The 288,358-nt window shown below is 36.3% G+C and overlaps 6 protein-coding genes across 9 annotated transcripts; 5 read left to right on the forward strand and 1 right to left on the reverse strand.

Moving 5' to 3' along the window:
* The first annotated feature begins 8,884 nt into the window (after positions 1–8,884).
* On the forward strand, positions 8,885–14,676 carry LOC126966235 (aryl hydrocarbon receptor nuclear translocator-like protein 1). The gene has a single exon (XM_050810195.1). The coding sequence runs from the start codon at positions 9,257–9,259 to the stop codon at positions 10,811–10,813; it is 1,557 nt and encodes a 518-aa protein (XP_050666152.1). The 5' UTR covers positions 8,885–9,256; the 3' UTR covers positions 10,814–14,676.
* Positions 14,677–90,338: 75,662 nt separating this feature from the next.
* LOC126966277 (protein nanos-like) lies at positions 90,339–102,598 on the reverse strand. 3 transcript variants are annotated; one of them, XM_050810265.1, is made up of 6 exons: positions 102,369–102,598; positions 102,126–102,141; positions 99,755–99,868; positions 95,706–95,842; positions 93,527–93,698; positions 90,339–90,546 (listed from the first exon to the last, which is right to left on the reverse strand). In XM_050810265.1, exons 1-6 carry the CDS (start codon positions 102,393–102,395, stop codon positions 90,530–90,532), a joined length of 483 nt encoding a protein of 160 aa, XP_050666222.1. In that variant the 5' UTR covers positions 102,396–102,598; the 3' UTR covers positions 90,339–90,529. The 3 variants fall into 3 exon arrangements, with proteins under 3 accessions (XP_050666222.1, XP_050666221.1, XP_050666223.1); XM_050810264.1 differs by having other exon boundaries at positions 95,706–95,845; positions 102,369–102,594; XM_050810266.1 differs by lacking the exon at positions 99,755–99,868 and having other exon boundaries at positions 95,706–95,845; positions 102,369–102,597.
* Positions 102,599–103,648: 1,050 nt separating this feature from the next.
* LOC126966226 (putative phospholipase B-like lamina ancestor) lies at positions 103,649–157,947 on the forward strand. Its single transcript, XM_050810176.1, has 11 exons — positions 103,649–103,826; positions 115,572–115,683; positions 141,585–141,926; positions 145,292–145,441; positions 146,159–146,411; positions 151,869–152,134; positions 152,597–152,831; positions 153,142–153,350; positions 154,318–154,477; positions 155,349–155,643; positions 156,959–157,947. Exons 3-11 carry the CDS (start codon positions 141,808–141,810, stop codon positions 157,282–157,284), a joined length of 2,013 nt encoding a protein of 670 aa, XP_050666133.1. The 5' UTR covers positions 103,649–103,826; positions 115,572–115,683; positions 141,585–141,807; the 3' UTR covers positions 157,285–157,947.
* A 30,703-nt stretch (positions 157,948–188,650) lies between these two features.
* Positions 188,651–196,287, forward strand: LOC126966274 (charged multivesicular body protein 2b). Its single transcript, XM_050810260.1, has 6 exons — positions 188,651–188,875; positions 188,955–189,046; positions 189,140–189,256; positions 191,563–191,743; positions 193,094–193,200; positions 194,423–196,287. Exons 1-6 carry the CDS (start codon positions 188,842–188,844, stop codon positions 194,519–194,521), a joined length of 630 nt encoding a protein of 209 aa, XP_050666217.1. The 5' UTR covers positions 188,651–188,841; the 3' UTR covers positions 194,522–196,287.
* Positions 196,288–196,415: 128 nt separating this feature from the next.
* On the forward strand, positions 196,416–214,194 carry LOC126966263 (gustatory and odorant receptor 22-like). Its single transcript, XM_050810243.1, has 7 exons — positions 196,416–196,455; positions 199,174–199,274; positions 200,583–200,721; positions 203,200–203,450; positions 204,601–204,861; positions 210,342–210,501; positions 214,154–214,194. Exons 1-6 carry the CDS (start codon positions 196,416–196,418, stop codon positions 210,381–210,383), a joined length of 834 nt encoding a protein of 277 aa, XP_050666200.1. The 3' UTR covers positions 210,384–210,501; positions 214,154–214,194.
* A 33,799-nt stretch (positions 214,195–247,993) lies between these two features.
* Positions 247,994–262,281, forward strand: LOC126966270 (uncharacterized). 2 transcript variants are annotated; one of them, XM_050810254.1, is made up of 5 exons: positions 247,994–248,062; positions 260,200–260,279; positions 260,680–260,716; positions 261,514–261,809; positions 261,846–262,281. In XM_050810254.1, the coding sequence occupies exons 2-5, from the start codon at positions 260,205–260,207 to the stop codon at positions 262,131–262,133; spliced, it is 696 nt and encodes a 231-aa protein (XP_050666211.1). In that variant the 5' UTR covers positions 247,994–248,062; positions 260,200–260,204; the 3' UTR covers positions 262,134–262,281. The 2 variants fall into 2 exon arrangements, with proteins under 2 accessions (XP_050666211.1, XP_050666210.1); XM_050810253.1 differs by having other exon boundaries at positions 261,514–262,281.
* The last annotated feature ends 26,077 nt before the right edge of the window (positions 262,282–288,358 follow it).

The raw sequence follows: 288,358 nt of genomic DNA on the forward strand, positions 1-288,358 counted from the left end.
TTGTTATATTAGTATAACTGAAAAGCTTTAGGAAGTACTACACAACAATTTTACCACTAAAAACACCCCATTTGTCGTATCACCGCTCTTCGACAACACTTCCCTTAAAGCCTCGCCTAGTATCGGAATACTGGGTCTCGAAATCTCGAGCGATCGCCAATTCCGTGGCCATCTGGAGGGAAAATCCAAATTGGCCTCGAAGAAACTGGGCGTCAATAATAGAGCACGGCAATACTTCTATCCTATATCCATATAATACTTCACATCCTAGCGCTCTACAAAGCGCAGGTCCGGCAACTCATGGAGTTTTGCTGTCATCTCGAGTCTGGCGCTTCCCAGTATCAGCTCCACCCATTTGACCACGTGCAACGCAGAGCAGCTTGAATTATCGGGGACCCAGTTCTCGGTGAACAGCTGATCACTTGCGCGTTGCGTAAAGACTTCGCTTCATTGTGTGTCTTCTACCGCATTTATCACGGGGAGTGTTCCAAAAAGCTGTTTAACCTGATTCCTGCCGCTGGATCCCACGACATGCCACAAGTTAGGATATCATCCCCACCATCTGGATGTTTAGTGGTCCTCCACAGTGCAGTTTTCAAGGAGCTTTCTTCTACGTACTACAAAGCTGTGGAATGAGCTTCCCTGTGCGATGTTTCGGGGACGATACGACGTGGGTACCAAAAAAAGCGCGTACACCTTCCCTAAAGGCCAGCAACGCTCCTGTGATTCCTCTGGTGTTGCAAGAGAATGTGGGTGGCGGTGATCACTTAACATCAGGTGACCCGTACGCTCGGTTGTCCTCCTATTTCATAAAAAAAGGAGAAAAAAAAACAAGCGTGCCCTCTCTTTCTTCTCTTTGAAGGCCCCAGGACACACAGAGCAGGCTTAACAACAAGAGAGCAAGACCATTGGCCTCAAATTCAAATATCTAAACATCAAGTTACAATAAAAGAGGTAAGAGTAAGCTAATACTATTTATTCTCGACCCCACAACTAAAAGAGTTCTTCAGAGAGATCCTAGTACAGGTGGTCCAATCCTAATTTGGGTACTTTCCTGTAGTGGTAAGACGCAGCGTGACGGGAGAAACTACCCACTTGATACACCTGAGTTCCTCATACAGTTAAGCTTCCTATTATGATAAGGCTGCATGCCGGTGATATCATACGGATGGCCATCACCAACCGTCACCTATATAAGTTAGTATCCTACTTGAAAATAGGATCCCTGACAGTCTGCTTCCTTATTATTCCTAATTATAAATAAGTTTGCTCAGGAATAACCTCATACCTGCTTTAATTTACGACAACAGGTAGTTATGACAAGCCACGCAGTTCTCGCTAGACTCGATGTCATAGTTGTATGCGGATAAAATCGTATCCCATGGTTGCATTCGGCTGGCAGTCATATTTGGAATACCAGTATTCGGTTCGAAAATAGATACAAGTGGAGTGTGTTCGGTACGTAAATGTAATCGACCTAGTATTTATATATATATATCAGAAATCAATATAAGGATCTTGCCAAATGAAACTGGGTATACTGTTGTTGGATGGTTTTTGTTTCAAATTCATGCACAATAAATCATTATCTGTGACCTTAATCTTTTCTATGGAAATGGTATCTTGAGGATTTAGATAGTTATAGGATGGTGTGGTAATAATTGGAGTATTTTCAATAAAGTAAGATGATATCTTGATGTTGATGACCGGTATAGTTTCACAATTTCCACAGGTATATGGCTATATATACTTGCCGTCGTGTACCATCTGAGTGTACTTAATTTTTTTCTTAGTAAAGTTTTAACAAAGTTTACTTAAATTAGTATATTTCCGACCACGATTTAACGTTTACTATTACGACTATCCATGACCGTTTATCAATATTAATCAAATGAAATCAAAAATATTTTATTTCATAGGTAAATTACATACTTTAAATGAGAATTTATTTTCATACAGCTCACTGAATTTCTAGGTTGTCGTTTTCAAAATAGATTAGGTATTACGACTTTTTATTTTAAATGCAATTTACGAATAATTTCAATTACATTAGAATGCATAGTGATGCAACAAAAATTTTTTTTTAACAAAAGAACAACCGCAGGGTTACCACTTTAAAAACATAACAAATTGTTTAGATTTACAAGAGCGACATTTCAAGACAATTTCCTAATATGCAAATATTGGGGTTGAGCAGGTTATCAACTGTACAGTAGATCCTGTAGATGAAACCACAACCTGAGAGTTGAACAAAGCATACAAGATTTTATAACGATACGACACGCGAACGGTTGGCTCAGTTGGTTAGAGCACCGGCACGGAACGCCGGAGGTCGTGGGTCTGAGTCCAGTATCGTTTATAAATTTTTTTGTTTTTTTCAATTTTATTTGTGTAAAAAATATTGTAATTGATAGAGCTGTAGTTCACGATTATAATGCTCTAATTACAAGGTAACGCACCGTTACGAGAAAAAAGCATTACAACCTAACCTCAAATTATGACATTTTTAAGGTCTGGGAATTTTTTTTTTTTTGGTGAGGAAGGACAGGGAAACGCCTAGAATTCGTTTCTGGCACTCACCGGCCGCTGCCACGGCCCTCTCCTCTCGGTTCGTGTGTTATTTTAACTGTTCTCATAAAACCTAACCTAACTAATTTAGCACAGTTTTCAAGAAAATAACGAAAAAATCACAGCCATTAAACGGGTAAAATGTTCATAAAACACAGAACTACAACTATGATAGAAACGGAATAAAGTATAAGCATTATAGGAAAACGGAATAAAAATTAAAGGAAATAAAAGAAAGATAATTATTGTTTTTTTACTGGCTTTACATCTCTGGGTTTTGAGTCTAAAAATAATAGATGATGAAGCCGTCTAGTCTATCCCAGATTTTTTTTTAAATTAACTGTTGACAAGTTTTTATCCTCCCGGTGCCATGACAGCGTTTATCTTCAGTTTTACTTACATGATTTACCCGTCTTAGGTTGGAATTGTTTTTATACATTTTCTTGAAAACAGTGCATTACCTTGTAATAACATGCGTGTTATCATTATAATCGTGGACTAAAGCTCTGCATAATTTTTTACCTCCCGATTCGTGCTACGGGATACTAAGTTAGTCAGTTCTTAGTTACCAGGTCATAAAATACATCAAAAAAAAGATATCTCAAAACGGAATTACTTACTCTTTGGTTTTGACCATAGAAATAGAGGTTTTATAGTACCTAATCGGAAAAAAAGGGCGGGAAACTTAAGATCGGTCGCACGTAATTTTAATAATTTTTCATTTTATTTTTAAATTTCATGTAAATATTTGGATATTTTGATCAGATAAGTTGTAGTTTGTATATATTTTAGTAGTTAGTTTTTATTAAAGTGTTAATTTGTGTAAATTTCATCCTATTGGTAAGTCTTCTTCTTCTTCACTTTTATATGATATGATGGACCCCCCGGATGATCCTGGGGGGACAGCCCCTGATATAGGTCATGTAGTGACAATATCTAATAATGACGAAGGTAGCACGATGGATACAGATGGTTCTGTGTCTCAGACATCTAATGGCCGTAAAAGAGTGTCAGCTCGACCCAGAATATGCAGACACTGTAATAAAAGACGACGAAAACACGGTGGTGATAAAAAGGATATTAAGGAAAGTGATTGCAAATGTGTAGACATTAGTGACAAACAAATTCTTTCCAAAGTCGATTCCTGCAATAATTCTTCTATAGTAGTAGAGACCATACAAAAAAATAACACAGACACTCCACAACAGCCACAGCCCCCTGTTGCAAGGCTGTTATATAACTCATTAGATGCTGCTCCTTTTGTTGTACACATTCAGAAACAGTATTCATCTCCCGATGATAATGTTACTTTACATCCAGTTACATTTGGTCGTTTTCTCAAAAGAAATTCTATTAAAAATATTGTGAATGGAAGTTTAAAAAGGATAGGCCGGAATAGGTTATCTATTTCTTTTTCTAAGTACCAAGATGCAAATGACTTTGTTGAAAACAAAAATTTAGAAAATGAAAAATATAAGGCTTTTATTCCATCATTTTCTGTGAGTAGAATAGGAATAGTCAGAGGAGTACCAGCTGAGTGGTCTGAAGAGGAAATAAAAGATAATGTTTCTGTTCCTATTGGCTGTGGCCCAATCATCAAAATTTGGAGAATAAAACGAAAGATGATGATTGATGGACAAAACCATCTTAAATGTACTGAGTCTGTGGTATTTACTTTTGATGGACAGTTTTTGCCTAAACGAGTATATATGTGCTACACTTCTCTTACTGTAGACTTGTATATATATCCTACTATTCAATGCTACAATTGTTGTCGGTTTGGTCATGTGAAATCTCAATGCAGATCTAAACCAAGATGTTTTAGATGTGGTCAAGGACATAGTGGTGATAACTGCTCTGTTCAAGATGATTTTATATCTTGTTGTTTATGTAAAGGTTCCCATATTGCAACTGATAAAAAAATGTTTAGAATATGAAAGACAAAGAGCTATAAAGGAATCAATGGCTAAAAACTGTATTTCCTATTCAGAAGCTTCAAAGATACATCCATCTGTCTCTCGAATTTCATATGCAGATACATTACTCTCATCACCTAACATCACTCCTAATACTTTTCCAACCCAGCATCAACATTCAACACCTAAAGCTATAAACAATACTTCATATAAAAAAACTGTTTTTGTTAAACCAAAGCCTCCACCTACACTTAGCAAAGGATATGACAAATCTGCTCACCAAGAAATTTTAAGGGATTTTAATATTCCCCAACCCTCTAATGGATGTGCATTAATTAACAAAGAAAATGAAAATCCTTTGGAATCCTCAGTAATTGATTTAATTATTTCTCTTATAAAATCTCTTAGTCTATCAAATGAATTTTCACCGTCCAACGCTGCCTTATTAGTTTCTGCAATTACTCAAATTTATAAACCAAATAATGGACAAAGTTCTTCAATGGAATTGTCAAAGCATCACTCCTAAAAAAAGTGATCTTATTTATTTATTGAATAAATATAAACCTTATATCTGTGCTCTTCAAGAGACATGGTTGAAACCAGGATCTTTATGTAAGATTCGTGGTTATTCATGTCTCAGAGAAGATCGTGTGGATGGGCATGGCGGAGTAGCCATGCTTGTGAAACACCCTCTTTCCTTTTCTCTCTTCTCTATTCCTTCTCACAGTAATGATTTTTCTATTATTGCTGCTTTAGTTGAAAATATATGTTATGCATCTATTTATATACCTCATCCTTCTTCTGCAATCTTAAATGAAATTAAAGATATTATTTCCATTCTTCCGAAGCCTTTTATGATCCTTGGTGATTTTAACTGTCGCCATGAATCCTGGGGTTACTTATCTTCTAATAGTTATGGTAACACATTAATAGATATATTTGATTCAGTGAATTTGTGTATATTAAATGATGGTCGTCCTACACGACGTTCTCATCCTGACGAGGGCCCAAGTGCTCCAGATTTAACAGTCACTACACCTAATCTTGCTTCTTCTTTGTCCTGGGATCCATTACGATCTACTTTTGGTAGTGATCACTTCCCACTATTATTATCATTTCCAACCTGCAATAATAACAATAAAGTATTACATAAAACTTATTCTCCTCGTTTAAAATATAAGCTTAATGATGTTGATTGGGATATATATAAAGATCTAATAAAAAACAAAATTATTACACTTCCAAAAATTAATCCAGGTACAGAATCTCAGTGTGCAGATTCTTTAGCAAAAATCTTTATTGAGGTTGCCAATGAGATATTTCCAAGTAAAAATAGCTCTTTGGGTTTTATTCCTTCTCCTCCTTGGTGGGATAACGAATGTACTGAGGCAGTAAAGAGAAGAAAATATGCTGAAATTACATACTGTCAATGTTCCACTGATGAGAATTTTGAAATTCTTACAAAGAGTATGTCAGAAACTTCAAAATTTCTAAAGAAAAAGAAATTTGATGGCTGGAAAAATTTCTGCTATTCAATATCACCTGATGTCAAACCATCTCTTGTATGGCAAAATATAAGAAGGTTTAGATCTGCATACAAAGATTCATCTCCAAAATCAATCCCTTTTCATTTAGTTAATAGCTTTTTAGATAAATTAGCTCCACCTTTCGTTCCTGAAGACTTAATAATTGTTTACCCTGTAATAAATATAAATAATGATAACTGTTTTGGTTTAAACAGTATATTTTCTCTCACTGAACTAAAAGGTGTATTGTCTCATGTTAAGGATTCTGCTCCTGGGCTGGATGGTATTCCGTATTCCTTTATCTCTCATTTAGACGATGATGCTTTATTTTATTATTTATCTCTTATAAATTCCATAGTGACATCTGGTAACATCCCCTCCACGTGGAAACGTCAAGAAATAATTCCCTTACTGAAACCTAATAGGTGTTCTTCAGACCATTCTGCCTATCGCCCAATCAACATCTTATAAAAAATCGTTTAGAATGGTTTCTTGAGCATAACGGTCTATTATGTGAATCCCAATTCGGCTTCAGACGTGGGAAAAGTACTATTGATAGCTTAAGTATATTCATTTCTGAAATTCAATTATCATTTTCAAATAATAAATCAGTAATAGGTGCGTTCTTAGATATAAATTGTGCCTATGATAATGTCGTAATAAGTATTTTAAAGAGTAAGCTTTTACAACTTAATATACCTCTGCTATTAACAAATTTTATCATAAACATGCTTTCCGAAAGATACATAACCCTGAAAGTAGATGACAGGAAGTCAATTACTCGACTTGTTTCAAAGGGCCTCCCCCAGGGATCAGTACTTAGCCCAATATTGTATAATATTTATACACACGATTTAAAATCATCGCTTAATAGTGTAAATGTTCTTCAGTATGCTGATGATCTATTAATTTACTGTCGTGATATTTCTATTCAAAAAGCTAGTTCTTCTATAACACAACCGCTGATAAATTTAAAAACTTGGTTGGACTTAAACGGCCTTGATCTATCACCTGAAAAAAGTACAATAGTTTTATTCACGAGATCAAGAACTCCTCCTCCTATTTCTATATTTTATGAGGGTTATCAGATTCCAGTTAAAGATAATGTTAAGTTTTTGGGAATTGTCTACCTAATACTATACCTAAATGCTAAATGTGAGCGTACTCTTAATATTTTAAGATGTCTGTCAGGTGTTTGGTGGGGTGGGCATCCTTTTTGCATGAAATTGTTATATAATGCTCTTATAAGAAGTATATTAGATTATGGTACATTCTTGCTGGAGCCTGGTAGTGTTAAGGCATTTAAAAAACTAGATCTCATACAGTCCAAAGCTTTACGAGTAGTTTCTGGTGCTATGCGGTCAAGTCCTATCAATGCTCTTCAAGTAGAATGTGGTGATCCTCCACTACATCTACGTCGTCAATATTTAGCAGACAAATTTATATTCCGATCTTTTCAGTTTCTTAACCACTCTCTTTATAACAAACTTCAGAAACTTTCTCATTATATAGATTTATCTGCATATTGGTCAAATAAAAAACCACCTTGTCTAATCAATAGTTTTAAGAAATTTATCAACATAAAAGCTCCTATTCATCGATCCATTAATTATCCTCTTTTCAGTACTAGCTTTGAAGCATTAATGTTGCTTCCAGAAATTAATTTTAACTCAGATTTAAATAAGCACGATATTAGTACAAATTTTTCGTTTAATCTTCTTAAAAATACTGTTTGGGTTGATTACCATCATATTTACACAGACGCGTCTAAACATTCCTCCTCGGATCCCGTTGGTGTAGGTGTCTATCACGCTCAATTTAAAATATCACAGAAAATTAAACTTCCTCCGGAAACATCGGTGTTTAATGGGGAATGTTATGGCTATTGAATATATTATTCTATTTAAACTTCCAAAAACAATAATTTTCTCTGATTCAAAAAGTGCCTTACAGTCTCTCAATAGGTTCCCATTTAAATCAAAAAACATTTCTTCTGTTGTCATAGAAATAAGAAATCTATTAAATAAATGCAATCACTTTTGTCTTTCTGTGTTGTTTGTATGGATCCCCAGCCATAGCGACATTCCTGGTAATATAAAAGCAGACCAACTAGCTAATGAAGCCGTGGTCGATGGCGACATTTTCCCTTATAAAGTTTTTTGCCAGGATCTAGGTGCTCTTCCTATAGTTCACCTTCAGGATTGTTGGAATAGACTTTGGACTGAAACTGGTCAATCAAAAGGCAGGAAATATTTTAACCTTCAGCCACTTATTTCATTTAAACCATGGTTTTTCCGTGCCAAATGCAATAAGTTAGTATGTTCTTCTATCATAAGAATGCGTTTGGGTCATGTTTGCACTCCTGTTCATCTTAATAGATTAGGCATTGTATCTACTGACATGTGTGAATGTGAATCCGATAAATGTGATCTAGATAACATTATCTTTTCATGTTCTCTATACGACCGCTCCTCATTCCTGAATGATCTAATATCTCTTAATGTTCCTTTTCCTACCTGTATATCCTGTCTAATTATGTATCCATGTAAATTTTATAAAATATTGTCATCTTTCATTCTTCAGAATCATATTAAAGTTTTAATATTTGTAATGTTGTGTAAGTAGCAAGTATATATATGTATATTTATGAAATTTTTAATATCCGTTTCAATCCTCTTTCTACTTATCTGATCCTTTCCCGTGTTCCGTATCCTTTTTTAACTTAGTTTCCCAATCTTTTAATTTCCGTTATTGGCAAAAAGTAAACGCTATTGCCAAAAGAAGAAAAAAAAAAATAGTACCTAATCTGTCATCTGTCTAAATTTAAAATGTGCCTATTCTCTTTCTATTAGCTGAGACTGAGAGCACTTGTACTATAACTATATTCTTTGCTGAGGGTGAGAATACGAATATAAATAATCTTTGGTCAAGTTTGGTGAGTGCACTGAGTGGTGACATTGTGTTCGCGTTTACTCGTGTTCAGTCGTTTTGGTTTAGCTTTATTGAAAATAATAATACGAAACATGCTGTTTCAACAATCGTGAAGCCACAGTGACAGTAGTGTTTTATTATTATTTGTATGTTGATACAAAATGTATCTAATTTTATACTATTAATTTGAAACTTTATGGCAGTTTTTCTAGAAATGTAAATATTGTGTGTATTTCTTGATATTCTGACGTTCATAGTATGAATGTCGTTTAAACAAGGACACGGTTAATATAATATATCGAATAAAACTACACAATGGCCGCTCCTGGTACTAGTAACACATGCCTCAATGTCCTGTCGTGTGCTGCAGTAAACCAATTGGGCCTGAAGAGCCCTGATTTTGGTATGGCGGTAGCAGTTCCTCAACATTCTACTACGTATGATGCCCGTTCCATCTGTGGTGGTGATTCTTCTTCTGATGCACACTCTCCTGAACTCCCAAGACCTAAGGCAAGTGACAGAGAATGTCGCATCATCGCAGAAAAGCATAGACGAAGTCAATTTAATTCTGAAATAGCTCAAATGATGACTCTTTTATCAGATATAGTGCACTCTCAACGTAAAGTGGATAAGACAAGTGTCCTAAGACTTGCAGCCAATAAACTACGCAATGAACATGTATTTGGTGATTCCATAAAATGTGGTCATCTTGAGACATGGTCATCAGCTATTTTAAAGTTCTTCGATCTAGTTGGTGGTTTTATGATTGCAGTAACTTGTCGAGGAAGAATTTTTAATGTGTCTCCTAATGTCCAAGAGAAGTTGGGTTATTGCCATGTTGACCTTCTTGGTCAAGATATTTATAATTATGTTCACTGTGAAGATAAGGAAACATTAAGAAGACATATATACCCAGTTGAATTACAAACTGGTTGTGATGCCAAGCTTTTTGAGCAACATCACAATTTTAGCATAAGACTTATGCGGGCAGGAGCTAGGGCTGACCCTCCTAAGTATGAGAGGTGTCGTATAGATGGGATGCTTCGCAGGTCCGATAAAGCTACATCAAATGGTGTGGAGGATGAAAAAACAATACGGAGGCAAAGAGTCAGACATCAAAGAACATTCTCTTCTAGTGGTAATGACTTTGTTTTTATTGGTATGGTACATTTAATAACAAGCTCTTTGCCTCCACGGTTGCTACCACCATCCGCCTATTCAGAATATTGGACCAGACATTTGATAGATGGCCGAATAGTGCAATGTGACCAAAGCATCTCTCTGGCAGCTGGTTACATGATTGAAGAAGTAACCGGGACATCTGCATTTGTATTTATGCACAAAGATGATGTGCGCTGGGTTATTTGTGTACTGAGACAAATGTATGACCAGAGCAAGGAGTTTGGTGAATCTTATTACAGACTTGTATCAAGGTCTGGGAATTTTATACATATGAGAACAAGAGGTTACCTTGAAATTGATAAGGATAAAAATGTTCAAAGTTTTGTTTGCATTAATAGTGTAATAGATGAAGACTATGGTCAACGAATGATGGAAGAAATGAAGAGAAAATATTCAGTAATGGTTGACATGGACAAAAACCAAGTGGACAATAGTACAACAATTGACGACACCCCTGTCGAGCATCCTAAACGCTTAGAAAGAATTGTCAAACATCTTGTTGAGCCAGCAGTGAGTGAAACCTTTGAGCTTGTTGCTCCATCTGAGGAGAATATTATAACTGCAATTAAGAATAGTGAAAAAGTGGTGCAAAAGACTGGTGTACGGTTTGACACGCGGAAAAGGAAAAATTCTGAAGGCAGTGATAGTAATGAACATTTAAAAAAGCACAGTAGCCTATCCAGCAGCTGAAATGTTGTTGTAGAACAACATGACATTGGTGTCCTTTGAAGCAACCTGTTCAATTGTTAGTTGTAAGTTCTATTTTGAAATTGATTTATGCTTTATGTCTGTAATATGAATGTTGATATTAAATTAATTGATGAATTGCCAATTTAAGTCCATTCGGTACGAAGATTATTTTAACTATATGAGTTTTGGTTGCAAGGTTGTAGTACCTCTAGTTTAAATTTAATTGACTCTCTGGTGAATTTCTATTCTGTATTTATATACATATCTCAGTGATACTAGATCCCAATAAAGTCAGATTATTTTAGAGGCTAATGATACAATAATTCGACCGTTAGCTCAGTGATTTAGAGCACCGGCACGGAACGCCGGAGGTTGTGGGTTCGAATCCCCCATCGTTCATAAAATTTTGTTTTTCAAATTTTATTTGTGTAATACATACATATATATCGGAACTAATATCTTTACTACCTTTTACAAGTGGAAGGCTCCTTTGCACAGGGTGCCTGCTAGATTATGAATACCACAATGGCAGCTATTTCTGCCATGAAGCAGTAATGTATTAACATAAATTTGTTCAATGATAACAGATTGATGATGATAATTTTTTTTTTTATATTATAATAAGGTTTGACGAATTTACTAATCGCAGGGTGAAAATCAGTAGGATTTAACAATGAAAAGTAAACCTTTTAAATAAGTTATGATCACACAGGGCTTATCAGATCACATAACAAATTTGTGATGTGTGCAGCCGTGAAGAAAGTACTGCCACCTTTCTATAATAATCTTCATGTATGTTTCAACAACAAAATTCAATGTTAATTTGTCAAAAAAGTTTGTATTTAAATGAATGGAATTGCTCTACTTAAAACTCAGGCAGGAACAATGTAATGTATTATATTTAAGATTAAGCCAACATCATCAAAATCATGTCACTCACTTGGGTTAAAATTAAATAATCTCAGTTACTTACAATGTTTTTGCTGCAAGGAATTGGTGTTTTACCTATACCATTTTTGTTTTATTTATAAATAATAAACAAATTACATTTACAACATATTCAATATGATATATATTCTTCAGCAAACCATAAACTCATTCAAGTTTTACCGTGTACAAGGGATGTTAAAATATTGATTTTTTTTAAACCCAATTTTAATTTGCATTTTTTAAACCCAATTTTATTTTATTTTTAAAGTTAATAATAATATAATTATATTATATATATTGTAGTAAATTTGTGTACACTATTATATTGCAAAGGGTAACTGGGTTTTCTGATGATGAATAACATAAAAATTATTGATTTTCATCTCCTGCCATTGTTATTATCACTATCAGCATAGCATGAAAAAACCAAAAAAAATGTATTAGTAGGTAGCTAGCAGATATTTCAGTCTACCCTCATTTAAACTCTCAGATCATGGTAACATCATATTAATATTGCCCAATACACTTAAAAACCAAGATAGTTTTTGAAGGTAATAATACCGTAGCAAAATTATTTTATTACATTTTTATAGATTACTGTATGCGAAAAGACTTTTTCCCTGGTATTATATTGCAAAGGTTATTAAGTATTTTATGGATAATTAATTAAGTATATTATATTGTAATAGAAGAAAAAATTGTCATTAAAACGTTTTCACTTCTGTGGTCTGAAGCACACACCATATTTTATATTGTAACAGTTATTTGACACGGTTGCGATCATGTTAGTTACTCCATACATAACAATTTTGATTTTAAAAAAAACATATTCAAAAGGGAACCAGAGAGTCATTAAAGTATTTGTGGTATCTTGTTAAATGACTTGACATTTGACAATGAATTTGAATAGGTACTCTATATGATTATGTATATTTTTGGGGTACCTAAACCAAATGGGGTAGGAAATAAAATTGATGTGTGTTGAATTAAGTTTTTGTTAGTAAGTAACAATAGTTCTAATAAATATAATTGCTTGCCAAATAAATTCGTTATTAATAAGTCAGTACTTTATATACATGAATAGTGCCATGTTTCAATTGTTCGATATGGGCATGATGACAGAAGAATCAAAGAATAATAATGATTCTTTGACTAAAAAAAATGTCCTTGTTAACTGAAACATGAATGACGTTGATAACCGCTTGATGTTTTGGTATAACTTCTGAGGCGTGACGTTACAAATGACCAGCATTTTGGCGCGCATTTCGAAGTAGATTGATAAATATACAGTAATTCGCGATACAGCTTATCAAGTTGCTGAAATAAATGTATTATAGAAGAGGAATTCAAATTTTGTCATCATGCCTATTGCCAGTATGATTTCAAATCATATTTTTTTTTATTTTATAATATAGTAATTAAGTTATCTGTGGAGTATACGTTGCTTCCAAAGAGGTCGAAGATGCTCAATACTGTATCGAATTAAAGTAATACTACTAATACTACAGGTCAATGAAGAAATGTATTATTTTAACATGGTTCATATAATTCGCTGTAAAATAATACATTCATATATTTTGTGATATCATTTAAGATCAGTATTACAGTAAGCGTCTCAACACGTTATCCGTAATATTGTAGTGTTGTCCTTTTTATGCACAGTTGTGAAGACAGTGACAAACACAGAATTTGATCACTAAGTATGTACAGACAACTTGTTGAATACGGACCTTAATACGTAATCCACGATCAAGATTATTTCGTCTCTTATGCATAGTTATGGGGACAGTATAAATTGGTAGTTTAGATTTTTTAAATATCTATTTGGTACTCTGCAGACTGCAAATGAAAGGGTTGTGAATTGTGACGAGATGGGATTGTGATTATATTTAATCCGTTCATTATTCGGTAATAATATAGGAAACTGGGAATAAGTGATACACTATTGAAAACATAAATTTAGTATACTTTTTCATGTAATGTCTCTAAGCAACGAGCGAAATTGCAATGTCGCTCAGAGTTGTAGGTTCATATTTAACTATTTTAATCCATATATAAGTAAGAATATGACGCAGTATGACAGATTCTATTCCGAGATCGAACTGTTGGAGGCGTTCCGGATATAAAAATTGGATATAACATAAGACAATATTTATGCGTATCTACTGGACAAGATGTAAACTATTAAGTATTTTGTAAGAACATTGTACAACTAGAAAATCAAGTATTTTTCAAATAAAATACAAACAAAATAAAGTACAAATTGAAACTTTGTAATTCTACTTAAGAAAGAACCCTACGCCTATCGGAATTATAGTTAAACATAAATTAGTCCTGTTCTTCAGAAATACTTTCTAAACCTCACAAACTTGCCGCTCCTGTTAACGAAAAGAACCTGCAGCACAGATAGCAGGTTGATCTTAGTTGAGCTCAAACCCGAGAACTCCGGATCGAAGGATATTTTTTTTAAAGTATCTTATTTTCTACGCGACGTGACAAAGCAGTGCATAGTCTCGTCTACATCCTCTCTCGTCGTTTCTAACTTGCTGGCCTCGATCATATCCGCCCAGTTTGATGACATCGCCTCGACCGTCCCTGTCTTGAGCGTTCGGCTTCTTCGAAATTTCGGCCACGTCAATAGGCGCCGCAACCTCACACCGTGGTTGGTGTAAGACTGGTGTGTCGCCGATTAATTATGGGCTGACGTTAAGCGCGAGAGTAACTAACATTCAGCTTAGCATTCCAAACGCTGATAAATCTTTGTGAAAAAAAAACTGAAAGTATAAAGAAGCAACACAAGGTATCAGATATTCCCAGTTTCCCAGAGTAGTTACTATTGGTATGGTGTATGGTGATGCAGGCGAATGTTATATAATGGTGCGTCAACGAAACGAGATCTGACTTTGTATTTGTAATAAATGTATATTATATGAGGTAGCTTATTCATCCATAATTGTCATACATACCTTTTCATTTATAAAACTGGACATTAATTATTGTTTTCATCAAATCATCATCGTAAAGTAAATATTACAATCTACAAATTGGGCTTCTGTCTAAGGCTGAGATCTATACGAGAGCATACTTAGACTTTACTCACGTAATACTTAGCTGAGTGTAAGCTCTGTATAATCTTTGATTTCTTTTTTATAGTCATTTGACAGCTGAAATTATGCCGACTTAAGGCGAAGAGTAAGCAGAAAACACGCAAACATGGTGTTTTTAGACAAGTTTTGTGGTGAAAGTATAGCATTTCGAGCTATGAACACTACTTAATCCTGTTACACATATCCTTAAGTCTTATTTGTAGGTTGCTAATGCTTGCTGTTGGTTATAGTTAACACTGCCGAGCCTTTTTGAACTACCACTTTTCTTTGTGAAGTTAAACAAGTTTTTTGGCATGGCGTGACGCATTTTTTGGTACTTCTCTCAGAAAAGTTATTCTTATAGCTTGTACTTTTTGGTGTAGGTTCATTTATTCAGATTAGTAGTGAATAACGACGATCGTAAGTATATAAACTGTTTTCCACCCAAGAATTTTGATAATATTGGCTTTGTTACATAGATGGCGGGCCGGCAGTGAACTCATATCGCTCAAGGTCGCTGGCATTTAGTGTCGCCTTAAGCTGAGAAAGCCCAATGCAAAAGTCAAGTTCGCGTTTTATCACAGTCAGCAAATTTTATACATAGTCAAGTCTGAGCAAAGTTTAAGTACGCCTATATCTCAGCCTAAAAGTTAATACTTAAGTTATATTTAAGCAAGGTCCAATCACTGCATATTTAGAATCATTAACTAACCGTTTAGCATAGCAGTTTTGTCGACGATTTATAATTACCAACACAGAAAATGATTCGTTCATTGGGATTTCTTGTAAAATATTTGCATTCCGTCTTTTATTTTTACATAGTGTTTAAAGAAGAGGTACAGTGTAGTAATTATATTTTTTATCATATTGTCTATATCAATTTTTAAGGGATATACATGTTTTTAATTACTGTAATATTCACACCCCATCGAAATATTGCAGCTTTGTAATAGTTGTAATATTAATGGTAAGTAATTATTTGTGACCAATATTTTACATGAATATTATTCAATGTATTTAATAAAATGGTTAAAAAATTGTCTTTAGTTTTTATTTTGATAATTTATATTTAAATAAAACACTTTTGAAGGATTAAAACGCGTGTAATTGTAACTGTGTTTTTACATTAGAAATTTGCGTAAGAGTTACGTTTTTATTATTATTTTAGTTAACCCGACGTTACAAGACCTTTCCAGATCTCGTTTTCGGGGGAATGCAGATGAAATGAGTCAAGCGCCATTTATCGCCTCGGAGGTGGTATTTGCTGTAGACAGATGGGTTTTAGCCGTAACCCTCATAGATACGTCATGCCTGTCTGTCTGTCCGTCCGTATGTCACAGTCACTTTTTCCGAAACTATAAAAACTATAGTGTTAGAACTTGGTAAGTAGATGTATTCTGTGAAACGCATTAAGATTTTCACACAAAAATAGAAAAACAATAATAAATTTTGGGGGATCCCCATACATAGCACTGGAACAAAAAAAAAATTTTTTCATCGAACTACAAGAACTATTATATTATGTTTCACCAGTGGGAGGCTCCTTTGCACAGGATGCCGGCTAGATTATGGGTACCACAACGGCGCCTATTTCTGTGTTTCGGTCTGAAGGGCGCCGTAGCTAGTGAAATTACTGGGCAAATGAGACTTAACATCTTATATATACGATCTCAAGGTGACGAGCGCAGTTGTAGTGCCGCTCAGAATTATTGGGTTTTTCAAGAATCCCAAGCTGCACTGCATTATAATGGGCAGGGCGTATCAATTACCATCAGCTGAACGTCCTGCTCATCTCGTCCCTTACTATCACAAAAAATACTTTTTTTTTATGATAGTAGCAAGTAATACTTTACTTGCTGCTTCGCAACCCTTCATGGGCGAGTCCGACTCACAGTTGGCCACTTTTATTGGCAAACTTTAATGACAGTGTCTTGTGTTTTACACAAAAATCTAATGTAAAAACACAGCTACAATTACACGCGTTTTAAAACTTTAAAATTGTTTTTATTTAAATGTGTAAAACGCGCCTTAATCAAACAAAATACTTAATTATATTTCACTTGTTTACTGCTCAACAATAGAGGAAGGAATCGATAACGGTTTTACTGATTTACACTTGCACTGGCTAAGCAAGTTTTTCTTACAATTATCTTAATTACAGTAGGCTTGGTGTTTTTACCGTGGTTATTACCATTACAATAGGTGAATAATAATTGTTTTAGTACATACTACGTAGGTACGTTACTTATTATCATACGATTATACCTATAACAAAGCACTTACTTATAGTAAATAAATTAATGGTAATTTTTAACATAATACGATTGCTGGAAATTATGTTCCGGAGGTTCCGGTGGGATATTAGGACACACTCATTAAAAAGTTGAATATATTTACTTATAAATTTTGAAATAATATTTACATCTATTATTTTCTCCTAAATATTGTAGATAGCTCCACCTGTTTTAGTAATTAAGAATGTAGTGGTTTATACTTATCGTGTATATAAAAAATTCACTCAAATATCACGTTGTTTGTCCGCCATGAACTCTTAAACAACTGATCTAATTTTAATCAAATTTTGCACACTGAGTGCAGTTTATTCCAAATTGTGGGATACGATAGTTCGAAAAATCGCAGCAATCGCATATATTGCGGTTTTCAAGGAACTTCCACCTTCTACTTCTTCCATATACAACCAAGCTGTGGAATGAGCTTCCTTGTGCGGTGTTTCCAAGGCGGATACGACATTTGTACCTTCAAAAAAAAACACTTTTCAAAGGCTAGCAACACTCCTGTGATTCATCTGGTGTTGCAAGAGAATGTGGACGCCGGTGATCACTTAACAGGTGAACCGTACGGTCGTTTGTCCTCCTCTGTCATAAAAAAAACAATTATCCCCAACTGATTGATAAATTTAACTGAAATATTGCATACACGCTCAGTTTTGATTACATTCACAGACAATTCAACCTATTACAATGTATGGTTTGTTAGGGAGTTTGTTTCTAAATACAAGATTGCAGGCTCTCAGGTGGTACTCATGAGTCATGATATTGTAACAAATTTAAGGGGTTTACTGAGAGGAAATGATAAATAAAAATTCAATTTAGCGGACGCCAGTCTACTCTTAAGGTTCCCGGGTCCCTCCAGGGTTTGTTAAGATGAATACGAATAAAAAATTAATGTCTTAATTAAATCAACCTTTATTAAAAAGCTTTTTTCAATAAATAATTTGGACTAATAATTATTGTCTTAGATCTGCACAAAAGTTATTTATTCTCATTATTGGTATTGAAAATTTAATTTTACATCATCATCATCAGCTGGAAGACGTCCACTGCTGGACAAAGGCCTCCCCCAAAGATATCTACGACGCGGACGATCAGTCCTGCGCTGCCCTCATCCAATTAATTATACATTACTCCGTTATCACAGAGTAGGTTTTATTTCGCCTACATATATAATATACATTTGCACAAAGGGTACCTGTTATTAGTAACATTTCATTAATCGGAAAAATATCATTAAACAAGCGTTTACCGTTATGAGCTAAAAGCGATGCAAAACAATCTATGTTACGAGGAAGTTAATAAAAAGATCCATAGTAAATATAGAGTTGGTCTATAAGTTCTGGCTACGACTTCCATGGAGTTTATATTGTCGAACATTCACCTCATTCAAGAGTTGTTATACATTTGCAGTATCGTAGCCTTAATTTCTGCCTACCTCAACAGCCGACGTGTTCCGTGATCGCGTCAATGGCTCACGGCTTACCAGAACGTTACATCATTATTCATGACAATGAAACGTTGAGTCTGACAAGCGTTCTGCGCCAGTCGCCGTGGCGATTGGCCCTGACCTCGGTCAATGGCTGCTATTTCAAGGTGACCTCTGTGTCTGCCGGCTTGTGGGTTCTTTTTCGGTAATAATTGCTTCACCTTCTATTGTATTTATATATATATATATAATATGTACTTTTTGTGTTTGTATTTATTTATATACATGTAGGTACGAAATAAATTACAGAATAATGCTTATATTATTAAAGCTTTTTTGTTCCCTTCTTTATGTCAGACATTGGACGAGCTCTTATGTCACTGGATGGTGGGTGACGCAGGTGATGATAATAGTAAACAACCGCTTTGGAATTTATTTATTAAATATGTTTACCATCCGGAATGTGCAATCACACCCAGCGGCTCCGATCCGTTCCCATGCCCGACTTTCCCCGCCGATTATGTATCTCAAAATCGTGTCGTTACTAGGGGACATGATGACAAACAATATTTTAGAGCATGACTTTATTATAAGGTACATTATACACGTTATAGAATGTATTTAAAATAATTTGTAAAATAATGAATGACTCTGTTTATATGTTTGTAAACAATGAATCTCTTGCCACTACTTCCTATCAAAATCAAATCAAATCTTTTAAAGATAATAAATAAAACAATAAGCTTATAGCACAAGTAGCGCCAGTTCATGACTATGACGAATGGACCAGCCATCACCCCTTCGACCGCACTTTAGGGAAAGAAACGACGCCCCTACAAGTAAGGCATTTATGTAGGTAGCGAGCATGGCGAAGCCTACCGCGAGAAGTAAACCAAATTAACTTCTTTGTGCGGTGTTTCCGGGACGATACGACATGGGTAAAACCCATGCTTTTTTTAAGTAAAAAAAGCGCGTGTAAAAAAGGAAGGTGCCTTAAAGGCCGGCAACGCTTTTGTGATTCGTCTGGTTTTGCAAGAGAGTGTGGGCGGCGGTGATCACTTAACACCGAGTGACCCGTACGCTCGTTTGTCCTCCTTTTCCATAAAAAAATAAATAAATAACAAGATGGAGTATCTATGTTATGTACCTATCTACTAAATAAATCAAAGCCCCCCGCCGTGGCTCTTTGCCTGTTTCTTCGTGATTTATTTATTAATACATCACAACTTACGATTTATAATAAGACGTGGTATTTGTGCGTGATTGTGTGTGTGTTTAGATTTTTATTAACAGTCCTTATAAAGAAGCGTTTACATACAGCGTTTGATAAACTCAAAAACTACTAAAGTCTAAACCGATGTAAACAACGGTTTCCACCTAAAGGGAGTTCCTTAGGAAGATTTAGATGAATGATATGATAAAGTTTTGTGTATAATGGTTGAAATATGACCATAATTGTTGTAGATGTCGGAAAAAATCAAGGCGGCTGGGCTTTCATCAAAAGGCAACGTTTTTGACTCGTCCCTGTTACACAAAACAATTCATGTTGGGATTGTTCGACGGAAAAGTCCGCCATTTTGGTATGACTTTTAAGGATAAAAAACTAAACATATTCTAATTTAAAAACAATTATCACATATAATATTCTTTGTAAAGCTATTTTAGGATTCAATATTATGCTTTATCATATTAAAGACATTAGTTACTTACGTTTATTTTTTCAATTAAAATTAAAAAATTAATGATTACCTACTTAAAATATTTTTTTTGTTAAGTACACTATTCCTAATTTTAACATATTTTCTACTTTTGACTGGTTTTCTATGGTAGGCTCCCTTAATTATATGAGATTTTCTCGAGATTTAACAATTAAACTAGGTAGCTAAATATCCTATCAAAGAGAAATTTAAATATTTTTATTTTCAAACCTTTTTCTTTCCGTTGCCTTAACCGTAAACACGATTGGAAGATATTTGTTCGATACTTTTTTTAATCGAAAACGATGCTTATACGAGAACTACATCTTTCATAAAAGGAATAAAAAAATACTAGTACATAGAAAATACGGTTCGTAATCTGTTATCAATGGCATAATTACTAGTAGGTTCTTTAGTATTGCTGTAATTAATTAAATAAGTTTTGGGACTTACGCTGTTTAGTACGGAGCAATAATATTGAAAGACATTTATGCGATGCCACGCGATACTCACTCTTATTATTGTGTTGTTTTTTAGTCTTAGAAGTTAGAGCAATGATAATTTCGTAGCAACGATATAGAGACTACACTACCGTGCAGGTAAATTGGACATAAAAAGTCGCTAATTCCGGGAAGAAAAATGGTGTCCTTGTTAGAAATTAATCCGACGTTTTGCAGAGGTCGAAAAGCATTTTTAAGTTATTACACACTAAGTGGAAAAACCGGCCAAGTGCGAGACGGACGGGCAAGAAGGGTTCCTTACCATTATCTATAAATGCGGCTTAAAATCGAGTTATGGTTAAATTTAAAGTTATATACATATATAAAATTGGCGTTTGTTGTATGGGAGCCCCCTTAAATATCTATTTTATTCTGTTTTTTAGATATTTGTTGCTATGGCGGCAACAACAATACATCATCTGTGATAATTTCAACTGTCTGTATATGGTCTCCTATTATTATTTTATGCTATATTATTATCCAACTAGGTATTTATACATTGCCCAACCTTTTTCTGTTTTTTTTTTTAATATTTTTGTGAGATAATATCTACACTTAATTCGAAGTCTTTGCCATTTGTGAATGAATGTTAATGATTCCACAGATCATTTAAGAAGATCCTAAAAAGATCCATCTAAGTTACAACATTTAAAATTGAGCACCTACTCATGAAAATAAGTTTTTATATTAGCAATATTTGACTGCCTTTGAGTTTGTAACCTTATGCTCTCAGGTAATATAATCATATTGAAAAAGGTTTCGAAACGTTTTACGCGCAAGGTCATATTAGTTAGAACTGGATTGAAAGTGCAGAGAACGAATGGTGGCCACCCAAACAGATTATATGGTAGGTCTGGCCCCGTACTAATCTTGAGCAGTAAGTAAAATGTATTGATATTTATCAATTGTCTACAATCAATCAATCAATTTTATACATTTGTAAACAAATGATTCTACACGAGGCATCCTCAGGACGTGTTGTCTCGCCAAAATCTGGCACGAGACTCAATTTGAGTCGAAAACACGAGAAAGTTCGAGAAACACGTGTCGAATTGTTTAAAAACAAATATTGGCGGAATTAACACTAAAGAAAACTTAAATCATTTGTATAATTATGGATTTCCGCAAAGTAAAATTTATTGAAGTAGGCGTTACTTCAATATTTTTTTTTGATAAATGTAGGTACTTTATTATATTGAAATTATATGAGTAGGTATTCGGGAATAATGTAGTCTAAAGCCATCAGAAATGTGTAATCAAACTTAATGAGATAAATATGAAAGAAAAACGCATTTATCAAAGCTTTTGTTATATGTAGTAATAAATAATGATAACGATTAACATTGCATATTTGTGTAAACAGCTTTTACATCAACACCTAATCTGTTTTGAAAAATAATTCATCAACACACAATTTAATCCTTAAAAAGTTTTCTGCACTGAGTAGATAATAACCGGAGTTTTCTCCCATAACAGTGGCAATGTGAGTGTCGACGAGTCATAAATGTAAGTACATATTTGTATTGACGCGTCGCAATACCACGCGGACGTCGTATCGTAATGACTAACGATACGACCTCGATCACAGAGCTCTGCGCCTATCTCCTTGAATTAATATCAAACGATTTGCCCATTGCCCGACTGATTTTTGAGTTGTACGTGGTAATATTCTAATATTATTGGCATACTTCCTACCTATACCAGTTGTATCTTTCTGCATATTAATTAATATTCACATATTTACCATATTATAATATGATTCAAGGGCATACGTCCAAAGTACATATTATTAGGTATATAAATTATATTCTAACGGCTTGGGTGTGATACGTGCGATCGTTAGGTAAAAGCATAGACTAAAAGTTAAATCTTTTAGATGACCTGATTTTTTGATTTATCAATGTGTGTATCTAGCGGTTTAACATTCAAAATACTAACGGCCGTTCTCAATATACTATATACAGAGAGAGATAAATTACTACCGTCTACTGTCAGTAATCTGAAGCTGTCCCAATATACCCGATAAGTCATTCTTATCGCCAGTTCACTGTTGCAATTTCGTTAGTTACCTATACGTCGCGGTCGTCCTATTGACAGACAGCGTGTACGGATAAGATGAGTTACCGTCTATATGTTTATTGGGACAGAAAAGTCAACGATAGTTACGATTTTTTATCTCAAGTAGGCCACAACCGGAGATAGATTGAATATTGGGAATTGCCGTAAGAAGCTAATGCTAAGCGTGGCTGTTTACGACTTGTCAATTAAAAGCAGTACCTAACAATAGATCCCCTTTCCTTTTCTATGCCTACTCGTCTTCTTCCCTCAAATGTGCGAAGGGAACGATGGCTCCAGGTCTATGCGTCAACGGATGCTACTTGTATAGTCAATAAATCATTGTATTTGTTGGATGCGATTACTAATTATGACTGTAATCACGACCATCATGTTCACGAAGCGCCCTTGCACAAACGGCTGGATCACTTGGCGTTGCGTAGAGACGTCACTTCATTGTGTGTCTTCTACCGCATTTATCACGGGGAGTATTCCGAAGAGAGAATTCCACCTTCGCACGACACGCTACAAGTTAGGATATCATTCCCACCATCAGGATGTGTGGCGGTCCTCCACAGTGCGGTTTTCAAGGAGCTTTCTTCCACGTACTACAAAGCTGTGGAATGAACGTCCTTGTACGGTGTTACCGGAACGATACGACATGGGTACCTTCAAAAAAAGCACGTACACCTTCCTTAAAGGCCAGCAACGCTCCTGTGATTCCTCTGGTGTTGCAAGAGAATGTGGGCGGCGGTGATTACTTAAAACCAGGTGACCCATACTCTCATTTGTCCTCTTATTTCATAAAAAAAAAACAATGAATTCAAGCTCTAAAGGTCGATGCATCCAACAAACAATGAGTTTTATTTATACAGTTAATTACTTATTATTTTTATGAAATATTTGATATTATTTAAATACAATCCATATATTTGATGCAGCACTGAAGTAGTACTTGTTGGAGCGCAGCGGAGATCAGCCCTTCATCTAAGGTTTTTTGGTTTATTCTTTCGAGAAAAGTTATTTTAAAACATCTTATTTAAATAATTGAAATACATTGACAAATTATATAATACTAGCTGACCCGACAGACGTTGTTCTGTAGATAATAAAAAAAAATTGCCAATAACATTTCAAAACATCAGATCTGTTTCACAGCAGATCTGTCAAACCGTACGTCACTAAATTCTCTCATAGAAAATATGTCCATACAAAAAAATATTGGAAATAAAAATAATTATGGGTCCCAAATCGAAATAAAAACTATCGTATCTCTCAAGTTGGACTAAACTGCACTCCATGAAGTAATCCCCATTAAAATCCGTTCATTACTTTAGGAGTCCATCGCGGACAAACAACGTGTCACGTAATTTATATATATATTAAGACTAAAAAGCAGACCACATGCCTAGTGAGAAATAGAGAAAATAAACAACAGTTTTTGAAGACAGAAAGTTAATAAAAAGACAATCCTCTTTACGTGCAAAATAATCTAGGAAGAGGAACATACTCATTTGAGTACAGGACATTGAGTACAGGGGCGCGGGGGTATGACGGCAAAGGGGAGTGAGACAGGTGCGGGCGGCGGGGGCGCTTAGCGAAATGAGCGATTACAAAAATTCGCCCGCCGCCCGCACCTGTCTCAGTCCCCTTTGTCGTCATACCCCCGCGCCCCTGTACCCCGCAGGCGAGGACTCAGATAAACAGTCGGCCTATAGTGTCAGCGTATTTTTGACTAATGTTGTAATACTGTTTACACTTTGTACATACTACAATAATTGTTTCAATCTATTTGTGTGTTGGCTTCCGGAAATTTTCGTTTGGAGTTTCGCCAACATATATTTGTATGCAATAATAATGTTTACTTTGTCGTCATTTGATTGTTTTGTATTGGATCCAGTTAGCGGTATAGTCTACTATTTTTAATAAGACCACGTCGCCAACATGATATTTTTAGGGTTCCGTAGTCAAATGGCAAAAAACGGAACCATTATAGATTCGTCATGTCTGTCTGAGTGTCCGTCCGTATGTCACAGCCACTTTTTCCAAAACTATAATAATTTTACCGTTGAAACTTGGTAAGGAGATGTATTTTGTGAACCGCATTAAGATTTTACACAAAAATAGAAAAAAAAAACAAAAACTTTTTAGGGTATACATATCCCCATAGTCAAAAATTTTATTTGATCAAACCGTGTGGGGTTTATATGGATAGGCCTTCAAAAATGATATTGAGGTTTCTAATATAATTTTTTTTAATTTTTTTCTAAAGTGTAAATAGTATGCGCGAGAGACACTTCCAAAATAGTAAAATGTGTATCCCCCCGCCCTGTAACTTTTAAAATAAGAGAATGATAAAACTAAAAAAAATATATGATGCAAAATTATCATGCAAACATCCTCCGAAAATTAGTTTGAAATATACTGTTAGTAGTTTTTTTTAATTAAAAAAAAAAACACTATTATTACAACATCAAATACTAACCAACTACAAGAACTTTTATATTATGTTACTTTCTGCTACGGAACCCTTCATTGGCGAGCGCGACTCACACTTGGCCGCTTTTTATCTTTAATTTTATTACAACTATAGGACAGTTACGTATTTTATTTGCTTATTTAGGCAATCCGAACAGATTAAAATAATTTCTAACCTAAAGCCTTAGTTTAATTACATTTAAATCTTATTGTAATCCTAAAGGTCGCACAGCTTGATTAAGATTTTAAAATCAAATCAACTACAAAATTCCTAATCTACTTAATTATTTCACTAGTTTATCAAAAAATAACGAAAGTCTCGAATCGAAAACATCTATGTCTAATTTGGCTATTTCATTATATGAGCGACACATTCTTATGATTAGGTTAAACGAGGTGTTATTGGAACAAATGACTATACCTACTAACCCTTTACCTACTAAAGGGTTTTGGTCTTCAGCCCATTTGTCCAATATTAATGTTTATCTCAGATAGCCAAGATAGGTAGGTACCTACTTGTAAAGGAGAATGACCAAATGTGGTCTAGCTATGTTTCAAGTTACGAATTCAAAATTATATTACAATTATTTAACAACTTCAACACCTTTATTAGGAATTACGATTTAGAAATGAATAGAAAATTAACGATTGTTAAGCATTATTTCCGGACATGATATTGACTTTTAAAGCTCATGGTCGCTCAGAGGGCAATGGAGAGGGCTATGCTCGGAGTTTCCCTGCGAGATCGAATCAGAATTGAGGAGAACCAGAGTTACCGACATAGTGCAAATGATCGCGGAATTGAAGTGGCATTGGGCAGGGCACATAGTTCTACGGACGGTTGGGGCAGTAAAGTCCTCGAATGGCGACCACGTACTGGAAAACGCAGTGTTTGTAGGCCCCCCACAAGATGGACCGACGGTCTGGTCAAGAGAGCATCGCAGGTCCGATCGTCGTGGAAAACTTTGGGGGAGGCCTTTGTTTTAGCAGTGGACATCTTCTGGCTGATGATGGTGATGATTGACGTTTAGACAAAATCAAGATCACAAAATGATATCAAATTCATAAATAGTTAAATAATACCACTACTTTTTACAATATGTATATTATTTAATTAATTCACATGACATCAGAACGAAAGACGTTCACTGCTGGACAAAGCCCTCCCCAAAGATTACATTTATATTTAAGTAATTGATTAAGTACTTAATTATTATTTTTGTACAAGTTAATTTATATATCTAGATAAGAATTCTTACTGTTAGCCAACGCATGACAACAGGGTAGGACTATTAGGTCCTTCAGTGTGCATGACAGATTGACAGCTACGTTATACGCTCGCGATACGTCAGCCACTTTGTCTTAGTGTGCGTGCGTTGCCGAAAATGGAGGTTAATTACTGTTCGCCGCTATATTTTTCGACGTGTTCGCAGCTGTCACAGTCTATCTAAAGTCTAGACGTATAAATTATGTAAGATTTTTGTGTTCCGTCTCACGGTGTCTTTCGAGACAGATGACGGACGAGCCGGTCGGACCATTTCTGTTTTTATTGTGTCGATTGAGATGAAGTTTTGTTAATTGAATGCACTCTAATGTGCAACGCGTATCACTTAAGCCCAGTATCGACCAAAGCGGAGAGGAGAAGAGATAAGCCGCGTAGCTGTCAGGTTATTTCCATCTAAGTGGAGCGGAGAAGTGAGCTGTGAGAGCTCGAAATCAGTCAAGTAACGTGTACGAAAGGCCCGCCTACACGCATCCCCGCGTGACGCGGCACCAAATTCTGTAGAAAAAGGAGAAACCTCTCCGCTTGATCCATTTCCACCGAAGCTAAGCGGAGAGGAGATGTGGAAATAACGAAATCTAATTGGTGATCAAAATACATCTCCTCTCATTTCCGCTTGGGTGGATACAGGACCTTACTATCAGCCATCTTACTCGTGTCGTAACTTCTCATAAAAAGGGCATAGCTTTTCTGTTTTTTTACATTTGGTTTTTGTCCAAATGTATTTTTTGTATTTAGGTAGGTACCTATTTCAGAATCGGATCTAAGCATGTGATTGAAGTTTATGTTTTGCCGTGTTTGGGGACGAAAAATTGATGTGTCTAGGCTAGAGAAATCGAGTTTTACGGAGTTGTCGGACCGAGCAGAGCTCAGTAATCCAGATTGTCTTTAAAACTGGATGACACATATTTGAATAATTATAAAAGATGTAAGTAATAAATTCGTAACTGAATCTTAACAATGTTATAGTAACATTGATTCAAGTCTTGGGCTATTGGCAGTACCTAGGTTATAAAAATCTATTGGCAAAGTTGCAATGCAAATGACAAAATACTTTAAGTAAACTTAATTAAGTAGGTAGGTACTATAACAGCTGTTTTAATTGATAGGTGGGTAGGTACTCTTCTAACTAATAAGATAGTTAATTGTTTAAACAATCAACAGTTCAACTTTTATTTAATAATAGTTTATACAGATGTTAAGTTGAAATATAAATATGGACATATACAAGAAACTGCGTGATAATGAAATCAATCACTGTTTAGTTAAAACAAGAATGAAACAATTATTTTGAATGAATTGAACTTGTAAAGAAAATTCCTATACAAGAATGCAGTCATTGAGTGTCCATTGAACGGAAACATCCAGATACTGATAAACGTATGAATACATAATAGGTAGGTAGGTACGTATTACCTACTAAGTGTAATAATATTGAGAGTTGAGACACTATAGTACTAAGTACATGCAATGCGTGCATGTTAGTAATAAACGGAAACATGGCCGTCCTAAGCGGCAAATGGCGGTCGATGCGGCTTGTGCATTAGAGAGAGTCAGAATGTTATGTTGCGTTCTACTCACGATGAAACTTAACGCCAGCGGCCTGGCTAATAATTATCATAAATAGCTATTATATCAAACTTTCTGCTAATTTAATAACATGCATATTTTGATATTTTACTAGTTTTTTACTATGGTAGGTATCTATTTATATTTCAGTGTGTTTGAATCACTTTGAAGTCTCAATCTGCCATTAATTGGTCGGACGTTTTAACGCACTGTGAGTGGGCATTCCTGACACCGACTACCGAGGCCACGGCGAGTTCGACGACCGTGCAATGTCACCTCTAACATTGCAGCGACACCCCCTCCCCCGCATGACGCGTGCTTACTTCACCCCCGCGATTACCATTTATCATTTGTGTGCTGTGGACTATCTAGGCATAAAATAAACAATAATAATAATAGTTGCCTGTTGTTTATCTAAACTGCAACACGACAATGATAATAACTCCGAGCAAAAAGCGAGTGTTTTATCGAATGTCAATGTTTAACACCAATAATAATTATACTTTTAAGCAACTACTTTTGTAAGCGATTTATGGAATTTATTTTATAATTATTTTTATAAGATCGGTGTGTACAACGAGTAGGTACTGTACAAAATCTTATGTCTATATAACGAATACAGTTTTGTTGTAAGACAAGAAGCAATAAAATAGTGAACTACCACGACAAACAGACAGATTTATGAAAATGTTATTCTAGTGTAAGTAGGTACTAATGACGTTATAAATACAATATGAACGTCATTGGTAAGAACGGTGGAAAAATCGTATTAAGTATATATATGAATTTAGTACAAAAATATTAAATTTACTTTAGAAACAGCCAGTTTTTTTGATAAAAGCCTATTACCTATTTTATTTTATTAAGTATTTCTCAAAACAGTTTTGTTACGATACTTTATAAATATTATTCGAATGAATGCCAGTCTATTCGACATTAGGTTCAGAAAACGTGCAAAGTACCTATATGGGGTTTGTGCGATGGGGGAGGGGAGAGGAAGATCTCCCCCTAGGGGGTCTGACACCCTTGCAGTTGATTGCATTCTGTACTTAATAGAGCTATGTAGGTATGGAAGTAATGCAGCTGGCTTGTAATCGTTTGCATTTGTGATCTCATAACCTTGAACTAACATAAGCAACTGACATTGTTATAAGATATTTTCCACAGAGTTGTTCATTAATTGAATATGTAACTAACAAATATGTAACAAAGATTATTTATATAGGTTTACTTATTTTACATAGATTTTCTCATTTAATTCTATATACTTAAGTAATCAATAGTCAAGAAACTCAATAATATCATTCTTTTAATGGGAGTTAGGTAAATAGGTACCTAGGTATCTCAGTACCATTCCACCGCGCTCAGTAAAGTTTATTTATAGGTAGGTAGGTACCTACTTGTTTTCTCCAAGCAAACACAGATTCTAAAACGGGTTTATTATTATTAAAATTTTACATTAATTTTTGTTCATAAGTTTAATAATAATAATAAATAAGGTTTTTCTTGTGAATTATATATATAAGTAGCTACGTCCAGAAATATGACATAAAGTAGGTACCTACTTATATCATACAATCTATACTTACGTATAATGTAATAAAACTGTAGAGGTCGAATTTCTGTACAAAGAAAAAAATGCTCAAAACCGAGTCAGGGGGATAAGAAGAGAAATAGATACTCAAGTCCCGAATTTATTTCAATTTTTTTGTTTCTCTGTCTGTTTGTACGGGCTAATCTCTGAAAGTAATGGACCGATTTAAGGACGCGTTCTCAAAACAGAGAGGTATTGAATCGCACTACTACACTGACACAGCTCAAACACATACACGTACTTAAAGTTAATTGCGGGAATCAAATGAATTTGATACTTTAGCCAGTTTGAATTTTATTTTTTTAATACCTATGTATTTTTGATAATTGGTTGATGTATTCGTTTAGTAGTTAAAAATTTGAATTTTAGATGGCAATTCTGTCGCATAACGTCGTGTGCAGTAAACGCAGTTTTTTTTAAATCCAAGATGGCCGCCGCGAAAAATTATGATTTCAACAATATGGGTATCGTATCCGAGGTTATCGAGGGTGCAGAGAACAATTAGATAGGTCTTTTAAAATCAAATTTTGAGATTTTTTAATTAGATTGGTAACGGAATGTGTTTTGTACATATTGTGAGTGAAAAGTCGAAACCTAAATATTTTTATATTTAGGGAATGAAGAATTAATTTAGCATGTGGGATATTGTTAGACAGGCCTTTTATAAGATAATTTAAGTTTATGAATGAATTCTAATTTTGGCGATGTAAATGACACCCATGAAGAAAATTTTGTAGATTTCATAGGCGCCATCATGGATTTCGATTTAGGCCCGCTATTCGTTATTGTTGACCCCAAAATTCATGAAAATGACAACCATGATAAGAAGTTGGTAAATTTCATAGTCGCCATCTTGAATTTCGATTTTGACCCGATATTCGATATTGTTGACCCCAAAAACCATGAAAATGACACCCATGTAAAGAAGTTAGTAAGTTTCTTAGGCTTTTATGTAAAAGGCATTAATTATTTTCTCAAAATTGATTCCTTTAGAATTCTTTTTGATGTCATTTCTAATAACTACTAGATACTACTACCGCTTCGGAAACAAATGGCGCTCTGAGAGAGAAGAAGCGGCGCAAGAAACTCTCCCAGCATTATTTTTTTGCGCTCTTTTCAATAAAAATATAGAATATTGTACAGTCATTTCTATCGCTATAAAATAATAACAATCTAGTCCTAGGCTGTCCAATCATTTAGATATTCAGCAGTGGAGTAATAAGATTTACGACAGAGCCATTTTTTATAAAACATTTAAATTTATTTATGTATATGTGTATAGAACATCATTGGGTTTTATAGCTGATTTATTGATGTCTTATGGATATATTTTATTTTGTTTAAAAGGTCAAAGTTATGACTTATCTAGTATTTATTCAAACCTATTGTTATTTTACTTATAAGAAAAATTTTTCCGATTACTTACCAATGTTATGATATTATGATTTAAGGCGCTATAGTCCTAAAAAGTAACATTTTTAAAAATCTACTTAAAATAATTCTACAAATACTACGGTTCCAATTTTTTGACATGTTTATCTTCATTTCTTTATCTAAATTATCGCTGTTTCGAAAACAAGATTACGAAAAAAATCTCGATAGATTTATTTTTTGGAAAATAGTCTTTTTTATTTGAATTGTTTATATTATCATAAAACTATGATAGCTATAAACACAAAACTTATTTTATTAGATAGTTTATTAGTATTTATAAGTTATCACTGTGGGATTTATCAATACGCTTTATGAATTATTTTATATTAATTTTTTTCGTAATAAATCAAACGCTACGCCTTGGTTGCGTGCTCGCTCAAGCCAGCAGTACGCCCGTGACCACTGTCAAGGAAGGTACTGTGTTCGTGTCTCTCGGGCTCACATTACGTAAGATTTTAGCAAACAAGTACAAAGCGGGAATCATAGTAAAAAAATAATGATGATGCGACAGCGTATTTGTTGAAATATATAGGTAAATGTAAGTAGGAAAGTACTAAAATAACATTTACGTAATATTGTTTTGAATATTATGCCACGCGGGATTTTTGTATATATGTACTTTAGGGAAGTTAGATAACTCCAAGATGACCGCCGCACAAAATTATGATTTCAGCAATATGGATATCGTGTCCGAGGTTCTCGAGGGTGCGGATAACGATTTTGTGATCATTTTTGAAATCCAAGATGGCCGCCGCACAAAATTATGATTTCAGCAATATGGATATCGTGTCCGAGGTTCTCGAGGGTGCAGAGAACGATTGTGTGATCATATTTGAAATCCAAGATGGCCGCCGCACGAAATTATGATTTCAGCAATATGGATAACGTGTCCGAGGTTCTCGAGGGTGCAGAGAACGATTTTGTGATCATTTTTGAAATCCAAGATGGCCGCCGCACAAAATTATGATTTCAGCAATATGGATATCGTGTCCGAGGTTCTCGAGGGTGCAGTGAACGATTGTGTGATCATTTTTGAATTCAAAGATAGCCGCCGCACAAAATTATGATTTCAGCAATATGGATATCGTGTCCGAGGATCTCGAGGGTGCAGAGAACGATTGTGTGATCATTTTTGAATTCAAAGATAGCCGCCGCACAAAATTATAATTTCAGCAATATGGATATCGTGTCCGAGGTTCTCGAGGGTGCAGATAACCATTTTGTGATCATTTTTGAAATCCAAGATGGCCGCCGCACAAAATTATGATTTCAGCAATATGGATACCGTATCCGAGGTTCTCGAGGGTGTCGAGGACGAATTTTGAGCGGTGGCCGAGGTTAAAAAATCTTTTAAGGTTAAAATTTGAGGTTAGTAAATCATAATTAAGTGCGGCGGCCATCTTGGATTTCAAAAATGATTCCAATTTCGTTCTCCGCACCCTCGAGAACCTCGGATACGATACCCATATTGTTGAAATCATAATTTTGCGCGGCGGCCATCTTGGATTTCAAAAATGTTCCCAAATTCGTTCTCTGCATCCTCGAGAACCTCGGATACGATACCCATATTGTTGAAATCATAATGTTGCGCGGCGGCCATCTTGGATTTCAAAAATGATCCCAAATTAGTTCTCTGCACCTTCGAGAATCTCGGATACGATATCCATAATGTTGAAATCATAATTTTGCGCGTAATATAACATTTCTCTCATACGTCGATAAAAAAGATTTACTTCAAAAATGCATAAAAAAATATTATCACAGTAATTCCGTACTCTAGCACAACTGTAAGTTTTAAAAAATATTACGCGGTTCATTCTGGGTCGGCGATCGTTGACCCGCATCGCTCGGTTCGTTCTCAGCCATGTCCGACGCCCGTGTCCATGCGTACCTATCGAATCTAACGTTCGCGCAATTTTTACCAAAAGTGTTGGGAAAACCTCGCCTTAATGTTATGTTATTAATATTTTCCTTAAATTGAGAAGTGTATTAGTTACTAACAGATTTAATATAATTTTTTATTATTATATATATATATATATATATACATATATATAAATATATATATTTAATATTATATATATATATATATATATATATATATAAATTTATTGCCAATGTTTATGGTAGCATAGACTTGGGGGATTATAAATATATAAATATTTAATTCTCAAAATCTGTGTCTCGGTGTCTAAAGAATACCAGCGTTGAGAAGTAAAATTCCCAGCATAATGCTGACTAGACACCATTTTGGTTCTGTAATGTCCATAATATTGTTATTAGTAATAAGATTTCTGTATTTTTGAACCAAATAAAGTTTTTAATTAATAATTAATATTATTAAAAAAACATGAAAATGACACCCATGAAGAGAAGTAAATTTCATCGGGCCATCTTGGATTTCGATTTTGACCCGCTATTCATTATTGTTGACCCCGAAAACCATGAAAATGACACCCATGAAGAGACGTTGGTAAATTTCATCGGCGCCATCTTGGATTTAGATTTTGACCCGATATTCGTTATTGGTGACCCCGAAAACCATGAAAATGACACCCATGAAGTGAAGTTGGTAAATTTCGTAGGCGCCATCTTGGATTTCGATTTAGACCCGATATTTGTTATTGTTGACCCCGAAAACCATGAAAATGACACCCATGAAGAAAAGTTGCCAGTTTTGTAAGCGCCATCTTGGATTTCGATTAGACCTTATATTTAGAGATGAACTCATAAATCACTAATTCTTCAAAAAAATACAGAAACATAATTCATTGAAAATCTGACTTCGTACAAAATATGTAAAGTATCAAAGACAGTATTGTATAGCTTATAAATAATATTCATGTTCGTATAGCGATCTTTCCGAGTACGAGCTGCTGTTTACAACCGACACAGGGTCTATCCACGACGGCGGCCGAGCGCGGACTGAGGCTATTTCGATAGATCTTTCTGTGCAATGCGTACGGAGTGACAAAATAAAATAACCCTTAATACCACACTTTAAAGCTCATGCTTATCAGAAATATATATATGAATTTTAGACGATTCATTTTTATTTTTTTCTGAGATTATTTATTAGATATTCATTAATTTATTTCCCGTGTTTTTGAAAATATTATATCTGCTTTCCTTACATAATTTTTAAGAGCCAAAATTGTGTAAGTGGTAGCAGAAAACTGATCCTGAATGAAGCCCCATTTCGTCAATTTTGTGTGAAGAGGTAACGGATAATCGTTTTTACGACATAAAATATCAAAATTTCAAAGCAAACATTTCCCGCTAATTGGAGATAAAGAAGTAATCTACTTGTGGCAATTTTTAGTTTTGTTAGACTTAGTTTAATTTCATCACAAACTCTACCGAAATATATCTTATTTTCGTCGGATTCGTAAACGCGTCCTTAATTGAAATTTTTCATGATGGTACCTTATATCCTCGGTCAACATCTTACATAATTTTCATCCCAGAAAATTAAAAAGCTCTCGTGAGATAGTTAAAAACCAATAGTAACATATATAGCTTAGTACACAACTACTTATGCACATCTATATATATAAAAATTAATTGCTGTTCGTTAGTCTCGCTAAAACTCGAGAACGGCTGGACCGATTTGGCTAATTTTGGTTTTGCATAATTTGTGGATGTCCAGGTAACGTTTAAAAGGTGAATAAATAGGAAAATGCAGCAAAATTAAATAAAAACAACCAATTTGTTTTTTCTTTGATGCGTCCATACATAATTTCTATGAGAGAATTTATTGACGCACGGTTTGACAGTTCTGCTGTGAAACAATTTCATTACGACAGCAGGGTGCATATTTTCCGAAGTAATTTTTGGTGTTATGATATATATTATTGACAAATTCATATAAAAACATTATTTTATTCATTATATACAGAACGTCTGTCGGGTCAACTAGTAAATGAATAAAAGGCATGTTGATAATTTATTTTTCCGGTCACGCACACTAAAATTCCTGGGTTGCTTTTATCGATTGTCTAATAGCAATAGACTTTATCTTGGCGTATTAATTATCTAACTTAAATAACAGTAACAATAAAACTATAAAACACGCTTTTAAAGAAAACAAAACTAAAAAGTAAAAAATAATTTTTAGAAAAAACTTTGAATATTTATTTTACCAATATTTGTTATTTATTTATTTATTTATTTATTTATTTATTTATTTATTTATTTATTTATTTATTTATTTATTTATTTATTTATTTATTTATTTATTTATTTATTTATTTATTTATTTATTTATTTATTTATTTATTTATTTATTTATTTATTTATTTATTTATTTATTTATTTATTTATTTATTTATTTATTTATTTATTTATTTATTTATTTATTTATTTATTTATTTATTTATTTATTTATTTATTTATTTATTTATTTATTTATTTATTTATTTATTTATTTATTTATTTATTTATTTATTTATTTATTTATTTATTTATTTATTTATTTATTTATTTATTTATTTATTTATTTATTTATTTATTTATTTATTTATTTATTTATTTATTTATTTATTTATTTATTTATTTATTTATTTATTTATTTATTTATTTATTTATTTATTTATTTATTTATTTATTTATTTATTTATTTATTTATTTATTTATTTATTTATTTATTTATTTATTTATTTATTTATTTATTTATTTATTTATTTATTTATTTATTTATTTATTTATTTATTTATTTATTTATTTATTTATTTATTTATTTATTTATTTATTTATTTATTTATTTAACATTTGTTATATAACATTTAAAGCAAAGTGACATCAAGCACATCTATACTAATATTGGTGTTAAAATATGAAATTGCCGTTTTTATTGTTACAGGTACCTCGAATTGACATAGAAGTTAGAATCTTCATGGTTTGCGACATTTGAGTGAAACTTTTTCCACAAAGGAACCTATGTAATTCTTCTTTTAAAAAACGTGCAACATTGATTATCGACTTTCAGTTGTTTTTTTTTATTCAGCTTGGACAAAAAATACGGATACTTCGAAAATTCGAGTGATTTATGAATACTAAGTAACGCGGTAGAAACAGCTCGCAATATCAATGTTGCGTTTGGAGAGGGGACTGCTAATGAAAGCAACGTGCGATTTTGGTTTAAACGCTTTCGTGATGGAAACTTTGATTTGAAGAACGAACCACGTAGAAGACCGCCCTCACAGGTGAATAACAGACAATGAATTGAAAGAGATGGTAGAATAAAGAGAGGAAAGATTTATTGTTTGTCTCTTTGTTTACATTGGCTCCGAAACTACTGAACCGATTTGTAAAAATCTTTATTGGGAAGCTACACTATCCCCGGGTTACATAGGCTTTATTATATTTAAAAAAAATGAGGGATCCTTACTAAAACTCCAATAATGTAACTCAAAGGTGTAAAAAATACTTAAAATATTATGTACATCGCGTGCGCTGCAAAAAGTATTAATGATAGAATAAAATAATGTCCTATGACTTTGTAGAACACAACATTGTTTACAAAAAGTGTCGTGACAGCAAATGTTATGTTTTTTTTTAAATTGATTTCTGTCTCTACTCAGTCCCATGTGTGCGCGGACGAAGTCGCGGGGTATCAGCTAGATATGTAATAAATTACTGACTTATTTCAATGAAACAGTATTAAAAAGTCACGAAGTTTACGTTTTTCTTATAGATTTGATGATAGCGAAGCTGCGAACAAAAAAGATCGATCGAAGATTTGTTCGTAGATGCGACCTGTGGGAGGCTCCTTTGCACAGGATGCCGACTAGATTATGGGTACAACAACGGTGCCTTTCTCTGCCGTGAAGCAGTAATGTGTAAGCATTATTGTGTTTCGGTTTGAAGGCCGCCTTAGCTAGTGAAAATACTGGGCAAATGAGACTTAACATCTTATATCTCAAGCCATGAGACTCAAGGTGACGAGAGCTATTGTAGTGCCGCTCAGAACTTTTGGTTTTTTCAAGAATCCTGAGCGGCACAGCATTTTATTGGGCAGGGCATATCAATTAGTATTACCTGAACGTCCTGCCCGCCTCATCGCTTATTGTCATAAAAAAAAAAACTCGCGCAAGACCTGCGGGAACAACAACTAACGGAAAGATGTTCTACCGAGTGTTAGCCACGAGCACTTTGTTTTAGTGTTATCTGTAGGTATCATTATCTATTCTGTGGTGACAGTACCTATTGTATTTAATATACTCAATGACTTCAAAAAAGGAGGAGGTTCTCAATTCAACTGTATTATTTTTATGTAAGTTACCTTAGAATATTCGACTGGGTGAACCAATTTTGATAATTCTTTTTTGTTTGAGACCTGGCGCTTTCCGTGTGGTCCCATTGTAATTTAGGCCAGATCTGACAATGGCAACCATGAGAAACAAAAAAGTCGTAAATTTGCACTAAGTATGTGCGCAAAAATTGACGAATAACGCAATATTACCTACGCCAACCGATTTCGATGATTCTTTTTTTATTAAGGATATACTTCAAAGGTGGTTAGGTTCTGATAATGGAATCCATCCATAAGTAACGGCACTCTTCAATATTATGTCGTAGTCGAATATTATGATCAATTGAGGCTTAGGATCACGCCAACGACCTATATATATATATATATATATATATTCAGACAAATTGGTTAGTTTACTACAAATTCACTAAAAATAAAAAAATATTATTGACAAAACAACCGACTTCAAAATAACTTAGTATTCCAAAATTAGAATTAGATTAATTAATTAGGTTGATTAGATTGTATAAAAATACGCAATTATTTTAATACTTTTTAGTGCATATTATATCTATTGTTTTGGAATAGTTTTTTTGGTTTTGTTTCAACAGATTGATTCCATGAAGTAAGATATATTTATATAATGTTGACGACATCACTGCAATAATTTATTAAAACAATCTATTGTTCTAAGCATGGGGATTGCAGCGGAGCTATAAACGGTGCCACTAAAAATGATTATTTCAAATCACTTGTTAAGGTCATCAATCAATTTTGTGGCTGCTGATAAAATACCCTTTGATAAGGAAGGACGGAGTAAGGGGCACCAGTGGAGACGCTGGTAAGGCAAGGGAAATGGAGAAAAGAAAATGATAATGCTTATTACCCGCTCTTGAGTTTCATAGCTTTTACAATCAAACTTGGCGTGTAACCTTGATCCATGGGACTAAAAATTAAAATACAGACGTTTGTGTATCACGAATTTTATATACTAATCTAAGAAATTCCCATTAATAGCCCCAGGGTTCAACAAGCCTTTTTCTATCCCAGAAAGAATTGGTCAACATCGCACACAATCTTTGAATTTCTTCGCAAGCGTGTTGTGTAGGTTTCTTCGCGATGTTTTCTTTAGCATAAGAGCGTCGAATAAATGCACGTTAAATTCAAGAAATCTTAAGCATTGAAACTAACGGGTGAGGATCAGACCAACTCGGATGTACGCCCCCTACGCTCTCGACCCCAGAGACGAAACCCGTGAGGGTATTATTGTTATTTGACCAGGGCCCGTGCATCAATTGTATACCTAACTAGCAAATTGCTGCCACGCTTCAGTAAAATTTTCTTTTTTGTTTATTCGTTCAAAATTGACGAAGTGCCTATAATATGTGTTTAAAACACTCATTAGCTTTCTGACGGACTGTATACGTCCAAGGGGTAGAATTTCAAAAATCCCTTCACCGTGTTCGCTTACTCAATGAATCTTTGTGCAAATCAGTGAGTCTGTTAAGGCAAGTTATTAAGTAATGGTTCTGTTTTATTCAAGTAACTAAGTGGACGCATCGATTACCGGCACAGCTATACCAAGTATAAAAGTGTTTATGAATGCGATGCACCGGAGGCTTTTGTGTGAGCCTCCCCGTACTCCGGGAGGCTACGAGTGCCGCCCGTTGCTAGGCAACGCAAGCGAGGCATTATGGCCGAGTTGCCACTACTATGAACTATTTTTTCCTCTTTTTCAAATCTAACTAAAAAAAACTGTTAAATTTGCGTTGAAATAAAAGCTAATAATCAATTATAAGTTTTATTCTAAGAATATAATATTATAACGTACAGTCCGACAAGGATATTTTGGTACGAGGTCAAATTTGAAACTAATGCCGCCATCTTGTGCTGTGTCAATTTCTGACATTTGTTTGTCAGTTTTATAGGTAAGTATTTTCGTACTAAGGAATACTATATGGAAGATTAGCTGTAGAAAGATATCTCCTTGCTTCTGTTCACCCCATAACGTTTCTGAAATACTTAAGTTATATTATGTACCATTATTTTTATTTACAGATCTTAGATCTTTAACTCCATATTATTGTTACCTTAATCCCATAGAAAAGGACTGGGTTCTCATGAAAAGGAAAGTGGCGGATGAACTTCGGATAGCCTTCTACTGAAATGCCTGAAATATATAGTAGAAAATGTATTAAAGAGCATTTCTACCAATGAGTGGCATTATTTGTGATCTCATCTGAAGCAGTTCGAAGAAGACTATGGGTAAAAGAAGGATATTTAGATTAACCTTCAATTTTTTTGGCTTAGAAATACGTGAGTATATATTCTAAATTTACAGCCCAATGGTTAGTGACCCTGCCTAGTGATCTAGAGGTTCTAGGTTTGAATCCGGGTGCAAGCATTTATATGATGAATATGGATATTTGTTTCCAAATCATGGATGTTTATATAAATTGATGTATGTTTGAGTAAGTATATTATTTAATATATCGTTGTCTTGTACCCATAGTACAGGCTTTGCCTAGTTTGGGATAGGATAATTTGTTTTATAGTGTGTCTATCTTAATATACATAAATTTAGACGTGTCCTGATGTTTGTTTCCAGTGAACACCTAAACTAATTAACAGATTTTAATGAAGATTACTTAATGGAGTGCATTAAGTCCAACTTGGGAGATAGGATAGTTTTTATTTTGATTCGGGACCCATGAATATTTTTATTTCCAATCTTTGTTTTATATAGACATATTTTCTCTGAGAGAATTTCTTGATGCACGGTTTGACAGTACTGCTGTATAACAATTTCATTATAACAACAGGGGAAATTTTACGAATTAATTCTTGAAAAGCGTCTGTCGGGTCAGCTAATATTATACAATATATTATTATATACCATAGCAGTATGTTTAGATGAAGAAAGTGGTTATGAATCTAGTAAACATGACCCCTTATTTCAATCATAACAAAAAATCCAACTCATTGCTTGTTTGTGCTTTTGCTATATCCTTTTAATAGAGTAGAATTTAGAGCATAAATTTGCCTGTATCTTTTGACTAAGTTAGAAATAAGTCATTATAATCTTTGAACAGGAATATCGTAATAACTCAAAATTTAAAATCCTGCAAGTCTATGGGATATCTCGATGGTTTTAACGTAAATTAAATTATTATTATTAGTTAATAAAAAAAACAAAGGTATTATTAATACAAGTATGATATACAATGAATCTATATATATCTTTATTAGTATAATCTATATATACTAATAAATGGAAAGCCTGTTCTTTCCTTCGGTTATACTGCGAAAATGCTGAACCGATCGGAATAATTCTTATACCGTAACAAACAGCGTGTTTCGGAGAAGGTTTTCGTATATGATATGTTGGTGATAATATCTTATCCGCAACCTATATATATTTTTTGGCTTAGAAAAGTATATATTCGAAATACAAATAATTAAGTCAATGATATTTCATTACATAATATGACAATTAATAGAATGAGCTGGCTCAGGGTACAAAATATATGGCTAAACAATGTTTACCGTGTCAACGGATGTTAATAAAATTTCAATAAAAATTGAGCTTTTCTCGAAATAAATGTATTGAAAGTAAAATGAGTTTCTACAGTAGTGGTTATTATGATCCGACCTTGGCACTCGCAGTCGGTTGTCATAGCAACCATCGAGTTTTCCTGAAATTGATAGATAAAATTAAATGACCATCGGATTATCAGAATAATTCAATATTTTACAATTAGCTTTGTTAGATGAAAATGGATGTTATTACTTTTTAATGCTTTATTTTTATGAAAATAAGGGACGAGACGAGCAGGAAGTTTAGATGATGGTAATTGATACGCCCTGCCCATTACAATGCAGTGCCGCTCCAGATTATTGAAAGACCCGAAAATTCTGTGCGGTACTACAACTGCACTCGTTACTAAGAGACATAAGATGTCAAGTCTCATTTGCCCAGTAATTTCACAAACTACCGCGCCCTTCAGACCGAATCACAACAATACTGCTTCACGGCAGAAATAGGCGCCGTTGTGGTTACCCATAATCTAGCCGGCATCCTGAGCAAAGGAGCCTCTCATTAGTGCAGTGTTTATTAGTAAATGACACCTCATTCGGTTATTGTAAATATCTGCGGTGTATTGTGGAAATAAACTTTAAACCTTAGATAATACGTCTTGATAGACTGTGAACTGATAACTGAAGAACTGTTACAGTAGAGTAATAGAGGTCAACTGTTGACCTCTATTTTCGGCAACGCATGCACACTAAGACAAAGTGGCATACGTATCGGCAGCGTAATGCTTGGTTCACATTATTTCAATCCAGCGCTGAAATCCTACTGGAATAATGTGAACCTGCACTGGAATATACCATTCCAGTGATCAATCCAGTTGCCTGGATGGGCGGTCTATTTTCCATTCCAGTGCCATTGGATGCCATCGGTGTCAGCCAAGGTAGGTTTGTAACTACATATATAGTTATAGGTGAGATGTGCTTGTGTCGCACGTGTGACGTGGGAGGGCGAGAGGCGAGATTCCACAAATAACAATAATCGTAACTAGAATAAGATCAATTAATTAGATTGTATAAAAATAAGTAATTATTTTTATACTTTTTAGTGCATATGATTTTGGAACAGCTTTTTTGAAGTCGGTTGTTTTTTAAAGTGAAACTTTTATTACATCGTCTCAAACTTTTTCGTTTGTGTGTTGCATGTCGCATGACGGTCGGGCGGGGCCTATAGTTCACAGCATCTAACCGTGTAGTGTATTATTACTCATTTGTGCCAGTGCTCCACGCTATTTTGTTTGTTTTTTAATATGTGTATATAATCTAAATAATTGTTAAGGCGAAGAGTAAGCAGAAAACACGCAAACATGGTGTTTTTAGATAAGTTTTGTAGTGAAAGTATAGCATTTCGAGCTATGAACACTACTTAATCCTGTTACACATATCCTTAAGTCTTACTTGTAGGTTGCTAATGCTTGCTGTTGGTTATAGTTAACACTGCTGAGCCTTTTTTAACTACCACTTTTCTTTGAAGTTAAACAAGTTTTTTGGTACGGCGTGACGCATTTTTTTGGTACTTCTCTCAGAAAAGTTATTCTTATAGCTTGTACTTTTTTGTGTAGGTACATTTATTCAGATTAGTAGTGAATAACGAGGAATGTTAGCATATAAACTGCTTTCCACCCAAGAATTTTGAAAATATTGGCTTTGTTTCATAGATGGCGGGCCGGCAGCCGTGAACTCATATCGCTCAAGGTCGCTGGCATTTAGTGTCGCCTTAAGTATTATGTATGTCGTACTCTCCCTGATTAAAGATATTGATTGATAAGTATTGGGAATCAGTCACCCCATGTAAACTGTATATCTATATATATACATGAAAAAGAATTGAAAGTATTAAAATTTAATCATTTTTAATCCTTTTCAATCAATATTTTTAACCAGGGCTAAGACACAGAGCTCAATAAAAATATTAGTTGGAGACTTAGTCTACTTTTATTATTTCTCATTATCATTCCAATTTTCCAAGTATATAATTATGATTGATAAAGCGATTTTTATAACCTTCATGGAATATTATTCCAAAAATTTTTAGTTAAATGTCTATAACGTGAAAAAAAGTTTCACTTTTACCGTGGTTTTATAAAACCACACAATTTATTTTGTATTTTATTGTTATTTGCAATAACTCTTACAGATCACTCATCAAATGATAAATCTCATCCGTGATTATTCTCCTTTAAGAACTAACATTGTCTAACTTTATAACGATTTTTTTTTTATGGAAACACACAAACGAAAGTACGGGTCAACTGGTATTAAGTGATCACTGCCACATTCTCTTGCAATACCAGAGGAATCACAGGAGCGTTGCTGGCCAGGAATGTGTTCTTGTTTTTTTAAAGGCACCCATGTCGTATCGTTCCCTTAACACCGCCCAAGGAAGCTCATTCCACAGCTTTGTTGTACGTGGAAGAAAGTTCCTTGAAAACCGCGGTGTGGAGGACCGCCACACATCCAGATGGTGGGGATGATATTCTAATTTGTTGCGTGTTGTGCGAAGGTCCAATCTGCCAATAAAAGTCCCGTCAAAATCGGTCCAGCCATTTCAGAGATTAGCCGAAACACACAGACAGACAGACAGACAAAAATTGTAAAAAATGTTATTTTGGTGTATGTACCGTATATGGGTCCATATTGGCTCACCTAAAGTTCTTTACCCGAAATTGTTCTTCCTAGCTATTTGTAATCCGAATGATCATTCTTCCCGAAAATTTTCATCCTAAAGTTTTCATTCATTCACTGATGTTTCCGAAAATTGTAATTAATAACATCATTAATGTAAATATATTTAAACTCCTACTGTTTTTTATCATAACACTTTTATCCTTAAACATACTCACCATAATATTTTCACTCATACTCAGAAAGAAACATTTACCAAGTGTAATAAAAAATATATGTGGTTAGAAAATGATAAAAAACGGTTATTTGAATATTACAAACAGACACTCCATTTTTATTTATATATAGATGTCGAGTAATGATAACTCTCTGTATCACTCTAAAATCAAAGCGTTTCCAAACAGCGAATGATTCTAATTTTAGTTCCTACACTTTAATTACTGAATAATGAACTCTACATGTTAAGGTTACATCCATAACAATCATACTTATAGCATTGAAATTTCCACATATAGGCAATAAAAATAATACATTATTTCATGCTAGATAAAGTCCATATTTCCTTGTGCAAATACAAGTACAGGATGCAATTCCCAAGCTTCATGAATAGTTGGGCGGGCGGGAGTAACATTGTCGACAAAGTTGCTCTCAAGGCATTATAGATCTTACTGCCACATAATAATATGGTTTAATTTGTTGTTTGTATCGGTGGTAGAAATAATGTGGGGTTGCTATTTATAATTAGGAAACTCTACTGCAACCGGCTTACAAATGTAATTGAAGTATGTAATTTAGTTTGTTAATTTATATCAAAGAAGTAAATATTTCAACTGTTGTCACAATATATTCTTGATAATCTACATAGGCACATAAGTGAATTTTCTGGAAACCGTCAAAACCATAATGTTAACACTTGGAACAAACATAAACTTATTATGGCTACTTGGCCAAGTCGAGATATGTTTTAACAACAACATCCCAGAAAATGTTCAAAACAAAGGATTTACGAAATTTAAAAAAAACGTTGTAAAAAGACGTAAAACGTTTGTGTGGTAAAAGGTTACTATAACATAAATTACTTTCTTAATGCTACCACAGATTGGGAATGGAGCCAACGCCCTCGGGCTGATAAATTATACATTTGTTTGTATCGAAATTTTGGCTCGGTGGAGACATGGCTGTTAGGGCAGTAAACTTGACCGTCGATCTGGTCAAGATCACCGGAAAAGGATGGATGAGGGCAGCACAAGGGCGACCGTCGTGTACCTTTGGGGAATGCTTTTGTCCAGCAGTGGACGTCTTCCGGCTGAATGATGATGACATATTAAATTAGCTTTTTTAAATATTATATACGCTTGGTACAAGAAAGATGGTAAAGAGACCTAGAGGGGGAAGTCAATTCTTGATCAAGGCGAGGTAAGTAATAATTAATTAATTTTTAAGTTAACAAGCACAAAAGTAAAATTACCGAAAAAATACCGAATCAATCAATCAGTACCTACGCCAGAAATAGTTACCTACGCCAAAGTAAGTCCTTATTTGGAGCGGCCTACAGAAAATCTTCAAGCGAAATTTGTTTTTCTAAGCTTCGTTAACATCAGCTGCCTAATTCATAATAAAACGTTTATCAGAGGTATAAACTCATATTAGTTAAAACATGTTTAAAGCCTATCGAAAGTTGTACTATTTATTCATAGCCACCGATTACTTATTTTTATATTAATATAAATATGCCTTTATCGTGTACAATGTTACTATCACGGAGAAAAAACTTTATTTTAATTTGTTTAATGAGGTTTTATCAGTGACGATAGACAATTCATAACGTCAAAAAGGTGTCAAACAGATAAAAGTAATCGAATTTCAAATTTACGCGGGAAACTTCAATTATGTAATTGTTGGGGCCACATGGGTGTCTTATCGGCGATTTTAAGGCCTGAATAGACTGTGAATTATGAAAACTCACTCTAGTCATAACCTTTTTTCTCTAAATTAATATAAATTTCAGTTCTAAAAATACATATTAAAGTGTTTGGTATACTTAATATGTCGGATGGTTGAGGTAATTTTGCTTTGTAAGGTCAGAGAAGCATAACTTCTTGCGTGCATACATAAGTACAGACACATTTTTTTAGCCATAGATTATTATTAATTAACTAGCTGACCCAGCAAACGTTGTATTGCCATATAAAGGACTAAATAAAAAAATCAATGCCATCTCGCAACCCCATTGCGGAACTGTGGATGTAACAGATAGAAAAATAGGTGTCTATCGTAGACGGGTAAAAATTTTAAGTTGTATGATAAAAAAATAAATAATTTATCTAAGAATAATAAAAAAAAAATTGGGGTGGACTACCCTTAACATTTAGGGCGATGAAAAATAGATGTTGTCCGATTCTCAGACCTACCCAATATGCACACAAAATTTCATGAGAATTGGCCAAGCCGTTTCGGAGGAGTTTAACTACAAACACCGCGACACGAGAATTTTATATATTAGATAATTATTTTAACTTTTAAATACACCTCGTACACTCTGGTCACCCTATCACACTATGAGCAAGGTCACTGCCATGTATTAACGCCTTAAGGCGTTTTCAGTTCCTATTCCTTCGGTTAAGATATTTCGGTTTTAGTTGTAGAGTAAATAAATAGATTGAAGTCGATAAGTTCAGATTTATTGAATTTTATTAAACGCTCATTATCATATAATTTTGAAAAATTAGGGTACTTTATCAGTAGCAACAGGCTCAATTGCAATTTTTAGATGCAAATATCTATTTTTCTATTGCATTTAAGAGGAAAGTGATAATAGACAAATTTGTTTATTGTTGATTGTTTTTTTTATAATCTATCGATTTTGTTGGAATGTTTTTACGCTAAAAATTATATTTTCGAAGAAAATCGCCAAAAAGCTGTTTCGGGGGTAGTTTTTTTTGTTTTTACAACCCCTACAAGCTAATTTTCGATTTTTTGACTCTGTATCCTTATTTTACATAAAAAACTGAAAATATGATCGAGAATTTAAACTTCCGAAAAAAATGTCGATTTAAAACATTTCTTTACTGGACTAAGGGTCCTAGCTTCTACAAGTCACATCATATTCATTATCAGAGCTAAATATAGCTTATATTATATATTTTGAATATTATTTTTTAACAAGCGTATTAATTAGGACGTTTTGGACCTCCGATACGACATCACGAATAAGAAACGTCAAAATATTAATAAGACACGCGTAAACTTCTGTGACTTTTTAGAACCTTAGAAAGATATGTCTAAATAGAGCCTCTTGCTTCAAGACGACCAATTAAAACAGGCCAGATTCATTACTTTAGTGTGCGTGACAAGCTACGTCTTATACTCGCGATTTGTATCATAATTCATATTGTATGTACTGTTATGTTTTTTTTTATGGAATAGGAGGACAAATGAGCGTACGGGTGTTAAGTGATCACCGCCGCCCACATTCTCTTGCAACACCAGAGGCATCACAAGAGCGTTGCCGGCTTTTAAGGAAGGTGTACGCGCCTTTTTTTGAAGGTGGACCCATGTCGTATCGTCCCGGAAACACCGCACAAGGAAGCTACTGTTACGTTGTGTTCGTTTTTTTTTTAATGATAATAAGGGCTGAGACGAGCAGGACGTTCAGCTTGATGATGACCGGTAATTGATATGCCCTGCCCGTTACAATGTTGGGCCGTTCAAGATTATTGAAAAACCCAAAAATTCTGAGCGGCACTACAACTGTGCTCGTCACCTTGACACATAAGATGTCAAGTCTCATTTGCTCAGGAAACACAGTAATGCTTACACATTACTGCTTCACAGCAGAATTAGTTCCGTTGTGGTACCCATAATCTAGCCGTCATCCGGCGCAAAGAAGCCTCCCAGTGGTAAGTGTGCGTGTATTGCGCAAAATAGAGGTTAGCAATCAACCTCAATTTTTTCCGATGTTTTTACCGCTGTCACAGTGTCTATCTAGACGTAAAAATGATCTTAGACCTTTGTATTAAACAAATGATTTGAGTTTTGTTTAGTGTTACTTCCGCCAATATTTGTCTTTAAACAATTCGACACGTGTTTCGGCTCTACACGAGGCATCCTCAGGACGTATTTAAAGACAAATATTGGCAGAATTAACACTAAACAAAACTCAATCAAACAAAGTTACGCCTACTTCAATAAATTTTCTTTGTATTAAAAACAAGAGAAAAAAATGAAATTAAAAAAATTTGACATACCAACGATTTAAAAATAATTTATTAACAGGCACATTGAAATAAAGCGTCCTAGTCCGCACGTGTCTGCCACTTCCCTTATGTTGCCGATTTATCGAAGGGAACATATTCTACTTATTGAATTATTCTAATTTTCCATAAGCAATCATTCATATTACTGAACGGCCGGAATAAAAATAAGTCAATAAAAACGAAAATTAATTTTATATAATGTAATGACGATAAAATCATGTTATTATTGTGCGGCGTCCATTAATAGTTAATAGTCTGCTAACTTAAAGCATTGCTACTTCTCACTCTGTCTTCTTCTATTGACCTGAGTCAGAATGAGAAAAAACACTCCTAAGCGGCTGTTTAAAGTTAGCGGACCATTATGAAAAAGGACGCTGAGGTTTTGGAGCACGTCTCGCGACCGCTACGGTCTAGCATAATCCTGTAATTGGACAAAATATTATAAATATATTCCTCATCATCAACGGGATGCGTGGTGTCCCTTTACAAAAACAGGATAACAGCAGCCGGTAATTGAATCCACAAAGTGGCTGTGCGAGGTAAGCAATTTCTAGCAAAGGCATTTATTTTCTCAAAATTGATTCCATTAGAATTCTTTTTGATGTCATTTCTAATATACTAGATACTACTACCGCTTCGGAACCAAATGGCGCTCTGAGAGAGAAGAAGCGGCGCAAGAAACTCTTTTCAATAAAAATATACAATATTGTACAGTCATTTCTATCGTTATAAAAAAATCACAATCTAGTCCCAGGCTGTCCGATCATTTAGATATTCAGCTGTGGGTAATAGGATTTACGACAGAACCATTTTTTTTAGAAAATATTTAAATTTATTTATAGATAATGGCTGAACAGTGGCTGGGACTTTATTATAGAAGTGTATACATTTACCCTTAAAGCTATTATGTATCTTATGAAGCCTACTAGAATAAGTTACAAGCAATCCCTTATTTCTAGTGTTATAATAATGAAAATCACTATTAAGAGCAAAAACGGCGCGGTTGTAGAATGCCAGATGTCAACATGGTGCGGATGGAATCCCAAAAAAAAAAAACAATCAGGACCTATAGAACACTAAATGTAGCTATTTTGTTTTTGAAAGACTATAAGTTTTCTGATCGGTTAAAACGGAACAGAGTCGTCATAAAAGTCGACACTGCAAGTGTGTTATATGTAAATATGCAAGTATCAAGTTCGGCGCCGCGCTCTGAATACATTACAATGCAGAATTGTAGAAAATTGGTAATGCGAAACCCCTGTCTGAATTGTTTACGCTATCGTTTTCAGGGTTCTCTATAGAATTTTTTTCTTGTTCAAACAATTTTCTTCCACAAATGCGAAACAAAATGATAAAATATAAAATAATAGTTAATAAAAATTAACAAATATTTATAATCATTGATTTATCGATCATCAACTATATATGGGGCGTTTTCGACCGGAGGCACCGGTTGACCTGAAGTGATGCTGTAACCGCGCGCTCTCGGCCCTCTATCTCGAAAACGGTTCACCGTATAAAATTTTTTTTTAAACAAAATTTGTAGAGAATTTTGTATTCTACAATATTAATACAAAAAACAAATAGCAAAAAACCCAGAGGAAATGAGATATTTCCAAAAAAAGCGCAAAAAACCGATTTAGGTGACCTTTGACCTTGAAATTTAATAGTTGCTTACACCCTACCATATGTAGGTTTTGAGACAACTTTTAGGGTGTCAATATACAAGTATTTACAAACTTACAGCTGGGTATCTCGAATTCCGAGATTCTTACCTAATTTAAGCTTAAATGACTGGACTACTAATCATTTTGCTTAAAGAGTACTTTAAATATTCTTTGTTAAAGAGTTTTTAATAACACCACACAACCTTCTCACCGTTTCAGTTGTCTTAATCTACTTTGTCACATACTTATTGTACTGTTAATAGTATTCCTTTTAATTGGCGTATCTATTCTGTATAATTTTTAATATACTCTTTTCATTTTGTTAGCTGTAAGGAATCATAAATAAATAAAATGAATAAATATGATTTTATTTTAATGAAGGTCAGATCTCTATGGTGTCAAAGAGGATGTAAATACTACGTAATAAGAGGCGGGAATGTCTAAGTAAGTAAAAAAAAAGAAAAAGGTAAATTTAGTATGAAACGTGCAGTCATTTGACATAAGTTTGAAATCGTAGTAATTACAGAATCGCGATTGGCCACTAAATATAATCCGGCTAAGTTTGGAAGCGAATGGTTGCTTATTACAAGATATACGGATATACGGATATTTACAAGATTAAAGCCGTCATCTGTCAATCTGTCAATGACTGCACGTTTCGTACAATCGAGTAATTCACTTTTTTCTTAGAGAGTTTCGCTAGCCTGTATGCGAAACAAACAGTGGCGCAGAATGCTCGTAGTCAAGGCGTACAAAGAGATAAAATTTGCGTGGAAAATTTTCGAGAAATGTCAATCTTTAATTCAGTTTGTGCGTCAATTTGTGAAACGAGTTCGTGAAAATGGATTGTTATTAGACAAAGCGACCCGTGTACGTTCTCGTTCAGTGCGTTCAACCCACTGACCTGTATAAATACCACTGGACACGCATATGTTTGACAGCAAATTTTTTGTACCTATTTGAAGCGCCACTCGCAAGCGTCCAGAAAACTAATTTTGACGTAATTATAATACAAAGGGCTACGAAGGAACGTACAATATTCTGAAGTATTTTTTTAAATAATTTCCTTCGTTTTCCGTGTTATTTATAAATAACGAATAATAACGTACATATTTTTTTAAATAGTTTCCCACCATCTTTCGATGTTTGCTGAGGTTGTCATCACTAGTTTTAGTACCGCAGACTCTCGCTACATGGCCAACAGCGCCAAAATGGCGAATATCAAACAGGCAGAAAAGCACTTTGACAGCCGCCAGTCCAGTGGTCAATAACCTTACTAATAAGTATTATTCAATTATTCTTAAGTATGTCATTCATACTAAAAGTTTGTTTTGGGAATATATAACGTGATAACGGATAAACAATAGACCATTACAACGTTCGGAACCCGGCTATAGAAATAAAAGCCAGTTGGCCCGTTTTATTTAAGTTCAAAACACCTTTCAGCGGCCTCATATGGTAATACTGAACTTCATTGAGCTAAACCATATTAAATAACAGTTTCAGGAGAGTTATAACGTTGGAATACATAACGCGTATACATATTTGTCTTAAGAATTAATCTTTACATTATTATGTTAGTACCGTATCCCTATACGTGAAAATACCACAAAAATTTACAAGCTGCTCCTAAATAAGATGGGCTAGCACTTATCAATACCGTATAAAAAATGATTACTTTTTTATGAAATAGGAGGACAAACGAGCGTACGCGTACGCGTTGAGGCGTTGCCGGACTTTAAAGCGAAGAGTAAGCAGAAAACACGCAAACAAGGTGTTTTTAGACAAGTTTTTTGGTGAAAATATAGCATTTGGAGCTATGAACACTACTTAATCCTGTTACACAGATCCTTAAGTCTTATTTGTAAGTTGGTAATGCTTGATGTTGGTTATATTTAACACTCCAGAGCCTTTTTGAACTAACACTTTTCCTTGCAGTTAAACAAGTTTTTTGGCATGGCATGACGCATAATTTTAGTACAACTCTCAGGAAAGTTATTTTTATAACTTGTACTTTTTTGTGTTACCTACACAAAAAAGTACTTTATTCAGATAAGTAATGAATAACGACGATCATAAGCATATAAACTGTTTTCCACGCAAGAATTTTGAAAATATTGGCTTTGTTACATAGATGGCGGGCCAGAAGCCGTGAACTCATATTGCTCAAGGTCACTGGCATTTAGTGTCGTCTTAAGGAAGGTGTACACGGTTTTTTTAAGGTACCCATGTCGTAACGTCCCGGAAACAAGGCACAAGGAAGCTCATTCCATAGCTTTGTTGTACCTACGTAGAAAAAAAATCCTTGAAAACTGCACTGTGGAGGAACGCCACATATCCAGATGGTCGGGATGGTATACTAATATGTGGCGTGTCGTGCGAAGATGGAATTCGGCGGCGGGAATCAGTTGAAACAGCTTTTCGCCACACTCCCCGTGATAAATGCGGTAGAAGACACACAATGAAGCGACGTCTCTACGCAACGTGAAATGAAGAGTCGTTCACAGAGCACTGGGTACCCACCCGACTGTTCGTGCTGCTCTGCGTTGAACGCGGTCAGATGGTTCCAGCTGATACTGGGGTGCGCATGAATGTTGAGCGGTAATCTATGAACATACGCGACTGTTTGTAAATTAATTACAAATATTGAAGTAAGTTTCTTACCATCTGGATCCTACAAAGTGTGGTTTTCAAGGAACTTGGTCCCAAATAAAACTGAACGAGTGCGTGGCTTTTTGAGTCCATATGTAAATCTTTATATATATATATTTATTTATTTCTTGTGTGCGTGTGTATGTCACTGAACTCCTTCTAAACGGCTGGACCGATTTTGATGAAACTTTCTGTGTGTCTTCAGGTGGATTCGAGGATGGTTTAGATTCACAATTGAACTACCTCCTAAACGGCTGGACCAATTTTGATGATTTTTTGTGTGTTCCAGTGAATTTAAGGTTGGTGTGTGTCTTCGGGTGAATTCGAGAATGGTTTAGATTCACAATTGAACTACCTCCTAAACGGCTGGACCGATTTTGATGATATTTTTTGTGTGTTCCACTGAATTTGAGATTGGTCCATATAAGATAATTCTCCTGCTTCATGTGTATGTTAGTGAACTCCTTCTAACGGCCGGACCGTTTTTTTTTCATCTAAGACGTGTGTACAGGACAACGTCTGTTGGGGCCACTAGTATACCTATATATTACTAGCTGACCCAACAGACGTTGTTCTGAACATAATAAAAAAATATTGTTTTCTAGGAATTTGCCAATAATATTTCAAACCATAAAGAATTATTACGTAAAAAATTCTCCCTTTGGTATAATGAAATTGTTTCAGAGTGGAACTGTCAAACCGTGCGTCACTAAAATATTCTCTCATAGAAAAAATGTCCATACAAAACAAATTTTGAAAATAAAAATAATAATGGGTCCAAATCGAAATGAAAACTATCCTATCTCTCAAGTTGGACTAAACTGCACTCCATGAAGTAATCCTCATTCAAATCCGTTTATTAGTTTAGGAGTCTAGGATATTAAGATGTATAGGTCCAATGTATCGCACTCTGGAGGAGCAACACATCCAGTTGCTTAGGATGATATTTAGGTTTATCGCTTGGTGCGATAGTGGAAGCTATTCAGCTACAGGAATCAGATCAAACATCACTTTGGAACACTGCCCGTGAAATAGTGACGTCTTTACGCAACACAAGTGATTGGTCCGTTAACAGAGTAAAATCCGTTTGTTCTAGCGGCTCTGCATTACACGCAAAACAGTGCACGTTGGAGGCATCCAAAATACCATTGGTATGCAAAAGAAACAGTGTAGGAGATAGCACAAAGTTTCGAGAGAAGCGCTCTTTGCAAGACTTTGGATCGAGTGTAGACGGTCTTTTTACGTTGTCATTAACAGTCAAGTTTGAGGCATCGGGATTACCTCCTTCTTTTGCCATACGAGCCAGAGGCTAATTATCGTTACATAGTGTCTACATAGACGGCTGGCTAAACTTATCAAGAGCAGCTTGATAACGGTCAAAATTTGCGTGATTCCGACGGGTGATAGGCATGAAAATATCTATGCCCTGTAGTATCACATCGGTCACTCCATCGGCAGGCCCTGTATCTCTATCCCAATTTGCTGACTTGTAGTGCCAAACTCGTTGCTGCTGTTCAGCAACGTGGGCATCAGATAGGCCCTATACTCACAACCCATTTCCACTTAACCAGGCAAAGGTCGGATATCCCAAGCGGGGCGTTGACGCAGACCTGGTAACTACCGGGATGTGTGGAAAGCAGAAAATCTAATTAGGATAGCATGTGGCTATGCACGTTATGGGAACTTCATAGGCGACTCAGCCATTTGGGACAGACCAAAGCTAAATTGACTACAGATCCGCCACCGTAGTTTGGCCTTATGCCCATGAAAATGTGCAAGCACGTCCTCAATTGCCGATTGAACGCATCCCATGAAAGGATCCGTTTCTGCGAACCTGTAGACACACGCGTAGATGTAAACGCAGTCCTCAAAATTTAGTAGACAGGTCCTACCTTCCCTCAGAATTGCCAGACGAACACCTATACCCCGGCATGAGACTAAATACGTTGTCTCGCTCGGTCGTGATACCTGGGTTTCAGTAAGGAGTTATGGGATCAGCGTCGGTTCTCGACACTAACCTATAACGGCGCTGGGCTTCTACTTCACGCCGGTTTTCTGTGCCACTGTGCCGCTAATCTTTGTGCTGTCGTCGTACGGCGGTACCGTAACTCTTCGCCTCTTACAATACCCATGGGCCAGCGAAATTGTTATTAGTTTTACGCGACGGAGAAGCAGAGGTCTAACACTTTTAAGAAAATATGAATGTGCCAATGGCATGCAATTACAATAAGCCCTAGCACGGCTGGGATATATGGTTTTATCAAGGAGTTCTGAATCATACCTCTAGCTTCACTACACCAGATCGGCAGTACTGGTTTAAATTATAACCCCGTAAATTCATTTGGTTATAGTCATTTAGGTATATACCTTATCGCCACCTGTTAAGGTTTGTAATCGAATAGTGTTTTTGATATTGTTCATAGATGTCGCCCTAAGCCATCAAGGATGCGTTATATAAGTTCATTATAGAACTGTAATCTTACTTATTATGTAACTGAGGCAAAACACAGAGAGCTCGATTGCCTTCGTGTGCTGAGCCTGCTAGCGACTCGCACCGGCGCTCGGGCCCTTATAGTGTTTCAGCATACTGTGTTACTGTGTACTGAAACCTTGTTTTTGCCACGGTTGGTGTTCTGGGTAAACACGACACCCCCTCCGGTCTGGGTCCGGTCTGCCTCCTGAGGCAAACCCCGGGAACCAGTCCGGTGGGGTGCTGGCGTGCCAGCACCTCCGCTTGGGCCGCGCCAAGGTTAGGTTAGGTTAGGTTAGCGCAAGGCAAAAAAAAATAAAAAAAAAAACAGCATTCCACCATCAATCCTGCCGCTGATGTCACAGCGACGCGCGACTCGACCGCGCCCACTTTGACGTAAGGTTTTTGTGCGGTCGGCAATCTCCGGCCTTGAGGTCGGGTTGGACGCAATGATAGCGTCCGGCCAAGCCACCCTCGCTGCGCAACGAGGCGCCCCGAAGCCGCTCAAGCGGGACCTTCAACGGGAGCCGGTGAAGCGACCTTCGCAGCGAGTCCGCTGACGCCGTCACCGGCTCCATCCATGGAATCGTTACCGTCCATCGTCCGACCAGCAACGCCCAGGTGACGACTGATGCTCACGACTGCCGCTACGCCTATTCCTGCCATACGCACGGCGACGCCTGCAACGGCGAATCATACCGCGCAAGCGCCTCACCCACGTCAGCCACGATATACCCGGCATGAGACTAAATACGTTGTCTCGCTCGGTCGTGATACCTGGGTTTCAGTAAGGAGTTATGGGATCAGCGTCGGTTCTCGACACTAACCTATAACGGCGCTGGGCTTCTACTTCACGCCGGTTTTCTGTGCCACTGTGCCGCTAATCTTTGTGCTGTCGTCGTACGGCGGTACCGTAACTCTTCGCCTCTTACAATACCCATGGGCCAGCGAAATTGTTATTAGTTTTACGCGACGGAGAAGCAGAGGTCTAACACTTTTAAGAAAATATGAATGTGCCAATGGCATGCAATTACAATAAGCCCTAGCACGGCTGGGATATATGGTTTTATCAAGGAGTTCTGAATCATACCTCCAGCTTCACTACACCAGATCGGCAGCACTGGTTTAAATTATAACTCCGTAAATTCATTTGGTTATAGTCACCGGCTCCATCCATGAAATCGTTACCGTCCATCGTCCGACCAGCAACGCCCAGGCGACGACTGATGCTCACGACTGCCGCTACGCCTATTCCTGCCATACGCACGGCGACGCCTGCAACGGCGAATCATACCGCGCAAGCGCCTCACCCACGTCAGCCACGATATCTCGCCACGCAGCCAGGTATACCCGTGGGGCGTTTCCCCTCGCCTCCTCATAGAGGAGAACACAAAACCTCGGCACAAACACCACCGAGTATGCCGACCCTGTCGCCAGGCTCTCCAATGGAGACCGCGACAAGCCCAACATACGCGGCTACTATCGCCTCCAAAAAGACGCCGACGACGGGCGACGTCACCGCATCCGCCGCCTCCGCCACCGCTACCGCTGCGACCGCCGCCATCACCTCAGCCACTCCGACCACCAAAGCGACCAGTCGCTACCCACCGCTGATTGTGGAGGTGCTTCCCTGGCCGACGCATTTACGGGAGCTCAAAAAGCTACTCGGCCACACACCTAACGGACGTCCGTTTGGCAAAGGCGTCCGCTTCATCCCCAAGTCGGACCAGGAGTTCCGCCACATCCAGCGCTACCTCACGCAGCTGGAAAGTGTCGCTGGAATCTCTTGGTTCTGCTACTCGCTCCCCGCGGAGATGAGCGCTAAGGTAGCAATACGGGGCCTGCCGGCAAACACAGAGCCGGCACAAGTGGACGCGGAGCTGCGTGAGCTCGGATACGTCCCGGAGCACGTGCGCACGATTCCCGCGCGCCCAGGCAGACCGGGATGTCTGATGTTCGTGCAACTCCAGCGTACGCCAAATCTCATCCCGGGTATATATGAGGTGCACGCTCCTCTGTATGCCCGGGATCACCATCGAGGCGTGGCGCGGCAGAAAGGGACCAGCGCAGTGCCATCGCTGCCAGCAGTTTCGGCACTCCTCACACAACTACCACCGGCCCATTGCCTGTGTGCGGTGTGGGGACAACCATCCTGCACGAGAGTGCCAGCGCCCCAGGGAGGACCCGCCGACGTGCGCCAACTGCGGTGGCGCGCACACGGCGAACAACGCAAACTGCCCGGTGTTCTGCAAAGAGACGCGCAACCGCCGGGCGGGCACCATCGCACGCACCGCCTCAACAGCGCGCGCGTATCCTCCCACTGCCCACGCATTAGAGGCCGACGCGCCCGGCTCGCTCATGGCTGCCGCCAACCAGCCACGGCAATCGGTTAAACGCCGACGCAAGCGCGGGAAACGCGCTCAAGCGCGCCAAGGCGCCCTACCTGCCGCACCACCTACTGCGACACGCGCTGCTGCGCCCGCCGCACTGCAGCCTACCGAGCGCAGTACGAAATCGTCCAAGCCCACCGTGGTCGCCGCCCCCGCAGGGGGGACGAAGGCGAAGCGAGTGACGCCGCTGGACCCGCGACTCACCAAAGTTATCAGCACATTGAATCATGTGCTGATGGTCATCCAGGAGCAGCGTGACCCTATTCCGCTGATCCTGGGTTGCATCACGGAGCTCTGCACCTTTTATGGCTGAGCTCCGCATCGTGTTTTGGAACGCTGACGGGCTTTCATCACAAAAAGCCCGTCTCTTCAAGACTTTGCTTTCTCAGCATCGAGTGGACATCGGCCTGATCAGCGAGACTCACCTCAGACCGGTAGACAAGTTGAAGGTTTCCGGATACTACGTCTACCGGGAGGACCACGCCTCGCCGATCGGGACTGCTTACAGGGGATTAGCAGTCTTGGTCCGTCGGAACGTCATTCACCAACTGCTGCCAGTACCTCAACTGCAGACGTCGTACGCCCTAGGCGTGGAGATCTGCATCGAGCATCAGCCCACCCGTGTGTACGCTTTCTACAAGCCGCCGCAGAACCGACTCGCAGTGGCTGATGTCCACACCTTGTTGGACTCGCTGCTGCCCACGATTGTCGCGGGCGACTTCAACGCGAAACACACGGCGTGGAACTCCAATATCGTGAGCCCAGATGGCAGACGCCTCCTGGACGACGCAGATCGCAACGGTTACCAGGTGCTAGGACCAGAGGTCCCGACGCACTACCCGTACTGTGCAGCCCACATGCCAGACGTCCTTGACATAGCCGTCACGTGTGGCCTAGCTGCCGCACCGTCGTTAGACGTTCTGGATGACCACCTCATCTCCAACCATCAAGCAGTCCTCTTGACGCTGAAGACAACCCCGATGACGACATCGCTGCCTTCTCCGAAGCATCGCCAGGAATGGCGAATCTTCGCCGAACACATGGCCGAACATTCACCGTCCTTTAGAGTAGAGAGCCCTGCAGACGTTGATCGACTCGCCACGGACCTCAGCGCAACAGTGTCCAATGCGCTTCAAGAGTCCAGACTCGACGCTGCATCTACTCGTAGACAACCCCAGCTCCCTGCCTACATACAAGCGATGATCGATGAGAAGAGGAAGCTGCGAAGGCAATGGCAAAACCCGCGGTGCCCGACCATGAAGACGCGGCTGAACGCTCTGGCTGCCAAGATCTCAGACGCACTGGAGACAGTTGCAGACGAATCCTGGCACTCCGCCATTGAGCAAGCCGGTGACGACTGGTCTGGCATGCACCGCCTCTGCCGCCAACTCTCCGAGAAGCTCTCCCCGATTAGACCCCTCATGGCCAGTGACGAAACCCCACGTTACCGAGCTGAGGATCGAGCGGAGATATTTGCGGACTACCTGGAGACGCAGTTTACACCCAACCCGACCGCAGGTGTGCAGCACGTAGAGACCATCGAGCGACATGTGAAGAACTACTTCGAGTCGCCGATAGTACCGACAGAAGACCCCGTCGTGTTCTCCCCCGGACAAGTCCAAAGGATGATTCCGCGAACTAGACTGCGCAAAGCACCCGGCCCTGATCGAGTCACCAACGAAGACCTGCGTCACCTACCTCCGCGAGCAATCGCGACGCTGACGCGGCTCTTCAACGGAATCCTCCGCACCGGGCACTTTCCATCATCGTGGAAGCTCAGCCGAGTCATCCTGATTCCCAAGCAAGGCAAGAACATCATGCTGCCTGGCAAGAAAATCAGGTCATCTCCAGAGACCTGCGCATCGAGAGCCTGGACGACTTCGTTCGTCGCCTGAGCACCTCTATATTCGCGCGCGCCGATGGAGCGCGATCCCAGCATTTGCGTGGCATCGCGCCATACCATCGACGACCGCCGGACAGAAGAGGACTACCACGTGACCTAGTCTCCTAGGACACGACTGCTTCCTCGCCGCTGGCTGATGGGCGCTCACCGGTACACTACCGGCGGGCTCGACCTCGCTGAGCGGCGGGCGCAAGCTAACCACGGACCTAAAAACCGGCTGCAGTCCGCAGATCGCTCGCGACACTACGCGGGCTTGATCGCACTGTAGCAAGATACCACCGGACATGACACCACGGACCAACCGGTCCCACCCAGTGCCCCGTCTGTAGTTGCAGGCGGCGTTTATACTACTGAAAGGGGCCATCGCCCCGAGCAGTTACCCCGAGGCCCGTAAGGACCTACGCGGAAGACCCACCAGTGAGGCAAAACACGAATGTTACGCCCCTATTAAGTGGGATATTTTTGGGATTTGTACATGCTATTATATGTAATAATTATGATCACTGGAATGTGCAGGTGGACATTTGTGGTTTTCTTCATCATTTACACTTAACTAAATGATAATCTCCGCAAATGCTTTTTTTATTGCTGAAAATACCATAATCGCATTATGTGTGAATAAGAAATTTAGTTGTCTTTGCAAGAACCGCTGCTATTGTAAAGACTCACAACTCACAATATAAATCGTGTGACCTTGTGTCTTATATTAAATGAATAGTGTAATAATGTAGGTACTAAGTAAAGTATAAACTTTACTTAGTATACCTACATATATAGTTGTTAGTTATTTCTTTAAAATATTTAGTGATAAACCTGCAACACGGAAAATGGGCGCGCAGTAGACGTCGAGTTGCGTTGACCGTAAATACCTATAATAATACTAGTGGACCCGACAGACGTTGTCCTGTACACACGTCTTAAATTTGAAAAATCGGTCTAGCCGATAGCCGAATATACACATGAGCAGGAGAATTATATTATATGGACGGAATTGAGAATCTAAACCAATCTCAAATTCACTGAAACACAAAAAAAAACATCAAATCGGTCCAGCCGCTTAGGAGGTAGTTCAATTGTGAATCTAAACCAATCTCGAATCCACCTGAAGACACACACACCAATCTCAAATTCATTGGAACACACAAAAAATCTTCAAAATCGGTCCAGCCGTTTGAGAGGTAGTTCAATTATGAATCTTAGCCATTCTCGAATCCATCTGAAGACACACAGAAAGTTTCATTAAAATCGGTCCAGCCGCTTAGGAGGAGTTCATTTACAACAGAATATATAAAATTCTCGTGTCATGGTGTTAAAGATTGAACTCCTCCGAAACGGCTTGAGCGACTCTCATGTAACTTTGAGTGCATATTGGGTACTATCCTCTGAGAATCGGCTACTATCTACTTTTCATCCCCCTAAATGTTAAGGGTAGTCAAACCCAACATTTTTTTTTTATATTTATTTTATTATGATTAAGCTTTGAAAAATACATACAAATTTAAATTTTCGCTCTTCTACGACCTAGAACTATTTTTGTATCACGATTTTTATATTATTCTGTTTCATCCACCAAACCGATATAGGGTTGCAGGATAACAATCGAATACAATAATTGTAGTACGATATATTTGGTAGGTCTGAGAATCGGTTGCATCAAAATTTTAATAATTGATTTTTTTTTATGGGTTAATGTTATATGGCAATACGACGTTTGCTGGGTCAGCTAGTATTATAAATATTAAGATAAAAACCTATATCTAAACAGTAGTCAGTGGCAAGCATTGTGGCGAGAAGTGAAAACTGTGAAAATTATAATCACCCCGCTATATCACAAGTAAAGGAACAAAGCGTCCGTAACGTCACCACAAGCAATCACATTATATCTGAAAAGGTGGTCAACTTGATTCCTGACCGCAATTTTTATCTTCACGTACTTAATCAAATGCTCAACATCTATGGCGTTATAAAGGTATCAATCTCCATTGCTCATGCTAAATTACATGGCTAGAGAAATATCAATGAAGCCGAGCCTTGAAAGGAAAAAGGAAGAAAATGGAATCAACCAGTTCAAAATAATTTCAGCCTGGAATAACTGATAATGGAATTTGATGCATAAGTAAAATACCCTAACCTACAGAAAGTGTTTGCGAGAAACTGTTGAACCTACTTTTAAGCTGTCTACATGTGCACAGATTTATTTTCCTGCATCGCCCAAGCTATAAATGTTTCCAGCTTATATATATTTTAAGAAAAATAATGTAGACAGTTATACTTCCAAGCAGTTGATCCGTTTGGTGGAGATCCCAGATAGGGGAGAGATTTTTCAAAAAAAAAAAATCCTCTGAGATTACAACAAAAAATTTCAAAATATGTTCACCACTAGGAAACCAAATTCATTTTCTAACTTGGTCTAAAAATGGTATTAACTCCTTAAAAATACCTACAAACAGGCTACACGTGTCACAGAAAAGAAGTATAATAATAAAGAAATGAATAAAATAATTTCATTGACGATGGAAATTGGCTTGTTAGCAAAGAATAGATACTTACTCGCGTGGGCCCGGTCGATGAATGTGGAATGAGGGTAGTTTTCTATCTAATGTGTTTATGTACAGACTTCAGGTACTTTTCAAATATGTTTACATTTAAACGCTTTCACGTGGAGTTCTTTAGTTGTTTTTGATGGCATGAAGTTTAAACTAATAGTTACTAAATAATTGTAGCAAAGTTGTATTGAATATATTTAAAATTATAGTTGTTTTGTATTCCGTTCAAACAATGCAGTGACAAAACGCAAAAACTACTGAATAGATTTAATTCAGATTTTGCGTAACATTAGCAACAGGTTGGGACATCATAATAGTCCACGAAGACTAGTATTATGTATCTTTCTACACTAAATATGTCTCTCTGTTATATATTATATTATTTAATATGAACAATTTGTTATTTTTAAAGCGCGTTTTATAATATAACCCTCACTTCTGTGATTAATTATACAAAATAAATTTGAAAATAAAATTTATGAATGATGTGGGACTCGAAGCCGCGACTTCTCGCGTTCCGTACGAGCGCTCTTCCACTGAGTCAACCGCAACGCCATGTGATGTAGCCGTTCACAGAGCACTGGATATTCTGAAATGGATTGATGAGATTTACAGCAATAATGATAATAATATCAAATTCTATTTATTTTTTTCCGGAGAAGACGACTGGAATGTGATATTGAAGATGACTATTTCTTCTTTTCTTTTGTTGGAATTCCAAGATCTAGGTACTTGTATCTATTATATCCGATAACTTTCGATGAAAAACTATCCATTATATTTACAGCAAAACTAATGCTCTGTCAAGATTTCATCTGGTTGGCTATTGCAGCTTATGAGAAATGGTCCGCTGACATACAGTCGATGTGACGGAGCGACACCAGTCTGTAACTGGATTCTTGTTGGTTTACGTTGGCTACCCTGTGGTTACAAACCTTAAATTTTATTATTTTCGTTCAATGCACCTGTGCTAGATTATGGATACTACAACGGCGGTACTTTTGCTGTGAAGCAGTAATGTGTAAGCATTACAGTGTTTCGGTCCGAAGGGGGCCGTAGCTAGTGAAATAACTGGGCAAATGAGACTTAACATCTTATATCTCAAGGTGACGAGCGCAGTGCAAGTTGAAAGACTCAAGAATTTTGAGCGGCACTGCCATTACATCATGTAATTTACATGGCAGGGCATAATTGGCAGGGCGTATCAATTGCTATCAGCTGAACGACCTGTCCGTCTCGTCGCTTATTTAAAATAAAAATTAAGAAGCTGGTGCTGGGGCTGCTGCTATGACTGTCGAAACATCAAACGTCGCAAATATATCTGTCTCAGTGAATCGTACATCTGTGTGCCATTTGGTGTAGATACATTTGGCCTATGGGCCCAGAGGCGCGGAGAATGTACAAAGTACTACGCGAATAAATAGGGCTACTGAAAACCAAAGAGCTGGCAGCTATTTCGGTCAACGGATAAGCTTAGCAATCCAACGCGGAAATGCTGCCAGTATTCTTGGTACACCTCCCCGTAACAATAGTTTTAATTTAATGTAATCAATTAAGAAGGTCTGTGATTGTCTTATGGCAAGAGAGAATGGGTGACCGCTTTCATCACAGACCCTTCTATGCTCTTCGTTTTTGTTTATTTTAACAGTCGTGAGACGAGAAAGATGTTCACCTGATGGAAGTGATTCTTGATTGAACCCAAAAATTTTGCCAATATTGCGATCGTCAATTTGAGACATAAGATGTTAAGTTTTATTAGTCCAGTATTGTCACTAGAGCTACGACACACAGAAAAAAGCGAATAGTCCTGTTCAATAAGTAATTATTAAAAGATACGTGTTTTCACTTTTTTTATGGAATAGGAGGACAAACGAGCGTACGGGTCACCTGGTGTTAAGTGATCACCGCCGCCCACATTCTCTTGCAAAACCAGAGGAATCACAAGAGCGTTGCCAGCCTTTAAGGAAGGTGTACGCGCTTTTTTTGAAGGTACCAATGTCGTATCGTCCCGGAAACACCGCACAAGGAAGCTCATTCCACACCCTCGTAGTACGTGGAAGAAATCTCCTTGAAAACCGCACCGTGGAGGACCGCCACACATCCAGATGGTGGGGATGATATCCTAACATGTGGCGTGTCGTGCGAAGGTGGAATTCATTGAATTAAGTTTCATATTCTAGAGAACGATTTGTTTGTGCCGACCATGAATTTGTACCAAAGACTCGTGAAGTAATTTAAAGTATTTGACACGCCGATAAAATATAATTACCTACGTTATTTATTACGATTGACGTCCATTTTGTTACGTCGCTATAAATGTTTAATTTTAAAGGGTTTCTTATCTATAAGGTACCATAATTCAATATGACGTCTCAGTTCATGAGGTATGGACATGTGAATTGCTGTCATTTTATTTATATATTCTTTTGATTTTACAGTTATTATTAGCTGACCCAGCAAACGTTGTATTGCCATATAATGTAATTAAAAAAAATCAATAATTAAAATTTTTGGGGTATACAAATAGATTTATTTTTTATGAAAATAAGGGACGAGACGAGTAGGACGTTCAGCTGATGGTAATTGTTACATACCCATAACAATGCTGAGTCGCTCAGGATTCTTGAAAAACCCAAAAATTCTGAGCGGCACTTCAATAATTGCGCTTGTCACCTTGAGTCTCATGTTAAGTCTTATTTGCCCAGTAGCTACGGCGCCCTTCAGACCGTAACACAGTAACGTTTACACATTACTGCTTCTCGGCAGAATTAGGCACCGTTGTGGTACCCATAACCTAGCAGGCTTCTGCAAAGGAGCCTCCCACTGGTAAAGATGCTTCTGATTGACAGACCTACCAAATATATCGTACTACAATCATTGTATTCAATTGCCATCTTGCAACCCTATAGCGGATTTGTGGATGGAACAGAATAATATAAAAATCGCGATACAAAAATGGTTGTAGATCATAGAAGGGCGAAAATTTGAATATTGTATTTTTCAATGCTGAATAATAATAAAATAAAAATAGGTCACAATTAAAGACGTTAAGACAGCGGTGATGTCTTTCAAAAATGGTTCGGCTGGAGTCCTGGATGGCCTTACACCGCAACATATTAAAGATCTCGTCTTCGGTTCTACCGGCGACACCGGCCGAACCCTCCTATCAGATATCACCACTTTAATAAATGTCATGCTGGCAGGCAAAGTACCCCAAAATTTTGCTTCCATTCCTTTTAAAAAGAAAGATGGTGGCATTAGGCCGATTGCTGTAGGTTGCACCTATAGACGAATAGCTTCCAAAGTTTGCTGTAAATCTATTATGACTAAGCTTGCTGAAAAGTTTCAGCCACTGCAGCTCGGATTTGGTTCGAAAGGTGGCTGCGAAGCTGCAGTACACGCGCTCCGTTCCTTTTTGCGATAATTAAACAATTCAACATTATTGCCCCAAATTTAAAAATTATCGAAAAGCAATCTTTTCACCTTTTAGGTGCACCAATTTTGGAAGAGTCTTTCTCAGCATATATAAATAAACAAAATTCAAAATTTTAACAATATTTAGACCGCTTACTATGCTGTATGCACACGCACATCATTCCCACATGGCCTATCATATAATTAGATTTTGTCTTTTTGTCCCCAAGCTAACCTATGTTCTCCGATGTTGCCCTCTTTGGAATTATGAGATACTTTTGTCAAGTTTGGACGATTCTCTACGAAATTTACTACCAAAAATATAGAATTGTTCATTGTCTGATATTTCTTGGTGCCAGGCTTCACTGCCCCTTTGTTTTGGTGGAATTGGCATCAGAAAAATATCTAGTATATCCTTACCAGCATTTTTATCTTCTATTCACAATGTCAGTACTTTATATGATAAAATTATCTCCCCGTCATTAGGGTCCCTGCCACTGGTGTATGCGGAAACTGCTAAAAATGCTTGGAAAGTTGAAAGTTGTCCAAGTGAAAATTTCCCTTTAAATATGCGATCACAAAAGCTTTGGGATGAGCCACAGTGCAAAATCATTCACAAAAGGATATTATTATCAAATCACAATAATTTGGAACAGGCTCGTTTTATTGCTGTTAGCGAACGAGATTCAGGGTACTGGCTTCAGGCCACTCCTTCGAGTAACATAGGGACACTTCTTGATAATTCCAGCTTCTCAATCGCAGTTGGTTTACGCCTGGGTATTCCTAGAACAGTTATCCATATGTGCCGCTGCGGAGGCAATGTAGACAGACTTGGTCACCATGGCTTATCTTGCCGCCGCAGTGCGGGCCGTCTCTCACGCCATGCCGCCTTAAACGACGTCTTGCGTCGGGCCTTTACTACCGTCAACGTGCCGGCTATCCTAGAGCCGATTGGAATTTCACGTGATGATGGTAAGAGGCCTGATGGCATGACGTTGATTCCGTGGAGTCGTGGAAAGCCACTGGTGTGGGATGCGACTTGTGTGGACATGCTAGCCCCCTCTCATATTGAACGTTCATCGAGAGCGGGAGGTGCAGCGGCGGAATCTGCCGAAAACCTAAAGCGGAGGAAATATGCATCACTCGGTGATGGATACATATTTGTTCCCTTTTGGGTGGAGACGATGGGTCCTTGGGGTTCATCGTAAAAGAGCTATCCAGGCGTCTAACCGATTTAACAGGTGACCCAAGATCTGGTACGTATGTCTGTCAAAGGATAAGTTTGGCTATACAAAGAGGTAACGTTGCCAGCTTCATGGGCACCTTACCTGCCGATAGCGATCTTAATGATATTTTCTATTTGTAATTAATTAATTTTGTTAGATTATTTCAGTTTTATTTTATTATTATTCATATAAATAGCGTTATTAATTATTAAGTCAAATGTAAATAATTTGAAATAAAAATTACGAATTAATTAAAAAAAAATGTATACGATTTAAAGTAATAAATGGGTCACCGTTATCATTTACGGGTATGAAAAATAGATGTTAGCCGATTCTCAGACTTACCCGATATGCACACAAAATTTCATTCAAATCGGATCAGCCGTTTCCGAGGTGTTTGGAAGCAAACACCGGGACACAATAATTTTATATATTAGACAAAGAAAGTGACAACAACATACTTTATCATGGATTACGCAATTTGCCAGTTACGTTTGTTTCTACCCAAAATTAGAATTAGATATCATTCTCTGTGTGACTCTGGAGTGGACTAGATGAGGAAAATGTGGACCATTTGTTCTTTAGTTGCCCTTCAATGAAGTCTTCTTTCTAAAATTTAATACCTCCTGAAATCCCCCGCCCCACCTCCTGGAAATGCTTTCTCTTCCCAGAACTCACTCCCTGTGTAAATAATTTATGTTAACATATTAAACAAAATAATATTAAGTTATAACTAACACAATAATTTTTTTAATTAAGTAATATTATCTATCTGTGTTTGTCCATTATAATCTAACAGCATGTTTTAGGTATCATAAGAAAATTAAACATTTTTCAATCATGCCACCGACCGCAGTACCGTAAACCGTAAATTCTTTAACACCGATCAAATTTATACTCTAAGATTGGTCTACTTAAACGTGACATTGGCTGAAGGGTAGTGCTCCTATCACAGAAGCGTCAATATAAAATTTAAAAAATATTTTTTTTATACAATATTCGGAATTACTTGAATGTACTAGGATGTGTAATGTGTTAGGACCAATCAAGCTTTGTGAGAGTCTAGTTCTATCTAAATTCAATTATGCCGCTGCAGTTATAAGTCACAGGCTCTTAGCAAGAACTAAAAATCTTATTCAGCGGGTACAAAATGCCTGCGCTATATATTGTTTTAAAATCCCTCCTCGTAAACATGTCTCACCATATCTAAATAATGCTAAAATGCTAAAAATGTAATATCGGAGACAATTGCATTTCGCCACTCTTCTTTTTGGGGTTATAAAATACAAAATTCCACAATATCTTTATACCAAGTTACGATGGTCTGCTGACACTTGCAAGTATTACACTAGAGCTTCTCCTTACCTGCTCTGTGTACCACCACACCGGTCAGCGGCATTCGAAGGAGGCTATTGTTATAATTATTCTAAAATATGGAATGACTTACCTCCTCCCCTTCGTAATATAAATAGTGTTTATACGTTTAAAAATAAATATAAAATGTATTTGTTTACACTTCAGTTGGGCCTCTCTCAAAATAAATCTTATTATGTAGATAAAAAAACACGCCGCAAATCTATTTCATAGTTTCAATGAATATATTTAATGTGTATATGTATGTATAAATATATATATATATTATTATTTTTTTTAAATATAAAATATTGTTAATTATTTATTTATTTGTATATGTATATATCTATTAACTGATCTCGCAAACTTTATTTTGGCATATAAAATAAAAATAAAAAATTGTTATAAAAAAACCGGTATGCACACAAAATTTTATACAAATTGGGGAATTTGGTAAGAAACACCCGGTGTTTCTTAGTTTTCCTCGATGCGTGGTAGGTCTGTATGTACTTAAAAAAATCATTTTCGTTTTGGCGTTACACACTACCAGAACGTCGCGCGCCGTATAAAAGTAGGTTATTCAAATGCCCGCCATTTTTCTTCGATATTTTATTGTTTTGTTTACAAAAAATGAGCGATGCAATTTAAACGCTTGAAAAGAACCTAATATTCAAGTGAATTTAAATTAGTGCACTATACAAAAAGTAAATTACTACTAAAATAAATAATTCTTTCATTAATACGTCTTAGTTTTTTAATGGATGGTTACTACTAGGACTGGCTGTTTTAATGTTAGCAGTAAGCTAACAGTTTCAGAAGCTTTTAGAGGATTCATATTCTGGGTGTAGATAAAGTCTTGTATGCAACTGTTGATAATTAGGTATTAAAACACATCAGTTGCATAAATAACTATAACGACAAGTTCCCAGAAAATGTTCAAAACAAAAGTACTTATTATGATATTCAAAAGAATTGTTAAAAAAAGTTTGTGTGGTTACTATAACATATTTGACTTTCATAATGCGCCTTCCGACTATTAAATAATAAGTTTAATTCTACGATATAACCACAGTAGACATGATATGTTATGACTTTGTCAACAAATTTCTAATGAAAAAAACAGCCCACTGAGTTGTTGCGCCCATTCTTCTCAGGTCTGAGGCATTCTTTTTGGAATGGGTGGTAGTTTTTGACTTTCAATAAGTGAAGTCACATCCTATATATATATAAATGAATTGCTGTTCGTTAGTCTTGCTAAAACTCGAGAACGGCTGAACCGATTTGGCTAGTTTTGGTCTTGAATTATTTGTGGAAGTGCAGAGAAGGTTCAAAAGGTGAATGATGAAATAAATATGAAAATTCTCGAAATTAAATAAAAAACAAAAATTTTGCTTTTCCTTTGATGTGTTCAGAAATCAAATTGACAGAATAGTTTAAAATAAATATCTAATTAGAATTTATATCTTTCTAACATTCTCAGGAGGTAAAAAATAAACTTTATACAGAACAACGTCTGTCGGAGCAGCTAGTTTTGAATAAAAATATTTGAATTTGATGTACGCGCATGGCAATTTCACTTGATACTTGATCCTAGAATGACAATTGACCATTAGAAAAAAGAAATCTCACAAGAATTTCATATTGGTGCAAAGCGGATATTATGAACTTAATAGAAATTAAAAGATCTTGAGCAATACCTATAATAGAGACTAATACAAACACGCTGCAACATTGTAATAATGGCACTGCATCATACCGTGTATCACATTTCTGATGACGTGTTTAGTATTGGCTCTTTGTTATAAACAAAATCGTTAATATGTACAGAGTACTTAACCAATCGGAGGGTTGCATTGTCAATCTAGTATCTACGCAGTTATATGCTTTATTTTTTAGAGAGATTCTCTCACAGGTGTTATAAATTATTGCTATTAGATTGGGGAAAAAGTTTTTTGTATCATATGTAAGTTTGTATGGAACATGTGGCGTGCTAACTAACTTGTGGCGTGTCGTGCGAAGGTGGAATTCGGCGGCAGGAATTAGGTTAAACAGCTCTTCGGAACACTCCCCGTGATAATTGCGGTAGAAGACATACATTGAAGCGACGTCCCTACGCAACGCCTAGTGATCCAGCCGTTCACAGAGCACTGGGTCCCCGACAATTCGAGTTGCTCTGCGTTGCACGTGGTCAAATGGATCGAGCTGATACTGGGGTGCGCCAGACCAGAGATAACAGCAACACTCCATGTGTAGCCGGACCTGCGCTTTGTAGAGCGCTAGAATGTGGGCCGGCTTGAAGTATGCCAGCCATACTCTATTAATGACGCTCAGCTTCTTCGAAGCCAATTTGGCTTTGCCCTCCAGATGGCCACGGAATTGGAAATCGCTCGAGATTTCGAGACCCAGTATTCCGATACTAGGCGAGGCTTTAAGGAAAGTGTTGTCGAAGAGCGGTGATACGGCAAATGGGGTTTTTTTTAGTGGTAAACGCGCAAACTTGAGTCTTCTGGGGGTTAAATTGGACAAGGTTTAATTTACCCCATTCCCTACGCAACGCCTAGTGATCCAGCCGTTCACAGAGCACTGGGTCCCCGACAATTCGAGTTGCTCTGCATTGCACGTGGTCAAATGGATCGAGCTGATACTGGGGTGCGCCAGACCAGAGATAACAGCAACACTCCATGTGTAGCCGGACCTGCGCTTTGTAGAGCGCTAGAATGTGGGCCGGCTTGAAGTATGCCAGCCATACTCTATTAATGACGCTCAGCTTCTTCGAAGCCAATTTGGCTTTGCCCTCCAGATGGCCACGGAATTGGAAATCGCTCGAGATTTCGAGACCCAGTATTCCGATACTAGGCGAGGCTTTAAGGAAAGTGTTGTCGAAGAGCGGTGATACGGCAAATGGGGTTTTTTTTAGTGGTAAACGCGCAAACTTGAGTCTTCTGGGGGTTAAATTGGACAAGGTTTAATTTACCCCATTCCCTACGCAACGCCTAGTGATCCAGCCGTTCACAGAGCACTGGGTCCCCGACAATTCGAGTTGCTCTGCGTTGCACGTGGTCAAATGGATCGAGCTGATACTGGGGTGCGCCAGACCAGAGATAACAGCAACACTCCATGTGTAGCCGGACCTGCGCTTTGTAGAGCGCTAGAATGTGGGCCGGCTTGAAGTATGCCAGCCATACTCTATTAATGACGCTCAGCTTCTTCGAAGCCAATTTGGCTTTGCCCTCCAGATGGCCACGGAATTGGAAATCGCTCGAGATTTCGAGGCCCAGTATTCCGATACTAGGCGAGGCTTTAAGGAAAGTGTTGTCAAAGAGCGGTGATACGGCAAATGGGGTTTTTTTTAGTGGTAAACGCGCAAACTTGAGTCTTCTGGGGGTTAAATTGGACAAGGTTTAATTTACCCCATTCCGCGCCCTTCTCGAGGGAGGACTCGATAGAAGACAAGTTTCTCCCGGCACTGGTCGACGATTTCCTGAGAGAGACCTGCATGGCCCGTGTATACGGCATCACCAGTGCTGTCGTCTGCATAGCAATGGATACCTCCAATATATCATTGATATGCAGAAGAAACAGCGTGGGAGGTAGCACACAGCCTTGGGGTACTCCAGCGTTCACGGGCTTAGGATTACCGATACCGTCAACAACGATCTGTATGCTGCGCCCAGTGAGGAAGCTGGAGTTCCACTTGCATAAGCTCTCGGGAAGCCCAAATGATGGAAGTTTTGAGAGGAGCGCCTTGTGCCATACACGATCAAAGAGTTTTAAATCAACTAGTTTTGCAGCACACCATAATAGAGAACACGTAAAACGTCCAATCCGATTTCCTGAGACAACTAATGGCCTGGTATGTTCGCTTTTCGAAAAATAAATACTGAATTTGGCATATGAAGTTTAAGTATCAAGAGTCTACATGAAGTGTGTAGTGCGGTGTGATTTGGTTTGTATCGCAATATTGGCACAGTTATGATTAGATGATGCGTTTATTTGATGCCTACATTCGATAAAGTATTTATGGGTATGCGTCTCCTTTCTGTTAAATACTACAAAATGAAATTACTTAGAATTTATTTACGAACTAGATATGTAAGTCAATTATGATAAACTTATTTAATAAATACCTACTTTCTTTCCTAATGTATCGTGGACACAGCTACGAACAATTTGTTTTGTATCTAGGTAATAATAAATATAAGAAGGTATAATTATAAAACGACAACAGTGTTGCTAGTATCAATGACCCTGAGTGTTGCTGCTAGAGAATTAAATGCTTCATAATTAATACCAGTTTTTGAGATAATATTGCGGAAATCAATTGTATGAGCATCCAATTAATTCCAATCAAAAATAAACTCCTTTAATAATAATAATAACAATTCGCTAACTCAGAGTCTGTGAAGTTTTTATTAATTGTTTATGTATTGAGATGTGAGGCATTTCGAACCTCTGTATCAAATGGTGATTTTCTTATATTATCATTCTCAATACGAGTATTATAGTCAGTAAAGTCATATAAATTGGCAGGAATTTAAATGGTCAGTTTAATAACGTTAAAACTGTAAGCAGAACAATGTAAATGGTCACCTACGGCTTATACGTAGGTCACACTATAAGTTTTGTGTAACTTAAAAAAACAACATGTTATAACCAAAATATTATGTTTATTGCTTTTCAAAATACTCCACTTTACATTTCAAACATTTTTATGCGATCGAACCATTTTTTTAAACATGAGGACCACAGATCTGAATGCATGTTTTTTACGTGCTTATTGAACGCTATCACTACCTCTTCGGAATTGGTAAAAGTGAAACTTCTCATTAAATCTTTGAGTTTGGGGAAAATACAGAAATCACAGAGTGCTAGGTCAGGGATATTGTGCAGGATGGGTGACGAGTTGTACTTTTTCGGAAGCTAAAAAGCTAGTTTTGTTGGCCGTGTGTGAAGAAGCGTTCTCGTTATGAAGGAGATCGCTGCTTTTTGGTCGTTTTTCGCGATTTTTTTTTATAACCCCAAAATGGTAGAATACCACTCGGCATTAACACTCTTTTGATCTTCAAGTGGAATTGAGCAGATGGGACCCGTAGCCGAGAAATAAAATGCGATATTTTTTTACCAACGTATCTTGCCTGCTTCACTTTTGTTGGCCTGTTCTCATTTTCAAACACCCATTCAGCTGATTGCTGTTTTTTTTTTTCGGGTTCAAAACAATAAATCCACGTTTCGTCTCCTGTCACTATGTCATACACAGCATTAGAATGTCCTTGGTCGTAGTTCATTAACATCTGTGAGCACCATTCGGCGAGCCCGCTTTTGCTCCGCCGTTAGTTCATGAGGGATCAAACGACAACAATGTTTGGAACTTTCAATTCTTCGTGTAAAATTTTCTGAATTTGGCTCATACCAATCTCCAATAGTCCTCGAATTGTCTCATAGGTAATCCGCGGGTTTTCTCAATTAGCCGCTTAACGGTAGCCACATTATTATCGTTGACGGCAGTTGAAGGCCGCCCCTCACGAAATTCGTAATGTAAAAAAAACCTCACCCAAATTCAGAAAATCATTGCCTCACGGTGCTCAAGCAAGGTGCTTCTCTCCCAAAAGCATTTTGAAGAGGAGCGGCACAGTCTTGCGGAGAGAGGGAACTTTTAAAAACATACGAAATTATCGCTAAAATTAGCTCTAAAACCTTTTACATTTATTCATCTTATTACAAACACAATAAAAAAATAAGTAGCCATAAACCATCTAAGATAAATTTCGCATCGAATGGTGATAATTTCATGTCGATACGATCAGTGGTTTAGGCGTAAAAGAGCCTCAAACAAAGACCATTTTCATTATATACATATACTAGCTGACACTACAGACAAAAAAAAAATTTAGGGATGGACTACCCTTTACATTTAGGGGGATGAAAAATAGATGTTGTTCGATTCTCAGACCTACCCAATATGTACACAATATTTCACGAAAATCGGTCGAGCCGTTTCGAACGAGTTCAGTTACATACACCGTGACACGAGAATTTAATATATTAGACTAGCTGACCCTGCAAACGTTGTATTGCCGATATTAAAATCGCGATACAAAAGTAACTGTTGATCGTAGATGGGTGAAAAATTTGAAGTTGTATGTATTTTTTAATGCTGACTCATAATCAAACAAATTTAAAAAAATGTCACAAAAATGAAAAAAAAATTTGGCGTGGACCACCATTAAGATTTAGGGGGATGATGATTTTGCCCTGTGCTGCCTCGGGGCGTAAAAAGAATAGGGTAGTCCCAGGTCCAAGGGTGTCGTAAGAGGCGACTACGGGCTTTTTGAAAGTGGGAGAGTCACGCTGCTGTCTTATGACGTCAGCACAATCGGGCCAGACTCGTCCGGGTTACTTACCACACTCGCACAGAATACCGGCGTGAAGTAGCGGCCTAGTGCCGCTATGTTTCGCATAGGTTAGTGTCGAGGACCGGAGGCCATTCCCCCCCGTCCTTTCCCCCCCCCCAACAAAATATGAGAGCGGTCCTAAAAAATAAATTACCCCAGGAGGGTACCGGCTCTTGTAGAGCCGGAGAATCCCTCCCCGAGCATTCGCGCTCGGGCTGCCCCTCGTATTCTGGGGAGGGCACAGTACCGCGTATGTCACAGGACAAACAGGGCAGCAACACCACGGCACCCCGCTCCACGCTTAATGTGGACTTTTGTAACATCCGGGGAATTCACTCCAACTTAAACGCCGTCCACCACCACCTTGAGACGGCGCAGCCGGCCTTGTGTTTCCTTACGGAGACGCAGATATCTCGACCTAGCGATACGTCATATTTAACATACCCCGGGTACAAAATTGAGCATAATTTCATGCCTCATGCCGGGGTATGTGTGTACGTTAGGGAGGATATCTGCTGTCGCCGTCTCGGCAATTTTGAGGGTAGGGGCCTGTCTACTCTCTGGCTCCGCGTAGATTTAGAGGACCGCGTCCGCATCTATGCGTGTGTCTACAGGTCCCATAGTGGTAACGCAGAAACGGATCACCTCATGGGCTGCGTTCAAGCGGCATTTGATGACGTGCTTGCTCAGATCCCCTCCGCTGAAATCGTAGTCTTGGGTGATTTCAACGGGCACAATGCCGAATGGCTTGGATCACGTACCACAGACTACGCAGGGCGATCTGTGCATAATTTTGCATTGGCGTATGGTCTGTCCCAATTGGTTGAGTCGCCGACGCGGCTCCCGGATGTGGATAGCCACATGCCGTCCTTATTGGATCTTCTGCTGACTACACATCCCGATGGTTACCAGGTCTCTGTCGACGCCCCTCTCGGAACGTCCGACCATTGCCTGGTCAGGAGTGTAGTGCCTATCCGACGCCAACGTCGCAGACCACCAGCGACCCGCCGCGTTTGGCACTACAAGTCAGCAGATTGGGATAGGATGCGTTCCTTTTTTGCATCCTACCCTTGGGGCAGGGTTTGTTTCCTTTCAGATGATCCTAGTGCCTGCGCCGTTGCAGTAGCCGATGTGATACTGCAGGGCATGGATATTTTTATACCAAGCTCTGTAGTACCGATCGGTGGCAGATCACAGCCCTGGTTCGATGCGTCAGTTAAAGCAGCATCTGACTGCAAAAAACAGGCGTATCGAACTTGGGTTGCGGCGCTGGGCTCAAAGGATCCGAACTGCAAAGTTCTGAAGAGGAAATATAACCGTGCCTCCAGATTTTTTAAGCGGCAAATCGCCCGTGCGAAATCGAAGCACGTCGTCAAAATTGGCGAGCAGCTTTCCAGTTACCCGACCGGAACACGCAAGTTCTGGTCGTTGTTGAAAGCTGCTCTTGGTAACTTCAACCAGCCGTCCATGCCGCCGTTGCACATGAGGAATGACACCCTGGCCCATACGGCAAAAGAGAAAGCCGATCTCCTGTGCACTCTTTTTTCCTCCAACTCGACTCTTGACGACAACGGAAAAACACCGCCGACCATCCCGCGGTGTCAGAGCTCCATGCCTGAAGTACAGTTCCGACAGAAAACTGTTAGGCGAGCTCTGTTTTCGTTGGACGTCAGGAAGTCGAGCGGGCCGGATGGCATTTCTCCAATCGTGCTTAGAACGTGTGCCCCTGAGTTGATGCCGGTGCTAACGCGTTTATTCCGGCACTCTTATTCAAAAGGCGTAGTCCCTGATTCATGGAAGTCAGCCCTTGTCCATCCGATCCCAAAAAAAGGAGACAGTTCGGATCCGGCAAACTACAGGCCTATTGCTATTACCTCCCTACTCTCCAAAATTATGGAGAGCATAATTAATACCTTGAGGGTCACCAGTTGATCAACGACCGGCAGTACGGCTTTCGCCATGATCGGTCGACTGGCGATCTTCTGGTATACCTAACACACAGATGGGCGGCGGCTATTGAAAGCAAGGGGGAAGGCCTGGCAGTTGGTCTGGATATAGCGAAGGCCTTTGATCGTGTATGGCACAAGGCGCTCCTCGCAAAACTTCCATCATTTGGGCTTCCCGAGAGCTTATGCAAGTGGACCTCCAGCTTCCTCACTGGGCGCAGCATACAAGTCGTTATCGACGGTTATTGCTCGAATCCCAAGCCCGTGAACGCTGGAGTGCCCCAAGGCTGTGTGCTATCTCCCACGCTGTTTCTTCTGCATATCAATGATATGTTGGACACCGCCAACATGCATTGCTATGCAGACGACAGCACTGGTGATGCCGTATACACGGGCCATGCAGGTCTCTCTCGGGAAAACGTCGACCAGTGCCGGGAGAAACTTGTGTCTTCTATCGAGTCCTCTCTCGAGAAGGTCGCGGAATGGGGTAAGTTGAACCTTGTCCAATTTAACCCCCAGAAGACTCAAGTTTGCGCGTTTACCGCTAAAAAAACCCCATTTGCCGTATCACCGCTCTTCGAGAACACTTCCCTTAAAGCCTCGCCTAGTATCGGAATACTGGGTCTCGAAATCTCGAGCAATTGCCAATTCCGTGGCCATCTGGAGGGCAAAGCCAAACTGGCTTCAAAGAAACTGGGCGTCATAAATAGAGCACGGCAATACTTCAAGCCGGCCCACATTCTAGCGCTCTACAAAGCGCAGGTCCGGCCTCACATGGAGTATTGCTGTCATCTCTGTCTGGTCTGGCGCACCCCAGTATCAGCTCGATCCATTTGACCGCGTGCAACGCAGAGCAGCTCGAATTGTCGGGGACCCAGTACTCTGTGAACGGCTGGATCACTTGGCGTTGCGTAGAGACGTCGCTTCATTGTGTGTCTTCTACCGCATTTATCACGGGGAGTGTTCCGAAGAGCTGTTCAACCTGATTCCTGCCGCCGAATTTCACCTTCGCACGACACGCCACAAGTTACGATATCATCCCCACCATCTGGATGTGTGGCGGTCCTCCACAGTGCGGTTTTCAAGGAGCTTTCTTCCTCGTACCACGAAGCTGTGGAATGAGCTTCCTTGTGCGGTGTTTCCGGGACGATACGACATGGGTACCTTCAAGAAAAGCGCGTACACCTTCCTTAAAGGCCGGCAACGCTCTTGTGATTCCTCTGGTGTTGCAGGAGAGTGTGGGCGGCGGTGATCACTTAACACCAGGTGACCCGTACGCTCGTTTGTCCTCCTATTCCATAAAAAAAAAAAAAAAAAAGATGAAAAATAGATGTTGTTCGATTCTCAGACCTACCCAATATGCACAATAAATTTCATGAGAATCGGTCAAGCCGCTTCGGAGGAATTTAACTACAAACACCGCGACACGAGAATTTTATATATTAGTCTAATTAGACTATAACTAAGTTTTTAAACAAAAGTTAGGTAGTCCTCGCGTAACAAACAAATTAATGAATTATGTAATAATTACTTAGATGTACTTAATTATATATTAGTTATTTAAGTAAGTAATTTTTTTTTATTTTAAGTTTTTTCGGCAATTTAATTGTTTTATTCGATCATTTACTACTACTATTTAAAATCTTATGATAGCCAATGCAGTAGGTAGTACGCAAACTTAATGTTCCGTAACGCCTGGCGATAGCACATGAGTAAATCGGGCGATAGTGCTCTCGCCTGCGCACTTATGACGATCAAATCAGCAATTCGACGTTTATAATATTGACGTCGTTTTCGCGTACAGTGCCAATAAAATCTACGACTACGTAATAGCGACGTAAATATTGGATAATTCAACTGTATAATTTTATTAAAAGACTAACATATTTTGTGCTGGCGTGTCTAATTAATCTGATGGCTAGCAATGATATAGGTACTTATTATATGTAAAACTTCCACGTTTTACGTTAACCGATGCCTTCGTAATATCCTCGGTATTCACTGGCTCGACAAAATTTCTAACGATCAACTTTGGCAACGCTGTTTGGCAACCCAATCGACCAACAGATAAAACGCTGCAAATGGAGCTGGATAGGCCAGACACTCCGGAGGGATCCCGCACGGAAAACGCAAACGCGGCCGTCCAAAGCAAAACCTGGCGGCGGACTGTAATTGACCAAGCGAAAGACATCGGAAAGACCTGGAGTGAAATAAGAGAGTTGCTTAGGATCTATTGCGATGGATGCACTGTGGATGCCCTGTGCCCCAGCTAGGAGATACAGGAACTTAAATAAATCAATGATCTGATGATGAGATCTATTTTTAGTACTTTAAGGAGGATACATTGCGGGTGATCTCATGAGATGCAGGGGCTGTTGCACTGAATGAAAGCCACACGGTCCATATGGCGCAAGAGGTCAAGATGTCTGTATTGTTCCTGATAATTCTCGCAGCTCTGCGTTGCCGACGGTCGTGAAATGATTCGAACTAATAGTTAGATGATAGCAATAAGCAAGATGGCTCGAAGTATTGTTTCGCTGTAATGATGAAACAACCTATATATCAACTCAATTATAAGTAATACCACAACGCAAGTAATATAACAGTAGCGTACCTCAGCGGTCTCTTTGCAATTATTTATACCTACGTCTAGGCCGGAGCGCTAGGGTTGGTACTGTAACGCGTGAGTCCTCCCTCACACGCGGGATCGTTATAGAATTAAAACATTCTTCTTCTTTTAATGCATAATATTATATTCTTTACTATCTCTTTATAATTACATTACTATTTATTTAATATAAAATATTAGGCTTAAGGCCGACCGTTCTTACTTTACTTCATTCTCTACTTTATCTTATTCGATTGTCTTCTTATCCACGTCAATATTTTAAATTGGAATAAAATATTATTCTTTTACCTTACGGCCAACCATAGAACAATGAGTTCTTATATGCGGATAAGAACTCCTTGTTACAGTACATACAAAAAGATTAACGACGCGGGCCCGGGCGGTGCGGCGCACCTAATTTAACTCAATTTTTATTTTTTTTAACTTAACTAACTAACTTTTTAATTTAACTAACTTAACAGCGACCAGTCTTGGCGGCGAATGTTAAATTCTATTGTCTAGTGTATTCTGTACGTCCCTTCTGACTATTCAATTTGAAAGTAGTCACTTACCGCCATTAAGTCGGTTTTTGGTTTAATCGACGTTAAAAATTGTTTTGGGGAAAAAAGTAAGTAGTTTGTTGTCGTTTTGTTGAAGTTGGAGTAGTGTTGTACCTCGTCAATCCTTGGTCAGTGCCCCAGGTACATTTAGATGTTGTACTTTGGCCAGGAGAATATTTTCTTAAATTATTTCACATTCACGTAATATTCCTAATAAAATATAAAAGAGTTTGTCTCATTAAAAAAACGAAACTATGAATATCATTTTGATTTTGTTCAGAATTTGTGAGTTATTTTTTGTTAAATATGTTATTTTAACGAATAAAACGGTTTTAGATAAGAATCGTTATATTTTCCATAAATTACCCCCAATTCCTCAATGCGTCCTAGACACACCATAGTAGTAGCCAAGGTGCAACAGTTTCCCCTGCCGTATAAATCCTGTGTGCGTCCGTCGATTCGGACTAGGGCTTCCAATCCCGGAAAACCGAGATCTCGGTATTGCGGGATTCCGCGCTATTTTCCAATCCCGCGTGATGCGGGATAACGGGCGCGGGATCCGCTTGAATTGCGCGACTTAAAAACAGTAGCAGTATTTTGGCAGACGACAGTTTGGACATGTTGTTTTCTTCGGCAACATTTTCAGTTAAGATTAAAAGCTGATAATCTTAATAATTAAGTAATAATTTATCAGTTTAAATGTGTTTTTTTTGGTTGATTATTTAATTTTCTTTGTGTATTTTTTGAAAACGATTTGTTTTGTTCGGTATAATTTGATTGAGCTTATTTTAATAGTAATATGTACGTAAATAGATGTGGAGTTTGTTAATTTATTATTTTATTTGCCTAAAGTGTGTATATTTTCAATATGCGGGATTCCGCAAATACCGAGATCCCGCGGGATTGAAAATTCGTAAACCCGCAAATACCGAGATTGAATTCAGGCCACGGGATTTGAAGCCCTAATTCGGACGCTCTAGCATGATGTTACAGAACTGTTCTATTACTTTGTTGTGGAAATACTATATTACCCTCAAATATCAAAAATAATACAAAGCATTATGTGTTGTGTGGCGCCGCGAATGTGCCAGTTGCAAATCTGCAAGATAAACAGCATTTGGATATGGGCCAACTGCAACGGTGAATAATAGAAATGTTTATTTGATACGATGAAATAATTATTATTTTTGGCAATTGCTTGAAATAGTGCCTAATTATTTATATAAACAATCTTATTTTCTTATTTCACTTTGTTTATAAGTTTATTGAGCGATGCTGACTAAGCGAGCCCACCGGGAGACTCCAATTGGTTTCTGAGTTAAATTTTTTCTCGGCCATTTCTAGACCGATTTTAAAATTTTAGATTGTATTGTGAATTTCGACATGATTCAATTTATGTAATTAAAAACAAGCATGATTTACAAATTATTCCAAATAAGCACGCGCTATTTATATTTATTTAAAAATTGAGCCGATTGATCAAATCACAATAAGTTTTAAATATTGTGCCCGGCTGATTGCCCTCCTTCTTCTTCGGGGCTGATTGCCAGGGTCCGCGCAAACCGGCGATAACTCACCGGACTTGATATTACCACAAAGGGGAGCATCCGCTCCCCCGACAAATGACACCATTAAAAGTGAAGAAGAGGACAGCAAGGAGCAATCGCTCCCACCCCAATGACCTACCCGTATCCACGGGCGGCGAGTGAAATCTGCTGCAGGGGACAAGAAGTCCCGATCAGCATTCCCCCATCGCGCCCTTGCAAGCGCGGCGAGAGAAGACCAAGACGATAAGTTTTAATTATAACACTGCAATCAATCGAGAGTGATTTGACTGCCAGGGTCTTAGTTATTTAATTTGCAAATCAGCACAAGTTTCTCATGTGATCAAATAAGGCGCTAGTTCCTCATGTTAAAATATGGCGCCAAATTCTAAAAGATTATTTTTATTATTTTTGTTTGGATTAATTTTGTTTTGTTTTTGTACACAGACTTAGTTTACCTCGCTTCGCTCAAATATGCGAAGCGGTACGACGAGCGATTGCGGCATCCTAGTAACTTCAAATGACGTGTTAGTTATGTAATTAATATTATACATTTGAAGAGTTTGCTTGAACCCGCTAATCAGCTTTACATCTACCGCTTGGCTTTGAATGATTCATTTTGTAAAGTTAGGTTCATGAGGAATATGGGCTATCTAGCATTATTATGTTCATATCTATCTGAGTTAGCCATATTAATTTGAATGAAGCGGGCAGATTATCCTCACCCAAACAGGATGTAACATCCTCGTGCGCAATGGTTATTATTGATAACTGAATACTATATTATACAAAAAATACTGGTCCTTAATACATTTTAAATAATGCCAACTTTATTTATATACATGCGGAAACCTTGAAGTAGAGCTGTTGCTCCGAATCAAGCGGCGTCCCCTTCTTGGGTGCACTGTCTGTGCTCGTGCCGGTTCGTTCCGTTCATCATCATTATCGTTTCAGCCGGAAGACGTCCACTGCTGGTCATAGGCCTCCCCTAAAGACCTCGATGACGATCGGTCCTGCGCTGCCCTCAAACAACCTATTCCAGCGATCTTGACCAGATCGTCGGTCCATCTTGGCCTACCAACTACGTCTTCCTCTACGTGGTCGCTATTCGAGTACTTTACCACCCCAACGGCCATCTGTCCGTAGAGCTATGTATCCTGCCCACGGCCACTTCAGTTTCGCAACCATCTGGGCTATGACGGTAACATTGGTTCACCTACGGATCTCCTCATTGTGAGTTGTTACTTTACTCATCCATCCATCCACCATTTAGGAGTTGAACAAGACATACCAAAATTAAAGTCGATGCGTCACTGAACAGGCGCGGGTATGAGTCCCGCATCGTTCATAAATATAAGTTACAAATTTAATTTATATATTGAATCCCAGAAGTGAGGAATATCACTTAAAATAACAAAGTATTTACATAGATGGTAGATACCCCGATCAGCTGATCGCTGAAATGAACGGCAAACTCTTGCTCGCACTTAGGTCCGTTACTTTTTAATACCTTCATTAATGACCTGCCAAATAGTTTTCAACACTCAACACCCTTCATGTTTGCTGATGACCTTAGGCTCTAAATAATATAGTCAGTAAAGCCGCAAAGATGGAACAGCAAAGTATTCCGAAATGTACACACCAAAATACTTTTATATAACAGCTTAGTAAGAAATGTACTAGAGTATGGTAGTGTCATATGAAGGCAACATTATGCAACACACTGCCTTAGAAATTGAGAGGATACAAAGGCGTTTTCTCAATCATCTAGCTTTCTCTCAAAGAAAAGCTAAAGAACTTTTTTCGTACAAAGAAAGGCTATTTTAAGGATATTTCAATATACATAGTTTGAGCCAAAGAAGAGATTTGTTGGATTTGATGTTTCTATATACGAGTCTTAACAACATCTATGATAATCCAGATTTAGTTTCCAAGATTAAATTTAATTTAGCCTTTCGATATCCCCGCAAAGCAATAACACTTCTTCAAAGACCTTTTCGAAAAACTATTCTCGGCAATAACTCACCAATATCCAGGATGTCTAAAATACTAAACGATAGTTGCAAACATTTGGATCCTTTCGGGGACTCACTCAAAACATTCCGAAGTAAAATTTTATTAAGTGATAAATTATATAATTTGTAATATTTAACTGATTCAATTTAGCGAACTACCCAGAACTGTTTCATTGTGATTTTTTTTTCGGTAATAAGTTAATACGTTTTTTAAATTATGTATAAGTACTTCATTTGATATAAATATTTGTAAGCTTCATAATAATTGCATGCTGTATCTGCCTTAAACGATAATGCATTTAGAATTAACTTTAGATTTAATTATTAAAAAATAATATTATATTAATAATAACATGACATAATAATAGATAAAGCTATTTATATAAAAAATAATAAAATAAAACTTAAATAATCTAATAAAATTAATTAATTACAAATAGAACATATCATTAAGATCGCTATCGGCAGGTAAGGTGCCCATGAAGCTGGCAACGTTACCTCTTTGTATAGCCAAAGTTATCCTTTGACAGAGGTACGTACCAGATCTTGGGTCACCTGTTAAATCGATTAGACGCCTGGATAGCTCTTTTATGAGTTTTTATGCCGATGAACCCCAAGGACCTATCGTCTTCACCCCAAAGGGAACAAATGTGTACCCATCACCGAGTGATGCATATTTACTCCGCTTTAGGTTTTCGGAAGTTTCCACCGCTGCACCTCCCGCTCTAGATGAATGTGCAATATGAGTTACTTTAGATTAAATATTGTATTGTTGCTTCAATAAATGTAATTATCACTGGTGGATCGAATAAATAAATAAATAAATAAAACGTTTTCTTGTGTTATATACATCTAGATATAGATTGATATACATGACTTATAACTTATAAGTTCATACAAAATAATATATATTTTTTCATGTAATTACGACATTTCCCCGTATTATTCGATTAAGTTGCAATCTGACATTTAAATTGGATTTAGTTCACAGTCATATAGGTTGCAATTGTATGCACGAAGGGAGGCTTCCTTCAAATGAAATAATTAAAAAAATATTTGCTCATAATTATTGTTAACTTAAGAATTATTATTACCTTCGCTTGGAAAATGAATAGCGATTTGTGATAGAAAGAACAACTAACCCAGTACTTTGCTCAGCGGGGTCCCTGCTGCGAACTTGCAGGGCAACTCCTGCAAATTCCTGATTATATTGTGATTACAAAGATTAAATGTAACATTCCCTGAGTAATATTTGGAGCGGAAATACTAGTTGTGCTAAAGTTTTAAATGATCCCTCACAGCATAGATAAATAGAGCGTAGTATGTTAAATAGGAGGTGCACAAGAACTTGTGTGGTAAAAATATACTTACAATATACTATCTATCTATTTGTGTTATAACAAATCTTAGGGTGACAAGAAAATAATAATATAAACACACTTTTACACAAATTATCTTGCCCCAAACTAGGCACAGCCTGTACTAAGGGGACAAGACAACGATATATTTAATACAATATACATATATAAATACATATAAACATCCATGACTCGGAAACAAACATCTATATTCATCATATAAATGATTGCACCTACCGGGATTCGAACCCGGCACCTCTAGCTTAGTAGTCAGGGTCGCTAACCATTCGGCTATATGGGTCGTCCTTTAAAATGAATAATTTCTAAATAAATCCATATTTATAAAGAATTGGTTTAAATAGATAAAGAATATAGAATATAAAGCATCATAAGTTATACAAATTAAATTTGAAAACATAATTTATGAACGATGCGGGACTCGAACCCGTGATCCCTCGCGTTCCGTGCGAGCGCTCTTTCCACTGAGCCAACCGTCCGAGAGATGGATAATAATTACATTAATTATTTTTTAATGGTTTTGTATTTCCATTTATTAGCCTAGCCCATTTAAATATTCTTCTATATTTATGAAGCAAAGCTGTATAAAAGGCATTTATTTTCTCAAAATTGATTCCTATAGAATTCTTTTTAATGTCATTTCTTATAACTACTAGATACTACTACCGCTTCGGAAATAAATGGCGCTCTGAGAGAGAAGAAGCGGCGCAAGAAACTCTCCCAGCATTCTTTTTTTGCGCTCTTTTTAATAAAAAATAAACAATATTGTACAGTCATTTCTATCGCTATAAAATACTTATAGAAACCTGTCCAAAACTCTTCATTAATATACAAAAAGGATATAATTATATTATATTATATAATTAATCACTTTGAATTTATATGAGCGTAATAATTTTGAATTCAAATATAAATCAACTTCAAATAAACCTCCTTCATTAGAGAGTTGAGTCGCGTAATGCCTGCTCCACTCTCGTACACGTGGAAACCTTTTATTAACATTAAATGGATACTTTATTGAGTATAAAATAAAAAGCACGGATTTTGAGCGGTGAGCAATTTTAAGGAAGCAAATTATAAGAAATCAATTATATTATAGACTAGCTGACCCAGAAAACGTTGTATTGCCATCATAGTTAACATCTGTAGTTATTCTACAAACTATAGGTACAATTAGCTACAATTTGAGTTTTTTACCTCCTGAGAAAGTTAGAAAGATACAAAGATTTATTCATTTTAAACTATTTTTTTTATCTCCGAACATTTTCATATTTTAAACCTTCTCTGGAATTCCACAAATAATTCAAGACCAATATTAGCCAAATCGGTGCAGCCGTTCTCGAGTTTTAGCGAAACGAACAGGAATTCATTTTTATATATATAGATTGAGTAATTATAGGCCCTTTTTAACCGACTTCAAGAAAGGAGGAGGTTCTCAATTCGTCGTCATTCGTGGAGTCGGTGTCATCCAAGATAGGTTTGTAACTACATACATAGTTATAGGTGAGATGTGCTTGAGTTGTGAGGAGGCGAGAGCGGGTTGCGGCGGAAGGACACCGATTCCAAAAATAACAATAATCGTATCTAGAATTAGATTAATTAATTAGATTGTATAAAAATACGCAATTTATTTTTATACTTTTTGGTGCATATTATATCTATTGTTTTGAAATAGTGTTTTTGAAGTCGGTTGTTTTTTTGTTACATTTTTTTTATATGTAATGATTACCAGGATCAATTTGTGTCAAAACGGCTTGCTGCCCAGTTTGTGTCGCGGACACAAAAACTGTCACGCATTCAAAATTTTCACATTTAAGGCTTTTATATTTTTATTAATATTTATCCTTATCCATACCGAACGATATTGTTTTAACACAAGCTGTGTTTGCCTGTAATTGGGTCTGCATCTCTATCCGAATGTTTTAAGTTTTCTTTAGTGTTTATCCCGCCAATATTTGTCTTTAAACAATTCGACACATGTTTCGCCTCTACACGAGGCATCCTCAGGACATGTTGACTCGCCAAACTTTGGCACGAGACTCTGGTACTGAGTATTGGCGGAATTAACACTAACAAAAACATTTGGATATTTATGGATTTCCGGTAAATTTTCTGCATCTCTGTGTATAATACGAATGTGAATTCTGGTCGTGACCAAGATGTAAAACTGTTGGCAAGCCTTATAAATAAATAAATACCCTTTATTGTCTTTTCTCTATTCTCAATACTTACATTATATAATATATTCAACAAATAAATAAATATGGAAGTTTACTCAGAAAACCAACTTATAATTTTTTTTATTTCTTTTTTTTTTTCGGCAGGACTAATTTTCCCTGGCAGTACATTTTATAAGGGATATTTAGGCTACTTTTAGCTGATCCTGAGGCGCCTCTCACTCGAATTCGTCGTGAATACAATATGTTGAATCATACTAATTCAGAGCTTGATATATTTGGTAGTGGGCTGGTTTAAGGCGAGACTAAATGCCGGCGACCTTGAGCGATTTGAGTTTAAGAATCCTAGGTTACAAAGCCAATATTTTCAAAATTCTAACAGGTGCAAACAGTTTAATTACTTACAATCCTCATTATTGATTACTAATCTGAATAAATGTACCTACACAAAAAATTAAAAGCTATAAGAAACAACTTTTATGAGAGTAGTATACTAAACAAATGCAGCGTGCCGAGAAAAAACTTGTTTAACTGCAAAGAAAACTGGTATTTCATAATAGCTCTTTCAAATTCAAATTCAAATAGTTTATTTCTCAAAATAGGATAACCGCATCACTTTTTGAAGTCCAGAAAATATACAAATAATAGAATAATACAATCCTACTGCTTATAAATTAAAATAGTATGCAGACCTTCAAATTATTTACATTGCTTTAATCCCATGCACTTTTATCTGTTATATAATCTTTAATTGTATAATAAGCTTTTTTGAAAAGTTTCTGTTTAACAAATATTTTAAACTTTTTTAATTGTAGTTTGCTCTGGAGTATTAACTTTAACCAACAATAAGCATTAGCAACCTACAAGTAAGACTTAAGGGTATGTGTAACAGGATAAAGTAGTGTTCATAGCTCCAAATGGTATATTTTCACCACAAAACTTGTCTAAAAACACCTTGTTTGTGTGTTTTCTGTTTACCCTTCGCCTTAAAGAAAGCGTTATTAAGCACTTAGCTGGTACTCAATCTGCATTGGTCACATAAGTAGATTTTCTTTTTTTTTCTCTTTCATTTCAATAAATAGGTTAGATTGTTCGCTTCGTTATTCGCTTCATTCCCAGTCTGTGGTATCATTGAGAAAATCGTTTATGCTACAGCAACCTTTCCCACACAAACGTTTTTTAACTATTCTTTTAAGTTTCATAACACATTTGTTTTGTACATTTTCTGGGATCATATTGTAGATGCATATACATCGCGCAATAAAAGACTTACTAACTCGACTTAACTGAGTAGTAGGCATAACAAGTTTGTTTGTTCCACGTGTTAACATTATGATTGTCACAATTTCTAGCAAATACCTCAATATGTTTATGAACATATAGAACATTATAAAGAATATATTGGGAAGCAACAGTCAGAAGGTTATAAATAGCGCGAATAGCCCTCTTCTGTAGCACAAAGATGGTATTAATATCAGCAGCGTTGCCCCATAAAAATATACCCAGCACATAATACTACGAAAATATCGAATTAACAAAAAACTGTTAGTATTTTTTGTAAAAAGTTTTTATGGATACGTAACATAAAATAAATTGGTTGAAAAAAATCTTCAAATTATTAACCTACCTAGTAAATTTATTAAATTAGGCGTTACTTTGCGGAAATCAATAATTATACAAATGATTTAAGTTTTCTTTAGTGTTAATTCCGCCAATATTTGTTTTTAAAACAATTCGACACGTGTTTCGCCTCTACACGAGGCATCCTCAGGACGTGTTGTCTCGCCAAAATCTGGCACGAGACGAGAGTCTCACAACAAATATTGGCGGAATTAACACTAAATAAAACTTAAATCATTTGTATAACCTACCTAGTACCTATCCAATTCGAAGCAATGTGTAACGACATAATTTTTTTTTTTTTATTTTTTTTTATTTGGGACACAAAACAATTACACACTAGATGATTACATTAGAGGAAGAAATAACATAAATAGTACTGAGTGCATAACCAACGACAGTGTCCACGGGTTACTATTTAAGTGTTAGGTAACAAGAAAGAAAAGTAGTTATTACAAACAGATGTAGCTTACAATATTATTATGATGTTACATATAAGTCTCCAATGAGAATATTTAATTTCATAACAATGAGATTTAAGTTTAAATTTAATTAAATAACATTAATTAAGTTGATGCTGTTTCAATGTGCTATTAATTGCTGATTTGAATTGTCGTTCCGATATACCTAATAGGTCAATATCTGATATGTCATAATAAATTAGTTTTTACAATTTAATGATATATAAATAATCAAGAAGCGGCAGTGTTAGTCTGTCTCCTAAATAAATTATTCATAATGATCTTACCGACCTTGAACTAATTTGTGTTCTATAAGATTCATTATTAAGAATGAATCAATTTGAAGTTCCGTCATCCCGGTAATGTTAGATTATTATTAGCAATTGGTCGCTATATCGAGTGCCGCCTCTTTCTGAATTGTTGTCATGGATGTTTTTAATGTATTTATGTATGTTTAAATAAGTATATATATGTACTAGCTGACCCAGCAAACGTTGTATTGCCGATATTAAAATCGCGATACAAAAGTAACTGTTGATCGTAGATGGGTGAAAATTTGAAGTTGTATGTATTTTTTAATGCTCATAATCAAAACGAAATTAAACTCATAATCAAACAAATTTAAAAAAAATGACAAAAAAATAAATATAAAAAATTCGTGTGGACCACCCTTAACATTTAGGGGGATGAAAAATAGATGTTGTCCGATTCTCAGATCTACCCAATATGCACTCAAAATTTCATGAGAATCGGTCAAGCCAATTTGGAGGATTTCAATGTTTAACACCATGGCACGAGAATTTTATATATTAGATTGAGAGACAGACCGAAGCTGCATTATTAAAAAGGAAAATGGCGATGGACGTGCCGCTCAGGATTCTTGACAAAACCCTACAATTCTGAATGGCATTACAACTGCGCTCGTCACCTTGAGACATAAGTTGTCAAGTGTTTATTTGCCCAGTAATTTCACTAGCTACGGCGTCCTTCAGACCGAAACACAGTCATGCTCACACATTACTGCTTCACGGTTCAGAAAATATGTTATTATTAAATATTGTTGAACAAAAAATTTATTTAAATTATTTAAATAAAACTAATACTATGGCAACAATAAAAAACAACAAAAGATTAAATAAAAGTACAAATTACATAGCGAACATCCACAGGCTCTTTAATTATGTTTATTGTACGATATTACATTGTAATCCATATTTTTATATAAAAAGCCCGTTGAGTTTCTTGCGCCCGTTCTTTTCTGGTCCGAGGCACTCTACTTTGAATGGATGGTAGTTTTGGACGTGTCAAAAACTTTCAATAAGTGATTTTGAATCTTATTTTGACTAAAAATATTTGAATTTGATACTTTTTTATGTTTAAAGTAATCAGGGTGAATCCCTACACTTTACAATGCACTGCTAGTCAGGATTCTTGATTGAAACTAAAGTCCTGTGGGAATTATTGCGCTCGTTACTTCGAGACTTAATATCAACTGAGCTGTCTGTCAGTCTGTCCTTAAAGACACCAGTTCCAGGCTACCAAAACTCTCTAGAAAAAAAGCGATTCACTCGATTGTATGAAACATGCAGTCATTGATATATTGACAGATGACGGCTATAATCGTGTAAAAAACGGAGATAGCCGAACTTCACTACGTTTTAAGCAACTGTTCGCTTTCAAACTTAGCCGGATTATACTTCGTGGCCAATCGCGATACTGATAATTACTACTTTATCAAACTTATGTCAGATGACTGCACGTTTCATACTAAAGTAAATTTCAAATTTTTACTTAGGCAGTACCACCTCTTATAACGAAGTATTTACATCCTCTTTGTCCAGTTCATTCAACTCGAGTCTTGAGATAGACTGTACCTACTAAAATTATCAACAACGACACCACAACAAAATAAATACAAACAATTTGTTATGTTTTTAAAGTGATAGCCGTCACTTCTAGGATTAATATGCAAATAAAATTTGAAAACAAAATACGACCTCTCGTTCTCGTCTCGCGTTCGAGTCCCGCGTCGTTCATAAAAATTTATTTTCAAATTTTATTTGTAAAAATTAATACACTATAAACGGTAGGCACGTAAACATATTTCGCGTTCTCTAAGAAATAAAACCATGAGATAAAAACGTATTTTAATACGAATAAAAGCACAATAGACTAGAAGTATCGTTTACAACATCTGTAAAGTAGTTACTTTCAGTTACCTAGTTGGTAACTTGAATTTTAAAATATTTTACGGTTTCAAAATATAAATATAAAATAAAATTCGCCTGAAGTCCTTCCTGTTTCATAGTAGCCCCGCTGTGTCTTATTACTGTGAAACACGATCTGTGAAAAAAAACAAGAAAAATTATAATGAGTCTAATCTTTGTTTTTTGAGAAGGGCGGTGATGGCCAAGTCGGAAACTACGAGTATTAGAGAAAAGTCGTGAAATGAGTCATGTCCTCGATTTATAAGAAAACAATAACAGCATATTAAGTTTTTTTTAAATTCTTGAACTTTTGAAAGAAATCGACCTAAATGATTTTCATTGGACTGTTGCTGATAGGGATCAAACTTTGGATAGATATGTATTACTAAAAATAGAAAATTTTTACAAATTGCCTTTCATATCTCACCTAATTATAAATTCCTCAAAATGGTTTCCATTGACTACATGCATAATACGTCTCTCTAATGATCTTACTGCATTTGATACCATTACAGGATTTATCCTCGATAGGATATCAACAACAAAAAAAAATAGGTTTTTAAGAAAATTTTTGAATAGGAAGTGAGTTTTCTTCCGTGTAAAAATAATTAAACAAATAAATTGGTATTTCCTTTCATTATAAGTAATACATTTCTTGGCAAAGTTTGATCCTTATCAGCAACAATGGCCATTGGTTCAATAATACAGGTTGTCATTTTTTTTGAAAAATCATTCAGGTCGATTTCTTTCAAAAGTCCAAGAAATTTAAAAAAAAACTAAATGGCATGACTCATTTCACGACTTTTCTCTAAGACTCGTAGTTTCCGAATTGGTCATCACCGCCCTTCTCAAAAAACTATCCTGTACATATGTCGCAGGAATATCATAAAAACAGAGATTTGTTCAATTCTCTGAAGGCCGTTCCAAATATACTATCTACAGATAGAGATAAATTACTACCTTCTACTGTCAGTAATTAGCTGTCAATAATCTGAAGCTGTCCCAATATACCCGAAGTCATTCTTATCGCCTTATGGACGCGTGAATTGCAATTTTCATACAAACTTCTATCGCTGGTAAGCTATACGTCGTCCTCAGAATACAGAACAAACTGGATTCTGAGACGTCGTCCCATTGACAGACAGCGTGTATGGATAAGGTTACCGTCGACAAGTTTATTGGGACAGAAAAGTCAACGATAGTTACGATTTTTATCTCAAGTAAGCGATAGACTGAATATCGGGAACGGCCGTAAGTGATTGGATTAAATCCGAAGGATGTTAATATAACAACAGAATTTAATCATTTCTCTAAACAAATCTAGTGGTTTAATCAAATACCAGAATTGGTTCCGTGAAATGACAAAAAATCTTTTCTCAAAATTTAGGTATGACAATTTTCAATGTGTGCAGTCATTCATTCAGTCACGAAGTATAATCCGGCTAAGTTTGAAAGCGAAAAGTTTCTCTCTTCAAAATCTCCTTTTTTCACAAGATTATAGGCGTAATATGTCATCTGTCAATGAAGGCACGTTTTATGCAATCCAGTGAATCGCTTTTTTCTTAGAGAGTTTCGCTAGCCTGGAACTAGAGTCTTTAAAGAAATACTGACAGACAACTCAGTTGATATTATAGTAGTAGATATATAGAGAGTGCATTGTAATGTGCTGGGATTCGCCCTGATTACTTTTATCATAAAAAAGTATCGAATGTCTTACTATTTAAGCGCTTAAATTATCACTATTATTAAATTAGTTTTTTTACTATCCTTCTTGTGCTGCAAAAGAGCACTGTGACACTGGCTGTCAGGCCTAATTACCGCAAGCAATCGTTTATTTAAAAAAATATCCGTCACGCAACGCAAATGCCCTTTCTTCCCATAAAAATCACAAGTTACACCTATATAATATGAAGTACAAAGACAAGAAAATACAGAACGTGATTTAAGCAATATCTGATGGATTTCTGGAGCTTGTTTCGAATAAAAGCTATTTTATGTTTTCTACTTATATAAGCTATCAACTTTCCTAAATTAATTTTAACATAAAGGGATGGAAGAATTTTGATAATTTAAGTAATACCTGAATATAACAAAAGCCATGCAAATAACAAAAAAAATGTTTAGATACTTTACAATAAAAATTAAAAATATAGTGTTGTAGTCTTACGATGTTACCGAATATAAACCTAAGATGATAAGAACAGAATATAAACTAAGAAATAAACGACCTTTCTTATTTGCGCTACGAGAATTTCAAAATATTGAAATATTTAATAGAAGTTTATTTTTTTTTCGTATTCATTTTCGCAAACCCATTCATTTGAAACGCATACCAGCTGAGTTCATTAAAATATCTGTGCTGCAGCCTTTTGAGACGTTCCATCTTGAGGTGTCTGAGTAGCCATGTAGTGGTGATAAAAAAAAACAGGCTTTCAAAACAATATTTAGTCTCGGAACTGTTGACTGATGAAGAGTAAGATTTAGAAAGGTGTACGAGCTTTTGTGAAGGTACGGCCATGTCGTGTCATCCCGAAAATACCACATAAGCACACAATCCACAGCTTAGTTGTACGTGGAAGAAAGATTCTGGAAAACCGCTTGTCTAGTCGTTAACATAATGAGATCAATTAAAACAAGTATTTTAATTGACCTGGATAGTTTAATCTCGATACTTCGACAGTAGGTACGATATATATAGTAATAATAATATATATATATACATAACAGAGAGTAACATCATTTAACATTACAATAATTGGATGTAGTTCCCGAAAAATGTTCCAAGACACAAACATCAAAATATGTCAAGGAATTCGTGTTTAAAGTTTAATAAATATTAGTGTATTCCATTATTATACGTGGGTTGTGCTACTATGTAATGATTTTTTGTCCGTTAATATGAATCACGTGACCAGTTTTGTGTTCTTAACTCAATTTCGACATGATTGTGGTTTGGAACGTTTTTCTAAAATTACGTCCAATTATGATTACCACAGACCATAGAGTATCTAAGTTTAAGTGACTTTGACAGGCGTTAACACCGCTTTAGGTTGACCATTTAGTTGCAAGATTGGATCCGAAGTAAGTTAAATTCAATTTTGTACAAATATACCAACCGTAGTAGACTGGACAATATGTAAATGTGTGAGCATTATCTCCCGTTGCTCCGCACAGAGGACAGGTATACGCGCGTAGAACTGGACACCGCACTCTGTTCCTGCTGTCTTTGAGCACGTGGTTCATGTACCAAATTTTAGGACGACCATTCTTCTTACAGAAGCCGCATTGCTGAAAATATATAATTTTTACAGACCTTTCGGCAGTTAGGCAGGTTCAATTTCGTGAAATAGTTCTCGTCGAATCCTACTCGGATGGGCAGCGTTGGAGAGGCTCCATAAAAACGTCCCGAATACCACTGACTTACGGTACGCAGACGTGATCGTTAACAATGGGCCTGAACAGAAAGCTCATAGACGCTCAGAGGGCAATGGATAGGAGTTTCCCCGCGAGATCGAATCAGAAATGAGGAGATCCGTAGAAGAACCAAAATCACCAACATAGCCCAAATAATTGATGTAACTGAACTGGCAGTGGGCAGAGAATATAGTTCGAAGGACAGATAGCGGGTGTGGCAGAAGTCCTCGAATGGCGACCACGTACCGGAAGACGCAGTGTTGGTAGACCCCCCACAAGATGGACCGATGATCTGGTCAAGATCGTCGGAATATGTTGGATGAGGGCAGCGCAGGACCGATCGTTGTAGAAGTAGATCTTTAGAAAACCAGCAGTGAAAGTCTTCCGGCTGATGATGACAGCCCTATATTAAGAAATAGAATGTAAATGTAGCTGATACTATGCCAAGGTCAGTATTCCATGTTCAAGTGTAACATTAGACAGTGAAAACAATACGAGTTATCGTGTATTACGTAATGAGAATCTGTGGATCTTCTCGAACACGGACCTAAGGTTATGCTGTCTTTATTTTAAAGTTTTCTCTGATCATACTTGATTTAAAATTCTGATGTTTTTGGTGCGGAGAGTCCATGTCATGGAGTCGGAGAACATCTTTGCTCAGTACGTTTTACTTTAAACAGAATCTTTCTACATTAAAATGTAGTAACTCTACATGAAGAAGTTATTGTTTTTCTTACAATTTCTTCAGAAAACGTATCTGATTCTCGCTCGATTCTACACTTTGTACGACGCTTTTTGGGTTTAGAAAAGCATGTAGCATACATATGACAGTCTTTGGACGCGCGTTCTCACACAGCTATCTCTTAGTTGAGATAGAAAACTCGACGGCCGTTCCCAATATACTATCTACAGATAGATTACTTAACTTACTAATTAAAATATAATACTACTTAAGAATATTTAATTAGCTGTCAATAATCTGAAGCTGTCCCATAATACCCGATAAGTCATTCTTATTTATTTATTTATTTATTTATACTATTAATCATTTACAGAAAGAATCTTAAAAGCTAACATAGTCCCGCAAAACTGTTTGGACAGTTTGTCTGCAGGATCAAGTCTCTTGGTATACATTAATGCTTATTAGAAGATTGATTTTATACAAGTGTAATTAACTTGATACTAATTGATAAAAAATATAATAAAAAAATCTAATTGTAATTTTAAGGCAGTGTTGAGAATAAATATTTCTTAAGTTTAGTTTTAAATTTTCTTTTACTGGGTTCTATCACCTTATATTGGGACGCGTGAATTGCAATTTCCATACGAACTTCTATCGCTGGTAAGCTATACGTCCTCCCATTGACAGACAGCGTGTACGGATAAGGTGAGTTACCGTCGATAAGTTTATTTTGACAGAAAAGTCAACGATAGTTACGATTTTTATCTCAAGTAGACCACAACCGGATATAGACTGAATATTGGGAACGGCCGTTAGAGATGACTATCGGCCGTTCCCAATCTACCGGTAGAGATAAATTACTACCTCCTACTGTCTGTAATTAGCTGTCCATAATCTGAAGCTGTCCCAATATACCCGATTACTCATTCTTATCGCCTTATATTGGGACGCGTGAATTGCAATTTCCATACAAACTTCTATCGCTGGTAAGCTATACGTCGTCCCATTGACAGACAGCGTGTACGGATAAGGTGAGTACCGTCTATAAGTTTATTGGGACAGAAGGTTTATCTGAAGTAAGAGATAGACTGAATATTGGGAACAGCCGTAAATGAAACATAACCAACGATCAAGTGAGTTCCATGCTCTTTCTTGACTCAATAAAATAAATGATAATATGAGAATGTTAAATGTATTACCAACTGCCTCTGTAACTCAGTTCGTTGATGCCGCATTGTATCGACGTACTTCATGAGAAGGTGGAGTTTATCTGGGGTCAGTGATAGTATTGCAGCCTGCTGCATCTTCAACATTAACTCGAAACTGCTTCCAACACCTTCTGAAATTTCTCAAAATTGTTAATTAAGGGGACACAATTTCAAGTAAGAACTAATGTATGACTTAATTAAAAAGATCTTGAAAGTATTCAAATAAAATTTGAAAACAAAATCTTTATGAACGATGCGGGACTCGAACCCATGCGTTCCGGCGTTCCGTGCCGGTGCTCTAACCTTCTGAGCTAACCGTTCGAGTGACGTATTGTCATAAAATCTTGTATGCTTTGTTCAACTCTCAGGTTGTGGCTTCATCTACAGGATCTACTTTACAGTTGATAGCCTGCTCAACCCCGATATTTGCATATTAGGAAATTGAATTGAGATGTCGCTCTTGAAAATCTAAACAATATGTTATGTTTTTAAAGTGATAACCCTCACTTCCAGGATTAATACACAATAAAATTCGAAAAACAACATATTTTTTTTGAAGTCTTGCTTGAATATCGTCTTCAACAACTATTGTAGCAGTACAGGCACTTATAAACGCAGGAGAAGTATTGCCGATATCTCTCACTCGCTTACACTTGCAGTTCGTTAACATTCTGTACAACTTTATAAATATAATGCCCTAACTTTGTTATAAAACTGTTCTCAAGTTCTGTTATTGTCATGATTATTGATGCTGATGGTTTCCCTTCATATCTATTTTATTCCATGGAAATCTTTTTCCAATTCACTTAGGAATAGTCTTTTTGTAATGACTAAAGAAAACAGTTTTACTATAATTCCTCATTTTCAATAATTAAATTTGTATTATTTGTTTTCTTAATATAATTATATTAATTACGCATTCTGATAATTACCCTTTTTATAACTCATTGCTACTGTTTCGAAACAAGATAAGGAACTGAAGTAGTGAATTAACTCCATTGAGCAGAATACAAAGGTTCACTATCAGACTATGAAAAATACTATTCATTTGCGGGTATGGAGCGTTTGTTGGCGGGTTAGCTTGGAACAATATTTCAATGATCATAATATTATCTTAGTAAGGTTATTTATATATTTTTTTTTAAAATGAGGCACGAGACGAGCAGGACGTTCAGCTAATGGAAATTGATGCGCCCTGACCATAACAGTGCAGTGCCGCTCAAGATTTTTGAAAAACCTAAAATCTATGAGCGGCACTACAACTGCGCTCCAGTCATGTCAATTCTCATTTGCCCAGTAATTTCACAAGCTACGGCGCCCTTTAGACCGAAACACAGTAATGCTCAAATATTACTTCACGGCAGAAATAGGCGCCGTTGTGGTACCCATAATCTAGCCGGCATCCTATGCAAAGGAGCCTCCCACTGGTCCTTTCAGTTTAGTAACAACGGTATGTGCTTGTAAAATATTTGTAACTACTTACAATTACTTTAGTAGTTAAATAATTTTATTATGTTACTTATTTTAAGATCCATGTAAATTCTTAGTCCTGGAAACAAATATCTTGAATCTTGCTTAAGACTATGACTACGCCATGACAGAAGTGAAAACTTTACAAAGCACCTATATCACTTATCATTAAAAAAAAGGTTTCATCGAATATTCAGTCTAAATAATAATTTATAGCAACATCTCGAGACTTTAAAGTTAAATTCATTACTGTATTTCTTTGATTGTTGCTAAATGTATATTATTTTATTTATCCTAGAAACTTGTTATGATGTTTTGAACTGCTAAGTCTTCATTTGATTAAAATGATTTTATAAAAATGACATTAAAGTCCCATTTCGGCTTCAATTATAATTTATATTGTACGTCAGGTTATATAAAAAGAGGTAGATAATAGTAGGGTAAGGTAAGGGGCACAGTGTTACATGGGGTATACTGTTATGATGCAAGTATCTATGTTTCTGAAATTTATTTTTATAATGTTGGTATACATTTTTCACAACCTCATAAGCGGCCATCTTTGAACAGTTGTAATCGCTTCAGTCTGTACCACGTTTTAGAAAGAACAAACAAAAATCGAATTTATGTGATCAAAATTAGACGAAATGAGATCAAATTTATTAATTTGTTTCTTGGTGTATTATGTAAAAGTAAGTAAATGTGATTTTCCTCTATTCCCTGTATATTTAGCTTCAAATTATCGTTAAGTAGATTTTTGTAAACATATCTGAAAATACTCTATTGAGATTTTTTTCGTTTTGTCTCATCTGGGGCACTGTGTTACATTGTAGCAATGATAACCAACTAACATTGCTTTAGGTTTTAAAAGAAAATGGTAAGAAATGAACTTGAAAAAGTAAACAGAAAGATTATAAAGACAAGAAAAGAAATTCGTTGCATGAGAGCTGAAAATCTTTGAAAATCACGGAATTTTTTTAAAATATAAAGTTTGAAAAAGCTATTTACGTAAAAGTGGAAAAGTTGACAGTAATTTCTACTTTCCTCTTGAACCAGATATGGCAACAGTATCGTTGGAAGACATATTAAGATTTTTCTTTCCCTTGAAAACGTTTTTATATTACTTTGATGTTGTAACATTGTGCCCCTTACCAGGCTAACAGTGTACCCCAGATACGGGGTTCACAGTTACAATCGACTGATCTGATTAAAGTGCAATTTAAGTAAAGAAGTTCCTAATAAAAGTAATGTTTAAATATTTTTTTCATTATCGTTTGTTTTTTGTAACAATGTGCCCCACGATCTCGTAACTCGGATATTTTCTGGGTAATTATTTCCAGTGTTCCAAAATGCTGTTAGACCTAATCCCTGCCACCGAATAACAAGACGACTTCAAACCTATCAATATGTGCTTCACACAAATAATAGTATTTTATTAATATTAAAGGCATAAGAGATGTATTAAATTAATTCTCTATTAAATTATTTCATTCCATTGAGTTTTTGAAGTCGGTGTTCTTAAAAGTAGTTTATTTTTTATTTTTTAGTGTCATTAATCAGGTTAAATTAACTATAAGAACTATTTACAGAAAAATATTTTTTTTATTGCTATGGGTAGGCCCTACGAACGGTTCCGCGTGCCTTAGACAATATAGATCCCATATTTCACGATCTTGTGAGACACTGAAAAATCGTGAAAAAGATTGTTAGCTATGAATGACAGGTAGCCGAAGACCCACTTTTCGGAAAATGAGTTAATAATCTTAATATATATAAATCTCGTGTCACAATGTTTGTCCTCAATGGACTCCTAAACTAATTAACGGATTTTAATGGTGATTACTTCATGGAGTGCAGTTTGGTCCAACTTGAGAGATAGGGTAGTTTTTATTTCGATTTGGGACCCATAAATATTTTTATTTTCAATATTTGTTTTGTATGGACATATTTTCTATGAGAGAATTTAGTGACGCACGGTTTGACAGTTCCGCTGTGAAACAATTTCATTCTAACAACAGGGAGCATTCTTTACGAAATATTTCTTGATGTTTAGAAATTTTATTGGCAAATTCCTATAAAACAGTATTTTTTTATTATCTACAGAACAACGTCTGTCGGGGCAGCTAGTAATAATACATAATCAAACTAAAAGAGAACTCCTAAAAAAGCAGAAAACACAAACTATAATAACTTCATCCACGTTAACAAAAGTATTCATAAAAATTTTATAGGACCAAATGGCAAACATTGTGCGTCAAACTAAAGAAGAATGACGGAAATCGATAATCGATCCATAATAAAAACCAACCGAATTGAGATCCTCCTTCTTTTCGAAGTAGGTTAAAAATATAAAACATCTAATGCCTCAACGTAATAAGCTCAATTGTGATGCCACTAAGAACTCAGGCATCAGTCAAGCATCCTGAGCGGCACTGCATTGTAACGGGCAGGGCGTATCACTTACGCCTTGCTCGTTTCAACACTAATTCTAATATGAAATAGTTAAAATACATAATTGACGGTTTGTACATAGGACCAACATGACATGATGAAAATGTCACCATAATGTTTACCATGACTCGTGTCTTTGCTTCTGGTATCCTGAGGAGTTGCTGATTCTGGATTAGTTTTATTGGTAAAGCGAGCGTCTATTACTGCTGGATCCAGCTTCACAGCGTCCACAGCATCTGTGTTTGTTTAAATATTAATTATTGCGGTGAACACCAATCTTAGGTACATACCTATTCAGTATGGAGCAATAACCGAATCGGAATACTATTTATTTTTAATTAAACACAAATACACGATCTATTTTCTGTGTGCCTATTTTACACCAAAAATGATTTGGATCAAACATTTATGACCGTGTAGTTTTTTGATGGATGAAGCGGAGCGGAGACGATGACGACATGAAAAGATAAAATGGCTTGTATATACGGACAAACGAAAAAACCGGTTACTATAGTTTTAAATTTACACGGACACTGTTTATTGGTCTACTTAAAATTTAAAAGTCATAAATTTTGCGTCAATTTAGAAACTTATCGTGATTTCCTTTTGAATAGGACCTACTTAGATATTTTATACGTCTCGATAGACTCAAAAGCTGTGAAAGCGAAAAAAATAGCGGCGAACAGTTGGCCGCTATTTTCAGTAACACTTAAACTAAGTGACGTATCGCGAATATAAGACGTACCTTGCTAACATGCACACTAAAGTATTTAACTTGTTGTAGAATTCGAAGAAATCCTGTCCGAAAGCAAAAGATCTTATCTCGGGAGATGAAGATAGCACCTAGAACCATATCGCGTATTTTTAAAGATGCCTTAGTACTTGCAGCCTATAAGAGATGTATGTACTGGTCATTTCTTAACTGGTAATTTAAAAAAGATTAGGGTGGTAATATCGAAACAATCACTGAAATCGGTTTTGTTTACGGATGAGAAATTTTTTACAATTAAGCCACATTTTAACAAACAAAATGACCGTATTTATGCTCAAAGCTCTAAGGAAGCTTCTCAATTAGTCGATAGAGTGCAACGTGGGCATTATCTGACTTCAGTGTATATGAAGAGATACCATTCTTGAGATGGTAGTGAAGCCCCTTAACTACACCATGTTCAATAACCAAGGCTCGGCGCCGGGTCATAAAGCTCGGCCTACGCAGTCTTGGTTGGAAACGAATGTTTCGGACTTCATCAGAACTGAAGACTGGCCGTCGTCTAGTCCCGATCTTAGTCCGTTGGATTATGATTTATGGTCAATTTTAGAGAGTACGGCTTGCTCTAAACGCCATGATAATTACGAGTCCCTAAAACAATCCGTACGGCAGTGAAGAATTTTCCTATGGAAAGAGTGCGTGCTTCTATTGATAACTGGCCTCAACGTTTAAAGGACTGTATTGCAGCCAAAGGAGACCACTTCGAATAAGCTTTTCATATTTATGTATTGAACTAACACACTGTAAAAGGAATAAATGTAATAAGCAACAGATTTTTTTTTTGTTTCAGTATTTATGGCGAGACTAGGTATTTTGGCTGACAATGGAGCTTTAATAATTATAATATTTACAGTCTGGGTGTCCTGTATTAGACCAGTGCAGAAGCCTTTGAAAATGATAAAAAAAAATACTAGGGTGAAACTTATTGGAAAAGGAAGAGACTAAGGAAAAATAAATTACGGGCGATCTGAGGTCGGGAAGTGGAAAAGGGGGGAGGGGGTGGTTTAGGGTAAAAAACGTTGTAACGGCAAAGTTGTAGGTAATAAAAAGATCTACAACTTTTGCTTTCACACTTTTTTCACATAACCTCAAAGTGTATGTGAAAAATTCAAAAACCTAGTTTTTGTTTTTTTATTTTTATCTTTTACAAAAAATAAACTCTCGAAATATTGTAAAAAGGTCCCTTTTTATGTCCCAAACACACAATATATTTAATTTGAAATATTTATTTTGTTACCTTATTTTGACTCAAATATCTTATTTTCAATCGAAAATTCACCCGTCAAAATATCAGTTTTTTTCAAAAAGTTTGTGTGCTTTCTATTCATTGAAATCTTAAATTTCCGATGGTGTAAAAAAATACAATTGTAAATGTTCGGAAAATTTATGCCCATTAAAAGGCATTTCATAGAGAATTCATACCTGCTATTTCGTAGCAGCAAAAATAGGGATTAGAATTACTCCGTGAGGCCAAATACCATGAGGATTCAAAACTAAACATTAAATAGTAAAGCTACCTTGTTTAATTGGTATATAATTCAGTTGGTCTAACGAGATATTCAATTATGACTCGACAATGCATTCTGAATGTCTATCACAGATGCGAAATGCTGTAAATATAAGTACCTTTGAAGAACAAGATTAATTGCTACCCCCTATTGGTGCTATTTTACATTTAATTAATAATTACAGATAGGTTTGAAATACACAACAAAAAAACTTACCACTTTGCATCTCAATCTGCAAAAATACAAAAGAATTAGAAGTTATAAGCAAATTTTATGAACTTGGTTTACAACATAATATCAATATATTTTTTGAAATACTTTGGAAAGAAATGGCGTGAAATAATTTAAAGATTTAGTCGAGAATGCATTGACGGAAATACCTATACAACAAACTTCAATTCAGTTTAAAATGTATTTAAAAATAGACCCTCACAAATAACGTTTTATGATAATCCTTACCTCGTTGAAGATGCTAGAAATATCCATTATGACAAGTGATAATGGCTGTAAATCTTCAAGTGCAGTGATTTAATTTATGATTAATTTAACACTACCCGAAAATATTTTGACATGAGACTGCAAATTTTAAGGCTACACTCAGAATATCAGTACCTAACTCGGTATTATTCACACAAAGCCATGATTTCAGACCACAGAGTACATACAAATAATATTATTTAATATACAGAATCAAGAACCGTTAAATAAGGTAATTAATTTATAAAATATTATATTATTATATTGTGTTACTTTATATATGCACAGTCGTCAAACAAATACAGGTGATATCGATTTAATGTTTTCCTGGTAATAATCAACTATATATATGTATATATTGACTATCGTAATTATAGGTATGCACGTAGGTACGGTCTAAATTTATTATCTATTTATTACTAATAAATGCAAAGCCGTTTTTATCCTTCGGTTATAGTTGGTACTGCGAAAACTACTGAACCGATCGGAATAATACTTACACCATAAGAAGCAGCGTGTTTCGGAGAAAGTTTTAGTACCTATAATAATATTGTGTTTGTTAGTGATTACTTATCCAGTATCTACATTTTTTTAACTTAGAAATACCTATACATTCGCAACATAAATAATTCATTTAATTTTAACCATTTTATGAAAAGAATAATACTTACAAGTACTTAATTATTTATATTATGGCAAGACAATGTTTGCCGGGTCACTTGTAAACTGATAATTTAAGACTTTTCTGTTAAAGCGCCATCTGTTTTTCTTATGTAACAATGCTACAATGCGTATAGTCAAGGAGACTGCACAAATTTTACGTCATACAACGTTTGTGAGAAGTGGAGGTGAGTGATTATTATGCTAGATGGCAATGTTAACAACATTGATTTTAATTCTCTTATTGCAATGATCACAATATAGTAATATATTTTTATATTATGAATTTATATAACAGCTAAATGTTTAATAAGTTTTAATTAATATTAATAATTTTACAATCAGGTCAGTCCAGTTATCCTTATTAAAAGAGCATAGATAGTAGGTCGTAGAAGATAATATTTTTAAAAACATGAACCTAAATGTGAGGAATCTATGTATCTCCTGTGAAAAACATACAATATGGATTCCATTATATTCCATAGATACGGTACGACTAATATTTCCACATAAGAGATAAAGTTGCGCGCGCGACTTTACATTGCTACGTCAGTTTACCTCGACGTCACAGCTGACAGCATTGTACAGTGAACAGTGAACACTCATTGATCATTCTGTATTCACATTCGTCATTTTGATGTAACATAGAACGGTCGTGTTTTCACAGGGCTCATTGTAGTTCGGACGAAAGCCCTCAAACAGTGCCTATTCAAATGTAGCCCATTCGTGTTTCTCATGCTACAGGCCAACTAAAACTACGAGAAGAAAACAAATGAAAATGTAAGTACCTAATAATATATCAACATTTTGTCACAATATATTGCACAATTTTCCCAAAGGGTTTTTACATAAAAATAACTATATCTCTTGCCACGTCGAAGACTGTTAAATTGTCTTCACTTGGCATTGTTAAAAAACTTTCTCTTTAAATAAATGTATGTCGAGTACTCGAGTATGACCTTAAAATTTCGGTGTCTATTTGATTAGTTCTTTGTGTCAATTTCGCTATAAAGGCATGAATGAATAGATCAGTAAATGTGCGTAACAGTAGGGCACCAGGCACCCAGACGAAAGGCTCATGACCCCATTTGCGTTAGCGAACCCCTCATCGAAGAGCACGTGGTCTGTTAAATTTATATCAACTCGCGTAGCAGCAGACGAATTCCAATAACATTGATATTAAATTTGTCTATGCATCACGCGAATATCGACCTTATTGCCTCAGCAGACCTCGAAGAAGGAACTACAATATTTGTACCTTTGCGGACATGTTAACACAAGTTACTAAATTAGTAAAAATTCCAAACTATTATATAGGTTCTTGTAGCTTGCATAAATATTCATGTCTTTTATTCTATGTACTTACATTTTGCGTAATATTATTTGACTTATCAAGCTTATCTGTCTATGGAGGAATAGTTATTTATGGACATAGATAAGAGTTCGGAAAATACCATCATGTCATAATTAGGGATATGACAAATTTGCTGTATTAGTCACTGTCGGTCAAAACCGACCATAGTTAATAATTTTATAACCTGTATTTCAACAAAACCAAAACAAATTTCTTCTACCTAGGTATAATTATTTGCTTCTGAATTTTTTCATCTGCCATTTAACTGAATGGAAGAATGCAAAGGATAATTGAATTATTAAATTTAATTTAAGTTATTCGTTATACTTTGAAGCGTATAAGCAGTTCTTGATGTTAACTTTCACTATAGTAAATCTAACACTCTTCCGCGTGTGATGTGCTTAAAGAGGGGACTAGTCTTTGCATATCCTTTAATTATTAAAACTAGATCAAATCTTTTGATTAAAATTAACAATAATAATTTGTGTTGAATGACACTGAGCTGTCACGATCGGCTTTATAGCACTCATCTGATTAAAGTCGGCTCGAGCCGACCAAAGGAGCTCGAAAAATTTTAGCTCGCTTTAATGTAGTTTTCGCTTTTGAACAATTTGTTATTGAAGTGAAAACTTTTTAACGACGTTGAGCACTTTTCTTGGGATTCGTATAAAATGTTGAACTCTCTTAACAATGCCTCCGGTGGAAAGTGTGATAGACCGAGGCACAATACGTAAAATTCCAAAAACACTTAAGGACAGGTTTTCCACGGCAGCCTCTTTAGATCTCTAGCTCTGAAACTAAACGAGTATACATAGCCTTACGACCTGTATAGCCGAGTGGTTAGCGATCCTACCTACTAAGCTAGAGGTCCCGGGCTCGAATCCCGGTAGGTGCAAGCATTTATATGATGAATATGGATGTTTGTTTCCGAGTCATGGATGTTTAAATGTATTTATGTATGTTTATATGTATGCTTATATGAATTTATGTATGTTTAAGTAAGTATATTGTATTAAGTAAGTATATTGTAGAACAGCGCTTCATCAAAATAACGCAAATGTTATGTGTATTAGGGTATTTAACCACCTTCCAAAGAATATTAGAGAGATGTCTAAAACATTAATGCATAAAAAATTAAAATTATGGCTAATAGATAAATGCTTTTATAGTTTAAAAGAATTCTTTAGCCAAAAATAATAGTATTCAAATGTAATTTTTGAGAGGTACCTACAAACTAATGTTTATTTTATATAATCTCATTGAATTAAAGCTATGTAATGTGTATTAAGAACGTATAAGTATAAATTAAATATGATATTCCAATATTGACAATCAAATATTTGTATGCCGATATATTGGCGAATTGTGCTGTACACCAATTAATTGTTAACAACTATGTTACCACGATTCATACAAATAAATCATTTCATTTCATTTCATTTCATTTCATTTCATTTCATTTCATTAAATATATCATTGTCTTGTAACCCATAATACAGGCTATATATGCTTAACTTGGAGCAAGATAATTTGTGTAAAAAGTGTGTCAATGTTATTATTATTATTATACATCAGGACAATTATTTTTAAGTCATCATCCGTCGTATGATTTAGCAAGTTCACGTACTTTGATCATTTGTCCATCTCGACTCTAACGAGAAACTCTAACGAGGGTGGTAGATTTTGACGTTCAATAAGTGATAATAAATCCTATTTTGAATAAAAATATTTGAATTTTGAATTTGAATTTGAAACAGCTCGAGAGACGGTATTCGGTCAAGCAGTATTAGTAGTTATAGCCGAAATGATAACCGTTACGAAATTAATTTGCAATTAGATCCATTTATTTCATTAAAATGGTCTGGGCGTGACCAAGCTCAGTTTACTTCAAATTAATACAATTTGTTTCATACAATTAATTCCATTGTACACGTATTACTTCACATAAGTGCTTGAATATTTACCCCTTATTCATAATGGTCCGCTAACAATAAACAGCCGCTAAGGAGTGTTTTTTCTCATTCTGACTTAGGTCAATAGAAGAAGACAGTGAAAATTAGCAATGCTTTAAGTTAGCAGACTATTATGAATATGCGGGTTAGTGTAAATTGTACTTTTCAAGACCGTTAAACATTTATTGTCAACAGTTCGATTAAGGCTTCGGCGGTGATCAGTTAAAAGGAAACATTATCGAGACCTCTCTCAGATTTAAGAAACACAAAACATCATCATAATCAGAAACAGCAAGACAGGGAGACACTGATAATAATATATTGATCTTATTTAAAAAAAAAATATCTAAGGTACAAAACCAAGGAGAATAGAGTCGTGAAGGAGTTATGGAAAAATATCTACAAATTTTTCCTTTTAAGGCTCAAGATCACGCCATGACCTTCAGCGTTTCGGCGGAGCTAACTTTTACTGTTACTACCTAGATTCGCGCAGACGCCACATCTAGTACCAAAGAATTAGCTGCTATGATGGATAGACGCACACTAACACATAGTGCTCGAGTGTAAGCCGTACCTAGCTTGTCACACTAAACTTTAAAACCTGGCCTGTTTTTATCGGTTGTCTAACAGCAACCAGTGGGAGGCTATGCAAAGGTGCATAGGATGCCAACTAGATTATGGTTACCACAACGGCGCCTGTTTCTGCCGTGAAGCAGTAATGTGTAAGCATTACTGTGTTTTGATCGCTAGTGAAATTACTGAGCACATGAGACCTCACATCTTATGTGATTATCAAGGTGACGAGCGTAATTGTACTGCCGCTCAGAATTTTTGTGTCTCTCAAAAATTCTGAGCGGCATTGCATTGTAATGGGCAGAGTGTGTCAGTTACCATCAGCTGAACGTCCTGCTCGTCTCGTTCCTTATTTTCATTAAAAAAAAGCTGTAAAATGGCCGAAAGAAATTATTTTAGAGTTAACCTCTATTAATTTGAGCAATTCACGAATACTAACTAATAGTGACATCCAAATCGCGAGTGTAAGACGTAGCTTGTAACACTAAAGTATTAAACCTAGCCTATATTTATCAGTTGTCTAACAACAAGAGACTCTATCTAGACGTATAAATTACCTAAGGTGCCTTAATAATATTATAATTTGGCCGAAACCATCTCATTTATTTTGTGAAGAAAAATTTTTCGTGCTCAGTTAGTTCAAACCCTACCTTAGTTATGGGGCACGGTACTCTGAAATATGACATCGGAATTTGAAATATTTTTGTGAAATAATCAAACAGACAGATGGACGGTGAGACAGCGGAGTCTCAGTTAAAGATTCTCACCTAGATAAAACCTGCATTCTGTTACTTGATACAGAGATAAAACCTACGATCAAAGGGCTTATTGATGTAAGTTGCTTTACATGGGTGAGCTAGTTGTTATCAGGTCATCAAGATGAGGTTATCAGTAACAGGTCCGGCCACCCACTAGCGCCCGAGCTCAATAGCGCCATACATCTCTCGTGTCTAATTGACTATTACATAAAGAGAATTACACACCTGCTTAAATAAACTGCGCGGTTTATCAAAATATAATCAATCTTCAAATTCAAAAACTCCGCTTTAGTCTCATCTTGATTTGAGGGTTTTAAATCAGTATTTTTTGTCATCTGTCAATCTATTTTTATTTGGAAGCTTTGGTATATTTTATATCCAAATTGGTTACATTTTATTGAAATCTAATTCTCATTCTCAGTGGGTCTGTCGAAAATTTAAAACTTTAGTTTATGAGTAAAGTACGGTAGCTTTAAATAGATTTTATTCTTTACACAGTCAAAGTAGGCGATAAAAAACAAACTTTTAAAGTGAAACTTTTATTACATCGTCTGTGTGTTACATCGCCTATAGTTCGCAGCATTTGACCGTGTAGTGTATAGACTATTACACATTTGTGCCCGTGCTCCACGCTTTTTTGTTTATTTAGTCTACTTTTATTATTTCCCATTATCATTCCAATTTTCCAAGTATAAAATTAAGATTGATAAAGCGATTTTTATACCCTTAATGGAATATTATTCCAAAAATTTTTAGTTAAATGTCTATAATGTGAAAAAAAGTTTCACTTTTACCGTGGTTTCATAAAACCACACAATCCTTTTTTTCATCTAGAAATAATTTTAAAATGTTAAGAGAAAGCTAATTGTGAAATACAAGCATCAAGAACTGTTTTATAATTTTATTTTCATAAGATAATTATTCTACCTTCAACGAGTTTGACGAGTCTTCATTTGATAGATTGCGTCGGTTTTGCTTGAGCGTCACTCAGATTATTTTTCGGGCGGAAATCACACACTCATACCCACGAAGCCGCAGACGCTGACGCATGTGATATATATCTATATATATATATATATATATATATATATATATATATATAAGTAATAACGAACTTATTTAAATCTATACTAATATTATAAAGCTGCAGTGTTTGTTTGTTTGAACGCGCTAATCTCTGGTACTACTGGTCCGATTTGAATGATTCTTTCTGTGTTGGGTAGTCCATTTATCGAGGAAGGCTATAGGCTATGTTTTTTTTTTTCAAAATTAGGGATCCGTAATAAAATTGCTATTTTGTAACACAAGGTGTAAAATCGAAAAACTATTTTTGCGTGCGCTGCAATACAACAAATAGAACAAAATGATGTATAGGCTATAATAAAGGCAATATTTTATTACTTATAAAACTATCGCGTGAATTATACTTTATATGGCAAAACAACGTTTGCCGGGTCAGCTAGTTATAAAATAGAAGAGTTATCAGTTAATTAAAATGGCAGAGTTCCAAAACCACTTTACTCTTTCAACGACCAATAAAAATGTATAGGTAACCTCACAAATAGTGTAAGCTAACTAAATTATCTTTCATTATTTTTAAGTAAAATATATAAAAATTCATTTTTTACAATTCATATAGTTATGGTTAAAAGTTTATTATAATATATAATTTATCTTTTAAATTGGAAATTGTAACGTTGAAAATAAATATATTGGAAAGTTTCGCTTAAATTATCTTCATTAAGAAATAGTATTGACGTCAATGTTGAATGAACTAAAATAAAAAACGACACTTGGAAGAAAGAATTGGCACAGGAAACTCTGAGAAATTCTTTGTATTATTGCCAATTATCAATATGTGTGTGGTTCCATATTTTTTCTAGGTGACCAATTCAATATGAATAATAATAATCTAACATAATTTGAATAACGATGACGTACTACCAAGGTCACGCATTGTGTAGTTATTTAGAATTCAGTTAAATCTTATTTATTTTGTGATTACTTTAACATTGCATAAAATGTGTAAACAATTAGTTAAATATTACAGATAAATAAATGTTTCAACGGTGAACTTTATAACTTCCTTTTTGTCGCTAAAAATAAACGTTACGGCAATCTTAGACTGTCTGAAGTAGCCTTAATTGAGTGTCTGTGGTCTGTCCAGTGTCGTGTGTCGCGGCGACATGATCTGTGTTGTCTATCAGTTGTAATGCTTCATTAATATGGACCACAGTCGCTCCGAGTGTAATGTAATGGAATCATTTGTATCTGTTGCTAGGGCGACATATCACTCGGGTGCCTTAGCTAGAGGAGTTACTGGGCTATAGAGTATTTTCATTAATCATTTATGTATTAATTAAGGAAACAAACAGATACATCACTATAGTTAAATATGAAGTTAAATCTATATATATAAATATGAATTGCTGTTCGTTAGTCTCGCTAAAACTCGAGAACGGCTGGACCGATTTGGCTAATTTTGGTCTTGAATTATTTGTGGAAGTCCAGAGAAGGTTTAAAAGGTGAATAAATAGGAAAATGCTGCTAAATTAAATAAAAAAAAACAAAATTGTTTTTCCTTTGATATGTCCATACATAATTTCTATGAGAGAATTTATTGACGCACGGTTTGACAGTTCTGCTGTGAAACAATTTCATTACGACAGCTGGGTGCATATTTTACGAAGTAATTTTTGATGTTATGATATATTATTGACAAATTCATATAAAAACATTATTTTATTTATTATATACAGAACAACGTCTATCGGGTCAGCTAGTAAAATATAAAAATTACAACATTGGATATATCCTAGAATAGTTTCACTGAGAACACAATAGAATACAGTTATACAGACATAACAACAGAACATTAAGATATGTAAACAATAGAATATTTAGGCGAATACACAATATTGTATAAATCAATACCTACACAGACAGACATACTAGTGGATATCATAATGAATAAAGATACAAGGTTGAAGGTAAGGACAGTTATGAGGGACGATCATGAGGTTGTGTTGTTTACAGATAACACGTCACTGTTATTTAAACATAAGCGACAACAAAACGTTTTCGACGATGGAAACGGAGGTACTACAGTGGTTTAATATTAATAATCTTCTACTTAATGAGAAACAGAGTGCATTAGATTTATACAACCAAATGTGAAACAAGTAAAAGCCAATATTATAATTAAAAACGAAGAGTTAGCTCTCGTGGACACCACTGTATTTCTAGCTATAACCCTCGATAATAAGCTTCAATGGGGCCCTCACATTGATACAGTATCGAAGAAGCTCAGTTCTGCAGCATACGCAATCAAAAACATCAATCTCTACAGATGTAGCCACAGCTAGGCTAGTCTATTTCATATACTTTCACAGCATTATGTCTTATGGTATACTGCTGTGGGGAAATGCTGCAGATATTAACACCATCTTTGTGCTGCAGAAGAGGGCTGTTCGTGCAATTTACAATATGGGTCCCAAAAAATCACTCCCTGAAAAATTTAAAGAGATAAGTATAATGACCGTTACTTGTCAATATATTTATGAAAATCTGATGTATGTGCACAGGAATATTAACTTGTTTAAGGACCGATTTTTCAATCCTCAGATAAATCACCAGATAACTATCGAGAGAATAAAATTAACTTGCTGTTTATCTAACGATTAAAAGTTTTGAATTTTTCAATCGCTTTTTATCCAAAGAATAGTTGTCTGTGGTATAGTCTAAGCAACTTCACACTTCATACGTGCAAGCGAGATGGACGTATATGTTATTTAACGCATAAGACAGAGAAAGGTCAAAGGATGCTTCTTTGACGTTAGACATTTATCACAACAATTAATAACAACAAACCTCTAATTCACTCGTTTGTTTGTTCAGTTTATTTCAATTTAAAATTGTTTTCGTTGTTGTCGAGGAAATGGATTTCTTTTGCAATCGCGAAGTTGTCTCAAAAATATCCATTATATTATAATTTCTACTATATTAGATAGTTATAACATAAATTACATGTGTAATCGTCAAAAGAGGATAGTTATTAGATCTTTTGACATGAGCATAGATAATACACTTATAACTAGGGAATGACTTATCTACAAATATAGCCTAAAAAACTTAAAAACACGTCCAAATTATCCCACCGATAGCTCTTAACCGGCTCCCAAAGGGGCCGATAAATATAATCATCCGATATAGTCTTAATTTGTTCGATAACTTCTATCTGCCTGTTGAAAAATTCGTCGAATTGTGCTATCCGTCGAATTTTTCTTATCTAGTTGTTTAACTGAGGATTGAAAAATCGGCCCTAAGAAAAATAGTTTAATACTAGGAATAAAGATAAGCTTGCTGTTACCACCACCAGTCTCTATAAAGTTGAAAAATCATTTAAAGGGCAATGTATATGCTTTTATAATAAACTCCCAAGTGATATGTTTAATCTGCTAGTAAACTTTAAAAACTTTATAAAAAAGCTTACTATAAAATAACGCATTACTTAGATGATGAAAATGCTTGGGAATGAACATGCTCTAACACTGTTTTAATAAAACAAAACATTATAATTTCCTAGAGTAATATATTATTTTTACAAACTACATTTTGTAGCTCTTATTATTATGAGAAACCAAAAATTGAGGATTCAAAATGATCAAATATCATTTTAATGAATAAAGATATTTTGACTTTGACTTGACTTTGGACAGCAACGTCGCATCTACGAATAAAATATTAATAATAATATCCAACAATCTTTTAAGGCGACACTAAATGCCGGCGACCTTGAGCGATATTAGTTCATGTCTGCTTCCCGCCATCTATGTAACAAAGCAAATATTTTCAAAATTCTTGCGTGGAAAACGTAACATTTTAATAGGCGCAAACAGTTTATATGCTTACAATTCTCATTATTGATTACTAATCTGAATAAATGTACCTACACAAAAAAAGTACAAGCTATAAGAATATCTTTTCTGAGAGTAGTATTAAACAAATACATCATGCCGAGAAAAAACTTGTTTAACTGCAAAGAAAAGTGGTAGTTCAAAAAGGCTCTGGAGTGTTAACTATAACCAATAGCAACCTATAAGTAAGACTTAAAGGTATGTGTAACAGGATAAAATAGTGTTCATAGCTCCAAATGCTAAATTTTCATCAAGAAACTTGTCTAAAAACACTTTGTTTGTGTGTTTTCTGTTTACACTTCGCCTTAAGTTCGTATTTCTCTAAAGTCTATTGGAGTTACGCATAGAGCAACACTGCTCACAGCAAACTGACAACGTTACATTCAAGTATTATTAAAATGTATCGTTTAACAATACGAGTAGTGATGTAAATTGTTGTCATAAATATCGAATGATTTCTGCAGTATAATTAATCATTCTTTACATTAAAAATGCATTTTATACATTATTACTTATGAACAAAAAACTACTACCCAATACGACCTTAAGACTCATTTCCAATTTTATTATTATCTATGTAAATTCGTTTCAATAAAAACATACCGATAAACTTGACCTTCATTTGCCCTAGCAACAATATAATATATTCGTTATAATAATAATATATTATGTACGTTACTATGAAGGTAGGTGTATGTCGGGGTTAGCACTTCTGACTTATTAACCTCTAAGCTGCATATGAAGTCCTGGTAGATGTTGCTAGGATGACACGTGATTTCAACGGCTATGAAAGACATTACTATCATCGCTACCATATTTATTTTCTCCTGGTGTCTATGTAGTAAGTAATACGCATGTAATAATAGTAGTGCGCATGATGTCAGAATTTAATAATTATTAAGCTATACTCGTGTCACTCATAAGACAATCTCTTCTTCAACTATGATCGCCTGGTAACAAAACACTGTATAATGATTCCTATCTTATTTTCTCCCACGTAAAATCCTATGAATTTATTTGTCTGTCTCATTTGTCTCGCCTTTTCGTTTCATCGACTTTCAAATCACAACGATGCTAAAGTAGTTTTCACTTTGAAATGTGGAAATAATTTAGTCACAGAAGTTAACGTGGCTCTTATATATTTGAGACTAGCTGACCCGGCAGCATTCGTACTGCCTCAATCGATAAATAAAAGATGTAAACTTTTGTATTAAATAAACTTAAAATAAACAAAAGGAATCCTTTTTAAGTGTTATTTACCCGTGTTTTAAGGAAGTTTATTTTTTACCTCCTGAGAAAGTTAGAAAAATATAAAAATTCAAATTAGTTATTCATTTTAACTATTATTTTTATTTGATTTCTGAACGACTGGGGACACATCAAAGGAAAATCAAAATTGTTGTTTGTATTTAATTCCGAGTATTTTCATATTTATTCAACCTTTTAAACCTTCTCTGGACTTCCACAAATAATTCAAGACCAAAATTAGCCTAATTGGACCAGCCGTTCTCGAGTTTTAGCGAGACTAACGAACAGCAATTCATTTATATATAATATATAGATTAGTGAAACTACGAACTAAAAGTTCGCTCAACGATTTGATAGTAGATGCGGTATCGACATCTTCACAGAGTCTGGCACTGAACCTGCATGAATCAAAGCTAGTAACATAACAGTTTTACAGTAGAAAAGAGCCCCTCTGTGATACCCACCTATCTGGCATACTGTGCGAAGAACCCTTCCAATGGTCTGTTTATTCCATTTTTTATGACATTAAGGGATGAGACGAGCAGGACATTCTCTTATCAGTCGTTTCCCTCACTGCTGAGGATCGTGACTCTTTCTGATCTTGTCCACTAGCCGTCGCCATTGGTTGCGTTCCGGTGCCTGATGTATTGCAACATTCATTGGCACCTCCAGCACTTTGTAAATTTGGTCAGACCACCATATGGGACTCCGAGACAGGACATTCAGCTAATGGTTATCGATACACCCTACCCATAATAATGCAGTGCCGCTCAGGATTCTTAAAACATCCAAAAATTCTGAGACATAAGACGTTAAGTCTCATTCGCCCAGTAATTTCACTAGCTAAGGCGCCCTTCAGACCGAAACACAATAATGCTTACACATGACTGCTTCACTGCAGAAAAAGGCGCCGTTGTAGTACCCATAATCTAACCAGCATTATGTGCAAAGAAGCCTTCCACTGGTAAATTTCCGTTTTCCTTCTGAGCAGACACGATCAATCAAAAACTGCAAAGGCAGCAAACGATTCGAGGCCACTGTATGAATAATAATAATTAAAAACTTTCCGTGTCAGAAAAATAAGGTTAAAATAAGAGTAGGTACCTATCTGGTCTAGATACAGTGACGTATGTTGTCACAGAACAAATGCTGATGTTGAAGTTAATCTAATAAAATTAAAATACTAACACTTATTCGTGGCAATTGAGTTGTTAGTTTTGTTGTGAATCGATCAAAATTTTTCCAATACATTCTGTTTTGATTTACAGATCAAGGCTTATAATAATACCTAAAGAGGTTAAGTAAACGATTAAAAATACTTTATATATATATATTTTTTTATCAGTTGTTCATAAGTAATATATTGTTTGTTTATTTTATTATTAATAGTTTGTTTCCGAGTCATGGGTGTTTATCTGTATTTATGTATGTTTAAGTAAGTATATTGTATTGAATATGTCGTTGTTTTGTACCCATAGGCTATGCCTTGTTTGGGGAAAGATAATTTGTGTTAAAGTGTGTCAATATTAATTTATTTATTTATTTATATCAGGACAACCCTAAAGCTTAAGTAAACTATACCGTGTTTCACAAACTGTAATTTCGTGTACTGTGCTCTTTTGTGCACCGGATTTTTATACTTTTTTTTTCTCCTTTGTTGATAATTCTCAATTTTGTCACACTTTTTATTAAATAGGTATCTCAATGAAAATAATTTGTTGCAGATCAGTCTCCGTCTAATTCTGTGACTCGACCGTCATCACCAGCAAAGCGGCAGTTCTTCCTGATGGGTTGAGTACGCCTACGTTCTGTGTTTGTGGTGACACCACTGACGCTGTAAGTAATATTTATAATTATTTCTTCTTACCGTATAGTACAGTCAGCAAAAAAATAAAAATTTGAAATTCGATTTACCAAATTAAGATTTTGTGTAATTAATGTCATTCCTCCTTCGCACAACACGCCACAAATTAGAATCATGTCTTGCTGTTAGGCAACGCATGACACCAGGTCAGGTTTATTACTTTAGACAGTCACTTTGTTTTAGTGTGCGTGCGTTGCTTAAAATAGAGGCAAACAGTTCGCCGCTATTTATTTCCACGTGTTCACAGCTATCAGAGTATAATCTATCTAGAAGCTCTAGATAGATTATCTACAGACCACTAACAAATTACATTTTTAACGACGTTCTTATACGGTATCAAACAACAAATCCACACGAGATGACAACCACCTCTCTTATTTGAAGTCGGTTAAAATTACTTATTTCAACGACAATTTTACTTTATTCTCCTCCGCACACTTTTATTAATATAAATATATTTTAGCATATGTATCTAAGGCAGAATTTTTGAAAAGTGTATAAAACTACGAACAGTATTTACTTCATAATTCGATAAACTTACACCTCAAATGATTTATACGTACGTCTAGATAGAGTTTCTTGCTGTTAGACAACTGATAAAAACAGGTCAGGAATATTAGTTTAGTGTGCGTGAGAAGCTACGTCTTACACTCGCGATATGTATGACACTTTATGTTAGTGTGCGTGAATTGCTCAAAATAGAGGTTAGTTTTAAAATCAATTTTTTTCGACATTCTCACAGCTATCATAGTCTATCTAGATCTATAAATGATCTAAGACATACACGAGGTTTACAAACTCACTTATTTGGTTCGGTATTGAGGAAATATTTTGTTTTAAATTATTCATTGGCGTTTGCGGTTATGAAATAATTTAACTCGTATTATTTGGCAAAATTACGATAAACCGTGTGATAAAATGCACACAGTCAAATATTAGCTATTGTCTGATATAGTATTTATTATACAAAGTAAATTTTAGTCAAGCCGTTGAACGAGTTTAAGGTTGGTATATTTATTTCTAAAATATTACGTTGACTACTTGCATCGGTTTCTTTTCTTTATCCTTCCGATCAGTTATATAGTTGAGATTGAATTTTATCAAATTTTTAAGTTTATCATCGTGGGGTTCGGACTTGTGTGTTAATTGCAGAATATATATAAACTAGCTAACCAGTGGGAGGCTCTTTTGCACAGAATACTAGCTAGATTATGGGTACCACAACGGCGCCTATTTCTGCCGTGAAGCAGTTATGTGTAAACATTATTGTATTTCGGTCTGAAGGGCGCCGTAGCTAGTGGAATTACTGGGCAAATGAGACTTTAACATCTTATGTCTCAAGGTGACGAGGGCAGTTGTAGTGCCGCTCAGAATTCTTGGGGTTTTAAGATTACTGAGCGGCGCTGCATTGTAATGCCTGCCCAATACCATCAGCAGAACTTCCTGCTCGTCATCTCCCTTACTTTCATAAAAAAAAGTAAATACCTAAATGTATAGATGTAAGGAAATAAAGCTCTTAATAAATAAATAAAATCTTCTGAAAAATGTAAACCATGAAAGCAGTGAGAAATGAAACAAACGTATTTTTGAATCATCCATATAAATTATCTATTAGGTTGGATAGTAAACCGTGCGAATTATCTTGTCTCACATATTTGGATATACGAATGTTATCTAAGTACTTACAAATATAAAACAAATATAAAAATATCATTTATTCCTGATTTATTCAAACAAAACAAATCTTATAACTATATTTACAATACTATGATTACATAAAATTAAAACTATCACTACGGGGAAGCGTACCAAGAATACTGGCAGCAGTTCCACGTTGGATAGCTAGGCTGATCCATTGCCCGAAATAGCTGCCAGCGCTTGGGCTTCTAGTAGCCTTATTGAGGCGCGAAGATAGTACTTTGTACATTTTTTGCGCCTCTGGACCCCACGGGCCAAGTGTCTCGACATCAAACGGCACAAAGATGTATTTTGAGATATATTATATTTGAGATATTGACATACTGAGACCGACATATTTGCGACGCTTGCTGTCTTCAGCAGTCGAAGCAGCAGCCTCAGCACCAACTGACGTAACTTGGACATGAGAAGGAGCCAGAGTGTCGACGCAAGTCGACAGAGTAATTCCATCATGATGCTTTCAATCGCGGCGCGGCGGGTCATGTCCAGTGCCACGGGGCCATTTGGCTCTAAAACAGCTGGTATATTGAGAGCGGCAAATGCCCTGCGGGTGACTTCATTACTACTGGCGTGACGACTGATACGGCCTGCCGATTTTAGGCAGGATAACCCGTGAAGCCCATGAACATCTACAAATTTCGTTCAGGTACAAAATGTTTTTTTTCGTACCTGAACGCTACATACGTGATACGCTTATTGACAATGTCATATTGAATATAATATAAAAATTGAAATAAAAATAATTAACTTGGACCAAACTGCATACAGTGTGCAATATTTATTAAGGTTTAGTTGTTAAAGATGTTCATCGCGGACAAACAATGTGACACGAAATCTTATAATATATATAAATTACGTGACACATTGTTTGTCCGCGATGGACTCCTAAACTATTGAACGGATTTTAATTTGGATTACTTCATGGCGTGCAGTTTGGTCCAACTTGAGAGATAGGATAGCTGTTTTTAGATAGATAGACACATTTTCTATGAGAGAATTTAGTTGCGCACGGTTTGACAGTTCTGCTGTGAAACAATTTCATTATAACAACAGGGAGCATTTTTTACGAAATAGTTCTTGATGTTTTGAAATATTATTGGCAAATTCCTATAAAACAGTGTTTTTTTTATTATGTACAGGACAACGTCTGTCGGGGCAGCTAGTTTTTATATATAATGTTTAGGTACGATACGTTAGACCAGGAAGATTATCGACTTGGTATAAGTCCTAATTCGACATTTCTGTTTTCCCATTAAAATAATATTAAGGCAAAGATAATAAAAGAACATTGCATTTAATCATATATTGAAATTAGATATTTTTTTAGGTTTTTATACCCATTTAACTGTAAATTCAATTAACAATAAATGTTGCAGTTTAAAATTATATATTAAGTTTTTAGTGTAAAGTACGAAATGGATAAGAAACTTAAAGTCGCGTGTGTTCCGGCGAATTATCGCGAATGTTCTCGAATATTCCCGAAACTTATTTTACTTCGCTAACAATATAGAACAATATACAGTCATTCTGTACCGCGGACGGCACTGTTGAGCCTTAGTTCAAAGACCTGGCGGGGACCCTTTGCGACCGTTCAATGCCCCATTATTGAATAGTATAGACGTGTTAAGAATAATGGTAGGGTGGATGTAGAATACTACTAAATGCGAAGAAATCTTCGTTTGTAGTTAACCTATGGGTTATAGGTAGGTTAGGTTTATCATGGTTGTTTATGGGTTATGGCTGGTTGTTTAATTTATACATTGACTTTAAAGTCAAAGTGAAATAAACTTTATTCAATTAAGCTTAAACTGAGCGCTTTTGAATCGTCACTATAAATATTTCTTTTAAATTGCTGAATCTTAAATTTATTCGGAAAAAGTGGAGCTCGTGAGAAGAACATACAAGAAACTCAACAATGGTTGTAATAAACAAAAGAAATTAGTTTATGAGGTGCTGTATCCAATATATGAACCGTATTTAATGATAATTATTGACATGATATAGGTCATAGCATTAATATTGAGTTGTTTATCTACAGTGCGGTTTTCAAGGAACTTTCTGGCAACAATAACCAAACTGAGAAATAAGATTCCTGGTGCAGTGTTTCCTGGACAATACGACGTGGATACCTTCAGAATAAGCGCGTAGATATTCGTAAAAGACCGGCAACTCTAGTGAATCCTCTATTATGCTCGTATGCTCTCCTGCATAAAATATAAATAACTATGATTAGGTGACTGTTGAAGTGAAACGTAATGCCTTATATACAAAAAAAGCCGGCCAAGTGCGATTCAGACTCGCCCATTAAGGGTTCCGTAGCAGCAAGAAACATTATATAAAAGTTATATAGAGAGGAAAATGATATTATTTTTTTTAAATGGAAAAGGCAAAAAATCCATGCTCAAAATCATACAATGCAAATGAACTCTCATCATTTATGACGTATTAAAAAAAATCTACTTACTAGATATCGTTCAAACCAATTCTCTAATCTAATTCTCAGTTCTAAGTATGGGGTAGCATCCATAATCCCCAAATTATTTTTGTTTATGCGGTTCACAGAATACATCTACTTACCAAGTTTCGAAAGTATAGTTCTTATAGTTGTGGAAAAAAGTGGCTGTGACATACACGGACAGACAGACAGACTTGACGAATATAAGGGTTCCGTTGTTTTCCATATGGCTACGGAACCCTAAAAAACCAATCAGACTAGCGATAGGTGGGTGCAAACAAACAAAATATCACAAATCCTTCCTTGTTTGAGTAAAGTAAAAACTACTTTATAAAAGAGGCATTACAATATATACCGGTTATGTGTCAATAAACATGAATGCGATACGTCTCATTGTCCCGGACCTGCTTTGGATTACCAAGAAAAGGTTTCGTGATTTTGAGGAATGTGGTCTCTACCTGCAGACCGCAATCTCGATACAATGAGATGTTAGAGAGACAGAGGTCGTTCGCTCCTTTCCCAGTCTTTTTTCTACAAGGTTAGGTAGATCATTAATATAAATTAGGAAGAGGAAGGGTCCAAAAAAGACCCTTGTGGTCCTCCCTCCCATTCAATAAGAAAATCATTTATATTATAGTAACCTTACCACAAAATCGTTTTTTAAACAATTCTTTTTAATATGGTAAAACATTTGCTTGTACATTTTCTACAGACATGGAATATAGTTATGAATGGAAAACTTTCAAACAACATATCTAGCCCTGAATTAGAAATTTTTATTTAATTTTTTTGGCCTTTAAATTACAATATATTATTCAAAATAGGATTTTAAATCACGTATTGACAATATGTTATGTTTTTAAAGTGATAACCCTCACTTCTAGGATTAATACACAAATAAAATTAAATAAAATAAAATTTTATTTTACAAAATTTTATTTGTGTGAAGTGAGGGTTATCACTTTAAAAACATAACGTATTGTCAATACGTGATTTAAAATCCTATTTTGAATAACATATTGTAATTTAAAGGGCAAAAAAATTAAATAAAAATTTCTAATTTACAAGAGCGACATCTCAAGTCAATTTCCTATTATGCAAATATTGGGATTGAGCAGGTTATCAACTGTAAAGTAATATTTAAAATTATGTAAAATTCCGATCGGTTCAGTAGTTTTCGCAGTATAACCGAACAAAAAAAACCGGCACTCCATTTGTTACTATAGATAGATAGAAGTCTGACAATGACAATGTATTTTTTTTTGTAAAAAAACAAGCCTGTATTTTTGTATCCAGCAGTCGTTGCTCCGAAGGACGAAGTTTCGCCCAACGAGCTTATGAAATACTTTTCATGTTACGAGTACCTGGCACTTTGCAGTTGGTCTCAAATCTCGCTGATTTACGAGAACTAAACGACCATTGACGTAACAAGTATCATTGTTCATTTGAGTGTTCATAAATATTAGCTCAGTTAGACCTGCGACGCTATCTGAGTATTTTAATCTAACTTAATGTTGCATGTATGTAGTCTTAGATAATTTATACGTCTAGATAGAGTCTCTTGCTGTTAGCTTAGTGTGCGTTACAAGCTACGCCTTACACTCGCGATTTGTGTGACGCTTTGTGTTAGTGTGCGTGAATTTCTCCAAATAGAGGTTAGTTCTAAATTTTTTTCAACGTTTTCGCATCTGTCATTGTCTATCTAGACGTATAAATGATGTAAATATGTAGTATTTATTTGAGGGTAGATAATAATATTATGTATTGCTATGAACCTTAGTCCGGCTCTACTAAGGTATTCAGTGTTTACAAATATCGAATTTGTTGCAATCCTAAAATATCCCTTTGACGATTATTCTTTACTTAGACTTAGTTTAAGTTAAGTCCGTGCATGTTTGTGGTTTTCCATTGCCCATTTAAGTTTCTTTAAAAAAGCGTGTGTGTACTTATGTATGCATGCAAGAAGTTATACTTCTTTGGCGTAACAATGCAAAAATCCTTAAAATTATTTATTCCTTCTGCTATTCTACGTTTGTAGAAATAACAATATTGTAAAAGTCTGGCAAAGATGGCTTTGACAATTAATTATTTAACTAACGAATACTGCTGTATGGCCTTGAATCCTTTGCCTGTGGTAATAATGGACGAAAAACATCAAAAAAAAAAAATGAATAACGCGAAACCAACTTCACCCTGTTACTTTTGTGTTACAGTGATGCGCGCGCATCTTAAAAATTTACTATCATTTTTCAATAACGTATCTCAAGTTACGGATACATTGCTATCACCGTTTAATGATAATCTTATCTATCCATAGTTATGTCTAATATGGTTACCTATAGCCCAATGTTCTCTGTCGATAGGTTATTGAAATGTAAGTAAGCGTAAAAGGATAGATTTGTCTACCTCTAGTAAGTCAAACTAAGGGTAGATAGGTTATTGAAAACGGCTGTAAATCAATGAGTTCATAATATTGAGCTATATCTCTAAATATAAACATGACTTTAACGTCCGTTTTCCAAAAAGTATCTCAAGTAACGGATACATTGCTATCACCGTTTAATGATAATCTTATCTATCCATAGTTATGTCTAATATGGTTACCTATAGCCCAATGTTCTCTGTCGATAGGTTATTGAAATGTAAGTAAGCGTAAAAGGATAGATTTGTCTACCTCTAGTAAGTCAAACTAAGGGTTGATAGGTTATTGAAAACGGCTGTAAATCAATGAGTTCATAATATTGAGCTATATCTCTAAATATAAACATGACTTTAACGTCCGTTTTCCAAAAAGTATCTCAAGTAACGGATACATTGCTATCACCGTTTAATGACAAGATCTTATGTATCCATAGTTATGTCCAATATAGTTATAGTCCAATGCTATCTGTCGGTAGGTCATTAACATGTAAGTAAGCGTAAATGGATAGATTTGTCTACCTTTAGTAAGTTAAACTAAGGATAGATAGGTTATTATTATATATATTATAAGGTAGTATTGTTTGCGGACGACACTTCACTGATTTTCAAGGTGAAAAAAACCAAGCTATGTATGACGAAGTGAACGATATTTTATCTGACATCGTGTACTGGTTTAGCGCTAATAACCTATTGTTAAATAGCAAGAAAACTAATTACATTAAATTTACCGTACCAAATGTCAAAAATGTAAATGCAAATGTTTTGTTAAACGGAGAGGTGATAGAACCGGTGGAATCTGCTATATTTCTTGGCACAACTCTAGATTCCAAATTACAATGGGACCACCATATTGAAGGATTGGCGAACAGACTTAGTTCTGCAGCATACGCGGTTAAAATTATAAAAATTATAAAAAAAGATTAGACAATTAACTGACATAGATACGGCGCGACTAGTATACTTTAGTTATTTCCATAGTATTATGTCCTATGGTATATTGCTATGGGGCAACGCTGCCGATATTAATACAATATTTGTGCTGCAGAAGAGGGTTATTCGCGCTATTTATAACCTAGGTCCTAGAGAATCATTGACAGCAAAGTTCAAAGAAATTAGATCTTGACTGTTGCTTCTCAATATATTCTTGATAATGTAATGTATGTTCATAGGCACATAAGTGAATTTGCCAGAAACTGTCAGAACAGAAACCATAATGTTAACACCAGGAACAGAAATAAACTTATGATGCCTACTACTCGGCTAAGTCGAGTTAGTAAGTCTTTTGTGGGGCGATGTATATGCTTTTACAACAAGATCCCAGAAAATGTTCAAAACAAAAGTATTACGTTAATCAAAAGAATTGTTAAAAAACGTTTGTGTGGTAAAGGTTACTATAACATAAATGACTTTCTTAATGATACCACAGATTGGGAATGGAGCGACCGCCCTCAGGCTATTAAATAATAAGTTTAATTGTACAATGTTACTTTGTAAATGTTACTTTAACTGTAAAACATATTTTTGATGAAAAAAAAAAACCCGCTGAGTTTGTTGCGCCCATTCTACTCAGGCCTGAGGCATTCATTTTGTAATGGGTGGTAGTTTTTTTTGACTTTCAATAAGTGATTTCACATCCTATTTTGAATAAAAAAAATTGAATTTGAATTTGAATTGAGAACGGCCGTAAATCAATGAGTTAATAATATTGAGCTATATCTCTACACATAAACTAATATATGTACACATAAACTACTATGATTTTAACGTCCGTTTTCAAAAAAAGTATCTCAAGTAACAGATACATTGCTATCACCGTTTAATGAAAAGATCTTATCTATCCATAGTTATGTCCAATATAGTTATAGTCCAATGCTATCTGTCGATAGGTCATAGACATGTAAGTAAGAGTAAATGGATAGATTTGTCTACTTCTAGTAAGTTAAACTAAGGATAGATAGGTTATTAAAAACGGCCGTAAATAAATGAGTTCATAATATTGAGCTATATCTCTAAATATAAACATGACTTTAACGTCCGTTTTCCAAAAAGTATCTCAAGTAACGGATACATTGCTATCACCGCTTAATGACAAGATCTTATCTATCCATAGTTATGTCCAATATAGTTATAGTCCAATGCTATCTGTCGATAGGTCATTGACATGTAAGTAAGCGTAAATGGATAGATTTGTCTACTTCTAGTAAGTTAAACTAAGGATAGATAGGTTATTGAAAACGGCCGTAAATCAATGAGTTCGTAATATTGAACTATATCTCTACATCGATAATTTCCTTGCAAACGAAACCACTTTTTGCTTCCGTACGTTTAGGTTAACGCTAATCACCACAAGACCGCGTCTACAATTACTCATGAAAATAAACTTGCACGTAAAACATAAGAATACAATATGAACTGAGTTTTCTCCGGAACAACAAGGATTAACTAACATTTATTTAGACTAGTGGTCGCCCAGAGTTCAAAATTGGACCATAATTCATTTAATTTTTAAAGTTTGAACTTAATTAGTGTTTATATTTTGTCAAAGGCTATAGCCACTTTAATGTATATGTGTGTGTGTATGTTAAATGTCATTCAAGCAGTATAGTGTGTATGTATATATATATATATAGAAAATGGTCTTTATTTGAGGCTCAATCACGTCTTAACCACTAATCGTATCGACATGAAACTACCACCATTCGATGCGAAATTTATCCTAGATGGTTTATGGCTATTTTTCAAATACCAACGTTCCTTTATGTAAGAAAAATAGCTTTATGCACTTCTTCTCCATATAAACTTTAACTGGGTTAAATTTAGAGTTCATACGTTCGCGCATTTTTTAAAAAAAGGAGTACATAGTTTTTTGCTTTACGAATTAATATATAGATATTTAATTAGTTAGTCAACTATACTACATCAGTCGATGAGCGGACTGGGTTTTAATTAATGGGCTAACTAATGCGCCGACTAGATTTAAATTAATTAAGTAATTAATTAGCTTGGTTTTAAATAATAGGGTAACTAAGGCGAAAAATAGCTTTAAACTCGTTTCGTACATAATTAATGAGCCAAATAATTATAATATTTACCAGACTCCTTTGCACAGAATGCCGGCAAAATTATGGGTACCACAACCGCGCCTATTTCTGCCGTGAAGCAGTAATGTGTAATAATTACTGTGTTTCGGTCTGAAGGGCGCCGTATCTAGTGAAATTACTGGGCAAATGAGACTAAACATCTTAGGTGACGAGCGCAATTGTAGTACCGCTCAGAATTTTTGGGTTTTTCTAGAATCTTGACCGGCACTGCATTGTAATGGGCATGGCTTTGTCCTCAAAATAATGTTAATATCAGGAAACCTCTACGGTGAAACTGTATGTATATATAGATAACTGAACATTCTCTTCAGTTCCGAAATAACATTATTTACATATCGCAGTCGATATATTTCCGCAAGTGATAAATATAAGGCATACGCTCGTCAAAAATATATACACGAGTACATCATCATAAAATTCCTAAAAGCAAATGGTTTGGCTACAGTCAGTATTGATTTACTTGTGGAATATTTATGTATCCTACACATGCTCTTTGTAAATGTTCATATTTCACACTAATCTCACGTTGAGCTGTTACTGAACGTGCATTTAAATATGTTTAAGTGAAAAGTAATTGGTGTTCGGATTAAGGTATTTTTGAATTAAATATTATTTATTATGGAGTTTAAGAAGGTGATATTGAATTGGAAATGTTTAAGTGGTTTCGTTACGTACCTGCAAACATGGGAAGGTATTTTTAAAAAAGCGCGTAAATCATTCTTAAAGTCAATACTGTGGGCGGCGGTGATCACTTAAGATCCTACGTAAAATTTGCTTCTGGTAACGGATTACTTAGCGTATTTTTTTCGCTTTTATGGAAGATGTTAGTTTTCAAGCAAATTACCATATTCTTAAAAGTATGCATCTTTTTCGATTAAAAAAAGTATCAAATAAATATTTTCCAATCATGTTTTCAGTTTAGGCAACGGAAAGAAAAAGGTTTGAAAATATATATATTTAAATTTCTCTTTGATAAGATATTTCGTTTACTTGTAAAATCTCGAGAAAATCTCACATAATTATGGAAGCCTAGTTTTAACATAAGTTGACCCGGACATCCTTTTTTCCTCCTCTTCAATAAAAAATGAAGAGATCAAGTAAATGTGGAGAAAGGTGATGGATGTAAATTGGATACACAATATATAAATTCTTAACAATCCATTTCAATAGATATTTATCATTCACAGTACAAAATAATATGCAAGCCGAATATTTTATTTACAAAACTTATCCGAGTCGAAATTCTACATAAAACTATGGATGTTACTCGACATTCTCTCGTCAAAAATAATAATTTGCAGTAAAACTACAAAGATAATATTAATAATAAGATTTTATATAATCTTATATATAAAATTCTCGTGTCACAATGTTAGTTACCTTACTCCTCTGAAACCTTACTGATTTTTACCAAATTTTATATACATATTCAGTAGGTCTGATAATCGGCTACTATCTATTTTTTATCCCCCTAAATTTTATGTATAGTCCACCCCAATTCTTTTTTTTAATTTTTTGACAATTTTTTTTATTATGAATCAGCATTGAAAAACACATACAAATTTAATTTTCGCCCTTCTACGATCTACAACTATTTTTGTATCACGATTTTTATACTATTCTGTTCCATCCACCAAACCGATATAGGATTGCAAGATGGCAATCGAATACAATAATATTTGATCTTTTTTAAATATGATATATGGCAATACGACGTTTGCTGGGTCAGCTAGTACATTCTATAATCTAACCATCGAATAAAAAACCAAACCGCAATATTAAGAATAATAGTAATATTACTATTAATTAATTTATTTAATTACGCAGTAAAATCTATATTTTACAATACTAGTGGGTGTATATATATAGATAGTATAATAAAGATAGAACACGTGCTTCGATCAACGATTTAAATATTGTTTTACATATTAATTATCCCGATTGTAGACGTAATTTACTAGTACATTGAGTTTGGTGTGAATTTGACTTTTTATAAATAACTCCTTTACATAAAATGGGTGTTAATAATAATAATAATATTGACACACTTTTTACAAAAAATTATCTTGCCCCAAATTAGGCATATATAGCCTATGTTATGGGTTGCAAGACAATGATATATTTAACTTACAACTTTACAATATACTTACTTAAACATACATAAATTCATATAAACATACATAAATACATTTAAACATCCATGACTCGGAAACAAACATCCATATTCATCACACAAATGCCTGCACCTACCGGGATTCGAACCCGGGACCTTAACCTATATAACCCTTTATAAATGACTCCTTTTCATAAAATGGGTATTAAGGGTTAAATATATGACAGTTTTATTATAATGTCATAGCTCATGTTTAGACGTTTATTGTAAAACACTCTATTTGATTTAAAAGAACGGCCGTTGAGTTTCTTGTATATTCGTCTTACGAGCTCTACTTTTTCCGAACATAGTCATAGTCATAGTCAAAGTCAAATAAACTTTATTCAAATACGCTTAAATAATTACTGTATTTACCATATGTTCGTATGACAATACAATAATTCAAACAGTCTGTTCCACTTATATTAGCTGGGTATATATGTCTGTTTGTATGTAACGGAATCTTTGTACGTGATTTTCGACCCCTTCCAAACTTCGGATTAATTTGAAACTTTTTTTTTATGGAATAGGACGACAAACGAGCGTACGGGTCACCTGGTGTAAGTGATCACCGCCGCCCTCAATCTCTTGCAGCACCAGAGGAATCACAGGCTTTTATACACTTACTTACTTTACTTTGTACACTGGTCAACGATTGGTGTCAATATAATAATTTATGTAGTCTGTGCCATTTATCAGGATCTTCAGGATGTGCGATTTCTTTATGTCCGATACCCCGTCAGATACTATGGGACGCGCTAATTCGTAACTACAAAATTATCATCGTTTTAAGATGAAAAAAGCAAAATAAAATAAAACATGCTTTTTAAGAAAAACAAACTAAAAAGTAGAAAATATATTTTAAAAAGCATAAGAAACAAAAGAGCTTATTCTAAGCGTATCTGACTGTTTACGACTTGTCAATAAAAATGGGTTACAGTCACAATAGATTCGCTTTCCTTTTCTGTCTTGCTTTATCTCTGTGAGAGATGTTCTTTCTTGTACGCTTTGTCTGTCTATCGTAAGTCGTACTGTATACGTGATAGTACATTAAGTGCCCATTTGACGTTGAAGGCGCGGTCATACCTCAATATTCACAAAAATTGATTGAGTCGATTACAGCATAACGCAATGAAAATATTCCTACGCAAAAAATACATTACAAAAAGAAGGACTTGAGAGAAAAATTTGAACCGAATACAATATTTATATATATAATTTGAAAAATTTGGAAGCCCAAAAATAAACTTATAAGTTTAAAATCTCTGAATTTTCAGCGATAACAACATTCTTTTTTTAAAGAATTTAATAGAATTAGTACTTTTCTAAAACTTAAACCGAACAATTATTCAATTTAATATGTATATTTTGAATAAACAAAAGAAAACCAGTAAAATAAATGCCCATTTGCATACTATTGGTTGTAGCGTTTACAATCCAAGTCAGTCCGCGCCTTAATATGACAATATGGTGGGTTCTTTTTCCAACTGCATCAATTTGAAAATGTTGTTTTAAAATGTAATATCTTTGTTTATTATTATTTATGTTTGATAATGTGTTTTGGTTTAAACTGATAGCCTCGTGCAAGTACTCTAAATTAATATAATAATAATTAAAATTAAATCCTGTCAAATGAACTTGAAGACGAGGTGAGCCCGATGCTCCCTTGGGAATGGATAAAAAATAAATCAGCTGACATTGATAATTCACCTGACTCTATTACATTGTAGATATCAGATAACTGTCGCCAGGCAAGGCTACAATTACGTTTTCACAACGTTTTCTCTAATAAGAAGACAACATATTTTTAATTATGCCGTCGTTAGGACATGGGCACACTAGCTGAAATATTAATTTATAATTTTATTTATTATGTAATTTTACTAGGCGTGGCGCGTTAAAATATTTATGATTTTAGCACGGATTTAGTTCGAATCGCCTTCCTTGAGAACTCTTATTAATTATTGGGGTAAAATGTACCCAATATGTTGTTTAGTAACCTCGATATCTTTAACACTTTGAATCTACAATGTAGGATAAAGCAATATTATATGTACTCTGTACGCTGCATGTAAAAAATTAACACTTTTTACCAAAATAAAGAAAAATAGGCACTAGACTATATATTATTTAGTTGTGTAGGGAAATAGGTTTAGATACATAGCCTGTCAAAATGGTAGAATAAAAAGTTACCCTTTGACCACAACATCGGAAAAGCTTTAACGAGAATATGTGGCGAGAATCCCACTCCTTTTACAAAAAATATCTTGTGCTATTAAATGTTACTAGGGTGATGTGTTAATATTAACTTGGTACAGTTTTACTGTGGACATAAACTGTAATATTGATTTTTTCAAATTACATATATAGATAATATCTGCGTCCGGTGTTTTCGTAGCTGTAAAAACTTTATTGAATCTCGTTTATCAATAAAATGATAAAGCCCAGTAAGCTGGTAGAATACCCTAACTTCCTAATAATTGTTATGAATGCGGCTGGATTGGAAACTTCAAAGAACTGCTGCTGTAACTTTCTGATAGCGTAATCGAAGACTGTTAATGTATCTTGATTTTAATTAGTCATTGACAAATTTTTTTTTGGCAATACACGAGTGTTGCTAGTTTTCGTGCATTTCTTTTAGGTACTGAAAACATGGATGATGATAGGCGATAGTTGTGTAGTAATATAGCAGTATACAAGAGGGAGGCTACTTTGCACAGGATAGCTTTTAAAGGTTTTAGCTAGTGAAGTTACTGAGCAATTTGAGTCTTAACATCATATGTCTCAAAGTGACGAGCGCAATTGTAAAGCCGCTCAGGCTTTTGGGTTTATCAAGATTCCTAAGCGGCATTACATTGTAATGGGAAGGGCGTATCAATTACCATTAGCTGAATGCTATGCTCGTCTCGTCCCTATTTTTCATAAAAAAAAGCTTTTAAAGAGAGCTTCTTGTTCCGTGCAAGCATTATTGTATTTGTCTTTCGCTAATGGGTTTATAATAAATAACATTTTATATCTCAAAGTGAACCGCACAAAAATGTGATGCCGCACAAAATTTTGAATAGAATAAACGATCCTCAAAGGTACTCCATAGTACCATTAGGTAAATTACTTGTCACTTTTTCGCAAATGTAAACCAAATTTGAGAAATTCAGAAAAAAGTTTTAAATTTAATATGGAAGAATAAAAATACAGTGTGCACATATCCTTAAAAGAAAATTAATTTGACAAATTCATAATTGCGTCAATCACGAGTCAATATAACACTTATTTCTCACGTAATAAGTGCTATATTTGCAACAATATCTGACAGCGATATACACGTGCAGTGATTACATATTGTAATAGGAATCTTTTGTAATAGGAGCCGTGTCCTAGTTTCCGTGGCGCTAAAGCCAACCTGCTGATGAGCTGATACAAGACACCGAAGTGTGTTGCTAACTGCTTTTAAGATGGTCTCTATTTATTGACTAGGGTTCCACCTCTACTTCGTTTTTGTTAGAGGATTTATATGGAGATCTATCTATTAAAAAGTTATTATAATTATTAGACAAATATTAGTAAAAGACGAGTAATTTTGAAGATATCACAAAATACTTTGTTCTTGCTATTTAAATACAATATTCGTAGTTTATTCTAAAAATTATTTTCTACTTTTTAGTTTTGTTTTCTTTAATAGCGTGCGTTTTAGTTTTATTATTACCGTTATTTATCTTGGATAATTTATACGTCTAGCTATCTAGACTCTAGACTATAGTCTCTTGCTGTTAGACAACTGATAAAGATAGGCCAGGAATATTAGTTTAGTGTGCGTGACAAGCTACGTCTTACACTAGCGATTTATATGACACTTTGTGTTAGTGTGCGTGCATTGCTGAAAATAGAGGTAAGTTCTAAACTCATAATTTTTTTGACGTTTTCACAGCTGTCATCTAGACGTATAAATGATCTAAGATATTTGGTATCTTCTTATAGGTACAGACTGCGCAAAAATAACAAAAATCTTAATTCAAAAAAGGAAAAAATCGCAAAAAGGTTTACAATGGACTCTTCACTAGGTCAATTTGAATCGCTACCTAAGCTTAGTTTTAAACACGATTGCATCTTTGAACTGTTAAGCAGTTAGTTAAAGTTATATATAATATAAAAGAGTTACTGATTACTTTTAATAAAACTAAAAAGCGTATTTGTGTGTGTGTTGTGTCTACATGTGTGTTGTTGTGTTTGTGAGTTTACTTAAAATAATTATTATTCATGGGATAACATGATGGATTTATTATGGATGATTTGTCATGATGGATATTACATTATTTTATGCTTCTTTTAAGTTCGAATTTGTTATAGACTAGCTGACCCGGCAAACTTTGTTTTTCCATATAAATTATTTTAAGAGTTAGACTGTTTCTTGGACATTGCAACATTACTTTATTTTTCTAGGTTAAAATAATTTTTCTAAAATAAACTCCTTATTACATCAGCTACCTGCCAATAAAAGTCCCGTCAAAATCGGTCCAGCCATTTCAGAGATTAGCCGGAAGAAACAGACAGACAGACAGACAAAAATTTAAGAAAATGTTATTTTGTGTATGTATATACTATATATATTCATATACATGTAGTAAAAAACGGTTATTTCAATATTACAAACAGACACACAAATTTTATTAATATGTATAGATACAATGATTGTTAAATTAATTTTAAACTGTTCCCAATTCTAATAAATATTACCTTGATTAGTAGATTTATTTTGCGAATCTCGAATTCAGCTCTATATAGATATCACATGTAATTTTTTGCAACTCAACGCGTCTTTGCCCCAGATTCGCGTGGAAATGCCCTAGTGTCACTGCCTTTTCATCACCAAGTGCGAGTTACAACGGCGCCTATATCTGCCGTGAAGCAGTAATGTGTAAGGATTACTGTGTTTCGGTCTGAATGGCGCCGTAGCTAGTGAAATTACTGGGCAAATGAGACTTAACATCTTATATCTCAAGGTGACGAGCGCAATTGTAGTGCCGCTCAGAATTTTTGAGTTTTTTTAGAATTCTGAGCGGCGCATATCAATTACCTTTAACTGAACGTCCTGCTCGTCTCGTTCCTTAGTAAAACACTGGTAAGTGGCCGGTGGGGTTTGAACCGGAGACCGTTTGGGAGGCAACTATCTTTTAGTTTGATGAAATTAGTACCTAAAATAGGGCGATAGCGATCTAGCTTAGTGTTAGCTCTGTGTTAACGCGTTTACAGGAGCTTTATTTCAAATTGCAATTATTTAAACAAAATACAACAGTTAAATAGCGACGTGCAACTCTATACAAATACGTCAATGTCAATGTCTATCAAACCAATGAAGCGCCAGAACGTCAAAAAACATCATACTTGGTAACTTATATATAAAATTCTCGTGTCTCGGTGTTTGTTACCAAACTCCTCCGAAACAGCTAAACCAATTTGTTTGAAAATTTGTGTGCATACCGGGTAGGTCTGAGAATCGGCCAACATCTATTTTTATAGCCCAAAATTTTTATAAATATTCATAAATAATATAAGAAAAAATATAAATCCTCGTGTCCCGGTGTTTGTTACCAAACTCCTCCGAAACGGCTAAACCAATTTGCTTGAAAATTTGTGTGTATACCGGGTAGGTCTGAGAATCGGCCAACATCTATTTTGCATACCCCGAAATGATATATTTTTTTTATTTTTTTGACAATTTTTTATATTTTAATTGTATTATGATTCAGCATTAAAAAATACATACAACTTCAAATTTTCACCCGTCTACGATCAATACCTATTTTTGTATCGCGATTTTAATATTATTCTATTCCATCCACAGATACGCAATAGAGTTGCAAGATGGCAATCGAATATAATGATTATTGTAGTACGATAATTTTTATGTACTATATAATTGGTAGGTCTGAGAATAGTTCGTCATCTATTTTTTTCCCCAAAAATTTTAATTATTGAATATTTTATTATTCATTACTTTATATGACAATACAACGTTTGCTGGGTCAGCTTGTTATAATAAACACATATTACTTCAATTTACTTTTTATAAAACGCTTGTTGAAACAAATAAATTCTAAAACCCAAATACATTTTTCAATGAATCTCTGAGATCCTTTCTTGAACAATATTTATGTATTTAAACAATTGTTTTAGGATATAGACATATTATACACGTTTACTACTCGGTTAAGAAAAAATATTTTCTTTTTCCCTGATAAATCCTCCCCAGATTCTCTATTCCCAATGATTTCGTGGCTGTATTGGTCCAAGCATTTTCTACTACTAGGTTTATAGCTTGTAGTCTCATGAGGTAGTCCTAACCCCATGGGAAACCCTGTGGGATTTAAGACCACAACCTCTTGCTCAATAAGCATAAAACCAGCTCAAGTCGAAGTAGAATTCACATTAATTCCACAAGGTTTCTTTAACCAAATTAAATCTCTTCGATAATGAAACGACGAAAACAAGATTTATCAACGATACGTCACTCGAACGGTTGGGTCAGTGGAAAGAGCGCTCGCACGGAACTCGAGAGGTCGCGGCTTCGAATTCCGCATCATAATTTTTTTTTATAAATTTAATTTGCGTAATTAATCCCAGAAAAGAGGGTTATCATTAAAAAAAAATTAATGAAACGGTGTATAATGCATGTTGTGAGCAACAAAGTAATATACTTGAACACCTGTGAAACACGTAAATTGAAAACTGTTGGTAATGTTTACAGTTTCTTCGACGATTGCTTTTCAACAATTTTCCTGTGTACGATAAAGCACGTTTCATAACAGGTGTAATGTCGGATACTACAGGGTCAGTGTTTTAAAGCGTTATTAATATAAACGCAGAGTTTCTTGCGCCGCATTTTCTCTCTCAGAGAGCCCCATTTGTTTCCGAAGCGGTAATAGTATCTAGTATATTAGAAATGACATCAAAAAGAATTCTAAAGGAATCTATTTTGAGAAAATAAATGCCTTTTATGCCTTTACCTCCAACACTTTTGCGTTGCAACATTATAAATCGAACCATATGCAAGTATAACATACCTATATCACGGACGAGTAAAAAAAGTAGGACTCCGCGCCTCCGCGCAAGTGGAGCACTTTTATGCTAGTGTGTGCGGTTACGGGGGATACCAGTTACACAATTTTTTCTCCCTTAAATAATCATATATATCTTTCACTATCTATCTTTTTCACAACGCACGACGTCAGATGATGGCAAATCTCATAATGGCGGCCGATCGTCTTGTATTAGTGTATGTGTGTGCGTGGGGCTATGTATTTACACGTTTACCGGCTTGTATTGGTGCGTCACTGTTATGTAAGGTGACACGGAGTCCTTATTTTTTTACTCGTCCGTGACCTATATACATCATTTTAAACAATGTTGTCATTAATTAAAATTGCCCAAAGTAAACAATATTTATTCATTCATCATTTACGGTCTGCACATACACGGCGATTTAAGCCTGTTAACATCAAATATAGACAAGCTCAAATCGCCCTGTTAATAAAATATTTTATTAACAGTTTCACGGCTTAGCTATTCAGCCGAGCATTATGAAATTTTGCAGACTCATTAATACTAGTCCCCACGCACAGAAACGATTTTTTTTATGGAATAGGAGGAGAAACGAGCGTACGGGTCACCTGGTGTTAAGTGATCACCGCCGCCCACATTTTCTTGCAACATCAGATGAATCACAGGAGCGTTGCCGGCCTTTAAGGAGGGTGTACGCACTTTTTTTTAAGGTGTTTACCCATGTCGTATCGTCCCGGAAACACCGCACAAGGAAGCTCATTCCACAGCTTTGTAGTATACGGAAGAAAGCTTGAAAACCGCACTGTGGAGGACCGCCACTCATCCAGATGGTGGGGATGATATTCTAACGTGAACAATTCATCGCGAAAATAGTCTAGACTCTAGATTTCCACGCGAACCAAGTCGCAGCCTGAAACTATTTAAACTATAAAGGCATATAAATATATTAAAATTGTATAAAACATAACAACATTATATTTGTTTTAGTCTATAGGTACGATATCTATGTTCCATTTTCCTAAAAAAACATCATTACATTAAGAAGCGAATTTGAGTTCAAAACTTTTTACAAACTTTATGTAGCAAATAAGCGTCATCATCTTTCGGTAATGATAATATTGAACTGGTTGCGAAACTGAAGTGGCAGTGGACAGGGCACATACTTCGACGGACAGATGGCCGTTGGTGCAGTAAAGACCTTGAATGGCGACCACGTACCGGAAGACGTATTGTTGGTAGGCCCCCCACAAGATGGACCGACGATCTAGTCAAGATCGCCGGAATAGGTTGAATGAGGGCAGCACATGACCGTTCGTCTTGATAATAACTATAATTTACCAATTTGGCTCCTTTGCACAGGAAGCCGGCTAGATTATGGGTACCGCAAGCCGTGAAGCAGTAATGTGTAAACATTACTGTGCTTCGGTCTGCAGGGCGCAGTAGCTAGTGAAATTACTGGGCAAATGAGTCTTAACATCTTATGTCTCAAGGTGACGAGGACAATTGTAGTGCCGCTCAGTAATCGCTTCTAATGGGTAGGGAGTATCAATTACCATCAGCTGAACGTCCTGCTCGTCTCATCCCTTATTTTCATAAAAAAAAGAAGTTATTAATTGAGTACATTCTCTATGATTGGCAGTTGCATCCTCTCTAGTATACAATACTCTAGTTATCAATACGCAAGTTTCCTATTTACATAGAACCGCGAAGGTCAATCTGATTGTCCTAGAATAATCTTTGTTAGCACAATGACTTATAATCAATTGTTATGTTCCCGTATTGATTCTGTACGAGCTTGTATTAATACGTAAACAGCAATACTCTTTGGTATATTGCCAAGAAGTACATTATAGTTTTGCTTATATTTATAACATCAATTTATAATAAGATTTAATATCTACAATATCGCAACATTGTATAATAATGCTTACGCGAGTACAATATTCATCCTCATCATTTTAGCCGGAAGACGTCCACTGCTCGACAAAAGCCTTCCCCAAAGATCGCCTTGACGATCATCGGTCCTGCGCTGCCTTCATCCAACCTATTCCGGCGATCTTAACCAGTTTGTCGGTCCATATTTCAGGGGGCCTACTAACACTGCGTCTTTCGGTTCGCAATTCGAGGACCTTACTGCCCCAACGGCCATCTATGTTCTGTATGTTCATAAGCAATTTGAGGAATTTTCTAGACACTGTGACATTCATAATGTTAACACGAGGAACAAGCATAAACTTGTTATGGTTACTCTGTTGGGTCGAGTTAGTAAGTCTTTTGTTGGGCGATGTATATGCTTCTACAATATGATCCCAGAAAATGTACATAACAAATGTGTAACGAAATTTAAAAGAATTGTTAAAAAACGTTTGTGTGGGAAAGGCTACTATAGCATAAGCGATTTTCTTAATGACACCACGGACTGGGAATAAAGCGAACACCCTCAGGCTCTTTAATTATAAATGTTTATTGTACGGTATCATTGTAATCCATATTTTTATATTTTAAAAAAAGCCCGCTGAGTTTCTTGCGCTCATTCTTCTCAGAATCAATAAGTTGAATAAGTGATTTTGAATAAAAAAAAAATTGAATTTGAATATCCGTCGAGCTGTGTGCCCTGCCCACTGATACTTCAGTTTCTTTATCAGGGATAGATACTTATGACTATAGTGTGATATATTCTGAATATGTAATATAAATATGTTAGATATAGTAAGAATAAATAGTATGATAGATTTTAAAACATAATTATATGAAACTAAGTATATGTACAATTACAACATTTGAAAGTTTATTGTAAATTTTCTTGATGATTTATATCTGGTGGACGTGGACTCTAATAGTTCCATAATAACACCTCAGGGAGGGGGGCGGCTGAAAACCAGCGCTGCTTGGAGTAATGTACGCCGAGCAGCAGAAGCTGAGCCGATACCTTTTGTTTTCATTTTAATTTGTAATCTGTAGCATGTAAGTTATTCTGTAATTTTTTTCTTTGAAAACAATAAATGTGATTTTATTTATTTTATTTATTTATAATTTTTAGAATATATATCTGATTATTATTTATTGCATTGAGTATAGGTATCATTTCTGGGGTTGGTACCTGTATTATACTGGGCAGGAATCCATTGAATAATATACTATATAATAGGCCGACCGTTTATCTGAGTCCTCGCCTGCGGGGTACAGGGGCGCAGGGGTATGACGACAAAGGGGACTGAGACAGGTGCGGGCGGCGAGGACTCAGATAAACGGTCGGCCTATAGTACACTAGTATGCTATATAATAATATACGTTTATATAAGCGTGGTTTACCAGTGGGGGGCTCCTTTGCACAGGGTACCGGCTCGATCATGGGTACCACAACAGCGCCTATTTCTGCCGTGAAGCAGTAATGTGCAAGCATTACTGTGTTTCGATTTGAAGGACGCCGTAGCTAGTGAAATTAGCAGTTGTAGTGCCTTGTTTTGGGATTTTCAAAAATCCTGAATGGCATTGCATTGTAATGGGTAAGGCGTATCAATTACCATCAGCTGAACGTCCTGATCGTCTTGTCCCTTATTTCCATAAAAAAAGCGTGCTCATTTCATTAACATCAGAAAAAAGGCGTTCTCTTCATAGTAAGTGATAAGCCCTACTCATTACAATGCAGGGCCACTTAGGATTCTTGATTGAACCAAAAATACTGAGCGGCATCTAAATTGTGCACACATCTTTGAGACATGAGGTATCTCATGCTTGTACTCCTTCATGGTAAAAAAAGACGCTTCCCACTGTTGAAATTTGCTATTTAATGTTTTTTTTTAAATAAAAATAAGGGACGAGACGATCAAGACTTTCAGCTGATGGTAACTGATACGCCTTGCCCATTACAATGCAATGCCGCTCAGGATTCTTAAAAACCCAAAATTCTTAGCAGCACTATAATAATTGCGCTCGTCACCTTAAAACATAAGATAGTTAAGTCTCATTTGCCCAGTAATTTCACTAGCTACGGCGCCCTTCAGACGGAAACACAGTAATGCTTACACATTACTGCTTCACGGCAGAAATGTGCGGCGTTGTGGTACCCATAATCTAACCGGCATCCTGTGCCAAGGAGCCTCCCGCTGGTTTTCAATATTAGATATAACCGAATAAAACTGTATTGTTCATAATAATTACATAAAATCTTCGCAGACATACGTAACTGTTCATTGTTTACTCTGGTGCTACATAAGCCTGGGATCACGCCGGCTTCCGCGTGTAAACATAGAACCACTATTAAATAGCAGATTGATAGGGTTATTATTCGGCAAATGTAAGTGCCAATACACGTGTAGAACAGTCGGGTGTAATATCAGTAGCTAAGCCTTTGTTTCAGGCTGGATAGATGTATAGTTGTTGTGAACACCATTGCAAGTTTAGCCGTGTTAGAAGCTCGGTCTCTGCTGCCACATAAGAGCAAGACTAGATAAATTTATTTTGAGAAAATGTTAGTAATCAGCTAACTAAATAAATTTAATAATTTAAATGTGGATCAACAGGAACTTAAATTCGTTATTCGATTTCGCCTACTGGCTGAATAAAAACTTAATGGTTGTTACGAACTAGGTATATCGAGAGTTAAGTGGTTTTATCACTTCGTAATTATTTGACAGTTGAAGATATGGAGGGAAAACTTTAGAGAAATAACGCCATTTAAATAAAGAATTTCTTGATAGCCAGTACCTGAAATAGTAGTTATATTATGATTGCAGTTATCTGTCACATTTGAAGAAAGTTCAGAAGATTTAGAGGCTGTATGGTTTTAGACCATTGCCTGCCCAGACGGGACTAATTGAACAAAAAAAGAAAAGATTTAGTCTATTGTACCGTTTGAAATAGAAGCTATATATACTTATTATTGTACATTTGATTTTGTTGAGATAAAACAAGAGCGGGAACCTTAAACATCAGAATATCTTTTATTGATACTTTGATAAGGACATATCAAGCGACTACAGAAGCTTACATGTTTGTATTTGTCAGCGATCTCGCCAAGTCGTCCGAACTAAATAATTGTGAACATTTAGGATTCATTCTACCATGCAGTATTACCAGCCGAGAATTAGTGACAATAGTGTTATATTGATCATATGATAAATATTGTTTTGTGATTGATACGAGAACTGGAATATTCCAAGGTAATATTTACTTTATTTGTTAGAGTGGAAATGTTTCACGACATGATCAATTCCGTGAAGTACATAATTTAATTTAATTCTTGTGAGAACCATAAAAGATGTACTGACACGAGTATTTATGATGATGTGTTAAAGTGCTTTCATCTCTACGCTTTTTACGCGTTAGATTATTACATATATATTATACTGTAAATATATAGTTAGACTGTGGAAGTTTTGAATTAAGTCCATTACAATTTATTAAAAAAAAGTGTGCGTTTACTTATGTATGCACGCAAGAAGTTATACTTCTTTGGCCTAACAAAGCAAAAATCCTTAAAATTATTTATTCCTCGTGCTATTCTACGTTTGAAGAAATAACAATATTGTAAAAATCTTGCAACGATGGCTTTGACAATTAATTATTAAATAATGAATACGGCTATACGAGCTTGAACCCTTTGCCTATCCTAATAATGGACGAAGACACTAAAAAAAAAATAACGAATGTCGCCAACGTCAGAAAATTTTAGGAACCATCTTCACCCTGTTACTTTTGTGTTAAGGTGATGAGCGCGCATCTTAAATTTTCACACTCATCATTTTTTCATAAGGCGCCTAAAGAAGTATATTCAAAATATTATTATTTTTTAAATTATGGGCGTCGGTGGCGTGATAGGTAGAATCGTTGACTTATACCATGCTGAACCTCGCTTCTATCATCGCCTGTACTAATGTGTTTTATGTTTTCGAATTCATATATTTACGTTTATTCGGTGCTTTATAAGCTTATCTTGTGATTTCTCTGGACTTAAAAGAGAGTGTGGGCTGTGCCAACCACATACCAACAGGTCAGGTGAGACATATGTGTACTCATTTCCGATATTATTTTCCGTTTCTTAATAAATAAGTTGATCGGAATTCCTATTATCAACTGTTAAGTAGATCCTGTATATGAAGTCACAACCTGAGAGTTGAACAAAGCATACAAGATTTTATGACGATACGTCACTCGAACGGTTGGCTCATTTGGGAAAGCATTCGCATGAAACGCGAGAGGTCGTGGGTTCGAGTCCTGCATCGTTCATAAAATTTTGTTTTCAAATTTTATTTGACTATTATATAATAATTAAACGAATCTAGCCTTCGAAGTCAGCCCTGTCAGTGAGCGATAACATTATGTCCTCGACTTTGACGTGATGGTAAACTTGTAGGTATGTGCAACTCGGCGTACATAAATCATTTGCACAGCCTAGCGAAACTATCTAAGACAAAAAAGGATTCACTCGATTGTATGAAACGAGCAGTCATTGAGAGATTGACACATGAGGGCTATAATTTGGTAAAAAACGGAGATAGCCGAAATCCACTACGTTTTAAGCAACTGTTCGCTTTCAAACTTAACCGGATTATACTTCGTCGCCAATCGCTATACTGTAATTATTACTAATTCAAACTTAGAAATCACGTAATTTCATCTAAATTGTAACAATGTATACAACTAAGTGTAATGTAAGTGTAAATTTAAATATTAAGTGTACTTAGTGAAACTGTTTAAGGAGACATCCTTGTGTCCATATTTCTATTTTTACTTTATCTACTTTATGTTTAAGAATGTATCTGTATTTGTTTCCAAATAAATAAATATATCAAATCAGTGCACGTTTCACTAAATCAAATTTCAATTTTTACTTTGGCAGTCCCGCCCCTTATTACGTAGTATATCCATCCTCTTTGCAGTTCCATCGTTAATTTAGAGAACAGATTTTTCATAATTATGTTATTCGTAATACGAATGTGACGTCGTATATTTTAATCAAAATTTCAACTATTGTTTCTATTGTTTCAGGGTTAACAGTACACAAACTGAAGAAGGTGTAGAACACCAACACATACCAACCGCATCAGATGCTGCCTCCGACCTTCAGCGGAGAGGAACAGTAACAGCAAGACCAGTTAACATCATTGATGTTCACTCTCCCATTGGAGAAAGTCATCTACACCAACTGTCACTTCATTGTTATTAAATTTCTTAATATCTACTTTATTTTATAATATTATCTATTCGCAAAATGACTAAAATACTGAAAGTCGTCGGCGCTTCGTGGCTCCAAACTAAAATCAGTTCCTATATACTTGGACTCTTGGGAGTTCTCGCTATTTTAGCACTTTTCGTTGGACAAATCGAAAGGTAAGGCTAAACTGACATGACATTTATTTCTGAGTCTCTTATATAGGCACTAAGACTGCTGTCCGCGTTAAAACTTCATTCAACTGATAGATTTTATATTAATTTATTAACAATTACTTACTTTTAAACAAAACAACTAAACAAACCAGTGGCTCCCTTGCATAGGATGCCGGTTATATTATGGATACCACAACGGAGCCTATTTCTGCCGTGAAGCAGTAATGTGTAAACATTATTGTGTTTCGTTCTGAAGGCCGCCGTAGCTAGTGAAATTACTAGGCAAATCAGACTTAACATCTTATGTCTCAAGGTGACGAGCACAATTATAGTGCCGCTAAGAATTTTTGAGGCTTTTAAAGAATCCTGAGCGGCACTGCATTGTAATGGGTAGGGCGCATCAATTAACCATCAGCTGCACGTCCTGCTTGTCTCGTCCCTTATTTTCATTAAAAAAGAAACTATCTACTTATAGTTAGTAAAACTGGGTTGTTAACGAAGGTGCAGTACCGGTTCGTAGGAATAAGGAATTCCTATACCGCGAACAGGGTCAGTACTCAGTACCAGTAGCAGTATTGAGAAAATCCGGAAATCAGTTCAAAAATAATTATATAACGCACTGCTTGTATCCGGTCAGCCCATTGGCCGTGTAGCTCTATGGTTTTAATAATTTATCTCTATGTTAAATTATATACACTCAATTGTAAAATGGGCACCTAGGGAAATAGCCTGTTTCACTGGCATCTCCAGATTATTTCATAATTCTAAGTAGCCTGTAGCCAGGGGTGTGCATTGGTTTTCTAGTAAGGTAGGCACTGGATCTGACTAGTCGTAGTTGAGCTTTGGAATATGAAAGATTGCTTACCGTAGGTATTAAGTATCTAGAGTAAGAAAAAATGTTATGAGTGGGTGTTAAGTTAAGAAGTTTGGTTATAAAATAACGGAACCAAATTATTAGTTATTTATGCAACTTTTGTGTAATAAGGGGCATTAAAACACGAATGTGGATTTATCACTCATGTGGATAATAGTATCACATGAGTGTTTTAATACCTAATTATCAACAGTTGCATACAAGACTTTATCTACACCCAGAATATGAATCCTCTAAAAGATTCTGGAACAGTTAGCTTACTGCTTCTGGTAGTGTGGAACGCGCGTAAACGAAAATGTTCTTTTTTTGAAATTCATACAGATACCACGCAGCGAACAATAAAAATGTGGCTGTCTGGTGAAACTCTTTGCGCATGAAGGGATCGAAAAAAAACAAAAGAATGTTGTTACGCCCGTTTTTTTTGCAAATGGGTTTAAATTGTTAATATATTATAACATTTTATTTTATTTTTATGTAAGAGGTGCAAAATTGATACTATATTTTTCAATTTAAGATCATTTGTCTAAGAGATCATTGGCAAAGCCAATATATAAAAAATAGCTCAACATTTTGGCCTTACTGGTTGTAAAATTCTGCCAAAAAGTAATTTTGAATATCCTGGCAAATACTATCTAGTAATCGTTTCTTTGTTGTTGTGTTTCTATAGTAGGTACCTTCTGATAGCTTAAAGCTCTGTTCAAACTGAGGCGAATAACACTCGGGACGCGGACGCGTTTTAGATCAATTCGTTCGTCGCTTAGTCTCTCAATCTGACGCGACTTCTCGAGTATTTTTTGGTTCTTCAGTGGAGAAACATCATGCATTGTGAGATTAAACAATCCCGCCGGGCATCCGGCTCTTGTTTCGCTTCAACTTGAGCGACTGCTCGCATCAATTTGAACACGTCCATACAAGTTAGCTGACACAATCGGCGCGAGCGACTTCCGTCCCGCGACCCGCGCGTTTTGCCTCAGTTTGAACAGAGCTTAATATGGTATAGCGGGAAAACAGTGTTTGAAAATAATTTAGTAGGCTTTTAAAGATTAGATACTTGCCAATTAATAATATTATGAGTTCATTTTCCACGTCTTGGATTACATTTTTCGGCCTGAGGTTGCGAATCTTATGAGTACTCAAAAGTTAAATACAACTAGTTCGGCAGCGCATCTTTGATGATATAATGAGCGTAAGTGATCACCTATCATGCTCGTCTCTTGATGACATTTGTAGTATAAGTAGAGTTAGTAGTAATATACAGAAGAACAGATTCCTGCGTGATTTGTTTCTTAGAAATCTATTTATTTTTGATAAACCTACTACTGAAACACAAATAAAATTTGACCACCAAAATTTTATGAACGATGCGGGACTCGAAACCATGACCTCTGGCGTTCCGTGCCAGTGCTATGCCAACTGAGCTAACCGTTCGAGTGACGTATTGTCATAAAATCTTGTATGCTTTCAACTCTCAGGTTGTGGCTTCATCTGCAGGATGTACCTTACAGTTGATAACCTGCTCAACCCCAATATATGCATATTAGGATAATGACTTGAGATGTCGCTCTTGTATATCTAAACAACTTATGTTTTTAAAGTGATAACCCTCACTCCTAGGAATAATACACAACTACTACTGAAACATAATTATATATCTACTGTTATGTTGGACTTAGTACCGTTAAAACCAAAAAAAAAACAATGCATTACGCATGAAGTAACAAGGAAAACCTATTTAAATTATAAAATAATGTCATAGGTATTTACACACACATATAATGTATCAGTTACGTAAATATAACGAAAATTAACACGGTTTGTTTACTTGAAAATTTACACAATATCTATAACTCGCAATTCGCAAATATATCTACATTAGTACTATATATTTTTACTATACTTTTAATGTGTACATTTCTACATAATATAATAAAATCTTAAGTGTGCCGTTTTTGTACATTAATTAGAAAAACTAACTAAAGTTATTTAAAAATATTGATTGTACTTTTGTACAAGAGGGCAAAAAATTTGTTTTTTGAATTTTTGTCTGTTGAGCTGATTTCAATGCAATTTTTATTACAATTTACTTAGGTTATTCAGTATTTGTTTAATTCCGATAGTTTGACAAACGAAAAAATTATAACGTATCTTAACGTCTAAGTTAGTGATGCTGCACTTGGAATTTTTTTATGGAAGAGGAGCGTAATTGTCACCTGATGTTAAGTGATCACCGCCGCCCACATTGTCGTGCCTTGCAACAACAGGAACCGCAGGAGCGACGCCGGAAATTTACAAAGGTGTACTCGCTTTTTTGAAGGTACCGAGATATTATTTGAGAATCTACTGTTGATATTTTCGTATCGTCTTTTCAACTCTCCTGTTCCAGAAAAAAAGATATCTGGAATAACCTAAACTTACTTTAAAGCATCTACATTTCTATTGGGTGTGATTGGTTTTATTACTTTTTATTTATATTTTTTTATTCATTCATTTTCAGGATAAAAGAGGACGGAAACTATGCAGCAACAGTGTTTTATTCCGAAAAAACTGGCTACAGCATTGAGTACTGGGGACAGAGTAATGAGCTAGCTAATATACCGCGAGGAGTCGCCCGCGCTTACTTCCGAGGGGAAATAGACACAGTGGGGTAAGAATATTAAGTTAAGTTAGTGAAGTTAAAATGCATCGATCTAAAAATACATTGCCAGGAGACTAAGTCCAATTAATTCGAGAAATATATCCGTGTGCTGGTTTAAATCGTCCGCGCCAATTGGCGCCGTTTTGACGAGATATTTTTTTTTGCATAGAACACTTGTAACTTCAAATTCGATCGATTTTCTTTGTGTCACAAACAGACCAACTTCTGCCAGGTCCGTATCATCATCCGGAAGACGTCCAATGCTGGACAAAGGCCTCCCCCAAAGATTTCCACCACGATCGGTCCTGCGCTGTCCTCATCCAAGGCATTCTGGCGATCTTGACCAGATCGTCGATCCATCTTGTGGGGTGCCTACTAACACTGCGTCTTCCGGTACGTGGTCGCCATTCGAGGACTTTACTGCCCCAATGGCCATCTGTCCGTCCTTCAGACCGAAACACAATAATGCTTACACATTACTGCTTCACGGCAGAAATAGGCGCCGTTATGGTACCCATAATCTAGCCGGCATCCTGTGCAAAGGAGCTTCCCACTCCCCTGTCAAATTATATTGAAGTAAGAGTGCATTAAATATTTTAATATATACAATACCTATCTCTGGAACTTAGGATATGGATAATTTTCGAAAAATGCTACAAAAAACCACATTAATTTTAATTCAGATAGTGTCCCCAGTTATTTTAACGCTGTATTTATTTATTACAGTTGGTCTCTGTTAGAAATTGAAACTAACGGTACCTATCCAGACGAGGTTCAAGCATATGCAGCAGGAATCGTAGAAGGAGCACTAACCTGGTACCTGATACATATCCACCTGGAGAATACTATCCGAGCGAAATGCGAAGACCGCCCTATTGAAAGGCAATGTGACAAACTAAGGGACCACTTGGATCGATCGGCTAATATCTGGAAGACGTATGCAGCCGATAGAAGCTCTACCGACCCTTTCTGGCATCATGTAAGTTTTGTCGACTCTTATCTCTGAATTTATTATTACTTTTTTTTCGATACCTATCAAATGTTTTGAAGTTTTAGATACTTCTTTAGGTGCGTTATGAAAAAATGATGAGAGTGATATTTTAAGATGCGCGCGCATCACTGTAACACAACAGTAATAGGGTGAAGTTGGTTCCTAAAATTTTCTGACGTTTGCGTCATTCGTTATTTTTTTTTGGTTTCTTCGTCCATTATTAGGACATTATTTAATAATTAATTGTCAAAGCCAGATTTTTACAAAATTGTTATTTCTAAAAACGTAGAATAGCATGAGAAATAAATAATTTTAATGATTTTTGCTTCGTTAGGCCAAAGAAGTATATCTTACTTATTGCGTGCATACATAAGTACACACACACTTTTTTTTATGTATTAATTATATTATAAATAAATTATAACAGATTTTTGTACATTTTGACGCTGCAATTTTGAGATGAATCGGTAAGGAACTCTACAATATCTCATTTATAAATCATATAAATATAATACAGGAAGCTAAAATTATCACCTACAATAACACTTGCATAAGGTCGAAGCAATTAAAAACTAACCAACAATAATTAAAATACAGATACCAGCTACATATTATAAAACAATAAATAATTAATTTAATTATGGAAATGGAGTTAGTTATGTATACGTGGGTTCGAGTCCCGCATCGTTCTTAAAATTTTGTTTTCAAATTTTATTAGTTTATTAGTCCTAGAAGTGAGTAATCCTTTAATATAAATTGAAGTTAGTTAGCCAACCAGTTCAAAGATCTAGTCTTTATGCCCCGAGACCAATTTAATTAAGTTTCCTGCGGTTATCTTTATTTATTTAATAAGTATAACCACATTGACGGACGGAACCCGAGAGGTACCGGCTTTGAGTCCCATTCATTTAATTTTGGTTACAAATTTATTTTATATACTTAATCAATCCCAGAAGTGAGTAATTTACATTACACATATACAAACTAGTTTTATATATTAAAGGGTAACGTGTCTGATACATATGTGTAACAATTTTTTTTATGAAAATAAGGGACGAGACGATCAGGACGGTAATTGATACGCCCTGCCCATTACAAAGCAGTTCCGCTCAGGATTATTGAAAAACCCAAATATTCTGAGCGGCTCTACAACTACGCTTATCACCTTGAGACATAAGTTGTCAAGTAAATAATTAAGTAATTGTCATAACATAATTACGGTGTAGGTACGTACGTTTGCCGAAATGTTTATAGATAAGTACTTAACACATAACCTTGTGTTGTATTGGGTTTATCTAAAAGGGACTAGTATGTACACTTAAAAAAAGCGGTCAATTTTGAGTCGGACTCGCCCATGAAGGATTCTGTAGCAACAAGACTATTTGGTTGGTATAGGGTCTCCTGTTTCCGCAATTAAACCACTAGTCTGGGTCCATTTTGCGTGCAGTATTGGCCAGTTACTCCAACCAGTCCAGCTCCTTCCAGAAGCTCAGAACATTCCTGGGGTGTTCGCAGACTTCCTGGAGCGACGATTGGTTAAGGTTTGCCCGTTGGTTGGCCACTCCCGCACATTCCAGGATTACGTGAGTGACCGTTTCGTTCTCGGCTAGACAGCGTCTGCACTTAGGACTGTCCGTTACGCCGATTGTGAAAAGGTGCTTGTTTAATGATGTGTGACCCGTTAGGGTGCCCACCATTATACGGATGTCATGTCTGTTGAGGCTGATAAGTTTACGTGTCAGTTTGGGCGACAGTGCAGGTATCGCTTCTTTCGACAGTCGTCAACAGCTTAGGACATTCATCCATCGGGTGCTGTGTAGGTTGTTGGTGAGAGAGCGTATCCATGAGCGCATTTGGCTGAAGGGCAGTGGCAGAAGTGGCAATGGACCAGCCGCTTGGGTTGCCGATGCCCGCCTTGCAAGTTCATCCGCTGCATCATTACCCAACGAACCGCTATCTCTCTCAATCCATTGCAGAGTTACCCGGTTATAAGAGGCAACTTAGCGCTGAGTTATCCTTAGCGCAGTTAGTACCGCCATACTGTCAGTGAGAATTTAGCAGCAAGATTATTTATGACGTATTAAAAAAACCTACTTACTAGATCTCGTTCAAACCAATTCTCGGTGGAAGTTTGCATGGTAATAATAGGGTGCCGTTTTTTGGTATTTGGCTACGGCACCCTAAAAACGAATAACAATTATTTATTTATGAATTAAAATCGGCTTTACTAATAACATCGGTGTTGGTATCGACTCATTTTAGTCCATTCGGAGGTCCTCCATCGGGGTGACTTTAGTGATTTAATTATTAATTTAAATGAACTATTAAGTTAATAATATTGCACAAAAGTTTTATTACTAACTAGCTGACCGGACAGACGTTGTTCTGTTTATAATAAATAAAATATAATAAAATAAAAAAATGTTTTTATATGAATTCGTCAATAATATATTATCATAACATCAAAAATTACTTCGTAAAATATGCACCCTGTTGTCGTAATGAAATTGTTTCACAGCAGAACTGTCAAACCGTGCGTCAATAAATTCTCTCATAGAAATTATGTATGGACACATCAAAGGAAAAACAAATTTGTTGTTTTTATTTAATTTAGCAGCATTTTCCTATTTATTCACCTTTTAAACCTTCTCTGGACCTCCACAAATAATTCAAGACCAAAATTAGCCAAATCGGTCCAGCCGTTCTCGAGTTTTAGCGAGACTAACGAACAGCAATTCATTTTTATATACAGAGTGTCCCAAAGTTGAAAAAAGACACCTTGTGACAGACAAATTAAAAAAAAGGGCAGATAAACGGACGAAGAGGGAGCGGAGTCTTAGTAATAGCCTTACGGCAGTTCCCAATATACTATCTACAGATAGAGATAAATTACTACCTTCTATTGTCATTAATTAGCTGTAAATATAGCCGATAAGTCATTCTCATCGCCTTATATTGGGAAGCGTGAATTGCAATTTCCATACAAACTTCTATCGCTGGTAAGCGTCGTCCTATTGACAGATAACTGCGTGTACGGATAAGGTGAGTCACCGTCGATAAGTTTATGGGACAGAAAAGTCAACGATAGTTAGGATTTTTATCTCAAGTAAGAGATAGACTGAATATTGGGAACGGCCGCTAAATAATTTATTCGTCTAGATAGAGTCTCCTACTGTTAGACAGCCGATAAAACCTGGCCAAGAATAAGTTTATGCCTATTACCCTAGATCATTACTACATTATTACATTTTTTTTACTCGTCCGTGCGTCTGAACTATGGTTGTGAAAACGTCGAAAAAAAATGTGTTTAGAACTTACCTCCATTTTGAGCAATTCACGCACACTAACAAAAAGTGTCAAATCGAGAGTGTAAGGCGTAGCTTGTCATGCACACTAAAGTAATAAAATTGGCCTGTTTTCATGCGCTGCCTTACAGCAACAGGCTCTATCTTATAATAACAGTCTATGGGTTACGTATTAACAAAATTAAACAAACAATTAATTTTTGCAATTCTTATCAAAGTATAACTTATTTGTTTTAGTTGATAACTTACGGATCGTTCCAGCTACAACGATGTTTTTTTATGTCAGTAAGAGAAGAGACGAACAGGATCTTCAGCTCCATAGTAATTGGAGTAAATTACCAGTGGGAGGCTCCTTTGCACAGAATGCCGGTTAGATTATGGGTACCGCAATAATTGTAGTGCTGCTCAGAGTTTATGGGTTTTTCCAGGATCCTCAGCGGCACTTCATTGTAATGGGCAGGGCGTATCAATTACCATCAGCTGAACGTCCTGTTCGACCCGAAAAATTAATACGCCCTGCCCGTTACAATGCAGAGCCGCTCAGGTTTCATGAGAAACCCAAACATTCTGAGCGGCACTACAATTGCGCTTGCCAACTTGAGACATAACATTGTTAAGTCTCATTTGCCCAGGAATTTCACTAACTACGGCGCCCTTCAGACCGAAACACAATAATATGAAATACATTACAATAGGCGCCGTTGTAGTACACATAATCTAGCCGGCATCCAGTGCAAAGGAGCCTCCCACTGGTAAAATGTACCTACTTAATTACTATTGTTTCATTCAAGAAATAGGTACGACATAGTAATAGATACGCAATAATTTTATGATATTATGTAGATTTCGTACATGAGTTCGAATTAATTATAATTACAAATTGTTATATTGTAGGTATTTCCAGGCTGTCTGTATATAAATTAAAACTGGTTTCTTTAATGACATTGTAACAGTCACAGATAATCTAAAGGATAACAGTATAGCATTGTTATTATGAATGGATTGTATCTGCCCTTTTTTTAATTTGTCTGTCAAGTGTGAGTTCAGGAGACCCATAATATGATCTTAAATATAAAAGTACCTACCTATTTGTCAGCGTCCATTACTTTCTCCATTGGAATAAGATATTACAATCACGATAATTATAATCACATAACTCTTTATACATAATATTATAGCTACATGACATTAATTATCTAATATATAAAATTCTCATGTCGCGGTTGTACTAGTTAAACTCCTTCGAAACGGCTTGACCGATTCTCATGAAATTTTGAGTGCATATTGGGTAGGTCTGAGAATCGGACAACATCTATTTTTCATCGCCCTAAATGTTGAGGGTGGTCCACGCCAATTTTTTTTTTAATTTTTTTTATCTTTGTTTGATTATGAGTCAGCATTAAAAAATACATACAACTTCAAATTTTCACCCATCTACGATCAACAGTTACTTTTGTATCGCGATTTTAATATCGGCAATACAACGTTTGCTGGGTCAACTAGTCTTTATATAAGAAGAGCTCAGACGCTCAATCCATTTAAAACTTAATAAATAAACTATTTCTTAAAACAAGTCGTCTAGTGAAAATGTATAGTATAACTATAATGTATAAGTGTAAATGTACTTTATCTTATTATTTTTGTATGTTAAATTCTTTTTTTCCCCTCTTTTTTGCGTAAATCTAACAGTAGTAGGTAAATGTTAGTTATATTTATGTAAATAGTTGTATGTGTATATATATATTCTATATGATGTTAATTTATTGCCTTATGTCAAGTTATATGTGAATAAAATCTCCTACACGTATAGGTTGCCTGGAAGAGATCGCTGGATAGCGATAAGGTCGCCTAATTGTGCTTCCATAACTGTTATATACATATTTTATGTATTTTAGTGCAATAAAGAATTTTCATTTTCATTCATTCATTAAAATACTATCTTCGCGCCTCAATAAGGCTACTGGAAACCCAAGCGCTGGCAGCTATTTCGGTCAACGGATCAGCCTTGCTATCCAACGCGGTAATGTTGCCAGTATTCTTGGTACGCTTCCACGTAATGATAGTTTTAATTTTATGTAGTCGTAGTATTGTAAATATAGTTATAAGATTTCTGTTGTTTGAATAATAAATATATTTTCAGGTATCATTGCACTACACGCAGATCGGAGGTATTTTCACGGGCTGGAAGCATGGCGTTGAGAAAAGCCAGAAGGAGTATGAAACTGACATTTCGGACCTTTACTGGTTGAACTTTGTGTCGGAGGTTATGGAGGTGCAGGACAAATTGAATATATCTTTGGTTGACCCCACCTTGAATATGTTGCCTGGTCTATCGAGTGCCTTTGTCAGGGTTGCAGGAGATGATGCTGAAAAGAAACTATTTGTCGCTCATAATGCGGCTGGAAGGTAATTAGCAACATTTTTTTATTTTATTTTAAATTCGCTTCAGCCTTAGAATAAGGAATGGTCTCCGCTGCGCTCCAACTAGATACCTCACTATCTTAGAACAGAACAGAAACTAAATGTTTAATGTACGATATCATATTCTAATCCATATTATTGTATTTAAAAAAAAGCCCGCCGAGTTTCTTGCGCCCATTCTTCTCAGGTCTGAGGCAGTCTCTTTTGAATGGGTGGTAGTTTTTGACTTTTAATAAGTGATTTTAAATAAAAATATTTGAATTTCATACAGAAGTTTAACAGAACATGTGGCACGTTAACTTCACACATTGTTCCAGACTGGCTCGAGTACCCACTTGGGTGTATATTAATTGCATTTTGCAGCTACGCCTGCGGTATCTAGTTGGAGCGCAGCGGAAACCAATCGTTAATCATAGTTGTGTCTACTAAAATACTTTTATTCTACAGCTATTCAACAATGACTCGCATAATGAAGAGGTATAAATTTAATTATCACCTGACGTCGAAAGACCCAACGCCTGCTCCTGGAATCACGGTAGACTTCTCTGGGTATCCAGGATCAGTTACCAGCCAGGATGAGTTCTACGTCATCAACGGAGATGATCACAGAATGGCTGTTACTGGAACACCCTTAAGGAATTTCAATAAAAACTTGCGGAAAGACGTCAATATTACAGAACAGGTATAAAGTTGTCAATACTTTTTTAACAATAATTAATTTGATTGAAAATTCAAGGTCAAGGTATAAATTAACTTTATTCAATTAGGCTTAATTTAAACTAAGCGCTTTTGCATCGTCACTAAAAGAATTTCTTTTAAATTACTGAATATACCATATATTCGGAAAAAGTTGAGCTCGTGAGAAAAACATACAAGAAACTCAACGGCCACTCTTTTCAATCAAATTGACTATTTTACAATGGCTGTAATATACATAACAAATTAGTTTGTAAGGTGCTGAATCCAATATCTGTTACCCCTTTCTTTTTCAGGTTCCCATTGGTCCTCGTATATCAGCTGCTAATCATCTCGCCACCAATGTCAGCTCTTGGGGCCACTTAATTGCCCGCAGCAACTCCGGCACAGCGTGCAAACAGTGGTTGGTTGTGGACTTCAACAAGTTCGACAGCTTGCGTCATATTAATGTAGATGTTCATACCGAGGACAAGAAGGAAGTTATTAAAGAGACCATGGTGAATAAGTAAGTTGTTTTATGGTTTTAAATGTTTCGTACATACCAACCTCCCTCCCAATAGGTATAGATAACGGATTTACATATTTTGTCAAAGTCATTCCTCACTTCACACTTCCTGTGAAAGAAGCTCTTTCACTAAATCCATCCATCAAAACTTTCATACATGCTCTTGTTCTTGGTCATGAAATAAACGCTTAACTCGGCATTTTCCAACACGTTTTGTCATCTATCATCTCTCTTTAGTCTTTACCCAATCACTCCAACAGTTTCCTTAATAAGCAATAGCTGTCACAATATCTTCCTGTATTCCACATAACTCTTTTTATAAGATGAGCTATTAAAATACTAAATTGTCCATCTAAAATCAAACGTAATAAGACAATTAATATGTTTTTAAATATTATAAATATAAACTGTTTGGCAAAGTCTATCCAGCACTGGAAAGGTTTTTTTGCATATGCTGGTGGCTAGATGGGTTCGCTGCATATTAGCAAGAACATATTGTGTCTCGGCTTGAAACACGCAATACATAGTGAAATTTCTCAGCTAAAGACCCTTGTCTCAGTGTGACAAACACCGCCATCTTGTGAAGTGTTAATTTTTGACAGTCGTTTTTTATTTGCTTTGACTTTTACACAAATCATCTTGCCCCAAACTAGGAATAGCCGTGCAGGACAACGTTATACATACTTAAACATACATAAACATCCATGACTCAGAGACAAACTTCCATATTCATCATATAAATGTTTGCACTTACCGGGTTTCAAACCCGGGACCTCTAGCTAATTAGGCATGGTCACTAACCACTGGGCTATATGTGTCGTAAAACAAACACAATAGCGAAATGTATCGAGTCAGCTACTTTCAATTAAAACATTTTGAAATCAAATTAATTCATGTAAATCTCTATAATCTAATCAAGTATAATTTGGCCTTTACGAACTTTTAGTAAACTATTATTGGTTTCCAGCGATACGAGACACACAATAGTCCACCGGGCAGGCTCGGGTAGAACCAAGGGTCTAATGTGGCTGATAGAACAAATACCAGGGCGAACCCACTCTGCTGACATTTCCGATGCCTTTTTAGAAAGACAATATTGGGCTACTTATGGATTACCCTACTTTAAGGTAAATAATATACAGTAACTGTATTTAATTTCTTAATAAAATTTGAGGAACTGTTACGGAACACTTCGTGTTTTAAGATAGAGAGGTGCAAATAACTTTTGTGTGTCGATTGGTGTGCAAGCTGTGATCTTAGATTAAGCATTGGTCTCCGCTGTGCTCCAACTAGATATCGCAAGTATGTCGCAAAGTGCGGCAACTAATACTACGCCAAAGTGGGCGTACTCGAGCCAGTCTCGGGCAATGTGTGACGTTGACGTGCCACATGTTCTGTTAAACTTTGCTAATAATTGAAACTAAAATGCTTACAATACAATTGGTTGCGTAGTAAAACTTTGTAAAACGAATACTACAGGCAATAAGAAAGACACTGGGATCACATATTATCAGCAAGTATTTTGTATTATATTAATTTAATTTAAATTTAATAAGATGCCACGCACACAAGCATCTAATAGTTGCCGTAATAAATTAGCTATTGTTCTTAGGTAGTGCGGTATCTAATTGGAGCTCAGCGGTGTCCAATCCTTAATCTAAGATCACAGCTTGTTTAGGTACTTACATACGATTTTATTAAATGTACCTCGACCTGTATAGCCGAGTGGTTAGCGATCCTACCTACTAAGCTAGAGGTCCCGGGTTTGAACTTCGAACCCCGGTAGGTGCGAAATCATTTATTTGATGAATATGTATGTTTGTTTCCGAGTCATGGATGTTTATATGTATTTATGCATGTTTAAGTAAGTATATTGTATCAAATATATCGTTGTTTTGCAACCCACAACACAGGCTATATGCCTAATTTGGGGCAAGATAATTTGTGTGAAAGTGTGTCAATATTATTATTATTATCAGTACTGTAATATAATTGCAGGATATAGCTGAAATTACTTATGTCACAAAGATGGAAGAATTGTATGGAACAATATTCTCTAGTTCAGAGTCACCTCGAGCCAGAGCTTTCGAACGTGGTTTCAAGAATGCGACGTCTGTGAAAAGTATTTTGAAATTAATGAGAGTAAATAATATAACAGCATTGAACTCTTCGTCCGCACATTGTGATAACTGCTTGCTCAACAAAACTGCATACTCTGTACTTGGTATGAGAGGTGACATTATTGAAGAATTTAATACCCCGTATGGAGTTATTGATACAAAAGTAGTATTTGGTGAGTCATCATTTGTATTCAAATTAAATTTTTATAAAAATCAGGGATGAGACGAGCAGGACGTTCAGCTGATGGTAATTGAGACGACCTGCCCATTACAATGCAGTGGCGTTAAGGATTATGTGCTCCTCACCTTGAGACATAACATGTCAAGTCTCATTTGCCCAGTAATTTCACTAGTTACGACGCCCTTCACACCGAAACAAAGTAATGCTAATACATTAGTGCTTCATGGCAGAAATAGGCGTCGTTGTGGTACCCATAATCTAGCCGGCATCCGGTGCAAAGGAGCCTCCCACATATATTTTTATTCAAAATAAGATTTCGAAGACTTATTGAACGACAAAACTCATTCGAAATTTTATGCCTCGGGCATGAGAAAAACGGGCTCAAGCATTCAGTGAGATTCTTTTATAAAATTTCATCCCAATAATATAATTTCCTACAATTAATTGGATTATTAAATTGTCTGAGGGTGGGTTTTGGTCTCTTTGAATTTCGTAACACATTTGTTTGGTACATTTTCTGTTGTAAAAGTATACCTACACATCGCCCAACAAACATACTTAACTACTAACATGACAAACTAATAGTAGCCCATAACAAGCATAAGTTGGTAGCTAGTGTCAACATTGAGTTTATGACATTTTCTAGAAAATTCGCAATTTTTATTTATTTATCATATTACATATACCGATATAGAACTAGGTCAACTTAGCATCTAAAAAAACCACAAATGTTAACAACTAATGCTAATAACACTTAATAATACGTCACAACTCACAAATTAAATGAACAACAGTGAAAATATTTTAAAAGACATAAAAACGAATAAATATAACTTATAAATATGACTTAGCAGGTTCAAATTATCTTAGCTGCTATAATTAACTGATATAATAAACTAGTATAAAGTATCTTTTATGTAAAACACGAAAGACATGACTCCGGTATTGTTCGCTGCTTTTACCATCGCGAGTGATGACTCACTGCCTTTGTTGCTTGTCTATTGTCAAAACATCGAGTGTTGTGTTATGGGCAAAGAGAATTTAAACACTCCGATGGGCAGGGTGAATCATGTGAATGTCTTATTCATATTGTCAATTTCTCTCGTTAAAAAAAACTATAAAAACCTCAACGATATTATCCTGTATGAGATATGCTTTATTGTTTTTAAAATTAACTATTACTACAAAGATTTTTATACACGCTTGCCACATCAGGAACTGACCAAATATTCTGAACTTATTATGGTAGTTAAAGGGGTCATTAAAATAAATGATGTTCTTAAGTTAAATCTTTTTTATTTATTCAGGATCTTCCAAGGATTCTTCATTGCAACTCACGGGAATATCCAGCCCGCCTTTCACCGAATACAACTCTACAGTACCAATCAACAAGGGCAATATTGCGACCATTTACACCGACAAATTTGACGACGTACCATCTCTCAACGGTCTTGAAATACGAGATCTCGTGCGGCAAAGACGACTGGAAGAAGAGGAAGAGGCGATTAAAGAGCTCACAAAAGACGTCATCAAACCTTTTAAATGGTCAGAGAGCGAATATAAAGATGAAGCACACGAAGGCCTACCCGACTTGTGGAACTTTGGACCTTTCGTTCCCAACTGGTCTTGGTGAATCTCTGCTCTGACAAAATAATAAACATAATAATTATTTTTAATGTAATATAGGGACTGTTTTATACATAAATAAGAACCTAATAACTGTCAAATCTAAATAAAAGACATCGTGTTAATCAAGTCATATAACCCCTGCCTGTTGGATGTGTCACAAAACCTTGCCATATGATTGCTTTTAATGGCAATTTTTGAAGATTCTGTCTGTTGATTACGTCACTAAAATGGCGGATTGTCCCTGTGCTAATTCGCGGGCATTATAATTCAAATGACTTAATATGTACTTAAGCCTGTAGTGAAATGTTTTTGTGTTAGTTAATTTTTAATTATATAGACTATTTATAAATATTGCTCGTCCGTCCTCCTAATTGACCAAATATTGTCCAAATTAGATAAATTTCAAAAACTTAATTTATACTTAATTATTTATTTCTGTCATATTTTTTTATTTTTAGCTAATAAATAGTGATTCGTCATATAGCTATGAATTCATCATTCTATTTAAATTTTTCAGTAGATGTTTTGTGCTATGCTGTAAGTTATTTTTATTTTGTACCTGTCCTATTTATGTTTTAGGAAATATATTTTTGCAAATTTTGTCAATTAATAAGAATGAAGTGACTTAAAGAAACATTTTGATCTACAAATAAATTGTTTCTACAAATTTTGTTGTTTGATTTTAATTTTAGCACTGGTTAAGTGTGAGTAGATCTCACACTGGAATGGGCCGTATCATTGTACAAGTTAGGTATGAATTCTAATACAAGTACGAAATTTCATTCACTTATTTAACTTCAATGTCTTACACTGTAATGGAAGTCTAAATACGGGATCTACAGGCTACCGTAACTGATTACCCAAAAAGGTGACATTCAAAGGTCCTCGTATCGAATTTTGTGGCAGAACATAAAATTAATTTCGATATTTTCAGTTAATAAACAGAAATATAGTATAGTTTATGTATGTTGTGCGGTTTTAGTATTAATTCGCACTCTCTCTTCTTGAAAGTTAAAAAGATATAGTAAGTAATCAATATTGTGGGCATGAGCCACTGGAATAGAAAATTTACAAGCTCAGTTCAGCCAGTTTTGACTATTGTATTGATAATTATTGTATTTATCTCAATAAAGTCCGTTGCTAATCTCCGCGTGCAACGCAGAGCAGCTTAAATTGGACCCAGTGCTCTGTGAACGGCTGGATCACTTGGCGATGCGTAGAGACATTCTTTGTGTGTATTCTACCGCATTTATCAAGGGGAGTGTTCTGAAGACCTGTTTCATCTGATTCCTGCCACCTAATTCCACCTTCGCACGACACGCCATAAGTTAGGATATCATCCTCACTATCTGAATGTGTGACAGTGCGCTTTCAAGGAGCTTTCTTCCACGTACTACAAAGCTGCGGAATGAACTTCCTTGTGCGGTGTTTCCGGGACGATACACATTTGACAAGGGAGGACAACTCTTCACCAAATATAAATGTTACTGCTATAGATAATCATAATATAAAGCTCATAAATATTGTTCACCAGAATATACAAGGTATCTCAAGTAAGGAATTAGAAATTGAACTGTTTTTGAGCTGCTGTAATATAGATATATTATGTATTACAGAACATTGACGTAAGAGTCATCAGCTCCAGTTTAGTTTTAGAGAACATAAAGTAGTCAGTTCGTTTTGTAGAAGTAGGGCAATACATGGAGGTTCCCTAATTATTATTAATAATAGATTAAAATGTAAAAATAGAAGAGATATTGTTAATCTCTCTATAGAACAACTAATTGAGATAGCTTGTATAGAACTAAAGCAATTTATTATTGTAAGTGTATACCGCCCCCCACTGCATCATATGAACAATTCCAACATAGAATGGAGGAGGTACTATCAAAATTTAGCAAAACTAGCAAGTCAATTATAGTGTGTGGAGATTTTAATATAAACTTGCTTGAACCTTCGGCCAATTGTACTAGCCTTAAAAATTTATTTCAAAGTTTTAATTTGTTCAATGTATTTTGAGAACCTACTAGAATCACTTCTACAACAGCAACCTGTTTAGATAATATTTTTACAGATGTTACTATTACTAGTAAACTCATAATTAATAATCTTCAGTCCGACCATAGTGGGCAACTTATAAAAGTAAATACAAGATTGGAGAATGTCAGACCAAAAAAGGTGACGATTATACCAGTTACGGGTAGCCGTCTTGAGACGTTTAGAAATAATTTGGTAAATACAATACGATTTTTACACTGTGGCGAAACTGCTAATTTTCACTACAACTTAGTCTTCAATTCCTTCTGTGAGGAATTTGACAGGATTTTTACTCCAGTAACGGTGACAGTAAACAACAAACATAGTTTTAATGATTGGGCAACAATGGGTATCCACAAAAGTCGTAAACGCTTATATGACCTTTATTATGAGAAACATTACAATAATAGTGAAGAATTTAAAATATATGTAAAAAAATACTCCAAGCTCTTTAAAATAGTTTGTCATGAAGCGAAAACACGTTTCATTGCAGATAAAATTAAAAACAGTAATAATAAAGTAAAAGCGACTTGGAGTGTAATTAACAATGAAACTGGTAGATCGAATTGCCGTAACACCTCTATCTGTTTAAATATTAATAATCGCGTTATAAATTCGGAAATAGAAATTGCAAATGAATTTGATAAATACTTCTCCGAAATCCCGATTGTCACGACCAAATACCTTAACTCTTCGCCAAAAGCAGCATATGATATGCTTAAATTACACGTACCAGTATCTTCTACTGACTTGAAATTTAAGTATGTTACAGGTAGCGATATAATAAAAATCTTCAAATTAATTAACCTAAAAAATACAAAAGACCTATGGGGCCATTCGACTAATATTGTTGTAGCGGCCAAATCCGCTACTTACTTCCGCACCGCCGCTTATGTTCTTGGACCACACGACATCACGCCACATCGTACGATCTATGACGACAGCCTACGTCACGGGTGGTGCGAGCTGCGAACCGGCTGCATCGCGTGCGCGTCCCCGCGCCCGCGCTCCCGCCGCACACCGCGGGCCCTGCGCCCGCCGCCACAGCTAGGCCTCCCGCGCCCGCGCCCCGCGCGTCGCATAAATACCAGAGGCGATCGCCCGCGCCACGCATTCTGCACATTTATTTACCTCGCGCTCACAGCTTTCCGCTTGCTTTATTTTTGCTTTGTATAGACGCTCATTTCATTCTACATTTTGTAAAGTATTTCTTTTAATTAGTAGTAAATTCAACCTTTCATCTTTGACTCAATCTTTCATTCTTACTTCGCTTCAAACCAATATCATAGCATCCCTAGCTCAGCCAGGGGTAGTCATCGAGAAGTCGTAGGAGTAGAATACGTGCTACAGTGGTGACCCATCCGACAAGTGACACGATGACTGGCGCAGAACAACAACAAAAGGGATTAGGCGGTTGTACGGTGGTTTGGTTCCGTACAGAGTAAAACACAAGTTAGGCTCAAATGGTATATTGAAACCTTAACTTATGCTATATGGTAAAATGGTAAAATGTTGGTATGGTAATGAGCACGCGAATCGATCGGCGGCTTGTCGCGAACTGGTTACAATATTACTTAGGAAATAACGCGAGGCGACGTAAACGCTGATACGCGAAACGTGATGTACAGTCGACATGCTGTTGACCGTACATGCTGCCACCGCGAGAGAAGAAAGAGTGGTGGTGAAGATGGTACAAAAAAGAAATGGTTATGGTTAGCGAGTGACGTGAGACAAGGTGATAAACAAATTTGCATTATCTAATGGTAACCTTAATGTCTCTAGCCACAGTAATCACTAAAATTATGCCTATGCACTACAGGAGAAGTGGATTGGTCTTTCACTTCATCACTACACTTATCACTATTTTTACTAGCACTAGATTGCCCGTGGTTAACTACACTTACACACTGGTCACTAACACTATACACAAACGCTGCGTTCGTCAGACCCCGCGGCTCAGGGCGCGGCGGGTGCGACGCGGCTGGCCCTGCGCCAGCGGCTGCCGGCGCGGGCGGCGCGCTGGAGTCCTGGCGTCGGCTGCGGCGCGGGCACCACCGCCGCACGGCGTACGCGGCGGCCCCGGCCACCAGCACACCCGCCACCACGTATATCGCGACGTAGTGGTGAACGTCGTGATAAGATATACCACCCTTTAGACCACTCTCTGAATTCATTTGTTTTATTTTTGCGCCTATATCATCTAGCTCCTGATCGTAACCACCCATCACTGATGCTGGCTCCGAAATCAGCGACACGAACGTCTTATTCTGGTTAAAGATGTGGTTGATGGGGTGAATGTCTATCGCTGGTATATCCGTCTGTATGGTTAATGTATTGTTCTGAAGCCTCCGAGCATAAATGGTAATGTCTTGTCCTTTCAGAACACAATCTGGACCCAACCTAATAATGCCGCTATTATTAAGATGATTGGAAAACATTTGCTCTCCACAGATGATACGTACTGGATACGAGTCGCAGCAAAAGAAAAAGTATGTATTGACCTCGCTTAGCTGAGACCACCAATCTAGACATTTGGCAGTTTTGGTTCTGCACTGCTTCGTCTCCTGGTCTTTGGAGCACATGACGTCATCATGACTCATATGAGAAATTGGTTTTTCCAAAGGACAAAGTTGTGTCTCAGTATCTAAATGAAGACAATTATTTAATTCTAAGTGTGATATGGTCATAAATGAGTCTCTTCGTAAGTTGATCGCAATGTAATCCGAAACTGGAACTAGGGTGACCATGGTTTTGCCGTTCCGTCTTGGTACAGGATAAATTTTATATACTTGGTAATGGTCTCTACTCACTAATGGTATTCTAATTTCAAAAATAAAATAGTCATTTAGCATTTTCGCTCTGACCTTGAGTAAATGGTACATTTTGGTTAATTCTGTATGCGTGTTCTCTATTGGTAAACTTAAATCGTTGGACAATCTTCCGGAAATAATATTTAATTCTTCTAGAAGCTGGTCGGGTTTCAAAAGATGTATGTTGAACTTCCCAAAGTACACCTCCGAAACAGTATCTAAAAGAACATCCTGCACATTCTTCAAATTCGACTCCAAGCTGTTAGCTGCCATAGCGCATAATAAAAATTCATTATTGTTTTCCACGTCTTTCAATTGACTCTTGACATCATTGGTAGCGTTCTTTAACTGGTTAAGGTAATGAGTAAATATTTTATATTGTTTGTCAATTGAGCCTTGCATCCTCTTCAATACATTATATTCTGCTTCTATTACGGAAGTCTGGTTTTTCCATAGAGCAGCAAGATGGTTTTGGTTTTCCCTAATTAAATCGATGTCCTGAATATACTGCTTAGCGAATTGGTCATCGAGTACACCGAACAGCGCGTGTGCAACATTACCCACAGCGTTGATAAGGCCGCGCCTGCGCCGCGCGTGCCCGCGTGGGAACTGCTGCGTCGACAGAATGTTATTGTAATGCGATAACTCTGTATAACTGTGCTGTAATTGTATTAAAATAGATTCACAATGGTTTCTGACTGACGATTCCTTGCAAATATATTCCATATGATCAATATATTTGGATAACAATTTACTGCCTTGCCAATATGGTTTTAAATCGTAGTATACAACTAGTTTCCATTCGTCCTGAACTAGTCGCATGGTTGATATTTTATCTAAATATAAACTTTGACTGTCGTTGAAGTTTATAGCGTTGTATGCACACGTGGCTGGTGAAAATAAAAAGGTAAACAACATAAGTGCCATGGTAAATAAATTAACAATTCCTCTTCTAGCTCGTCGCTTTGGTTTTGGTAAATCGTCGTTCGACTGGTGTTTCGGCTGGTTATGGTCAGTGGTTTCATGAATTTGGTTACTGTCTTCGTCGTTGGAGTGGTTAATAGGTAAAAGAGATAGTTTGACTACTGGTCGCTTCATAATGCCATTTTTGGTTTTAACAGAGACTACTCGAACTAGCCCATCTTGCCCCGGATGTAGCTGCACGATTCGACCGAGAGCCCATTTACCCGGTGGCAGGTTAGCATCGTGTATAATTACAATGCCGCCAACATTTAAATTTGGTTGTGAACGTCGCCACTTGGACCTAGCGTTCAACTGTGTGAGGTACTCCGCTCTCCATCTCTTCCACACATCTTGGTAAATCTTCTGCACTAACTGCCATCTGGTTCGTAAGTCGTGTTCTGACTCAACAATGGTCAATGTTGGTCCACTGGACAGAAAATGAGAAGGGGTCAAACAATCTAAGTCTTCGACGTCTTCACTCAGCGGGCACAGAGGTCTGGAGTTAAGGCATCCTTCTAGCTGAGCTAGAAGAGTAGAGAACTCCTCGTAGGTGAGTTTTTGTTCTCCTATTACTCGCTTCAGGTGGTATTTCAAGCTCTTCACTGCAGCCTCCCAGAGACCGCCTGCGCTTGGCCAAGATGGTGCGTTGAAGTGCCATTCTATCGACATTTCAGCTATTTCTGCATAAAACTGGGCATTCAATATGGTTTTCAAGTTAACAATCTCCTCTTGCAAAACTCTATTTGCTTTTATAAAGTTCGTCCCGTTGTCACTGTAAATGTGACCGGGCGATCCTCTCCTGGCCGCAAGTCTTCTGAGGGCTGCCAAAAATGCTGAGGCGGTGAGATCAGAGACCAACTCCAAATGTACAGCCTTGGTCGCCATACACACGAAGACGGCGACATATCCTTTGGTACATCTCACTGATCTACCCTTCGCAGACTTGACGTCAACAAAACCAGTAAAATCAACCCCCAAATGGTAAAAGGGGCGGGTCCTGTTGATTCTTGCAGGTGGTAAGTCTCCCATCAACTGGTCGTGTTTCAGGGGGTCGTGCCTTCTACATATCACACATCTCCGTAGCCTCTTCTTTACAGCATTGTTTCCTCCCAGGATCCAATATTCTTGACGCAGCCAAGCAAGGGTTAACCGGGGACCCCCATGAAAGGTCATCTTATGCGCGTGGTCAATAATCATGTCAGTAAGCAAATGGTTATGTGGTAAAATACACGGATGTTTCATACTATCTTCTATTTTGGCGTTGGTCAATCGCCCCCCAACCCTCAAGAGCCCCTGGTTATCAATAAATGGTTTCAATTTTAATAATTTACTCTTAGGGTTAGGTTGGTTATGGTTTTTAATATATTGTATATCTTCTAAAAATTCTACTTGTTGTATATGCCTTATAATTAAGTTTTTAGCTTTTCTTATTTCTAATATAGTTAAGTAGTTTGTTTTATTAGTATTAAATGACTTAGGTGTAAAACGTAACACCCACGCAAGCACTCTTGAAGCTCGCGTAAAATCGCTGTATCTGCTAACTATACTATCTATAACCTTGTTTTGATATTTAATTGTGTTTACATTTATATTTAATAATGGTTTTTTAAGCTCTTCGCAGGTTGTATATAATTTATTGGTTAATTTGGACTCTTCAAACGATCGTAGCCAGTGGGGACCTATCCACCACATGGAATGGTTAATCAGCTGTTCGGTGGTAATGCCTCTACTTGCGCAGTCAGCTGGGTTGTCCTTTGTTGACACATAATGCCAGCTACTCGATGGTATAATGTCAATGACCTGCTTCACCCTATTCGCGACGAATGGTTTCCATTTACATGGGTCGCCGTTGAGCCAGCCTAACACAGCTGTCGAATCAGACCAACCGTAGATTTTGATGTTGTAATCTGATAGGCATTTACAGGTGATCTTCATGACCTTGGTAAGTAGAACCGCTGCACATAACTCTAATCTAGGTAACGATACATTTTTCTTTACAGGTACGAGACGAGACTTCGAAGCTACTAATACTACAGAAGACTGGTTGCTGGTAATATTGTTGACTCTGCAGTATACAACACAAGCGTAGGCATTTTGTGATGAATCACAAAACCCATGTAATTCAATGGTGTCGTTCTTAGAAGACTGCAACCACCTTGGTATGGTAATATGGCTAATTTTCGTGATGTCAGCCTCTATGGTTTTCCATTTTGTGTTGATGTCAGCTGGTAATTCGTCGTCCCACAGAAGATTTAAGAGCCATACTTCCTGGAAGAGTAGTTTCAACTTGGTGGTAACTGGTGAAAGCCATCCAAGCGGATCAAATATCTTCGATATATTCGAGAGTAAACTTCTTTTGGTGAGTTTACTGACTGGTTCGGAATTCAATTGAAAAGTGAAATAATCTTCGTCGGGATGCCACTTAAGTCCTAATGCCTTGGTTGATTCCTGGTATTTAAAAACATATGCTTGGTCTTCGCATGGTAACTGGTTATCTGGTAGTACATCTGGTTGATTTGACGACCACTTCCTTAGATTGAATCCACCTAACTTAAGGAGATTTATGAGGTCGGAAATCAGCCTCCTTGCAGACTGGAGGTCATGATGTCCATGGAGGAGGTCATCCATGTAGAGCCTGGTAGCCAGAACTTCTGCTGCTTCTGGGTAACGGTGACCTTCATCCTTAGCCAGACGTTTCAATGTCATCATGGCTAGGAATGGTGCGGCCTTGGTGCCGTATGTGACAGTGGTAAGTTGGTATTCTTCTAATGGTTGCTTTTCAGAGTCCCTCCACACGATCTTCTGGAGCGGCTGGTCATCATCATGGACATCTATAAATCTGAACATCTTCTCTATATCGGCTGTGAAGGCTATTTGGTACTGCCTCCACTTTAATATGAGAGTAAACAAATCCTCTTGTAAATTTGGTCCAGAGTACATAAGGTCATTCAACGAAAGTCCAGTCGAAGTTTTCGCTGAGGCATTAAAAACAACTCGCGTGGCAGTCGTCGTGGAATCCGTTCTGATTACACAATGGTGAGGTAAATAGCACTGAAGTATCGGATTACTATTACATTTCTTCATATGGTTTAAATTAATATATTCATGGATAAATTGTTTGTAGTTCTGTTCGATAATTTTATTTTTACAAAATCTGCGTTCTAATTGCCGAAATTGGGCTACGGCTTTGGTTTTAGACTCACCCAATTTTTCGGTAATCTCTGGTTTTAATGGTAACCGTACAACATAACGTCCGTCTGGTTTGCGCGTAGTATGCTGTTGATAATGATGAAGGCAATGGTTATCTTCATCCGTAATATTTACAGAGTTGTCTGAGATATCTTCAATCTCCCAGAACCGCTGTATATCCTGCAAGTCGACCATGACGACGTTGCAATATGTTTGGTTTGGTTTTATGGTACCACTAAGAATCCAACCGAGCTTGGTATTTTGCGCGATTGGTAGTGATGTGCCATTACGAATTAAACCTGGTAAAATAATTAATTCGTAAACTTCAACGCTTAAAATTAAATCTATTGGTCTACTTTTATAAAACTCTGGATCTGCGAGTGGTAACTTTTGTAAATACGGCCAAGCTGGTTTTTCTAATGTTTCGTGTGGTAAATTCCCGACGACATGCTTCATCACATAGGCTTCCGTTTTAAATGTGAAATTATTATGAAGAGATGACACTGAAAGCTGTGCGACTCCCTTACTATTGTTGGCTTTTGCGCCTACTCCGACCACCACACAGTGGCGCTTAATCCTGGGTAGGCCTAAAAGTTGAGCGGCATTCTCTGTAATGAGAGATGACTCCGCGCACGGGTCTATGAGGGCTCGCATGGTATGGTGACAGCCATCCATAGACATAATATTAACTTTAGCTGTTGCTAATAATTTGGGCATGGTTTCTTGTGGGGCATTGGTAACGCATATATTGGATCTTCTAGGAGAATTTTCGATCTCGGTATTTCTAGAAGTAGATGGTGCAAAAGTGACAAGAGCATTATGCAGAAGAGTATTATGCTGCTGGTTACAAAAACGGCAAGTTTTTTCCGAAGAACATTCCTTGTCATAATGGTTAATTAAACAGTTTTTACATAATTTGTTGGATTCAATGACCTTAAGTCGATTCAGCGGTGCGGATTCTAGAAATTGTTTGCATTTAAACAATTCATGGCAACACGTTTTACAGAGTATGCATTTCCGTTGTGGCGCAATATGTACTGGTTTCGTATTGACGTGGTTTATTACAGCTGGTCTTGGTTTAAAATTTCTGTTCATAAAATTATGTAAATGGTTATTGGTATGCTTTTCAGCCCATGGTTTTTGGTATTGGTTTTGGTGTACCTGGGATGAATTTGATTTGTTGAAGTCCTGCTTACGACGAGAGCTTTCTAACGAAGTAAATTTAATTTCTAAAAATTTCAAAAAATCTAACAAAGTAGGCAATTCTTTTGGATTCTTAAGCGACACAATGTAATCATTATGGGTTTCAGTATCTAACTTTTGGCACAAAATATAGACGATCAATGGGTCCCAGTTGGAAATGTCGATGCCCATTGCTTTTATAGAGTTAAGACACTCGTTGGTGGTGTCATGTAACCTTTTGATGACCGCTGCAGATTGATGTTGAATCGTAGGCATGGTTAGTAACAATTGTATGTGAGAATTAAATATTAACCTAGTATTATGGTAACGTTGGTTTAATATGTCCCAGCATACTTCGTAGTTTTCAGAATTGATGCGTAAATGGTGAACTAATTTTTCAGCCTCGCCACGGAGCTTACTTTTCAAGAATTGCATTTTCTGCGCATTTGGTAAAGATTTATTATGGTGAATTGTTTCGGAGAATAAATCTTTAAAACATATCCAATCTTGGTAGTTTCCGCTGAAGGTGGGAATGTCCATTTGTGGGGTTGAACGTTCCCTGTAAGATGACGACCACATCTGTCTGTTCACTGCCTTCTTCATGGTGTTGTATTTCTTCTCCATCTCAGCGAATGCTGTCTCATACTCTTCGTTGTCGAGCAGCCCTTCGCTGTCGATGTCCCAGTGAAGAGAATCGATGACCGACCATCTTGATTGGATAGTTCGTAAAATATCTTCGAACTCCCAGCGGTCGGAGCAGCTTTCAAGGTCGACAGCCTCTATGGTACGGGATAGCGCCTTGAAGTTGCTCTTCTGCTTTCGCAGCATTTCTTCGACCCTACTGGAGTTGCCCTGGTTCGATAGCTTTGGTGCAGGGAAGCTAAAAGAGGGACCCTCCTGAGCGGGAGAGAAAATATCGCGCCTATCTGAGCCCTGCGATAATGGTGTAGCAGGTCTCAGTAATGGTTTGCTGGGATCGCTGGTTACGTAATTAGAAATCATATTCCTAACTTCCTGGTAAAAATCTTTCGTCCGCTGGTAATGGTTTTCCGCGAAGTAGCGATGGTTAGGGTCTTCAAACTCAGCACAAAGCCTAGTATGGTTGGTCTGGAATTCACTCCAGTACGAGTCTAAAGCGTTGAGACGTTTTTCAATATAGGCGGGTGTCTTTCGTTCTGGCCCGTCCTTCTTGAAATTAACACACTGCGTGTTAATCGCGGACATAATCTGGTTTTGGGTGGTTAATAGAGCCTCCATGGTTACGGGTCAAAAGAGAGTGGTAAAGAGTGGTGAGTGATAAAAAGGAAAGATCTTACTTGAAGACTGGTACGTGGTGACCTGGTGTGTCCTCAGCAGTCTCCCCGTTGGTAGTCGCTGGTAGTATCGCCGATCTGGTGAACTGGTTACACTCCACACACAAGCACTTTGGTCAACACTAATTTGGTTCACTACACACGCGACGAATTTTGGTTAAAATGGTTAACTAATGGTACTGGTTAATAGAACGATGGATCACAATGTTTTTGTGTCCTCGAAATGGTTAAAAAAATTCTGGTCACTGGTTAACAAAAGGCCGAAGGACCACAATGTCCTTGGAATGGTTAAAAAAAATTCTGGTCACTGGTTAACAAAAGGCCGAAGGACCACAATGTCCTTGGAATGGTTAAAAAAAAAAATTTGTCACTGGTTAACAAAAGGCCGAAGGACCACAATGTCCTTGGAATGGTTAAAAAAAAAATTTGTCACTGGTTAACAAAAGGCCGAAGGACCACAATGTCCTTGGAATGGTTAAAAAAAAAAAAAATTTGTCACTGGTTAACAAAAGGCCGAAGGACCACAATGTCCTTGGAATGGTTAAAAAAAAAAAATTTGTCACTGGTTAACAAAAGGCCGAAGGACCACAATGTACGGTGGTTTGGTTCCGTACAGAGTAAAACACAAGTTAGGCTCAAATGGTATATTGAAACCTTAACTTATGCTATATGGTAAAATGGTAAAATGTTGGTATGGTAATGAGCACGCGAATCGATCGGCGGCTTGTCGCGAACTGGTTACAATATTACTTAGGAAATAACGCGAGGCGACGTAAACGCTGATACGCGAAACGTGATGTACAGTCGACATGCTGTTGACCGTACAGCGGTGGTCCAAGTACAAGTGACGGCGGAAATAACAGTGACGTATTTCGAGTGGGCGTACGGATACCACCCTTTTGGCCCGAGGAACCGGCTGTATGGTTTGCCCAAATTGAAGGTCAGTTCATTTTGTCTAATGTTACAAGTGACTCCACCAAGTTTTATTATGTCATTAGCCAATTAGACCATCAGTACGCAGCAGAAGTCAAAGATATCATTATTTCCCCGCCGGCTACAGACAAATACGAGAAATTAAAGTCGGAACTTATCAAGCGCCTCACAACGTCTAGAGAACGTAAAATTAAACAGTTGTTGATGCATGAAGACCTTGGTGATAGAAAGCCATCTCAATTTTTGCGTCATTTACAAAGCTTAGCAGGGAAGACAATACCAGAAGAGCTTATACGAACTATTTGGTCGAGTCGATTGCCAAATAATTTACAAACAATTGTCGCATTACAGAAGGACAGCGCCCTCGAAACCGTGGCAGATCTGGCGGACCACGTTCATGACATAGCACCGCCCGCAGTCGCTCAGGTAGCCAGATCAGCAACTGAACAGCCAGGTACTGCTTTTGAAATTATGTGTAACAAAGTAACAGAACTGACACGGCAGGTGGAGTCACTAATGCAGAGCCAGCAACGGCAGTCTCGATCCCGCTCCAATGACTTTAGGAACGAATACCGCACGTCACGATCCCGCTCTAATTCCCGATACCGACAGCAACCAGAAGACGATACACAATGCTGGTATCATTTCCAATTTGGCTCGAACGCAAAGAAGTGTGTCAAGCCCTGCACATTTCGTTCGGGAAATGCCAAGGGCAGCCACTAGTGGCCGAACACGTCTGCCCTACATCATCAGGCCGCCTTTTTATCACCGACCTTAACACAAAAGTACAATACCTTATCGACACAGGGTCTGACTTATGCGTTTATCCACGTTCTCGCATTCAAGAACATCGCACGAAGACGCAGTACGAGCTCTTTGCAGCAAACGGTACGGTGATATCAACATTCGGGTACGTTCACTTACAACTCAACCTAGGGTTGCGCCGCGTGTTCAGTTGGCGCTTCGTGGTGGCAGACGTCTCCAAACCAATCATTGGCGTCGACTTCCTTAGCTTTTATAACCTGCTCGTCGACTGCCGCAATCACCGCCTGGTCGATGGGGTAACGTCACTGTCCGTCGCCGTACCACGCCAGCACCACAAGGAGGACATCTCATCAGTACGTACAACATCGCCAGGGGACTCGTTGTATAACGACATTGTACGAGAGTTTCCGAACATTACACGCCCAGCTGGTAAGCCAAGTGAACCAAAACACAACACGGTTCACCATATTAGGACGACGCCTGGCCCACCAGTATTTTGCCGCCCTCGTCGGTTAGATCCGGAGAGACTCACCATTGCCAAAAAGGAGTTGGAAGAGATGGTACAAAATGGTACAGCTCGGAGATCAGAGAGCCCCTGGTCCTCAGCACTGCACCTAGCACGTAAGAAAAACGACGGCTGGAGACCTTGTGGGGATTACAGAGCATTGAACGCTCGCACTATTCCAGACCGATACCCTGTGCGGCACATCCAGGACTTTGCGCACCAGCTGGCAGGCAAAAAAGTCTTTTCTACGGTGGACCTCGTTAAAGCATATAATCAGATCCCAGTCCATGCTGACGATATTCCTAAGACTGCCATTACCACGCCTTTCGGATTATTTGAATTCCCTTACATGACATTCGGACTTCGTAATGCTGCACAATCTTTCCAACGTTTTATGGATGAAGCACTTAGAGACCTAGACTTCTGTTTTGGGTACATTGATGACATCCTAATCTTCTCTGAATCTCCATTACAGCACCAGCAACACCTTCGCCAGCTATTTCAACGTTTGACAGATTACGGCATACTGATAAACACAGCGAAATGTGTATTTGGTAAGGATGAAGTAACTTTTCTTGGCTTCACAGTGTCCGCAGCAGGCGTTAAACCTTTGGAGGAGAAGGTCCAGGCAGTTCAAGACTACCCGCCACCCAAGACGGTAAAGGAGTTGAGGCGATTCCTAGGAGTCATCAACTTCTACCGAAGATTCATTCCTGGAGCAGCAGCAATACAAGCACCGCTTAATGCCTTACTAGCTGGACCGAAAACCAAAGGATCACACCCGGTCAACATGACTCTAGAGCTGCTAGAAGCATTTAAAAGATGTAAGTCTAGTCTTTCCCATGCCACACTCCTAGCACATCCAGATACCACAGCAGAGCTGGCGATACAGACTGACGCTTCGGACCACGCTATTGGAGCCGTACTGCAGCAAAGTAAGGGAAACACCTGGCAACCCCTCGCTTTTTTCTCCAGAAAACTCAGCCCTTCCCAAAAAAAGTACAGCCCTTACGACAGGGAATTATTGGCGATTTATGAAGCGATTCGTTATTTCAGATACATGGTTGAAGCGAGGACATTCACCATCTACACTGACCACAAGCCCATTACGTTTGCATTCAGCACTCAACGTGACAGCTGCTCACCTCGTCAGTTCCGGTACTTGGACTTCATCAGTCAATTCAGCACTGATATCAGGTATATCCCTGGGAGGGACAACACAGTAGCTGACAGCATGTCTCGGGTTGAAGAGATGACAACGCCCCTAGATTACCAGTCCCTCGCCCGTGCCCAGGATTCTGATGCTGAACTTCAAAACTTACTCGTAAGTGGGTCAGGCCTAAAATTAGAAAAGGTCATGCTAGAGAACTCTGATATTCAGGTATTCTGCGACACTTCTACTCAATACACCAGACCTTTTGTTACTTCAGCTTTCCGACGTCAGGTATTCAACACGTTACATAGTCTAAGTCATCCCGGAGCAAAAGCCACAGCGCAATTGGTAGCACAACGCTTCGTTTGGCCGGGTATTAAGAAGGACTGTCGACAATGGGCCAAAGAGTGTCAACAATGTCAGCGCAGTAAAATATCTCGCCACACATCAGCTCCATTAGCAAAGTTCACAATGCCTTCAGCTCGCTTCCGTCAGGTCCATATGGACATAATAGGTCCCTTACCTTCTTCTGTTGGTCACAGGTACTGCCTCACCATGATCGACCGCTTCACTCGATGGCCGGAGGCCATGCCCTTGCAGGACATCACTGCAGAATCCTGCGCTGCCGCCTTCGTAACTGGGTGGATTGCGCGGTTCGGTTGCCCCGAGAGCATCATAACCGACCGCGGCCGCCAGTTTGACAGCCAGCTGTTCAAGAGGGTCGCCGCGCTGGTAGGCGCCGACCACCGCACCACAACAGCTTATCATCCCGCAGCAAATGGCCTCGTAGAGAGGCTACACCGTCAGCTCAAGGCCGCTATAACCTGCCACACCAGTGCTCAATGGACGGAGGCATTACCTCTCGTGCTGCTGGGCATACGCAGCGCGTGCAAAGATGACATGCAGGCGTCTACCGCGGAATTAGTCTACGGCGAGCCACTCCGCTTACCTGGACAGTTCCTTCAGCCCATACGGGACGACCACATCGACGTTACCGACTTCGCCAGCAGACTGAAACAGCACATCACTAAGCTGTCACCAACATCTACGTCATGGCACGGACAACGTACATTCTACGTGCCCAAAGACCTACAGCACTCCACTCACGTGTTCCTGCGCCAGGGTCCTGTAAAACGGCCGCTACAAGCCCCGTACACCGGACCCTACAAGGTACTACGTCGGGGCTCCAAGTCATTTGACATAGAAGTCCAGGGTAAGACGTCAACAGTAACGATCGACCGTCTCAAACCAGCATATATCGCAGATGACAACTTATCAGGAAAAGACACACAAACACAGACTGTACCTACACAAAAGGAAACTACGGAAGAAGAACACATCAGAACTACAAGAAGTGGACGAAGAGTCAAGTTTCCCGACTACTATCACCCGTAGTCACGGTCTCAGTGGGGGAGTACTTGTAGCGGCCAAATCCGCTACTTACTTCCGCACCGCCGCTTATGTTCTTGGACCACACGACATCACGCCACATCGTACGATCTATGACGACAGCCTACGTCACGGGTGGTGCGAGCTGCGAACCGGCTGCATCGCGTGCGCGTCCCCGCGCCCGCGCTCCCGCCGCACACCGCGGGCCCTGCGCCCGCCGCCACAGCTAGGCCTCCCGCGCCCGCGCCCCGCGCGTCGCATAAATACCAGAGGCGATCGCCCGCGCCACGCATTCTGCACATTTATTTACCTCGCGCTCACAGCTTTCCGCTTGCTTTATTTTTGCTTTGTATAGACGCTCATTTCATTCTACATTTTGTAAAGTATTTCTTTTAATTAGTAGTAAATTCAACCTTTCATCTTTGACTCAATCTTTCATTCTTACTTCGCTTCAAACAAATATCATAGCATCCCTAGCTCAGCCAGGGGTAGTCATCGAGAAGTCGTAGGAGTAGAATACGTGCTACATCTGTACACGTCTATACACATCTATACGTCTGTAGTAGTAGTAAGATCTGTACACATCTATACGTGTACCACTGTAGCACGTATTCTACTCCTACGACTTCTCGATGACTACCCCTGGCTGAGCTAGGGATGCTATGATATTTGTTTGAAGCGAAGTAAGAATGAAAGATTGAGTCAAAGATGAAAGGTTGAATTTACTACTAATTAAAAGAAATACTTTACAAAATGTAGAATGAAATGAGCGTCTATACAAAGCAAAAATAAAGCAAGCGGAAAGCTGTGAGCGCGAGGTAAATAAATGTGCAGAATACCTGAATATCAGAGTTCTCTAGCATGACCTTTTCTAATTTTAGGCCTGACCCACTTACGAGTAAGTTTTGAAGTTCAGCATCAGAATCCTGGGCACGGGCGAGGGACTGGTAATCTAGGGGCGTTGTCATCTCTTCAACCCGAGACATGCTGTCAGCTACTGTGTTGTCCCTCCCAGGGATATACCTGATATCAGTGCTGAATTGACTGATGAAGTCCAAGTACCGGAACTGACGAGGTGAGCAGCTGTCACGTTGAGTGCTGAATGCAAACGTAATGGGCTTGTGGTCAGTGTAGATGGTGAATGTCCTCGCTTCAACCATGTATCTGAAATAACGAATCGCTTCATAAATCGCCAATAATTCCCTGTCGTAAGGGCTGTACTTTTTTTGGGAAGGGCTGAGTTTTCTGGAGAAAAAAGCGAGGGGTTGCCAGGTGTTTCCCTTACTTTGCTGCAGTACGGCTCCAATAGCGTGGTCCGAAGCGTCAGTCTGTATCGCCAGCTCTGCTGTGGTATCTGGATGTGCTAGGAGTGTGGCATGGGAAAGACTAGACTTACATCTTTTAAATGCTTCTAGCAGCTCTAGAGTCATGTTGACCGGGTGTGATCCTTTGGTTTTCGGTCCAGCTAGTAAGGCATTAAGCGGTGCTTGTATTGCTGCTGCTCCAGGAATGAATCTTCGGTAGAAGTTGATGACTCCTAGGAATCGCCTCAACTCCTTTACCGTCTTGGGTGGCGGGTAGTCTTGAACTGCCTGGACCTTCTCCTCCAAAGGTTTAACGCCTGCTGCGGACACTGTGAAGCCAAGAAAAGTTACTTCATCCTTACCAAATACACATTTCGCTGTGTTTATCAGTATGCCGTAATCTGTCAAACGTTGAAATAGCTGGCGAAGGTGTTGCTGGTGCTGTAATGGAGATTCAGAGAAGATTAGGATGTCATCAATGTACCCAAAACAGAAGTCTAGGTCTCTAAGTGCTTCATCCATAAAACGTTGGAAAGATTGTGCAGCATTACGAAGTCCGAATGTCATGTAAGGGAATTCAAATAATCCGAAAGGCGTGGTAATGGCAGTCTTAGGAATATCGTCAGCATGGACTGGGATCTGATTATATGCTTTAACGAGGTCCACCGTAGAAAAGACTTTTTTGCCTGCCAGCTGGTGCGCAAAGTCCTGGATGTGCCGCACAGGGTATCGGTCTGGAATAGTGCGAGCGTTCAATGCTCTGTAATCCCCACAAGGTCTCCAGCCGTCGTTTTTCTTACGTGCTAGGTGCAGTGCTGAGGACCAGGGGCTCTCTGATCTCCGAGCTGTACCATTTTGTACCATCTCTTCCAACTCCTTTTTGGCAATGGTGAGTCTCTCCGGATCTAACCGACGAGGGCGGCAAAATACTGGTGGGCCAGGCGTCGTCCTAATATGGTGAACCGTGTTGTGTTTTGGTTCACTTGGCTTACCAGCTGGGCGTGTAATGTTCGGAAACTCTCGTACAATGTCGTTATACAACGAGTCCCCTGGCGATGTTGTACGTACTGATGAGATGTCCTCCTTGTGGTGCTGGCGTGGTACGGCGACGGACAGTGACGTTACCCCATCGACCAGGCGGTGATTGCGGCAGTCGACGAGCAGGTTATAAAAGCTAAGGAAGTCGACGCCAATGATTGGTTTGGAGACGTCTGCCACCACGAAGCGCCAACTGAATACGCGGCGCAACCCTAGGTTGAGTTGTAAGTGAACGTACCCGAATGTTGATATCACCGTACCGTTTGCTGCAAAGAGCTCGTACTGCGTCTTCGTGCGATGTTCTTGAATGCGAGAACGTGGATAAACGCATAAGTCAGACCCTGTGTCGATAAGGTATTGTACTTTTGTGTTAAGGTCGGTGATAAAAAGGCGGCCTGATGATGTAGGGCAGACGTGTTCGGCCACTAGTGGCTGCCCTTGGCATTTCCCGAACGAAATGTGCAGGGCTTGACACACTTCTTTGCGTTCGAGCCAAATTGGAAATGATACCAGCATTGTGTATCGTCTTCTGGTTGCTGTCGGTATCGGGAATTAGAGCGGGATCGTGACGTGCGGTATTCGTTCCTAAAGTCATTGGAGCGGGATCGAGACTGCCGTTGCTGGCTCTGCATTAGTGACTCCACCTGCCGTGTCAGTTCTGTTACTTTGTTACACATAATTTCAAAAGCAGTACCTGGCTGTTCAGTTGCTGATCTGGCTACCTGAGCGACTGCGGGCGGTGCTATGTCATGAACGTGGTCCGCCAGATCTGCCACGGTTTCGAGGGCGCTGTCCTTCTGTAATGCGACAATTGTTTGTAAATTATTTGGCAATCGACTCGACCAAATAGTTCGTATAAGCTCTTCTGGTATTGTCTTCCCTGCTAAGCTTTGTAAATGACGCAAAAATTGAGATGGCTTTCTATCACCAAGGTCTTCATGCATCAACAACTGTTTAATTTTACGTTCTCTAGACGTTGTGAGGCGCTTGATAAGTTCCGACTTTAATTTCTCGTATTTGTCTGTAGCCGGCGGGGAAATAATGATATCTTTGACTTCTGCTGCGTACTGATGGTCTAATTGGCTAATGACATAATAAAACTTGGTGGAGTCACTTGTAACATTAGACAAAATGAACTGACCTTCAATTTGGGCAAACCATACAGCCGGTTCCTCGGGCCAAAAGGGTGGTATCCGTACGCCCACTCGAAATACGTCACTGTTATTTCCGCCGTCACTTGTACTTGGACCACCGCCTAATCCCTTTTGTTGTTGTTCTGCGCCAGTCATCGTGTCACTTGTCGGATGGGTCACCACTGTAGCAAGTCTGGCTCTTCTTTTGGACAACGTTTCAAACAGTGACACCAATCTTTGCGCGACGTAAGGGTGAAGGTTTCTGAACTCACAGCTCATATTGGCAATAGCCGCAAGACAATTAGTGTGCAGATACTTGTCCCGAACTCGCGCCATGTTGTACTGTAGCGCTCTCACTACCACCAATACCATCAGGCCACCCACTGATATCTCCGACAGCGTCCGTTCCGTGTACCAAACGAGGTTTTTCAACATAATAGAATGTACATTTTTGATAAGCTTCTCATCTTCTGTCAGTATGAGCAGTACAATGAGCGACATATAAATATGATGGGAGTTATTGTCTGGGGCATTGTACAGAACTTGTAGTATTGGCACCACCAAGTTTTCAATTTGTGGCTCAGTGCTAACATGCCTTTTGTATGCTTTGCATGAGTACAGCATCAAGTATAACAGCAGGGTGGAATGTTCACAAGCTGCAGACGAACACAATGCTTTGTGGAGCGCCGCCATGTCTATCCTCGGCGCCGTCACCTGCGTAACACCACCGTCCTTTTGTGGTGTTATTGTAGCGTACACACACTAAACGTACGCTGTAGCACGTATTCTACTCCTACGACTTCTCGATGACTACCCCTGGCTGAGCTAGGGATGCTATGATATTGGTTTGAAGCGAAGTAAGAATGAAAGATTGAGTCAAAGATGAAAGGTTGAATTTACTACTAATTAAAAGAAATACTTTACAAAATGTAGAATGAAATGAGCGTCTATACAAAGCAAAAATAAAGCAAGCGGAAAGCTGTGAGCGCGAGGTAAATAAATGTGCAGAATGCGTGGCGCGGGCGATCGCCTCTGGTATTTATGCGACGCGCGGGGCGCGGGCGCGGGAGGCCTAGCTGTGGCGGCGGGCGCAGGGCCCGCGGTGTGCGGCGGGAGCGCGGGCGCGGGGACGCGCACGCGATGCAGCCGGTTCGCAGCTCGCACCACCCGTGACGTAGGCTGTCGTCATAGATCGTACGATGTGGCGTGATGTCGTGTGGTCCAAGAACATAAGCGGCGGTGCGGAAGTAAGTAGCGGATTTGGCCGCTACAAGTACTCCCCCACTGAGACCGTGACTACGGGTGATAGTAGTCGGGAAACTTGACTCTTCGTCCACTTCTTGTAGTTCTGATGTGTTCTTCTTCCGTAGTTTCCTTTTGTGTAGGTACAGTCTGTGTTTGTGTGTCTTTTCCTGATAAGTTGTCATCTGCGATATATGCTGGTTTGAGACGGTCGATCGTTACTGTTGACGTCTTACCCTGGACTTCTATGTCAAATGACTTGGAGCCCCGACGTAGTACCTTGTAGGGTCCGGTGTACGGGGCTTGTAGCGGCCGTTTTACAGGACCCTGGCGCAGGAACACGTGAGTGGAGTGCTGTAGGTCTTTGGGCACGTAGAATGTACGTTGTCCGTGCCATGACGTAGATGTTGGTGACAGCTTAGTGATGTGCTGTTTCAGTCTGCTGGCGAAGTCGGTAACGTCGATGTGGTCGTCCCGTATGGGCTGAAGGAACTGTCCAGGTAAGCGGAGTGGCTCGCCGTAGACTAATTCCGCGGTAGACGCCTGCAGGTCATCTTTGCACGCGCTGCGTATGCCCAGCAGCACGAGAGGTAATGCCTCCGTCCATTGAGCACTGGTGTGGCAGGTTATAGCGGCCTTGAGCTGACGGTGTAGCCTCTCTACGAGGCCATTTGCTGCGGGATGATAAGCTGTTGTGGTGCGGTGGTCGGCGCCTACCAGCGCGGCGACCCTCTTGAACAGCTGGCTGTCAAACTGGCGGCCGCGGTCGGTTATGATGCTCTCGGGGCAACCGAACCGCGCAATCCACCCAGTTACGAAGGCGGCAGCGCAGGATTCTGCAGTGATGTCCTGCAAGGGCATGGCCTCCGGCCATCGAGTGAAGCGGTCGATCATGGTGAGGCAGTACCTGTGACCAACAGAAGAAGGTAAGGGACCTATTATGTCCATATGGACCTGACGGAAGCGAGCTGAAGGCATTGTGAACTTTGCTAATGGAGCTGATGTGTGGCGAGATATTTTACTGCGCTGACATTGTTGACACTCTTTGGCCCATTGTCGACAGTCCTTCTTAATACCCGGCTAAACGAAGCGTTGTGCTACCAATTGCGCTGTGGCTTTTGCTCCGGGATGACTTAGACTATGTAACGTGTTGAATACCTGACGTCGGAAAGCTGAAGTAACAAAAGGTCTGGTGTATTGAGTAGAAGTGTCGCAGAATACCTGAATATCAGAGTTCTCTAGCATGACCTTTTCTAATTTTAGGCCTGACCCACTTACGAGTAAGTTTTGAAGTTCAGCATCAGAATCCTGGGCACGGGCGAGGGACTGGTAATCTAGGGGCGTTGTCATCTCTTCAACCCGAGACATGCTGTCAGCTACTGTGTTGTCCCTCTCAGGGATATACCTGATATCAGTGCTGAATTGACTGATGAAGTCCAAGTACCGGAACTGACGAGGTGAGCAGCTGTCACGTTGAGTGCTGAATGCAAACGTAATGGGCTTGTGGTCAGTGTAGATGGTGAATGTCCTCGCTTCAACCATGTATCTGAAATAACGAATCGCTTCATAAATCGCCAATAATTCCCTGTCGTAAGGGCTGTACTTTTTTTGGGAAGGGCTGAGTTTTCTGGAGAAAAAAGCGAGGGGTTGCCAGGTGTTTCCCTTACTTACGTACGTACGCCGTAAATACATACTTGACATTATAGCACCTGAATTAGCAATAATATTTAATGAATGCATAGATGAGGGTGTGTTCCCTGACCTCATGAAATACAGCAAAGTTATACCTTTGTTTAAATCGGGCAGTTCTTTTGACCCTGCTAATTTCAGACCTATTTCAGTGCTACCTGTTTTTAGTAAAACTTTTGCTTCAACAGCTACAAATGCATTTTTGTAAATTAATGAACAAAAATCAGTTTGGTTTCACTAGGGGCTTATCAACAATTAATGCGGGTACTAGACTCATTGAGCACATCTTTGACGCCTGGGAAGAGTCACAGGATGCATTGGGCATTTTTTGCGATTTGTCAAAAGCATTTGACTGCGTCCACCATGAAACTTTACTCCTAAAACTAAAGCATTATGGAGTGAAAAATAGAGCCCTAAATCTGTTAAAATCATATTTAAGCGAAAGAGTTCAGATAGTCGATGTAAATGGCAAACGGTCTTCATGTAAACCTGTGGGAATAGGTGTTCCACAGGGTTCTATTCTTGGTCCTTTCTTGTTTCTTATATATATTAACGATCTACCGTTTGTGGTAGATGATAGCCATGAGATTGTATTGTTTGCTGATGATACTTCATTTATTTTTAAAGTGAAGCGACGTGCGGATATTGATGACGAGGTAAGCAATGCACTCTCAAAGATAGTGCGTTGGTTTGAGACGAATAATCTGCACTTAAACAGTAAAAAAACAAAGTGTTTACGGTTCATTACACCAAACACAGCGGAGGTACAAACCAACGTACTTATAAATGACCAGAGATTGGAACTTGTGGACACTACGGTCTTCTTGGGTATCACGTTAGATAAAAAGCTTCAGTGGGGTCCACATATTACCCATCTAGCAGATAGACTCAGCTCTGCGGCATATGCAGTTAGAAAGATTAGAGAGTACACGAATGTTGCGACCGCTAGATTAGTGTACTTTAGTTATTTTCACAGCATCATGACGTACGGTATATTACTATGGGGTCATGCTGCTGACATTGATATAGCACTGTTTGCACTGCAAAAGAGAGCTGTTCGTGCTATATATCAGCTTGGTTATAGACAGTCTCTCAAAGAAAAATTTAAAGAAATAAATATTATGACTGTTTATTGTCAGTACATTTATGAAAATTTAATATATGTTCACAAAAATCTGAAAATAGTGATTTTCATTATTATAACACTAGAAATAAGGGATTGCTTGTAACTAATTCTAGTAGGCTTCATAAGATACATAATAGCTTTAAGGGTAAATGTATACACTTCTACAATAAAGTCCCAGCCACTGTTCAGACATTATCTATAAATAAATTTAAATGGTTTATAAAAAAATGGCTCTGTCGTAAATCCTATTACTCCACTGCTGAATATCTAAATTATCGGACAGCCTGGGACTAGATTATGATTTCTTTATAGCGATAGAAATGACTGTACAATATTGTATATTTTTATTGAAAAGAGCGCAAAAAAAAGAATGCTGGGAGAGCTTCTTTCTCAGAGCGCCATTTGTTTCCGAAGCGGTAGTAGTATCTAGTAGTATAAGAAATGACATCAAAAAGGATTCTAAAGGAATCAATTTTGAGAAAATAAATGCCTTTTATGCCATGGGTACCTTCAAAAAAAGCGCATACTCCGGCCGGCAATGCTTCTGTGATTCTTCTGGTGTTGCAAGATAATGTGGGCGGCGGTGATCAATTAACACCAGGTGACACGTACGTGTTTCCTTCTTTTCCCTAAAAAAACAATATATTTATCTACACTGGCCTTCAAAAGTAAGTATCACACTTTTAAAATTGCGATATTGTTTTAAGTTTACAAGATATACTTTCGAAATAAAAAGGACTCCAAAGAGAATTTAATTTTGTACATAAAAACTTTATAGTCGGTAACCTTCTTTTAAAAATTGGCTGAAAAAAAACTTCAAAAACAAAACCATTCCTTTTTCAAAGTGGACGTTTCCGAATTACAATTTTACCATTCACATTTTTCTTTCTGCTTTAAATTTTTTTCAAGATCGATGTTTTAAAAATTTATGCTATAAAGCATATAACATTTTATTTATCATGCCTCTTTCAGTTGAAGAATGTGCTAGGATCATGGCTTTTCTGGAACTAGGCGTCAGTATGCGTCGCACTGCAAGAATGGTGGGTGTGACGGTGCGAACGGTCCAGAAGGTAAAGCGAAGGTACGAAGAGACTGGACACCATCTGAGGAGACCTTGTAATGGCAGACCCAGGTGTACCAGTGCCCGATAAGATCGTTATATTATTTCCACTGTGTTAAGAAATCGCCACCAAAATGCAGTTGAAGTCCAGCAACAGCTACTTCAGACCCGGAGGGACTACATTAGTGACAGTACAGTGAGAAGAAGACTTGCTGAAGCAAATTTGAAACCCCGAAGACCAGCGAGTGGCCCAAAACTCGAGAGACAGCATCGAGTTGCGAGACTGCGATACGCCCGTGAACACATGCAGTGAAGAATTTTGTTTGCAGATGAGTCTCGATTCTCCCTTTAGACTTCTGATGGAAGGCGAAGTGTTTACAGGCGACCTGGTGAGCGATTCCTTCAAGCCTGCATACAGAAAGAGTCCAATACGTTGGAGGCAGTGTACATGTATGGGCTGGCATATCTTCAGAAGGTCGCACAGAGCTAGTAGCCATAGAAAATGGCACCCTCACTGGGCAAAGATATGCTCAAGAGATTCTCAATGAATATGCAGTGCCGTATTTAGCAAATATGGGTGATGGATCGATGCTGATGCATGATAATGCCCAGCCACACACGGCTCATATCGTACATGAGTATATTCAGGAGGTCGGTATCAGCGTGATGGCTTGGCCATCAAGAAGTCCTGATCTCAACCCAATTGAACACGCCTGGGATGAGCTTGGGAGGCTAGTCAGAAATCGCAGACCACCACCTACTACCCTCAGGGCACTAAAGCAGGCCCTGGTAGAAGAATGGGAGAATATTCCCCAACATCGGCTCCGAAACCTAGTCTTCATTATGCCAAACCGGCTCGAAGCTGTAATCAGAGCTCGAGGAGGCAATACCAGTTATTAAAAATTAAATAACCTGTAATACATTTTAGTTTAATTTTTTTACACTAAACTAAAAATGTCTATTTTCATTATTTTATCTTTTTTAAGTTAAAAATGTTACTAATGTATAATTTCAGTTTCTAAGAATTAAAGCCTATAAAATTTGCAACAAAACGTTTTTAATCTTAAATCTCTGCCTTCTATAGTTAAGAAAAAAAAAATAATTTGAAAAGTGTGATACTTACTTTTGCAGGCCAGTGTATAATCATAATTTTTCTTTGTTTACTATACTGAGCAGTCTGAGCTTGACACTCAATAAGTACGAATAATATATACTTTGTTTATACATACAAGAAATAATAGTTTTAAAAAAGGAGGAACTGAGACGATGTTTTCAGGTTATGTATAAACACATCGACTACGAGTAAAAAAAATGAACAAGACGCATACTTGAATCAAAAAAGTGAACCAAGTATAAGTGTTATAGCCGATTGGATTATTCGTGAAATCCAAGGTTTAATCATTTCGGCATTCATAATCAATTATTTCGGCAGAGTACAATAATTTTGGGACCATTTTTAAAATCCAAGATGGCTGCCGCGCAGTATCAAAGAAATACATACAACATTATAGACATCGTTTTCCAGGTTCTCGAGGTAGTTGAGATCGAATTTCACAATATTTCTGATATCCAAGATGGCCACCACATAATATTATCATTAACATCTAATAGATATCGCTTCCAAGCTTCTGGGAGTGGGTGAGATTGGATTGAAAATTATAAAATTGGTCTATAAAACCATTTTCTATTTAATATGCATCATATACACATTCATACCCATCTTCTAAGGTTCCGTATGTAAAAATCGAGAACCATTTTATGATCATTCATGTGTCTGTCTGTCCACCCTTCAAAGTACATTTTTCGAATACAATCAAGATATAGATATTTTTTTTTACTTTTAACGTTTATTTCAATTTGTTTGCTTAGAACAATGACGTTCTATACATATAGACAATGCACCTGATTCAAAATCAAAGCCGAAATATGGCACATGCCTCAAATGACATCATCACTATCGACTGCTAAGTCTATACATTTCTGCGTTTATTCCAATTGTTTAAAATATTATTGGTCAATAGGCAGCAATGTAAACACTATTTCAGTTTCAGATGCGTAATTTGAATTTAGAACTCGATTTGGACAGTGACATTAGTGGAACAGCAGTTAAGTATTTTTTAAGTACCTACGTATTTTTAGTTATCTAGTGTACGGGAAAGCTGAAAAATATTAGCTTTTACAGTTTTGCGATGTAAATAAGTATCATTTATCACTAGGTAACGATATTTCCGTGATAACGTGTAAATAGCACTAGTATGTAAGTGTTCATGTAGCGGCCAAATCCGCTACTTACTTCCGCACCGCCGCTTATGTTCTTGGACCACACGACATCACGCCACATCGTACGATCTATGACGACAGCCTACGTCACGGGTGGTGCGAGCTGCGAACCGGCTGCATCGCGTGCGCGTCCCCGCGCCCGCGCTCCCGCCGCACACCGCGGGCCCTGCGCCCGCCGCCACAGCTAGGCCTCCCGCGCCCGCGCCCCGCGCGTCGCATAAATACCAGAGGCGATCGCGCGGGGCGCGGGCGCGGGAGGCCTAGCTGTGGCGGCGGGCGCAGGGCCCGCGGTGTGCGGCGGGAGCGCGGGCGCGGGGACGCGCACGCGATGCAGCCGGTTCGCAGCTCGCACCACCCGTGACGTAGGCTGTCGTCATAGATCGTACGATGTGGCGTGATGTCGTGTGGTCCAAGAACATAAGCGGCGGTGCGGAAGTAAGTAGCGGATTTGGCCGCTACATTCACGTTCTTGTAAACCGTTCACATTGCAGCAACTGACTCCAAAAATAACAATAATCGTTACTAGAATAAGATTTATTAATTAACTAGCTGACCCGGCAAACGTTGTTTTGCCATATAAAGTATAATTCACGCGATAGTTTTATAAGTAATAAAATATTGCCTATATATATACTGTACATCATTTTGTTCTATAGGTTTTCGATTTTACACCTTGTGTTACAAAATAGCAATTTTATTACGGATCCCTAATTTTGAAAAAATAGCCTTCCTCGATAAATGGACTACCCAACACTGAAAGAATCATTCAAATCGGACCAGTGGTACCAGAGATCAGCGCGTTCAAACAAACAAACACTGCAGCTTTATAATATTAGTATAGACTATATATTATATTTATTGTTTTGGAATAGTGTTTTTGAAGTCGATTGCTATTTTGTTAAATTTTTATTTTTAATTTTAGATTTTTAGTGAATCTGAACTACACTAATTAATAATTAGTCTAACGAATTTGGGATCATTTTCGAAATCCAATATGGCCGCCGCCCAAATTTATGATTTCAACAATATGGATATCGAATCCGAGGTTCTTAAGGGTGCAGAGAACGAATTTGGGATCATTTTTTAAATCCAAGATGGCCGCCGCGCAAATTTTTGATTTCAACACTATTGATATCGAATCCGAGGTTCTCGAGCGTGCAGCGAACGAATTTGGAATCATTTTTGAAATCCAAGATGCTCACCGCGCAAATTTATTATTTCAACAATATGGATATCGGATCCGAGGTTCCAAGGGTGCAGAGAACGAATTTGGGATCATTTTCGAAATCCAGTGTCTATATGTGCCAATGAAGTGTCACGAAAATATGGGACGTTTTTATCCAAGAAGAAGATTGAGACCGATTGATTATATATTATTATTATATTATAGATTATATAGAGTGAGAAATGGCGAACGTAGCATGAAGCGTATGGGTCACCTGGTTTACGTGATCACTGCCGCCCACATTCTCTTGCAACACCATAGGAATAACAGGAGCGTTGCCAGCCTTTCAGGAAGGTTTAGACGCTTTTTTTGAAGGTACCCATGTCGTATCGTCCCCGAAATACCGTAAAGGGAAGTTCATTCCACAGCTTTGCTGAACGTGGAAGAAAGCTCCTTGAAAACCGCACTGCGGAGGACCGCCAAACATCCAGATGGTGGGGATGATATCCTCACTTGGGGCGTGTAAACAGCTCTTCGGAACACTCCCCATGGTAAATGCGGTAGAAGACACACAATGAAGCGACGTTTCTACGCAACGCCAAGTGATCCAGCCGTTCACAGAGCACTGGGTCCCCGACAATTCAAGCCGCTCTGCCCGTGGTCAAATAGATCCAGCTGATACTGGGGTGCGCAAGACCAAAAATGGCAGCAATATTCCATGTGTTGCCGGACCTACGCTTTGTACAGCGTTAGAATGTGGGCCGGCTTGAAGTATTGCCGTGCTCTATTAATGACGCCCAGCTTCTTCGAAGCCAATTTGGCTTTGCCCACAAGATGGCTACGGAATTGGCAATTGCTCGAGATTTCGATGCGCAGTATTCCGATACTAGGCGAGGCTTTAAGAGAAGTGTTGTCGAAGAGCTGTGATACGACAAATGGGGTTTTTTTGGTGGACAAGGTTCAAGGTTCTGGTCGACAATTACCCGAGAGAGACCTGCATGGCCCGTGTATAACATTGCTATACTGATACTACACCCTTATCTCGATAACTGCAGCTACATTAGATGTCCCTCCTCCGTGGAGGTTTCTCAACAGACCGCACTGAGACACGTGGCCAACAAACAAAAACTTAATGTAAATGGGTTAGCAATAAATTACATGTAACAATATATTTTACTACATTTCCTTAAAATCTCTAGTTTTTCTCTCTAAATATTTTAGACGTTGTATTAACTTGGCTTTTCTCTGAGAGAGGTGATACAACGACTTTTTTTATGGATAATAATAATAATAATAATTCTTTATTTGCATAATGCTTGCATAATAAAAGTTAACAAAAAATACAATACGAATCAACACATTAGCCATAAAGGGCATCCAAATTAAGTTAGCTCCACGTCAAATTATAATAATATAATTTTAATATTACAAGCACATAATATTTCATTGTTACATCATATTAACATCTACGCAAAATATACATGTCATATACATATGTGTATATTTAGTCAAAGTTAAACACAAGATTACAAAAAGAAAATCACAAATTTAAAAAGTCAAATACATCATAGAAATTGTAAATAATTAGCCATTCATATAGTTGAGTTTTAAAAGGACCGATATTCAACAATTTAATAGCATCGGGAAGTTTATTAAATATTTGAATACACAATATGGCATGATAATTTTTAGTATACAAAGTAGTGCTGGGTGCTTTTTTGTAAACAAGTGTATATGGATGTCGTTGGCCGCGGCCATACATTTCCTTGGCATAGGAGGTAAACGATCATACATATGGGTGACAACTAACAGTCAGGTCGGGTAAGTGACCACCGCGTCCCATACTCTCGTTTGAATGACAAAAACGATTCCGAACCCTACAAGACGTCGAATAAATGTATTTTATCATTATTTCTTATGGACGAGTAGGACGAACGACCGCCTGGGTCACCTAATATTAAGTGATTACCGTCACCCACATTCTACTGCAATACAAATATACATTTAAACTATATTTTATAATATTGTTGTCTATACTGACCTGTATAAATATCACTGGACTGGCTGTTCCATATGTTTGACAGCAAACTTTTTGTGTCTATTTGAAGCGCCACTCGCGAGCGTCCAGATAACTAATTTTGACGTATAATACAAATAGCTGCGAAGGAACGTACAATATGCTTAAGTATTTCGCATTTTGAATTAATTTCTTTCGTTTTCCGTGTTATTTATACTTTAAGAATTAACGTAATAAAGTACACATTTCTTTGTAAATAGTTTCCCAACATCTATCGATCTTTGCTGAGGTCATCACTAGTTTTACTATCGCACAGTCTCGCTACATGGCCAACAGCGCCATATATTATAGAAGGAGGTGTGTGATCGTCTAGCACCCATGTGTGTGTGGTGTCGCACCAGAATAGCACAACCCCATCTCCTCTTGTGGGCGTCGTAAGAAGCGACTAAGGGATATAAACAACGGAGGATAGGCAGCAGAATCTTTCGTTAAGAGCACATCATCTACTGCAATCGCCAATCAACCTGCCAAGCGTAGCGATGATGGCAAAACCCCCCAAACATGACAGATAGTCGTGGAAATCTTTGCAGCCGTGGACGTCTTCCGGCTGATGATGATGATAGCACCGTGCACGGTGCTAAGGTGTGCAAGAGAAAGGTACAGGAACAAACAAGTTGATACGAGACTCGAGGGCAAAAATACATACAGTCAACTGCTTAAGGGTTAACTATAGATTCGGTATAGAGCTCTGACAGTACTTTCGTGTTCCGCACGGGTTTAATGGAAATCCAGTACGTTTTAAAAGCAACTAAACGCTTTTAACTTAGCGGGATTATACTACTTATTATACATAATACTATGTCACCAATCACATTACAGGATTTACTGCTATTTCAAAGTTATGTCAAATGCCTGCACGTTTCATACTAAACTAAATTTATTTTTTTACATATGACTGGATAAGTACATTTCGTAGTATTTACATTCTCTTTGATTTTATATTCTGTTAAATATTTGTGCCCAAAAAAAAATTATTATGACTTCACTTGTGATAACTGTTATGTGTTTATGTTTTCAATTTCCGATTTTGATTTCCGAGTCGTTTTAATAATAGTAATCTGTCATCTGTGTTTCTACTTTCTGTGAGTCACACGACACCCTCGGTTACAGACATAAAACAATTAATTCGTCCTATTATTAATTATAATCCATGATTTCTACGTTTTTTATTTATTATTTAATAAAATCAATTTAGTCATCAAAGTACCATGAACTTTTTTAGGAAAGCCCCAACTGTTAAAGGTAATTTTGTTGAACCTTTTCATGGAAAAACGAATTTCAGTTCCTTTCGTGTGCTTGTAAATAACAATGATTATTGCAGAGCAACAGCGACAAAATGACCGAGAATTAAGAAAAGCAACTAGAGAAATCGACAGAGATAAGGTGGCTCTGGAGAGAGAGGAAAAAAAATTAGTACGTACCTATTGCCTATTAAATTTTCTTAGTCCTTTTTTACAGACTAATTCCAAAGGTATAGATTTACTTAATTATCATTTAATGTTGCAGGAAATGGAAATAAAAAAGATGGCTAAGGAAGGCAATAATGAAGGTTGTAAAGTTCTTGCTAAACAATTGGTACAGTTGAGGAAGCAAAAGACTAGAATGTTAACAGCTAATAGCAAGGTAAATACGACAGATTTTGAAATTATTTATCTATAGATGTGCTGAGAATTTTATTTTGTGAGTATTGAATGAGAGTGAGTTCTCACAATCATCCATTTATAACACAACATTTGTGTAAACTTTATTTAAGTTGACAAAACAATTATCAAGTATGCACCACTTCCACACATTGTATTGCATTGTGATATGCCACCAATCTTATTTATACTAGTGGCACACTATGATGGCCGCTTTGACATATTATAATAGTGATGTGAAATGTCAATTTATTCACGAAAAAAATATAATCAAATCTATTAGTTTTTGTTGCAAGCAGTACCTGATTAAAAAGGTTTAATAAAACAAAAATATAAATGTATACTTAATATAATTGAACGAACTGAATATTGGAATGAAAATGAATATACATACTTTATATGCACATAAGAAACATATGAATACAAAAAGAGACCAAAAAAAAGGTGTAACAAAAGGCCAGATTTAATCAGATTCGTCCATAACACTATTTTCACTGTTGTCACTGCTATCATCACCTACATTAATTATAAGTTCGTTTTCTAAAATATTATCTATTTTCACATCCCTGTCATAATCTCACCTTATTAATTTAACAGTTCTATTCACAACCTTTTCCCAGTCTCCTTTAGTCACATGTTCACAAGCTTCTAATATTTTTAGCATTTTTGCTGTAGTAAATGAGGGTTCTGTATTGGGTCTTGCAGCATATCCCTTAATTTGAGCCCACATCAACTCAATTGCATTATATTCACAATGGTAAGGTGGTAACCATATAACTGTGCCCATGTTCTAACCACCATTTCGTCAATGACATATTGGATCTTGGTTGGTTTGTTTTCTTTTAAAAGTCATACTTATTCCGTATTTACCATATTTATGTTTGCATCTATGCCATTTTTTTGAAGCCATGCAAAAATGTCAGTTTTCTTTTGGGGTTGGGCAAGTGGCTTGTCAATTTGCATCGAGTGGTATGGGGTGTTGTCTATAATTATAATAGATGGTTCAGGGAGGCTACACAACATTGAGGTAAACCATTCAGTAAACTTTTCTTCATGATAGTCTCCAGTGGTTTTTGACACAAAAGCCATGAGAGAACCTTCGACAAACCCATTCATGGTTCCGGAGTGACAAATACTTCAGTGATTGCACAAACTTTTTTCTTGTTGGATCCTCCTTCAGTAAATAGTAGCCGTACACATGTCTTCTTCATGATGCCTACGACTTGTTTTGCTCGTTTTCGCTTTTTTGGTGTGTGAAGTTTATTTTCTTCTGTGCCAGTCTCGCCATTGTTTTCTTTAGTTATTCATCTAACAGTTCGTTGTCAATATTAAGCGCATCAGCTACGCGTTCAACCACTGACGTTATAGGTAAAATTGGCCCACCATTTTGAGATTCACGATCGAAATAGCTACAAAGGCGTATAACGAACTCACGTGTCTGAGTGTTTAGAACAGTTCTCTGCGTACGTTCGGCCATATCGACGAAATCCACAACAAAAGGCGTAAACAGAGTCCAAATTAAGAGCAAGGGTCAACAGTAATGCAGTATCAATATCCGAAATGCAAAGCCAGGTCAAAATTATATCACAATCGCAGTGCACTCGCAATTTGTACTTTTCGAAGCAACCACAAGTCGAAACTGCTTTGCTTTGCATTGAGAATTGACGCAAGATTTCCGAAGGTTGAAGTTGTGTTGGCCAGCGATCCTATGTGACGATCGTATTAGATTTCATTTAAAAAAAAATTTGAATTTCGAAAAACAAATGCCGTGTTTTGTGGTAAATTAGTACACCAATAATCAGAATCTTATAAAAATAAAAAATTAATGTTCGCGGGACCCTAATATAGTTTAGAAATCAATGTAATAAATAAATTTTGTGTCTTAAAATTATACAATCGATAATTTTTTATGACTAACTGCACGTCACAATTGACAGTAAAGAATTTAAGTAATTTGCTCATTTAATGTAATTATTAATTAATACGAAACTTCATGAGTGGACAAACGTCAAAACAGCCATCATAGCGTGCCATAATATGTATAGTTCATATGATTTTTTATTGTATTAAAGTGGATTGAATGAAAAGTGAACTGATGGATACAATAATTTGACAGCTGCCTGGCCTCATGTTGTGTACACTGTCTGACATCAATAAGATAGCAGTCTCTCACCCTCTCAATTCCCACCATTATACAGAGTAACATTAAGCTGCATTCTTCAGTTAAGCACATATACCATACCAATACCAGTTATGTAACTTATAATGAAAGTATTTATATGATTTCAGATTTCTAGCGTTCAAATTCAGAATAAAGCAATGGGTGCTAATATCGCAATCGCTGGGGCAATGGGCACAACAGCGAAAACAATGGGAAGCATGAATAAAATAATGAATCCACAACAGATAGCAAGAGATATGGAAGCATTTAAACATGCAAGCGCAAAGATGGATATGACTGACGAAATGAGTAAGTATTATTAAACAAAAATTGCACTTATGTATTACTATTACTGAATTTTTAAATAATTCTTGAGATAACCCTATCATTATGTCAAACCAACTATCAATTTGTTATGTATTGTAACTGATAGCCCTCACTTCTAACATTAATACACAAATAAAATTTGAAAAACAACCAACCCACAACCTCTGGAGTTCCATGCCAGTGCTCTAACCAACTGAGCTAACCGTTCGAGTACCACCTCGTTATAAATTCTGTTTGCTTTGTTCAACTCTCAGGTTGTGGCATCATCTACAGGATCTACTTTACAGTTGATAACCTGCTCAACCCCAATATTTGCATATTAGGAATTTGACTTGAGATGTCACTCTTGTAAATCTAAACAAATTGTTATGTTTTTAAAGTGATAACCCTCACTTCTAGGATTAATACACCAATAATAACCAATTATCATAAATTTTAAAAGATCTTAATATGTTGCCAATGAATGTTTTGACATAATGTATGTTATATAGAATAATTATACAAAGATTTAACCATAAACTTAGTATACTAGCATAATAGACAAACACTCTCCTTATTATGGCGAGACAAAATTTAAAATGTTCATGTGTTAGTTTTATAGATGTGTCGGTGAAGTGTGTAGTATTTTGCATGGTCAATCCTTATCACAAATATTGATAAACGACGTCATATTCATGTATACAATATTTTATTTTCTAACACATTTTTTTTCTAATTAATATAATCTTTGCAAAATAGTGTGTTTTACTGTGTATATAAAATGTAATATTTAGTGTTTTAGTGCATAAGTAATGTTCTACGAAAATAAACATCACAAAACGAATATTGAAAAATCAGTATTTACCTGTGAAAAATTTCTTTAGTTGGATTTTTGCTACATTTAACAACACAAGCTAATACAGCACACAAAACACCATTATATGTTTCAATTAATATGTGTTGAAACACAAAACAATAACAATAAAAAACTAATAATAAAACAGGGAAATATTTGACAAGAGACTAATGGACACTAAATTGTTTCAAAATGGTTTCATGGTCTTCATCTATTCCGTCTCTTTCTCACACCTAGGTTTTTATGTAAGGATCTTACCTAGCTCATCTCACTTTCACACAGGGTTAGTCTATTATGCTAGTATACTAAGTTATGGATTTAACCATGTACCATCACTTTGGAACAGTTGAACAATTTCTTCTCATTAAAATCAGAAGAAATTTATCGCCACATCTTAAAATAAATATCTTCAGGATTTTGCAAATTATTTATTCAATCTATGCACAGTGGTAAACAGGTATGTTTTGATGATATTTATTTATGTTTATGTATATTAGTTTCAGACACTTTGGACGATATTATGGATGAGTCTGGTGATGAACAGGAAACTGAAGGAATTGTCAGTCAGGTTCTTGATGAGATTGGCATTGAAATCAGTGGAAAGGTGTGTTATTCTTATTATATCTAGATAATTATGAATGTATTGCTTTAAGACTGTTGCTATTCAATATGTTATTATATGAAATTATCTCGGATCCAGTAATCTATGAACTTAATTGTGTGTGTTCTTTATCACATGAGTCATTTCGATGAAATGTTCTAATTCTTGCCTCTGCATTTAAACTTCACACCACATGCCACAAATTTGATTATCTTCCTCACTATTTGGATATGTGGTGTTCCTTTACAGTGTGTTTATGAGTGGAAGTGTCACATTACACCCTGAGAGACAACCGAATTGGACTGGCATGCTCGAGAAATATCACTTTGTGTAGGGACCCTTAAGCTTAGAGCATGCAAGCTTACAGTCCATAGTCTTGCGAATGACCATGGGCGGTTGCTTCACCACTTTCCATCATGTGGGCTCTTGCTCGTTTGCTTGGAACACTTTGGCTATCCCAAAAATAAACACAGTAGGGGACATTATACTCAAGAATCAAGAAAAAGAGCAAAAAGTAAAATTTTTTATGTTTTGTTTTTGATTGTTTATAATTTTAATTTATTTTTTTTATAAATATGAATATTTTACCTTCACTTATTGCATTTTTCATTATCTAATTAAAATTGAATAGTGCTTTACTATGTTTAAACTAAAATAAACAAATGAAGATATTTAAAAAAACCATCTCAAAAACCTAGTAAGGCTGATGTGTTTTAATTTGGTGGTTAAGAGTAAAATAGACCAAAATAACTATTATGAAGGTAGTAGGTCTCATAAAACATGCATAAAGATGCCAATACGAATTCTAGATTTAAGCAAACATAGGCAATGTCATTATATTTATCACACAATAATCACTTTGGTGCAATTTTACGTAATTTTGTACGGCTAGTCAAAAATATGTTTTTTTGCTCTCCTGTAAAATAACGTTTACTGTGTTTTATTTTTGGGACAGCCGACTTAGAACAGTGTGGTTTTCAAGAAGCTTTCTACCACGCACAATTAAACTTTGGCAAGAACTTCCTTGTGCAAAAAACATATACATCTGCCTACTTTTAGGGAGCCTTTGCTGACAACACTGGATCCTTCCCTTTGCAGGAGAGTGTGAGTGGCGTTGATCACTTCATCACACCATCAAGTGACCCATACACCTGTTTGTCTTCATATAAAGCATGTTTAAAACTTGATGAGTACTTAATGTACATTTTTCGTTTTATATTTTCAGATGGCAAATGCACCATCGGTTGCAGGAAATAGACTTGGTGCATCAACTAAGGATGCAGACAAAGACATAATGGCTCAGTTAGCTAAGCTCAAATCATAAGACTAAAATTTAATCTGTTTACAAATATTTTATGTGTATAAATATTGTAAATATAATATTATTTTGGGTTCTATATCGTAAAGTAATAAAATTCTTCACTTAATACCACGGACTAGTAAAAACAGAAGGAAGCCTTTATGCTAGTGTGTGTGCGGTTATGGGGTATATCAGTTACACAATTTTTTCTCCCCTAAATAATCATATATCCACAAATACTTTTATAGTATTGTTTTTACACTTTTTCACAACGCACGACTGCATTTTTGAAATATTTTATTGCAACGCAAACTGATCTGTCACAGACGATGGCAAATCTCATAATGACGGCCGATCGGCTTGTATTAGCGTAAGTGTACACGTGGGGCTATGTACACGTTTACCGGCTTGTTTTGGTGCCTCACTGTTATGTAAGGTGACACGGAGTCCTTATTTTTTTACTCGTCCGTGCTTATATGGGTATCCAAGAATATAAGTAATATTCTTGGATACCCATATATTTTGCATACATATAATGGAATTACATATATTACAATAATACGTTATGCACAGGAAAATGGTTTCGGTTGGAAATAAAAGAACTGTGATCACTCACCTTTGTTGTGAAATTTATAAAAAAAAAACCTGTTTTCAGACACATTTCTTTAAATATAATATTGTTATAGAATTGCTAAAAGATTGTGTCATTAATAGGTATTTATATTTTTATATAGTTATTTGCACAGGCTTTATTTTGTAGTGCATAGGATTAATTATCACATAATATTTCTAGTTTTATATGATTGTATGTAATTATTATTTTTAATTTAATTATTAATGTTAAATCAGTATGTTATGTTAAAGTTCTATTACTTACTATTTTTAAGTTTTGAACAAACATCATTTCAACCATGGATTTGTTGCTAAAGTGATATTACTAATGTACACATATCTACATCGATCACTTGTGCGCTATGGGGGAATATAAAAACGCACCTAGCTATTGATTCTCCGAGCTGCAGCAGTAAGGTTCATTATACGCCGGGAGACTTCCACTGCTGGACAAGGCCTCCCCCAAAGATCTCCACGACTATCGGTCCTACGCTGCTCTTATCCTACGTAATCCGGCGATCTTGACCAGATCGTCGGTCCATATTGTGGGGTGCCTACCTACGCTGCGTATTCCGATACGTGGTCGCCATTCGAGGACTTTTCTGCCCCAACGGCCATCTATCCGTCGGACTATGTGCCCTGCCCACTACCACTTCAATTTCGCAATCATTTGGGCTATGTGAAGTCTGTAAAGTCACCGACATTGGTTCTCCTACGGATCTCCTCATTTCAGATTCAATCTCGCAGAGAAACTCCGGACGTAAGTCAAGACATGCGATATAATCCAGTAAACGTGAAAGATGCTGATATCGCGAACATTGTCAGCTTTTGTTGCTTATAAAAATAAATTTGTACCTGTAATCCATTTTTAGGTCAACCATGCAGGGTGTTTCACTCGAAAGATTTTTACTTATTTAAGCTTTATCTTTAAATCTTTCATTTTTTTAGCATGAATTTATATTTGACTGAATTATATACTGTATTGGAAACAGATATTGTTTTTGCAAATTGTCGAGTTATTCCAATTTGAGTGGAGGTTAAATTTTTAAGGGCATGAAAGTATATAGTCTCATTAATGCAACTGATTATACATTGTTGATATCTGACTAAAATTATATTTGCACTGTGATAAGAACGTGAAATATATAATGCAATTTTTAATTGTTTTGTTTTTTAAAGATATATTGTTTTCTTTAACTATTATTTCCATGAATTTGAATTATAACGCCAAATTGTACTTGGCAGCTGTTTTACAGCTTGAAGTCCAGTTGGGTTTCTCTTTGTCGTGGCAAACAGTTTAGAACAGATGTGTTTAGATTTTCTGGGTCTGATGTTGAAATTGGAAGGTGGCCATGGAAACTTCGGTTCGGGTTGATTCCAGCGGCCGAATTCCATCACCGGATATTACGGCAAAATGCAAAATACCACCCGCATCACGATGACGTCTGGTATTCCACAATCGCTCGTTTTGCAAGAAATTTCTTACCACGCACAGCCACCCTGTGGAATCAATTACCGGCTGCTGTTTTCCGGAACCGATAGGGACTTTAGGGATTTAGGACCTTCAAGAAAAGAGGATTCTCCCATCTGAAAGGCCAGCAACGCATCTCTTGACTTCATGGGCGGTTGCCTCACCAATCCCCAACCCGTGAAGATCTTGCCCATTTGCTTCCTCTTATATAGAAAAAACTCCTTAATTATTAATTAAGAAAACCCGTCGAGTTTTGGTTCAAACATTCATGAAGTCCATTAAATGCAAAACCTTTTGACTTCCTGACATGTTTTATTATCTTCTGTCTTACCCTCTTATTCAAAATGTCCGCTAACTTTAAACAGCCGTTTAGGAGTGTTTTTTCTCATTCTAACTTAGGTCAATAGAAGAAGACAGAGTGAGAATTAGCAATGCTTTAAGTTAGCAGACTATTATGAATAAGGGGGTTAGAATAGTTAGGTATATAAGGTTCAACCTTTGAAGAATTATGCAAGCAGCTGTATGTTGAATAAGTAATTAATTTATTCTTCATCACACGTGTATTAGTAAAAGCCCAAAAGAACGAAAGTATCAAGAAGACTGAAACGCAGAATACCCCAATATCTCCTACCTAGCCAACTAGATGCATAATTATTGGGTTTGGCATAGGCCATTCTCCAAGCAAGCTGGTATATACCAGTGGACACATTGTTGGATGTCCCAGCTAAGGAGACATTATAATAAAATGAAGACAAAGAATAAATCACACGTGCTTGTCGCGTGGATCTTATAACAATCTTTGTAGTTCCAACATATTATAAAACGTCCATGTCATTGACTTTAGATCTCTGCTTTCAGTTTGTACGGAAAATCCTTGGTTATTATTTTTTATCACACTTGCTCGTAACGTGCATCCATTTATAACATGTTGGACACCAAATACCTGTATATTAGCAATAGAAACAATTCAGTCAATCAACTGAGGTTAGGGGGCACGGGGTTCTGAATGTTCATTGGTCAGATAAAGATTAAATCGTACTTGATTTATATTTGGCTTTATATATGTGTTCCTAAGGTGGTTGTTTGGGCTCTTCAATGCCTTCTATATAATAATTAGTAACCAACTTGTCACAATTTAAAGGGCTAGGTAAAAAAAAGAGACTGTACTGATAAACTGTATATTATAGATTCGTCCGTCCTACGAGGTGCCATGCGGTGATGCGGCTAAAGGGCCGTTCCCCGCACGTCCGACACAGTGGCGCCAAACTTGCAAGCGCCATAGAGTATATTATATTCTGTTATTGACCCAAGAGTAACTATTTGTTATTAACTTATTTGTTCTCCGAACGGTGGTAATAGAACGAGTTTGCCCTTTATTATGGGTGTATGGTCGATTCGTGTGTTAGATTATTTTATTCAATAATAATTAGTGCATCTTATTGCATACTTAGCGCCCTTGTCTTGTACATGGAAAGAAGTAAGTACTACGGAATAGTTCTATAATTTGTGTTTGATTTTTTGGTTTGTTATTTGTGGTTGATTGGTACCAGCACCAATTTTACTAGAACTACTTAGTTTCAAAAAACTTACGTGTCAGGACTACAGGCTTCGGTAATTAGGTACACCTGTACTTCGCAAATAATTTACTATAACTACTTAAATACTCTCCAGGAACTCCCTGTCACTGAATGAATCAAAAGGTACGCCTCTCGTCTCATTGATGATACCTCCAAGAATTATTTTGGATGAACAGTGTAGTAAGGTCAGTGCAAGTAAACAATTTGTTTACAGTTGTGTAAACAAATTGTTTACACAACTAAAACAAAAAGGTCAAATATCTCATAACTAGCTGTTGAGCTAGTTATGAGATATTTGACCTTAATGTGTAAGGCATAAGATCGGGATTCCCTTAAGCTTGTATATTATACCGAAATTCATGACACGCGAAAATTTTACGTGATCTTCGTAAGCGTTCAATATTGTAATTTATTTATTTACGGTGTGTATGGATGGTGCAGCTACTGTACTCCATAACTTTAATTTACTTTTTTGACTTACTCGTGTAAGGTATTGACTATTTGACGTTTGAGTGTGTTTGTTGCATCACTTTACATATTATATTGTAATTGAAATGATTTGTAAAACAATGTAAATCTTGATTTAAAAGAGTGGCAATGAGTTTCTTCCTACTTCTTCGCATCTCAACCCTTTACGTAGTGGATTCAATTAGATTTTTTTTGACATTCATTTTGCGTGACCTACATGAATAAAGTGATTTTGGATTCCTCCTCTGAACTCCTGAAAGGCACCAAAAGGCCACTCTGTGCCTAATATAATTGGAGCTATTTAAATTATACGGTCTAGGATCATTTATCATCGTTAGCAGCTCAAGGTTTCAGATCATTTAAATTCACGTTACGATCGTTAGCTTTAAAATTTAATGAAAGACGAATAGGCTTTGTTGACACATTCAAATGAACTGCCATTAGTTACATAGCAACAAAATATATACAATATTCTAGAAAGTTCATAGCTGACATAGAGAGCGTTGTGTATAGCCGCCTGATTGCTAGATACAGAGGGATGATATCAGACCATCACTTCGACGAGGCAATAGATTACTCGCTATTACAAAATGACATGAGACACGTTCAGTTAAATCGAAACATATATGAAAAATCTCCCAGGGATTACGTAAGTTCTAAAATGCCATTCTTTAGGTGATAAATTCTGTAGGCGTAATTTACTCCGTGCCTAATTAGACTGAGGTGTTACGCTAGGGTATACCTAATAAATAAATAGTTAAACAATATGTTATGTTTTTAAAGTGATAACCCTCACTTCTAGGATTAATACACAAATAAAATTTGAAAAACAAAATTTTTTGAACGATGCGGGAATCGAACCCACGACCTCCGGCGTTCCGTGCCGGTGCTCTAGCCAACCGAGCTAACCGTTCGAGTACCGCCTCGTTATAAAATTCTGTTTGCTTTGTTCAACTCTCAGGTTGTGGCTTCATCTACAGGATCTACTTTACAGTTGATAACCTGCTCAACCCCAATAATTCAACTCTCAGAAAACATAACATATTGTAACACCGGCACGGAACGCCGGAGATCGTGGGTTCGAATCCCGCATCGTTTATAAAATTTTGTTTTTCAAATTTTATTTGTGAAATAAATAGTTGCATTTCGCCTTGAAGTATATTTCTGTGTAAACGCCTAAAACCTACTTACGTCTCATGTCAGAAAGAATAAATAATCCCTTGGTGAATTTTGAAGCCACATGAATGTAAGGTGTACGGATTATATATTACAGATACAATTCAGTTGAAATATTAAATGTTCGCATAGTAGATAGAATAGAGAAATAATAGTAATAGCAGATACATTCCTACTAATATTATTAATGTGAATGTAAGTTGGTTTGTGATGCTTTCACGCGTAAACCACTGAACCGCTTTTGATGAATTTTAGTACAGAGATAGACAAGAGCTTGGGAAAGGACATAGGCTACCTTTTATCGCGGATAAAAAGGGTGGGGTTGAAATAGGGGATGGAAGTTTGTGCGAAAGTTCGTCATTATCGAAGATAACACCGTGAAAATTCGTATTTAGGCACTTGATAAGAAATAAATAAATATTTGTTATAGCGTTTTTAAAATTTAGAACTGTGTGGGGATAAAAGTATATAATAGTTGGTAGCTTTTCAATACATTAACCATAGCAATTTGTAGTGTATTATATACAAAGTGAGTATATTAAAAAATAAAATTTCTGGCCAAAGTAACTATTGCACGAAGTCGCGGGTAAAAGCCAGTACCAATAGATATGCGATATATATATGATCGCATATCTATTTCAATTCTAAAAAAAATATTTATTACTTTATTTTATTTTTATTTGAGGAGTCTGTAGACTCTACAGTCTACAGTGTAGAGGATATCATATTAGGTACTTGATTTTTCTTAATTTTTGTGTTATACTACGTTCTTCTTTATCAGGAGCGTGAACAACGGAAGCTGCTCTCGTCACAAGATGGAGACACGTGTGAGATTCACGATCAATTCTACCGCGACCATAAGCTACTGTTGGTACTGTTTAGAGCTCTGGCAGTGATGCCTATAACAAGGTCACGGCCAGGTGTGTATCAAAGAGGATGTAAATACTACGTAATAGTAGCAGTAATTAGGTACAATAATGCGATTGGCGACGAAGTATAATCCGGCTAAGTTTGAAAGCGAACAGTTGCTTAACGGCTGTTCCTAATATTCAGTCTATCTCTTACTTGAGATAAAAATCGTAACTATCGTTGACTTTTCTGTCCCAATAAACTTATCGACGGTAACTTACCTTATCCGCTGTCTGTCAGTGGGGCGACGTATAGCTTACCAGCGATATAAATTTGTATGGACATTGCAATTCACGCGTCCCAATATAAGGCGATAACAATGACTTATCGGGTATATTGGGATAGCTTCAGATTATTGAAAGCAAATTACTGAGAGTAGAAGGTAGTAATTTATCTCTATCTGTAGATAGTATATTGGGAACGGCCGTAAAACATTTCTATTTCGATCTCCTTTTTTTTTTACAATATTATAGCCGTCATCTGCCAATCTATCAATGACTGCACGTGTCATACAATCGAGTGAATCGCTTTTTTCTTAGAGAGTTTCGCTAGGCTGGTGTGTATATTGACATTTCACTCAAATGTCGATGAAATGCGAAAGGTCTGCACATCTTTGACAAGAATGGGGAGCATGCGGTTGCGATTACAAATTAAATTACTTTGATTAACGCGAGTGTTACACATTTTAATAACTTATAAAGGTCTAAAGATGAAATGAGTAAAGGTGCTATCTTTGACCCATTTCATCTGCAGTCCCCCTGAAAACGACATATGGAAAGGTTTTGAAACGTCGGGTTAACTGAAATAATAATAAAAATGTAACTTTAGGGGGGGGGGGGGTGTAATCTCTGGATCTACTGAATCCATATTGAAAATTCTGTTAGCAAGTGTAGTCGGATTTGCAAAGTAAGTCAAACATTTGTTTGTTTTGTGTGATGATGTGGCAGTATTAGAACACCAACTATTATAATTGCACTGGTAAATGCGTTTAAGTCGCGAGTAACTGCTAATAATTATCGTTATTTAAATGCGTAGAAACTATGATTACAATTTATTTTATCTCTCGATTTTTGGTTCGTAGTAACATAAGAATGTTAGCGGACGTTGTGAATAGATTGAACTTGTACTAGTTTGATTTGCTTTTATTCAGCATTTATAAATCCCGACTTAAATTGTAACTTAACAAAATTCTGAAGAAATATTGAAAATATGGGTATATTATATATTATACCTCCTGTAGTAGATATGTCTTTCCACCTATGTGAGCATAATATACCTTTATTCTTCTAACTTGCTTGTAATCTTTGACTTACATAAAATACTCGTACAGAACGTAGTATGTCCATTCTCCGCCGTATTAAAGTACTTCGGGCATATCCCACGGAAAATATCGAACAATTTGGAGGTCATTGTTACTGGAAACATGGTAGAAAAATCCAGAGGTCGAAGCCCAAAAAGATGGTTTTGGGTGAGAAACAGCTAGAGAGAGAGATAGAGAGAGAGAGATAGACAATTTAATTTATATGAAAAATAGATACATAACTGGGTCCAAAATTATCTGTGCCTACCTATTTTGGATTAATGTAACTAATAATGTAATAACAATTAATGCTTAATTAACCATATAAATAGGAGATAATATAAAGTGCCTACAATCCTTAAGAATTACCTAAATTATCTACCTACTTTTGTAAAGTTCTACTACAAATCAAAACAAGTCTACCAAACTAAATTTTAACTTCAATTAATGCTTTTTTTAGAGTAGAATTTCTCAACAAGAAAATTTCTTTTAACTGTAATTGTTAAATTGTATTAATTCCCTAGATAATTTATTCGTCTAGATAGAGTCTCTTGCTGTTCGATAACTGATTAAAACAGGCCTGTAATATTAGTTTAGTGTACGTGACAAGGTACTTACGTCTTATACTCGCGATTTGTATGACACTTTGTGTTAGTGTGCGTGAATTGCTCTAACGGCCGTTCCCAATATACTATCAACAGATAGAGATAAATTACTACCTTCTACTGTCAGTAATTAGCTTTTTTTCAATAATCTGAAGCTGTCCCAATATACCCGATAACTCATTCTTATCGCCTTATATTGGGACGCGTGAATTAAAATTTCCATACAAACTTCTATCGCTGGTAAACTATACGTCATCCCATTGACAGACAGCTTGTACGGATAAGGTGAGTTACCGCCGATAAGTTGGGACAGAAAAGTCACCGATAGTTACGATTTTTATCTCAAGTAAGACATAGACTTAATATTGAGAACGATATTATAGAGATTAGTTCTAAAGTCTATTCTTTTTCGACGTTATCACAGCTGTCATAGTCTATTTAGACGTATAAATGATCTAAGGTTAATTCATAAAGAACTGGCCGAAAAATCTGCACCATCATTAGAAATAGGAAAAAGTAATCAGTATTTTCATCAATGGCACTGTATTGGTGCTCAGGAAATTTTATTATTACTCCGTTCCCAGGTACAATAACATTCAGTTGGAGGTCCAACGCGACAACGTATGCCATCTGCTTCTACATTGTATCCACTCTGGTCGTTCTCTACGTCGGCTATGAAAGAATAATGATCCTGCGCTCGATCAGAAAGTTTGACGACTACATCTATGCTATCCTCTTCGTAGTTTTCCTTGTGCCCCACTTCTGGATACCATTCGTGGGCTGGGGCGTGGCCAAGCAAGTTGCTATTTATAAAACAAACTGGGGAAAATTTCAAGTACGAAATTAATGCTTATATTTGTAGCTACTTAATGTATTACTTAAGTTGTACTGTAACCCTAGCACAACTAGGTAAAGTAAATTTATGTTCTGGAAAATACCGGGGGGTGCGACCCCGAGTAAGTAGAAAATCTTCCCTACTAGCGTTGATACACGCAGGTGTACCGCGAGATGATGCGCGTATAGGGATGTCAACATCACATATTAGTAGCTATGCTTTGACATCAAATAGTACGTAACTTCTTCTTTATTAAAAATATATTTTATTATTATGATTAAATAACTTAATAGGGCTAACCCCGACTGCTCTGCCATATAAGGAGCATCATAATTTGTACTTTGGCTCCGTCTTTCTCTCACCTGTATCTCTTTGTTTATACAAGTAATTATATTAATATTTACATATTCCAATTTAGCAAAAACATATTCACAAATTCCTTAGTGATCCACTGCAAGCGTCCTCTGCCGCACCTCTTTTCCCACTTGTGTGGATATCGCAATGATAAACATTTACTTAAAGATTTTTTACTAATTCTGATTAAGGGGTGTCATATAACTCATCACGAAATACCTAAGCCGATAAGACTTCATCATAAGAGATCATTATGTATATTCCTACCGCATTTATCACGGGGAGTGTTCTGAAGAGCTGTTTCACCTGATTCCTGCCGCCGAATTCTACCTTCGCACGATGCGCCACGAATTAGGATATCATCCCCACCATCTGGATGTGTGGCTGTCTCTCCAGTGCGGTTTTCAAGGTACTTTCTTCTAGGCACAACCAAGCAGTGGAATGAGCAACCTTGTGCGGTGTTTCCAGGACGATACCACAAGGGTACCTTCAAAAAGCGCATACTCTGATGTTGCAAGAGAATGTGGGCGGTGGTGATCACTTAACATCAGATGACCCATACGCTCGTTTGTCCTCCTATTTCTTTAAAAAAGGTGTGTGATAACAAACATCTGAGTGAACGTTGAAATCAGCCACCACAGGACAACCGCAATATGTAAAGAGATGCACTACCAGCCCTTAAGCCTTATAGTGTAAGCTTAAAGGTGCTAATGTTTCCCTTATGATTCATTTAAATTGTCCTCTCGTATTGATTCTCTAGTACAGCTTGTTAAATTGTTTTCTCCGTAATTTTTAGGTTAGATACTACAGGGTGACCGGAGAAAATCTGCAATTTCCGAATTTAAAAACCATCATCGTGATCCTCAGCGTGGGTTGTTTATTACTGGCTGTGTGCTTCCTGCTGAGCCTGAGCGCTCTGCTCGAAGGTTTCCTTCTGCGGCATACAACTGCCTATTACCACATCATCACAATGATCAACATGAACTGTGCCCTCTGGTATATCAACTGCAGGGGTATCAAAACGGCTTCACAAAGTCTATCGGAATGCTTTCGCAGGGTTTGTATTATAATTTTACTTTCATCAAGTCCACTCTTCTGTACTATCATCCGCAATCGCTTGTGAGGTCCATTTCCGGTATTTACTGAGATAAATATGTTTTGTCACAAGTAGATACTGTAGTTCTAATTTTTGAGTATCTTGCATGTATTAATCCCTATATGACCTACAAACCAACTCATAGAAGTAAAAAATGCTGTGAATAATCAAGTACACATAAGCTGAGTTGATATTTTATTATTTTAGTTACTGTTCCCATATGAAGCATAAACGAACTGAAGGCAACCTTAATTTATTTGGCAACCCTGAATTTAAGGGGCCTAATGGGATGGAACCACCGAATTCAGTATCAACAATTAACTCATTAACCTTAGGAAATAAATTACTTCTGTACAAGACAGTCATCAAACCTTTAGGACCTATGGCATTCAAATAAGGGGAATTTCCAGTGACGTATATGTCTGCAAAGAGCACAAAACACTATCTTTGGGACAGTTGTAAATGCACCCTGATTTGCTTGTATTGACGAGATACATCATTATCTGGCATGTCCCATCATAAAGGAGGCAATAAAAAAAATACAACGACGCGACGCCGCATGCCTAGCCACTATTGAGTACTCAAGCCGTGAGAAGACGAAAAAGGAAGCAAGACCCATTACAACAAGGGCTGGTTGAGGCGATGGACTACAAAACCCTGGCAGCCCGCTGGCAGTAATGAATATACATATTTTTATATAAAAATAAAAAAAAATCCTGTTGTTCCCGATGTATGTTAAACAAAAATGGCCGCCGCCATCTAAAGCCAAATAAATACAAATATATTTTGTCTTCAAAAGCGTTGCACTTTTTTTATGGCTCTTAGAGACAAGAGCAATTAATAATACACCGGGTAAAAAATTATCTCTGGTATTTTTGTCTAGGGACACGTAAATATTGGCAGTTTTTTGACGGCTGTCTTGCCGTTTCCACTTGTGTGGTAGAATACGACAATACTGTCTACCCTTGTACACGGCAGCGTTTGGGAGGTTTTCGATGTGAAATACTTAGATGACATCTTTTATTTTATGGATTCCATTGACCACTTTTGTATTATAAGATTGAGCCACAGTGAATTGTCGCTGGGTTTTGTAAGCAAATAATATCAATCAATATACTGATCAGTAAGCTTATAGATTTACCGTTAGTCCTCGTGAAATTAATTTCCCAATTAGATTGAACGACGCTGGAATTTCGTCTCCTCGGGGTTCGGGTCGCTTCGACTGTTTACATTGTCACGAATTCCTGTAACAGTTTTAAATTAATTAAAATTGTGTTAACTCATAGTTACACATCTGAAAACATTATGTTTTGCTAAGAATTACATTGAATTAAGAGATTGGTTTTATAGAACTAAAGAAGCAAATTTTTAAAAGTATAATATTCGCTGTAATTTGTAATTGCCAAATGCAAATGCCCAAGGCTATTTATTTCTTTTGAAGCATAGTCTTTTTTTTTTGTTTATGGAATAGGAGGACAAACGAGCGTACCTGGTGTTAAGTGATCACCGCCGCCCACATTCTCCTGCACCACCAGAGCAATCACAGAAGCCTTGCCGGCCTTTACGGAAGGTGTGCGCGCTTTTTTTGAAGGTACCCATGTCGTATCGCCCCTGAAACGCCGCACAAGGAAGCTCATTCCAAAGCTTTGTACTACGTGGAAGAAGGCTCCTTGAAAACCGCACTGTGGAGGACCGCCACACATCCAGATGGTGGGGATGATAACGTAACTTGTGGCGTGTCGAGCGAAGGTGGAATTCGGCGGCAGGAATCAGGTTAAACAGCTCTTCGGAACACTCCCCGTGATAAATGCGGTAGAAGCCACACAATTAAGCGACATCTCTACGCAACGCCAAGTGATCCAGCCGTTCACAGAGCACTGGGTCCCCGTCAATTCGAGCTGCGCTGCGTTATAAACTGACGTTGACTTACATCATACATTGCAGTTTTTTAATTTTATAAGAAAGTAAATAGGAACTAGCGAATTTGCAAGCCTTAAATGAGTATCGCGCTCAATCTAAAACTCTAAAAAATACGGGATAGCAATGGCACCACGGCAAATTCCTTTCTTCGTATTCAAACATAGCAGGATACCATATAAAAAGATATATGGATATAGGAATCGGATTGGATTGAAACGATAATATAGAATTTAGTATGCGGCCGCTGCGGGTGAATGACCAAAACAAATTCTCCACGAAAAAATACATATACATGCTGATTTTCAATATAATTTGTATGGTGCAGAGGTTGGCATACCAACCAGCATAGCAAAGCGCGGCGCCTATTTCTGCCGTGAAGCAGTAATGTGTAAGCGCTAGGTACTGTGTTTTGAACTGAAGGGCACCGTAGCTGGTGAAATTACTGGGCAAATGAGACTTGACAACTTTTGTCTCTAGGTGACGCAGTTGTAGTGCCGCTCAGAATTATCGAGTTTTTCAATAATCCTGAGCGGCACTGCATTGTAATGGGCAGGACATATCAATTACCATCAGCGGAACGTCCTGCTCGTCTCGTCCCTTATTTTCATAAAAAGAAGCATACTACAGCATACAACATAGCATACTTCTTCATACAATAAAGTATACTACAGAGCCACCTGGTAGGGAGATGCGAAAAGAGGCCAGTTCAGAAACATTCTACACAAAAAAAAAATCTACATGACAATTAACATTGTGTACGGTTGAACGGTGTTGGAGTGAAACGATAACATTTAAACAATTATCCATTTATATAAATACATAAGTTTATCGACGAGCGCACAGAACTCTACTAAAAACAATTTTCAATAAGCCATTTAGGTACCCAACCAACCAATTACATAAAGAAGTAAACTTCTCAGTGTCCGTCAGCAATATATTTATGGAATAATTTCACGATTTTATGTAAAAAGTAATATAAACTCTAATGATAATAACAGAAAAACCACATTTCGTACGCCAATCACTAAAACAGGCTTTGCTAAGTACAATATGAATTTAATTCGGCGTAAGCTTATAACTCTTTCAGTAAATTTAATAAAACTATAAGTAAAATAAATAAATACTCTTTAACAAAATCTTTAAAATCGTGGCTAGTAGTATTAAAATACGACGATACAGAAAACGTTCTTAAAATTATAATTTAAGCATCAATTCATCATTCAATCAAAAAAAGAAGACACACACATAGACACACATGCCCACATACACACATACGCACACACAAACACACGCACACACACATACCTCTTTTTAGTGCGTTTACTTATTATGTATAATAATGCCTTTCGGAAGGACCTAGCCTCTGCAACTCAGGGTATCCTACCGCAGAGGGTAGGGCACAAAAGATTCTGTACCACATATTATTAGTATTGAATAAATGATTATTATTATTATAATTACTTTTGCAGCAAATTCCAACTGTCATTTACCTAGTGCTGGCTTAAACTATCTTTCACGACATTTTGAGGATATAGGGATGGCGTGGGTTGTATAATTTGCTGTTTCCTACGCCAAGGTCCCCAATTTAATATAATAAGTACATAAAATATAATATGGTAACCCAAAAAGGTTTCAATAAGTATTTTGTCTTCTTCTAACATATAATACTACAACAATTTTATTTTATCTACATTCTACATTAAGATGTCATTTGCTGTGACATGTAAATCTAATTTCAGGATGTGAGCATCGAATGCAGTGCACGTCTGATTTCAAGCTACCGTTTCCTGTGGCTCAACTTGTCAGAGTTGTTGCAGTCTTTAGGAAATGCTTATGCTAGAACTTATTCTACGTACTGTCTATTTATGTAAGTGTCTTTTTTTTATAGAACAGGAGAACAAACTCGCCAATGACATAGTGTACCACCATTGACATAGTGTTTGCTACATTGACATAGTGTTTTTTTACATTGACATAGTATTTGCTACATTGACGTAGTGGTTTGCTACATTGTCGTAGTGTTTGCTACATTGACGTAGTGTTTGCTACATTGACGTAGCGTTTGCTACATTGACGTAGTGTTTGCTACATTGACGTAGTGTTTGCTACATTGACGTAGTTTTTGCTATATTGACGTAGTGTTTGCAACATTGACGTAGTGTTTGCTACATTGACGTAGTGTTTGCTACATTGACGTAGTGTTTGCTACATTGACGTAGTTTTTGCTATACTGACGTAGTGTTTGCAACATTGACGTAGTGTTTGCTACATTGAAATAGTGTTTGCTACATTGATATAGTTTTTGTTACATTGACGTAGTGTTTGCTACATTGATATAGTGTTTGCTCTGCAAAAGAGAGCTGTTCGTGCTATGTATCAACTTGGTTATAGACAGTCTCTTAAAGAAAAATTTAAAGAAATAAATATTATGACTGTTCATTGTCAGTACATTTATGAAAACTTAATATACGTTCACAAAAATTGTCACCTATTTGCTCTTAATAGTGATTTTCATTATTATAACACTAGAAATAAGGGTTTGCTTGTAACTAATTCTAGTAGGCTTCATAAGATACATAATAGCTTTAAGGGTAAATGTATAACTTTTTATAATAAAGTCACTGTTAAGGCATTATCTATAAATAAATTTAAATGTTTTATAAAAAAAATGGCTGTGTCGTAAATCCTATTACTATACAGCTGAATATCTAAGTGATCGGACAGCCTGGTACTAGATTATGATTATTTTATAGCAATAGCAATGAAAGTACAATATTGTATATTTTTATTAAAAAGATCGCAAAAAATGAATGCTGGGATAGTTTCTTGCGCCGCTTTTTCTCTCTCAGAGCACCATTTGTTTCCGAAGCGGTAGTAGTAACTAGTATTTTAGAAATGACATGAAAAATAATACGAAAGGAATCAATTTTGAGAAAAAAAATGCCTTTGCGTTGCCGTTTCTTCTCTCTCATTTGAAAGTTCATTCCACAGCATTCAAGTGAAAGAGAGTTCCTTGAAAACTGCACTGTGTAGGTACACTACACATTCGGACGGCGGAGATGATATAATGGCTAATTATTAGTGGTGTGTCGTACGAAGGTAGAATTCGGCGGCAGGAATCAGGTGAAACAGCTCTTAGGAACACTCCCCGTGATACATGCGTTAGAAAACACACAAAGAAACACACCACGTCTCTACGCCCGATCTTGATCCCTGACAATCCGCGCAGCTCTACGCTGCACGCGGTCAAATGGTTTGGCTCAAATGTGCGCCAGAGCAGAGATGACAGAAAAATTCCATATGTGGCCGGACCTGTGTAACGCTACTGTGTGGGCCGACTTGAAGTAATACACAATAATCGAACCTGTAGAGAGCCTGTCAAAATATTATCTGTAGTATCTACATGCTGTTGTTCTTTGACGAGCTCGTGCAGTAGCAGTACAGTGGACAATATAACCAAACATATAAATTATTATTAGAAAGATCTATTTTTGTTATAACAGCTTCTCTTTTGTTATAAGGTTTTTCAACATAACAATAGCGATATACGGTGCTCTCTCTGAGATCGTGGACCACGGGTTCGGGTTCACCTTCAAGGAGATGGGTCTCTTTGTCGACGCTGCGTACTGCTCCACTCTTCTGTTCATCTTCGCAGACTGCTCGCATAAATCTACACTCGAGGTATATGATTTGTGTTTACTTAACAAAATAGAGTATAGATTTGTATTATTGTTTGTAAGCATTACGAAAATGATGAGATAACACTCAAAATCTATTTAATTTCATCATCCAAATAAATCAATTTACATAATATCATTTTGAAACAACCTGTAAGTAATCTAGCCATGCGCTAGCATCGGCACAGACCCTATAATATCTTGTAGGTAGTATCGCCCACTTACGGTTGTTTAATTTTTTGTTTTTTTTTAATATACAGCGACATGCGAATGGCGACACTAAATGAAGACACGGGCAGAGCTACTTCACCGTAATCGAAAAAAATTCTAAAAATTAAAATAAATAATTATAATTTTATACAAATTTGTTATGTTTTTAATGTGATAACACTCACTTCTAGGATTAATACACAAATAAAATTTGAAAAACAAAATTTTATTAACGATGCGGGACTCGAACCCACGACCTCTGGCGTTCCGTGCTAGTGCTCTAACCAACTGAGCTAACCGTTCGAGTGACGTATCGTCATAAAATCTTGTATGCTTTGTTCAACTCTCAGATTGTGGCTTCATCTACAGGATCTATTTTACAGTTGATACCTGCTCAACCCCAATATTTGCATATTATGAAATTGACTTGAGATGTCGCTCTTGTAAATCTAAAAAATCTGTTATGTTTTTAAAGTGATAACCCTCACTAGAATCCTAGAAAGGATTAATACACAAATAAGGACTAAGAGTTGAACAAAGCATACAAGATTTTTTGACGATACGTCACTCGAACGGTTAGCTCAGTTGATTAGAGCACTAGCAGGCTTTTGAGGCCTGGGAGGAATCACAGAATGCACTTGGTATCTTCTGTGATTTATCTAAGGCTTTTGATTGTGTTCAACATTCAACGCTGGTCAGGAAGCTATGCCACTATGGTATAAGAGGATCTGCACTCGATCTTCTGATCTCATATTTAAATAATAGGATTCAGAGGGTCGAGGTGAATGGCAGGAGATCTCCTGGGACTCCTCTCGGTATGGGGGTACCACAAGGGTCTATTTTGGACCCTTCCTCTTCCTAATTTATATAAATGATCTACCTAACCTTGTAGAAAAAAAACACAAGGTGGTATTGTTTGCGGATGACACTTCACTTATATTCAAAGTGAAACGAAGCCAAGTTTTATATGACGAAGTAAACAATGCTCTATCTGACATCGTGTACTGGTTTAGCGCCAATAACTTATTGTTAAATAATCATAAAACCAAATATATTAAATTCACCGCGCCAAATGTCAAAAATGTAGATGCGAATATTTTATTAAATGGAGAGGTGGTAAAACCAGTGGAATCTGCTATATTTCTTGGGATTACTCTTGATTCCAAATTGCAGTGGGGCCCCCATATTGAAGGATTGGCGAATAGGCTTAGTTCTGCAGCATATGCGGTTAAGAAAATCAGACGGTTAACTGACATAGATACGGCGACATTAGTATACTTTAGTTATTTTCATAGTATTATGACCTATGGTATATTGTTATGGGGCAGTGCGGCCGATATTAATACTATCTTTGTGCTGCAGAAGAGGGCTATTCACGCGATTTATAACCTAGGTCCTAAAGAATCATTAAGAGAAAAATTTAAAGAAATAAACATTTTGACTGTTGCTTCTCAATACATTTTTGACAATGTTTTGTATGTTCATAAGCACATTGAGGAATTTTCTAGAAACTGTTACATTCATAATGTTAACACGAGGAACAAACATAAACTTGTTATGCCTACTACTCGGTTGGGTCGAGTTAGTAAGTCTTTTGTTGGGCGATGTATATGCTTCTACAATATGATCCCAGAAAATGTACAAAACAAATGTGTTACGAAATTATAATACGAAAAAGAATTGTTAAAAAACGTTTGTGTGGGAAAGGTTATTATAGCCTAAAATATTTTCTTAATGACACCACGGACTGGGATTAAAGCGAACACCCCCAGGCTCTTGAATTATAAATGTTTATTGTACGATATTACATTGTAAACCATATTTTATATAAAAAAAAGCCCGCTGAGTTTCTTGCGCCCATTCTTCTCAGGTCTGAGGCAGTCTCTTTTGAATGGGTGGTAGATTTTGACGTTCAATAAGTGATTATAAATCCTATTTTGAATAAAAATACTTGAATTTGAATTTGAGCACGGAACGGCAGAGGTCGTGGGTTCGAGCCCCGCATCGTTCATAATTTCTTTCTTCAAATTTTAATTGTGAATTATAATTTTGAACTTTTCAAACAAAAAAATTATACATTTAGAAAACAAAATTTTAATTACCCTTACGTAGGCGCTATTGACCTACGAATTTTGACGGCTACGACGCGGCATGGAAGAAGTAGATATCAATGACTACGCTAGCTCGCGGCTACTAGATTACTACCAGTTCCGAAATGATGTTATGGAAAATTGATTTATTTAGGTGAATTCTGTATTTTAATTTTTCAATTAATGTTTATGTATTTCTCGCCATTTTAGCGCCACAGAGTATAATTTGTTAGTCAAAAATTTTCAAATTTCAATTATTTACTCAAATTTTTTGATTGGGCACGAACGAAAGGCACGATCGGGTGAACTCGAGACCGCCGAGTGTACCCGAGCGAGAAAGACACAATCAGTTGGTCTTTTTTTGGCATTTATTTTCTCAAAATTAATTCATTTAGATTTTTTTGATATCATTTCTAATATACTAGATACTACTATCGCTTCGGAAACAAATGGCGCTCTGAGAGAGAAGAAGTGGCGCAAGAAACTCTCCCAGCATTTTTTTTTGCTCTCTTTTTCATGAAATATACAACTCTCATTGCTATTGCTATAAAATAATCATAATCTAGTCCCAAGCTGTCGAATCACTTAAATATTCAGCTGTGGCGTAGTAGGATTTACGAATGCTCCATTTCCTAATAAAACATTTAAATTTATTTATGCATAATGCCTGAACGGTGGCTGGGTTTAAGTATAAAAGTGTATAATACATTAACCTTTAAAACTAATATGTATCTTATGAAGGCTACTCGAATTAGTTACAAGCAATCCCTTATTTCTAGTGTTAAAATAACGAAAATCACGATTAAGAGCAAAAAGCTGACGATTTTTGTCAACATATATCAAATTTTTATAAATGTTCTGACAATGAAAAGTCATAATATTTATTTCCTTAAATGTTTATTTTGAGAGGACCGTCTATAACCAAGCTGATATATAGCACGAACAGCTCTTTTTTGCAGAGTAAACACTATATCAATGTCAGCAGCATGACCCCACAGTAAAATACCGTACGTCATAATGCTGTGAAACTAACTGAATTACACTAATCTAGCGGTCGCAACATTCGTGTACTCACTAATCTTTCTAACGGCATATGCCGCAGAGCTGAGTCTATCTGGTAGCTGCTATTATTAATTTAATAGTTATTATTGGTACTATAATGGTATATAATACGTAATATAATTACTATATATACATAAATTAATCGCGATTGCCAATAAAGTTTTCACTTCTGCCGTACGTTCTTAACCACATACTCTATTTTTCTGTCTGTGCATGTTCTTTTAATTTTTAATTTGCCGAATATTTCGTACATTGTGCCAGACATTTTAATATTTTTTAAATTTAATATCATAGGTGGCTGCAGGTGTACAAGATACTCTTCTATCAATAGATGTGTTGTCAGTAGACAGACCGACACAAAAAGAGGTTGGTATTCCTTGTGACCTTTTTTTTATTCATATATTTTTTAATTAAAATAAGAGGCAATACGAGCAGGACGTTGAGCTGATGGTAATTGATACGACCTGCCCATTACAATGCAGTGCCACTCAGGATTCCTAAAAAACTCAAAAATTCTGAGCGGCTCTATAATTGCGCTCGTCACCTATAGTCATAAGATGTTAAGTCTCATTTTCTCAGTAATTTCACTAGCTACGGCGCCCTTCAGACCAAAACACAATAATGTTTACACATTACTGCTTCACGGCAGAAATAGGCGCCGTTGTGGTACCCATAACGTAGCCGGCATCCGCAAAGGAGTCTCCTGGTAATCTCCCATTTCTTTTACAACATTTTGAACATTACCAATAACTTTGAACAACGTTCATGTGAGTTCGAAATTCGAAACCTCGTTGTAACCTACGTGATAGGAATCGCCACCAACGGTCTTAGCATATAAGACTTGCGATATAATATTTTGATCACGTTGTCTGTTACAGACTCCTTATCTGCTTAAAATACAGAATTTAAAAGCTACGGAGAGCTTTTATTTGATTACTGAAACAGACAGAAATGGGTCAATAGATCTATTGAATCACGTGGCTGTAGACTACGGGTTTCTATTACTATTACAACCAAACTGGAGAAATATTAAATGTATTCTATCTAAATATATGTATTCTAAAAAATATATGTTATTATATTGGTTTAGTTAGCGAAGTCCGTGTTACATTGTTACTCTAATTATTGAAAATAATTACAATAATAATAAAGGCATAAAAAGGCTAAAATAATATTTTCTCAAAATTGATTCCTTTAAAATTCTTTTTGATGTCATTTCTAATAACTACTAGATACTACTACCGCTTCGGAAACAAATGGCGCTCTGAGAAAGAAGCTCTCCCAGCATTCTTTTTTTGCGCTCTTTTCAATAAAAATATACAATATTGTACAGTCATTTCTATCGCTATAAAGAAATCATAATCTAGTCCCAGGCTGTCCGATAATTTAGATATTCAGCAGTGGAGTAATAGGATTTACGACAGAGCCATTTTTTTTATAAAACATTTAAATTTATTTATAGATAATGCCTGAACAGTGGCTGGGACTTTATTATAGAAGTGTATACATTTACCCTTAAAGCCTATGTACCTTATGAAGCCTACTAGAATTAGTTCCAAGCAATCCCTTATTTCTTATAGTCTTATAATAATGAAAATCACTATTAAGAGCAAAAAGGTGACGATTTTTGTGAACGTATATTAAATTTTCATAAATGTACTGACAATGAATAGTCATAATATTTATTTCTTTAAATTTTTCTTTGAGAGACTGTCTATAACCAAGCTGATATACAGCACAAACAGCTCTCTTTTGCAGAGCAAACACTATATCAATGTCAGCAGCATGACCACATAGTAAAATACCGCATGATGCTGTGAAATAACTGAAGTACACTAATCTAGCGGTCGCAACATTCGTGTACTCTCTAATATTTCTAACTGCATATGCCGCAGAGCTTAATCTATCTGCTAGATGGGCAATATGTGGACCCCACTGAAGCTTTTTATCTAACGTGATACCCAAGAAGACCGTAGTGTCCACAAGTTCCAATCTCTGGTCATTTATAAGTACGTTGGTTTGTACTTCCGCTGTGTTTGGTGTAATGAACCGTTTACACTTTGTTTTTTTACCGTTTAACTGCAGATTATTCGTCTCAAAACAACGCACTATCTTTGAGAGTGCATTGTTTACCTCGTCATCAATATCTACACGTCGCTTCAATCTAAAAATAAGTGAAGTATCATCAGCAAACAAAACAATCTCATGGCTATCATCTACCACAAGCGGTAGATCGTTAATTTATATAAGAAACAAGAAAGGACCGAGAATAGAACCCTGTGGAACACCTATTCCCACAGGTTTACCCGAAGACTGTTTGCCATTTACATCGACTATCTGAACTCTTTCGCTTAAATATGATTTTAACAGATTTAGGGCTCTATTTTTCACTCCATAATGCTTTAGTTTTAGGAGTAAAGTTTCATGGTGGACGCAGTCAAATGCTTTGGACAAATCACAAAAAATGCCCAATGCATCCTGTGACTCTTCCCAGTCGTGAAAGATGTGCTCAATCAGTCTAGTACCCGCATTAATTGTTGACAAGCCCCTAGTGAAACCAAAATAATTTTTGTTCATTAAATTTACAAAAGTACATTTGTAGCTGTTGAAGCAAAAGTTTTTCAAAAATTTTGCTAAAAACAGGCAGCACTGTAATAGGACTGAAATTAGCAGCTTGCTTTTGGTGAAGAGTTAAGGTCTTTGGTCGTGATTGATAATCGGGATTTCGGAGAAGTATTTATCAAATTCATTTGCAATTTCTATTTCCAAATTTATAACGCGATTATTAATATTTAAACAGATAGTAGTGTTACGGCAATTCGATCTACCAGTTTCATCTAAGTTATAGTGAAAATTAGCAGTTTCACCACAGAGTAAAAATGGTATCGTATTTACCAAATTATTTCTAAATCTCTCAAGACGGCTACCCGTAACCAGTTACGGTATTATATATATTTATAAAGAACGAGACGAACAGGACATTCAGCTAATGGTAATTGATACGCCCTACCCATTACCAATGCATTGCCGCACAGGATTCTTGAAAAACTCAATAATTCTGAGCGGCACTACAATTGCGCTCGTCACCTTGAGACATAAGATGTTAAGTCTCATTTGACCAGTAATTTCACTAGCTACGCGCCCTTCAGACCGAAACACAGTAATGTTTACATGTTACTGCTTCACGGCAGAAATAGGCGCCGTTGTGGTACCCATAATCTAGCCGGTTTCCTGTGCAAAGGAGCCTCCCATTTAGGAATGCAATAAATTTAAAATTTAATTTAATATTTAGTTTTTATTTTTTTCACTTGTTCATTGTTTTACATAAGTACAATTTCATACATTCTTTTTCATTGTAAACTTGCAACCCCGCACTTGTGCAACTCAAAAATGCATGCCCGTTTGCCTGTAATTGGATTTACACCATAATTAATGCTTATTTTTTTTTATAAGCTTGTTATAGTGTATAATCGGTTGGTGAACCAAATAAATAAAAGAAGAAGTGTTGATTAAACTAACCATAGGTAGCAACATGCCTTTATTTTTTTAAATGTCCAGGTTAGATTCCTAATTCTAAGACTAATCGACTCTAAATAAAGGTGCTAAGATAGATGTGAATTTAAATATATATATTGGTATATAAGGTGGACGCGCTTTCTTTTAAGGTACCCATGTCGCATCGTCCCGGAAACCGCACAAGGAAGCTCATTCCACAGCTTTGTAGTACGTGGAAGAAAGCTCCTTGAAAACCGCACTGTGGAGGACCGCCACATATCCAGATGGAGGGGATGATATCCTAACTTGTGGCGTGTAGTGCGAAGGTGAAATTTGGCAGGAATCAGGTTAAACAGCTCTTCCGAACACTCCCCGTGATAAATGCGCAACCCATGAACCCTCTGTTTATATACTCGGACTGCCGCAAGTTATTTTACTTGACCCTTTGACTTTTTTTTTAATTTTACCCAACATTACTTCAGTATAGTTCATATAGTTTATGCATACTATTTTAATAAAATACTTTTTATGGTACAACGACCGGGACGATTTCTGATACCGCACCGAGGGCACGGAGTGCTTAGCATTATTGTTTATATATATATATATATATATATATATATATATATATATATATATATATATATATATATGCATTTATTGAATTGACTAAATATATTTGATAGATTGATCACTTCATTCAAGCCATAGAGATGAATCCAGCTGTAGTGAGTCTCAAAGGATACGCTCATGTCAACAGGGAACTGCTTACATCGGTAAGTCTAGTTGCTAAACTCAGATATTGAATTGGTTAGATTGAGCAGATAGAGTTAACCTGGACAATATTTTTCTTATGAAAGAAAGCTACGAGACGAGCAGAACGTTCAGTTGATGGTAATTGATACGCCTTTACAATGCAGTGCCACTCAGGGTTCCTGAAAAACCCGAAAATTCTGAGCGGCATCACAATTGCGCTCGTCGCCTTGAGACATAAGATGTTAAGTCTCATTTGCCCAGTAATTTCACTAGCTACGGCACCGAAACACAGTTATGTTTACACATTACTGCTTCACGGTCGAAATAGCCGCCGTTGTACTAGCCGGCATCCTGTGCAAATGACCCACGGGTTGATGGATGGATCATATTGTTCAACTTGGAAGCCGTAAAGCATCACACATCAAGGTCGTTCTGCGATACGACACTACACGTTAGACTAAGGCGCTCTAAGAACGTGTGATATTATCGTCGTTCCACATTTTTCTACACTCCCATAAAATTGGTTCGAGTGGATGATCTCGATACGAGAAGTATCTGGAGCCCTATTACCAAAATCGAAAGTTTCGGTTGACGGATCGAACATTTTTCTAGTTTTTTTTGATGTTTGACATTAGTATGATCAGCTACTACACATTAGTTTCTACAGCTTCACTTTTTATGGTTATGTCTATGGTTCAGAAACGACCCGAAGTACTTTGGCAATAGGATTTAATTTGAAGTTCGTCGTTCTTTCGTTATGGCCCGAAACTTCGGCTTTCGATTTTGATAATAGACCTCCTGAACGCAAGCATCACGTCTACGAATCGTTGCGTGCCGACACACAGCGTCCTCGCAGCGCGGTCGCCGCGGATTGTGTACTCGTCAGAAAAAAAAGATAGATCATTTACACAATTAGGTCAAAAACACACTTTCGGATGTCGAAGATTTTACCAGCACTCCGGTAAAGTTTTAATTTGAAGAATGGCAAGAGACTCATTGCCACTATATGCAATGTATGTAGTTTAGATAAAAATTATATTAGAAACCTTAATAATATCATTTTTTAACACTTATCCATAGGTAGTAGTAGGTAGTTTATGCATGAGTTTAATGCAAAAAAAAATGAGATTCAATTCTAAGTATTTACCCCTAAAATTTATTGTTTATTTTTTCTATTTTTGTGTAAAAATGTTAATGCTCACAGAATACATCTACTTACCAATATTCAATAGTATAGTTGCTATAGTTTTCGGAAAAAAGTGGCTGTGACGATTGACAGACAGACAGACATGACGAATCCATAAGGGTTCCGTTTTTTTGACATTTGGCTACGGCACCCTAAAAAAGTAAAAGAAGTAATTAGTCATTAAAAATGAACTCAAAAGAGTACCTAACTATTGCATTCTAATGCAATAGACATCTATGTCTATCATGTTATCAATTCGCTTATATTGTATATAAGTAAAGGTATAAACCAATAACTTAAAATAGTATATTATCTCGAGTCGGGATAATTTGGGGCATATGAATTTATTCCTTACCCTTTATGCTAATAATGCAGCATTTGTTGTGGAACCACATTTCGAGGGCCTGCAGACGTCTTCTAGCGAGCTTTTTATTTACAATATAAATTTTTCAGGCAATCAACATGATCGCGATTTATTTGGTTGTTCTTCTGCAGTTCAAGATTTCTCTACCGAAGGAACCCCAGGCTTTAAGTAATATTAAGTAGTAAAATTGTGTATACTCGAAATAAAAAATTATGAATTTTGAATAATTTATTATTAATTGAATAATTAAAACTTTATTCAAATGATTTGAGTTTTCTTTAGTGTTAATTCCGCCAATATTTGTCTTCAAACAAATCGACACGTGTTTCGCCTCTACACGAGGCATCCTCAGGACGTGTTGTCTCGCCAAAATCTGGCACGAGACTCAAAACTCAGACTCAGTCTCGTGCCAGATTTTGGCGAGACGACACGTCCTGAGGGTGCCTCGTGTATAATAATTATGGATTTCCGCAAAGTAACGCCTATTTCAATAACTTTTTAAATTAAAACATAATAAAATTTGGTATGAATTGCTATTTTTTGTTATTAAAAACTTCGTTATTTATAAACACGGCTTTACCAGTAACTTTACACACTCACCGTGATGAAGAACCTCTGAATAGTCCGAAACTAGTCGGTACACACACCAATAAACGGTGATTAAAACGGTGTTACTAAATAATATAGTTTATGTACTTTATTTATATTAAAAAGAGGCAAACTGACTGGTGATGAAAAAAAAATACCTACTGCACTTCCGAACACTCCCCGCGATATATGCGGTAGATGATGTATTGAGACTCCACTACGCAGTTCTTTTCTGACAATGTGTGTACGAAATACCATGGTGATCAATTTCAAATATTTTCATTCAAAATAAGATCTAATTTCACTTATTGAAAGTGAAAAAGTTGGGAAGTGGACTCATTTGAAAAAGTATGCCTTAGTCTGAGAAGAACGGGCGCAAGAAACTCCGTGTGCTTTTTTTTTCATATATAAAATATGGTACCAATTTAATATCGTATAATAAAATTTATTATTTAATAGCCTGAGGGCAGTCGCTCCATTCCCATTTGGTTGAGTATTTGAAGCATGAAAGCGTAACATAAAAACAAACAAACTCATTAGTTTTTTGTTAGGATTATTTCTTTTTCGTTATTGTTTTTGTTTTTCAAAATGCCCCCAAAAAGATAATTCCAATGAATCTATGAATTCACCAAGGCTCCAGCAGCATTTTTAACATAATGAGATTTTTCAGTTTTTTAAGTTAAATTTTATCCTAATCCTTTACCAGTGGTAGGCTCCTATGCAGAGGATGCCGGCTAGATCATGGGTACCATATCGGCGCCTACTGTGAAGCAGTAATATGTTAACATTATTGTGTTTCGGTCTGAAGGGCGTCGTAGCTAGTGAAATTACTGGGCAAATGAGACTTAACATCTTATGTCTCAGGATGACGAGCGCAATTGTAGTGCTGCTCAGGATTTTTGGGGTTTTCAAGAACCCTGAGCGGCCTGCATTGGCGTAAAGATTACCACCAGTTGATCGCCCTGCTCGTCTGGTCATTTATTTTCATAATAAACAGAAAATCATCATTCATAAATTCGTTCCATTTTGATTTTTTTTTTGGAATAGGAGGACAAACGAGCGTACGGGTCACCTGTTGTTAAGTGATCACCGCCGCCCACATTCTCTTGCGACACCAGAGGAATCACAGGAGCGTTGCCGGCCTTTAAAGAAGGTGTACGCGCTTTTTTTGAAGATACCCATGTCGTATCGTCCCGGAAACACCGCACAAGGAAGCTCATTCCACAGCTTTTGTAGTACGTGGAAGAAAGCTACTTGAAAAGCCCACAGTGGATGACCGCCACACATCCAGATGGTGGGGATGATATCGTAATTTGAAGCGTGTCATGTTTAGATCGCGCGTTTAGAACTCAGTAGATTTAATCTAAGTAGTTTTAATCGCGTCAACTCACCTTTGAGTTCGACTCTGGAAATCGTCACTCGTGGTGGAGCATATTATAATACATCTAATGAATAATCAATATCCGATGCCGGTAATTGTAGGATAACACATGAGAGGAGGTAAGAATAACATTCGCCTGAGGGTAAGAAGCTTTTGATAACTTCACCAACTATCCAATCTTGTTTGAAGGGCTTTGTTGAGAAATAATTGAAGCATAGAATACGGCTTAACGATCGTATTATATATATATATATTATATAACCACGTTTGATCAAATATGTAGGTGCTACATGAAAGGTGCTACACATGTAAAGGCTATATTTTTTAAAATTGGAATTGATGAGACTGTTAGTAAGTGGTACGCTCTGCTCACTATAAAGCAATTTCCTTCAGAATTCTTGAAAAATGCCCTCTATAATACAATTTCCTTCAGAATTTTTGAAAAATGCCCTCTATAATACAATTTCCTTCAGAATTCTTGAAAAATGCCCACTATAAAGCAATTTCCGTCAGAATTCTTGAAAATTGCACAATATAAAGCAATTTCCTTCAGAATTCTTGAAAAATAAGTGCGTTCACCGCTAAAAATTTTCTCTGTGTCGTACCTCCTCGATTCGAGATCACTCCTCTAACTGCCACAGCCTGTAGTTCCATGGTCACTTGGAACAGAAGGCCAATCTGGCCTCTAAAAAGATTGGTGTAGTCAGTAAGGCGAGACAGTACTTCACTACAACCCACCGCATGGATGGAGGATGGAGTACTGTTGTCACCTCTGTGCGGGTGCTAACTAGTATCAGCTTCTTCCATTTGACTGCATACAACACAGAGCGGCTAGAAACATCGACGATCAAGTCATCTCCAATCGGCTTGATTCTTAGGTGTTGCGTAGAGATGTGGGTTCTGTCTGCTTCTTCTACCGCATTTATTACGGGGAGTGCTCAGAGGAGATGTTCGGGTTCATACCAGCGGTCGAATTCTACTTTCAGACATTACGTCAAATAACCTTTGGTTCTCACTCTGGTTTCTATGGCCTGATTTCTGTATCAAAAGTCTTGGAAAAGGATATAAGCTTTGAGTTTAACAAAAGGTCAACATAATAATCTTTAATTTCATTTTTAACCGACTTCAAAAAAGGAGGAGGTTGGTTCTCAATTCGACGGTATGTCTTTGTTTATGTTTGTTACCTCAAAACTTTCGATTGGGTGAACCGATTTTGATAATTCTTTTTTTTATTTGAATGCTGGTGCCTCCCGTATAGTCGAATTGTATTTTGGTCCTGATCTGACAGTGGCATCCATGAGAAAACCATAAAAGTCTTAAATTTGCTATACATACGACTAACTCAATATAACGCCAACCGATTTCGATGATTCTTTTTTTATTGGAAAGGATATACTTCTAGGTTCTGATTACGGAATCCATGACAAAGTAACGGAACTCTTCCATTCTTAGGAACAAATTGACGATACTCGGCCGAATTTTATTAATGCTATCCGGATATTTAAGTTATCTACCATAAAATAGTTATGGTCGAGTAATAGTTGCAGCCGAATATGATGATCAATGACGATGACTTAACGACTTTTAGTAAGGGTGCGATCTGTGGCAGAATTTCTGCCTGTAAACAAATTGTAAAGTGCGTACGTTCATTGCTGCATTGAAAAATTTAGTATATCTAAACATATCTAGACAAATTGTTAGTTAGTGTTACTTCAAAATCACTAAGAATCAAAAAATAAAAAAAATTAACAAAAAAACAACCGACTTCGAAAACACTATTCCAAAACAATAGATATAATATGCACTAAAAAGTTTAAAAATAATTGCGTATTTTAATACAATCTCATTAATTAATCTAATTCTAGTTACGATTATTGTAATTTTTGGAGTCGGTGTCATCCAAGATAGGTTTGTAACTACATACATAGTTATAGGTGAGATGTGCTTGAGTTGTGAGGAGGCGAGAGCGGTTCGCGGCGGAAGGATACCGATTCCAAAAATAACAATAATCGTAACTAGAATTAGATTAATTAATTAGATTGTATGAAAATGCGCAATTATTTTTATACTTTTAAGTGCATATTATACGAATATCTATTGTTTTTGAAGTCGGTTGTTTTTTTGTTAAAAATTTTTTCATCGAAAAAATCATATTACATCACATCTTTATTTTTAACAGAAATAAATATAAAAAAAATAAATAATAAAAAAAATTGATGGCCTGACTTATATGCAATGTGTCTAGGATTCGAATGCCGATAAGTACAAATGTTTATATGATAAAGATGAGATGTTTAAATATTTCACCAGGCTCCTTTGCGCAGGAAGCCGTCTAGATTATGAGTACCACAACAGCGCCTATTTCTGCCGTGAAGCAGTAGTGTGTAAACATTACTGCGTTCCGGTCTGAAGGGAGCCGTAGCTAGTGATATTACTGGGCAAATGAGACGAGCACTATGGTAGTGCTCAGAATTTTTAGGTTTTTCAAGAATCCTGAGCGGCACTGCATTGTAAAGAGTGGTAGGGCGTATCAATTACCATCAGCTAAACGTCCTGCTCGTCTAGTCCCCTATTTTCATTAAAAAATATATTTATACAAGTGAACCCAACAGATGTTGTCCTGTACACACGTCTTAAATTTGAAAAATCGGTCCAGCCGTTTGGAGCACTTCACTAATATACACATGACCAGGAGAATTATGTTATATGGACGGTATTGAGAATCTAAACCAATCTCAAATTCACTGAAACAAACAAAAAAATCATCAAAATCGGTCCAGCCGTTTAGGAGGTAGTTTAATTGTGAATCTAAACCATCCTCGAAACCCCTTGAACTCACACAAAAAATCTAGGAGGAGTTCAGTGACATACACACGCATACAAGAATTCTGTATATAATAAAATAATGTTTTTATATGAATGTGTCAATAATATATCATAACATCAAAAATTACTTCGTAAAATATGCACCCTGCTGTCGTAATGAAATTGTTTCACAGCAGAACTGTCAAACCGTGCGTCAATAAATTTTCTCATAGAAATTATGTATTGGACACATCAATGGAAAAACAATTTTGTTGTTTTTTTTAATTCCGAGCATTTTCCTATTTATTCACCTTTTAAACCTTCTCTGGACTTCCACAAATAATTCAAGATCTAAATTTTCCAAATCGGTTCAGCCGTTCTCGAGTTTTAGCAAGGCTAACGAACAGCAATTCATTTTTATATATATAGATTAAGATAGTACCAATATTTTTTTGACAGCTACGGCTATACCTATTATGCCTAATTTGGGACTGAATGTCATGTCAAATGTTATTATAATTATGTTTAATGCATAATATTACAGCAATTTAAGAGGAGACAGAGAAATACATGGTTCCAGCTGCGCGATCGTTTAAGGTAATGAAGCGTTGATTTCTCATATGAGACAATCATGGCGGCTTCAATTTATAAGATACCTCACGTAAATCTTTAAAAATAATATAAGTAAGAATAGAAGAACTGACTTCTTAAGTGAAGTGTTTATAGACAGTTTTTGAAGATTAGTTTATCAATATGTATGTACCCGGTGACCAGAAAAATCTATTTTTAAGAAAGTTTTATTCTGATAATCTGTGCTTGAAGACTACGTACGTACTATTTTTTTTATATAAGAGGGGGCAAACGGGCAAGAGGCTCACGGGATGGAGAGAGGTGAGGCAACCACCCATTAACTTCCGCAACAACAGGTGTGTCAAGAAATGCGTTGCCGGCCTTTAAGGTGGGAGTATGCTTTTTTCTTGAAGGTCCCTAAGTCGTATCAGTTCGGGAAGACCTATTACGTACGTAGTATTTGGTGTCTGCACGATACCAACAACGGTTTTTATACCGTTTTATTCTATAATTAAGCCTCAGATTAAGGGTTAATCCTCCGCTGCGCTCCAACTAGATACCGCATCACCCTTAGGTGATCTTAAACAATACCTTTTTTTGATACGGCAACTATTAGATGCTTGCGTGCGTGGCATCTTGACACTCAATGACATCTTTCAAATTTTGTAACACACGCTTCGTGTTATTTTACATTGAAAGTAATAAAATACAAAATACTTACTGATGATATTTGATCCCAGTGTCTTTTTTATTTCTTGTAGCATTATTTTTGCTGCGGCTATGACGTACAATCAGGTGACTTATATACTGTATTTCGCTTCCATAATAAAGCTTAATGTAACAAAAAAAAATGTATAGAGATTAAATAAATGCCATAAAATTTTAAGATTATGAAGATTATGAATATTATATATTTTGAATAAAAGTAAAACTTAGCTAAGATGACAATTTGTCACTAGATTTCGGAAACGTTAAAAAAATATATACACTTCAGTATTGTGTATGACCACTAATTGTTATAGGAATTGCCATAGTTACCACCAGATTTCTGAGCCGATACAGAGAAATTTCGTTGGCGTATATCGCACATTGCGGAACTGAAGTCGCAGTGGGCATAATTCGACGAAGAGCCGGTGGGGCAGAAAAGTCCTCGAATGGCGACCACGTATCCGAAGACGCAGTGTTGGTGGGCCCCCCACAAGATGGACCGACGATCTGACGACGTTGGATGAAGGCAGCGCAGGAGTGATCGTCGTGGACATGTTCGGGGGAGGCCTTTGTCCAGTAGTGGACGTCTTCCGCCTGATATCGCACATTTGGGAATAAAAATAGTCGTATCGCAAATAAAGTTTACCATCGCTGATTTTTCTGAATACTTAAATCATTTGTGCAAAAACTAGAAGAAGTGACACTTTCTGTCTTAGTTTGCCCCAGGCATGGTCGATTGGGTTCACAAGTTGCTATGCGCTGGCCACTCCATGCGTGTGATAGCGACCTTCAAAGTAGTCAAACACTACCCGAGCTGTGTGGGGAGGAGCGTTATTTTGCATAAAGATGGTGTCTTGCCCATTTTTATTAAAAAAAAAGGCCGGTATATACTTTATATTTATTTTCCTTTCTTTCTACAGTTTAAGTTCCATTTTCGGAAGAGATACCATACACGTGTGTAGAGCCTCCGCCGTTTGGCACTTTCTCTTCAACGCAAGCTTGGTTATAGCCTTCTGTAGACTATTCTTCGGTCTTCTGTATTCTTCTGCCTCCCACTGTGCGTGTATAGCATGAACCTTCTCTTTCAAGAACATAACTCTCGACCAATCTCGTGATTAATACCGTTACTCAGGCTTGAATTTCGTTGCTGCCTTTCTAGTTTTTGACTTGGCAGGTCTGAAGTATTATAAAAAAAGGTGTTACCCAAAAAAATATAAACAACTTTTCTAAAGTAGTTCATAACCTCTTGGGATGTCAACAGATTTAGGATATACTCATATTTGACTATTAGATTTTTTCCAAAGTATTTTTGTTCAATATAAACCATCACAGCCAACTTAATTGAGACGAGAGCACGACCGGTAAAACAAGTCGTTGTTCGCTTGTTTTTTTAATTGTTGTCGATAATGGGAATGTAAACATTGAAATGCCAATCGAGTATCATTCTCAAATGTAAATACCGTGAAATGAGAATAAAACGTTCCAGTTACTGTAACGAATATTGTATCACTTTGAGACTTTCTTGATTAAAGGTGACTACGAATAAAATCTCTCTCTTGGTATTTATTTGGAAGGTGTCGCCAACGGAAAATCTTCCTTGATGATAGGTGACTACGGTAGGTGACAAAAATGGAAAAGATTTCTTGATTATACGTGACCACGAGAGAAAACCGTTCCTGATGGTAGACTACGCCAACTGAAAACCTCCCTTGACGATAGGTGACTATGGCAGGTTACGAAAATGGAAAACCTTACTTGATTGAAGGTGACTGTGTGAGACAAAACTCTCTTGACGTAACTGAAACAAACTGAAAGGTCTGTTGATGGTGGGTGATGCCAGCTAAAAGAAGTCTTGATGTAGCCGAAAACAACTAAAAGGTCTCTTGATGATTGTTGATGCCAACTAAAAGGTCTCCTGATGTAGCTGATACCAACTGAAAGGCCTCTTGATGATGGGTGACGCCAGCAGAAAGATCTCTTGATGTAGGTGAAACCAACTGAAAGGTAACTTGATTTCTTTTTTTTATTAAAATAAGGGACGAGATGACCGGGACGTTCAGCTATATATTGACCTGACCATATCTTGAAAAACCCAAAAATTCTGAGCATATAAAGTCTCATTTGCCCAGTAATTTCACTAGCTACGTTGCCCTTCAGACCACAACAGTAAAGTTTACATATAAACAGAAATAGGCGCCGTTGTGGTACCCATAATCTAGCCGGCATCCTGTACAATGGAGCTTCCCACTGGTAAATGATGATGGGTGATGCCAGGTAAAAGGTCTCTTGATGAAGCCCACACCAACTTAAGGGTCTCTTTATGATGGGCGACGCGGATAAAGCAGTCGTTTGATAGCAGTAAAGTGACTAACACAATATTTGCCTACGGTTGTTCTATTCGTAACAGACGAATGAGTTACATCAGCGATGTCGGTCTTTGAGAAAAATCTTGCTTGCTTAACATTGTGTGAAGCTTTGAAGATACCCATGTCAGCGTGACCTAAAAATGTCATCCACTGAAACTTACTACATAGTTGGAGTGCGAGGAAATTCTGTAATTATTAATTTCAACTTATTCAAATTACTGCAATAGTAAAAACTAATTTGGAACTTGGCTCAATTTCAGATACATTTTGATAATTGCACTAAAAATGACAACAACTTATGTGACATACCTTTGCTGCTCCTTCAATATTGTAAATAATAAATGTTACATGAGCTTTACATTTTTTTGAGGATGCAATTTTATTTTTGATGTGTGGGGGGGGTCAATAGAAGTTTAACCCCAAGTTTGTGGGGTTGCCGCCCTTGTCCCCCGTCCGCCATCTTGGAAAAAGGGGTGCAAACACCGCTTTCGCGATATCTCGGAAACTATGCGTTCTAAAAAAATTCGTAATGGCGTACTTTGTAGCAAATCTCTTTGCCTACAAATATGTTTACATAACTTTTTGCTCTAAATTTAAAATTTAAGAAGTTTTAGGCAAAAAAGTGAGAAAAATTCTATAACAAATTTCTTTTCTGCTCTATAGCTTTTTTACCTTTTACAAAAAAAATACCCCAGACCTTGCAGATAGTCTTTTAAGGAAAATCCCAACAAAAACAGCTCAGGGATCGATCATAGGGCCCACGGACTACTTACTATATTATGTTAATGATATGTGTAACATCATAACTACAGAATCAGTTTACCAATTTGCTTATGACACATGCCTTATGGTATCTCATACAGACCTAAAAGCTGCACATATAACTATGCAAAATAACTTTACGCCATTGTGTAAATGGACACATGAAGTCAGCCTAGTGTAGTAAATGATCAAAAAACTAAAATTAAACCTATTAATTTTTCAAATATCTGATCCTTCACTTCGCCAACTATCATTGCTCATACCCTATCAATGCTTGCATGCTGTAATTATTAGTCTTAACTGTTTTTGTCCGAAAATAGATCTTGTAAGTCAGCATATGTCGCGGCCTAATAGTTGACAACAGATACAACTCGAAACCTCATATTGAATATGTATGCTTAAAACTATGAACTATACTCAGTAAACTATTTATATTAAAACCAAAGCTGCCACACACTACTATGAGATTAATTTACACAACTCTAGCAGATTCTATTATTAACTATGGCCTGAGTAGCTACGGCAGAACTTATAAAACGCATACTAATGTAATCTATAAAATTGAATTAAAAATGTTAAAATTATTGGATCATAAAAATAATCCTTATAAATATAAAAATGATAAACGTGTTGTTCAACTTATTGCTCACACTACGTAGGATTCATCGTAATTATCACAATTGTTAAAAATTTATTACTTGAACAAAATACGTATTAAAATTTTGTAATAAAGAAATGTCACGAAACAAGTTTTAACTTAACAAGCGGTATGTCGAACTGTAAATGTAGGTCGCTTGTGAAACCATTGAATTTAGGATACACGTGTATTATTTTGTGATGAATATTAGTTTTTGGTAATAAGCAAGCAACCTTTTCAATAAACACTGCTGCACACCGACAGCACACTATTGCAATCAATTTTGCATAAATATCTAACTAATGTTTAAATAAATCAATTGAAATCAAGAACTGAGTCGAGTATCACGAAGAAACAAGAAGTACCTAGCACCCGCTAGAAGAGCTAGTGCAGCTACTCCTCGCTTTTAAGCATCCTCTCACTGCGGCCAGGAAACCTTAAGCCGTCAGTCGATTGGTCTTGTGAGTCCGCTTGACGAACACACACCCTCTCTCCTACCCATCTACCGTCTGTCACCCTAGGTCTCCTAGTGACAGACAATCCCGTACTTATTTATATATTTTGTTCGAACCCTATGGTTAGGGCTAGGGCCCGTAGGTACACAATTTGGCTAGGTACACACACATACACACACGCTAGTGCTCTCCAGGTCTCTCTCTCTCTCAAGGTTCTCCAAGTTTAAAATTATTTCCTCTTGTTATGTTATTCTGTAGCGACGAAAGTAAGATAATGACAAAAAGTCTTATAAGAATAGCTTTACTTCGCGTTTATTAAAATCACAGTATGGGTTTTTTGTGGTATTTAGATGTATAACTTTTATTGCAGCTTAGCGAAACTCGATTGTATGAAACGTGCAGTGATTGATAAATTGACTGATGAGGTCGAAAATCTTGTAAAAAACGAAGATAGGTGAAATCCAAGCAGTTTAAGCAACTGTTTGCTTTCCAACTTAGCCGTCGCCTATATTGTAATTACTATTTCAAATTTAAATATTTTTATTCAATACGATGTGACATCACATATTGAAAGTCAAAAACCACTATCCATTCCAAAACGAATGCCTCAGAAGAAGAATGAACGCAACAAACTCAGCGGGCTTTTTTTTCGTCAAAAAAATATGTTTACAAAGTAATATTGTACAGTTAAACTTATTATTTACTAGCCTGAGGGCGGTCGCTCCATTCCCAATCAACACAAAAGACTTACTAACTTGACTTAGCCGAGTGGTAGGCATTAAAGTTTATGTCTGCTCCTGGTGTTAACATTATCGTTATGACAGTTTCTAGCAAATTCACTTAGGTGCCTATGAACATACATAACATTATCAAGAATATATTGAGAAGCAATAGTCATATTAATTTCTTTGAATTTGGCTCAGCGCGAAAACCCTCTTCTGCAGCACAAATATTGTATTAATATCGGCAGCGTTACCCCATATCAATATACCATAGGACATAATACTATGAAAATAACTAAAGTATACTAATCGCGCCGTATCTATGTCAGTAAACAGTCTAATTTTCTTAACCGCATATGCTGCAGAACTAAGCCTATTCGCCAATCCTTCAATATTCAGCATTCATAGCGGAAAAGCATTGTCATAATACACTAATTCCGTAAATGAAAAGACATATTAATAACAAGACGAACTTTAACTTGAGAAACTAATGCCCGTTTTCACCACCAGCAGTTTATTTCCATAGTATTATGTCCTATGGTATATTGATATGGGGTAACGCTGCCGATATTAATACAATATTTGTGCTGCAGAAGAGGGCTTTCGCGCTATTTATAACCTAGGTCCTAAAGAACCATTGAGAGCCAAATTCAAAGAAATTAAAATCTTGACTGTTGCTTCTCAATATATTCTTGATAATGTTATGTATGTTCATAGGCACCTAAGTGAATTTGCTAGAAACTGTCATAACGACAATGTTAACACCAGAAGCAGACATAAACTTTAATGCCTACTACTTTTACTAAATTTTAAGGAACTTTATGTCCGGAAAAGCCCTAAGCGGCCACTTAGGGAACTCATACGCTAAAGATTCTCTGAAATTTTTGCAAGCAAGACGTTCAGCTGAAGGTAATTGATACACCCTACCCATAACAATGCAGTGCCGCTCAGGATTCTTGAAAAACAACAAAAAATCTGAGCGGCATTACAATTGCGCTCGTCACCTTGAGACATAAGATGTTAAGTCTCATTTGCCCATTAATTTCACTAGTTACAGCGCCCTTCAGACCGAAACACAGTAATGCTTACACATTACTGCTTCACGGCAGAAATAGGCGCCGTTGTGTTACCCATAATCTAGCCGGCATCCTGTGCAAAGGAGCCTCCCACTAGCAACAAAGTATACCTTAGTAAAATGCTTAGAAATATTTCAATTTCCGTATAAAATCTTTAATTTCGAGGAGCATGCATCGCAACGTTGAAAGTTGTAAACATCCCGTCTCTCATAGCTCTCGATGAGTCCTCGTAATCAATTCAAGTTGGACAGCTACAATGGAGGTTCATTAATCAACTTTTCCAATTTTCAACGAGCTCACAGTTCACTGAAACCGTATATGAATACAGTATTAATTAAAAGTACAAGTAAACTTATTTTGTTTTTTATCTGTATGCGGGTCACTCTTTTAATTTCTAATTGATACAATATTTAATTAAGTGTCAGTAATTATTTTTAGGAGTGTAATACTTACCAGTGGGAGGCTCCTTTGCACAGGATACCGGCTAGATTATGGGTACCACAACGGCGCCTATTTCTGCCGTGAAGCAGTAACGTGTAAGCATTACTGTGTTTCGGTCTAAAAGGCGCCGTAGCTAGTGTCGTTACTGGGCAAATGAGACCTCACATCTTATGTCTCTAGGAGACGAGCGCAATTGTAGTGCCGCTCAGAATTTTTAAGAATCCTAAGCGGCACTGCATTTTAATGGGCAGGGTGTATCAATTACCATCAGCTGAACGACCTGTTCGTCTCGTCCCTTATTGTCATTAAAAAAAACGCGAACCGACTTTCGTACGAACGTTTCGATACTCCAGGAAAAAAGTCTAAAATTATTTTATAGTGTAATCCCGCTTACTCTTTTTATTTAATAAATAATTATTTTTTATTTTCTAGCAACAGCAATGACAGTACAATATTGTATATTTTATTAAAACGAGCGCAAAAAAAGGAATGCTGGTAGAGTTTCATGCGCTGCTTCTTCTCTCTCAGAGCGCCATTTGTTAGTATCTAGTATATTAGAAATGATATCAAAAAGAATTCAAAAGGAATCAATTTTAAGAAAATAAATGCCTTTAATGCCTTTTTACTCACCTTCTTCGGACACGTTTCGAGACGAAGCAGCCAGTCCATAGAACGCCTTGTCGTCCATGCTAAAGTACATGGGGCACACTAAAAGTCTTGCACTTCTAGCAAATCGGAACTATTTGAATTTCGAATGTTGTATGTTTTGAAACATTGCAATCTTCTTAGTAATAAAAAACAATTGGCGGGAAATCATTTGTCAATTGTTTTTTTATCACACATCAAAGTTACGCAACGAAAATGGTAGTAAGTCGAAAAGATTTTAGAGCGATGATTTTTTTATGATTTTAAAAGTTCTCTCTCTCCACTCGTCTTCAAAATGCTTTTCGAGAGAAGCACCTTGCTTGAGCACCATTAAAATAAAAATATAAAAGAACACATTTAAATTAAATTATTAATGTTAATGTTAAAATTGTTTGTCGGCTAAATACTAATAACGTATTATACGAGTATAAATCTGAAACATATTCTAAAACTGTTTCTACACAAATAAAAAGAAAAGTACACTTAAAGCACAAAAATTTAAATTAAATTTATATTTGACAAATTGCAAAGCGCTACGGTTAAATTCATAGTCAGAATTATGGTTAATGTCTAATGGTTTATGTCTGTGATGATCCCATGCTCTACCTAAAATGAGGACCTGATGCTGATCTTAAAACACCAGACAGCCCGTTCGAAGGCCCTCGGTTTTGGCGCTGGGATTATTTAAATTCAAATATTATTATACAAAATAGGATATAGAATCACTTATTGAAATTAAAAAAAGCCTACTCATTCAAAATGAGCGCAACTAAACTCAGCGGGCTTCATTTTTTATAATAAATTTTCGATACAATTAAATTTATTATTTATTAGCCTAGCCTCCTTTCCTGGTCCCCTAGACTTCAAGACCGCCGCAAAATTGATGCCTTAGAGATGTGGTGTTGGAGACGACTCCTGAAGATCCCTTGGACGGCTTTCCTAACCAACAATTCCATCTTAAAAGAACTGAAGATAAAAGAAAGGCTATCGTCGACTGTGCAACTACGAATTCTGAAGTTCTTTGGTCACATCTCCAGAAATGAAGGATCGATTGAGCGGTTGATAGTGCAGGGGAAGGTGGAGGGGAAAAGAGCGAGAGACGCTCACCCACACGATGGACGGACATTATCAAAACAGTGACCCAGACACCTATTGTGGAGTGCTCCCGCAATGCTGCAAACCGTCAAAAGTGGAGGAACATCGCTAGGGAGGCAGTGCGACCCATAACTGTGGAGACCAACGGCGACTAATGTTGCGTCATCTTGGCAACCACGACCACTCTGACAAGAGTGAACGATTGAGAAGAAGAAGCCTCCTTTCCCATTTAATTGATTGAGATCAAAATTTTGTGTTCACATTTCAATCATATATTAAAATTAATTATGAATTAGTAATCAATGTAAGGATTTTATACTTAATCTATTAGAAAAATCGGACGAGATGTTCATCTTATGGTAATCGAAACGCCCTGCCCATCACAATGCAGGACCGCTCAGGGGTTTTGCAATACTTAACATTCTGAGCGGCATTGGAATAGCGCTAGTCACTTTGAGAAATAAGACGTGAAGGCTGGGATCTATAGAGCGAACTCAGACTTTACTTACGTGGGAGGAGTCAAATTTACTTTCCAGTGGGAGGCTCCTTTGCATAGTATGCCGGCTAGATTTTGGGTACCAAAATGGCGCCTATTTCTACCGCGAATTAGTAATGTGTAAGCAATATTGCGTTTGGGTCAGAAGGGCGCCGTAGCTAGTGAAATTACTGGGCAAATGAGACTTAATATCATATGTCTCAACGTGACGAGCGCAATTGTAGTGCCGCTCATAAATTTTGGGTTTTTCAAGAATCCTGAGCGGCAGTGCATTGGCAGGCAGTATCAAATACCATCAGCTGAACGTCTTGCTCGTCTCGTCCCTTATTTTCATAAAAAAACCTAAACCTTTGCTACACATATGCCTACTGTGTCTTTGCTGATTGTTGGCTGATAAATAAGCGAACTTGACAATTGTATTCGGCTCAATCTTGGCTCAGTAAAATGTCAGCTGTCAAGTTAAAATACACTTCGCAATGTTTTACGTGTGTAAAGTCTGTTTTGATATCAGCATTAGTGCAGTATTAGTCAAGTTAACTGACCAACTACGACGCCCTTCAAACTGAATCACAAAAGCTTTATTGTATAAGCATTTGCACATTACTGCTTCACGGGAGAAAAAGGAACTGCTATGGTGCCTACCACATGGTTACTACCTCGCTTGAGTCCATCAATTGTAGCGTCGGAATACTAAATTAGTGATTCAAATAAATTGTTTAAGATGACGTCTTAATGAGTAATTATTAGATGATCAAGTGCATTGTTGTTGAGAGAACCTGAGAGTTGAACAAAGCATAGATGATTTTATCAACGATACTCGAACGGTTAGCTCAGTTGTTAAGGGCGCGCGCACGGAACGCGAGAGGTCGCCGGTTTAAGTCCCGCATCATTCAGAAAATGTTGCTTTCAGTTTTATTTGTGTAATTAATCCCAGAAGTAAGGATTATCACTTTAAAACATAACAAATTGCTTAGATTTGCAAGAGCGACATCTCAAATTAATTTCCTAATATGCAAATAGTGGGGCTGAGCAGGTTATCAACTGTAAAATAGATCCTGTAGATGAAGCTACAACCTAAGAGTTGAACAAAGCATACAAAATTTTATCAACGATACGTCACTCGAACGGTTGGCACAGTTGGAATGAGCGATCACACGGAGAGCTTGTGGGTTCAAGTCCCGCATCGTTCATAAAATTTTGTTTCCAGTTTTATTTATGTATTGTTGTATCATGATGAAGATCAAGTTAAAAGCCTGGAATAAATACCTTAGTTTAAAAAATAAATAGCTCATAAGTATTTGAAACATGAACGTGAATGATTTTATCAATTGACGTACTATTGTGACATCATTCGGCAGCGCACAATCAGTATTGTCTGTTGATTTGCAACATTGCGTGTCGAGTGTGGGTTATTAAGTTTCGAGTGCACTCTAAATAATGGAATTGGCTTACAACTATGACGATTGGAGGGGACCAGCTTTCCCACACGTTGTCTATTCGAGTTATCAGATAAATTCGTACAGGAATATCAATTGATTTTTGAATAACATGTCAGTTGTGAATCGTTGAAGTTCAGATCTATTATAATGAAATGAAATGAAATTTTATTTGCAAGAAACATTGTACTTAAGATGTTAAAATAATATTATTGATAATGCAATATATTTCGTCAATTGACATGCAAAATATGTTATAAAATTGTCTAAATAATAAAACCCCCACTCTACTGTGATACTGAAACATGTCTAGTTTTACTGTACTCCCGAAATTGTTGACGAGTACGTCTACCTTGGACAAACAATGGCCTAACTAGGCAGGTCCTGTTTCGCGAAAGAAGTCACTCGTCGAATCCAACTCGGATGGGCAGCATTCGAAATGCGCTGTAAACTCTTCTCGTCCCAAATATCACAGTGTCTGAAGACGAAGGTTTTCAACCAGTGTGTGTTATGGTACGCAGACGTGGTCGGTAACTGTGGGTCTGATGAGAAAGCTCATAGTCGGATATGCCCTGAGTTTCCCTGCGAGGTCGAATCAGAAATCAGGAGATCCGTAGCAGAACCAAAGTCACAAACAGGGCACATAGTTCGACAAACAGATGGCCGGTATGGGCAGTAAAGTCCTCGAATGGCGACCACGTACCGGAAGACGAAGTGTTGCCAGAGTACATTGGATGAGTGCAGCGCAGGACCTATCGTCGTGGATATCTTTGGGGGAGGCCCTTGTCCAGCAGTGGATGTCTTCCGGCTGATATGATGTTGATGATAGTTTTATAATAATATGGTTTCTTTATTACAGGAATCGTGCTTCAGCTATTTAATTTCTTTTTGTGTCTTTATAGTTATCAAATCTAGTCATATTTTTTGTTATTATATTATATCGTCAACTGCATCTGCTTGTTCTTATTTCCCAAAGGTCTATTCCAACTACTCTCTTTAGGTTCTATCTCTGGCTCTTCTATATTTACTTCCGGCTACCATTGTTACTTCGTCTTTTGTGTTAGGCCTCTACGTTTAATTTTTCATTCCTAAGGTACCGTTACGATTGGATAGGGTATAATTGTCTTGCTCCATTTTTCTGCGCTTCGAAGGGAGTTAATATGTAGGGTTAAGGCCACGTTTACTATTTATTTTGGTTAAAGTTACTTGAAAAATTTAGTTTATTTATTATTTATAATGATAAATTTACTGATACTTCGTTGACTAAGTGTAATGAACTTGGAATGCAAAGTGTCTCTGTGGGAATGATACATTCTTATGTTATTGTATGTTAGGTACATACCTTTACCAGTGGGAGGTTCCTTTGCACCGCATGCCGGCAAGATTATGGGTGCCATAACAGCGCCTATTTCTGCCGTGGAGCAGTAATGTGTAAGCATTACTGTGTTTCGGTCTAAAGGGCGCCGTACCTAGTGAAATTACTGGACTAATGAGACTTATCTCAAGGTGACGAGCGCATTTGTGGTGTTATTCAGACTTTTTGGGTTTTTCAATTATCTTGAGCGGCATTGCATTGTAATGGGCAGGGCGTATCAATTACTATCAGCTGAGCGTCCTGCTCGTCTCGTCCCTTATTTTCATTTTAAAAACCAAATCTAAACTAAAATTAATAAATCTTAAATGTATGATATTATAAAGTTATATATAGAAAATAAATAAGCAATATTTTAACTTGAATAATCTAATTCCTAAAATAGTATACTCGCCGAAAAAAAATTTAAAACAGTTTTAGCAAATTGTAGAATTGCTCATGGTTATGTAAAAGGTCGAACCGCAGAATTCGTAATCAGATGAGGTACTTCTAAACATGGCTTACAATAGCATGAATTTCTGAGATCGTAGACGCGGCGGGCTGACTTGATTATTTTATGAAGTTAATTTAGCGGTAACATGCGAATTGAGCCTTTTACGAGTATCTTCTTTACTATATGAATGTTTTAAATAAAATAATATTTATTTAAGCCTATTAAGAACCTAGGGAGACTTTTAAGAGGATATATATATATAACTGCACTCACAGAGGAGAATTCTTTCTCAAGGATATTAAAACAAATTCAATTTTTTTGGAATTAAGAATCTAGAAGAATATTATATAAGGCAACTATGGTGGCAGTGGCAAGCACACACAAGGTTTGAGATGGGCTTTCCCCTCTCTTGTTGCGTATGCGATTTACTACCACAACTGTAATGGAAAGATCGCTTTTTTACCATGTTTTCCGGGAGGATAGTGGTACTTTTCGGCAATCTGAATTTGTTGATGTATTGTTATGGATGCGTCAAATAAAGTAAAAAAAAAATTCCCGGGCGATGTAATAAAAAGATATCTTTCCCGCGAATATAAAAGCAGAAACGGGCATGAGAACGTAATTGACAGAAAGGCAAGGTAGTGCTTTATTGCAGGTCACATCGTGGAACTATATTTTATTTAATATACACGCAAATTCGGCCTCAAATTGAGTCACGTGCTCACCTCTGGGCGAGAGTTCTCCAGTACCAGTTCCTTCCATTTAACAGCATACCACAAGAGCAGTTCGAAGCCCTCTCTGATCAGCTTGAGTCTTTTAAATCAATCATGGTCGCCGCTTATGACGTCATGCCTCACAAATCAGTGAAAACCTGTAACAACGAAAAATTCGCCTAAAAAATTGGTATATCACAGCCATTTTAAAATACTTAACTTGTTGAAAATAATGGTTGTTGAGTTTCTTGTATGTTCTTCTCACGAGCTCAACTTTTTCCGAATATTATGGTATCTATTGAGCCACATTTGACCACAATTAAGCCAATGTCACGTTGAAGTAGCTACCAAGTAATTATTAATGGTACGATTTTGAACACGAATCCCGTGAACGCTGGAGTGCCCCAAGGCTCTGAGCTATCTCCCACGCTGTTTCTTCTGCATATTAATGATATGTTCGACACCTCCAACATACATTGCTATGCAGACGACAGCACTGGTGATGCCGTATACACGAGCCATACAGGTCTCTCTCGGGAAATCGTCGACCAGTGCCGAAAGAAACTTGCGTCTTCTATGGAGTCCTCTCTTGAGAAGGTCGCGGATTGGGGTAAATTGAACATTGTCCAATTTAACCCACAGAAGACTCAAGTTTGCGCGTTTACCAATAAAAAACCCCATTTGCCGTATCACTGCTCTTCGACAACACTTCCCTTAAAGCCTCGCCTAGTATCGTAATACTGTGTCTCGAAATCTCGAGCGATTGCCAATTCCGTGGCTATCTGGAGGGCAAAGAAAAATTGGCTTCGAAGAAACTGGGTGCCATTAATAGAGCACGGCAATACTTCCAGCCGGCCCACATTCTAGCGCTCTACAAAGCGCAGGTCAGGCACACATGGAGTATTGCTGTCATCTCTGGTCTGGCGGACTCCAGTATCAGCTCGATCTATTTGACCGCGTGCAACGTAGAGCAGCTTGAATTGTCGGGGACCCAGTGCTCTGTGAACGGCTGGATCACTTGGCGTTGCGTAGAGACGTCGTTTCATTGTGTGTCTTCTACCGTATCTATCACGGGGAGTGTTCCGAAGAGCTGTTTAACATGATTCCTGACGCCAAATTCATCCTTCGCACGACACGCCACAAGTTAGGATATCATCCTCATCATCTGGATGTGTAGCGGTCCTCCACAGTGCGGATTCAAGGAGCTTTCTTCCACGTACTACAAAGCTGTGGAATGAACTTCCTTGTGCGGTGTTTCCGGGACGATACGACATAGGTACCTTCAAAAACGCGCGTACACCTTCCTTAAAGGCCGGCAACGCTCCTGTGATTTCTCTGGTGTTGCAAGAGAATGTGGGCGGCGGTGATCACTTAACATCAGGTACGCTCGTTTTTCCTCATTTTCTATAAAAAATACTTAGGTTAGTGTTAAGAGCGTTACTTAAAGCTTAATCTTATTTAAAGGAGATACTTAAAGGAAAGGTTTACTGATCCGAGACGTCATTCACTCTAATTGGTGTTTCAGTTAATATGTTTACACATTTTTTTTCTTAAATATTAAATAATCATTATACCGTCCTGAATATCCCTAAAGGTCCTTGAGCGGTGTTCCTATGTCAATATGACAAGGGTGAACTTGTGCTATTTTGTTTAACTGGTTTTAAGTATGGCCTGGTGTTATTATATTCTCAGGGCGACGGGCGCAGCGCGATTAGATTGGGACAATGCCGTAATGGCCATACGCCAAATATCGTGTCATGATTCAACTCATAATATTGTCATTGGTATGAACAGATGACATCGCTTAAGATCAGTAAAATATCCTCTACATTAAAATTATCCGTTAAATTAAACAAATTTAACCGTAATTTTGGTAAAAAAATATAACATGTGAAAAGTCGCATGAAGAACGTGTTAAAAATAAATCACAAAAATGATTATGGTGTAATAATGATAGGGTGTTGTTAAACAGAGGCAATTACTCCGCGATGGTTTATATCCAGCGAGAAATATTGTAATTTTCATCTCTCTTTTTAATTGCCTGTACCCTTGATATTTTTTAATTGCCATTAATTATATTAGAAGAACCCGTGCGGGTACAAATTAATGATAACGGATTATTTATCACATTTTTGTTTACTGTCCCGATTTCGCGCAAGCTCAAGGTAAAATTAGAAAAACAAAGAATAACCAAAAAGTATTACAAAAATACTTCTTTAATTATTAAGGCTGCTCTCCGAAGAACCTTCTTAACGGTTTCTGTAAAATCCTGTCTACAGAGTATGAGAAGAAAATTCATTTTTTCTTCACATTTCTATCCTTAACAGACATTGCGACAAAAATCACCAAAGTGCCCCTTACTTTTACAGTTGGCTCATGTCAATCATTCAATCTAGATAAAAATTGTATGAAAAATTATTTACTGCGTATTAATACTATTTAACATAATATAGTTTTGTTATTTTTGTAAAGAAAATTGTATAATGTTTGTCCTCCTCCCTGCGTCGTAATCCTCAGTACTAAGGGTCGTGACCACCCCTCTGTATCACTTTCTCACGTATTATCGCTTTCCATCTATTCCTGTCTCTGGCGGTGTGAAAGGTATTGTGAACCGTAGAGTCGAGGGCGGAGCGGATCTGGTCGGACCATCGTGTTGGACTGTGTCCACGAGGCCTTTTCCGATCTATTTTGCCGACCACAGTGAGCCTCTCAAGGTTTCCATCGTCCTTCCTTGCAATGTGACCGAAGAATTCTAAAACTCTGCGCAGACATTCGGAAGACAATCGCGAGGAGATCCTGAGTTCACGAAGTATGGAGAGATTAGATCGAAATGCTGTCCAGGGGATACGGAGCATCTTTCTCCAGCACCACATCTCAAAGTCGTCAATGCGTTTGCGGTCTGCAGCTTTCAGTGTCCAAGTCTCAGCGCCGTACAAAAATGTCGTAATGTTTGTAATGAATAAAAAATGCTTCTAATTATGAATTAGAACAATGGCGATCTTGTGCGAGAGAGGTAACCTAGCTCTGCTCGATTGCTCAAGGCCACTCGCTCGGCCCCCAGCCTTAAACAAATGATAACCTTTATTACTTTAAAAAAGCCGAAATTTCATCATTCTCTTTCAAGTCTATGAAAGCCTACTTTGCCTACTTATTGGAAAAAATATATATTTATTAAAAATATATAGATATGATTAAATAATCGTATTAACCAAAGCTAAATATCAGGTCAACAAAATATATAGGTTATACAGAATAAAATATTTGGTTAATAGCATCTTTCTAACAAAAACTTTGCAACAGGAGGTTAAAATCAGAACATCAGACAGATTGAAAATCAGACATCTAAACCCACTGACTCTATGGGTTTACCTGTTTGATTTTTAAATATCAATTCAATAAAAAAAAACAGTTTATGTGTAAACCAATATAAAAGTCTGTGTCCGTCTCAAATTTTTGATGTGTATATAAATATATATATATATATATATATACGGTGAAAGAAAATCGTAAGGAGCGCTATACCTAGAAAGATATTTATAGGTTGTGTGTAAAATGTTCAAATTGGCACTGGGCTTATAAAGGCTTGAAGTCAGGGCGTTTTTAAATTTTATTTTTGTAACCCTTAATTAATATTGTTAGGAACAACAACGGATTCACACTTAATTAAAGTCAAAAAATTTAAATTCTTCTTCTTCGCGACAGTCTTGGTAGAGCGGTCGTGGTCATCATGAAGTGACATATTTTGGAGCAGATGTGATTCGCCCCACGAGCATTCGCCACTTTTAACTGCTGGCCGACAGTGTGGTACAATCGTTCAATGGCCTACAGCAGACATAATAAGGTCGGTCCATCGCATGGGTGACCTTCCTCACCTTCCATAAAAAAATACTTAGATTTATGTGAAGTGTTCCTCACCCTATGGTGCCCGTCTATAAATTTACTTTCAATCAATTTTCTACAAATTGCTGCTGTTTTGTAACCCTCTTATTCATAATGGTCCGCTAACTTTAAACAGCCGCTTATGAGTGTTTTTTCTCATTCTGACTTAGGTCAATAGAAGAAGACAGAGTGAGAATTAGCAATGCTTTGAGTTAGCAGACTATTATGAATAAGGGGGTTAGTGTTTCGTTCTGTCGCATCTTTTCTATCGTCCACGTCTTTTCAGTCTGACACCAGAAAACCTGATTCATATCGTCGTTCAATATTCTTCTAACACTGATAAAAATATGTCTTTAATTTTCCAACTATATATATTGCTGGGTGTAGCACGCAGCGCCATTAGAGCGACCTCATTAAGAGCTCACAATATCTAGCACCAACGTAACAAAATGACGGCGTCTAATGATTCACTAACGTTAATTGAGATGATCCGGCCCTGGTCAGCATACTAAGTGTGGATCTTTGAGGTATTTGGAAGGAAGCGTGTACTTAGAATTTTTATTAATTATTGTTATTTAGAAATTGATATGGCGGGCTGTAGATATTAAATCCAATAACATTAACATCAAGAGTTCACTTCTTCCTGTATATGTTATTGGATTTAATAACCAGTTTTTACGTCCAATCTTCGGCAGTTCAAGCATAAGTTTATGGATGAACTGCACTATTAATAATTGTTATTTCCTGATTCGTAAAGTTCAAATTCTAATGTATTTATTCAAAATGACTGCATAAAATTAAAACTATCATTACGTGGAAGCGTACCAAGAATACTGGCAGCATTACGGCGTTGGATAGCAAGGTAAATATATAAATAAATTTATTCAAAATAGGATATGATGTTACTTATTGAGTCAAAGTCAAAAATTACCAAACCATTTGAAAAACTATGCCCCAGACCTGAGATGAATGTACAAGAAACTCAGCGGGCTTCTATCTTTGCTTAAAATGTGGTTACAATGTAATATCGTACAATAAAACTTATTATTTAAAAGCCTGAGGGCAGTCGCCCCATTCCCAATCAGTGGCATTATTAAGAAAGTCATGTTATACTAACCTTTATCACACAATTTTTTTAACAATTCATTTTAATTTCCTAATACATTTGTTTTGAACATTTGCTCTGATCTTATTGTAAAAGCATATACATCGCCCGAAAGACTTAGCCGAGTAGTAGGCAGGAAGAATATATGGAGAAGCAACAGTATGTATATTTCTTAATATTTTGCTCTCAATGTTTCTTTGAAGTTCCTGATTCTACTATTGGAATGTACTATTAGGTTTTAAAACACCTGAGGTGGATAATATTAAGTTTACCTTAGCTTTTGATTGGATTGATTTAGAAGCTTTCACGATTTAAGGTTAATATTACAATCTATTTTTTAATTTCAATAACCGATCTATATATCGTTTCGGTATCTGATTATAGGGACATACTGCTATCGACTTTCCCTCAACTGCCACAGCCTGTATACTTACAAACAACATAATGGATTGTCCAAATAAATATTTTTATGCAGACCACAGACAATATATTTCATATTAATTTCAACTTGATCCCTGCATGAGAAAAAAAGGTTGAACATACCTACTTCTGTAGAAGTGATCCTGTAAGGTTCTCTTTCGGATTCCCGGAGAGTAAGCAACTGGGACTCTCTTTTGACAATCCGTTGTCCACCCATCCCAATACAAAATTTAAAAAAATAACCGGGTTTTTCCTAAGTTAAACACTAATAAATCTGATGTTAAGCAATTAAACGATATAACCGTTATGTTATGTTATGATATGTTTATAGCGCATAATTTGAGTTTTCCATACAGTCATGAATGATCCTCAATATTAAAATATCTATGCATTATATCATATTTATCTTTATTATATTAGTTCTACAAATTTCACTCTATCTGCTTCGTTGCCCCGTAATGGCACTAAACAATATTACCTCGTCTAATGCACAAAATTAACGTCATTTAACCTCCTATCCGCTCAATACTCCAATAAACCTGCTTGAAAGCTGAACGTTTTATTGACTTAGGAAGAAAGGGAAGCTCTACTAAGTATTTTCAGTACAAGTTCTTATGTACTGTACTTATTTATCAGTTAACAATGAAAATTGACAACGTTAACTTATAATGACTTGAATTCCTAAACCCAATGCTTGGAAGCCGAAAAAATATCGTAACCAGTTACTTAATATTTGTTATTGTTCAGAAAACCATATTCTTCCAACTAATACTTATTATATAACTTATTTTTAAGATACTTAAGTAGTTTTTAGTCACCTTAAATGCAAATTAGAGTCACTGTTATTTTTATGGAATGATGTGTTCTCCTATAATTGGTAGTACATACAAATGTTTAGTTGTAAGGCATGTGTTAGATGTAAGTTAATATGTACAACTGTTGGAGATCCACACAAATAAATAAACTAAAAGAGATATTTTTATTCAGTTTTGCTTTATCTTTGCCTCATCACTATCATCAATCACGCCTCTTTCCCGTAGGGGTAGGCGGAGACCACTTCCTTCCACTTGCTACGATCCTTACATACTTGTTTCGCTTCGTCCACTTTCATTTTTCCTTTCATACATGCTCTCCGATTTAGGGTACTCTTGACCTGGCCTTTTTTCAAGACGTCCCTGATTTTATCTTGAAGCGTCCGCCTAGGTCTACCCCTTCCAACACTTTCATTCACACTGGCCTTATACAATTTCGTCGTCAATCGTTCTTCATTCATTCTCTCGACAAGTCCATACCATCTCAGCATACCTTTCTCAACTTTTGTCACAACATCTTCTTTCAGACCACAACGTTTCCTTATCACACTATTTGTTATCTTGTCACTCAGTTTAACTCCTATCATACTTCTACGCTCTCATCTCAACTGCATTTATTCTGCTTTCATGTTTCTTCTGCCATACCCAACTTACACTTCCGTACATGAGTGTGGGAACCAACACCGAACGAGCCTTATTAGACACCTGCCTGCTCATAAAGGAGTGCAAAGCTCCATTCACCATGTTTCCTGCATTCACTCTACTTTCAATATCACTCTCATACTTTCCATCTCTTGTAAATTTAGAACCCAGATACACAAACTCATTCACCTGTTCAATTTTTTCATCTCCAATCACGATATTGCAGTCTGTCACTACCTCATCTCTTTCAAACACCATCACTTTCGTCTTCTTTACATTCATCTTCATTCCCTTTCTACCAAAAGCTCCATTCATAGCAGTTACCATCTCTTGCAACTCCTCGGCCGAAGATGCAAGTAATACTTGGTCATCAGCATAGAGAAAACATTTGACGAGTAACTCATTCATTCTCAACCCACTTTCATTCTCTTTTAAATCTGTCAAGCAATTGTTCATGAACAGATTAAACAGCCACGGTGACGCTATACATCCCTGTTTCATAGTTCCGGAGTTTTTAACAAGATTTTTTCAGATTAAAACAAAACTCAAAAATTAATTGCTGTTCGCTAGTCTCGCTAAAACTCGAGAACGGCTGGACCGATTTGGCTAATTTTGGTCTTGAATTTTTGTGGAAGTCCAGAGAAGGTTTAAAAGGTGAATAAATATGAAAATGCTCGGAATGAAATAAAAACTACAATTTTGTTTTTCGTTTGATGTGTTCTCAGTAGTTCATAAATCAAATTGAAAGAATAATTTTAAATAAATAACTAATTAGAATTTTTATATCTTTCCAACTTTCTCAGGAGGTAAAACAGAAACTTAATTTTAGCTAACTATAGTTGGTAGATTAACTACAGTCGGCTCTACACATATTACACAGGACAATTTCATGCCTACTTTTAAGGTATTATACCATACTATCTAATATATGAGAATCTTGTGTCGCGGTGTTTGTTACCAAACTCCTCCGAAACGGCTGAACCGATTTGTATTAAATTTTGTGTACATATCGGGTAGGTCTGACAATCGGGAAACATCTATTTTTCATACCCGTAAATGAAAAGGGCTAAAGGGAAAAAAAATATATAACCAAAACATATTTTTTATAATTTTTTTATTTTTATTTTATTATGATACAGCATTAAAATATAGATACCTCTTCAAATTTTCACCCTTCTAAGATCAACACCTATTTTTATCGTGATTTTAATATTATTCTAATCCATTCACAGAAATATGGTTGCAAGATGGCAATCGAATATAATAATTATTGTAGTACGATACATTTTATGTACGATTCAATATTTGGTAGGTCTGAGAATCGGTCGTCATCTATTTTTATACCCAAAATGTTTTTAAAAAACGGTTATTTCAATATTACAACAGACACTCCAATTTTATTTATATGTATGCATATACAGAACAACGTCTGTCGGCTCAGCTAGTTATTTACAAAGATATAGTCTACAAAGAAAATTAATCTAATATATAAAATTCTCGTGTCATGGTGTTAAACATTGAACTCCTCCGAATCGGATTGACCGATTCTCATGAAATTTTGAGTGCATATTGGGTAGGTCTGAGAATCGGACAACATCTATTTTTCATCCCCCTAAATGTTAAGGTCCACATGAAATTATTTTTTTTTATTTTTTTATTTTTTTTTTTTAATTTGTTTGATTATGAGTCAGCATTAAAAAATACACACAACTTCAATCAACAGTTACTTTTGTATCGCGATTTTAATATCGGCAATACAACGTTTGCTGGGTCAGCTAGTAAATATATAAAATTGAATATTTTATGAATACATGCTGTTTAGAGTGCAAAAAATCGATTCAAGTTACATGCCTGGCTTACTTATAACTATATACTGTCAATACTATATATTAAAATATAAAAGCAAATCAAAAATAAAGAAAGAAAATAATTTATAACGTCAATTATATGAATTTATTCAAACAAAACAAATTTTATAACTATTATTACCATACTATGACTACATTAACGGAAGTTGATTAAAAAATTGTCGTAATTATAAATAAAGTTTCAACTTAACTATATTTAATAAGTTATGATTTAAAAAAGGAGATACAATATAGATGACGACCTGTATAGCCGAGTGGTTAGCGATCCTACCTACTAAGCTAGAGGTCCTGGGTTCGAATCCCGGTAGGTGCAACCATTTATATAATAATAATATTATATTGACACTCTTTTTACACAAATTATCTTGCCCCAAGTTAAGCATATATAGCCTGTGTTATGGGTTACAAGACAATGATATATTTAATACAATATACTTCCTTAAACATACATAAATACATTTAAAACATCTATGACTCGGAAACAAACATTCATATTCATCATATAAATACTTGCACCTACCGGGATTCGAACCCGGGACCTCTAGCTTGGTAGGTAGGATCGCTAACCACTCGGCTATACAGGTCGTCAAATTATGAATATGGATGTTTGTTTCCGAGTCATGGATGTTTATATATATTTATGTATGTTTATATGTATTTATGTATGTTTAAGTAAGTATATTATATAAATGTAACGTTGTCTTGCAACCCATAACACAGGCTATATATGCCTACTTTGGGGCAAGATAATTTGTGTAAAAAAAGTGTGTCAATATTATAGATCAGCAAAACAAAACCTTCTGAAAATTGATAATGATTGTAGATGATAGCCTGTTGCATTACGGCTACGGTGGGCGGGCGCCCGCCCTGCGAGCCTCCGATATAAAAGCCTCAGCTAAGGCTTCGACGGCACATCGCTCCACAACACCGACCCAGCAACAACCAGCCAGCTGTCACCGGAAACTAATAACACAGGTTAGTAATGCTTCACTTCTACTATGTCACTTAAAACAACTTAACAATTGTTCTGTTATGTCGATACAATTAATGTAAACGTATCAAATGTATTTGATTACTTTAGAAATTCTTTTTGATGTCATTTCTAATACTACAACCGCTTCGGAAACAAATGGCACTCTGTGAGAGAAGAAGTGCCTCTAAAAACTCTCCGAGCATTATTTTTTTGCGGTATTTTTAATAAACAATATTGTACTGTCATTGTTATTGAAATAAAATAATCATAATCTAGTCGCAGGCTGTCGGATCACTTAAATATTCAGTGTGTGTCAATTTTTTAATAAAACATTTAAATTTATTATAGATCATGTCTCAACAGTGGTTGGGATTTTAGTATAATAGTGTATAAAATTTAAAATTCATTAAAAATTGTGTTTGAGTTAATATTATAAGTAATTATAAATAAATTTATTGAGAAAAATTAAAGGTTTTCACAGTACAAACGAATTTACCGCGAAGTTTTCACCATATTATTTAAATTAAACTTATATATTTCTTTGTGAATAAAATGAAAATGCAAATCGGTTAAGCCGTTTCTGATATAAACGTGCGCAGATAAACAGTCATAATTTTTTTTAAATATTTTTTTACCTTAACGTAAAAAAGTTTTTCGAAATAACTCTTGAATATATAGACTTATGGTTTTATGATTTAATGGTTTTATGGTTTTATATTTTTATGCCTAATATTATAAGAACTTAAAAAGAGAATAGTTTTATGTTAGTAATTTATTTTTTATTTTTTATTTCTTAATAATTAATGTTTAATTAGTAGTATGGGCCCCTCTTTGGGTGAAGGCCTTCTCCATTTTTTTTCAACACTATACGGTCTTTGCCCAATATTAGCCAGTATATAATGTATAAGTAAGAAATAAAAAAGATCAAAGTGGTAGAATGCTGCTTCAAATGTCTGGCCCACAGACCAGGAGAACTGTTCTGAAAATAAAAAAAAGGCCAATCAAAGCTGAAGAAACCAGGGCTTTGGCAACTGGAGACACTCGATCTCTGCTTAACAATGCTAGTGGTACTTCTAAATGTTGATTTTTTATTTGCTGAAAAAAAAAATTATATTGCTCCAGCGCTTCAAAAGTCATATTTTAATTGAAAACTTTTTTAGCGCTTAGTAATTTTTTTTCGTGGGTGTAAATAACACTGAGCTATCACGCTCAGCTATGTAACACACATTCGGGGAAAGTCAGCTCTATTCGACTAAGGGAGCGATATGTCATGAAGAGTATTATACTAAAGTAATTTATAGACATTTATATTATTTATTTATTGCTTTATGGATATATAATAAATGAAATGGTTGTATTTCGTAAAACTTCAGCATTATGCTTAAAGAACAGAGGTTTTTTTTTTAAAAACCGCACAATTAATACTGGAAGAGTTGTGCACTGTTTTAATATCTCAGCGCGCTATTTCCCTCCGTAGCTGTGGTAAAAATTTAATTAACATCGAAAAATCAATTTCGAGTAAATAAATTACCTGTTAATACAAAACAAACTTAGTTTCTCTATCGTTTTACATATATTTGAAATGAATACAAAGATTACATATATTAAAATTAATTATTATTAATCGCCTATTTCTGCCTTGAAGCAGTAATGTGTAAGCATTATTGTATTTCGGTCAGAAGAGTGACGTAGTTAGTGAAATTACTGGGCAAATGAGACCCAACATCATATGTCTCAAAGTGACGAGCGCACTTGTAGCGCCGATCAGAATTTTTGGGTTTTTCAAGAATCCTGAGCGGCACTGCATTTTTACGGTAAGGGCGTATCAATTACCATCAGCTGAACGTCCTGCTCGTCTCGTCCCTTATTGTCATTAAAAAAATACGTCCTATTTACAATTTAAAATCGCAGGTAAATCATAAAAATGAAACAAATATTTTTCCTATAAAATTTTCTATAAATAAAGCTTGAATCGGATAAAAATGACAAGCAATCACAGAAGATTACTTGCGCGTGTAATGTCTCCAAGGATATCTAATGACATATCGTTATCCTGTATTATTACCGATGTTAGCATTTCAATACCTAGACTTCTAAATTAAATAATTAATGTTAAAAATACAAAAAAAAAACAACAAAACGGGACATCTCGTCTCGTGCCAGATTTTGGCGAGACAACACGTCCTGAGGATGCCTCGTGTAGAGGCGAAACACGTGTCGAATTGTTTAAAGACAAATATTGGCGGAATTAACACTAAAGAAAACTCAAATCATTTGTATAATTATGGATTTCAGCAAAGTAACGCCTACTTCAAAAAAAATTCTAATGTTAAACATACAAATTTCTTCAAATTATATTCTTAAACATGTAGTAAATAATGGTTATTTCAATATTACAAACAGACACTGCAATTTAATTTATATGTATGTATATAGATATGAACAAAAGAATAATAGATATGAACATAAATTCATTTTCCGTATGAATAAATTTAAAATAAAATATTCGTCTTAGTTTTTTTTTCTAGAAATGTCAATTATGATTTTGTTTAATGTATAACCCGATAGGCGCGGGTTCGAGTCCCGCATCGTCCATGAATTTTGGTACAAATAAAATTTGTATATTTAATACATAATTTATTTTTGTTATTTGGTCAGTCATTCAGTCTTCGCTCACACCTACGGGTTTTTTGTACTTATTTTACAAAAGGCTACGAATCTCTGAATATTTAATCCAGTCTGTAATTATCTTGTTTTCACAACTACCTGAATGAAATACAAATCTTTAGACTTCAGCATCATTAAACCCAGTGACCACAAGGTTCATATTCTATACGAATAAATAGAGAGCCGTTTTATTCGTTCGGTTATACTACAAAAACTACTGAACCGATCTAAATAATACTTATACCATAAGATGGAACGTGTTTCAGAGAAGGTTTAAGTGTATAATTTATGGTTATTACAAATGCAAAACAGATATTTTTTTACTTGTAAATGCAAGTATATTCGGAATACAAATAATTCAGTCAATCACATTTCATTACATATAAAAATTCATACAACGAGCGGGCGGGTGGTACTTTATTTATATGGCAAAACAATATCTGTCGGTTCATATACAACTTCACTACATATTATAGAACAAAGTCATTCGCCGGGTCTGTCTGTCTGTTCACGATAACCTCCAAAACAACAGCACCAATTTTATGCTGTTTTTCACCAATGCATAGCGTGGTTCTCGAGGAAGGTTTAGTGTATAAATTGTTAAGTTTTTGTCTACATTTGTGTCTATATTAACGATATATGTTAGAGTTGTTGGAATAAAATAAGCCGTCTGGGAGCATTCAACGAAAACTCTGTCTAAACCCTTTAACATACAACAAAATAATATACCGTGGAATTGTGTATCTTATATAGTTCTACAGAAAAATCCGCAAGGGTATATGTCTATGTCTTAAGGATAACATACTATATCCATTTAAATACTTAAAAAATTGGCAGTCTTAAAAAAGTGAAAAAAAAAACTTTTGTGTTTCCTCTGGTTTATATATGAAAAGGCAGTGACGAAACGAGCACGATAGTAAATATAACGCCATGCTCTAGAAATACCCAAAATTGGGCGACTCTTTGACACATAACACGTTTAGTCTCGATAAGCCCTGTATTACTCGTATCACTAGCTTCAGTGGCGTTCAAATTGAAACACAATAATAATGCTTGTACATGATTCCTTGACGATAGAAAACGGCGCTGCTGTGGTACCGCTTTTCTTTTCTTTCTCTCTTCTTATCCTGTGAAATAAAATTTTTCACTGGTGTCGTCATTTATCACTAAGTTTAGAGTAAGACTATCTGCACTGGACCATTTACTCTTCAATATTTATAAACTATATTTTAGAGATGTATCGTCGTAGAGTCGTAGTGTCGTAGCGCAGAGGTGTCGTAGCGCCGTAGCGTTAACCTTCTCGTAGGGTTGCTATAAAAGTTGTCGATTATCATTTAATACATATCTACTTAAAGAATATAGCTACTGGATGTTGAGCGGTGTCATTGAAGAATACGCAGAACGTTAAAATAAAACGTTATTGCTGTGTGCTTAGATTGTACGCAGCATTCAAACAACAATAAACCTTAAACCGAATTATTAGTATCGCTCATCACTTAAAATTTATACTTAGTCCTATTGAAACATATACAGGCATATGACTGAAGTTTATTACATCACAATCAAAAAGCTTCAATGTACAAACACAATACAAATAAAATAATTTGTACTTTATTCAAATGACGAAGAAGTGTCGGATTAAATAATATTGGTTTTACGAAATAATCATCAACATGTGTGTTAATCTTTAAAAAAAATATGTTGTTAAAATACTTTAGAGATATTAAAAAAAACTAACTATGTGGCATGTATTAAGACACGCGTTGATGTCTTAATCTTCGAAAAACTAACCATGTAACTAAATTTGATTTTTAATTAAAATACACAAGGTTCTTATAAATATTATTTAGGAAGACTAAACATAATCAGATAGAAATATAATATTTATCAATTTGATAAGATTTGAGGCATTAAAAACGACATGTAGCTATCATATTTTTCTTAAATAAATTCTTAAAATCCCTTTTAAGACAGAATTTGCGTGGTTTAGCCTCAGTGTGTGTATAACCTAATCTCGACGTAATGTTATAAACACCAGGGGCGCATTTTCACCGAAATCATAATGAAATTTAGTCCAGCTGCTTAGAAAGAATTCAGCAAACTCATAGGATAGCTAGATATATCTATTTAAACAATATCATAAACTATTTTTGTAAGTAAATTAAGTCGTTACGATAATCTCATAAAAGATCCAATTTCTCGTTTATATTCATAATATAAAGGTCCGTATAATGTTTGTGGATTCATCCTAAGTTTGGTTTTCTTCTAAAAGCGATCACAGATTTGATATTTTATATTAATATTATTACTTAGATAAACCTGGGGAAATCAAACCAATACTTATTTATAAATATGCTTGAGATGTTTTCATACTTTTTTTATTTATTTAATCTTATAATTTTGTACTTTTCATGCTTTATCAAAACTTTATATTAATAAATAATTTTGTTGTGTTTCAAAGTGATTACCCTCACTTCTGGGGTTAAATTTATTACACAAATAAAATTTTAAAACAAATTTTATGAACGATACTGTATAGTAGATCCTGTAGATGAAGCCACAACCTGAGAGTTGAACAAAGCAAACAAGATTTTATCAACGATACGTCACTCGAACGATTTTCTCAGTTGGTGAGAGCGCTCGCATGGAACGCGAGAGGTCGCGGGTTCGAGTTCCGCGTCGTTCATAAAATTTTGTTTTCATATTTTATTTGTGTAATAATTAATAAGTACGATACGCGAAATCAAAGCGAGAGTTATGTATAATGAAGGAAGTGTATTACTATTTAATAAATAACATTAGTTAGTTTTTTTGTTTAATATTCAGTATAAATATTTCTCATGACTCTCGAAAATGACTAATGATTTGGAGGAAATATACTAAAATGGGATTTTTGTGAGGAAAAATGACACTTTGCCAATTGACTCTCAAGTATCCCTCTCTCTCTTTGTATGAATCTTCATCTCATTAATTGTTTTAGGTGAAAAGTGTTATTTCATGAAGTTGCAAACTCTATAACGTTACATGCACCTCGTACATATCAATCATACTGGTTATTTATCCACGTAATAGGTCTTTGAAGGCAGCAGTAGTAAGTCAATCTCCTAATATACAAATTCAAAGTCAAATAAACATTATTCAAATAGGCTTCAACTAAGCGCTAATTAATTAACATGTCATTGATCTAGTAAAAAAGTTACACGTGTTTGTGATGGAAAAGCAGGACAAACCAGTGGGAGGCTCCTTTGGACAGGAAGCCGGCTAGATTATGGGTACCACAACAGCGCCTATTTCTGCAGTAAAGCAGTAAATGTGTAAACATTACTGTGTTTCGGTCTTAAGGGCGCCGTAGCTAGTGAAATTACTGGGCAAATGAGACTTAACATCTTATGTCTCAAGGTCACGAACGCAACTGTAGTGCCGCTCAGAATTTTTGGGTTTTTCAAGAATCCTGAGCGGCACTGCATTGTTAAATTACTATTAGGATATTGATCTAAAACTTTAAGTTATACATAAATATTTCAACTAAGATTAAACATAACAATATTTGTATTAATTCGACCTCTCTAAAGTAAACAAACATGTTATGACTACAGTATGGCATGTCAGGTCTAAAACAGCTTTAACAATGTAAATTCTGAACATGTACAAACTTTTACAGCCTTCGGGAGTTACGTGTTTATAATACGTCAAATTCAACGTAAATTAACAGGTGATGCTGTAAGTAGCTACTGTATCGAGACATGCTGTTTGATAAATATAATAATAACTTTATTGGCAACATTATTACACTGCTAAACATAGGTCATAAGCTTTGATTAAGGATTGGTCTCCACTGCGCTCCAACTATACCGCACTATCTAACACCAATAGCTTTTTTATTACGGCAACTATTATATGCTTTTGTGTGTGGCATCATGATACTCAATGGCATCTTAAAAATTTTGTAACGTACGCTTCGTGTTATTTTGCATTGAAATTAATAAAATAATAAATATTTAGATGTGTGATCCCAGTGTCTATCTTATTTATTGTAACAGAATATTTCAAACTTCAATGTCACACATTGTTCGAGACTGGCTAAAGTATACACACTTGGGCGTAGTAGTTGCCGCACTTTGCGACTACGCCTGCGTTGTCTAGTTGGAGCGCAGCGGAGACCAATCCTTAATCTAAGGTCATAACACTTAACAGAATAACTAACTTCAATATATGTAAACAGTAATATTGAAAATTGGAAAATAGATAAAACAGACGTAGTGAACACATAACATTGGCGAGCAATCACTATAGTGCTGCCAATCGGATTAATCTATTTGGCTTTCTCTGCTTCGTAATTCTAAAAATCAATAGATATAAATATGTACATATTTAACATACCTAAGAAAAGCCTATACCTTGTTTATATATATATATATATATATATATATATATATATATATATATATATATATATATGTATATTTGTAAGGGTTCCGTACCCAAAGGGTAAAAGAGGACCCTATTACTAGGACTACATGAGTGAGGCTTACACTGATGTATTGAGACAAGCTCCCTATAGTGTTAGTAATACTATCTATATAAGTTAATGTATAAATATATAGAACGCCGCTCGGACATTTTTTGACGACCTTTTAATAGGCGATTGGGAATCTATTTGTTTAGTCAATGGATGTAACTATTTTAAGTTATTTCAGCAGTAGCAATTTGTCAATACTCGAAATTTGCCAATCAGTTTTTTTTATAGAAAAGAAGGACAAACGAGTGTACAGGTCACCGGTGTTAAGTGATCACCGCCGCCCACATTCTCTTGCAACACCAGAGGAATCACAGGAGCTTTGCTGGCCTACCATTGTCCTTTCATCCCGGAAACACTGCACATGGAAGCTCATTCTATAGCACCAGTACGTGGAACAAAGTTCCTTGAAAATCGCACTGTGGAGGAACGCCACACATCCAGATGGTGGGTATGATATCCTATTTTGTGGCGTGTCGTACGAAGGTGGAATTTTACGGCAAGAATCATGTGAAACAGCACTTCAGAACACTCCCCGTGATAAATGCGATAGAAGACTCTACCAACAAAATACTGGAAACTACGCAGGTTTAAATTTTACCGAACTAGAGTATAGCAAAAGATCCAATACAACATTATTATATAACATAAGACGCATTCAAAGCAGCTTCTTCATATTTTTCATATTCCGCTTGATAATGTTGCAATGGGACATAAAATTGCTGCGCTATTCGTGCCGTATCTGTAGAAGCTAAATCGAGGCAAATTTATGTTAAGTAGTTATATGTACGTCGAACACGTAAAACCGAAACTGGTGATACGAACCTGAGAATTGGTAACATGTGATTTAATGGAAGTAGATAGCGTACCTTTTGGTTGTATTATTGTAGTCGTGGATCACTGTTTACTCCTTCGTCGGCTTGATTGCTAACGATGCGTAGAGACTTTGTTTCATTGTTTTTTTTTATGTAAATAAGGAAATAGACAAGCGGGACGTTCAGCTGATGGTAATTGATACGCCCTGCCCATTACAATGCAGTGCCGCTCAGGATTCTTGAAAAGTCCAAAAATTCTGAGAGACACTACAATAGCGCTCGTCACCTTGAGACGTAAGATGTTAAGTCTCATTTGCCCAGTAATTTCACTAGTTACAGCGACCTTGAGACTGAAACACAGTAATGTTTACACATAACTGCATCACGGCAGAAATAGGTGCCGTTGTGGCTCCCATAATCTAGCCGACATCCTGTGCAAAGGACCCTCCCACTGTGTGCCTTCTACATTTAAGTGTTCTGTAGAGCTGATTTCTAACACCACACTTTCTTCTTTACAATCTATCTCTTACAATTAAATTCCTTGCGTGTTCTCTAGTTTTTCTATAGAGTGTGGGCAACAGCACTTACTATCAGGTAGACCCTTCCTCTTGTTTGCTATCCTATTCCATACGGTATGTGCTTAAGACCAGGAGACAGAAGTAAAAACTTGATCCAGCAAGGTTAACTATTCTTATGTTCAAAATTCTTAAATATTTTCTAATACATAATTATAATTATATCATCACTCCGATAAATTTTCCTTAGTTGAGCTGAGTTTAATCGAAAGAGCGTTACATATGCGAGCGTGACAACTCAGTCTCATTGAAACCCACGAAATAATTTGCTCCACGTGTTAAAAGAATAATTTCAAAATTTAACCTTCCAGCCAATGGAACTAACTTTAAATTACACAAAACTGTATTAAGCAAAGTTGTGGTAAATAGTTAGTCAAAAACAAAAAAAGTCAAAAGCAAAGCATAAATAAAAAAGTACAAATATTACCTAATAGCTAATAAAAACTTTAAATAAAAATATCTGTTATGATATTTTAAAGCATCTGACCAGAATCCATATTGCATCAAATTAGAAAATATCTTATTGGGTCACGCTTTCAAAGTATATTCGATTTTATTATGATTAAGCTTAAACTACTTCGAGGTAATAAATTATCTAATTCTGCTATTTCTCGTTAACGTCTTCTTGTTTTCTGTATAAAACTAATCAAGTAGGTACTATTTTATTGAATAAGTTTAATTTTCTTTCACAATAAGGAAAGTGCTTGGAGGTATACTGTTAAGGATCACGTAAGCATGCTTGATAGAAAAATAAATAATATTTGTAGTTTTATAATTATACAAATTTATTTTATTGTCATTTATGGAACAGAATAATATATACATCTTTGCAAAATGTTTTTGAATAAGTGGGAGGCTCCTTTGCAAAGGATACTTTTGTCATTGATTTTGTCAAGAATCCTGAGCGGCACTACAATGTAATGGGCAGGGTGTATCAATTTCCATCCACTGAATGGCTCGTCTCACCCTTATTGTCATAAAAAAAGAATAGTACATTACTGCCGCGGACAGCAAAAGAAGCATTGATCGACGATCGTGTAAGTGTCGGCCGAGGCGAAGCCAAAGCCATGCAGACTTACGTAAGTCCAACAATGTCTGTTTGTGACCAAAGCTTGCAAGGCAAGACTTTATTTAAAAGATACAGTTGTTGAATGTACAATTATTGAAATTTTATAATGGACTTGGAGTTCTGAGTTTGTTTCATAGTCTCTTCAGTGTTTTTCTGTATTTCAAAGCCACATTTGGGAGGTCGTCTGCCGAGATTGGATACTTTCGTTGATTTTACGTGTAATGCTACTTTTATTTTCAATGTAGCTTTAAGCTATTTGGTTAGTCTTCCATCCGCCATGTCTTTTAAGCACAAGTAAATTCGCACCTGTGTCATCAAGAAACGTCGCTGAAGATCGATGAAAGCATTGCTCAGTATATGTTCTGGACTTGGCAAGCTTAAATAGATAGCAATTGCCTTTGCATCTTTGGGTCTTCCCATAACTTGCTTTGTGCATTTATTATTTTTGTAATTATTTAGTAAAATCTGATTTGCCATCAGTGATCTCAGGTGAATCTAATAACAAATGTGCGGTCGATCTTGGTTTTAGTATCATGTAGAGTTACAATTTGCAATCTGTCGTGATTCTCTACGTCTTTTATAGTAATATTTGTAATTTAGTTACATCGGCATAGAACAAAAATGGCGAAAATATGCAACAAATACGATTGTTATAGCTTGGGTTCACATCGTTAATTTTCCTATATTTATTATCAACAGCAAAACTTACTTTGAGGTGCAGATACACACTGTCTGGTGCTTCAAACGAAAACATTTGTACGTTTTGATATTTATTTTGAGTATTGAAGTCTGGTTTGCATGCTGTTTTAAATTGACGTTATGTTTCATTAAAACTGTGCATTTTAGCAATGACCCTTGGTGATGAATATATTTTTCCACACGTCTTACCACGTCTCACTTTCCAAAATCGGGAAGTGCCCTTTTAAACTAGATCTTTCATATACACTAAAATCGAAAGTGCCTTTCGACACATAACGCCCTGACCAAGTTCTGACCCTCATTTTGTAATTTAGAATAGTCTGATTTTACATCAGTGGGAGATGGTACTATGTACTTATGTACGATTTCATGTGAATCTGATAACAAATGTGCGATCGATCTTGGTTTTAGTATCGCGTAGAGTTACTATTGGCAATCTGTTGTGATTTTCTACGTCTGTCATAGTAATATTTGTAATTTACACAAATAAAATTTGAAAAACAAAATTTTATGAACGATGCGGGACTCGTACCCACGACCTCCGGCGTTCCGTGTAATTCTACTTTTGATGCCAAGAGTTGAACAAAGCATACAAAATTTTGTAACGATACGTCACTCGAACGGTTGGCTCAGTTGGCTAGAGCACTGGCACGGAACGCCGGAGGTTGTGGGTTCGAGTCCGGCATCGTTCATAAAATTTTATTTTTGAGTGTTGTCTAGAAGTGAGGATTGTCACTTTAAAAACATAACAAATTGTTTAGATAGTTTATTTTGCATGGTCTTATAGCTTGTTTCAATAGTTTTCTTATATGTTCTATCATATCATCCTAATTATTATAAGCAATCTATTAAAACAAATATACGCATTGACGCCTCAAATCACGCCGATCTAAGTTATACCGCGGCGCGGGGGCACTTGCCGATTACGGAAGGTTAATAAGTGTCTCAATGTTTCGAACCCACTCTTACCAGCTTATCTTCAACGTGATATTTAAAAACGCCAATTTATATTCACACATGAATGTAGTTATATCAATTCTAAAATTTGCCGAATGACATATAAGCTACTAGAATATGATAATCAAAGGATGGATAGCTCTCGACGTTAACCCTTCTAAAATGTGATTTGACATTGGATAAGTAAAAAGAGGGTATTACAAATTGGCAACCTTTCTCATATTTTATTACTCACTTTCATGTGTCGGTTCTTTATGTAACTATAAATATTTTAATAATTCATGTGTTCCAATTGTAAGTGATATGTTCTTGCAAATATATAAAATATTCTCCAGCAATTTTGCGCCAGGATTGCGTGAGTCGGTTTAGGAAAATAGCCGGTGTGGTGCGTTTACGCTTGATCATCATCAGCTGAAAGACGTCCACTGCTGGACAAAGGCCTCCTCCAAAGTTTTCCACGACGATCGGTCCTGCGCTGCCCAAATTAAACGTATTCCGGCAATCTTGACCATAACGTCGACCATCTTGTGGGGGGCCTACCAACACTGCGTCTTCCGGTTCGTGGTCGCCATTCGAGGACTTTACTGCCCCAAACATGCCAACGAACTATGTGCCCTGCCTACTGCCACTTCAGTATCTAGAATAATAATAAAAATGTTAAACACAGTTACAATTACACGTGTTTTAATGCTTTACAAGTGTTTTATTTAAATATGTAACACTCGCGTTAATCATAGAAAATATTAAAGAATATTTGATTATATTCTGTTCCCTCATGTATTCCTTCCTATAATACGACAATAAATCTGGATATAATTGAAAAATGTTTTTTTTGTCTCAGGTACAATGATTCGTCTCAGCAGCGCATTGGCTGTTGCCATAGCAACAATCCTCGTCTGCTGCAATGCCGAATCACGTCAGGTAACTAGATTTATTTGTAACGCTAAATTGCAAGTTTTAACGAAGTGATATATCATTAAAATACCTCCAATTCCTAACGTACACGGAAATGTTTAAACTCTTACAGGAATATGTACAACCACTGAATCTTAAATTTCTGACCATAATTAAGTTATGTTTAATTAAAATATAATCAGACAAAAAACTACTATGAATACTGACAAAGAAAAATTTAATAAATAAGTCTGTGTAGTGTGCGAAAATGCAAAAAAACTCTTTTGTTTAGAAATTGAGGGAGTTTTTTATTCATTCAATCAACGCGCGGATGAATATTAATTTCCAACTCGTTGGTTATTCTATTCTTTATTTAAGTAAAGAACTGCTGTTTATATCAAATGATAACTTATATTTTCTTTTATAGGAACGAGACGTGTCACCCGATAGACTCAATGACGCTGGTAAGTTTTCAAAACAATCATAATAAATACTATCGTTGCACAAAGTACTCGTATACCCCTGTGCACATATTTCTATCTATCTTATTCTCAATTTCTAATATAAATATATCTATAAATATAATTACAAAAAAAAATCACGATTCCCTTTTAGTAGATGCACAAAATACCCTAACGGCCTAACAAAGAAAATTGGCATAAAGTTATAACTAAGCATACCTAAAGAATATGTAAAATGTTTACGAATAGACATTTTGCTTACGAATGGTTTGTTCGGACGTATAACGTTTCCCGCGTTTATTTGCAAGGCAGCTTGGCAATCGGAAAACTACAGAATCATCATTGTATTGACAGTGTTGTCAACGATATTGAAAACATTATGCATTTTCTTTGTTTATCATCAGTTATAACTTTATACCAAGTTTATTTGTAAGGCCGTAGTACGTTTGGATAATGCACAATGAGGTTATTATTAAATTCACAAAAGTTTCCAAGCCACTTACATTTTTCAAAACCTACCATATATTTATAAAAATAAATAAAAAATCAGTCTGTTTTTTAAAAAGTCATAATATTTTCAAATATTTGAAATAATTAAAAATATTTTTAAATGTCACTGGCTTGTTGGACTCATATTTGTTTAGTCATATTTTATTCACAATTTCACTTAGTGGTGATGGGTGTGCACATTTTAGCACTTTTCCACAGCACTTCTGCACTTTCAATTAACTGGTAAGTAATATTTTTAATTATTATTTTTTTTTTTGAATATGTATCATTTACTCATTAGACTCTTTCAGCTTTCAGACAAAAGCAAGAAGTTGATAATTTCATACGACTCTTAGTACAGAATGAACTAATGAATGGTGGAAGACACTTTAGTAGAATAGGTGGTACTAATGGAAGACAAAGAAGCTTTGTGTATGGTCTAACAGCTGATAAACTTGGCGATAATCTTGACAGAACTGCGCCGTATGGAGAACTTAATGGTGTAGAAGACGAGAAAATGCAATATGCACGATTCATAGATTCGCTCGGTGGTGGAAATTTTGTTCGCAATCTGGATTCCATTGGAGGTGGAAACTTAGTCAGGAATCTAGATTCAATCGGTGGTGGAAATCTAGTCAGAAACCTAGATTCTATCGGTGGTGGAAATCTCGTCAGAAATCTGGATTCCATCGGTGGTGGAAATCTAGTCAGAAACCTAGACTCCATCGGTGGTGGAAATCTAGTCAGAAATCTAGATTCTATTGGTGGAGGAAATTTGGTCAGAAATCTAGATTCCATTGGTGGTGGAAATCTAGTCAAAAAAAATCTTGACCAAATTGGCGGACCTAATCTTGTAAAGCGTCACGTTGACTCATTGGGCGGTGGTAATTTAGTTCGAGAAGTTTATCCAATGATTGGAAATTTCGTTTAAACCTATACCACTGATTTAGAAGAATATTATTAAGATTAATATTACTTACTACAGTGTTTTCGTCGTAATAAATGTGATATCCTTATTTAATTTCCTCTTATAATTAATTAAAAACAATTTCATTCAAAATAAATACTACGCAGAACAATTGTTATTTTATTTGAAACTCCTAAGTTATCATAACGAGAAACCTAATTTACAATTTTTCCTATTCTTCATTATGCAAAGAGGAGCCTTGTGTCAAGTATTTTATTTTAGATTCACTTTTGTTTTTCTCGTATCTCGGCTCAGTGAAACGGGTAAGTATAAAGTGTTTTCTGAACAATTGAGTTTTAACTTAACAAGGCACTATTTTAAAATGTATGTTTAGGTTTGAAACAACAGAGTCTGGCGCGGCAATCTCGTGAAGCTCATCGGATTTCCCGTAATTTCGGCAGACACTATGAATATCTCAGGTAAATTATTTCATATATCAAATATAACACTGTTCTTAAATTTAATTAAATTAAATCTTGTGGAATTTAACATATGAATGGAAAGATGTTCGCTTAGGAAGGTTTCGGGTTTTTTAATCTAAGCGAATTGGAAACAGCAATCAAGGAAGTCCATTGCAAAATTTAGATTTTATAAGTTCAAGAACTTTGGAAATACAATCCACCACAAACTACAATAATATAATATTAAATATGGCTAGAGTACATTTTATTTTAGTTGAATTATGAGAATACGACAAATAAATTAAATAAATAAGATTATGGTTATGTATGGATTATTCCTTTGTGAATTCTCTACAAGTTCATCTCATTACTACGTAACGACTAATGAGCTACAAAGTGTCATAAGTGAAAACGGTTCTCGTTATTAAAGCACATCCCACATACCAGTGGGAGGCTCCTTTGAACCGGATACTGGCTAGATTATGGGCACCACAACGGTGCCTATTTCTGCCGTGAAGCAGTAATGTGTAAACATTATTGTGTTTCGATCTGAAGGGCGCGGTAGCTAGTGAAATTACTGGGCAAATGAGACTTAACATCTAATGTCTCAAGCGCAATTGTAGTGCCGCTCAGAAGTTTTGGGTTTTTCAAGAATCCTGAATGGCATTGCATTGTAATGGGCAGGGTGTATCAATTATTACTACATTTAAATAGATAGTTTATATTAAATAGAGATTAAATTAGTGCATACATGTAGTATTTAAATATTTCAATATACGAATATACGGATATGAAAAATAGCATTTAGAAAAGGAGAAGATAAATATTGATAATAGTCTATCAAACTAATTTTAACATATACAAAGAAAAAATACTATATGTAGTCCAGTTAAATATAAAGTTAATTTTATATATTTAACGAAGTTTTGTTTCCAGTCCATTCGGCACCCGGTCTCTAGCTCCTTTTGAATATGGATATTATGGCGAGGGTCTTCCAAAAAGAAACTTCGATGAAATTGATCGGTTAGTATTACGATGAAATAATTAGTAGCGGTTTTTTATCGGTTGATTTTAGTATACCTATCCATAAAGATTCTATTCTTTTTAATCGAGTTTTCAGACGAAAACTCGTATACAGATGAAAAGAAATTTGTGAACCCCATACATTTTAGCAACTAAGATAATTAGTAGATTTCATGACTATCTTAAAAGTGATCTCAGTTATTGAAATCACAGCCTTAATCTTGGGAATAGATAGAAGAAATACTGAAATAAAATAACAGTTGATACTGGCGTTATATTCCCATACATTTAAGAAAGTTGTTTCTATAAATAATACGATTAATCATTGTAGTTTAATCAACACATACGAAGGTCTAAACTCAACATAATCTTGCTGAAATACAGTATTTCCCATTTAATTTTACTGTAATTAATGTTTTGGACTTTAACAATTATAAATTAAATTATGCCTGAGAAGAGATCTCAGGAGAACAGTTCGTTTATACTCCTTAACACAAAAGGTTAGGTCTAAGCTATTTCAACCCAAAGTCCATAGCACAACTTGTACAAGAAGTTGTGAGACACTACAGTAAATATTAAACAAACATTTACTTAGAAAGGCCGTACTTTGACGAGGCAAGTTGGAGTCGTGTCTATGCATTTTAAATGTTTATCGCTTACACTTTCAAAGCTCAAAAGCCACGAGCGACGAGGGACAAGCTTTAGTTCAAATGCGAAGGATTAAACTTTGTCAACACTTACCAAACATAAGTTTTTACATTAAATAAATACTGGACCGAAATGTAAGCAAAACAGGTCGCGTACATAGGATAATTATTATTTACTTTGCAAACATGAGTCCTAATTAAGAGGAGAAATGAAAAATAAACTGAAAATACATCAGTTGCGTTACATAGTTTAGAAATTTCAAACCAGTTCAGATTTTTTTTTAAGATAAATGAAATATTTATTAATAATCTTATATATCAAATTCTCGTGTTCCGGTGTTTGTTACCAAACTCCTCCGAAACGGCTAAAACAAATTAGTTTGAACAATTGTATGTATATCGGCTAGGTCTGAGAATCGGCCAACATCTATTTTGCATACCCCGAAATGATATATTTTTTTTATTTTTTTGACAATTTTTTATTTTTATTTTATTATGATTCAGCATTAAAAAATACGCACATCTTCAAATTTTCACCCCTCTACGATCAACACCTATTTTTGTATCGCGATTTTAATATTATTCTATTCCATCCACATCTGTGGATATTCGAATGCAACTCTATTGCGTATATATAAAGTTGCATTTGAATATAGTAATTATTATAGTATATACGATAATTTTTTGAATATATATTTGATAGGTCTGAGAAGCGGTCGTCATCTATTTTTTAATTTGAATTATTGTTTTTTTTTATTACTTTATATGGCAATATAACGTTTGCTGGGTTAGCTAGTTAACATATAAATGTCACAATACACACATTATATAAACACATTCGTATTATCTCGTTTAAATCACAGAGCGGTATTAAAATAGTTTCAATAATTGGCATCCGTGAGAGTCCTTGCAAGCAATAAAAGTATAACAATTGTTTTCTGTTCAAGTTAATAAAAATTAAACATGTATAATAAAATATAAAGTATAAATATGTATTAAGTTATTTTGCTCTCCCATTATGAAAAAAATCATGTTTGGGGATTCCACACGTTACTTATATTGACACAATTTTTACACACATTATCTTGCCCCAAGTTAAACATATATTAGCCTGTGTTATGGGTTACAAGACAATGATATATTTAATACAATATACTTACTTAAACATACATAAATTCATATAAACATACATAAATACATTTAAACATCCATATTCATCATATAAATGCTTGCACCTACCGGGATTCGCACCCGGGACCTCTAGCTTAGTAGGTAGGATCGCTAACCACTCGGCTATACAGGTCGTATATGGCTTTTATTATTTGCTATTCATACTTTAAAGCAATTAAAAATACTGCATTGTCCAAATATAGCATTTCATTGAAATAACAATAGGTCAAGGTTCCTTTGAAAGGAGCAATCTTATGAATCTTATATACCTGTTGTACTTGACTATAAAATTCCAGATAAAACATGAACTTTTTGTGAAATACATAATTTATGTATTCATGTTCGTAAATTTGCAAAAATATTATATATATATTCTGACTATTCTTCATCTTGTATTCTGTTAATTATATTTTTGCTATCGTTCTTCAACAATTTTCATTCGTTAACAAGGACGACACAACCATCACTGTTCTGCTAACGCCCTCCTCAAGATCAAACGAGTTAGGGATGACACAGCCATCACAATTCTACTTAATGCCCCCACAGAATAAAACAAGTTAGGGATGACACAACTATCCTTACTTTACTATCGGCCTCGTCTAGATAAAACGAACTTAGGGCGGCTCAGCCATGATTATTCGACTAACACACTCGTCAAGATCAAACGAGTTAAGCATGACATGCCATCATAATTCTACTAAATGCCTCGACAAATTAAAATAAGTTAAGGATGACACAATCATCCTTTTTCTATATCGGCATCGTAAAGATAGAATGAGTTAAGGACCACACAGCCATCATTATTCAACTAACGGACTCGTCAATATAAAAGTAACATGTGTTTAATAAACAATCGTTGTTCTACTTACGCACTCGTCAAGATATAATGAGCGTATAATTAAATCCACTAATTACAGTTTTAATTACAGATCCAACTTAGACACTTTCGTAAAGAAACGTAACTTCGATGAGATCGACCAGTCTTCGATGCCCTTCCCATACAAACGATACATCAATTATGTGGACTCTCCGTAAGTTATTTATTTTATGACATCCAAATATTATTATTCTGTGCCTTTTTCTGTTATTAAAATAAAACTCTGTAAGATTTCAATAACAGTAATAGGAAAATTACAGACCTCGGGACTTTTATTTTCAGATTTTTATGACTCGGCCAAAAGCATCATCTGTTAGCTGTAATGTTTTTCTTAATCATACTGTGTCAATTTCGAAAGCCATACAACTTATCTTGAATACAACTAATTTATACGTCCAGATAGACCCTCTTGCTGTCAGACAATAGATGGAAACAGGCTAGGTTTATAACTTTAGTGCGCATGACAAGCGTCTTACACTCGCGATTTGTGCTAGTGTGCGTGCCCTGCTTAAAAGTAGAGGGTAACAACCAAAATTTTTTTCGACGTTTTCACAGCTGTCACATTTTTTCTAGACGTATAATAATCTAAGGTAAACGAACCGTTGGCTCTCAGGACGCGGACGGTCCTCGGTTCGATACTCGATCGCCACGTACTGATAATATATTTTCGGTTTTCAATTTCATATATTCGTTTAGTCGACGTTTGATAGGGTCGGCAACAAGCTTGTCATTCATTTGTTAATATAAGGAACGTTCACCATTATCTTATATCTTTTATAAGATTCTTTCACTTCAATTTTGAATAGAAGATTGAAAAACCGTTTTCGTCAAGCAGTAATGTGTAATCATTATTGTGTTTCGGCATGAAGGGCGCCGTAGCTAGTGAAATTACTGGGCAAATAAAACTTAACATGTTACGTCTCAAGGTTAGCGCACTTGTAGTACGGCTCAGAATTTTTGGGTTTTTCAAGAATCATGAGTCACTGCATTGTAATGGGCAGGGCGTATCAATAACCATCAGCTGAACGCTCTACGCGTCTCGTCCCTTATTGTCATAAAAAATGCAAAGCTAAATGCGATATATAATACGGGCATGTAAGAAAGTCCTCTTCATTCTTCAAGCCTATAAGCCTTCAAGCATATTTGTGCGAAAGCGTTAATCTTCATTAACTTCGAAAAAAGAATTGGGATAGCAGCTGTTGATATCATTTCATTCGGAACGGCGTCTTGTTAGGAAACATATATCATAGCAAAGATTCTTATTTCTTTACAACTTCGTGTCCTTCTCTCGAACGTCTAAATTGCACGCCTTGAAGAAAAACTTTCGCGGCGAATCCGAAACTTTTCTATTGTTTATGGAACTGATTCTGTATCAAATAATACAACTTCATTATAATTGTTATATGAATGTATTCTGCAATTCTAATTTTGTAATTGCTATAAGCGATTTACACTTGTACATGCTAGCACAATTGAGAAACTAATCTCGCTGAAAACAAATTAGGATGGTTTATATACATTTCATATTAAATGTTTGCAAAAATCTTGAGAGCTCCTGACTTATTTATTCTATCAGTAAACTAAAGTCATCGCCCTGGCCTCGGTCTCGGCGTATAGGAAGTGTCAGCAGCGCGGCGCGGCGTCTCAAACGTATTTATTATTAATGCATAACTTTCGTTTTTGCCGCCACCCGCGCTCAGCGCGCGCGCCCTTCGCATGGTACATGAATGAAATGAGTGTGTGTGTGCGGGGAAAAATTTAAATGGCTGCAAGCATAGGTCCAAACTTTTATAATTGAGTACATTTATATTCTTTTATTTTAACTATTTTTAATGTGCTTTTTTCCTAAAAATCAGTATTAATTTGTTCTCACTACTTGATACCAATATACGTCTCAAGATATAGTACAGGATTTTTAACAGCCTGTATAAGACTGTGAATACCTACTTTGCTGTGTCATTTTTAATTTTATAGTTATTTGGAATTGTTAATAATCTTTCAAGACTAACTTCACAATTTTTTCATATAAAGGACACATGTTATTTTTCCTTATTAATTAAGTGATCTTAATTGTATTTACATTAATATATTGTGACATTAATATCCTAAATCATCTAATATTAACTGATATACTAAACATTTTTATTGAAATACATTCTTTTACAGTGTGGCACTACAATGGCGACATTAAATGAACACACGGGTATTTACTTAACCTTAATCATAAAAAAATAAATTCAAAAATTAAAATACATAATTCACGTAAATAAACCAATTTTCCATAAAATCATTTCGGAACATCCTGTAAGTAATCTGGTAGCCGCGAACTAGCGTAAGCACTGACACCTACTTACTACGCGCCGTAGCCGTTCAGAACACGTAGGTGAGTAGCGCCTACGTAAGGGTGATTAATATTTTGTGTCATAAATGTTTTAATTACTTTGTTTGAAAATTTCAAAATTTAAATTATTTACTTCAATTGATGAATATTTTTTTTTGGTTACAGCTAAGTAGCTCTAAACAACTGTATACTACGCTAACAGTCTTGCATTCTAAATTTCTAGATCATTCTAAAAATTTCTAAAACATTTTTTTATTAGAATAATGGCTTACATTTGAAATTCAAATGTTTTTATTCAAAATAGGATTTAAAATCACTTATTGAATGTCAAAAACCACTCAAATTAGACTGCCTCAGACCTGAGAAAAACGTGCACAAGAAACTCAGCGGGCTTTTTTTTTATAAAAATATAGATTAAAATGTGATATCGTACAATAAACATTTATAATTTAGGAGCCTGAGGGTGTTCACTTCATTCCTAATCTGTGGTGTCATTAAAAAAATCGTTTATGCTATAGTAACATTTCCCACACAAACGTTTTTTAACAATTATTCTTTTAAAATTTGTAACACATTTGTTTTGTACTAATAAACTTAAACTTTCCAAATAATTCTAGAAATATCTAGATCATTCAAACAATGCAAATCATTTCAGATTAATGATGATTAATTAATTAAATAATAAACACACATTTTATCTTCTGCACCCTTATAGGTATCACCATACAACCACCATAGCGCTCGATGTGAGCCTTGTACCTATTGCGACGGAAAATACAGACACACACACCTTTTTATATATAGGTGTGATATATGTTTATATGTCGAAATGTGTTTCCCCTTAACTGCATCAATTTGCGAACACTTAATTTAATAACGTATAAAGTGGTTGCTATAGAAACGTTTATATCTTCAGCGGGTCACGGCAGGTTGAACGTCTATTCAATTAACATTCGCTCGAATCTAACGGATTGTCGTGCAAACAGTGAAATCTCGTCAACTTAATTAAATTATTTGACATGAAATCCACTCGCATGGAATTGAAATTATATTAGTACGTTTGATCTTAGCAAATGTCGCAATGTTTATGTTCAATTAAGGGGACCCTGCGGGCGGTGAAGAAAATCTTGCAAGAATTTTGTACGAAATCAAATTAAAAATTTAGATTAAAAATTACAATTAATCAAGAATAAACAACGAAGGTAATTATAATAATAACGAAGATGAGGAGGTCAAATAAAGTTATCTTTTAATTGAATATTTCTTATGCATTTATTTCTGAGAACTGAAGGATCGTATATTTTTGTAACTTTGTCATTAATTTGAAACTTCTTTACGTCACTAGCAAATGCTATAATATATTCCCAAACCGTAGGTAATATACACATAATATATGTAAATATATAACACTATTTTGGTACACAAACAGACGTCTTTGCATTAATTCTTCCTTTGCTTATTCATAGTAATAGATATAAGGCTTCTTTACTTATAGTAATAGATATTATTGTAAACGAGAAAGCTATTAAAATACTTTGTCGCTCACATGTCTTTAGTTCTAGTTTATCGCAATTTCTAGCATCATTATTAAAAAAATTGAATTTTTCAAATATTTAGAGAACTTTTACAATAAGCGCTGGTTCGCCTCGCAGCAGAACGTTCGACAAAGAAAATACAGCGAATAGCTCTTGAACCAGCGAACAAGTCCTTATTTGTAACGTCTATACCAATAAGCGCAGGTGTTTGTGCGGATTATGTTTAGCATTTTCTTTAATTTAAATACCAAACACTCAAATAAAATTAATTTCAAAGGAATAATACTGGACTCGGACGCAATTTAAACATTAAGGTTCGATTTTTAAAATTATATTCGCTATTACGGAACCTACCGACAAAGAGAAAATTTTTATTATATGATTTGACAAATTTTTTTCCCTCCGATGCTGGATTTGACCGATATTTTTCCAATTGATTTTTTTTTTGTTAAGTCTCGCGATTTTTGACATGGCAAACATGCTTAGAAAGCTTTTATTTAAAACACGTAAATATTACATACACACTTAGTATTCGCATAATCAATTTATATCATACATATTATATACAACATCATTCATACAATATCTATTTATCTGATATCACGCGATACTCAGCCTATTGCTGTATACATTTTAAATTTCGGAAATATCTTAGCCTCTATGGTCACGGGAAGCAATTTTTGATGTGAAAAATTCGTTAGCGGCATTGAGTAGTTTTCTTGGAATGTGTATAAAATGTTAATCTCGCGTCAGGACACGTGGCCTGATCGAAAATTCGTAAAAGTAATTTTTAAATCATGGATGAAAGAATTATTATAGTTCGGCTATTTTAATATAATCATCATACAGTCATTCGATCAGTGGTTCAATCATTGTGATTGCGAAGCCTAAACACCGCGAGGTCGAGAGATCGAATCTCAGCCGTGAAATATTTTTACAGTTTAATTATTTGGTTTTTAAGCCTTGTCATTAGCGAAGACTTTCCCTAAGGCCATAGTTTTACTTGTATTTCTTTGTTACTTATTATTTTGTTAAGTTTTTTTTTATTATTATTTTGTTTCTTACTTCAGTTACCATTAACCTTTTGTATCAGTTTAAGAGATAGGCGATGATGATGCTGGTAATGAAGATGGTGAAAGAGTCGTTCAAATTATGGTAGACAGTTGATTTTTCTGAGAGATAAACTTTTTAATCTATATATATAAAAGAGAATGTATGTTTCTATGTTACCTAATAACTCCTAAACTATTCGACCGATCTCAATGATATAATGAATCTTTTGTAATAGGTTCGTTGAAGCTCAAGGAAGGTTTACATATATAGTTTGTCGTGTCACGATCCCACCCACGCACTCACCCATGCATTATTCCAAAACGGTGCAGCGCACGGGGTCAGCTAGTGTAAAATAATTGTAATAGTTCTAAAGTGTTTCATTGTTTATGTCATATAAATTGTATTTTTTTTTCGCAGCAAGTACCTAATAGCTCAGTCAAGGCACTATGGCTTTTAATCATTTAAATATTATTATTATACTCAATTATTACACATCTACTTCTTAATTTAACATTAATAAGAAGTCATGGTTAAATCGTTAGCAGATTTTCCTAGTGGATCTCCATTTCTTGTGCGAAGTTCCTACTGCATATTCTAGCAATATATTCACCTTGCAGAAGATGGTGCTGCCTAGCAAGTTGTACTAAAGAACCACTCAAATTATCATCCTGGAATAACAATAGTCGATGACATATTATCAGATGCAATTTTCCCCAGCGGCGATAGTTAATCTATTTACTCATACGTACCTCTGGAACAATATCCTTGTATTGTCACCCTAGATAACTTAGTTTTAGAAAAGTCAATAAATATAATTATTTTTTACAGATACGACAACTCAATAAGACAAGGAGGCATGGACGAAATTGATCTATCAAGCTTTCCACTAAATGTTATAGGCATGCCACCTAGAAGGGGTCATTAAACAATCATGAATTGTTATAACGAAACGCGCTCAAAAATATCTTTAAAATAATTGAACCAATACTATTTTTACTGTTGTTAATATTATGTACTACTTAAAATTTAAATTATTGAGGGGTTTGAATCTTATAAACTTGTAATGTAAGCAAAGTACGTAATGAAGGTACTCAGTTTTTTAATATCATTATTACTACAATCGCAGTGTCGCAGCTATACGGCATGACTACACTACACTACACTACACTTACAATAGTTGAGGATGAAGTTACTTAAATATTAATTGACTGCTTAGTAAGCTTAGCCCAAAGTTTAATAATTATTTTTGCAACGATAGACGCACGGATTACACGCTAACTGCGGGGTGTGTAATTAGGAAGCGGGAAGCAGGACACACGAACCTGTTGGCGATTGCGCTTAGCTTACCATAGAGCCGCGCAGTGCGGTTATATATATACTATCTATATATAAAAAATTAAATACCTATTTTACTATTCTCTATATACATTGTACAATAGGCGATAATTTTGTAACTAATAAAAACTTTGAACTGATATTGAAAGTAACGTTTTTTAATCAATCGAGAAGTACCCAAAACGTTGATGTTAAACACTTCTATATATTTAGCATGAGATTAGTAGAACGATCATTGTATCCGACACGTATCTAATAATAACATAAGGACGTCACTTCGAAAAGTACATTACTTTTAAGATCAGTTTAAAGGTTTTCTTATATCTTCAATAGTTACAGAATAGTCGTCTGGTCACACTTTAACAATTACACATATAATTTTCTTTTGTTATACACTGATAAGCTACTATGTGGATTGTGTAAAAGATTTTCATAACTCAGCTTAAGACTCGAAATCTGTAATGCGTGTCTTATTTGTAAACAGGACAAGCCTTAGTTAACAAGATGGAAATTTTGTACTAAATCCTTAAGAATTATGTAATATTTTCATATTGTTAACTCGTTTAAGCGAGTCTCATAAATTCTCATTTAAAACGTATTTTATCTTGTACTTAATATATCTCTTTACAGTATATCTGTTATATAATAATTAAATGTTGTAACTAAGTAATATAATTACTTAAATTATATTATAATTACTAAATAAGTTGAGAGAGAGAAAGTTTAAGAAAGTAACGAGGAAAATGTATTTATTTGTGAATGGTGTTTCATCTCGATTATATTAAAGAAATAATATTAATAAAAATGTTTTATTTATGTCTCCAAACCAAGCAAAGGTTGATGCATCCAATATACGATAATATATATTTATACAGTTAATTCTTTATTACTTTTTATGAAATAATTTATATTATTTTAACACATTACAAACTAATTTGTTATGTATATACAGCTCTTGTAAAATAATCTATTTGATTGAAAAGAGTGGACGTTGAGTTCCTTGTACGTTCTTCTCACGAGCTCAACTTTTTACGAACGTATGGTAAATTCAGTAATTTAAAAGAAATATTTGTAGTGATGATTCAAAAGCGCTTAGTTTAAGCCTAATTGAATAAAGTTTATTTCACTTTGACTTTGACAAGGTTCAAATTTTATTGATGATGGTAATAAAAATGAATAACTTTACAACGATATACGAGTATATCATAATCAAAACACCAGAAGAACCTAAAAATCCGACTTCAAAATAAAGTTCTCATTTGTTCTGTAATATTACTTTGTTGTGTCCACATCGTGGTGATACAGCGGCGACATCTAATAAACACACGAGCACAGTTTCTTAACCGTAAACATTTAAAATAAATTTTATAAGAAAAATAAATCTATCTCCGCTGCGTTCCAACTAGATACCGCACTACCTTAGAACAATAGCTTTTTTATTACGGCAACTATTAGATGCTTGTGTGCTTGGCATCTTGACACTCAATGGCATCTTTCTTATATCTTTCTTAGTTATTGTATATTGAAAATTAATAAAAATAAAATACTTACTGATGATATGTGATATGACAGTGTCTGTCTTATTTCTTGCAGTATTATTTTTACAAAGATTTACCACGCTTTCCAGCATTTTATTTTAAATTATTAGCAAAGTTTAACTGAACATGTGGCACGTCAACGTCACACATTGTTCGAGACTGGCTCGAGTACGCCTGCGGTTTGATAAAAAAAAATTAAATATAAAATCATCTTCACATGGTTATTGAAGTTTAAGTTTATGCTAGCAATTAATTTTGCGGACCCAGTTGTACAAACAATGTTGCTTGTAGCTAAAATAATTGGATGCCATTAATCCCCAATTTAAATTGACAAAGTAGTGCTTGTATCTACATTATATTTGCAATTAATTTAAAAAATACCTTTGAAAATGAAAATTTATATATTCTGATTGAATTTACGAAAAGTCACACGCATAGTTTACTCAGTTATGAATCTTTTGAAAATGTGAAATAACATAATAATGGTGTTTTTCTTGGCACTAACTTCAAAATGTTGTACAAAATATTTATAATTTGATCGTTTTAGTGGCCTTGCTATAAATATACTAGCTTCTTAGCTACTTCGTCCGCGTTGAATAGTTACTTTGGGCAATTAGTCTTATGTTTTAGAATATTTTTCAAATAATACACATACAAATTGCTCTTTCCGCTGCTGGCAGCGCTCTTCTATGATATAGCGCATATCCCTTGTCATTGTGGACAGTCTCTTTAATAGTATTTCACTGTGAACTTAGCCTATATCCTTTTTCAAGCTCTAGTCTATCTTTGTACTAAATTATATCACAACCGGTTCGGTAGTTTAGGCGTGAAAGCGTAACAAACAAACTTACATACACATTTATAATATTAGCATTTTATTTATAAGTTTTGGATTATAAGTTGACTATTCCGTCACATGTTCGCAAGATTTAAACATCCAGCTTGCTTGCTACTCTGATAAGATACTTTTTTCGATAAATTCAAAAAACCTTAAGAATATCTTGATGCTTCGCCCATTCCCGCAGGTTTAGCAACAAAATAACTGAATATTATCTTTTTTTTTCCACGTTTAACTCAGACTGTATTCTCAAGGATCAAATTCAATTTTTTTATTCAAAATATTGTTTAAAATCACTTATTGAACGTCAAAAACTACCATTCATTCGAAATAGGTAATATGCCTCTGACCTGAAAAAACGGGCGCAAGAAACTCATCGGGCTTTTATTAATATAATATAGATACAATGTAATGTCTTATAATAAAATTTATTATTTAATAGCATGAGGGTTGTGGCTCTATTCCCAATCTGTTGTATAATTAATAAAATCATTTAAAGTATACACTTTTCATATTCATATTTATTTATTTGCTATTTAATAGGATGGCACAAATTTGGTCTTACACTAGGTTAAAGTATCTCCTATTTTTCCATTACCAATGCATTGCATGCAAACTTGGTCTTGGGCAAAAATTTTATTACAATATAAATTAATTTATTTTATATAACACAAAATTTGATACAATACAAAAAATATATTAAAGTCAAGATAAGAAGAATCCACTCAGACTGCAATGTCAAAATCCTATACTCTTCGTGGTCAAAAAAGTCTTCTATAGAATAAAATGTGTTTTGAAGAAGCTAACTGTGTAAGGATACTTTAAATCTTGAAAAAAGTAACAACTTAAATGAATCAGGGATCTTATTGAAGATTTTCATGCCCATCCAGAAGCAATTTTTCATGAAATAAATTGCTATGCGGAACGAGTCTAGTCACTAACCTATCAGCTTTCCTAAGTATTCTAGTACAGTGGGTCATATGCATTTGCTGTAAGTATAGCACACTGTGATTTTCCTTTACAAATCTTGCCATCTCGTAAATGTATAGATCGGGCAGTGTCAATAATTTCAGTGACTTGAAAAAGGGCTTGTATGAAACGTCAGGCTTAATACCACAGATTGATCAGAAGCACTTTTTCTATGCAATAAATGCTTTGTGAATTATTGAAGAGTTGCCCCGCAATATGAGAGCATATCTAAGTATGGACTCAACATACGCATGGTATGTAATTAAGGCCGTATGCCTCGAACTATCTTTCGTCAATTTATAAAGTGCAAAGGAGAAACACAAACATTTTTTAACAATTCTTTTGAATTTCGTTACACATTGTTGTGTATATTTTCTGGGATCATATTATAAAAGCATATACATCGCCCAATAAAAGCAGGCAGAACAAGTTTATGTTTGTTCCTAGTGTTAACATTGTTCTTGTCATAGAGTAGGGATGTATACGTTATTTATCATAATACTATGATAATAACTAAAGTAAACTAGTCGCGCCGTATCTATGTCAGTTAATTGTCTAATCTTTTTAACTGCATATGCTTCAGAACTAATACTATTGGCTAATCCTTCAATATGCAGAGTTATCTTTGCCTATAAGAAGGTAAAAGAAATTAAGAAACAATCCGTTAATTAATCATCACTGCCATTGTAGGACATAAAATTTAAAGCTACGTGGCGTTATACGAACATACACGAGCCTCTCTTGCATCTTGACGATTCTGCCCTTATTTTGGGTAAAATAATCTCCAAGATTCGATTATTATCTTGCCTGCGCCAGCTACAGGTATCGACGCTATGAGCTACGAAATCGTAGCGTGTACTACGAGTTCATTTGAAAGCGCGCTCGCCGTGCTCTTTCCGCACTGCAGGCACGCCCGTGTAAAGGCTGATTTACACGTACTAAGTTGCCAAGTCTTAACTAAATTTCAAGCGACTTAATTTTAAGTAACAGTTTACACGTAAAAATACTAAATAACTAGTTAAACTCATTTATTCGCTCAAGATGGACGACCTCAGAACAAATACTTTCTGTAATTTAAGCTTTTAATATTCCATAAACAATCGTCCTTTATGCATTCTTCAATGAACTTTATTGTCGTGTCTTCCGTCCACTTCGACATTTTTGAAAGATTTTTATTTATAAATTAAGTAGGAACTACGTTGCAATCACTTCGTCAGCTTATACTTTTCACTTAAATTTAACTAAATTTTGCCTGTCCAAACGTGTCAAGTGATTAGCCACGCCCACCAACTTAACCGAAAAATAGACAAAATTCTATTCTACCTACAAGTTAACAACTTGCAACAAAATTTTAACTTGCAACTTCTTACTAAATTCACTGTTTATACGGGTTAAGTCACTTAAAATTTAGTAAATTTTTAGTCAACTTGATACGTGTAAATCAGCCTTAAGGGAAACGACCGCGACATGCCTGCAACGTTTTTGTTTTACTCGTATTAAAACACTCGTCATAGAGCCTGTAGAGGAACGTTCTCTGGAAGTATATATGTCGTAAGTATTATGTCAAAGCCGTGATAGTATAATTTCACTCGAGATAATAATATTATAATTAAACGGTAGATTGTCAATCGACTTCATTTCTTACAATTCAATGGCCTGGTTTTAGTGAAATTTTTATGTCACGGGTACACTATAGTGATATAGTATGGCAATGATATTTTGACAATTTTCTCGTATTTATTGTATAGAAATTACTTTTTAGTTATACATTAGTGTAATCAACTAATAATTATCTAAGCGAATCGGCCCTTTTTCACTAGTAGTTTCCAAAGATAAATTTACACTGTTAATCACAACACATGAGAATTTCAGACGGGAAATTGCATACACGCTCCAATGTTTACTATCATTGTTTTGTAAATTGCATTTGAAAAAAATTTACTCATCAGAATGCTCGACATCTCTCTTTCACTGCTAACTTCATTCGTGATATACCTAGATTTGTTATAATATCACTATAGTGTACCCGTAACATTAAAATGTCACTAACACCAGACCGTTAAATTGTAACGGCCTTACAAATAAACTTGGCCTTACAATATCGTTGACAACACTGTCATTACAATGATAATTCTGAAGTTTTCCTAATGACAAGCTGCCTTGCAAATAAACGCGGGAAACGTTACACGTCCAAATAAACCAATCGTAAGCAAAATGTCTATTTGTAAACATTTGGCATATTCTTGGTTTATGCTTAGTAATAACTTTATACCAATTTTATTTGTAAGGCCGTAAGAAATGAAGTCGATTGACAATCTACCGTGTAATTATAACATCACTAGTGAAATTATAATATGACGGCTTTGACAATATACCTACGACATATACATTACTTGGCATGACATTAATTTCGCTGCGCTTAATATAAATGGTGTTACATTGTGGTTAAATTGTTTTACGTGCTAATCTATTGAGTACATTTTCTTAAGGATAGGTCGGATCAGGTATAAAGCTGACCCCATTAGGGCTATTTTCAGAACAACATTTTAATTGATTCCTTAAGTTTAAAATAAATTCAAATTGAAGCCAAAAGATTCACTAAAAAGTAAAAAATAAACCTAATACGTAATAGAAATCAATGAGGGGACAATCTTGATGAAAAATAAAACGAAAATGATTGAAGTTTCGGTGTTTGTGTTGTGATTGGTTATGGGACGGAGTGTTTGCGGCGATAAATTGCTTCCGTTGCCGAAGGCTTTGTACAACAAAGTTCTTCGTAAAACCTTATCAACTTACCTGGTGCTTGCTTGATTTAAAAAGGATTAGTTCTACAAAATGTGTCACTTTTTTTTCAATTTTGTTGTGATTTTCGTAAAGTATGATTTTTGCGTTGTTCATGCTTCAATGATGATTGGGCTTGATGTGATATTTTGGACATTATACTGCTGACAGTGACAAGTGGACAGGGTGAAGACACAATAGACATATGTATCAGTATGGAAACTAAGCCTTGTTGATAAAATACTTACCTGTACATGTGTGTACACTCTGATTTATGTGTGTACTTATTATTACTCTATTAAAGCAATAGGGTTGTCAGGTTATTTTTCTAACCGACATTAAAAAAGGAATTTTGGAACGAAGTTCCTTATGGGGGGTTGCAGAGCGTAAAAAAGGAAAAAGCGTAAGATTTATGTATAGTGTATGTATGATAGCTATACAGTGTATAATGCAATATTATAGTCTATATGATGACTGTTATGTAATATTTTTAAGCAACATTTTATCGAATGTTTTTCTTGGAAATATTTTTTTAGTGTTTTATTTAATTTTCGTTGAAATATTTTATTTGAAATATTGACGGGAAACTTTGAAATATGTGTTATATACTTCGTCCGTTGAAGTTTCACTTCTACCACAGTCTTAAGAAACTCTTCCGATGTCTAGACGGGGCAATTATTGTTTTCGTGAGTGTCAATAACGAATGTGACATCTATTTTGAGATCCAAGATGGCGGATGTGACTTGTACTATAAAATCAATTTTCGTGAGTGTCAATTACAAATATGATACCCATTTCAAGATCCAAGATGGCGAATGTGACATTTTCAATAAAATCAAAATCATTCTTGAGATTTCGGGAGTGTCGGTCAACTCACAATTTTATTTCAAAAGTCCAGCATTATCGGCTTCAACACCCTCGAGAATCACGAAAACAACACCCATTATAAAAATCTTGATAATTTTATGTACCTCCAACTTGGATTTACATTTTGACAGCACTATCAGTTTCAACATCCTCAAAAACTTCGAAAACGTCACCCATGATAAAAAAAATTGTCATTTTCATGCAGCCATCATCTTGGATGTACATTCTGACAACACTATCTATATCACCACCCTCGAAAACCATGAAAACGACACGCGTGACGACTACCTTAATAATTTTTTGCAGCCGTCATCTTGAATTTTCATTTTGAGAGCACTAGCTGCTATTGGTTTCAAACACTCACACACTCCACAGCCCACGTCCTATGTCGCTTCAGGGCTGACAGCACAGAGGGGCTTTTTAAAAAAAAGCGTCGACACACTTCCGAGATAGCCGTTGACAAGTTAGGGCGTTACTCTGCCCGAATTCTGTTCGAATATTAGACAGTGTGTCATTATTCATAATTTATTCTTAGAATATTAAAAATTGATCTATTTGATTTAAGAGTTAATTGTTAATTTTAATTTGTTATAAAGATTTTGATCTTATTTCCAAGAATACAGTAAAAGAGATGATTATGTGTAACTATCTCAGTTTGAAACGTGAAACAAAAAGTATGTCATTTCAGGGACTGAGTTTTTCCTATTTTTCATTAGAACATTATTTGCTAGTATAATATGTCATTAAGTATTGCTGAAACATTTTTATGTTCGTATACGTCGGAGATAAAAACACATGTCATTGCAAATTATACGGATTTATGTCCCAATAGAGAAAGAGTTTAGCTGTATTCGATATTCAATTTGTAGGCACGTATGTTGTTAGAGTGACTGAAATAAAACTAACGACTAAAGGAAAACAGAGAGTGTGGCAAGGTGAGTAAAAACGAAAAGTAATTATGTGGCAAAACAATCATGCATTTTTCACAGTCACTCACACTTCTATCTTGCCAGTAGATCATCATTAAATCAGAAATATATCTCTATAAATCACTACATAATATTATTAAACAAAATCCTCCGCCGCGTCAGTCTGCCTGTCTGTTTGGCGATAAACTCCAAAACTGCGGCACCGATTTTCATGCAGTTTTCACCAATGGATAGCGTGATTCTCGATGAAGGTTGATGTATATAATTTGTTTAGTTTTTGAATACATTTTTGTATACATATACGATATTTTTAGGAGGTGTCGGAAAAAAATGAGCCGTCTGAGAGCTTTCAACGTAAACGCTGTGTTAGCCCTTTGAGATATAACAAAATAATGTATAGAGGAATTGTGTATCTTATATAGTTCTATAGAAAAGTCATATGTCTATTTCTTAAGGATATCATACTATATCCATTTTATTACATTAAAAATTGGCAAATATAATACGGTAATGTAAAAGCTGTTTCCACAAATACTATATTTATCCTTATCATTTTATTACTAAATATTATAAAATCATTCATTTCCGACAGTGATATTTAAAAGATATCCGATGGATTAAGACTACATCATTCCTGAATATATGGTACCTACATATTATTATATATACTGAAAAATGATATAATAAGAGTATGATAAAACTAAAAAAAAATATGATGTACACTGATAATGCAAACTTCAACCTTTTTTTATGAAATAGGAGGACAAACGAGCGTACAGGTCACCTGGTGTTAAGTAATCACCGCCGCATTCTCTTCCAACACCAGAGGAATCACAGGAGCGTTGCCCGCCTTTAAATTTGGTTTGAGCAAGATCTAGTTCGTAGTTTTTTTTAATGCGTCAACAATCATAAACCGCAATTTACCTTTCATTCAATCAACTCAAATATAAAGTAACAACGAGTTCGTTGTAGTTACAAGAACTTTTATATTATGTTATTTGCAGCTACGGAACCTTTCATGGATGAGTCCGACTCGCACTTGGCCGCTTTTTTATTATTTGCGATAACCACCGTAACAGTAGTGTCAGAAGGAATATCTTTCGGTAAGTACATTCCAGTTTCTGTTTTACGTTATAAATCAGTATTATACAGTAACAAACAAGTATTTAATCGTTCGGCCAATGTTATAGAACCAACAAACTCGGCAAACATTGACAAGCACCCACCTAATACCTATCGCCACAGCTATCGCATAGCAACAGTTTTAAAGTTCATTACGGCTATTCGAAACTAAACCTTAACAAACAGGAATAAGTTTGTCTTTTTATTAAAATACTATTATTACATTGCAATTTTTTTTTTGTATTTCTGTATATATTTTCTTTCTCCAGCACCACATTTTCAGAGCGTCTATCTTCTTCTTTTCAACCTCTAGTGAAATTACTGGGCAAATGAGACTTAACATCTTGCGTCTGTAGGTGACGAGCGCAATTGTAGTGTCGCTCAGAATTTTCGGAATTTTCAAGAATCCTAAGCGGCACTGCATTGTAATGGGCAGGGTGTATCAATTACCATCAGCTGAACGTCCTGCTCGTCTCGTCCCTTATATTCATAAAAAAAAACCTCTCACAATATCTACGTTTCGGCGGCATACAAAATTTTGAATAAGATTTGTAAACAAATTTAAAGACCAATTGATTAATTAAATGTTTTACGGCCGTTCCCAATATTCAGTCTATCTCTTACTTGAGATAAAAATCGTAACTATCGTTGACTTTTCTGTGCCAATAAAATTATCGACGGTAACTCACCTTATCCGTGCACGCTGTCTGTCAATGGGACGACGTATAGCTTACCAGCGATATAAAGTTTGTATGGAAATTGCAATTCACGCGTCCCAATATAAGGATGAAATGAACTTATAGGGTATATTGGGACAGCTTCAGGTTATTGACAGCTAATTACTGACGGTAGAATGTAGTAATTTATCTCTATCTGTAGATAGTATATCGGGAACGGCCGTTAGTTTTTATCATGATAACGTTTCAGTTTATACTTTATACGTAATTATCCTTCCCTACTCTATGGTTTCAGTCAAGAAATGATCGGAAACTGAATACCCTGTATCAATAAGTTTCTTTATTAACTATTCATTCTGTATTCAAAGCAAACTTCAACTGAGATTCCGTATTGGGTTACTCAACGCTACCTCCACTTTTTGCTTTATAATAGGGGTTAAAATATGAAATTGTCATTTTATTGTAATAGGTACTTCGAATTGACATAGAACCTTCATGGTTTGAGATTTTTGAGTCAATACTTTTTTCAAATGGTACCTCTGTAGTTTTTTTTTTAAATGTTGCTCCTTATTTGTATAGATAATAATGATTTTGATTAAATAAATATGAAAGATTAAAAAAAAACGAATTTCAATTTTTCGGCGCCTATTTCTGTCGTGAAGCAGTAATGTGTAAATTTTACTGTGTTTCGGTCTGAAGGGTGCCGTAGCTAATGAAATTACTGGGCGAATGAGACTTAACATCTTATGTCTCACGATGACGAGCACAGTGTTGTGGTGCCGATCAGAATTTTTGGGTTCTTCCAGAATCTTGAGCGGCACTGCATTGTAATGGGCAAGGCGTATCAATTACCATCAGCTGAACGTCCTGCTTGACTCGTCCCGTTTTTTCATAAAAATAAAATTAATAAATAAATTTCAGTAAAAATTGGAAATTTCATACTTTAACCCCTAATATTAATTGATGTAATGAGACGACGTAATAGCTTACCAGCGATAGAAGTTTGCATGGAAATTGCAATTCACGCGTCCCAATATAAGGCGATAAGAATGACTTAATGGGTATATTGGGGCAGCTACAGATTATTGTCAGCTAATTACTGACAGTAGAACATAGTAATTTATCTCTATCTGTAGATAGTATATTGTGAACAGCCGTAAGGAATTTGTGTAAACTCTCAGATATTAATACAAGTTATTATTTAAGTTATAAAAAAGAGGATGTTATCAATTAATGTGTACGTTTTTCATGATTATAATAATGGTGTGCGATATGAAGGAGGGCAGATTCCCCCTTCTTCCCGCAGCGGCCTCAGTCGTACCGGCTCGTTGACTTGCGTACCAGTACTAGCATTTAGTATTTAGGTATGTCGCGATATTAGTTGCACGTGTTTTTTGTATTTTGTAACAATCCGTGCATATTTTAGCAACTAGACGTCAAACTTTGTAGGTATTTTGCGGCAGTACATAGGAGTTGACCCAATAGTTGTATTTATTACACAAATGATGCTATTACCACAGGGCATGGATGGATACTTACGTATTAACTATTACCACAGGGTGCGGATGGATACTAACGTATTAACTATTACCACAGGGTATGGATGGATACTTACGTATTAACTATTACCACAGGGTATGGATGGATACTTACGTATTAACTATCACCACAGGGTGAGGATGGATACTAACGTATTAACTATTACCACAGGGTATGGATGGATACTTACGTATTAACTATTACCACAGGGTATGGATGGATACTTACGTATTAACTATTACCACAGGGTATGGATGGATACTTACGTATTAACTATTACCACAGGGTATGGATGGATACTTACGTATTAACTATTACCACAGGGTATGGATGGATACTTACGTATTAACTATTACCAAAGGGTGCGGATGGATACTTACGTATTAACTATTACCACAGGGTGCGGATGGATACTTACGTATTAACTATTACCACAGGGTGCGGATGGATACTAACGTATTAACTATCACCACAGGGTACGGATGGATACTAACGTATTAACTATTACCACAGGGTGCGGATGGATACTTACGTATTCACTGTTACCGTCTCCGTTATCAGCCCGTTCGTCCTGACAGCTGGCTGTATCTATTAACTGCAACAGCTAAAATTAATAAAGTGTATACTACAACTGTCTTTGCTATTATTAAAAAAAATGTTAAAGACCAATTGTGCTTATTCCAAAATGCCTACCGTACAAATTAATAGAAAAGGTTTCATTTAGGTACCTATTTAATATTATGAAGTACCTCTGTACTTATATCTTATATGATAGTACCAGGAATACTTCGTGTGCAAGGCCAACTTGCACTTGACTGTTTTTTATTTTAGTTTTTATTGCACCATTCTGAAAATTCTGCCTAAATATTTTATTTGTATAGGTATATGATGGGCTGTGCGCCTATTTGGCTGCCAACTCAATTCCACTACACAGCAGACCCTTGACGGTACCTACCTCAATGATGATTACCTCCACCTTCCGCGGTATTGTGCCCTCTATCCAGCTACCTCCAGACATTCAAGAATGACATGAGCGGCTGTTTCTTACATACAGGCCCTGCAATGATGGCTTTCTGTAAATATCAAAGTTTTGATTAAAATATTTGTAACACGAAATTAATTAAAATGAAGTCCAACTGATAATATTGAAGTTCATAGCTTTCTACATCAATTAAAGTATGAAATCACCTTAAAACCTTACGGTAAATCTACCGTCGATAATTTTATTGGGACAAAAAAGTCAACGATAGTTACGATTTTTATCTCAAGTAAGAGATAGACTGAATATTGGGAACGGCCGTTAATCTATCAAAATCACGGATCAGAAAAAAACAATGGAAGTAGCTAGTAATGGAAGGATGGATGTTTCCACAGACAGACATTTTCATATTTTAATACACAATATAGTAAGTTCTATAATTCCTGCGTTATTTATTTATTTATATATTAACATCGCCAACACAAGAGTCACTAACTAATTACATTAAATATTATTCGAAATAAGTCTGTGTGTTGTTGCACTTACAGGCAACGATCACATGCAAGTATACCTATACTATACATATTCATTCATTCGGAAGGCTGTTGTAAGTGAGAACAATTCTATTAAGAGTATGAAAGTGACCTAGGTTAGACTTTGCAGCATTTGTTAAAAATGCATCGAGTATGTTGATTAGATGAGAGAATATCGGGGCAGTCAATTCCACCGTTAAAAATTTTATGTAAAAAGAGAATCCAATATATTCAATTTTAAAATACTGACCTGCATATGATTTATATATAAGTCTATATACGCGGTGTTTCCAGGATGATACGTCACACGTTATTCCAATAAAGGCGCATACGCTTTTTTAAAAGGCCGGCTACGCTCAAGAATTCCTCTGATGTTACAGGTGAATGTGGCCGGCGGTGATCACTTAATATCAGGTGATTTGTATGTTAGTTTGACTTTCTCTTCCATAACAAAAGAAATAAATTTATAAAACTATAATACAAGGGCGCAGCTACCGCCGTATCAATTATACGGAGCCCCCTGGCCACGAGGGCCCCAGTTTATGGAAATGAATGCCTGTCAGACCTTTCACTATTGTCCATAGAGGCAGAAACTTTAGAAAAACTAAAGTCATATCAGCTACAAATGATTTAATAAATCAGTTTGCCAAAACAAGCAAGGAAAGTGTATATTTAATTTAAATTGTCTGTAAAAATTTTAGAAAAAGTGACAGATAATTATGATGAATTAATATTTCTTTTAATTTTATGCAAACATTGTTTTAGTTAAGATTTCTTCTTCATAAGGGAACCCAAACAATTTTTTTTACGATAATATATGAATATCATGGAAGCAATTGTTTTTGCGTCACTAATGACTCCGTAATATTATCTAGGGGACAGATTTTGGGTTTCCAATTAATATTTGAACGAAGTATTATAATAATAATTATCTAGTATATTAATAGCTTCATTTTCAGGCATTATTATAATGTAAGACACTGCTCCAATGATCCACAGCGACAGCGTGGTGCGAATCAAGTCATAACATTCAACGGCTCATAAAATTACTTCAGGCAATGTTCGTAAAAGCGAGTTCAAATTGAACAAATTTATATAATTTCATCAGTACTCTCGCTCCCTTTTAGCGAGCCGGCTTTTTGAGAATATCGTATCTACATATATATTATGTAGATACGATATTCCTCAGTCATTTTTCTATTTGGTACAACCGTAGACGATCTCATAAGAATTTGGTTTATATATTTATGATCCTGGAATCATTAAATTTTTTTTAAACTGAAAAAAAAAAAAACAAATTAACAATTTTTTTTGGTTAAGCTCCCAGGGCAGGGCTAGCTATGCTCTACTAGGTACTACTAGTGGCGGCGTCGTGGGGTGGGTCACTACCTTACCTAAGATCTGTGTGAGGGAAGCGACAGCTAGCATTATGCTCGTAAACTGGCGTTGCTGTGGTGCCTGGTCGTTCCTGTGTTCGGGGATTCATATCTTTTATTTTTAAATTGATAATAAACCATTTTAATTTAATAATTTAAACATATAATTGGTTGCATAATACATTAACTTATAAGCGAATCGTATCTTTTATTTAACCTTTCATGAATTACGATATCATCCCCACCTTCTGGATATGTGGCGGTCCAACACAGTGCGGTTTTCAAGGAGCTTTCTTCCACGTTCTACGAAGCTGTGGAATGAGCTTCCTTGTGCGGTGTTTCCGGGACGATACGACATGGGTACCTTCAAGAAAAGCGCGTACACCTTCCTTAAAGGCCGGCAACGCTCTTTTGATTCCTCTGGTGTTGCAAGAGAGTGTGGGCGGCGGTGATCACTTACACCAGGAAACCCGTACGCTCGTTTGTCCTCCTATTCCATAAAAAAAAACTGCACTCCACGAAGTAATCCCCATTAAAATCCGTTCATTAGTTTAGGAGTTCACTGGAAACCAACATCAGGACTGGATTTATATATATTTAAGATTAAATAGTATATATACTTTCCTGTCTATGATGACGGCTGAATATCTCTACTCTAGAACTTACAAAAATTATTAAACAAGTGAAGAAACTCCCCTTTGCAAGAAACTTATGTAACGCAATGTTTTAATTAGTACATGCTTATTTGTTTACGGGTATTTTTATTATCACATAGGTTTTTTTTTATGAAAATAAGGGTCGAGACGAGCAGGACGTTCAGCTGATGGTAATTGATACGACCTGCCCATAACAATGCAGTGCCGCTCAGGATTATTGAAAAACCCAAAAAATTTGAGCGGCACTAGTAAGTTGTCTCATTTGCCCAGTAATTTCACTAGCTACGGCGCCCTTCAGACCGAAACACTGTAATGCTTACACATTACTGCTTACAGCAGAAATAGGCGCCGTTGTGGTACCCATAATCTAGCCGGCACCCGGTGTAAAAGAGCCTCCCACTGGTGAGGTAAGTCAAATAATACAATTTTTTCAGGCCACTACTAGAAATGATTCAAAACAGTAAGCACCAAAACAGGTTATTTATATAAAACTGTTTGAATGATTTTATTAAAGTGCTATTTAATACTTCAATACCTTCAATTTATAATATAAATCCTCGTGATAAAGTTTTGTTGAAATATTTTCGTCGACATTTCCAATGGCGGTATTTCGGAATACGAGTAGGTACGTTAAGCTTGCAATTTCGAACAGATTTGTAGTAAAATTTATGTAAAGACATTTTTGTATTTCAACCGATGTCAAATTCAAATATTTTGATTCAAAAGAGAATTTTAAATCACTTATTGAAAGTCAAAACTACCACCCATTCGAAAAATCTATGCTTAAGACCTGAGTCGAACGGGCGCAAGGAACTCAGCGGGCTTCTTTTTTTCAATAAAATCTCATCACAATATAATATCGTACTATTATTACATTGCTAGAGGGCGCTCGACCCATTTCCCAATCTATGGGATCATTAAGAAAGTAATTTACGTTATAGTTCCCACATAAACGTCTTTTAACAATAAAAAGCATAAAAGGCATTTTATTTTCTCAAAATTG

This window comes from Leptidea sinapis, chromosome 9, assembly GCF_905404315.1.
Source record: "Leptidea sinapis chromosome 9, ilLepSina1.1, whole genome shotgun sequence".
Taxonomy (NCBI): domain Eukaryota; kingdom Metazoa; phylum Arthropoda; class Insecta; order Lepidoptera; family Pieridae; genus Leptidea; species Leptidea sinapis.

What these genes read in the sequence shown, in the direction of transcription:
- LOC126966235 (XM_050810195.1), top strand. Translation starts at nt 9,257, where the DNA reads ATGGCCGCTCCTGGTACTAGTAACACATGCCTCAATGTCCTGTCGTGT.
- LOC126966277 (XM_050810264.1), bottom strand. Translation starts at nt 102,395, where the DNA reads ATGGATATTTCTAGCATCTTCAACGAG. An exon ending in AAGCAAAGACACGAGTCATG is followed by an intron (nt 95,846 to 99,754) that starts GTAAACATTATG and finishes GAGAAATTTCAG; the next exon opens with AAGGTGTTGGAAGCAGTTTC. An exon ending in CTGAGTTACAGAGGCAGTTG is followed by an intron (nt 93,699 to 95,705) that starts GTAATACATTTA and finishes ATATATTTTCAG; the next exon opens with CAATGCGGCTTCTGTAAGAA.
- LOC126966226 (XM_050810176.1), top strand. Translation starts at nt 141,808, where the DNA reads ATGACTAAAATACTGAAAGTCGTCGGCGCTTCGTGGCTCCAAACTAAA. An exon ending in AAAGAGACCATGGTGAATAA is followed by an intron (nt 153,351 to 154,317) that starts GTAAGTTGTTTT and finishes ATTGGTTTCCAG; the next exon opens with CGATACGAGACACACAATAG. An exon ending in ATGGATTACCCTACTTTAAG is followed by an intron (nt 154,478 to 155,348) that starts GTAAATAATATA and finishes ATATAATTGCAG; the next exon opens with GATATAGCTGAAATTACTTA.
- LOC126966274 (XM_050810260.1), top strand. Translation starts at nt 188,842, where the DNA reads ATGAACTTTTTTAGGAAAGCCCCAACTGTTAAAG. An exon ending in TGTTAACAGCTAATAGCAAG is followed by an intron (nt 189,257 to 191,562) that starts GTAAATACGACA and finishes ATATGATTTCAG; the next exon opens with ATTTCTAGCGTTCAAATTCA. An exon ending in GGATATGACTGACGAAATGA is followed by an intron (nt 191,744 to 193,093) that starts GTAAGTATTATT and finishes TATGTATATTAG; the next exon opens with TTTCAGACACTTTGGACGAT.
- LOC126966263 (XM_050810243.1), top strand. Translation starts at nt 196,416, where the DNA reads ATGTGTTTAGATTTTCTGGGTCTGATGTTGAAATTGGAAG. An exon ending in CAAACTGGGGAAAATTTCAA is followed by an intron (nt 203,451 to 204,600) that starts GTACGAAATTAA and finishes CGTAATTTTTAG; the next exon opens with GTTAGATACTACAGGGTGAC. An exon ending in TATCGGAATGCTTTCGCAGG is followed by an intron (nt 204,862 to 210,341) that starts GTTTGTATTATA and finishes TTTTGTTATAAG; the next exon opens with GTTTTTCAACATAACAATAG.
- LOC126966270 (XM_050810253.1), top strand. Translation starts at nt 260,205, where the DNA reads ATGATTCGTCTCAGCAGCGCATTGGCTGTTGCCATAGCAACAATCCTC. An exon ending in GCAATGCCGAATCACGTCAG is followed by an intron (nt 260,280 to 260,679) that starts GTAACTAGATTT and finishes TTTCTTTTATAG; the next exon opens with GAACGAGACGTGTCACCCGA. An exon ending in CGATAGACTCAATGACGCTG is followed by an intron (nt 260,717 to 261,513) that starts GTAAGTTTTCAA and finishes AGACTCTTTCAG; the next exon opens with CTTTCAGACAAAAGCAAGAA.